Source organism: Ictidomys tridecemlineatus, chromosome 2, assembly GCF_052094955.1.
Source record: "Ictidomys tridecemlineatus isolate mIctTri1 chromosome 2, mIctTri1.hap1, whole genome shotgun sequence".
Taxonomy (NCBI): Eukaryota; Metazoa; Chordata; class Mammalia; order Rodentia; family Sciuridae; genus Ictidomys; species Ictidomys tridecemlineatus.
In genome coordinates this window covers 103,507,632-103,795,989 of record NC_135478.1, presented here as the reverse complement: position 1 = coordinate 103,795,989, position 288,358 = coordinate 103,507,632, and the positions used below count along the sequence as shown (strand labels likewise).

Below are 288,358 nucleotides of genomic sequence, written 5' to 3'. Positions count from 1 at the left end.
GCTTCAGGAGACAGAAACGAGATCCCAGTGAAAGGTCCCCATGTGTTCCTGTGGGAGGTGAGTGTCGGGGTGAAGGGGAGGGGATATGCCATCAGCAAACAGAGGGGGATGGCAGGAAAATTCCACAGAAGAAGAGGCTCAGCTGAGTCTTCTGTAGAAAATAACAACAACAAAAAGTGTGTGTGTGTGTGGGGTTGCTTTATGAAGCACATGACATTTGTCATTGCATCAGAATTAAATAGACAAAGTGGGTCTTGGAAAGACTAGAAACCAAAATATCAGCCCTGGGGATATAGAACAGGTGGACTTGGTCAAAGAGCCCCATGTGTGTGTCAGTCTGTCCAACTCAAGATTCACATGCCTGAGTGACCCAGGTTAGTTCAGACGCCAGCCCCATTCCCCGGCCCTCTCCATAGGAAGGGTGAGGATCAGGACAGACACCCGTGTATCCCACAGAGCTAGGGAGGACCCTTAGGCACAGTCAAGATGCCCACACTAGAAGAAGGGGGCGGGCCAGACACTAGGCTGTCAATCACAGGCAAATAAAGACAGCTCCTCACTCAGAGGGAAGGAACCTAGACAGACAGTGCAGGGCACTCAGAGGCACAGGTGCAGCTAACTAGCAGGTGAGCTGCAAGATGGAACTGGGCCAGGATGAACAGACTCTGAGGAGAGTGGATCCTCACTGTCTGCAGTGGTTACACTCTAAGAAGTCTCAGAGAACACTGAATTAGCAAGTGCCCCCAGGGGAAATAGAGGACCAGGTTCCTGGGGACCTTGGTTTACATTGCTTCAAAATTCCAATGTACATCCCGGTTTTATGCGGGTTTCTGTTAAAAGCCATCTTGCTGAAGGAACGCTGCTTTACGAGCACAGAGCTCCAGCCAGTCTGCATGACTGAGCAGCGTCAGCAGCCTCATTGAGCTCCTGCCTTTGCTCAATAAGGCCTATCACAGTCTCCCATGTGTAGAGACTCTAGACAGCACTTCATCCCTCTTCCTGGGGGCTCCTGAACAGCAAAATCAACCACCAAAGCTCAAAGCCTTGACCTGCATGCCACTGGGTGGATTGTGGGGTGGTGATCTGCTTATAGTCTGAATCCACAGAAGGGCTGAGCGCCACCTTCCTTGACCTGAGCTGGAATATGTTCACAGGCAACTCCAATTTTTTGCCATTCTGCACTTCTTTGAATGGTTCTCAAAGTGTATTGAATATGGATTTTGTAGCTACAGATACATTTTAGTGAGCAGGTGAATCCGTAATCTGGGAATCCACCTGTAGCAGTGATTGACTGCACATGATGCTGATGAAGGCCTGGGGTCGGGGAAGTGGAGGTGTCGGGAGGCAGGGGCTGGAGAGAGGCCAGAGGTAAACAGACTCCCCGTGGTAGGTGCAGCCTGTGTGCTCCCTCAGATAGTGCCGCTTCACAGAGCCACCCAGCTACCTTCAAACGGTCTTGGGAAGAAGAAGGACAAGATCCAATTTGTGCGCCTGTGTGAGAACTGGGGATGGGAGAGGTATCATCCATGCCACAGCATTTATTTCCTTTGATTTATGTTTTACATTTGAATGATCTTTCTCTTTATTACTCTCCCTCTTTCCCCCACTCTCCCTTTTAGTATCCTATCAAAGGCCATAATGATGTCATTTAGACTTCTTAAAAGAGGCTTTTACAATTTCAGCAGTGACCAATGAGTTTAGCAATTGTATGCATGACTTACATTCCATAAGCCATAACTTTATCCTGAAAATATGCAAAATTGGCACTAATAAGGGGTGAGCAATTTAATGCAATTGTGAGAGCCCTGAATCTGGTGTGAGTCTAAGCTGGGTTTGAGTGCAAACTCTGCTACTCAGGACTTGTGACTCAGGGCTTATCTCTTCCAACCCCCAACTTGAGTTTCCAGGTGGATAAGGAGAAGATTACAACCCTGAGCTGGTGAGGATTCAATAGAAGCCAGAGGGCGCGTCTTCAATGATGGCAGCCACAAAAATTACTAATTCAATAGGACCAAGAGGGGTAGGAGAGAAACCAGAGGAGGATCACTTCACAAGGACCATTGAGAATTAGATGCCTTAAAATGTTTGGCATGAAAATAAGCCACAGCAATATCAACGGGGACAACAGGACCTGGAAGCGGTGTGGGAAAGAAAGTGCCCAGGGAACTTGGGTATGAGGCAGAGCAGAAAGAATAGGGAAGAAGGGAGAGGATCAGGGAGGACAGGAAGCCCTGAGCCCCAGGACCAAGGACTGTGCCCCAGCTGGAGCCTGATCCAGACACCGTGATCCAAACACTATGATCGGGATGGCACCAACACCAGTATAAAGCGTCACATCCTCCTGCTGATATTAAGCAAAGTTAAGAAATGCTTCATGGGTGTGGTGGCACATGCCTGTAATCCCAGTGGCTAGGGAGGCCGAGACAGGAGGATGGTGAGTTCAAAGCCAGCCTCAGCAAAAAGGGAGGCCCTAACAACTCAGTGAGATCCTGTCTCTAAATAAAATACAAAATAAGGTTGAGGAAGTGGCTCAGTAGTTGAGTGCCTCTGAGTTTAATCCCCAGTACCCCTTCCCCACCAATAAAAAGAAAAAAATGCCTCGCACCCAATCAGGTATCTCCTCCTCATGCCACCACCTGGCCTTGTAGTTCCAGCTCCTTGACCTCAGAGTGCTTCAGCATCCAGGACCGGGGGCCCAGCACTGCAGAGTCAAGGGTGTCCCATCCACAGAGCTGGCTGCTGCCATGATTTCTGCTACAAATTCCACAGATGATCTATGTAAGTACCAAATATCAGAACCCCCCCAGATAAAGGGCTATGTAAACAAATTATGTCCAAAATATTTTCCTCCTATCAAATTTTCCTCATATCAAATTATACATATTAAGAATTTGAAACAAATAATAAAACCATCTATCAGTGTTGAATGTTGAATGACTGCATCACAATTTTCATAAAGTAGTAAATTTACAGAATGACATATTGCAGTCATTCTAGTTTGGTTGAATGATTTTCTTTTTTTTTTTTTTTTGCATTTGTGTAATTAAATTTTTTCTTAGATCCATATTTACACCAGCGTTTTTCAGAAACATATGTTCCCTCTGAACGGAGTATGTCGCAAAGAACAAATCTCACTCCAAGAAGGTTCATTTTTAAAATAAATGTGAACCTATCTTCCAATTATAAAATGGCATTTTGGCTGCTTTTAATTTTTTTATTTATTCGGACAAACTAAATAATCAATGCTTCTCTAATTCCCTCTGGCCCAGACTTCTCCTAGCCTGGCCAACATCTCTGCTCAGGATAATGGCCACAGAGAGGACTGATGGGGTCACAGCCCAGAGCACTCCAGCACCCAGGGAGGCCCCATGTGGCCTGTTCACCATCACAGCCGTACCCTCCTGCCATCGAAAACCACCCCCCGAAATCACTAATTTGTCCTCCATATATACAATTTTGTAACTTCTATAATGGTGTAGAAATGGATTCATATAAAATATCATTTTATTTTACCAACAACAAAATGGAGTACAGATAAATCAGTTATGAAACAGTAAGCTCCAGAAGAAGCCAGAGGATAACTGAAGCTTCTTCCCTTATCACCCCTGAAAATACACCATCTCAGACTTGTTTCCCAAATTTAGTGTTAATTATTATCAAAAATGCACTTGAACTTTTGAAAAAAACAGAATTTTCAGCTCCCCATGTTTCCCTCAATTAGAAATTTTCTGATCATATCAAAGGAAAAATCCAACACATGCAGCCCTCATTCCTTCCAACCATATGTTACCAAGTCGGACTCATCCTGCTGTGTGGGGTGCTTGGTTTGCTCTGTTAGTGCTCTCAATCATCTCCCAGCACACAGGATTCTGGACATGCAACCCGGACATGCCTCTGCCTGGATCTATTAAGACAGTGGAAGTTCTGGACACGCAGGCCCTGAGCTTGCACTTGAACACACGTGTCTCTAGTGGACAGGTGTCCCCTTGGCTGAGGGCCTCACCTGGCCTTCTTCACTCCTCTTTTCTCCTATCTGACACTGGGGACAGGTGGTCGGTTTGGGCAGCCCCTGGTTGTCCAGCAGCTTCTTCTTTGGGAGATGCTGCCTAAGACAGAAGGGCAGCCAGAGACAATTTATTAGTAGAGGTTGAGCAAGATGATTGGGATTTGTTAGAAGAGTGTGAAATCTGGTGATTCGGAATGCAATAGGGTCAAAGTGAATCCATGGATAGAGTCCTCCTTGAACCATTTCCACCAAGGATATGAGATTCGATTGCTTCTTTCTTACACTTCCACATGGCTGTCTCATTAGAGTAGGGCAATTTAAATTTATTCATTATAAGGATCTCTGTCATCCAAACAGTGAATCCACTGCAAGTATTATTCCTATGTCTTACACTTCCTGCCTTTCTTCATATGCAGTATTGTCACGACCCCCTTGCCCGCAAGGAAGACGCGACTCAGGAATCTTCTTTCAGCAGTTTATTCAGGCCCTTGACATTTTTTTTAATAATTCTTCTAATCCCCGGAATAATAATTGGATGCCCCTCCCAGCCTTAATAAAGCACCTAGAACCCCAATGCGAAGCTGCCACGTGGACCCTTCTCACAGGGTGCTAGAGAACGACACGCCAACTTTCTCTGATAAGGAGTTGACAATACGCCAACTCTCTCTGATATGGAGTTGTCCTTCACAGACCACAGCGGAGCCAGCGCCATCATGTAATGGCGACCACAGTCCGCAGGAACGGCTCACCACAGCTCCCCCTTTTTGTTTCACTAAGACAATACAGGCGAGAGTAGAGGTCCTATCCCACTGTGCAGAAGTGGCTGCATAGTATGGTCCAGCCCTAGGGGGCGCCTTCCCCAGATCTGACACCATATCAGCCGACGCCTTTTTTTGTGGGGCGGGGCGGAGACACGTCAAACCCGTATGTAATAGGACATGCTCTCCTTGAGGTCCCTCTTTTCAATGGATCACTCAAGTGTAGTGCCTTGTCTCGCATCTTGTATCGTGACGATGGTGAGTAAGAGGGAATAGCTGAGGTTGAACTGTGGCTGTCTAGAAGTACAACTACAAACAAGTTGGCAGCACCCTGAAAGAAAGGCACGGACTTTAAAGTGATAGATAAAGACCAGTGTGGAAACCCTTTTGTGTGCAATGGCAACAAGACCTGCAGAGTGCAAGGGCTTTCCAGCACTAAAAGAAAGACAAAAGAAGGACATGTCGTACCCAGTGTAATGTTATAAGAACTTGGGGTGCAACGACCATGTCAAAGGCATTAGTGTAGAAACCCGTCTGTGTGTAATGGTAGCAAGACCGGCAGAGTGCAAGGGCTTTTTGACACTAAGAGAATAACGAGGAAAGACATGTCAATCCCAGTGCAATGTTATAATAACTTGGGGTGCAATGACCATGTCAAAGATTTACTGTTTAAGATGCGCAAGCCAGACTTGAGGTGAGTTGCCAGTTTCTAAAGCAGCAAGAGCTTGTATGATCATAGCCTTATCTTGAGCATTACGAGCTTTAAGGCGACAGAGAAACCACAAACAGAGGAACATACCAAAACAACACAGTGCACCAAAAATGCCTACTCCCACCCACTCCTTGAAAAAGGAAAAAGCAGAAGATATCCAATTGGTGAATTGACCCAGAGTCACGGGATCGACACGGGTACTATTCAAGACAGCTATCTGGGTTAGTTGAGACTGGATCATGTCTTTCGCTTCCATGGACCAATTCCCGGCCAACTATCCACCAATGATGTGGGAAGTATTTTTGGAATCATTAAATCTGACAGAGGTTATACATAAATGTGCACGTTGGTCAATGCAGCCTAAAAGTACTAGGTCAGCCAATTCCTCTACCTGAGCTTGAAGAAAATCTATTTTTTGGTTGGCAGCTAAAATCCCTGACAAAATATGTTGATTAATCGCATTTTGCGATTTAAGTATAGTGGACGTTTGTTGAACAACTTGATTAATGGTGGCAGCAGTTTGTACTTGACTGGCCATGGATACTCCGGCCGTAACTGCTGCAGCAGCAGATGCCGCCACGGCTGTCACTATAGCTGCTGTGATTCCAAAATCTCTGCGGACTCTAAGTAGCTCTACAATAGGAAATTTATCTGGATCCGCAGTGACTGGGATTGGGACAAAAGTTGGAATTTTCATAATCACTGCTACAGTCCAAGAACCATTCCAACACTCAGATAAGAAACAGGTAATATTAGAACAATCCAGCATCCCCGATGAGGTGTTATTAGCTAAAAGGAACAGGAACGGGTATTGGATACAGACCATTGCAGGAGGCAATGTGGCATAATGTAACAGTTGAACGAAACAGATGTAAGCCTATTACTTCGTTCACTCTCCTTAGTAGTGCCAGAAACATTAGCCAGCCAACTTTTGGCTCCTAGTAATTGAGCCAATGTAGAAATATCAGCTGAAGCCCCCTTCTCATTGGAAATGAGCCATTGAAACCAGGACCAACTTGTTTCTGTAGAGGAGTTGGCATTGTTGTTAAAGTTGTAAACATATCTCTTAAGAGGGGGGGAAAAGGAGAAACCTTTAGCAACTTGATGTTTTTCCCAAGAATGATCCTGACAAAGCGTAAATGTTTGGGGAAAACCAAAATTAGGGGTACAGTAAGGAGAGGCCTTGAAATGAGTGGCATTGTAAGTACTATTAGAAGAAGGAGGCATTGGGATTAATACCTCGGAGATAATAGCTAAAGTAGTTATGTTTAAAACAGAGCTAGTTGCGGGGGTCCCTGAGCCTGATTGCTTCCCTGAAACTACTTGGCTCAATACAGCACTGAGAATGCTCCCTGAGACTCGACTGGACCGCAATGGGTCCTCCCAGTTAGTCAAATTTTTGGTCTTAAGGCTAATACAATTAGTGTTCCCAAGGCTGAAACAAAAAACTCCTGTGAGATTAACTTGAGACTGATTAAAAATATTTTCCATGTCCCCTCTAGGAGAGGTACAAGGAGCAGACATCTCACATGAGTTAGAAAAAAGAGTGGGGAGGACACTAGAATTATTATGAACTGGCATTGGCATTGGCCATGCCCGTGCCACTGCCCACCACTGCATTGGTGTCATCTGTACTGTTGGCACCAGCATCGGAGCCAGAGCACTCATCAGAATGAAGCTCCTCATCATGGGACTGTTGTGGCACCTCCTGCTGCTGGTTAGTAGATCTCGAGACTCTTCTTGTCAGGCGTTCAGGGATCCACAGCGGCTCCGTGCGATCCTGGGGGAAAACACATACAGATCCTCGTGCCCATGTCAGCACGGGGTCAGGGCAGTTCCATTGGCCCATAAGAACATCCTTCCACTTAACATAGCCAGTCACAGAGGGCTGAGGGGACACATGTCTATCGGCCGCAGAGCGGCCATGAATATCCAAATTCAAAAAATTAATGGTAAAAAGAGCTAAGGACAGGCGTTCTTTAGGAGTGTGGTCAACTCCTATTCCCCCTTTTTGTTTTTCTAAGGTTTTTTTTAAAGTGCGGTGGGCACGTTTAACAATGTCTTGTCCTTGAGGATTGTAAGGCAACCCATGAGCAAGGTGTACTCCCATAGTAGAACAAAAAGATGTAAACTGTCTGTCAGTATAAGCAGGTCCATTATCAGTCTTAAGGGATGTAGGTGCACCCTATGTTGTCCATGCCTCTAAGCAATGAGTAATAACATTACGTGCCTTTTCTCCCGATAAAGCAGAAGCATGAATAATTTCAGAGCATGTGTCAATAGAAACATGTACATATTTGAGGTTACCAAAGTTAGGTACGTGAGTTACGTCCATTTGCCAGACAACCAATAGCTTTAATCCTCGTGGGTTTACACCATAAGTAGGAGGATGAAGAAATGTGACACAATGGGGACATTGTAATACTATCTGACGAGCATCTGTTCTGGAGATGGAAAAACATCTGCGCAGTGTCATAGCATTGACATGAAAGTTGTGATGAAACAATTTAGTTTTTTTTAAGGAGGAGGCCAAGCATACCAACTGGCTTCTAGTTGCCGAGTCAGCACAGGCATTACCCTGTGATAACGGGCCAGGAAGAGAGGTATGAGCCCGAATGTGCATTGGATAGAAAGGGGCAGTACGGCTACGGATAAGTTGTTGAAGCTGATTAAAGTAAGTAGACACAGTATGGGTGTCACTAATAGCTCCTACAGCCTCCAGAATTTTGAGCGCCTGCACCACATAGATGGAGTCCGAAATGAGATTGAAAGGAAAAGAACACTGTTTAAAAACTTTAATGACAATTTGTAGTTCTACCCATTGTGGATTTTCAGGAGCAAATTGATGTTGGACAGGGGGAGAGTCATTAATCACATAAGCTCCCATTCCAGACTTAGAGCCATTAGTAAAAATGTTAACAGCCCCCGGAATTGGAGTGGGTGAAGTTACTCTAGGGAAAATGATAGGATGTTCTTTAACAAAATGGAGTAATGGATGAGAAGGGTAATGATTATCAATATCCCCTTGAAACGAGCAACATAGAATGGCCCAGTTGTCCAGAGTAGCACACAAAACATTAATTTGAACTTTAGAATAGGGTATGATAAGAGAAGAAGGTGCTTGTCCAAAAAATTGAATGTTTTGTTGAATCCCTCTAAGTGCTAACGCTGCAACAGCATCAGGATAGTATTTTAAAGATTTTCCTGGGGATACATGTGGGTGGATCCATAGTAAAGGCCCATCTTGTCACAGTACTCCAGTAGGCTGCCGCATAGTGGCAAGCACACATAACTGGAAAGGTTTATCACTCTGGAGCCTGTATAGAGTAGCATGTTGTATAGCTTCTTCTACTTTTATAAGGGCCGCTCTGGCCTCTTTAGTGAGGGTACGAGGGGAAGTAAGATCTGGATCACCTTTAAGAATAGCATACAAAGGCTGGAGCACGATATTAGGAATATGTAAATAACCTCTTATCCAATTAATATCTCCCAACAGTTTTTGAAAATCATTTAGAGTTTGGAGATCTTGAGTTTTTATAGTAACTTTTTGTGGTTTTAATATGTCATATCCAATCGTCGCTCCCAAATACTTAATAGAAGCCCCTGTTTGAACCTTTTCAGGTGCAATATGTAATCCATATTGAGCTAACAACTTCACCAGGTCTTTATAGGCCTCATAAACTGACTGCTCTAATTTGGCTGCCAATAATACATCATCCATATAATGAATAATCTTGATGGAAGGATATTTTTGTCTGAGAGGTGCGAGTGCCTTCCCTACATACATCTGACAAATCGTAGGACTGTTAGACATTCCCTGTGGTAAAACAACCCACTCAAACCTTTGATCTGGTTCCTCGTGATTACACGAGGGAAGGGTGAAGGCAAAACGCTGTGAGTCTTTAGGATGTAAAGGAATAGAAAAGAAACAGTCTTTAATATCAATAGTAATGATATGTCATCCCTGAGGAACAGAGGAAAGCAGCGGTAGCCCTCTTTGAATGGGCCCCATAAGTTGTATTTGAGCATTAACTGCTCGTAAATCATGCAGTAGGCGCCACTTCCCTGATTTTTTCTTAATGACAAATATGGGAGTATTTCATGGAGAAGTAGAATGTTGAATGTGGCCCAAGTCAAGTTGTTCTTTAACTAGGTCATGGGCTGCTGCCAATTTAGCCAAGGGAAGGGGCCACTGAGGCAACCAATTGTTTGATAAGGGGCATGGCTCTATCAGGATCTCCAAAAATCTTTCCAGCGGCATCCACCATCCTTGCTACAAAATCTGAAAAGGGTTCTGTAGGGCCTTGTATAATTTTAGTCAGGTTACCAGACACCTCTCCTCTATTTGGAAGTGATTTTCATGTCCGAATGTAAATATTATTAATCTGGTCATATGTTTCAAGAGGAAATCCTGTCTGTTGATTAGCAAATCTCCCTTGTCCCAAAAGCATGTTTTTGTCCCAATGGGGGTGTCCTGATGCATGATTTTGGGCGGCCTGCTCTGTTGCGCCCTCTAGCACAAATGCTCTCCAGTCCAAATATTTGCCTGGGGAGACGCAAGCCCGAACGAGGCTAGCCCAATCAGAGGGAGTCATGCAGTATCTGGACAGATTCTCTACCTGAGTTAGTGTAAAAGCGGTATCAACCCCATAAGTGCGCACAGACTCCGCCAGGGTCTTTACAATTTTGAAATCCAAAAGCTCATGAAATCTTTCCCTATTATCATCCTGAAAAACTGGATAAGCAAGACCCATCTCAGCGTTAACAGCCCTCCATGTTTGGGCGTGGAAACTTTGTTCCGAAACACCCCCGCCATACGGAGGCGGATCGGGAGGCTGTCCTTTCTTGAGCTCTTGTTTATCTCTGTTTCCTGTACCTAAACTCCCTAGTTGCCAAGACAGCGTCTCCAGCTCCTCCTCTTTATTATCTTCCACCTCTGACCCACTTTCGCATGGGGGCGTGCGCAGCACACTGAGATCTGGATACAGTCTCCTCCCGTTTTCCATGCCCCGCACACTCCCCTCTTCCTGAGACACTTCGCTCTCTGTTGTTTCTGATTTTTCCTCATGTAATTTTTCTAAAACTTCTTGCCCTTTAACAAGCGCTTCTTGGCATCTGCCATCCGTAAGGCAACTACGGATCATCTTCCAGAGGGGTATCACCCCGCCCTCTAGCATGTCTTGCTCACGAGCAAAATCAAGGTCTTTGCCTAATTTATCCCAGCTGGGTGTAGTGAGGCTGCCTGAAAATGCAAACCACGGTGCAGCTGTATCTACCCTCTGTAAAAATCTCTCTAAGGTACTGCGTTTCACCTCCAGTCCCTTGGAACGTAAAAGGTCATCTAGGGCCAGAAGAAGTGGACTTGAAGTCACGGCACCCATGACGCAACACAAGAAAACACAGAAATCAAAAGTGAAAGTACACAAAGACAAAACGAAAATACACAGAAAACAAAACGAAAATACAGAGTGCAATTGCTATGAGATGTAACGCCCTCTATTTACAGAGGAGCAGGTACCTTTTAACGCTCCCTCTTTATGTATAGAGGAGCCTCCGCTTTTTAACAGCGGGTCCCACCTTACCTGGGACTTACCGGCGCGCCTCCCTGACTGCTGAAAGTTCTGGTTCCTGGGTTTTTCTTTTTTTTTTTCTTTTTTCTCCAGGGTTTCGGCACCACTTGTCACGACCCCCTTGCCCGCAAGGAAGACGCGACTCAGGAATCTTCTTTCAGCAGTTTATTCAGGCCCTTGACATTCTTCTAATAATTCTTCTAATCCCCAGAATAATAATTGGATGCCCCTCCCAGCCTTAATAAAGCACCTCGAACCCCAATGCGAAGCTGCCACGTGGACCCTTCTCACAGGGTGCTAGAGAACGACACGCCAACTTTCTCTGATAAGGAGTTGACAATACGCCAACTCTCTCTGATATGGAGTTGTCCTTCACAGACCACAGCGGAGCCAGCGCCATCATGTAATGGCGACCACAGTCCGCAGGAACGGCTCACCACACAGTATGAAATAACCATGCAAGTATCCCGCCCTCTCGGACTGCCACACCCAGGTCTCCTCATTGGTCTACATGTCCAAGCATCTTCCTTGTAAGGAGCTGCTGCTAGCCCCGAGAATCTTCCCCCAGAGAAATAGAGGGTTTCACTATGATGGGGATGAACACAGGACAGAAGATGAGCTGCTGTCCAGCAAACACATAAAAGTGACATCGTCAGTGTTTAAGTCTGACACGACACAAGTTCTTGCTCTCTTGTGGATTCCATGGGTCCATGATTGTCTCATTGGGGCAAAAAAAAAAGTGTTTTAAACACCTCTCGTGAACATAAAATAATGAGCTGGTGGTGAAGAGTTTTTCCGTTTCACACCGAGGGGGCAGCTGGCAACCCAGGAGGGAATCCTTCCTGATGATGACCTTCAAAGGTGTGAAGATGACATGCAGGTGCTGCAGAGTGGTAGCCCTAATAGATGGAGCTCCCAATATCCTGACAGTCAACGTCCTTCTCAGAGCAAGGAGAAATAGCCTTGGGAACAAGATGGGACCAGAAGAGTCACCTTGGAACTGAAATTCCTTCCTGATTTATTTGCTTTCGTCCATACCATGTCCACACCACCCACAGTTTAGGGGTTTTATTTATTTTTATTTTTTCCTCTTGGTGCTGCCAACACTCTGCCCCTGAACTACACCTTCCACCTCATCCACAAATATTGAATATCTATAGAAGGACTATTTTTAAACAACCAGCAGTTTTACTCCTAAAATGAACAATTCTCTTCATTATCATCAACCCTCCAGCAAGCATTCAAGTTCTTCCAATTACTACAGCCTGTGCAGAACCATTAATCGATTGGGGAGAGATGTAAATTTCTTACAGATGAGCATGTCAGCCTTTCGCTCCACTTTGTGTCCACCGTGCCCAGAAAATCCCGTTACCTGGGACATTTCTGCCTGATTCTCCACAGCTGGCTCTTCTGACAGAGCTGGTTTTGTTACAGAACTCAAGCTACATAACTCAATCATCCAAGTAAAACCAGGATTAGCTTAGTTTGAAATAAGCTGATTGTGGTAGCAGCTTGGTGGAAGATGAGGCATCTGACTGGAAGAAATGAAATCTGCTTTTGATGGATTGAAAATGAGCAGGGATGGTAACGAGGCTGAAAAGCCTAGCCACTAGGAAAGAACAAGTTATTAATATCGTCCCAATTTACAGAATTACCTGGGTGATGCTGGGCTTAATTTCTTTTGATTACCCCAGATACCAATAGAAAAAAATTTGCAATTTCCTATACAATTGCAAATAGCTCACACCTGTGGTAGCACAATCCTGGCTCCATTCTGCTGTGACTATTCGGGGAGCAGGGTATGCATATGAGCAGTTCTTGGCAGGGAAAAAAAATGCTTCAATATGAGTCTTTTAGCCACTTTGCCAAAGTTCAGGAGGTGACTAGTGGCTTGGGGGAAGACCCCTGCATTCCTGAGCCCATCGGTAGATGGACTGGGGACAGGAAATAGAAGAGAACTGATCCATCTGCATTTTCTGAGCATAATCCTTGGATACCTAAATGCTGCCTTATCAATAAGCAGCTGTTTGATGCTGAAGGATGGTGGGAAGTCACTGTGTTCCAACATTGGAGCCTGTCATTCACTCTGGAACCAGTGGGTGTCAATCCTCTATGGGACCAGTGACCTTTCTGCTCCCCTGCCTGATCTTGCTGCACACAGTTGGGCTCTTTATTTATCTTTCCTCCTTAGAAGAAGAATTTGTCATTTATCACCTCCTAGACCCCATCTGCCTGCACTGTAATACCTGCACCTGTGTCCTGCCCACCCCATTCTAGGGTCTCTCCATTACAGAGGCAGGCTCTCCACCTCAGCATTTGTCACTGTATGAACTGGCCTGTCCCCTTGTTTCTTTTACAGAATGTCTGAATTACAAGTTGAGCTGCATGTCAGTAGGAGGGTCCTCAGTGGTCCCATTCACCACTGTATCTGAGGGACTGGAATGGGGCCAGCCTCCTCCTGGGAATCATGATGAATGAATGAGTGAATCTCCTGCTGTTGGGGTTCAAGGCCAATTTAGCTCATGTGAATTCCTGTCTTTGTGGGCTGGCATCACAGGGCAGTTCTGCCATAATTTTCTTAAAGGATCTAACTCTTGGGGGCTAGGGTGATAGATCAAAAATAGGGAAAATTTTACTCTTGATTTCCAAAGAAAGGCACTTAAAACACAGAAGCAGCTTGATAAATAAGACATAGGAAGTTTGAAACCTTGTTAATAGATGTCAAGGTAACTCACCAAATGAGGTCTGTGAAAATAATGTCTCCCTCTTGCCTTCAAAGTGCTGTCGGTCAAAGATGTGTATTCTGCTCTCACAGTAGGAGAGCACCATGTGCTGTTCAAGAGTACAACATTGTATTTCCATATTCATATCGGGTCTCCTAGCCTGTTCTAATTCAGTGGTCATTGCATCATAGCAGTGAACCATTTCAAATCTTGTAGCCCCCCTACACCCCGCATGCTTTTGTTTATGTATTCAAGTCTGCTGTATCACCCTCAAATGCGGTCGTCAGCCCTTGAATGCTTCCTGTCACCAAGGTTTGTTCTCACCAACCTACCTAATAATATTGAGTATTGTTTCCAACTCAGGATGTGAATAAAAAATGATAGACATCATCATCCAAAGTGCATGTATAAAGACACAAATTGGTGTCAACATACTTTATATACACCAGAGATATGAAAAATTGTGCTTTATAAGTGTAATAAGAATTGTAATGCAAATAATAATAATAATAGGTTAAGAATGAACTATAAGTGGACATGCAATCCTACCCTACACAGGTCATTTGCTTGGGAGATGGGTCTCAGTCCAGCTCCTCTTGACTATGTCCTCAATGTAACAGTCCTGGATGTGACAAGTCACCAACAAGTTCTGCTTCTTTACAGGATGCCTTAGAGATAGGCAGCAGAGGAAATATTTCTCAAATACAGCTGGATGACAGAAGCAAGGATGTTAGAAGGCCATCAGTTGCATTGCAGTGGGTCACAGGGTGCTGGGAACACCCCTCTGCTCCTGCCCTCATCCTTTTTAGTTCACAGCAGCCTGCACAAATGGAGCTCTGTGATTCATTTATTTTTTGTTGGAAGGACTTGGGTATCAGTCACTGGGGTTAGTGCTGTATGTCCTAAGAAGGCAGACCACAATTTTGAAGGACACTGGTTGTGAATCTGGATGCACCAGGAGGCCTTCCCTGTGCTCTGCACCTCCCTGTTCCTGGCTGATGTGGGTGGTGAGAAGAGATAAGTCCCTTCTCCTGTGAAACTGTGTCATTTCCCAGAATGCACTCTTGTATTCCATGGCGTGTGCACACAGTGTTCAGCTGTTGGGCTGGGAATGACCTTTGGGCCATTAAATGGAGAAACTCAAGGAAACCATGGTGGCTCCACCATTTGTGAAGCGCTGGAATCAGAACACAGTGAATTGAGTACTATATTCACATAAAATGGCGTAATGGTCCCTGTGGGCAAATGGGCTGCTGTGGACTAGATTCAACTGTGAGAAGTCTGCTCCTGAGCAGCCGCTGCCTGTCTCCAGCCAGGCTTCCAGTGCAGAGGCCTCTGCAGTAACCACAGGGGTGGTGACCACCTGCTGCAGCCAGCACAGGTGGTGCCACAGTGTACCTCAGTGTGCTGGAATCGCCTCTGATCCTCATTAGATCATCATGGTGCTGTGTTCTTATTAGCCTCCTGCCATGTGTGTGCATCTTTGGGGCAGGGTCCTGCTCTGCTCAGAGTCCATGGGCTGCAGCATCACAGTCCTGTCTAAGTTCTGCCTTAATCAGGTGCCGTTCTAGCCCTAGCAAGAGGAAGGCAAAAACTGCATCCACATAATGGGCTCCCATAACTTACATACAGGTGTGACCAAGAAAGGGTGCCATAAATGGCATGAATGGCTTATGCAGAGGTGGACGGAGCAGGGAGTGTTGGAGGGGGTGGAGAGAAGGCCATGGCTACGTGGCTACATGGTAAAGTTGTGCCGCAATTGTGTACAATGAATCAAAATGCATGCTGCTCTCATATATACTTAAATAAAATTAATTAATTAATTATTTTTTAAAAAAGAGCAGCTGATGTATCCACACAGCCTGTCTCTGGCTTGTCTTCCCAGAAAAGCCTCAAGCTCTTTAAATGGCAGCAAATGCCTTTCCCTCATTTTCTCAGAAACTCACACACTGATTTAGACTTGGGAGCACCATGGATGCCATGTGGTCTGTGCTGAGATCACCAACTGTGTCCCTGGAGGATGCCCCAGGTGCTGGGGTCGCACGTGCAGGTCACTGGACTCCAGTGCTCTATGAATACAATCTGCTGGTCCTCTGCATGCTGCCCACTTGTCCATCACCTGCTGTTCATCCTTTGGCCTCGCATCCAGGCTCAGTCAAACTTTGCTTGCTTGATTCAGGCTTTGTGGGATTCATTCATTGACAGAGGGTTAAGGGCTCTGGGAGCCAAGCAAATTCACACATATTAATAGGTACCTGATTTTAGCAATGCTTTTTGCATATTCATTTATTTATTATTTTCATTTCATTTTATTTTCTGCAGTACCATCGAGGCTGGAACTCAAGGTGCTTTAAACTGAGATACATCACCAGCTATTTTATTTCAAGACAAGTTGTTGCTGAGTTGCTGAAACTGACCTTGAACTTGTGATCCTCCTGCCTCAGCCTCCCGAGGTGCTGGGATCACAGGCATGCACCACTGCACCTGAGGTTCTTTGTGTTTTTTAAGGGGTGGCAAGGCCGCCTCAGGAAATAGTCCTTTCTCTATGTAATCCCATGCTTTCCTTCAACATCCCATCTACAAACACCTCCATGTATGAAAGATGACATACTATAACTCTAATAATTATTTTAAAGATAAGAATAAAAACCCAGGGGACGTTGGCAGCCTGTTTGGCTGTGCAGCTGCCGCCCTCCGGCCCGCCCAGCTTGGCACTGGGTCTGCTTCTCACCGCACCAGCTGTCGGTTCGTTGGGAACCGATCGCTGAGCGCTCTCCTCTCCAGGGGCAAGCTGGTACTGAAACGCCTTCTTTATTACATCTGAGAAAAGGATCCTGATTGAGTCAGTGTGTTACATTATTTCTCAATGCTTGCCATAAAGCTGAGCTATGCCCACTGTTGAGAGTGAAGCCAAAGCAAAAACCAAAATTCGCTTTGAAGAATTACTTAAGACCCACAATGATCTAATTCGTGAAAGAAAAAAACTGAAGAAAAAACTTGCCAAATCTAGAGAAAACATCCCAGGGATCCAACATGGCGGCCGGCGAGGAAGCAGCGATTCTAACGTCTCCACTTTAACCGGATAAGAAAGACCCATCGGAACAGCCGCAGCCTACCTACGGAGGAACTTCTAGCATAATTCCCTGAAGAAGAGAGCTGCCGTGAACTGGTAGGTTTATTGGAAGTGACAGTTTGTCCCAGAGAAGTGGATCTAGGACGGCCACGCGGGCACAGAAATCTAGCCCCACAGACATCAGCCACTCCAGCAAGCTGCCCCACCGGGAGGTTTAGCTCTCGCTCTGGGAGGAGCCGCATCACCCGCCTGGTTCCTAACCACGCGGACTAGACAGGTGGTCCCGCAGCGGGTGCAGAAATCATCTTCTGTAAACAGCAGCCATTTTTGCAAGCGGCGGACACCCGGAGCGGCTTGGCCCGCCCCGCCTGAACCGGAATTCGGCCTCCGCCATCCGGGCTCCCCCTGGGAGGCCTAGGGCTCGCTCTGGGAGCAGCCGCATCACGCACCCGGTCCCTAACTACGCGGCCACAGCGACCCGGTTAGACAGGTGGCCCCACGGCGGGTGCAGAAATCATCTTCTGTAAACAGCAGCCGTTTTTGCAAGCGGCGGACACCCGGAGCGGCTTGGCCCGCCCCGCCAGAACCGGAATTCGGCCTCCGCCATCCGGGCTCCCCCTGGGAGGCCTAGGGCTCGCTCTGGGAGCAGCCGCATCACCCACCCGGTCCCTACCACGCGGTCGCAGCTTCCCGGCTCTACAGGTGGCCCCTCCAGCGGGCGCAGAGGTCCAATCCCACAACCACCAGCAGCTTCTGAAAGCGGCGGCGGCCCGGAGCGGAGTGGCAGCCCAAACAGGCAGACGCCTCCGCCATATCGGCTCTCCCGGGAGGCCCTGCTCTCGCTCGGCGAACAGCCAAACCACCCGCTCGGATCTTAACCATGCAGACACAGCTACCCCGCTCTTCACGTGGCTCCCGGTGGCCCGACTCAGCTAGAAGGGTCCCCACATGGCCCCGTACATGGCCATGCCCTCCGGGCTCTGCTAATAGCCCCGCACACCTGGCGAACAACCGGGAAACTTCAAAATCTCTCTGTGGGCGTGACCGCAAGGACCAAAGGACTCTCGACACCCAACTCCCCTTACTGCCAGAATCAGGCAGACCTGAGACCCACCAACGGAACAGGCCTAGAGGCCTGCCAGCATGGTAGATACGCCACTCCATTTGGAGTAGGGGGGCAGAGCAGAGCAGCCACCCGCATACGGATCAGGCCCAACGACCCGAGGGGGTGATAGTCATATCGCCACAATTGGAGGGGGGGCAGAGCAGAGCCGCCACCCGCTCCCGCAGGGTGGGCAGACCTGCGAACAACCGGCAGAGCAGGCCTAGCGGCCTGCCAGCGCGGTACTGAGATCACCCCAACTAGAGAAGGAGCACAGCCACTACCCGCCCTGCAAGGGAGATTTTTCAACTATACAAGAGCAATATAAATAATTAGGGGGAAAAACTCATAATCACAACAGTTTCACCAAGCAGAAAGAAACGTGAGCAGCATGAAAAGACAAGGAAAGAAAGGACCACAAGCAATGCAGGTCAACTCAACTTTCGAAGAGGTAATAGCTGCAACAGATGGAATGTCAGATAAAGAGTTCAGGATATATATGCTTCAGATGATCTGGAGTCTCAAGGAAGACACGAGACAGCAAAATCAGACAATGAAAGATCACATCGACAAACAAATCCAGGAAGTAAAAGATCAATTTCACAGGGAGATAGAGGTAATAAAAAACAAACAAATAGAAATCCTAGAAATGCAGGAAACAATAAACCAACTTAAAAACTCAATTGAGAATACTACCAGCAGAGTGGATCACTTAGAAGAGAGAACATCAGACAATGAAGACAAAGTATTTCAACTGGAAAAGAACATAGACAGCTCAACAAGTCTGCTAAGAAACCATGAGCAGAACATCCAAGAATTATGGGACAATATCAAAAGACCAAATTTAAGAGTCATTGGGATACAAGAAGGCACAGAGCTCCATACCAAAGGAATAAACAGTCTATTCAGTGAAATAATACGAGAAAACTTCCCAGACTTGAAGATTGAGACAGAATCCCAAATCCTAGAAGCCTACAGGACGCTGAATGTGCAAAATCATAAGAGATCCACACCTAGACACATTATAATGAAGATGTCCAACATACAGAATAAGGAGAGAATTTTAAAAGCTGCAAGAGAAAGAAAGCAGATTACATTTAGGGGCAAACCAATCAGGATAACAGCTGATCTCTCAACACAGACTCTGAAAGCTAGAAGATCCTGGAATAACATATTTCAAACACTGAAAGAAAATGGGTTCCAACCAAGAATCGTGTATCCGGCGAAATTAAACTTCAGGATAGAAGATGAAATTAAAACCTTCCACGATAAACAAAAGTTAAAAGAATTCGCAGCTAGAAAACCATCTCTTCAAAAAATCCTTTGCAAAACATTACAGGAAGAGGAAATGGACAATAACATTGAAAACTAACAATGGGAGGTAGGACAGTAAATGGGGGGAAAGTAGTCAAAGAGAATAACAAATCAGGTTTAGTAACATCAAATAAACAAATATGGCTAGAAGAACAAACCAGATCTCAATAATAACCCTAAATGTTAATGGCTTAAACTCACCAATTAAGAGACACAGGCTGGTAGAATGGATCACAAAACAAGACCCAACACTATGCTGCCTACAGGAGACGCATCTGATAGGAAAAGATATTCATAGACTGAAGGTGAAAGGTTGGGAAAAATCATACCACTCATACGGACTGCGGAAACAAGCAGGAGTGTCCATACTCATATCTAATAAAATAGATTTCAAGCCAAAGTTAATTAAAAGGGATAAAGAAGGACACTTCATACTGCTCAAGGGAACCATACACCAACAAGACATAACAATCATAAATATATATGCCCCAAATAATGGTGCAGCTGTGTTCATCAAGCAAACTCTTCTCAAGTTCAAGAGTCTAATAGATCACCATACGATAATCACGGGAGACTTCAACACACCTCTCTCACCACTGGACAGATCTTATAAACAAAAGTTAAATAAGGAAACTATAGAACTCAATAACACAATTAACAACCTAGACTTAATTGACATATATTGACTATACCACCCAACATCAAGTAGTTATACCTTTTTCTCAGCAGCACATGGAACCTTCTCAAAAATAGACCACATATTATGTCACAGGGCAACTCTTAGACAATATAAAGGGGTAGAGATAATACCATGCATCTTATCTGATCATAATGGAATAAAACTGAAAATCAATGATAAAAGAAGGAAGGAATCATCAAGCATCACTTGGAGAATGAACAATAGGATGCTGAATGATGAATGGGTTTTAGAAGACATCAAGGAGGAAATTAAAAACTTCCTAGAGTTAAATGAAAACACAGACACAACATATCGGAATCTATGGGACACATTGAAAGCAGTTCTAAGAGGAAAATTCATCGCTTGGAATTCATTCCTCAAAAAAAGAAAAAAACAACAAATAAATGATCTCTTACTTCATCTCAAAATCCTAGAAAAAGAAGAGCAAAACAATAGCAAAAGAAGTAGAAGGCAAGAAATAATTAAAATCAGAGCTGAAATTAATGAAATTGAAACAAAAGAAACAATTGAAAAAATTGACAAAACCAAAAGTTGGTTCTTTGAAAAAATAAATAAAATCGACAGGCCCTTAGCCAGGCTAACGAAGAGAAGAAGAGAGAGAACTCAAATTACTAACATACGGGATGAAAAAGGCAATATCACAACAGACACTTCAGAAATACAGAAGATAATCAGAAATTATTTTGAATCCTTATACTCCAATAAAATAGAAGATAGTGAAGGCATAGATAAATTCCTTAAGTCTTTTGATCTGCCCAGATTGAGTCAGGAGGATATAGACAACCTAAACAGACCAATAACAATAGAGGAAATAGAAGAAACCATCAAAAGATTACCAACTAAGAAAAGCCCAGGACCGGATGGGTATACAGCAGAGTTTTACAAAACCTTTAAAGAGGAACTAACACCAATACTTTTCAAGCTATTTCAGGAAATAGAAAAAGAGGGAGAACTTCCAAATTCATTCTACGAGGCCAACATCACCCTGATTCCGAAACCAGACAAAGACACTTCAAAGAAAGAAAACTATAGACCAATATCTCTAATGAACCTTGACGCAAAAATCCTCAATAAAATTCTGGCGAATCGGATTCAAATACATATCAAAAAAATTATACACCATGATCAAGTAGGATTCATCCCTGGGATGCAAGGCTGGTTCAATATACGGAAATCAATAAATGTTATTCACCACATCAATAGACTTAAAAATAAGAACCATATGATCATCTCGATAGATGCAGAAAAAGCATTCGACAAAGTTCAGCATCCCTTTATGTTCAAAACTCTAGAAAAATTAGGGATAACCGGAACATACCTCAACATTGTAAAAGCAATCTATGATAAGCCACAGGCCAGCATCATTCTGAATGGAGAAAAATTGAAGGCATTCCCTCTAAGATCTGGTACAAGACAGGGATGCCCTCTCTCACCACTTCTGTTCAACATAGTCCTTGAAACACTGGCCAGAGCAATTAGACAGACGAAAGAAATTAAAGGCATAAAAATAGGAAAAGAAGAACTTAAATTATCACTATTTGCAGATGATATGATCCTATACCTAGCAGACCCAAAAGGGTCTACAAAGAAGCTACTAGAGCTAATAAATGAATTCAGCAAAGTGGCAGGATATAAGATCAACACGCATAAATCAAAGGCGTTCCTGTATATCAGCGACAAATCCTCTGAAACGGAAATGAGGACAACTACTCCATTCACAATATCCCCCCCAAAAATAAAATACTTGGGAATCAACCTAACAAGAGAGGTGAAAGATTTATATAATGAAAATTACAGAACCCTAAAGAAAGACATAGAAGAAGACCTTAGAAGATGGAGAAATATACCCTGCTCATGGATAGGCAGAACTAACATCATCAAAATGGCAATATTACCAAAAGTTCTCTATAAGTTCAATGCAATACCAATCAAAATCCCAATGGCATTTCTTGTAGAAATAGATAAAAGAATCATGAAATTCATATGGAATAATAAAAGACCCAGAATAGCAAAAACAATGCTAAGCAGGAAGTGTGAATCAGGTGGTATAGTGATACCAGACTTCAAACTATACTACAGAGCAATAGTAACAAAAACAGCATGGTACTGGTACCAAAACAGGCGGGTGGACCAATGGTACAGAATAGAGGACACAGTAACCAATCCACAAAACTACAACTACCTTATATTTGATAAAGGGGCTAAAAGCATGCAATGGAGGAAGGATAGCATCTTCAACAAATGGTGCTGGGAAAACTGGAAATCCATTTGCATCAAAATGAATCTGAATCCCTATCTCTCGCCATGCACAAAAGTTAACTCAAAATGGATCAAGGAGCTTGATATTAAATCAGAGACACGGCGTCTGATAGAAGAAAAAGTTGGCTATGATCTACATACTGTGGGGTCGGGCTCCAAATTCCTCAATAGGACACCCATAGCGCAAGAGTTAACAGCTAGAATCAACAAATGGGACTTACTCAAACTAAAAAGTTTTTTCTCAGCAAAAGAAACAATAAGAGAGATAAACAGGGAGCCTACATCCTGGGAACAAATCTTTACTCCACACACTTCAGATAGAGCCCTAATAACCAGAATATACAAAGAACTCAAAAAATTAGACAATAAGATAACAAATAACCCAATCAATAAATGGGCCAAGGACCTGAATAGACACTTCTCAGAGGAGGACATACAATCAATCAATAAGTACATGAAGAAATGCTCACCATCGCTAGCAGTCAGAGAAATGCAAATCAAAACTACCCTAAGATACCATCTTACTCCAGTAAGATTGGCAGCCATTAGGAAGTCAAACAACAATAAGTGCTGGAGAGGATGCGGAGAAAAGGGCACTCTTGTTCATTGCTGGTGGGAATGCAAATTGGTGCAGCCAATTTGGAAAGCAGTATGGAGATTTCTTGGAAAGCTGGGAATGGAACCACCATTTGACCCAGCTATTCCCCTTCTCGGTCTATTCCCTAAAGACTTAAAAAGAGCATGCTACAGGGACACTGCTGCATCGAAATTCATAGCAGCACAATTCACGATAGCAAGATTGTGGAACCAACCTAGATGCCCTTCAATAGATGAATGGATAAAAAAAATGTGGCATTTATACACAATGGAGTATTACTCTGCATTAAGGAATGACAAAATCATAGAATTTGGAGGGAAATGGATGGCATTAGAGCAGATTATGCTAAGTGAAGCTAGTCAATCGTTAAAAAACAAATACCAAATGACCCCTTTGATATAAGGGGAGTAAACAAGGACAGGGTAAGGACAAAGAGCTTGAGAAGAAGATTTACATTAAACAGGGATGAGAGGTGGGAGGGAAAGGGAGTGAGAATGATATATAAGAGGAAAGGAGGGGTAAGACAAGATAATACAAATGGAAGAAACGATTTACAGTAGAAGGGGTAGAGAGAGAAAAGGGGAGGGGAGGGGAGGGGGGATAGTAGAGAATAGGACTGACAGCAGAATACATCAGACACTAGAAAAGCAATATGTCAATCAATGGAAGGGTAACTGATGTGATACAGCAATTTATATACGGGGTAAAGTTGGGAGTTCATAACCCACTTGAATCAAACTGTGAAAGATGATGTATTAAGAACTGTGTAATGTTTTGAACGACCAACAATAAAAAAAAAAGAATAAAAACCCAGAAACCATGGGCCCAGGAACCTACCTTACAATCTTAAAACTGTGGTATGTGAAATTGTAACTCCTCAGCGGGACATTCAGCCATGAAGGGAAAAACATATTTTGGTTTCAAATTTGCTTTTGGCTTCTCCAACATTTATAATCCAATTTTCATCAGCAGAGATGAATCCCAACCCTCCACCTATTTGCTGGGGATGGAGAATGATGATCACACATATTGATTTTCCTTCTTTCTTGTTGCAAGAGACTCACAGAAAGATGACCTCATTTTCCTTGCATCCTGCTGCACTGGAGATGAAGTAAATAATAAGTATCTCCAAGGGAGATGGAGGGAGCCAGTCCTTCCAATATCAGCCAAGGCATCGGCCCCCAGCTACAGCTCCACAAAACAGAGATGGCTAAAAGAAACACCTTTGCCTTTGATAAAAATTGGGGAGAGTGTTAGCCTCGGAAAGAAGTTCCGAGTAACTGGGACTTGTTTCATTACTACTGGCCAAGAAAAATGTGTTCCCATGTGTTAGTCATTCTGTTAAAACAACTGAGATAACCAACTTTGTAAGGAGCAAAGATTGATTTGGACTCAGGGTTTCAGAGGTCTCCGTCCATGGTCACTTGACCTATTGTTTTGGGGTCTATGGTGACCCAGGATGTCCTGGAAGAGGAAACCTGTTCACCTCATGCTGGTCAGAAAGCAAAGAAGGTTGGAGGGAGGGGCTGGAGTCCAGATACCCCTTCAGAAGATCCAACCACTAAGGAAGCAGCAGGTTCAGGAGGAGGAGGAGCCTGTGGGGCTGGAATTGAGGATTGATCCAGGAGGCACCATACACATGGGAGCTGGGGAGAGGGTAGGAGAGACCTGGCCAGCTGGTCTCCAAAGCCACCACCCATTGCCCCCCATGCTCTCCCATACCTACTCACACCTGGGGGACCCCACCCCTGACCCAGGCTGAACAAGCACTTCCTGGCCCTCTAGTTTGGGCCATCTTGGAGGACACTGCTATGGGGCTGAGGGGCCAGAAGCCCTCCGTGGGCAGGAAAGCTGGAGAGGCCTGCAGGTCTGGGCCTGCAGAGGGACCCACCACTGCTGGTTGAAGCCCCTAAGTGGTGCCACCCACGTCCCCAAAACTTGCCCCTGTTCTAATATGCACATTTTGGGGAGGCATTTCCTTCCACAGGTGGTTTTAGCTACCTGTTCCCAGGCAATACTGTCAAATGATTAGATTCAAAGTGTTTTTGAATTTGCAGTGACATTCTTTGTCTGCGTAGATTATTTCTTTAAATGATCCATTTGGGGACTTTCGAGTTGCCACCATCCTCATCACTGTAGATTTGTTCTGCAGTGAGCAGAGAGCACTCCAGAATTCCAGCCATCTGGGGGGAGTGGGATTAGACTGATGATGTGGAAAAGGGACCGTTTGGGTAAACAGGCAACTACCCCACAGCACTTGAAGAACAGTGACCGATATTCGCCCAAGAGACTTGGGAGGGTGAACGTGACACGAGGGACTCGTGGAAGGCCCATGTGAAGCTCCCTCCAAAACTTACTTGTGCGGGACTCCCTGTGGCACGCTGGCCAAAGTCAAAGCAGGAGTCACTTTCAGGCACCAGATTTCTCTGACTCAAAATTTGGACTGAATGAATGCACAGCTGTTCTGGCTTCTTTGTGGCTTCGGCCAAACTGAGTTCTTTCCTGGAGGGGTGCACAGGAGGTAAACTCCACAAGCACTCCTGATCCAGGTACAGTCACAGCAAGGCCCACCTGCTGGCTGGATCCCTGTGTGGCCTCCTGGACAGCCTCTGTGCCTTCCTAAGTGCCAGACCATGGCAGGCACCTGTGGTAGCTTTAGAGCAGGTTTACAGTGATGGTAGGGGTCAGACCAGGAGATGCAGACTTGGAGAAAACCAACGTATCAAGTTGAATTTTCCAGTCTAATGAATGGACACTGCTTCACGAGCCCCATTTGTGCCTCCTCTGACCATCCCACACACATGTGGCCATGTCGGGAAGCAGTTTTGGTTGTCAGAACTGGGTAAGACACTACTGGAATCTGGTGGGTGCAGGACAGCCGTGCCACTATATATCACAGTGATGGCTGGGTGTAGCTTCCTATGACAAGGACTTGTGGGATGCCACATGTCAATCATGTCAGGGGAAGGAAACCTGAAGTATACGTTCAGCATTCCCTTTATGAATACTAGGCATAGAGCTGCAGTCTGGGCTGTTCTCAGCATTGAGGTCTCAGTAATGACAGGCAAAACCCCTACCCTGAGATGACATCTGATTGTGACCTCCACAAGAAACTTAAGCTCCCTAATTTCCATTCTCCTCTCTGTAAAAGGTCTAATAAGAAGTTCTTTTCCTTGTCTCGCCTCAAAACATATTCCTTTATACACATTTACAACATCTTATTTCTAATCTCATCTTAGCACATTCCTGCTCTTTGTGTGTCTGCATCTGCAAGCTGCTCATGCTAATGAAGTCACCAAGTAGAAAACTTGCAGAAGCAACACTTGACAAATAGAAGCAGCTCTACCAGCCAGTCAGCCAGTGATACTGGCAGAGTGGGTACCATGTGGCAGACACTGTACTAGGTGCCAGGCAAGGTATTGTGGGGATGGAATTCCACAGCAACTCCTAACCGTGTGCTACTTCCTACCCACACTCAGGAAAACCTTCCACCACATTTCACTTACAAAAGAAATGAAAACAGGGAAGCACTGTATTTTTATTGTTTTTATGGCAATTTTCAGATCAAACCTTGGGATTAAATCGGCTATTAAAGGGCACAATTAATCCAGTTTGCAACCTGAGTTTGATGATAGACACCAAGTTATTCTAGATCATTCTCTGGTAATCCACTGCATGATTTACTTTTCCTCTCCTGTATTGAGATGATTGTGGTTTTGGGTGCCTCTCATTGCAATGACTGAAAACCACAGTGATAAATGCATCTAATCGTACTTCATCTTCTTAGTCAAATATTGGCTAATGTGAAATTACTTTTAACCATAGCTATAATAAAATAGGAATATAATTCATACGGACAGAATTCTTGAATACTTCTCTTAACAAATTAGCATAGGAAGGAGAATTTGTTTTGAAAAAGGGAGAAACACAAACTTGCAAGTTATGGATCCCGAGGCCTCATTGAGACACTAAGACACACAGCTTAGAATTCCCAACTGCATTCTCGAGAAATGCAAAAAAAAAAAAAAAAAAAAAGCTTATGTATTTTTTCTGACTACAGACAACCTAATATTCCTCGTAGAAAACAAAACAATTAACACATAAAAATCACCTGAAACCTATCTATCACCTTCATGATTGTATTTTCACTTACTGCCCCAAGTAAGAAAAATAATGCTTTTAAATAACTGGTCTGTGTTGCCTCTCAGCCTTTTACAAATTTAACAGTGACCATAAACATATCCACATTATTAAGTGTCTTCCTACAACATCAATTTGATTTTTGTTATCCTCAGGCAGACCACATAATCCCTTAGATGAATATGCAGTGACATTTAATCTTTGAACACTTATTCAATCACTTTCCAGGATAATTATCTAGAACAGAATTGCTGGGCCAAGAGTCTGGGGAGCATTTCGAGATCTGGGACATATTGAAGTGCATTTCCGGGGAATGCATACACTTAGCCTCTGTAGCAACCATTTCTTCAAAGGTGATCAACTCTGACCTGAAGTGCCCCCTTCTCCTGTGCCTCCTTGGGTGCTCATTAGCCCTGCATGGAGATCAATGGTCTTGATTCAGATTCTGTGAGGGACACTGGTTCCCAGCAGCCCCATCTCCAACTGCAGACATGGGCCTGGGGTTCATTGTGATGGTTACCAGCAGAGCTCTGGAGCAAAGACACCTCCCTCCCTCTTTTCAAGGGCAGAGTGACTCTTCTGCTCCACCTGGGATCACCTGAGTGAAGAAGGAGACTAATTCCAAATAGACAATTGCTTTATCACCATCTCATTTTGAGACGCATCCCTTAGAATGAATAAAAGGCAAATGTAGTAGATCTGCAAAATTGCTCAGAAGGCAAAAAAAGAGAAAAGACCAAAGAGAAGACATCCAGGACTCAGCCAGAGGCCACTAAGAATGCACCTGAGGTCGCAGGTTGTTTTTATAACTGTTTGTGATGGAGACTGTGGGAGCCATGGGCATCTCAGACAGAGGGCTCTGGAAACCCTCTATCCTGAGAACCAGGCTCTGGGGTCTGCAGGTGTGACAGCTCATCTCCTGGTGACCCCAGTCCAGACGTGAGCCTCAGATCTATCCCAAAAGCAAGGTTGCTTCTGTCTTTATCTTTTCCTCAATATTACAATTTGCTTTAGTGGAGCATTGGTTTTATTTATTTATTTTTTTTTTGAGGGGTGAAGTGTCCAAGTGCAAGATGAAACTCATAGAAAGTTAAGTTTCAGAATCTTGTAATATATCTGAACGTATTAATCCAGCCCTGCCTTTCTTTCACTTTTTCTATAGAAAGAGTCATCTGAGATCTGACAGTCCATCTCAGGCAACCCAGGCAACAAGCAAGAGTATCCAGGTTCTTTATCAGTGACGGCATTGCATCCATCGACCTCCTAAAACATAGAAAGCACTAACGGCACGCTCCTGCCGATCTTCTCCACACTCACCAGCCTTCCCCAAATCAACCTGTTCTGATGTCTCCCAGCATAGGTGAGTTTGCTTCTGGAGCCTTGGAAAGTGTAGGTGTTTCTCACTCAACGTGAAGCTTTCGAGAACTATTTGCTCACTGCCTGCCTTGTGATAACCTGGGTCATATCACTGTGTTGCAGATCCCTATAGATAATCTATAATTTACCCACCTCCCTCCTGATGGGCTCTGTAGAGTCACCAGCCTCTGGCTGCTATGAGTAGTCCTGCTCTGAATGTGCTCAGGAATGTTCTAGAGGGGCAATGGCTGGGCCAGGAGTCTGCTCACTTTTGGCTTCCTTGGGCCCTGCTGCACAATTTCCCCAAGGGTGTCAGCGATTCCAATCGAGGGTTTTAGTTTTTAATTGGTTCTATGAGTTAACCTGGCAGATGTAGTTACTTCCCTTGGAAATGTGACCTTTATACATGGACACCTTTGCTTTTACCCCATTGGTCATGGAGGTCTGCTCCTCTGGGCACATCCTCTGGGCACACACACCTGCAGACAGGCCTCCCTGGGGTTATTTATTTCCTTCTCTTAGGAGCAAGTTAGTTAATACTTTCCTACCCGATGAAAGTTGTAGTATGGAATAAATGATTGATTCTAGGTGAAGCACTTAGGAAAATACTGGACACAATGTAAGTGGCTGAATGGTGGCTTGAAGGACTAATCCCTAATCTGAACTAATCAGTCAGAAGAGCACCATTCTATTTGCTATTTCCTCAGGTGGTCTGACTCTAGCCAATAAGTAACAAGGAAGATATGCTACCAACTTCTGGGAAATGTTTCCTCTCTCTAAAAAGAGAAAGCTACATAAAGAGAAGGTTAGCTTTTGCACCTCATTATTGACTGGATGTTGTCAAGTGTGAACATGATGTCTGAAATCGCAGCAGCAATTCTGTAACCATGAGGAAACAAGAGTGACCAGAAAGTCAGAATATTAAGAGATGCAGACTGGAAAGAGGAAGAGCCTGATTTCTTGACAAACCAATGATTCGTGGACAAACCTCAGTTTTTCCTACCTTTGTGTTTTCTGTTATGTATCCAACAATTGTAACTATCATACAAGTCACTAAAGGATGGGTTAGTTTGGTTTTCCGTTGTAGACAGCCATTGTAATCTAAGGAATGCAATTAAAAAGATAAAAGGGTCAAGGAGATCCCCAAATGTTCAGGAGAGATGTTTTAGGAATGTCATCAGGCTCCCTCCTTACTCTGGGAGAAGGCTTCCAGGAAGAGGGTGAGCCAACCAAATGCACAGGTTGATAATCCTTGGTCTTTCTCCACCTCCTCGCCTCACCATCATTTCTGGCCTCTGCCTCCCCTTCTCTCCCCTCTTTCTCTCCCTGACCTCCTGATTGTTCCTCAAAGGCAGTAAGCACGCTCCTAGCAGAGTTTTTAATTTCCCACTAACTCTACAGAAAAGTACTCTCCCAGATCCCACATGGGATTCTCCCTTTTGTCCTTTAGGTTGACATTCAAATGTTCCATGTGGGAGAGGCTTTCTGTGAGCTAAGCTGACTAAGTGTGAGCTCTTCCACTGTCCTCTGCCTTGTTCTGCATCCATCACAGCCTGGGAAGTGCTGCACTAACAAGCAGGGCTGTCTGTCTTCATATCCCCTCCCTGAGGCCACCAGCTCCCAGGGACACTGCAGGTGTGACTTGCTGCTGCATACCCAGCATTGGCTGAACTCTCAGCACACAGAGGACACACAGCAAGGATTCATTATGAAGCACCTACTAGATGCCAGACACACAAAATAATTTGTTAGAACTGGAAGCCTGTCAATTAATTCAGTTAAATAAATATATATATATAGACACACACACACATACACACATACACACACATTATATATATATATATATATATATATATATATATATATATATATACTATATTCCATAAATGTAATAAATTGCATTCTACTATACAGAAAGCCTTTACTATTTGAAAGGCAAACATAACAAAGAATTAGTGCTGATTAATGACAATAACATATTATCAGTCCTGTATTATTTCAAACCCAATACTTTACCACCTTCTGAGTCTTCAAGACTATGAATTAGTTTCCACTGACAGAAATAGCCAAGTCCTTGAAGTTTCCTGGATTTTCTTGGACTTTTTAAAAGACTTTATTAAAAAAAAAAAAGCTTACTTTACTTTAGACTGCACGTGGGTCACTTCCCAAAGCCCTGAGGACCAGGCACCTTTGGGTTTGCATGAAGCCCAATGTTGGAATCTCTCTATGGCCTTGTGTGATGCCTGTTTTAGGAGTCTGTTTGCTTTTGAAGGCCCAGGATCTGTTTTCAATGTGGACACACATGGAACCCTCCCATGGCGAGACCCACTGAGGGAGGAGGGCACAGCCCAGGGGAGGAGGCCCAGGACATCAAGCAGGTTGGGGTGACATTTATTCTCTGCCTCTTAGCATCTATGTCCTTTGGAACAAAACCTTTTCTTTCAAGCCTAGGTGTCCATGTAAGAAAACATGGAAATAAAAATATTAATGTTCTCCACATTTCTACCAATTCAGGAGCTGAACAGATAGCATTTTATAAATATTGTCTAAAATGAATATCAACAATTTCTCCAAGTGATTACTTCATCTTCAGCTGCACCCTCTGGCCTCCAGAGCTGGGGTTTGCCCTGGAAGAACTTTCTGGATAACTTTCTGCATTTCTGCTACTGGCACTTTCTTCTAAGGCCTCCTGTGAAACTCTCTGCCTCTAGAACCTCTGACCTCACACAGGGCCAACTTCCACAAGGTGAATTTGGAGGACTGGAGGGTTCCAACATCTTCCCAGCAAGCCACAGAGCTGAACTGAAGGAGTACAGTTGTGCATCTGGAATGTAGGATTGGGATGTAACACATTCTCCTCGAGGCTGAACATTTGGGTGCCTTTAGAGATACATATGTTTTCTCCTGGCACCTTTGAAGCAATGCAAGCAGGTACAGCCCCACCTGGGGGAACACACAGAGGAAGACCTTCAGAGGAGGGTTTGGGGTGAAATGCCAGGCACACTTATCCTCCTACCTTCGATGAGCTGTGGGCTCCTCTCTCTAGAGGACAGAGACCATGGTGCTCAGGGCCATGGAGGAGAATTCTGTACTAGTTGAGCACAATTCAGTGTGAGATGGCCCTTCTGATGGAGAAAGACCTCGACGTCTGGTCCAGGAAAATAACATGGGGCGAGGCAGTAACAGAAGATCCCAGTGGACTATTCTTCCACTGTCTGGCCCCAGGGGGTTTTGAGTCTGTTAGGATCATTGAAACAGTGATTTCATGCCAAGCACAGTCTTTTCTTTTTCTTTACCTTCTGAGAATCTTGATAATTGATCATTGTAGCTGAGAATTTCACCTTTTTCTAGTTTTATCTAGTTTATTTTCAAGACCTATGTGTGAGTCAGGCAGATTAACGGCTGAGCTAAACAGTATGAAAACCATTTAACTTTTATGTCTACATTTCTACACAATCTGCAGCACATTATCTACCTATCAATCAATCTATGGATCCATCTATGGATAGATCTATCTATCTAATCTGTCTTCTTTTTCTACATCCAAATCTGTACTGTGTATCCATATATTTTATATAGCTAAGCGTCTGTACCTGTTCTGTATCTCTTTCCCACACTCCCATTTATCTATCTTATCATCTGTCTTCTTTATCTATATTCATACATATGTATATTCCATATCCATGAATATACCTTCTCTGTGTCTGTTTCTATATCTAAATGTAAATAAATTTTCTACATTTATCTTAATACCTATGTCTACCTTAATTCTACGCTACATCTGTATCTAAATCAACATTGTTCCATCTCTTTAAATTTCCTTGGCTTTCCTGTTTATATGTCCTGTTATGGTCCCTTAATGGTGAATAGAGACAAAATACTTTTTGGAACCCAAATAAATATCTTTTCAAAGCAGTTTGGCGATGAAACTAGTAACTGTGTAGTTTCGTGACTTTAAAAATTAGCTTCTGAGCATGTCTTTCACCTCTGAGGAAGTAACCTGATTGTCAGGGAAATTGATGCTGAAGAATTAAAAATGAGTCTCAGAATTCTTCTTGCCTAGCTGGACACATATTCCCATAATCTACTCTCTACTGTGTGACAAAGAGGTTAATTTAAAGCATAAATCAAATCATATAACCCTCATGCCCCAAACTCCCTTGTAGCTTTCCATTCTGCTTAGAATGATCTGGAGAACGAATGAGCTCTGGCCATCGGCTGATTCTGTTGGTAAAAGCCAAGCCTGGGAAACACTCCGTGCCAAAAGGCAAGGATAGTATCAGCCTTGACACAGGGCTCTGACACCAACAGGTATCAGACGTTCTAGGACAATGGGCTTCTTGGGTGCAGCAGGATAGCCACAGAAATATTTCTAGCCTTGTAACGTTTTAGTGCAGGAAGAAAACTCTTCCTACCCCTCACTTTTTTTAAATTGGTGCATTACAGTCGTACATAATGATGGGGACTTATTGTCATATATTCATTCAGGCACACAATATATCAAAATAATTTGGATAATATCACTCCCTGGCACTTACCCCTTCCTGCCTGCCTCCTACCGTTTAGTCTCTTTCCTTTCCTGACCTTTTGATTTTCATGAGATTTTCTCCAAAAGCCTTGCACAATTTATAGTGCCTCTCCAGGTTAACTTCCTGATTGTGAGACCCTATATATCAAACTCACAGAGCTAGTTCTGGGTCATTGTTCCCCCCTCAGGGTGCAGAGTCCCACCTGGTCTCAGCTTTACTTGAAAATGTCTCTGTGTTGTTCTCCTTTTTCCATGGCCCACACTGGAGATCCTTTGTTGACACTGAGCAGGTTGAGGTTCCTGTGGTCAAGGTCCTGTTGTCCAGGTCCTGTGGTCGAGGCCCCGTGATCGAGGCCCCGTGGTCGAGGTCCTGCTTCTACTTCTTATTTTCTACCCTTCTCCTTCACTCGCAGGCCAGCCCCAGGCCTTCCCTCTGCCCACTCAGCAGAAGACTGGCAATGCAGGCCCTCAGACAAGACCTCCTGGGGCATTAGGGCGAAGGCCTCCCAGCTACTGGAGAGTGACAGGAAGGTCCCCAGGGGCAGGGCCTTTTGGACCTTTCTGTCATTTCCCCACCATCTGCTTCCCATTTGCGATCCTCTGGATGGTTTATCTGCCTGCAATTCACCTCACCACACAGTTCACCTCCACAAGCTACAGCACACGTTCCCAGAGGCTTGTCTTGTTGTGTTCTGCACCAGGGCCTGACTTGGAAGGCTGCCTGAGACACAACCAGTGCTCACCCCAGTGGGGAATGGTGACTGAGAGCTCAGGCTTACCAAGCTCCACCTGCTGCCCAGCTCAGCATGAGGTCCCAGTCCCAGCTTGGGTCCCAGTCCCTCCCCAGAAGAAGCCCTAATGTGTTGAGCATGTGGTAGCCACCTTGGTGACCACTCTTAGCTTGCAGATAGGACTTGACTGGATGTGACATCTAATTCTCTCACTGGCTTCACTTTAGGCAAGAGGCTCAGTTCTCTGTAGGTCTCTGCATCCACAAACAAAGAGGTCATGATAGCCCTCCCCTCCTAGTGTTGCTATGGGGGTTAAAGGCACTAATGTGGATTTAGGAAATTGTTTCATGGATCATCAGGGTTTGGTAGGCATTAGCTTTTAAAATTACAATTACATGGTCATAATGCTTTAAATCATCAGTCATTTGCAGAATTTTTTTTTCCTCATCTATCAGGGTGGAGTGCATTGGCACACAGGGATAGCATTTCATTTATTTTAGAATACTTCACATGAATCTTTTTGCATTTGGCACAATGGCAGTATATATTACATACACAATTTCATTTCTAGAGTCTACACAAAGGAGGAAAATGATTCCTGGTAAAAATTAATCTTTGAAATCTTTAAAGTCAACCTTATATTCTAAAGTTTGCATGAATTTGTGTATGGAATGCTTTAAAATCAAAGCTATGCCCCTCCAGAGTTACTGAGTTAAAACAAAGTAGGAACAAAACAGAAAGCTCTTGCCCATTGAAACCATGCTGCTATTAAGGAGCTACCCAGTCCTAGGCCTTAAGCCAGGCAAGATGGAAGTTTCTAAGTCTCCCACGGCTCACCTTAGCTCTGGTCCAAGCCAGTCTCATTGGGAGGATTAAACAGACCCTGGGGTCCAGGCCGAGAAACTGAGATTAATAGTGGGTGTTTCAATAAGCCTTTAGGGTTACACATGTGAAGCCAGATGTCAACATCAAAATCCCCAGTGTGCATGTTCCAGCTCTGAGAAAACCGATTCAGTAATGCTCAAAGCCATCGACCCTTTTGCAGAACACAAGGGGGTTGAGGGACGTGGGCAAGAAAAAGTCTTATTTGGAGAAAGCCTGGATCATGGAGCTGCAGGGCAGGGAGTCCTGTGAGGACACGGTGTCTGTGCCCACCCCATGCCTAGTGAGGAGGCGTTCTTGGCCACAAGGAAGAGATCTTGAAAGCTTTGGGCACCGTGGAGTGGGTCTGAATCATGCCAGGAGGCCTGTGAGGCTTGAAGGTGTTTCCCTGCTGGATGACAGAGCTGGGGAGGCTTCTGCGCCAGGAACGGACCCCACAAGGTGTCCTGACAAAAAAGATGCACGAAGACGTGCTGATGTGAAAAATGAATCCTCAACATAATAGAATTTTGGAATGTGTGAGCTTCCAGCTCACCCTCTGCAGGTACCCCCGCTTGTCCTCAGCTCCCCAAACTTCCATCTGAGGGATTTGAGTCCCGGTTTGTATTTATTTCTGTAAATCGGGTTTTAAGTTCAGCATTCCTTGATGTGGGAGTAGTCAACAAGGATTTGGAGGAAGGGATTTACTAGATGTGGCTGGTTTTTGTTGTTGTTGTTATTGGTTTTTTGGTACTGAGGCTTGACCCCAGGTATGCTTAACCACTGAGCCACAACCCCAGTCCTTTTTATATTTTATATAGAAACAGGGTGTCTCTGAGTTGCTTAGGGTCTCATCAAATTGCTGAGGCTGGCTTTGAACTCATCCTCCTCCTGCCTCAGCCTCCCTAGCCACTGGGATTATAGGTGTGCACCACTGCACCTGCTATGTGGCTGTTTCCCACAGTGCACTCATGATGGTAATAATAGCTGATGTTTGTGGAGCATATTTTCATACCAACAAGCCTTTGTTTAAGCAGTTTGTGGGTGTTCTGCATATAAGTTAAAAATTAACTTCCAAACATTTATGCACACATAAAGACTAAAGTGTGTGTGGGAAAAAACAAAACAAAACAAAACAACCAATTACTGATTAGAAAGAATCCTGGTACCAGCCCCTGAAGAGAACACAGAAAGAAAAAAGAAAAAAAAAGATAAAGAGAGAAAGAGAGAGAGACTAAGGTGGCTCAAAGAAGCTTCCTTAATAATCAGAAGCTAACCTCTGGAATCCATTGGTTTTAGAGTAAATTGTTTATATTTGGGATCTGTCTATTTTTTTTTTTTTTGCTAATTTAAGATGTTTAATTTCCATGTTGGTACCACAAGGGAGAAATCTCCAAGGAGCAGCAGGCAGCCCTGTGGATGTTGTGAGAGCTTTCTTTGGTGTCTGGTTTCTGAATGTTAAATATTTATGAGGACATTAATAATAGATCTCTCTTTGCTGTTGATATTAATGATAAAGTCTCATCTAAAAGTGCACAGGAGTCCCCTTGGCCTCCAGAAGCACAGAGTCCCCATTCCTGCTCAGCATGAGAAGGTGAACGGAGCAGGGGAAGCTGCCCACCTGGCTCCGGGGGTCCTGACCTGCACAGCCTCCCTGTGAGGTCTCTAAGCCAGCGCCACTGGGGACCTGCCAGCAGGGGTCTCTGAACAGGTTCCTACCTCACACTGGTCACCCACCGCACTTTTACTGTTCCATTTTGTTTTTTTTTTTTTAAATCTTCTCCCAGGTTTCTCTTCCTGATTCCTTCAGTGTCTAAAATAGATGAAAATCAAAGACAACATTTAGGGATCATCTGCTCAGCTGTGGAAAGAGAAAACAACTCAACGTCCTCCCAGAGAAGCAGCCTCGTCTGTGGGGACAGGGTCTGGGCTGTGTAAGGAATTTATTCAAAATCCCACTTGTCTCCCTCAATAAATCCTCAGAAAACGTGTCTTCTCTTGCCTCTCGAAGCTGTGTGTTCTTTCTGTTCTAATGTTACTGAAGGTTTTCCACAACCTCCAGTTCTTCCTCCCCACATGGGACTCTATCATGAACAAGGCAGGGAATTTACTTGGTCCCATTCCAACAGTGTGGGTTGGGGACCAGTCCAGGAGCCTTTCCATAGACCAAGAGCTTGGGGGAGGCAGAGGGGGTAGGCCCTCGGTGGTCTGGGGAGGAAGCTCTTGCTTTGTGTTTTGTCCTCTTGTGTTTGGAGGCCCACTGCCATGGTGGTCAGGTGTGTTGAGTCTGGATTTGGGTTCCATACTGGATGGAGGTCTGTCTGCTGCTAGTGTAGCTCAGCAGGGAGAAGACAGGCATCTTTCTGCCGATCTCAGCTTGATGTCAAGGTCCTCTGCCTGGGGACTCATCAGGACTCCTCCATGAGCTGCTCACCTTTCTGTGAAAAGACTCCCCAGTGATGGGATCCAAACTGCCCAGTGGGCAGCCTCCACCTGAGCCTCTTCTCCTCCACTGGTCAGCATAGTGGGGGCATCTGCTCGCATCCTCTTCCAATCAAAGTTCTTTGGGAACAGGTTTCTGGAAGTCCCACACAATGGTCCTCAGTGGAAAGAAGGAGTTTGTTGATGGATATGACCAGAACATCCAAGAGTGCAGTCAGCTTTGTGACTGGACTTAGGGATTCATGTGGGAAGAGCCCCTCCCTGATGCCAAAGCACCCCCAAAGCAACACAGCATGGGCACAAGGACTCATAAAACCACTTGTCAAATCGTGTCTTGCAGCATCTGCCAAAGCCATGGTCTCCATAAGTCTCAGGCAAAATCCCCACTGGAGAGCAATGAAATAACAATGTCCACATGTGTCCACCATGCTCTCTCCCACACGACCATGCCCCTCCACTCCTCCATAGGTCCCAGTCAAGGAGAGAGACTGGTTCCATTTTTCCTGATTGATTCTTCACACTTTCTTATCCATTGAGTCTCTTCTGCTCTATTTCCTAAATTCATCATGATCATGAGGCACTTGTGGAAGGAAGCTGGTGCTTGGGACAAGAATGCAAGTTGCAGTGTGGAGAAGACAGGTCTGGGTATGGAGAGTGGACATGCACGGGTATGGACACTCCTAACTAAGCAGCTCAAACTGGTTCCTGTACGTCTGTGACTAGCTCTTATTTCTGAGACTCTGCTGTGGATGGTCATAAAGGAGATGTCATCAAATGAAAGAGTCCTGCATCCCCAGCACTATTTTCCCTCCTTTCTCTTCAGACAACTTAAACAGCTTCCTGACATCTCCCCTGACAGTTGCTGTGGCACAGCTGCTCCAGCCTTGGCCTCAGTATAGCCTCCTGCTGGACTTCCAGCTCTGCAGATAGGAGACAGGTGCTGTCCTGGGCGGGGAGATGGGAACCCTAGCACTTTGCTGGAGGCTATGTAACCTGGGGCAGAGGCTATCAAAAATGGCTTAGCAGTTCCTTAGTAGATTAAGCATCGGATTGTCACATAACCCAGCAATTTTCCTAAGGAAGAGAAAGCAGGTGCCCATCAACCTTGCAGCTGACTGCCCCGGTCTGAGGGGCAGCATGCTGCTAGCCCTGTGATCTCTGCTGATGGCCGACTTCCTTCCCCTCACTCCACCCGCCTTCTCAGGGCTGGGCTTCCACCCACTGCTTGCTGCCTATTGAATGGTTTAGGGAAGACTATTCCCAGCCTTGTTCCCACCCCATTGTGGAGGGGGCTGTTCTCTGATATCTGTTCTCTGAAATCCTATCTTGGGATAGGACCAAATTCTAAACAGAAAATTGAGCTAGTCACAAACTTACAGGAACCAGTTTGAGCTGGTTCCACCAGTTTGAGTGAGTTGGTGGAGGAAACCAGCCCCCAGTACAAAGCAGGCAAGTCCAATGTCCTGCACCACCTGGGGCAGCCGGGCTCCACACCACCTTCCCCACTCACCATGCAGCATCTCCACCCGGCAGCCTCTGGGGGACGGTTTTGCTAAGCTTGTGCTTTAGAGCTGGTCTCACAAATATGATGTCTGAGTGCAGTTTTTCTCTTTCTTTCTTCCTTTCTTTCTTTCTTTCTTTCTTTCTTTCTTTCTTTCTTTCTTTCTTTCTTTCTTTCTTTCTTTCTTTTCTCTTTTTCACAACAAGATACTGGGAGCAAGGCGTAGAGATGAGTTGGATATCTGGTCAAGTTGCTATCTTATCTAAAATCCCCATATTTTACACATATCACGTGCATCATGAATGGAGCGGAGGCCCGCCATCTTGGCAGGTGTTGTTTGTTTGTTTTGAAGAGCAGGGGATGGAGCCCAGGGCCTCAGGTGTGCAGGGCAAGTGCTCCACCACTGAGCCAAAGCCCAGCTCCCTAGGCAAGGGTTTTGATTCTAACGTTAGCATGTGAGGAAATAAAACTACTGGCTATGAATTAATTCTTGAAAATCCTTTTAAGAAGGCAAAATAGACCTTTGGAGAAGACAATGCTGCCTTTTCATCCATATAGTGTTATATAAGAAACAAAGTGGTTGATTTATGTTTAGGACACAAGAAATACCTGTTATATACAAATTAGATAATTTCATAATGTAATTTTATATATATATATATATATATATATATATCTGTTGGAACCAAAATAATTTCAAATTTTAGATTTTTTAAATTTTAGAATATTTGTGTACATATAATGAGATATTTTGGGATAGAACCCAATTCTAAACAGAAAATTGATTAGTTTCACATACATCCTATATCCTACATACATCAGTCTATATAAAAATAGACTGATGGTAATTTAATAGAGTACCTTTAATAATTTTGTGCATGAGAATTCCATGGGGTGGAATTCTCTACTTGTGGCATATTGCTGGTGCACAACGTTCCAGACTTTGGAGCATTTCAGGTTGGCTTGTCTGAGGAGGGATGTTGCACCTGAAATTGCCTGTAATAATTATATGGATTTTGTAGGAGCAGATTCCCAGGCCTGCACACCATGGTCTTGAGCCCTCCAGGTGACCCATGCCCATCCATGGGCAGCAGCAGTGGGAAAGCCACACAGCTCCAGCCCAAGAACTGAGTGTGTGGCACTGTCTGGATTCAGATCAAAGGGCTTCCCTGTCCACCCCAGCCTCCTAGGGGAAGGTGACTCTGAAGAGTCCAGCTTCCTTCCTTGCTTCACATCTATTTAGTTAATGCCTGCCACGCAGGCTACCAGATTTAAAGATCACAGATGTCACCCATACACAATTCCAGGGAGGTGTTTTCCACTCCCCTCCCAGGAGAGACAGGCCTGAATCCCCTGTGTGCAGTTTGCACTATCTACTGGATTTGCTCTTGATCAGAGCTTCAGAACAAGGCTGTTCATCGGGACCCCAACACACACCCTCCCAGTGGTTGCTGGGTTCCACTCACAGCCCCAGGGCAAAGGTCTGCACAATTGGAGTGGTCACCAGTGAGGACAGGGGCAGGCTGTGATGGCACCCACATGGCTCCTGCAGGTGAGAGTCTCCATGTACTCAGGGAAGGAGGGTAAGGTGCCATGGAGCAGAGCAAGGCATCGGGGCCTGGGTGCATAGGCAAGCAGGGATGGGGCATGATGAGCTGCGTGGACCAGGCACTGCAGGGAAAAGGTGTCCCAGTCTCTTTAGAGGATGGGTAGCTGCCTTAGTGTTCCTGCTGGATGGGCAGGAAAATATGAATTCATAAACAATGGCACAAGAACAGGGCCAGGTATACTGTACTCTACTTCCTGAGTACAGAAAACCAGATTGAAGACTCAAACCAGGCCATTTGGGGACCTCAGGACTCAAGGCTTTGTTTTATGAGACTAGATATGAACATCAAAAGAGTTCCCTATAGAGGTGAGTGGATTTTATCAGCACCAAATACAGGTGAAGTTGGCCAGGAAGGTAGAGGACCCTGAAGACCAGTTCAACCAGTGACTTCATCCCTAACATCTGCAGATGCAGGAAACAGGATGAGCAGTTCTGCTGACATAAGGAGGGGCAGCAGGTGTTCTGAACCAGGAGGCCAGAGAGCAGAACTGCCAATAGCTGTATGTGTACACACGAGTAGGTGCGTCTGCCCCTCTCAGTGAGAGCCTGCTCTTTAGGTGAAGCACTCTCGTGGTGAATAACGTATTGCCAGAAATGCAAATTAACAGCATCTCAGAATGTTCAGAAAGCTTGCTTTCAGAGAAAGACACTCAAAGAAGGTTTTGTTTGTTTGTCTGTTTGTTTGTTTTTGAGATAGGGTCTGGCTATGTTGCCCAAGCTGATCTAAAACCTTGAGCTCAAGTGATCCTCCTCTTGCAGGCTCCCCAGTACAAGGTGTGTAGCACCACAGCCCACTTAAACTTCTAAAACAGTGATGCTCCAATGTTTTAGCCTTAGGGCCCTATTAGACTCTTCAACATTATTAATGAGTCCAGAGAATTTTTTATGTGGGCTCTACCTGTGGCAATTTAGCTTATATAAATCAACACAGAGATGCTTTTCTGTTGACTTTACAAATACCATACCCATGTCATGGCAATGTGGAGAATATCTTCTCATAATGTACCCATAGACTGTGAGGACCATCAGGAAGGAGAGTGCATGTTTGAAGCCCTTGCCGACCCCCTGGTTGTCCAGAAAAAAGCTGTGCAGCCTCACGGAGCCTGGAAACTCCACCACACCCTGGCTGGAGGAACAGCAGACACAGGGAGCTGCTGCCAGCCTGGTCACCCAGCACCGCCACCCATGGTCCTCAGGGAGGGAGCATGGGCTTGTTGTCTGTAGATGCAGGGCTCTTCTGCCCTCAATGATTCTTAACTTTCTTCACTTGACAGATATTTTTAAACTCATACAAAAGACCATCAGATGTCGTACATTTTGATGGTGCACCATATAAATTCAATATTCAATGCCACACATTGTGTAATGTTGTGATCAGGTCAACCATCTATCTCCTTGGGTGTTCATCCCGACTTTATGATGTAAACTTTCCAAATATTTCCTTCTAAGGTTTTGGAGATATTATGGAGAACATTACTGCTCTGTTCTGTCAGCCTGCTGGGAGTGGCTCACTGGAACTCTTTGCTCCCGCCACCCTAGAACTGAGCACCTTCAACGTCGCCTCCTGCACCTACTTTTTCTGCCCTCCATTCAACCTGGCCTTCACTCTACTTGGCCTCCACTCTATACTCACTTCATGACATGGGCTTGTTCAGGTCCCATGGGGTGACAGAATGCGGGCTTGTCATTCTGCGCCTGGCTCCTTTCACTGAATGCAGTAACCTGCGGTGCCCCTAGGCTGTTGCACACGACCTAGTTTTGTTTCTCATGGATGATTGGCGTCCCGAGGTGGGGCACACCTTCATCAGCTGGTGGGCACCTTGGTGGGTGCCAGGGCTGTGTCTTCTTCAATCCACTCACCTCAGTCAACAAAGCATGTTCAAAAGCATATACACATCCATGGCTCTGTAGACCCAGAGCAGGGAACAGAAATGAGTGGAGGTATGGGGGCAGCAGAGGGGAGACTCCCAGGCCCCTGGTGAACCTGGAGGTGACAGCTTCCAGAAGGCCTCTGCTCTTCCCCGACGTGGCTGGCACTGCCATGCATAGTGTGTGCATGTGTGTGTGGTTAGCATCTCTCACTTTAAATGAGAAACAGGGGATAAAATCATAGACCCACTATTTCGGGCCTCCTGTGTAGAGCTGGCATTTAGGAAGGTTTTCTCTCTTTTCCTTTATGTCATCCTAAAAGAAGTGTGTCTTCTTGGGCCAACGCTCACTGCCCCTGAGCCCCTCTATCTGAACAGAACACCCCCATTACTCAAGCTCCAAACGAACACCAGTATTTACCCCTTTCTTTTCTTTTTTTATTCCTGAAGTGATTTCTTAACTGTTTTTGCTGACAGCTGGTGAAGCACACTACTGACCCAAGCTACGGGAGGAACCAGTGAGCAGGCTGCTGCAGGGATCCCTCCCCATCAACACACAGCAATGTGGCTGTCTCTGTTTCCAGAGCAAGGGTGAGGAGAGAGCCTACAGAGCAATGGGTCCCTTTTAGTGTGCTGGCCAAACGAAGTCACTTGCTTTTTGCAAATGGTACTTTTGGAGAGTGGGGGATGTTGTGTCTAATTCAAAAGAGCTTTCTTCTGTGATTAAAAACTGATACTAAGGTGTCTTAAAGTGTTTTCCCTAGAGAGGAGTAAAATTTATTTATTTTGATATTTTTCTCATTCTCCTGAATGCCACAGCGTATCTTCAGGCATGCACGGGTCAGGGCAGGTAAACGTACCCTCCTCTGTTCCAGCTCATCAGCATGCAATCCCAACCAAGGAGCAACGTGCGAAGTCACTGTTCCACTTCTCTCAGGGCCCAACACTCTCTGAGGTGTGTGTTCTGAAAGCAGGGAGGTCGGATCTCAGTGCCATCTTTAGATGCAAAATACCACCCTGGGGGCTCTAGAGCCAGAGGACCCCATCATGTGCCCCTAGAAGGGCTGTGGCAAATTCCCTGCAAGACTCAGGGAGCAGAGTGTGTGACAATCCCCATACATGTCTCTTTCCTTCTTTCTCTAAGCCTCCCTCCTGCGTGCCTCTCTGTCTGCATTACAAAAATGTCTCCCAGGGGTGATCTTCACACCTGTCAGGGTTCTGTGTGGTGCAGCCTGGTGTGAAGGTGGGTCAATGATGGAGCAGCTGAGGGTTGAACTCCACAGAGGTCAGGAGTGGTCAGCAGGAGGGGCCAGCAGGAGGGGCCAGAAAGCCCTGCTCTTAGCTGTATTCACAGTGGTGGTGGGCGGTGTCCTGTGATGTCACTGCAGATGGGACCAGCCCAAGACAGGTCTGGGTACAGCCCAGGTGAGCTGAGTGCAGAGGGTGAGGGCAGAAGAAAGCACAGAGGAGCACAGAAAAGAAACTCAAAGTGGCCAGCTAGTCTAATACTCAGAGGCAACTCTGTTCAGATTTTGCTGTGAATGGTCTAGTTTTTGGTTCTGTTAATTGTGGATCAAGAAAGCAACCAGATTATAAATAATGATCGATAACACATTGGATGCTTTTTATGGGATGCCTATCTTTATTAGTAACTATTTTCAGCACTGTCATTTCTTCCTGATTGGCTGATATTATAGTATGTTTGCGACTGACTTTTATACAACCCAGAGACCATAAACTCAATTACTTACAGGCTCAGACAGATGAAGGGAACAACTGGATTCAGATGGAGGACTGCCGGATGGAGTTGGGGGGATGCCTATACAGCCCACCAGGGGCAGATGTTTCCAACTGTGGACCACCTCTGCCGACTTAGCTAGCAGTGCGGCTGGGCATGCTGGTCTTCCAAGGCAAGTCATCAACCCAGAATTGACCTTCAAAGCCCATTTCTAAATCCTGCAAGTGCCAGAACTTTTATTTAAATCACTGGTGTGGCCACAGAGGAAAAGTCCATCAGCTAGTCTGTCCTCATGATCTCTAGTTAGCAGCCTTGATACTCATGCAATTCATCCGTGAGTTTAGATGAATTTAGTTTGTCCCTGATTTTCATTATTGAAACAATCTAGCAATGAATATGTTGGAACTGAAACATATCTAATATGTGATTAAACTCTTGGAGTTAATATAAAAATAAGATGAATTAAAAGTTATACATTGTTAAGGCTCTTGAAGGTCCATATGGGGAGTTTGTCTAATGGACTATGTCTCAGCAGTTTGCACTAATATATGATCTATTTACCAAGGCGGATCATTATCCACGTGTGAAATATTGCATATAACTTAATAATCTCATCAGTTTAGAAGATCTCTTTGGTGTGTTTTGTTATTGGAACAGCTCAAGAATTATGTCCAATTTTATGTCTTCTTTAATAAGTGGTCTGCATCTATTCTTTGCTTTGCTTTTTCAGTAGTTAGAGTTCTTAATGTATTGAGGATATCAACCACCAGATGATGTTCTACACGGTATTTGGAAACACATAACATTCCATCTCAACACAGATTTAATATTTAACCAGGTGTTTACAATTAATTTCTTTTTTTTAGAGAGAGAGAGAATTTTTTTAATATTTATTTTTTAGTTATCAGTGGACACAACATCTTTGTTTGTATGTGGTGCTGAGGATCGAACCCGGGCCACACGCATGCCAGATGAGCGCACTACTGCTTGAGCCACATCCCCAGCCCTGCAATATTTCTTACAATGATTTTCTTTTTCTTATTGGAAATATTCCAATATTTGAAACCAATATTTGACATTTAATACCAAGATTCAAGCACACTATTTGAGACTCTGGCCATTGGTGGATCATCAGATGCCCCTCCACACTGTCTTGCTACTTGCCCAGGGTGACTATATTATGCCTCAGTAAGAAGAAGCATAGATGCATAAAAGCAAAGAGTAAGGAAACATGAACTCAGATTAACACTCTTCTCCCTGGGGGAACGCTTTGGTGTTTCTCATCTTGACATGTCTGAGTTCTAAGGTGGCACAACAGCTCCTGCCTGGGATACCCTCGCAGAGCAGCTGTAGCTAAGCTTTCTGAGCCCTGGGTTTCTTCTTCCATCAGGACTCTCTGCTGAAGAAGTGTGTCCACCTCCTTGCCTTCTCCACTCCTGTGCTTGGCAGAGGCCTCCCCAGGTGGTTTCAGAAGGCCAGGCCCAAATGCCCACAGTGTGCTCCTGTGCTACCCAGCAGGCCCTCCCTGCAGCAATTCACTCTTTATTTTTGGCTGGAACTCTTCCTGTGCTCCAGGCCGGTGCCTCTTTCCATGTGGAACCTGTGACTCCAGGTGTCTCAGCAGCAATCATTTCTCTCTCTCTTGTGCGTTGGTTTTCATGTATGAAGTCATTAGCCTCTTAACAGGCACAATCCAAAGAGCCTGACTGTCCTCCTGATGGGCATCTTCAGCCTCTTGGGTGCACTCCAGCTGAGCACCCGGGTCACTAAAGTCCTTAGGAGAACTTGAACCCCTCCATGTGTCTGTATTAACTTGCCTGTTTTCATACATCTCACCAAGAGTCCTTCCCCCAAACCTGCTCATTGAATGCAACCTATGATCACATGCCTTCAGAGCCCTTGAAACAATTTATCATTTTCCAGGGGCTTAGAATGCATCCCACTCTCATGGAGTTAGATTCCCCTTATGGTCGACACTACCCAGTGGCCTACACTGCCATTTCCCCAGCTTCCCTCCAGCAATATCCAACTAAGTGCCACAGAGGTCCACACAGGAAGAACCAAGACCCCTCTGCAACAGAGGGCACTGGGTCCGTGCTCCCCAGGCTCACCCTTCACAGACACTGTGCTTGGAGCATCTCCCTGTATTGGTTTTCCTGACATCCCTCATCATCCACCTGGCTTGTCATTCCTTAGGAGGTCTCCTCTGGACCCCAGGCTGAGCTGAGCACCATCTCCCAAGCCCCACACCCTTTACATGAGTCCAGCATCTGCATCTTTAAATGTCCAGCTGCTGTGTTAGTTGTACAGCAAGTAGAAGCTCCTTGAGGAAGTGCCCAGGGTCCTATTTGTCCCTTTATTCCCAGGGCCCGTCACAGTCCAAGGAACATATAATAAACGTTTGGATTACACTATAGGGATTCATCAGGATCATTTTGAAAGTCCTTTCAGCTCTGCTATTTTATCCTCCCTATTGGGTAAATGATCAAAGAAGGACCCATTATTCTTAATTTAGGATGTGTGAAATGTCAGGCTCTGGCTCAAGCCCTAGTCACAGTGGAGTCAGTAAAACTTTCTTATGATTTATGGAATCTACTTAGTCCACATGCACATCATCCATCACCATGAGCCCCGAGAGCTTCAGTCCTCCTTCTGAGCTGGGAATTGAGCCATTGTGAATGTACCGAGTCTGTTTTAGAATCTGGTGACTAACATTTCTGCCTCTTCCACAGTAGCCTCGGGCTGGAACACAGAGATTCTATTCTTAGATTGTGTGGTCTAAAAAACAGCCATTTTTATTTTTCCTGGAGCAGGCTTTGGGGAGGGCACAGAGGAGATGCATTCCAGATTCATAGGGGTGTTTGTCCACAGCTACCATGACGCAGCGAGGAATCCCAGAGCCTTAGAATTGCAGAGGCTTCCACCTGTGCACCTGGGCTCGGTCCCCACAGCCACCTTCTGCCTTGGAGAAGGGGCTCTTGGGATCCTCCCAGGGAGGGGAAAGAGAGACAGATGGGAAAGACCCACCAGCATTAAGCACTTTCTCCCAGCAGAAGTGACAGATGACACTTGTTCTCCAAAAGGAATCAAACGACTTCTGATTCAGCTGCAGGCAAGTCTGGGAAGTGGGAGAAGACGTTGACGTAGGTGGGACTCTCTGTCTCTGCCAAAGGTTCCCAGGTATCTGAGGACTCATCCAAGGCATTCCAGCACTCACTGGGGACAGATGTTCTGTCTGGCTTTATCTTCTGGGTTCTAGAATCTGGAATCTGGAACCCAAGCTTCCCCCAGCTGCACAGCAGCCCTGTGGCTTCAAGCACAGAAATCCTAGATTTCAGGCTGTTGTGTTATGGGAACCCTCTCGGGCAGAGAGAAACAGGAAGGGCGCCCTGCCAGGAAACCCACCCGCCAGAGCCTGGGCAGGCCAGTGCCACCCTCTGTATTGTTTTATTCCAGTCTGTTACTTGGATCTCTTCTCCTAATAAGCCCTCAAAGAAGGTCCCACCTGGTATCCCCTGTGTGTCACTCTGCTCAAGGCCTTAATTTCCTAGCCAATGAATCAATTAAGCTCAGGCCATCCTGAGCTTGCTTATCTGTCTCAACAACTGGTGTTTCATTAGCACATTTGGAAAGGGCACACCCCGCTTTGTTACTGCAGGTGCTCAGGTCATTCCATGGTGGAGGAAGATCAGGTCTGCCGTCAAGCAGCCCAGTGGTTTCAGGGCACATGGTGAAGCCTGGGGTGACCCCTTTCCAGGCACCATGACTGCTGGGCTTCCCAGGTCTATTCAGATTTGTCACCTTTAGCAAGTGCAGGGAGCCGACTTCTCCTGGATATCCCAGGCTCTAGGCTGAGTTCCTCTGACCTGAAGGTACAGAGAACTGTGAGCTGCAGGGGGAGAACACACACATGCACGTGTGTGTGCACACACACTCACACATGTACGTTTATATTAGCTCCCCTGCTGGGATGTTTTACATTCTCAACTTCACACTTCCACACATATTTTCTGCAGTGAGCCTATATATGTTTACAATTAAGAAGAAATCAAATCAACTCAAAGCTTGCTTCAAAGGACTGCGTGTGTTTGGGGATGCAGGATGGACAGCAGATCCTGGATACCCCACCTACGGGTGGCTCCCTCTCCAACACTCCCCAGCCACAACCCAGGCCACAGAAGCACAGGGCTGACACTGAATATTTCCCGAATACCTTAACACAGGAGCTGAATGGAGTACCATCTATAGTGTTGTCAAGGGCAAAACTGCTTTTCTTGCACTTTGTCATTTTGGAGCAGGATTTCAGGACCAATTTCTTGGCGTGGTAACCCTGCTCATCAGTGAGCTGTCTTGAGGAGACGGTTGCTTGACCGTGCACATCTCCATGGCAAGACTTTATTAGTTCCAGCAGCCTCTGCACACTTCTGCTCTTCATCAGATATAGAGAAAACTGTCTGCTAGCAGAAATCCAATCCAGGCACCATCTGGTACTATTTCCAGGATCCAGAGAGATGACTCCGGCGTCATGTGCCTAATTTGTCAGAGTGAGAACCTGCTCACATTCTGCAGTCCAGCTTGGTGGCTGCCCCTTCTTCTGGTCTGCAGGGCTGAGATCTCTGGGACCATCTGAATGGCAAGCTACTTCTGGTGCCCCTTGCTTGATACAGGAAAGAGCAGCCACATTGCAAGTTCTAGCTGCCAAGAGCAGCAGTCTATTTCCAAATTCAAATGCAGTAAGCATATCTGTTTACACAAATCCTAAAGCTTCAGGTCACCTGCATAGTAGAAAATCACCTGTACATGTTGACCTCCAGTCCTGCAGGGTTCAACAGTGTAGGGTTTTCTTTGCACCTTTGTGTGTATGTAAAATAGTTTTCTTCTATTCTCCCTCATGAGAACAATTCAAAGCTCTTTTCTGTGTCCCATCTGAGTAAGGATACGATGAAAAATCAACTCTTTGGAGTCCAATTTGAACAGGCACACTGGAAACAACCAAACACCTCTTGGACATCATTTGTCATTGCTCTGTTAAAAGACAGTCTCCTTGATGGCTTCCAGAGCACAGCACCCCTCAACGATGACATATAAATGCAAGGTATTGTAGGTGACTATCCAGAAAGGGTGAGACTTGGGTCCTGTTGTTTTTATTTACTAATACTTAGAATATACAGGCAATGGCTGGAGCCTTGATAGTACTTTTGGATCATGAAGAAAACTTAAAGGAGCCTTAGACTGATAGCACTGAGGAGAGCTTCATCAGCCCTTAACTGACAAATAAGAGCAACATATTTTATATGAAAAGAAAATAGATGTCCATCTTGAGTAACTGGATGTTTTTTTAAAAAATTTGCTTTTAAAATAATTCCTGATACTGTAGAGATTTATGGTATAAGAAGATAGTTCCTTCTAAACAGGATAGAATGTCACTTTAGGATCCAACTGTGTTCCTGGCTCTGATTTCCTGTCTACCCAATTCCTATCACTGACCAAGTTGGCCTCCTGGGTAGCCCAACTCTACCAAATAGAGGTCCTCAAGTGGGAAAGTCAACTTTTTCATGTCCAAAAATCTCTCCTAAGTTCATGACATGGGGGTTTCTAGTTAGACCCTTCTGGGAGCCTAAATCCAGCCAACCCCTATTCTGGCTCTTTGAAAGCCAGTGGAGAGCCACAGTCCCTCAACTCAAGGAGAGTTGGAATCTGAAAGGCAAGGAGACGTCTCGAACGGGGTCCTTGAAGTTGCAGCCCTGCAGAGGCCCCAGTTTTCACCAGTCACCATCAGACACAGCCATCTCCATCTTCAGGTTTGGTTTCCATTCAAGATGCTGCAGAGCAGACGGATGTCATTCTCAGGACAGCGTGAGAGGTGGACAAAGTCTTCAGGCTGGTGCTGATGATGCCCACTGCACACACAAATTGAGCATCAACTTCATGCCAAACAGAGTCTAAGGGCTCTGAGGATTTTTATATGCATCACCTCTTAAGTCTCACAACAATAATAACAAAAATAACTGTGAAAGTGACATTATGATTCCTTTTTTTTTTACTGCGAACAATAAAAATTTTAAAAAATATAAATAAAAAAAAATAGTCATGATAATTGAGAAGAGGTGATCCAACAAAATCTAACATGCAGCATGGTCCACAACAGGCAAAGGGTAAAAACCACTCAGATGCTCCAATTAGTGAGCAGGTCAATAAATTTTGATCCATGCATACAATGGACCACCACATGGTCAGGAATCTTGTCCTCCAGGACTTTGAGCACAGCAGGGAGGGACGTGCAGGCAGAAGCAGGCCTTTAGCTCTGCAGGGATTGTTTTCTGTGTATTAAGAAGAAAATCAGGATGGAGTGGTGGCACACACCTGTAATCCCAGCATCTTGGGAGGCTGAGGCATGAGGATCATAAGTTCAAGGCCTGTCTCAGCAATTTAGTAAGGCCCTAAGAAATTCAGTGAGACCTTGTCATTAAATAAAATACAGAAAAGAGCTGGCAATGTGGCTCAATCCCTGGTACTCACCTAAAAAAAAAAAAAAAAGAAAGAAAGAAAAAAAAGAAAAAGAAGGAAATCATGCCCAATGACCCCAGCCAGCCTTGCTTAGCACCTTGCTGTACATGCATGGGCCACACATGCTCGACTACTGGATAAAGGGAGCCAGGTGGTCGTGGCTGGCTTGGGTTTGGCTCATTGTCTCCTGGGGCTGGGGACAGCAGACAGCAGAAAGGGGGAAGTGATCTTTAAAGACACAAGAGGCAGCACAGCCATGGGAAGACCCTGGGCTTGAGGACTTTTAGCAACATTTCCTGTCAGTGTAGGGGAAGCTGAGGAAGAACTAGAAAAACACCTTTTATTTTAAGATTTTAAAAGAATGTTTTAAGACAGAATCTCACTTATTTGCCAAACTCAACACACTGTCCTCCTGCCTCGGCCTCCCAAGTCACTGGGCCTACAGGTGTGCACCACCATGGCTGCTTTAGAAGAGCATCTTAAAAAAATAAATTGATTTCCAAATTGACTTTGCACTCAAAGAGGAAGGGCAATGTAGATAAGAGTAATTGCTACTTAAACATTTTAAGTCTCAACCTATTTTACCCAGATTGATTTCCTTTTTTCCATCCAATCTGAAGAAGAGAGCTACTTGTCTCCGTTGGAGGGACCACCGTAAAGGCAGAGGAAAGCCCTCGGAGAAAAACATAAGGTTTGTAAGAGTTGACATAGTGGCCTCCACCCCTTATCTGAAGGGGGTGCACTCCAAAAACTCCAGTGGGTGCCTGAAAATGCAGATAGTACCTAAATACACACACACACACACACACACACACACACACACACACACATATATACATACAGACCCATATCAACACAGATACATGCTGTGTGTTTTCCTATACATAAATATCTATGATCAAGTTTAATTTGTAATTTAGAAACATTAAGAGATTAATGACAATAACATTATAAAAATAGAAAAAAAAAGTAATTTTTTTCATACTGTATTGAAAGTTATGTGAATATGTTTTCTCTCAGATTTCTTATTATACTCTACTTACTCTTTTTGGGATCATGAAGGATACTACATAAGGGAAGTACTTAAGCCTTATTTTTAGTAGATGGCAGTTGGCAGCATTACAACTCCTGTGAATTGGGACCAGTACTAAATAAAATAAGAGTTATGTGGACCTAGGAAGTACAATACTGTGACAGTTACTCTGATAACCAAGATAGCCATTGAGTGACTAATGGGTGGGTAGTGTATATAGTGTGGATACACTGGACTAAGGGATGCATCATGGAGCGGGATGGAGTTAGATGATATCAGATTACACCCCGTAATTCAGAATGACAGAATGGCGTGAAACTTAAGACTTATGAATTGTTTATTTCGGCAATTTTCCATTTAGTATTTCAGACTTTGGATGACTGCAGGTAATTGAAAGTGCAGAAAGGAAAACGGAATAAGGGGGGGACTGTTATAATAGGAATATCTTTAGCCAAGTTTGCTTCTGAAGTGTAGAGATGGAATTCTTTCAAGAAAATCTAAACTCCTCTGCCCCGTGGCTGGGGAGGAAATTGCTTTGTGTTAAAAATGGTTATTTCATGCTCAACCTCTTTCAGGTTTTTTAGGTCTTATCACATCTGTTCATTTAATGACAAGCCATATTTCACAGTCATTAAAAAAAGCTTCAGGCGTTTGTCACAGGCTAGAGAAACAACCCCAATTACAACTTTGGCAGTTTAATATTTAGACCCTGTAAATGGAACGGTGAAGCATTCCCATAGCTTGGTGGGAAACCGGTGGCTCCTTCCTTCCAGGTCAAGCCTCTGAAGTCTCCCTGGGCAGGTGGCTGGCTGGACCACTGAGGATCCTCTGCAACTTCAAGCTTCCTGCACGCACACACTCTGCACGCCGGAGTCCTGCTGCCCTTCTTCAGGAGAGTCTGTGAGTGTTTGTGACTCACGTGCCCAAGCCTGAGAGAATTTAAAGTGACATGAACTAATGACAGTGGGGAAGGGTGTCATTTCCCATCAGACTGAATCACAATGACAAGTGGGTAGCTGTGAGAACATGGTCCTGTGGGACAAGACCCCTGCTGCCTGCTTTTCCAGCTGAAGACAAGTTTTTTTCTTTTAAAAACATGGCTAAATTCTCCTTTTAAAGGCATTTAACTATATGGACTTTGGAGCAATCGGACTTTACTGACTTATTTTTTAAAAAAGAAAAATAGAATTAAAGGTACAAATTAACCCCCCTATACACACCAAGAGGCAGAAATGTTTGTATTTTGGTAACTTTTCTCAACTATAATCCTAAAAGTATAGAGTACCATAGTCCCCCGCCCCCACACACACACAACAACAGCAGTAATACCTTTGGTTTCTGAGCAAATGTATTTGCAAATAATATTTCCCAGAGGCAGAAAAAGTGAAATTTCAACTCAAATATAACATGCAAAAGCAACGAGTCAGACAAGGCTTCTCTGATTGCTAGGGGTGGAGTTTAGGGAGTCATCCATGGCAGTGCACAGACTAGCCTCTCGACCCCCTCTTGATCCCTTTTGCGCTGAGCTCAACCTGTCCCAGTGGAAGTCATTTCAACCTGAGGCTCTGTGCGCCATCTCTGCCACAGCGCCACAGTCACTTTAACACCCTCCCAGGCCAGCCTGGCCCTTCCAAATATGACTCCCGAGTTGAGATCAATAGTCTATTACCCAGGGACCTCAGTGGCCCTAAATCTAAGCATGGCACTGTCATCTATGACCAGATGGCCTCTGCCTCCTGCAGAGGTCCACTGTGAGGTGACTACAGCTGGTTACATAACTATGTGGTCCCAGAGACAGGAATGGGGCCTTCCATTAGATGTCATCAAGGAAGGACACAGAGCAGCCCCACCAGGGAAATTGCCTTTTAGAAATGTTAAGCACCTCTCCCAAGAAGCTGAAGCAGATGGCTGCAATTTATATCAATTAGGCCGTGAGCTCTCTTTGAAAAGTTTTATTGTGTTTATTTTTTAAACCACATAGCTTTTCAACAAACATGCGCTGTAGGAGTGTGCAGTTGGCATTTCTATGTCCATCTTCTCTGTTTCCTTTATTGTAAAAGGTTAAAATGAGAAATGTAAACATCTATCACAACCGTAAAAGTTGGGGATAATTGTTTTTATTAGCATAATCTTGAACTAATTCGTGCTGCAGGGTTGTATGATTTCCTTCTTCAGGGCATGAATTATCAGAAATCTTTCTCGTGATTAAAAAAAAAGAAAGTGCAGAAAGAGTGAAAAACTTCTAAAAAGGTTGAGTTGGAAACAAATGCAAGAAGTTACCAGATGTTAGAAGACTCGATGATTACTGGCGACATATTAAGAACTTATAAAAACAATAAGTAAACACTTGGGTTCCCCCCCCCCTTTTTGGTAGCTTTTTAATTCTCTCACAATGATACTGATGCACCTGCTCGTTAGCATCAGTTGGTGTTTGTGGAAGCTGCTAAGACAACAGAAGAGAGGAGGGCGCTCTGCCCACAGTCCTGTGGCAATGGGGAGGCCTGTCGCCCCTCTCCTTAGTATCACCATATTCTGCACTGGCATCTCCCATGAGCCACGGCCCCACCACGGCCCTCGCACCACCATCAGCACCACAGCCGCCCTCTTCACCTGCAAGTTTCCCCAAAATGCATTTCCCCAGGGGGCAAGGTACTACCTTCTTTTCCCAGGAAACTGGCGCAGTTGCCCTGCTCCTCAGCACATGGACTCTCCCTGACCTTGGGTCCAGGCTCTGAGATCCAAACTATGGCTGCTGCCGGCATGACCCTGACTATATCCCCAATCCTCTCTGCTAGAAGCTGGATCCTGGAGTTGATAATGACTTGGATTCCTCCCAATTGGAAATATCTATGCCAATAATTTCAGTAAGGCAATATCTATAGAATCTTACCAATGAAGTAGATGTTTTAACAGAGAGAATTCAGCTTCCTTAATTTGCACCAGCAAGGATTTCATGTGTATACTATCCACAATGCCAATGGTGGGTGAAAATAAATATATATGAGCACATGAATAGCTGGTTTTGTAAGTTTCTTTTCTCCTTTTTTTTTTTTTTTGTACCAAGGTTTTAACCCAGGGGCATTTAACCACTGAGCCACATCCCCAGCCCTTTTATACTTTTTTTTTTTTTTTGGAGGGGGGAGTACTGAGGATTGAACTTGGGGAACTTGGCCACTGAGCCACATCCCCAGCCTTTTTTTTGTAGTTTGTTTAGAGACAGGGTCTCACTGAGTTCCTTGCTGCCTCACCATTGCTGAGGCTGACTTTGAACTAGTAATCCTCCTGCCTCAGGCTCCCAAGCTGCTGGGATTACAGATGGGATTACACTGCACCTGACTCTTCCCTTATTTATTTATTTATTTATTTTAAAAGGGCTCTCACTAAGTTGCTGAGGCTGGCCTTGAACTTGTGATTTTCCTGCCTTGGCCTCCTGGGCTGTAGTTTTTGTAGGTTCTGTGAGTTTTTGTAATTACTAATTCATTTATTCCACAGATATTTATCATGCATGTCCATAATCTTTCCTGCCTAACAGATGATAGAATCTGCAAACAGAGCAGCTTTAGATAGAACTATTTACTTTTTCCAAATTCTGTGGATTGGGAATTTGGTCTGGCCTCAGCTGAGATGGGCTCATGTAGTCACCAGAGGTGGAGTGGCCTCACTAGGGGTGTGACAGTTGGTGCTGGCTCTCTGCAGAGGGAACAGGGTCCCATGGACATGGAGCTAGTCATCCTACAGGCTAGCACACTCCTGTTCAGGGTGACCATGGCAGAATTCCCAAGAGCAGCAGGAGAGGGTGAGCTCCAGGGAGCAAGCACTTCTTAAACTTCTCTTTAATGATATTTACTAATTGTCAGCAATTCCAAGTTCAAGCTCCAGAAGTGAATACGAATCTACTGATGTCCTGTTTCAGCAGGAGGAAGGAGAGGTCCCTGTCACGCAGGGTGAACAAGAGAGGGTGAGTGTGGGGTCACAACTGATGCTCACCACAGTGGCTGCCGGCTTGGGGCTCACCATAGGACAGTTTGACAGAAAATGACCCCAATGTCCTCTCGAAAATGGAAAATGTTTAACACCAGATGGGAACACTCTTTTTGTTGCTGTTTTGGTTTTTAAGTTTTTTTGTTATAAAATATTTATAGAGAAACAGAAAGAAAGACATGAGGATTTCTGTACCTCCCTTTTCCTGACTTGTGCCCAGCCTCCCACTCCCAGCAACCCCCTCCCCCCAGACTTTGTCTGCACTGACTGTCATTGTCACCTGAGACCCCCAGGCTGCGACAGGGCTCACTTCCCACTGTCCCTCACACTAAACACAAGTGTAGGGTGACTACTGTGGTGTCACACAAAGTGGCTCATTGCCCTAAAGGTCCTCCATGTTCCACCTGGTCACCTGGATAGCTTTTTGGGATAGAGACGGTTGAGGAAGCTTCGCTGTGAAAGGAACACAGAGGTTGGGAAGGCCGAGGGTGTAGCCAGAAGGTTGAGTAGGACTGGTGCTCAGGGCACAAAGCATGGTGGGAAGTGGCTCTGGACACCACTTGGCAGGTCAGTGAGCCAGGGACAGAGCAGGGAGAAAAGTCAGAGGGGTGGGCAGAGCCAGGACACAGTGGCAGGCATCACCAGGGAGCAGCAACCATCCCGGGGAATGTTTATCTGGGATCAACTGGATACCATTGGCTCTTTATGAGACCACTTCTAGGGGACAGGAGGGATACAAGTCAAAGGAGACCAGCTGGTCTCCTTTCAAGGGCTGTTCCCTGACTTTCCTTAGGTGTCACTCAGTGGTTGACTCTCCAGGAAGCCAGATCCTCGGTGGACCCACCTATAGGGTGTGTGGAAGCTGAGCCTGACCCTCAAGGAGCCTCAAGGTAAGAGAAGCTGCTGAGACAGACCTGCCCAGGGGTGGTGCCCAGGAGGGTGCCCAGGAGGTCCTCCAGACCTGGAGCCAACAAGCAAGGCCCCTATATATGCATTTTTCCTGGTGCTGAGGGGTCAGGGGTTAATGCTGGGTAACTGTTCCGAGGACTGACCGAAGTGGGGCATGGGAGCCTCAGGAGCCCCTTGAGTACCTCCAGTGGGCTCCAGCTTTCATGGCCTGGGCTCCCCCTCTCCCTGGCTCAGCAGGTGGGAGAACCTCAACACTGATCCCTCAGGGCATGAGTGACTCTACAGACAAACATGTGGCCTCCACATCCTGAGGAACAAACGCACTTCCATTGGCTGCTCATCCTGTTTGTATTCTCTTTGGAGAATGTGAGCCCTTAAATGTCCTCAGTGCACACACAAGACAAATAGGGGAGCTAGTGGCAGCCGATGAGTTCCATCTGCTCTTTCTAGGATGGATTCCTTCATTGAGATCTCACTGCGCCTCCTGCGCATGGGCGACTGCCATAGGCAATTAAAATCAAAAAGTCACTGCAATCAAACATCAAGTTTTACATTTTTTGTGTTGTTCTAGGGGAGGATCTGTTGGTCTGTGTCACCTCTTCTATATAAACATGATACACATTGCAGATCAGCCTACAGTCACCCTGCATTAACCCTAGGTGGGAACCCAGCCTTATAGGGCACTGCCCAAGCTGCCCAGGCATGCCGGCCTTCCCCTGCCCTCTGCCCTCCACAAAGCCAGGAGGCCCCACCTGCTCCTCTAGTTCTCCCAGAGCGTTTGGAAGAGTGCAAGGAGGGAGCTGTAGCTAATCAGCTGTGTGAAAGTTATAAATGGGCTGCATCTCACAGAGTTGACAGATGAACAGTTCAGTCTCCCGGTTACATACTTTTTGCAACAAGAATGACTGTGCCCATTCAAAGGACATGGCGGCACACCGCTGTGGGTGTCATCCTTATTTTTAAAATCATTTTTTCTAAATTTAGAGAAGCAATGATTATTTATGGAAAATGAAAAAGATTATGCGTTAATGACCAAGGGTGAGAATTTATGAATCACCTAGGAATCCGGACTTATTTGCAGAAATACACCCCCTGCACATAGGCACGCATGCTCACACCCACACACACTCATACGCGCACATGCGCACACATGCACACATTCATTTATTCTCACAAAAAGCACCTTTTCTGGTCACTTAAGAAAGCAGAGTTAACTTCCGAGTCTCGCAGACGCTGGGCTCAGATCACTTACCGCTGTTCCTTTCCTTCTGCGAGGCATCGACCTTCATGTTTCATTTCCTTCTCAACTGCAGTTTTATAGTTTGGAAGCTTTCTCAGTAAGGGGCTGTGTGTTGCTCATGTGGTTCCCGCAGAGCATCATGTTCTCCTGGCAGAATGTCACCTCGCGTGGTCACGTGGACAGCGGAAAGATACCTGGGTGGTGAGAGGGTTCCTGTGTAATTATTCCCTATGGACTCCCCTGGGCCATGTTAGGAAAGCCATCTCTGCCCCTGCCAATCCTGCGGCCTGCGCTGAAGGGCCAGACCTCGCAATCAGGACAACCGTGGAAGAACAGAGGGTCATGGTTCCCCATCTTTGCAAATCAAGCTTTCATGTGTGGGCAATGATTCACTGTATTCTGGGGCTGGGGATGTTGCTCAAGGGGTAGCGCACTCACCTGGCATGCGCGGGGTGCTGGGTTCGACCCCGATCCTCAACACCACATAAAAATAATAATAATAAAAAAAATAATTCACTGTACTTTAAAATCCCTTGGTTCTTATTTGCATTTCCCTAGGGACTAGATATATGGGAATCCTTTTTTTACCCCCAAATACATATTAGTCACTTGTATGTCTTCTTTGGAGAAATGTGCAGTCAGGTTCTTAGCCTATTTTTAAAAATGGGTTGGTTGTTTTTGAGTGAAAAATAATATATTCTATTGTTAAGTCAAAGAAGCCAGATACCAAGCGTCATGTATTTTGTGATTTCATTCATATGAAACATCCGGAATAGGTAACTCCAGAGACAGAGGACAGACTCCTGCTGCCAGGGGCTGAGTGAGGGAGGAATTGGGGCCACGGTGCTTATTGGGCACCATTTCTTTTTAAGAGATGAAAATAATTTGAAACTGGATGGAGGTGGTGGCTTCCCAACACCGAGAATGCACTAGGTGGCAACAGTGAACTATACAGAGCAAGATGCTGACCTCAATTCAAAGCTTCCTTGCCAGGTTGAGGAGAGCAACAAGTGGTGGGAGCTGGACTTGTATGCACACGCCCTTGCCTTCATTCTGCAGCGCCCCCCACACACGCCAAAAACCCCCAAACAAACAAACAAACAAAACAGCCACAGAATAGATATTTTCAACCAGATGACCAGAGCACAGTACTTTCCAACATCTTGCAGCTAGATACAGTTCAATGATTGGGTTCCACTTTGTGGGCATCTTCTGAATTACAGTTTTGAAAGAAAGAGCAGGTCCCCCTGCCTTGATGTCCACTCTCTGCTGCCCCCAAGGGACATGGTAGAGCACCAGTTTTACCCAGTGGCATAGCGAAGACTGCCCAGGAATGGCTGAGTCCCCCAAATGGCAAGGGTCTGGGCCCCTGAGGGCTCTCCTGACAGCCATGGCTACAACCCAGACTTCTACTTAAATGAAACTGCATTTTTATCTTGTGTAAATATGTAACCCAAATAATTATCAGTAGTGAGAGCAAATTCAGTTGTGGACCTCGTAGAGTTTCAAATGTGACCATCACAGCTGTCCCTCCTTGAGAATTTTGTGTGCCTATTTCTCTGATGAAGTTCTCCTACCATATCATCTGATTTAACCCTCACAACCACTGTGCAATGGAGGTAGTATTATTTCAATTTTGCAAAAGGGAACATTGTGGTTTGATGATGCCATTTCTTATCCCAACTAACCCCATCAATAGTGAATAGATTGAAGAAGTAAAACCCAAGTCCATCTACTCTCCCAACTCCACGTCAATTTCATTCATCCACGTAGAAGTAGTGATTCCAAGTTGGTTCCAATTGTTGCCACACAGAACTGGGCTGAGGAGGTTGTATGTGTGCAGGTAAGCTCTGGTGATCAAGGGATGAAGAAGAGACAATTCTACTTTTCCAAGGGTAATGGCAGGTGGGATGACAACATTCAGGCTGATATCTTCTCTGGGATGCCATCTCCTTTTCCTGAAATGAGCCATTATAAAAGACTTTGCCTGGGAAATATAGATTTACTGACTTTGAATGGGGTTACATCCTGAGGAGTCCATTGCAAGCTAAAATTATCCTAAATTGAAGTGCATGTAATGCATGTGATTGACCAAGTGTCATGGCTTAGCAATGCACTACACTGTAGAGAACTGGTTTCTTCCCCTGGTGACCATGGAGCTGACAAGAAGCCACCCCCATCCACCCTCCAGCATTGTGAGAGAGTGTCATACTACATATTGCTGGTTCAGGAAAAGAGCAAGATTCAAAGTAGTGTTCATACTGAATGCACATCAATTTGGCACCATGATAAAGTCAGAAAAGCCTACATCCGGGACTGTCTGGATATTACACCTTTGCATATATGGTACGTAAAATGCTTTCTGAATGGATGCCTAGTTATGTTTCCAGGGGTTCAGTCAACAAAGTGAGAATCAGTTACCTAATTCCATGTCAGGGAGGATGGATGTCAGCTCACTGCTGATAAAGGGTGGAAATCTGCAAGTCAAAAACTGAGTTGCACAGCAAGTTGGTGGTGGCATCAGAGTGGGAACACAGATTGTCTGGTGGTGGCTCTAAATAGGGTGCAGAGAGGGATGTGGTGGGGTTTTAGAAATTATAAGAAGGAAATGACCCTGAGAATAGTCTCCTGAGGGAAAGAAGGCCTCGTACCCTTGAGAATAAAAGGCCAAATGATATCCCTTGAGAGACTACCTGCTCATGTCTCTTCCTCCTCACTATGAGCACGCACAGGAGGCATGGATACTCTCTTTTTGCAATTAAAGCCCAGAGACTAGAAGCTCCTAAACCCAAAGTCCACGTGAGGGAGGATGCATAAAAATACCAGGCTCCTTGGGCTGGGGATGTGGCTCAAGCGGTAGCACGCTCGCTTGGCATGCGTGCGGCCCGGGTTGGATCCTCAGCACCACATACCAACAAAGATGTTGTGTCCACCGAGAACTAAAAAATAAATATTAAAAATTCTCTCTCTCTCTCTCTCTCTCTCTCTCTCTCTCTGTGTGTGTGTGTGTCCTCACTCTCATTAAAAAAAAAAAAAAAAAAACAGGTTCCTTATTCCTCTTTCCCCCAGATGAGGCTTCCTCTCTCCCATGTGAAGACTGGCTTAGCTCCGTTGTGGGGTCTATTCTTGGAACACACAATTTGGCACAATTCACCCTTTCTGTATGGTGACAGGAAAGGAAAGCAATTTTGTTTGAAGGGCCTTGCTGTTCTCCATTGTCTTGATAGCATGGGGCTCTTCACAAAATTTCTGTTGCCATGAATTGCTCACCTTTTTAAAAAGAGTGAGCTGAAGGGATTTATAGAATGACTTGGTTGGCAGCTTCCCAGGCTGTGAGCTCTTGAGTGTCCAGCAGGATGAACAGTGGGAGAGGCATCTGCAGATAGGCTGCAAAGCAAGCCACTGAAACTATTTCAAGAGCCATTGGCATTACTTAAAATGAGGAATTGTGGGAATTAAAAGGATAGTAGTTTAACTGGGATTTTTAATAGAATTTCTTTATTGAGAGTATATGGAGCTGCAATTAGCATCAAGGAAACACTTAAACAAGATGGCCAGAGGGGTCTTCAGGAAGGTGCCTGGTGGATGAGAATGGCATCCTTTCTGAACACAGGCCTCCACCTGTTTCCAGCCCAGTAATGAGCATCTGGCTGCAGGTCAAGGAGAGAGCACGCAGGAACAGGATCGCCCAGAGCACCATTGATTTTCAGGAAAACAGTGGGCATTGGAATATTTCAGCCTGGAGACTTAACACTTGAGAAAGTATTTTGGGCTCTGGCAACTGACTAACATATCTAATGAATTTGTCAGTGTTTACCCATGCAAAAAATACAGTTTCAGGTAACAAGAGTGCTTGTCTTAAATATATATACAATAGCTCCCCCTTATCCATTAGGATACATTGCTTGATGCTTGAAACCATGAAAAATGCTATGCTTTTTAATATATATATATATATATATATATATATACATATCATATATATATAATATATATACACACTTTATATGGCATATATGCAAACTTATTTTATATATATATATATATATATACACACACACACACACACACACACACATGCACAAACTTAAGACCTTTTCCAACTTTACTAAATGCTTATCACACATAGTAGCCATTACTTGCAGCTTGATGTGTGACAGCAAAACTAGCTTGTATTTCTTTGTTCTTCTTCACAATTTCATGGGTGAAAGATTCATTCTTACCAAAGAGCTTCAGCATGTGAATGTTTCTCCAGTCAATAATTTCACCTTTAGAAAGTGCTTTAGGGCTTTTCTTTGGCCTATCTGAATCACCAATCTTGTTGCTCTTGTACTTTGGGGCCATCATCAAATAAGATAAGGGTTACTTGAACACTTGACTGTTCTGTGATACGAGGGCAGTTGATCTGGTAATCAACATGGCCACTAAATGACTAACAGGTGGGTAGCATATACATCATTGGACAGAGCATTGATTCATGTCTGAGGAGGGACAGGGATGGATGCTGCAGATGTCATTGCTATAGATAACTAGACACACATTTAAAATTCACAAAAAGTCTATTTGACAATTGGTATGCTGAAATTGCATATTGACTGTGGATAACCAAACCCATGGAAAGTAAAACTGTAGGAAGCAAGAACTTCTATAATTACCTTCTGCTTTAATTCTAATATTTGTGTGTGTTAGAATACATACATAATACATATATCTCCTCTCAGACCTTCTGAGAAAAATATTTCTAATTAAGCCCCGTTGTTTCTGCTAAGTGGAGACTGCAAACTTGCTGGCATAGCTGAGAAAATAAGATCAACACAAGTAACATTTTCCTTGTCTTCTTTCTCCATCGGAAATCCTTACCTCTATCTAAATAAAGGTGGGTAAGGCTTTACAACCTGAGATAGGGATTGGCAAATGTCAGCTAGCCTGCACACCCAGTGTTTGAGCTCAGCCGTGTCAAACTGTGGAAGTTTCTTACTTTCTCTTCATAGAAAATGTCAATCCAAGGTGGAGAAGCTCCACAGAGATGACCCGAAGATGAGGGGAGGGTGTAGGAGGACTCAGGAATGATTTCTGAGGCTTGTTTTTAACCCAAGCCAATGTTTTTATAATAAAAACAAAAAGAATATTTCTGCTTCTGGTTCTGTGCTGGTCATTCTGCAGAGGTCAGCCTTCATTTTCGGTTTAAGTTGCCCAGACCACAGATGGCAGTGGCACGACCTCTCATACCCAGAGGTCATTGAACACAAGTCACATCAGTCATCTCATTTGCAAAAACCTTCTCTAACATGAGAATCTTAATTAGTTGTGCATTTTTTAAAACCCTTCTTTTCCTCTGGCAATAAGTTGAGTGAAACCCATGAAGGACTGACACCTCGACTTCTCCCAAACAGAAAGGGGTGTGACTGTTGGGATTCTGGTGTGCCCAAGGCTACCCAGCCTGCTGTGTGGAGGACGCTTCCCTGTGGCCCTCCCCAAACTGCAGTCAGTGACACAGCCTGCTTCTTTGCCAGGTCTCTGCTGCATGTGCTGTTCACAGGGCACATGGGATGGTGACATGCCTGCCAGCACGCAACTCTTCACCACCCGTGCCCTGCTTTACCAGGAGACAGCAGGAGGAACGGGAGATGGGAGATGGCAAGGTGGGAGAGTCCTGGGTGCTTCCACCTTTGCTCTCTCCCTCAGACCAGGTGCTCAGCCACGGCAAAGTCTTCTCCAGGGCTTGTGGGCTCAGCTCCCATTGGGTGGTCCTGGCCCCAGTAACATGACTTCCCCTCTTTGTCCTTCCAACCAGGCCATGCCCAGAAAATGGGAAGTTAATAACAGTGAGAAGTGTAGGTGCTGCCCCTCCCACGTGGCTTTGGAAGTCTAGAAGGTGCATTGTGTTAAGTACCCAGTGTTGCGGATGTACAATCCATGTGGCTCTGTGGTCATGCTGTCCTTGGCATTGAAAGGGAAACTCAAGCTCTCCCCACAGCCCCTGAGCAATCCTGTACCCTCTATGGCGGCTCCTTGTCGTGGTGAATTTGAGGCTCCCTGGCTTCTTCTGTATTCACCTTTGACAAGTCATGACCTCCCCATTGCCCAGGTCTTACCCCCTGGCTATCTGTTTCCTTTCTTCAGCCCTGAAGAAGCGCCCAGAAACTTCATTATCATTCTTTATCCCTCCCCACCCAAATGTCACCTCTGCCATTTCTATGGCCAGAAAACTTGAGGAGTGCTACAGATGGGCCATGGTGGTCCTCATAGTCTAATAGTCCCTGTGGCAGGGAGAAGCTCCAAGGGTCTCACAGGCCTTAGGTGAAGCAGCCCCTGCTTGTGGTCCAGCCTGGAGACTGCTCCATGGGGCCTGGTAGGGACCCACTCTGCTGGCAGGTGGAGGGACCAGCAGCTGTCTGCAAGGCTAGTTCACCTGTACCATAACTCAGTTCTCCTACCGCCTTACTTAGTTAGTTGTTTCACCCACTGCAGATTGGTGTGTGGAAGTCTCCAGTTCTTACTATTTCATCGTCTTGCTCCAGGCATAAAGAATCATGCCTCAAACACCCTCAGACACAGGGAAGAAGTGGCCCTGAGACATTGTGTGTGCTGTTGAGCCCCCATGCCCCTCCCCAAGTTTGTTCTCCCTTGCTTTCCTCTGGTGTATCCATTGCCTTCTGCTGTAATCATCCCCAGTAGCTCCTTTAATTATGAGCTTGCTTGCGACATTCCTTTGGCAAGAAAGTGTGAACATGTCACCCACAGTGCCCATGAGCTTATCCATAAAAAGAGATTTCACATTTAGACCTACAGTTATCCCATCTACTGGACCCTAATATTTCGTGAAAAGATGATCTATTTCATTATATGTTTCATTGCTTGGACTAATAAAACACTTGCCACCGGGGGCACCTATAAGAAACTTAAAAAATTGGTCCTCATCAACTGTCATGTATTCACTCTAGCCTCCACAGAAGTCCAGAATCTGTTTTTGTATCGCTTCCTTGCAAATAATCAGTTATTCATAATTGATGTTGACTTAGACTGTGACAGGCTGCTTGTTTCTGTCAAATCGAAAAGATTGTTTGAATACAAAGCAAACATTTCCTTCTCTAAACATTTCCTGGGTCCTGTTAATTTATGTGCATTATTTTCCAGGGGTACTTTTATGGTTGGTGGCACATTTGATGTGGGTAAATAATTAAAAATATTTTATGGGGGTGGTCAGAGTAGAGAAACAACTGAATTCCCGGTGAAGTCACACAAAACCGCTGGAACCATTCACATTATTCAACTCAGAAAAAATAGTGTATTCAATGATGTTTAGATGCATGGGGCTTACAGAAAAAGAACTCTGGGATGAAAACCATGAATTTATTTTGTAGATATGAGCAGGCAAATTGCAAGCTCTGGAAAGGACACAGGTTTTAAGTTTTCTGTGGGTGACTTGAGAATAAATGGGGCACGGAGGCTTCCATCTCATGAATGAGGCCCAGTGGTGAGCAGGTGGAGAGGGGTTTGATGCTGGCAAGGTCCCACGTGCCATCTCACCAAGGGACAGTTAACATCCTCAGGGAGATGTGAATCCCTTCAATGTATCAGGCTGACAAAAAAAAAAAAATTGCTGAGCTTCAGAGAACATAACTAACGCATCATTTAGAAAATATTTGACGCTAAGGCTAACGTCCCACTTTAGAAACCAGAATAGCGCCTTCTAATGTTTTGGTTAGAGAAAAACTGAACAGAAACTGAGATCTGTAGAGTTTTGGGAGAAAAAAGGTTGAATTATTCAGTGATTGTATCAAAGTGTGTGCTCACACTCAGAAGCAGCCATATACTCTGGCTACTTGTTCCTTCAGACCTGGGAAAAACTGTCACTTTAAAACACATTCAAGAGCCACCTGCATTCAGCAGGCAGTTTTTGAGGCACAGCTGTGGTCAAGGTTTTCTTTATTTTGAAGTAACACCCAAACAAGAGGGATGACCTTCTCTCTAGTTAAGATGGAGCTCACCAAACATATTGATGTGCAAGCAAGAGATGTCACCGGGTGGGTGGGTGGGGTACCGAGGGGTACTGTGGGGTACCGTTGGGTCCCCTCGTTTAGGCACCAACATCTCCTGCTGAGGCCAGTTGCTGCGAATCCCATTGTGCACAGGTGCAGGTGGGCATCCCTGAGCCTGGCAGCCACAGGGCTAGGCAGCTCCATCTCTGCCCCTGGAGTGTGGCATCCCCAGAGCTGGGCTGCAGGATTGGGGTGAAAGCCGTATCCACTCTGCTTGTGGATCAGCAACTCTCTCTCTCCTTCACCTGTGCAGACAGAGGCCTCCACTCCCTGCTCCTCCCCACGATGGAGAGGGAGCTTCCCCCGCACCTCAAGATGGAGAAGAAGGCTTTGCTCTGGAGAACAGGTAGCTGCTGAGGGCCCATCTTCTGAGTGGGGGTCCCCCAAGCTTGTGTGTGGTTGGACCAAAAAACACTGGCCCCAGCAGCTTCCCTGGGCTCCCTGGAACTGATGCTCCATCCTTGGCCCAAGGTCCTTGTCACAGGGTCAGCAACTTCATAGGGAATCAGTCCATCCCAGGGTGATGTGCACTGGGGAAATTCCTTTTTATGACACAAAAGTTTTTTTTTTTTTAAGGAATAATGGAACTCTTTTTTTTAAAAGTTATATTTATATACATTTTAGTTGTTGATGGACCTATTTTATTCATTTATTTACATGTGGTGCTGAGAATTGAACCCAGGGCCTCACACATCTAGGTCAGTGCTCTACCACTTGGCCCCAATCCCATGCCTGAAAGGCTTCGTTTTTAAGAAAAAAAAGATGGTGAAATCCCCGTACAGGATACAGGAACTGTTACATTTCAAATGCTTACATTTTCAAATGAACACTTGTAAACATGAACATATGTCTATGTACTTGTGCTAGCTACATATAATTATACCGCTTGACAAATGTTGATTTCCAGGTCTCTGCAGACTTTGGGACTGGGCATATGCTTCTAGGGGGCTTAAGGACCACCAGCTGCCTCTCCACATCCTTCTGGGTGGCTGCTAATGACAGCACTCTCTGTGGCAGATAATGCCTGTGTCTTCTTTAGACACTCTTCTGAGTGGCAGACCCCACCCACCTGTCCTCCTGGTCCCTGCCCCCAGCTCCTGTTGCAGAGGGATCATTTGACCATTTCTGTTTTCTCTGGCTCAGAGAAGAGCATGGCAGAGTCAGAGAGCCTGGGATCCCCTGCCCTGGCTAGTGTTAGTTCTGTGTCCTGAGACAGATCAAGTTCTCTCCACTGTAAGATGGGTATGACCATAACCTCGAGTTCAAAGGATCATTGCATAGAATTAGTGAGATAGCTCAGAAAAAGCTATAATCACAATGTCTACTAGTTCACCATCACTCAGTTATTATTGTATCATTAAAATATATACTAAATAAATATTAAAGTGTATTAATATAAATCTCACTTTTCAAAGTGAATAATATATGCATAATGTTTATATTTACCATGCATACTTGCAAAATTACATATATATTATTATTTATTTATAAATACACACACACGTCTTTCTGAAGATAACGAACTGTGAATATACCAAAGGACTTAGTGCCCTGCTATGTGTTTGTACTGGTTAACAAGAATTTTGTCACAGGGAACATTGACACCAAATTCTGTTTTAAAACATAGTTAATGGGCTCTCTACAGCAATGACCACATCTATATTTTGATTTTATCATAGTGTCACCTCAGATAAAAGGGGAAACTTCACTGTGGCCAAGAGAAGAACTGAAGGTAACAGTCATCGATTTCAACATACCATCCCAGCATGGCTTTTTTTTTTTTTTTAACTTCTTTCTTTTAAATTTTTTTGAATCTGAGACCAATGCATCAAAACACAGATTGGGTGGATTTAACATTATTCTCCATGCATTTCTCTGTTTTGATATCTCAAAAGTTCTGAAATGACCTGTCAATCGCTCCTCTGGTCAGGACCTCCCTATTGTCACATCCACAGCATGCAGATGGTCTGTAAGGATTCTGTCATCTGAACTTCAGATGTGGAGGCTGCTGTCGTCCCACATCTGAGTAGATTTCCTCCCCAAGTCCCAGGACGGTGAGAACAAGAAACATCACACACACAATGTGCATTGACCTTGGCAAAGGTGCAAGACGACGCCTGTGGGTGAGATGGGTGCTGATCTTCCCGAGTGAGTTCACTGGCCCGTGAATCAAGCTGAACACCCTGGGTTCCCTCCTTGGGGTACTCCCATGGGAAAGGCTGTTAAAATCTCACTTCGACCAGGTTCAAGGACCACAAGCAGCCCTGAGGCCTTATTGCAAGGAACCTCTGCAGCCCTGGGCCAGGAGCGGCCAGGAGGGCTGAGCGGTTCCTCGCATCACCATTACCACTGGACTTCGCAACAAGACATCAAGGGAGCATGAAAGTGCCCAGGACCACAGGCAATCTGCTGAACCCTTGGGGCAGGACACAGGAGAGGCAGAGTTCTGTATGGTCACGGTCAGGTCACCTGCATCCTGCCTGTGTGAGGAGCTGGCGTGGGAGAGGCCAGGACACAGGATCCCTGTGGGTGGCACTGACTAAGAGGGTTCTGGTTTCCTGGCCTCCTGTGGGAGTTGGGGCTGCTTACTCCAGAACTCGGCTTGCACCACCAGATGATGGTGAGGGAGGCCCACTCTGCGGAGTTCAGGGCACCTGCCTTGCTGCTACTAAACACAGGAAGAACAGGAGAAAAGTTTCTAGAGTGTCTTAAAAATCCACCTAAAAAGTAAAAAAGGGGAGACAAACATCCAGATGGCTGTTCCCAACTTACCAGCCCACACGCAGCCCCAGCTGTACAACGCCACACTCGCCACTCACCCCATTTTCTCTGCCTTCCCCACTTGCTACTCACACTGACCCTCCAGAGTGGCCGCAATTAGGCTCTTTGTGTGAGATCTCATCAGCTGAACCATCCGGTTTTTCTCTTAACTCTATTTCTCTTTTCTTAGGGAACAAGATAGCAATCACCGTAAAGTCAAAAGAAAGCATAAGTAAGAGAGAAAAAAGTATTGTCAGAGTAAAAAATGTGCAGCTTCAGAAAACACAGAGAGAGGCTATGCAATTTAAAAAACAGGCCCAGTTTAGAATTCACAGGGGTGAACGGGCAAGGCTAAGCCCATTCTCCATTCCTGCCTTGTGTTCTTTCTGTCTCTGTGCTCTCTGTGCTCTCTTTCCCTCCCTTCCTTCCTCCTTCATACCCTGATTATCCAGGAAGGAAGGAAGGGAGGGAAAGAGAAGAGAATTAGCAATTTTTCTTATAGTTTTTCTTTTAACTTTGTCCAGTAAATTGTGAATTGAGTGAGTGTAAAGCTTGTATATGTTTCAAATATCCCTATTTTTCAGTGGTACTGTTTCTATGAGGTGAGTGCAGCAAACTGTGCTTGGAAGTGCTCAAGATGAGCCTGGGGAGGGGGTGCAGGAGTCCCTTGAACGGCTGCGCTAAGAGCATCCCTTGATTCAACAGCCAAGACCCTTCCTTTGTCTGAATGGGAGGACTGGAGAGACCACAGGCACAAACCATTTTGGATTCCATCCAGAAAATGCAGATCGTACTTATTTATGTCTGCGTATTAACTATTACGTGCTGTGAGCATGTTTAGACCTATTGGTTGATCCCCATGTCTGGTGTGCAGAGTGCAGCCAATAAGCAGATCTTTGAGGTGGGAAGTGCACATTATGAGACCCCGTACCTTGGCTTCCGGAGCCTGCTGGGTGTGCTCTTTGATACAGAGGAACTTATGTATTTATCAGACTGAACAGAGATTGATATCAAGCCAGTCGAGGCGAACAGAACAAAACACTGTGCAGGTCTTTCCTTCTGTGCTTGCTCTTGATTTTTCTTTTCCCTCAGAATGCCTGGCTTTCCTTCCAACTCTGATCTACTTAGGAATAAAGAAAATGAAACAAGGAATCAGGAACTAAATATTTAAACCTTGATCATCATGATTTTCTGATTTAAGGTCATAAATGTAGAGGAAGGGTCCCTGTGGGACAGACAAGATAGACAGTTATTTTAAGGGACTGAAGATGACCTATCTAAATGATTCACTCCAAAAAATCCCTGCAAGGTGCTCCTCTGGCCCTCGACTCCAGCAGAATCCACAGCCCTGACTCCAGCTCCAGACCCAGGGCCACATGGCCAGGCATCCTGGGTCTCAGTGCTGACCACAGCAGGGGACTTCCAGCCCCCAGATCCTGGGAGTGTGCATGCGTGTGCGTGAGTAGAATTTCAAAACAGCAAAACTGATTGAGTTATTTCAATCTGCAAAATTGTAACTGCCCCTCTTTCAAATGCACCAGTTCATGCTGTTTTTATTTTTTTAATTTATTTATTTTATGAAGAGTGGATCTTCATAATGAAATGATGGAAACGTCTCAAAACATTTGGTGTTTCCTTCAAATAGGCTTCCTTCTTGTAGTTGAAATAATCCTTTATCCATGAATTTACCAGTTAACATATGTTGACAAAAACATAAATCATGCTTCTTATTCTTTACGAATTCACAGTAACTGAGGAGAGAAATTAGGCAAACGTAAAAAAAAAAAAAGTAACTGCAGATCCTATGATATAAAATAAGATGGTAACTTACAATTGATGGTGTTTCAGGCTCAAATGAAGTATAGTGATTATTAAGATTGAACAGCTGATTTTAACTCAGTAAGCCAAACGGTCTACACCTGATATTCAGGGAGTGTATGGAGAGGATGGGAGGCCCCTGGAGACTTCCTGGAGGAGGTGGATTTCAAGCTTGAATGCAGGGTGATGTTTATTCCTAACTGTCCCTCCCATGTGTCCTGGGGCGCCCAGTCCCTGCCCACAAGGCTGCCTCAGTGCAGGTCATCTCTGTACTTCCCAGGTGACCTGTCCTGGCCCTGTGCCCTCTCTGGGCCACCCACCCAGGTTCTCTTGGAACCAGAGGGGACCTGTCTCTGTGACCTGCTCCTGCCCTTTCCCCTCAGCTTCTGCCCCAGAAGGAGGTGGGGTCCTCTGATCTGCTTCTCCACTTCCTTGGGCAGGATTCCTTTTGCAACATGCCTGGGTCGGAGTTCCCCATCTCCAGGAGAGTCTCAGCGGGTTGCATGCATTGTGCCACATTAGTCCCCAGCATAGGGCCACCGTCCAGTCCTGCTCCTCAGGCTCAGCCCTCTCTCAGCCACTCGGCTGCCCTGGCTTTCCCGGTATGCAGCCGGCACCTGCTCACTAAGCCAGCTCACTGCGGGGACATGTGCCCAGGTCTGCAGGCAAAGCTACCTTTCCTGGCCTGGGCTTGGGGCTGGTCCTCTGCACACCTCCTGCTGGAGGTGGGATGGAGCCGGGCATCAGCTCTGTTCCTATGAACCCAGCACCCATTCTCTGCTGCCCCACCTGGCTCCCTCCTGGCCTCCAGCAGGGAGGGGGGTCTCATTGGTTATCAGGAATAACCTTTGAAATATCCACATGGACATCGCCGCCTGTCTCAAAGCTCACTGAGGAATCTTCCATTGATCACTTGTCGGTATCTGAACTAAGTTCGTGAAATGTGCTTGTTTGCTGCCCATTAATGCTAACATCTGACATTTAAGTCAATAGAGTGATCCTTGCTGCTCACTAGGTCCCAACATGAGGACTACCCTCAGAAGGTCAAATGAGGTAAGGCGTAGCATGGAAGCATTAGAAATTCCACCCTCCTCAGCCACACAGGTTGCGCACTGCTCAAACAACAGGCACTCTTCCCCTGCCAGTAATTTAAAAGATGCCTCCTAGTGTTGAGTAAGCAGTGACATGAACAAGTCTCTGAGGTGGTCCTAAAGGGTCATTATTGCCCTTGTTCTGTCAGTAATCCAGGTGGAATTTGGTGAATGAAAATCTAAGTTCAGCATAGCAGATTCAGCTCACAGGTAAGAAACTGAAGTTATAAAACCGCACACAGTGAGCTGGTGCAACCCTCTTCCCCAGCCTCCCCGACAGAATCCATTTCAAACCAACTTCAAGCGAGGCAACGTAAACGTTTAATATCTAGATGTCGAATTAATGATGTAAGACTGAAGTGCAAACCCATGAATATCCTGTGGTTCAGTCTGAAAGAAGGATTCATTTATAATGGAGATGGTGTATAGCACCCCAATTCACAGGAACCTTTAAAAGGGGGATTTATCGCTGAGTGTGGCAGAGCATGCCTGTAACCCCATTGACTCAGGAGGCTGAAGTAGGAGGATGGCAACTTGGAGGTCAGCCTCTGCAAGTGAGTGAGGCTGTGCCTTCAAATAAAGTAAAAAGGCCTGGGGGACGGGTGGCTCAGTGGTAGAGTTCCCCTGAAGTCAATCCCCAGGACCAAAATAAATAAATAAATAAATAAATAAATCCATAAATAATATAAGGTTGATGATTAGGAGTTCTGAAGAGTAAGGGAAGTCAAAGAGGGTGGAACTGTCCCTGGTCTCACCCCTGGGCAGCGGAGGGTTTGCTTTGATGCTTTTCACACTCGTCACAAGGGAGGCCTCTGCCAGGAGCTGGCATGGAGGTGTGTAGCCGGCGTTCCCTGGATGTGGTGCTGGACGCCATGTCTCAGTGATGAGAGTCTCACAGCAGACCTCCCGCATGAGCTGGGCGGCCCCAGGAAGGCAGGACGGATTCCTGGTCAGACAGCACAGTCCTGGGTGACCACTGGAGAGCACAAGCTGGCCACCTGGACACCACTCCACACCACGGGAGTGGAGAGATGAGAAGATATTCATCCACCCAAAGCACTGTGCCTTGGAGTGTGACTCAAAGCCCCATTCTTAAAAATGTCAGGCATCTTTAAAAGAATAATTGCCATCACATCCCAGTTATGGGCTGGAAGATTTATTAGTGTTTTGTTTTCACCCCAATACACCAAATATTTATGAAAATTCCCTGCTACGTAGAGTAACTCACCCAATAAACAGGCATCAGAACATAATAGAGTAAAACGTTGAACGCTGCACACCACCCAAAGTCCTTTTAAAACCTTGTAAAACCTCTGTCAAGAAAATGCACCAAGCTTGCTTTACGACCTTCTCTATTAGGTATCAAAATGTTTGCAAATATAAAAGCTTTCATGTAGGAAAAAAAATCATTTCTTTTTCTTTATGGGTCATTTACTTGTTGGCATGTTAATTTAACTGGGAAGGGGGTGTGGGATATTTACTCTGCTGTTTGATATAAATATGTACAAGGCAGAGATATTCTTCCCATGCATGCATGATGTTAGAATGCGGAGCTTCTGCCCTGCAGGCCCCAGCAAGGCCTGGCGTAATAGCTGCACTATTGACCCTTCTTCTGGAGGAAACTTAGGTTCTGTTGTTCTCCATGAGGTCACCCAGTGTCACAGTTTGGATCTGAGGCTTCTCCCTAAAGCTCTTGTGCAAGACAATGAAAGGCTGTTCAGAGGTGAAATGAGTACATTATAAAAGCTCCAATTAAATCCACAGATATGGATTCACTGAGTAGTACCTGTGGGCAGGTAGGGCATGGCTGGAGGAGGCGGGTCACTGGGGATGTTCCTTTGGGTTTGTGTTTTGTCTCTGGTGAGCAGAGCTTTGTATGCCTCCTAGTGGCCACATCCTGAGCTGCGTTCCCCCACCATGCCCCCCCACCCCCACACCCCCACCATGGTATCCTGCCTCACTCTGGGCCCAGAGCTATGGAGCCAGCTGACCATGGACTGAAACTCTGAAACCAAAATAAACCTTTTCTCTTTTCCATTGGTCTTCTCTGGTAACTTGGCTACAACAATGAAAACCTAACCAAACATCTAGGTACTAATCTAGATACTAATCTCTTACTGTGTTTGAAGAACCAAAAAGAACATCTTTGTAAGGTTGGAAAAATATGAAAAAAAATCATACGTGTAATAATATGAATGATGATTTTATTGCTTGGATCCTTTATACACTAGGAAAAAGCTGACTAATTGTCTTTAATCTTCTACTCTCTGATCCTCTGTGCTTGGGTGGAAAGTAAAGAGGCGACATCTTAAGTCCACATGGCAGCCAGTCATTAGATAACCCCAGATCTCCAGCCTGGATTTAGAAAGTTTGGATATAAATCCTGACCTTACCACTCACTTGTCCTCAAACCAGGGAACTTCCTTGCCCTTTCCCAGCCTCAGTGCCCTCGTCTGGAAAATGGGAAAACCAATGACCACTGAGTGGATCCCAAAGACAAGGCAGAGAGGACACTCAGGTCAATACTTTTTATTTGATTGTGTTGGCACTGGGGGTGGAACCAGGGGCTCTTAAACACTGACCTGTATCCCCAGGCCTTTGTATTTGGTAATGAGTGGAGAGAAGGCCCTGCCTCCTCCTCCCCCAGAATAACCCATGAAGTATCCGGGACTCATTTCCTAAAAGCTGAAGGTCCATACAGTTGGAGTTGGGGCTTCTCAGGTTTTATAATAACAAGACAAGTGATAAGTTGTCAACTAATTGTCAGACTCTACTGGTGACGAAACAGGCAATTGGGAATGGGCTTATGAAATTGTTCTGTTTATGTCCAAAAAGACACTTTCCAAGTCAGGGCCATTTTTTTATCATAGGCAGATGATTTAAGGCCCCCATATTTTTACAAAGAGTGCAGTTTCTCTCAATTATAAACATCAAGTACCAAGCATCCAATGTCATTCCCCCACTAGAAAATCACATATGGCTTCCAGCTCATGAACTGCATGCCTCATGATCTTAAAGACACCTAAACTGCATCCTCCAGAGAGCAGAGTTTAAAATCTGAACCCATAGAGACAAAAAAGATCATTGAAAGAGACTGAAGTTGGATTTGCAGCTCGTGTGTTAAGATGTCCATGCTGGGGACTCACAGAACCCTGGCCTCAACTCGAATTAACGCTAGACAGGTGCTTCTGAGATGCTATTGGGTAGAGCAGGCAGGAACACCATACACCACTATTGCTTTCTATTTTATGTTATGATCATTTCAATATTATTTATGTGCCAGCAAATCAAATTTTCCCAAGGGTTGATTATCTTAAATTAGTTTCATAATCTTCATTTCTTGGCTCAATCAAATCTTTTCCTCTTACACTTGGCAAAATGTGTATTGACCCCAGATCATATTAATTGACTAGGAATTGTGCATGAATAGTGGTTGGAATTACTGCTAGTTAATTGGATTTGCAACCGTTCTTAGGCCTGTGAGTGCCATGAGTGGTCGATGCTCCTACAATTTCTTACTTCTCAGCTCTGCCTAGTCCCTGATACTGAAGGGACAGGCTGTGTCCTTGGCCCTGATCCACACAGCAGGCCAAATGGGAGAGGCTGACTGTACAGAGGAGACAGGTGGAGCTGGAGGGTTGGGGGCTGGAAGAGCAGGCGCTAGTCCCACCTTCCTCACTCCTCAAGATCAAGATCATGTGATCCTCAAACCCTCTCTTGAGTGCTCCTTCCCAGTGGGCATGAGGCAAAGTTTCCATTTCACAACACTCTTCACTCCATCAAGCCCAGAAGTGCTAGGCCTCCTCCCACCTGGGAAGTCCCCTTCCTTGGCTTCAGAGTACCCAGTGTTATTTCAATAAGGTCTTACAGCCACCATCTTGCTTCCTAGAAATCAGTGTAAGGTCACCTAGACTGCAGGCTGTGAATCTGTCTCTTGAATTAACTGTGGTCCTGGAGCCCCAGGGTTGGAAATCTTGCTGCTCAAGGCATTTTCCTCTAACAGCTCTGTAAAGTGGGCAGCAAAATTAATAGCTGGTAGTAAAATGGTCATTTGTGGGTTACTAGATGTAGCCAAATGAAGGCTGATGGTACCAGGGATCTGCTGCAGGAGGAATAAAGTATTTCTCAGCAGGACCCAGTGGCTGCCCCAGAGCTCACTGCATGCAAGGAGTGACTCTTGGGCAAAGTCCAGTGAGGGGCCACATCTAAGCCTGACTGTGAGTGACATGAGTGAGCTCCCAGCATTGTGTCAAACCCACCCTCCAGAGGTTGATGGAGAACCTGCTCTGTGTGGGGCCTTGTTCCAGACATGCAGATACAGATGAAAACCCCTGTCTTCCAGAGCGTGTGCTTGACAGGAGGGACAGAGAAAATCTAACAGGAAGAAAAATGTATATAAACAAAGCAAGAAGGCCATTAGGAAGTCTGGGTGGTGATGGAAATGTTAAATAAGGGAAGTAGGAGACTCTTCTCCAGGAAGGAAGCTGCAGAGCACTGAATGCTGTGTCCCCCAGCATCTGTTGGAGTCCTGGCCCCACTGTGATTGTTTGGAGTGGGGATGTGGGAGGTGAACAGGTGGAGCCTTCCTGATAAGCACAGCATCTTCATAAGGAGAGGCAGAGAGCCAGCTCACCCTCTTTCCTCCATGGGAGGACACAGCAAGAAGAAGCTTGCCACCTAGAAAAGAGCCCTCACCACGACTGAACCATGATAGCAGCCTGGCCTCGTATTTCCAGCCTCCAGAACTGTAAGAAAAGAAGTGATTATCATTTTAGCCACCAAGTCTACAGTGATTTGTCATGGCAGCATGAATTAAGACAGTATCACTTGAACAATTTAGTGTAGTAAATCTGAGAAGGAGAAAAATAAACATGATGATGGCAATGATTGTGGTGGTAGTGATAATCATGATGGTGGTGATCATGATGGTGATGGTTATGATGGTGGTGGTGGTGATGATGATGGTGATGGTAATATTGATGATCATGATCATGGTGGTGATGCTCCTGCTGATGGTGATTATCATAATGGTGATGATGATGATGGTAATGGTGGTGGTTATGATGGTGGTGGTAGTGATGATCATGATGGTGGTGGTGAAGATGATAGTGATGGTAATATTGATGATCATGATGGTGGTGGTGATGATGGTGATGGTAATGGTTATGATGGTGGTGGTGATGATGGTGATGGTAATGGTTATGATGGTGGTGGTGATGATGATGGTGATGGTGATGACCATGATGATACTAGTGGTGGTAGTGGTGATGGTGATGGTGATAATTATGTAGTCCTTACTATGTGACAGGTATTCACAGTTGATCTCAATTATTCTTCATTTACAGGTGATAATCTAAGGGGCAAAATCGCACATTAATGAGTGATAGACAGGTATTGGCCTAGCAGTCTGCTCCAGCATCCAAGCCCAAGTACAAGGTCAGGTTTTCTTCCAAGAACAGAGAAGGGGCTATATTTTGTCTGGAAATATGTGAACAGGGCTCAGGAGTCCCTCTGTGGCCTGTTGGCCATATGGCATGAGTAGTCATGAAGATTTTCCCTGCTTCTTTGTCAGTATCTGGGGGGATACAGAATTACTGCTTTGCAGGGCTGTTTCCATGTTAAAATGAAATGTGTAAATACAAAGCTCTTAAAGGAATTACTGGCACATGGTAACTACTCAGTAAACTACTTATTATGAGCATTGCCTTTTAAATTGTTGTCAGGATATAGGGGAGAATAAGCCGAGCCGTCCTTGGAGGAGAGGGGTTAGGAACCACATACGTGTCATCTCCAAGGAAACTCTCACAAGCTCATCTATCACATTTCTCAGGTTTGCAGCCAATGAATGTGTGCAGGGAAAACAGCCCTTCTCTTGCTCCCATCAGCAGGGAGTGACGGCATGCACAGACAGGAGGCAAATGAACAATAATGGAATCTTGTGGTTGTCCCAAAACGTCCTATGGGGAGAAGCATGTGTCCCTGTGACCCACCCTGTGGGCAGGGGGAGGTAGGGGTTCAGGTGATGAATCTGTTGCTGGGTCCCAGGAAGCTGTGAATGGTCACTGTCTAGACATCTCCATGAAAGTTCTTGTCATTGTCATCATCCTTCCTGATTTAACGTTCATTTTTGTTTTTTTTGTTTTTTTTTTTTTTTTTTTTAGTTCTTAATTCACTACTAAGTTACGAGGACTCTTGTGGAAGCATGGGACATGGAATGCCTGTCTTGGAAACAGCAGAGTTAATTGCACACATCCACTGGCTAATACTTAATGTTTTAGGTAAATGCGATTTCCATACTAAAGATCATTCGTGTGAATGTATATACACATTTATGTGTAGATTCCATTTTTATTTGTAAAAGTTGTTACTTCTTCTTAACTCTGCTATGTAAGCTGAAAATTATTAAAATTCTTCATTCTATTATTGACTCTGGTTTTGTTTTTTCAATGCTAGGTATAGCTCTCAGGGCCTCATGCATGTGAGACAAGTGCTCCACTACTGAGCTTCATCTTCTGGCTCCTGCCATGACCAACTCTTTCTAGAACACATCAAAGAGTAGTCCTAAGAGAAAACTTCTGAATCCATCAACAACTAGTTAAAAGCTCTGCCATTTTATCAGGAGAAACTTAGAAAAGTGCTATTTTTAAAAATGCTTTAGAATTCAATTTCCCACAAAGTCCTGTGATTACTTTCAGGATCCAACCACAGGGAAAGATAAATAGGAAAAGAAAGAGAGAAATGGGGCAATGAGAGAAAAGGAAAGGGGTTCCGCCCAACAGTATTGACTTTGCATCTTATAAGAAATAAAAGTAATTTAAAAGCACATTATTGGGGCTGAGGATGTGGCTCAAGCGGTAGCGCACTCGCTTGGCATGCGTGCGGCCCAGGTTGGATCCTCAGCACCACATACAGACAAAGATGTTGTGTCCGCCGATAACTAAAAAATAAATATTAAAGTTTTCTCTCTCTCTCTCTCTCTCTCTCTCTCTCTCTCTCTCTCTCTCTGTCTCTCCCTCTCTAACTCCCTCTAAAAAAAAAAGCAAGCACATTATTTTCGGTGATAAATTGCCAAGTTAACGCAGTCACATAAAGAGACACAGGTATCTCTGAGGACACTGACTGCAGTCAATAAGACGGCTGTACAGACTGCAAGAGAGCTACATGCCGGAAGTCCCTGTTTTTATAGGGGCATCTGTCTTAGGGGAAAAAAAGAAGATGTAAATTAAACATAAAAAAGAAACTCTGCAGGTGAGGTCAAAGGTGAGTGTTCTGCATTGTGTGATCAGAGGCCATGTGTTCTGTGTTTGGTGACTGCCCTTCCTGTTTGCCTTAGCAACTTGACACAGCACACATTCCGTTTCTTGGGTCAGTGATCACAGACTGCTTTCTGGAGCTCTTCTGACTTCAGGGCACTGGAGGCAAAGCCATGCCACTGACCATGGGTCAAATCTCACCTGAAGGGTCAACAAAATCCCTCAGTATTACAGCGGGCTCCTTTCCCACAGGCTGTTGCCCCGAGGACCTCAGTTCCCCATTGCCTATGGCCCGGAAACCTCCTTGGGCTCAGAGACTCTTGCTCTCTCCGCAGTGCAGCTCACAACCCGGCACCTGGATTTCCTCAGGGTGAGCAACTGAAGGAATGAGCCCTCAAAACAGAAACCACAGTATTTTTATATCCATGTCAGAAGTGATGTTCTATTACTTCCACTGAATCGCATTCATTAGAAAAAGTCAGTAAGTTCAACCCACAAGACTCAATCTAACTGCTTTGAAAAGACTTTTTTTTTGCAATGAGTCTTAGAATATTTTATACAGTACAATGATCTGGAGATTGAAAGCAATTCTCCAACACTTGAAGAAGCCTGATTTGAAGTCTGACAAGGAAGGGACTTTATTAGAGAAGAATGAGTTATGAGAGAGAACCTTGTCCCAAGTCACCTTATTGCTCAGGAACTAATTACGGAGTGTCTCAACTAGCCACATCCACTCTGTTCCATAAAATGCTGGCCTCGCAGTGCTGTGGAGTGTGTGAGCAGTTCCAGTTGCTATCACAGTTCATGACTTTTTAAAAAGTGACTCATTAGGCAATTTCCCTAGCAGCTCCCTTTCAATGACTCCTGGGACTCCAAGGAGAAAGTCTTTTGATTCCAGTGCTACCTCTGTAAAGCCTCTCTTCCACTAGAAAATCTTCAATTCACAAGGGAAAGCAGGTCACAGGCTGAGGCCTTCCACAGGTAACCAGATCTGAATAGGGTTTAGTATTATCTAAGGGAGAGATTTAATCATTGTCTGGGATGAGATACTAAGTTTTCTTTTCCTGGTAGTGAAGGAAAGTTTCCTTTTAAATATATTTACTTAAGGGAAACCATGAAGCATAGGCTGAGGTTGCTTTCTTTCATTGAATACTGAATTTATAATAGACTCACATTATTAGGGTGAAATGAAGAGCTGCTTCTGGGTGCCACAGTCTACTTGTAGCAGGCTACCACCCACCTGCCCCCAGTGGGTGGCACTTCAGGATACTTCCTAAATCCTCAGCAGCAGCTCTGCATTCTCAGCCTCCCAACAACATTAGTTTCTTTCCTTAGGCTTCTGGAAGCATCTGTGTGGGCCCCATGGAGAGTCTGCCATTGTGGACCTGAGTCTTATGGACTGAGAAGATCGGGAAGCTGGATACTGAGGTAGCTGAGATCTTCCGGTTCCCTCCCTTAGGGACATGTCATAACATCTCTGGCTTGGGAGGCTAACGGGGTCTTCCACCTGAAATCCTTAGGTAATCACTTGGCAAGTGGTTGCAGAAGGAAAACACTGGTCTACAATGAAGTCAGAAATCAAAATAAAGAGCACTACAGAGTTTTGCCTTTATTTTTAGCGTTACAGAACCACGAGAAGATCTATCATATGTCCCAGAATAATGTACCTGACTTCACCTTCTGATGTTCTCAAGTTGTTCCTGGCGGGGAGGGAAATCCCTTCTAGAGAAACTCAAACTCCGTAACTCACAGGCAAATTGAGAAGTGGCTCAAGTTCTAGGGGAAGTGAAGAATCCTGGCCTTGGATGAGGGAATGGGCTCTCCAGGGGGGTGGGTGGGGTCTTTGTGAACTGAAAACCATTCTTTTTTAACTTTACATGTTCTCATTTCCATTCTGTGTGCCTTCTAAAACCAGACTATGTTATCTGAGCCATTATCTATGCAGAAATCTCTCTTGGGCAAAATTCTGACTTAATTTCCACCCGGGATGACATGTGGCCATATCCACAGGCCCATCGGGCCCATCACATCTGAATAATTGTGGTTGGACAGATGTGAGGTGGCTCGGTCCCAGATGCTCCTCTAAGTGCTATTGTGCATGTGGAAACATTATCGATTGTACTTTTAACGTTCAGCAAATTGCCTCCACATTTGCCCCAAGGCACACATATGGGTCCAGTCAGTGGCTGGTGGGCATTTCAATCTTAGCGCATAAGTGAAATTTTAGCCTCCTGTAGATTAACTGGGGGACCCTGGAAATATCTCAGAGTATCTGTCATCCATGTCAGTTCACCAACGACCACAAAGAAGTCCAGGACAGTTTCAATACACAAACCCAGGGGCCAGGGCATTGGGTCTACCAGTTGTCTGCCTCTAGCTCAGCACACCATAGGGTCCATTTGTAGTGTGGCTGTGATTCATGCAGATAAAACGTATGTCTTGCTGTTGGAGTCAGTTGCATTTGACTGGATCCATCAAGTTATTGTTCTGAGACTAAAATACCTCTGACTCATAACTTTGCTTTTGTTTCCCATGTTAAATGAGTGCAATGTTTATTTCTAGCCCTGTGCTGGTAGAATCCTCCCAGCAATATCAGAAGATGGAGGAAATGAGAGGCAGCCAGCCCAGCACTCCCCTGACATCCCTTCTCATTTCACCAGCCACGCTGCAGGAACAGAACAAACCTCGCAGCCTCCTTTCCGTCTCTAACTAACCTGATAAATGATAGGAGCCTCCCATCCCCAGCAGTTTTCATTTAGGATGGGTCTCATTTCTGATACATTTCTCCCCAAATTCTTTGTGTTGTCGATCCACCATGCAGACACCTTTACAAGTCTGAGATGTCTGTGCTGTCCTCTATTTACAGCAAAAAAATTGCTGGCTCCTGAGTGCTCTGTCCTGCCCATTCAATTTGAACATAAATACAGGTATTCGCTGCAGCAGGCAGTTATGATAAACCACAAAACTGTCAAAACAAACCAGCAGCCCTGTCTGGGAATTGTGTCTGCGTCCCTTCTTGTTCAGCCTCAATTTTCTGCGTTCACACACCCCACAGAAGTGCCCCAGCCAATAACCTCCTTTCTTCCCCAAAGGAAACACCCTCTTCCCCAGAGGAAACAAAACCTAGAGAAAAGGTTAGCCAGTCCTACAAACAATCATGAAAACACAGAGGCAGAGCTTCTTAAATGGTGTTCCTCTGGGCCACACTGTTCCTGATGGTGGAAACCGATTCTGGACACACAGAGGGAGTCCTGGGTGATCACCTGCCTGCAGGTTTGGTTGCCTCCATCCATGGGTCCTGATGGGTAGCTCACTGCCATGTCCTTTTCACCCACTGGTGGATGTTCCAGCCTGGGGAGGGACTCCTGCCTCTGAAGCCCCATCTGGAAAAGGAGCGAGGCTATAATGGAGCTGTCAGGAGATGAGGGTCACAGCTGCTGCTTCTGTCCTGCCCTGTCCTTTCCTTTTCAAACTTCTTTTATTCTGTGCCATCCTTGTCTGATCCCCCTCTTAGCTGGAGCTGTTTAAATCTAATAAGACAGCCTTTGCACAGTGAGTAGTTGTCACTTTCTTTCTTCTCCACATCAGCAGCGGGGGCAGGAAGATACAATGACAGCCTGTATAGCCTTTGCTATACAGACCATAGCAAAGATCATGTCTGACTTGTAGCTGTTGTATTCCAACAGCAGGTGGTGATTTAGGCAGAGTAGGTGATCAGTAGGTATTTTATGAATGAATGAATGAATGAATGGAATGGAACGGCAGTCATTTCCTAAGCAAGTCCTGAAGCCTTAGGAATGTTTGTTTGTTTAATAAGATGTTGGAGGTGAGTTCCATATTGGTTTAGAAAGTCAGAGGTGTCACCAAAGTCCCAGGCTGTCTCCACCCTTCCAGCCCTCTAACCTCAGCACAGTGCTTACTCAGAGTACCATGATGGCTGCCAGGACTCCAGGCATCACCTCCTTACTGTGCAGACTTAAAGAGGGTAGAAGTAAAGAAAGCACAGTCTTCCTCCCATTGCCTTTGCTTTTATTCTGGAATACAAAGCTTGCAACAACTCGAAGAGGGCCTCTCCGTGCTTCTTAGTAGCCAGAGCTGAGATCTGTGCTCCATCCCTACCCTGATCACTTACCCAGGGGGATGAGATCCTATGATCATTTTGGCCAATCATGACCGATTTCTTGGGGCTGATGCTGCTCACCCCGTGGGCATCCAGTGATGTCAGAAACAAAGCAAGGAATGCCGCTCCTGGGGCTGCTCACAGTAAGGCAAATGGTTCTCTGTGTGCTTGAACTGAAGCTGGTAACATCAGGAGAGCAACCATGAAGTGGCTATTTTCAGATACACAATGGGCAAGTCTCAGTAAGCTCCTCCCGACATTCACCTCCCTTATACTGAGAGGAAGCAGTCAGAGGTATTTTAGCCTCAGAACAAGTATTTCTGCTCTGAAACCTCAAGCAGACAGTAAAATCTATGTTCAAAAATTTTAAACATAACTATCACATGATCCAGCAATCCCACTACGAAGCATCCATACAAAGGATGCGCTGTCAGTACATCAAACAGATGTTTCTACCCCCATGTTTACTGTGACACTATTCAGGACAGCCAACAAATGGAATCCCCTAAATGTCCACTGACAGGTGAATGGAAGGGAAATGTGATAGATACACAACAGAATACTAGTCACCAATAAAGGAGAGTAGAATCCTATCATCTACAGCAATTTGGATCATAAGGCTCCACGAAATAAACCAGATGCAGAGGCAAATACTGCTTGCTTCTAATCCTACTTGGGCTCTGAGAAAGCTGAGTCATAGAAGCACAGGGCAGAACAGTGGTTACTACAGGCTGGGAAGGTTATGGGTCAGGGAAAGACAGGGAGACAGGAGTTCACAGCACAGAGACACAGCTTGCACTCGGACGCCACGTGCTTACAGTTAGCAGCACCCTACGCTACCGTCAGAGCATCGGGAGGATTTCCAAAGTCCTCATCACAAGCCCAGGATAAATTGGTGACAGATGACCTAAGGTCCTGAGTCCATTGTTGCACAGAATAGACACATGCCAAATTGTCACCCTGACCCCATGAATAGGTACCATTATTATTTGTCAAGCAGAAAATAAATGCAAAATTTAAAATAATCAAAATACAATGCTTTTATGCCAAGGCTGCTTTTATGTCATACTTGTCCTCTTAGAGAAGTGATAATGGTGGGTAATTTGCAGTGTAGATGTCATTTTCTCTTAAAATACATGCATTTAAGCAAAGTGAGTGTGTTGGGGGATAATTCGAATTAACATAAACATTCTATATTGTAATGTGGTATTATGATGGATATAGCAAAAGTCAATAGTGTTGCTTAAAATGCTAATGATTAGTAAATGCCACATGGAGGAAAGAGGGAGAGACAGTGTGGGGACGCAGGCTTCTAGAACGTTCTAGGACCTACAGGAGAGAACTGAAATTACCTCTAGGATAATCCCCAGGAAGCCACGGGAGGAAAGTCTGGGCGCTTGGTGTGGAAACTTTCCGCAAATTCTCCAAGCCAGTCTGAAGAAGACCCCAGAGTCCCCAGCGGTGGCAGGTCTTGCTCACTGGCCTTGGTTTGTCATCGTTGCTCGGTGTCACCTGGAACACCTCCTGGAGGCTCTGCTCTCTGCTGCCATACTGACTTTTGTTTAGGAGATGTTTGAGACGTTGGAGGCTGTGATTAAGGACATACAGATTTCTTGACTTAAAATTTGTTGCTAAAGGGACAGAGGACCCACAGTGTGAGACTGCGGCACAAGTTGGTGGCTACTAGACCTCCAGTTCACTATTTCAAGGGAGTTGCAGCAACAGCCAAAACTTACTGTTTTGGCCTAAAACACTCTTTCTCAGTTCTTTCTCAGTTCTTCCCACTATCCAGGAGAACAATTTCGTTTTGAGGAGAGGAAGTTTTGCAGTTCCAACATTTACTAATGTTCATTTTCAGCCCAGGGAAACTGGGTCTCCAGACCAGAATGGGGAGCAGGTATCAGACCTGATGAGAAACACAAATGTGTGCTGGCTGCATCTGTACCTTGGGCGGCAACGTTGGGAGAAGGCCACCCGAGAGCCCCAGCCACAGATGCTCAGCTGCGCCCCTGAGGAGCAACCTGCAGGGGCAGCTGGGGTTTTCCAGCCAGAGGACTATGTCACGGGGCCTCTGTGACTCTGCAGTTGTGCTGGCCTTTCCCTGGCAGCTGTGAAATGGGGATTCAAATATCAGATCCTGAGACTTCAGCCTCCCACGCAGGAAATGAGGTAGGCATGCTGTGTGGGCAGGGGTGAGCCTCAGGTGTGCATGCACACGCTTATCCCTGCCTCCACATATGCGCATTCCCTCACACAAAAAGGTGCTCACAGAGGGCACAGGATCACATAGTCCCCTTGCTGTTTTGGAAGTCGAGTCTCCAAGAAAAGAGAGCCAGTCCTTCTGGAAGGAACACCAGCTCCAAGCACCTCAGAGGACAACAAGCACCACCTGACCAAGGAGGAAGCCGAGCCCCTCTGCTTGCAGCAAGGCCCACGTCCTGGCCAAAGAAGTCCCAGGGGCTGCCCAGTCAGCCAAGTGCTTCAGGACCAAGGGACCCAGAACGAACGTGTTTATTAAAGTTTGAACTATTAAATTTTGAAAAGAAATTTGATTTTTACCGTCTTGTAGCTACAATAATTTAAATAAGATTGATGGAGGCTAGAAGCCAACTCCCTCAGGGACTTGATAGTGAAGAACCTTCATTATCCTCTGGGTGGACACAAGCGGGGACCTGGTTTTATGTTTGTCCCTGTGTTTATTTTGCTTTAAGCCATTGTAATGTTCTGGCCTTCTGCTCCTGCTCACTTGGCTCTGCTCACCACATATTTAGTCAGCAAACTTACAACATGACCCTCTTAACTGTCATGAATTGGACATCAGGACACATGAACTGCGATGGGTTCATAACCTGAAGAGAGATGCGGCCACCCCAGGCTATGTGGAGACCATGGGTCATCACAACTATGAGATGGACACTGCTCCTGCTCTCTGCACAGTGGGTGCCCTCTGGCCAGGACACCCTGCACCAGATTCTGATGCCCTTCACCCTCCAGAGCAGAACTGATGGGGACACTGGGATCCCCTACCCTTCAGGGGCCTCAGCTATGTGTCTGAGCTCAGAGTCTGAAGTCCATGTTGACTCTGTCTCTAGCACAGGTTCTGGGCAGCACCTCGGGGCCAAAGGCCACACTGTGGGGCCCTGAGTCCTCCTCAGCGAAGTGGATGTGGATCCGCCTCGTCATCTCTAAAATGGGGATCAGGAAGGCCCACCCACAGGGTCATGAGGATCAATGCTGAGGTCAAGGAATGTCACAGGGCATGGCACAAATGTCACTGATGTCGATTTTGTGAGCAGTGCCACTTTCCTCCCTGGCCCAGAGACTGGGAGCTCCCCAGCAGTGGAGAGCCAGGATCCTGGCTGGGCTCCCCGGGGCCTGCTCCAAATGCCCCTCCTGCCTCCTTTCTCCTGTTCATGGAGGGTTCATCCAGCCCAGAGCTGCACCCCACAGGGAGCCAGGCCAGCTTGAGTTTCAGGACCAGGAAACGAAGGGCTGAGGAGCAGGTGTGGGTCCCCCAGAGCCCAGGCCCCGCTGAACGTCCCCTGGTGCTACCCCAGGATGCTGCCCCCTGTTTCCTGCTGCCTCTCTTTATCAGATATCAATCTGGATTCTCTAATTGTGGGATTGCTCCTGATAAGTTCAAGTGAATGTTTTCAAGACCATTTTTGTACCTGCCGAACACAGCAGTCCTGTGTGCTGGATGGGGGACAGTCTTGGGCAGTAATTCTGAACCTCCTCATCCTCCCATCCAGCAGCTGAAGGGCCTGGGCTTGCACCCCTGACCCCTTATTGTTTTACTGCTCCCAATCCCTTCCCTCACCCCATCAGAACCTCAGATGCTTCCAGAAGTAAGTGGCTGGAGTAAATTCACAGTGAAGATGTTGACTGATACAGTTTAATTGGTGATCTCTCTCCAGAGAGACCAGGAATAAAAGGTCTTTCCCAGGGCCTGGCCTGCAACAGGCCTCTTCTCCTTGGTGACACATCCCACATCCCATAATAGTTGTTGAATATAGAAGTAAATGCCATGTGATCCAATGTGACTGAAGAAGACACTGATGGAGGATTCTATAAAGCTTTTACACACACAAAAATAAATAAATAAATAAAGGGAACAAAGTAAAATATTGTCTTCATTTTCTGCTTCAGAATATAAATAGATGAGAATGTGATGTGAGGAGCTTTGACAGCTATCTTGTGACCATGAGAAGAGAAGACAAATACACAGGATCAACCAATACACCATGGGTGTAGTAGAAGGACGAGAAGAGCTCGGGTCCTTGGGACCTGGGAGACCGATGAACCAAGTCAGAAACTGCCCAGCCTTCTTGGCATGTAAAATCATTATCTTTCTTGTTGAAAACCTTCCAGTTGAATATTCTGTTATCATCAAAAGGCAGCATCTAGGGTTTCACAAAGGAGATGAGATTTGAAGTGTGAAATTTCAAAATCTTTAACTCGAGTGGAGAAGACAGACAAGGTTTAGATAACTTCCCCAAGATCCTAAAAGTGCAAAACCCAGAGTATTGCCCGCTAGGCACACTGAGTTGTCTTTCCAGGATGGGAAAGTGGACAGTTCAAATGAAAGGCCACCAGAAGCAGACGTGACATGGTGTGCAAAAATGAATGGCTGACTTCTTCCACTTCCTGTGGCAGGAGAGGTTGCTCTAGGCCACCATGGGCTGGATGTTCATATGGAGAACATACCAGAAGTGTCAGCACCTCGTTGTCCACTTGGGAAATGGCCCTGTGAAAGCGCCAAGCTTCCTTCACTAAGTGTAAGTACAATTAACTGTTTTCCAGCCCAGAGACATCCCTCCTTCCCCGGCACCCCTGCCAACGTCAGCGCCCAGACCATTCCCGTGTTATACCCATAGCCCCGCCCAGTGGCCACTCACCCGGGAGAGCAAAGCACTGTGACGACTCCACCCCTAGTGGCTTCAATGCATGCCTAGCGCAAGGATCGCATTAAACCATCGCTCCGTGACAGATGGAGAGCACATAATTTGGACCATCAAATGGTCCAGATTTTACCCCCCTCTTGGGTTTAAAAGAGTAGATGGGAAGGACGGGCATGGCCGATCCCAGGCATTGCTCATTGGAGCAGCTGACAGCCACCCCACACTGCTTCCCATGTGAGTGACTCCCCCAGTCACAAGGAATTAAAATGGCACTCTGGTTTCCTCCCAGAGACGACCCAGGCCACTGCCACCAGGCACTCGGCAGGACGGAGCCTCGCTTGCTGGAGGCAGACTTGAGAACCAGCCACCTCATTTCTCAGATGAAGTTCTAATGAAGTCTTCACTCGCTCATGAGAGTGCGCTCCCCGGCTCCCCCTCTTCCAGCTCTTGGCCATCTGACACTTCTGCTGGGAAGAGACTCCTGAGCATGGGTGGGTTTCAGGACCTGCCTGGGCATCTCAGCTCCCTTCTCCCGCCCAGTCCCTCTTCTCCTCCCTCCTCAGTGCGGGGCAGACATGAGGATCTTCTCATCAACTTTCATACTTGCACAGAAGTGTCTCAGCATTTCAGCTTTGAGGTTTGAATCAATTTTAACATTTAAAATGGCCCCAGCCCCTCCTCCAGCCAGTGTTTTGCGGGTGACATAAAGAGATGCTGAGTCGCCTGTCTGTGAACCCCACAGCATGGCAGCCCCATCCTCCATGTCCAGGTCACAGCCAGTGGTCATCGCCTTTGGGTCAGTGGAGACAGCAACGTTGGGGGCCAGAGGGCTGGAGTGCTGGTCACGGGTCTCCACAAGCCCATGGGAGAAGTGGTCCAGGCACTCCTGCGTGACCCATGCATCATCAAGCAAGTGTCAGCTGCAGTGTAATCTTCCTTAGGGACTTCCCTAGGAACAGGCCAAGGAGATGGGGGAGGAGGGGTCTAAACATGCTAAGCAGGAGCTGGCTCCCCCCACCTCTGACCTCTAAGGGACCCTGCTCCTGTGACTGCTCGGTTGCAGGGACACATGATAAAGTGGGGGCAACCTCAGCTGGGGACAGGAGGGGCCAGAGAGGACACATGTGACAATCTCCAGAGGCCCCTTTCCAGGGAATCCTCATGGGGCTGTTTCTCCCTGACCTGCTGGCCTAGGTTAGCACAGTCCTTGGTCTGTTTCCACTCACAGGCAAGATTCCAGGAGGAGCCAGAGTCAGCCCACCACAAAACTGTAGATCACAGTTGGAAACTGGGCCACACACACATTAACCAAAGCAGAGAACTTTAGAGAAGATATCATCATATCCTTCCCCACCACCCTGTGCCTGCAGGGCTCCAACAGCGGCTTCCTGAGGAGTCCCAGCCTCCCCCTAGGTCACCTCAGGAACACCTAGACATGCCCCACCTCCTGCTCCTTCCATGCCACCCACCCCCATCCATCTGAGGTCAGCACATGGAGGCCACCCAGAGCTACACACTGGACCAGTGGCCAGGAGGGAGATTCTGACCTGGCGCAATGAGTGTGGTCAGAAGGGACCCAGGAGGGGGACCTGGGAGCCAGGCCCCTTCCTCTCAGCACAGACAGCTCAAGGTGCGCTTCCCCCTGGCAGCCTCTCCAGGAAGACATGAGGGTCCAGCTGCTGCCCACTGTGTCTCCCACACACTGCTGTGACTAATGGACACAAGACGAGGTGTGAGGGACACTCAGTGCCACACCTGGCACTCAGGCCAGGACAAGACAGCAGGGCAAGGGGCAGTGGGGATGAGCAACCAGGCCCAGGCCCCAAAGTAAAAGGCGTGTCAAAAACTCCCTCATCTAGATAAATAGTACCATTATATAGTAGGTTAAAAATCAAATTGAATGAACAATTAACTTAGAAGAACAAAACCTCAAAAATGTAGGCAAGGGCAGAATCTGACCCTGTGCTTGGCCTCACCCTAAGCCCTGCTCTGCTTGGCCTGTACACACCTAGACACACACAGATCTGGATGACCACGGCCAGCTGGGGAGGGACCTTCTCGGGCATTGCCAAGAGTAGCATTCTGCTCCTGAAGAGCAGTATGAACTTTCCATTAAAGCAAACAATGGGGTTTGCACTGCTCATCAGCCTGTGTATTATTCCATTATCAGTTCATGATTAGAACTATCTGTTGGCCTAGTTATCAGGTCTACCATCAACAAGAGCATTCCTGGAGGGGCTTTGACATCCCCCTGGTGGGAAAGAGGCAGTAGCACAGGTTGGAGAGTCTCTGAGGGGACCTAGGAGAGGTAGAACCTGGCAGCATGAAAGAGGTTGCTGATTCCTGACCGAAGACGGGAGGGTGCTTGCATTTATACAGAGGAAGTTATGCACAGTGCTACATTCGTGGTCTCTGGGTATCTTGTAGCTATGAATTTCAATATGGTTAAAAATACACTTATGGGCTGGGGATGTGGCTCAAGCGGTAGCGCGCTTGCCTGGCATGCGTGCAGCCCGGGTTCGATCCTCAGCACCACATACCAACAAAGATGTTGTGTCCGCCGAGAACTAAAAAATAAATATTAAAAATTCTCTCTCTCTCTCTCTCTCTCTCTCTCTCTCTCTCTCTCTCTCTCTCTCTCTTCTCTCTAAAAAAAATAAATAAATACACTTATGTGTGTTTGCAACTCACCAGCATTCATTGTCCCTCTGTTGCAGACGGGGTCATCCATTTGTCTTCTGATGATGAGTGTATGGGGTTTGGGTGGCTGCTGGCTAACATGAGGTGTTTTTGATCAATGCTGGAGATGAGGTTAATCCCGGGAGTTAAAAGGAAGTAGAGAAGATTGTGGCTATTAATAGCCTCAAGTGCAGTACCCTTTGTACATTTGCATTTAGTAAAATACATGTCCACACAGTAATATGGTTGGATGGCATGGTTTTGCATCATTGGAAAATGTTTTTAAAGATTTTAAGTATTTATTTGTGGGGGAGGAAAAAATAAGAAGCTGAAGAAAGCATAGCTGTGTTCATAAGCAGCATGAACCACACTTGCTGTTTAAAATCCTCATTTTCCACTCCATAGGTAAAAACACAAACTCTGAATTTTCCACCTTAAATCTAGAATTTAACATGGTGTTACTGTTTTGAACAGAGAATTTAGGATTTAAGATGTGCATGCATGGTTCACAAAGATGAGTGAGCAGTCAACTCTACCTTTAAAAGCTCACCAGTGAAAGGAGGCAAATTAAACTCAGTCACAAATCTAATATACGACAGGGACATATGATCTAAGCCACACAGAGTGCCAGAGGAAATAAGCAAGTGCCCAGGTTTTGTGAAAAATGGTGGCATTTGAGACAATGGTTAAGGAATGGAGGTGGTTATCAGAAAAGCTAATCTTGGAAATGAATGTGATTTAGAGAAAAAGAGTGGTTACTAATGTTGGGAATCGCCCCAGCTCCAAAGACTAACTTCCCCATCCCCTGAGAAGAGCCATCCAATGGTGAGTCCTGCTGGCTCCCATGATCCTTACCCACCAATCAGAAAGCACCCCATGCCAACTGTCAAACCATTAAACTGTTAAACTGTCATAACAGTCAAACCACCCCCAGCTCTATAAATAAGCAGAGCTGTTCCTCAAAAAATGGGCATTTTCTCTGATGACAAGCCTTGTTTGTTCTTTCAATTATGGTATCTTCTTCCACTGAGGAAATGGTGACAAGATGAAGATGGTGATGGTGATGGTGATAGTGTGGTGATGATGGTCATGGTTGTGATGATGATGGTGATGATGGTGGTAAGGATGATGGTGACATTGGAGATTAAGTTGGTGATGATAATGATGGTAATGGCGATGATGGTGGTGAGGATGATGGAATGGTGGTGATTATGATGATGAAGTTAATGGTGATTGATGGTGGTGATGACAGTGAAGCTAATGATTGCTAACTACCATGGGTAGTTAGATTATTTGTTCTTGGCAGCAGACAGCACATACATTTCATTCCATTGACTTTTGACTTGATGCCTTCCCTCATTGTGATTAGATGTGGCCATGGGATGCAGGTCAAGGTGTGAATGGCCACATTCCAAGCAAAACATTCAGGGTGTGTGGCTTGTTATCTTTTAGCACCTTTTTGAATGTCCTTCACTGAGCAAAAAGTAGACCTCAGACCAAGATAAAGACAAGTTGTTGCTAAGCAACCACCAAAAAGGCAAGGGAGGGTTGTCCCTACTTTTGAAATGTTAATTTTTGCCCTTTATACCCCACTTCCCACATGAAATAAAAGGAGAAAGTATTAAGTAGTATGTCTACAAAGGATTCTCATAAAAGCTGATATATTTTTTGCTAGTGAATTTGGGTATAAAGAAAGGAATCCAATCCAGATTAAATACTGAGTGATCCTACCTGCTTGACATCCTTCCTCAGTTTTGATCTTCAAGGATGCCCCAGCTCTCTGCCCAGACCCACCATGGAATGGTGGGGCAGGAAGACATCTAGCCCAAGCTTACATTGGAACTTCACTGGACTCCCTTGTTCCTGCCTGGCTTTTTGTCCCTTTAAGTCACTGAGCCTTCTCCAGGGGACAGAAGTAACAACCTATTTTCCCAATTCTTTTCCTTCTTTGTTCTTATGGGCAATGATTTGGTTTCCTTAAGGAAGACTGTTCCTAGTTTGGTTCTGCTGTCTGCTCCCCCCCCCCCCCCGCTCCTCCTCCAGCCCTTTAGCTTTTAGTCTCAGCTCAAGATCAACATGCTGAAGTTTTCAGGTACTTTGGGCAGTGTCTCCTCCATTCATCCTGGCCAGTCTTTGTATTCGGTGGATTTCCGGGGGTTTCACATATGCTGCTGGCAGAGGCTAGCATCCCCAAATTTTCTAGTAAACTTTGCGTCTCATTTTCAAAACAGAATTTTTCTGATTGTAAAATTCTATCTTGGATTAGATATTTTACTGGGAAATCTAAGTGTTTTGTTTCAAGCAAAATATAACAATATAATGTACACATAGATATATCTGATGTGCATGTACATAGATGTCTATATATTAATGTATAATAATGTATCTATTAATATATAATAATATAACATTAGGAAATGTAATACAATTTCCTATCATTCTGTTACAGAACATTGCTTTTTGTTATCAATTCTTGTGCTCTTGCATGAAAAGAAAATTTAGGCAAGACCTAAAACTTAGTAAAAGTCTAGCACAGTTTATCTCAAGGGTGAGAGTGGATCCTCTCAGAGAGGAAGGTGACCACATGGCCCTTAGTTTTCCAGTTGTATTGAGGGTCTGAGAGAAGTATCCAGAGTCCCACCCAGGTACAACCTCTTTTGGTTGACAGCAGGACTGCATCCAATTTTAGGGTCAGTGGTCTTTGCTTTTAATTATCCTGTCTTCTGAATCCTGGAGTCTTTGGCCTGTGTAAAGTCACAAAAGCCCCACTTTGGGGTAACTTGGGTTCTTCTCATGGGCATGGAGGCCCTGGGGATAGCCCTGCAGAAAACAGGGGGTTTTGGCAAGGAAGGTAGCACATCCTGTTGATGTTAGCCAGGAGAGGAACAGAGTGGCCTTAGGGAAATTGCTTGCTTTTTTTTTCAGAGAAAGCATGAAGAGGGGGCAATGCAGTTGGGCCAGGACAGCATTCTGTCCCAGTGTCCAATGGCTAGTGTCCATCTGCTACTATCCTTTCTGCTTCCACTGTTTTTAAACAAGTGTTCACCATAGCAACAGAAATTGGCTTTTCCAAAGCTGCACTTGACTGATTATCCAGCTACTGGACATTTTGTGATCCACTCTTTGTATTCAGTTCTTAGTTTCGACCCAGGCTCCGCATTGATACTGGTCTTAAAAGTGAGAATCAGGTCCTCATTTCCCTAGTGCTGTAGGTTAAATACCCAAGGCATGCCGAGGCAAGAGAAAAAGGTAAATTTTATTTAAGAAACAGAACAGGTTGGAGGCAGAGAACTCCTCCTGAGGGGAGGAAACCCACAGAGCTGGTGCTCAGGGGAGTGGGGGTGTCTTATCCATGTATACATTTTAGGTTTCCTTTCTTCTATTCCTACGTGACCAGAAGTGACCAGAAGCAGGAAGAGAGCCATGCTCGGCGTGATTGCTCGTGTTGGGTGGTGGGGAGTGTTATCTACCATTCCCTTTTCTTTGGTCATCAGCTACCTGTCTTTTGCCCTGGTCTCAGTTTTACTTGCTGAAAGATAGGGGGCAAACCTGTCACTCCAGCAGAGTTTCCAAGAGGGACGCTAACCCTTAGAGAAGCAGGGTCTTTCCTGGGAGCACGGGAGTGGTGAGGAGTCCCCATTCTGCTCATTCGGGCCCTTGGGTCTCCCCCATTCTTCAGCTCTTAGGCTTACTCTGGGCTTTCCCTAAATGAAAGCGTTCCACGCAACCCTTTCCTGGGGACCCCACCCTTGTTTTCCTTCCTGCCTCTTGCCACTTTTAATGGATTTGGGGCTCTACACACTCGGAATTAGAGAGCTCTATTTTTCTTAGTCCTCTAATGACTGGATCACACTTTGAATGTAAGACGTACGAGCACCTTGAACAGAAGTCTAACTCTCTGGAGGGACCTCGTGGAGCTTCTGACTTCTTGAGATCCAGAAGGCTCCATGCAGGCAACCCGAGGCCTCCTTGCACCTCTGTGGCCATGATAAATAAGCTGATGTAAATCTCCCAGTGTTCTCCACCCAGGCAGAAAATAGTTGGGCTGCCTCTTTTGCACATCTTAAATCATATTTACCTCTTAATATAAAAACAATCATACCATCACCTACAGCTGTCTCCCAAGGAAAGCCAGAAAGTTGGCTAAAGTCCCCACTAACCCAACCCAATTCCTGCCTGTTTCCCTGGGATGAACCAGGAGGGCAATGTTTAGACCCGAAGCCCCCCGCAGGTCCACCTCTGGGTGCCAGACCTCTGTGAGTCACAACAGACTGTGAGGATGCCAGTGGAATGTACTACTCGGAACCAGCACAGGAGCCTGGCAACCAGGGAGGAAACTCAGCAGGGCCAGGCGGGAGGAGACCAGCTTCATTAACAAAGGGTCATGCAATTTTTCTCTGTCTAGCCACATGAAAATAGTACTGCTATGGCCCATGGAAAAAGGGGCATGAAGCCCTTTGCAGCCAGATGTAGCAACCCAGGAACTGGGTCTGGCCACCCCTGCCCCAGCTGGCCCCATGTGAAACCAAGGGTACCAAAGCCACAGCTTTCCCCATGCCTGGCACATAAGCCTGCCAACACCTCAACCGTGGACACCCTGCAGTGGTAGGAACGGAATCCATGTCGGCATCTGGCTCTGCTCCTCCTGCATTAAACCCATTCTCTTAGGCTGTCACCATCCACCTTGCCTGCAGTGGTCATTGGACTCCCCTCTCCACAAAGCTGGCCTGTTTCTAGTTCATGTACAGGGAAAGATAAGTTTCTCCTGATGTTACTTTTCTATTTGAGAATTGGAGGATATAATTGTGTAGTGACAGACAGGGACCTTTTTGTAGTCAGTGAATGTTGGAAGGGTGTGTGGTCTAACGCACACCTTATCCCACCATGGCTATTGTCATGCCCAGCAAGGTGAAACTATGCCAGCGGATCCTTGCACATGATTCTCTTCCTCTAATAGCAGCTGATTCCTGTCTATCACATGGGAGTCACACTTGGCCATCTGCTGGTGCTCAACAGTAGCAACACTGCATGAGTCTTGTGAGCAGGTCTCCAAAGGCCTCCCCTTTCTACCTGGCTCTCTGGGGTTGCTCATTCTGGGGAGAGCCAACTGCTTTGGGGTGAGCATGCACCAACATCCCCCCGGGGAGGAACTGGGGCCTCCCACAACATTGCCAGTTTGGAAGTATATTCTTCAGCTCTAGATCCAACTTCAGTGATTGCAGCCTGGGTTGACAATATTCCTGCAGCCTTGTGTGTGGCAACAAGGGAGAGATGCTTCCAAATCCCTGGGCCATGAAAGCAACCATTTATTTTGTGGTTATTCTTAGAAGTCACTCGAATGTTGCAAAATATCTTGGGGTCATTTGTTATGCAGCAGGAGATAACTGATACATCTTATCAGAAGCCAGTCTGTTTCCTTAATGTTTAGCAGTATACTTCACGTCCGTTCTATGCCATGGTTGTTTATTACTTGATACTCTCATGATTCCTTGGGCTCTTCTTTCTTGGGGTGTTACAGATGTAGCTGATCTGAACATTCTTGCATAGGTCTTCCAATAAACGTGCTTTCATTTTTTGAGGGGTAAATACCTGGTAATACAATTATAGGATCAGAAACTCATTGTATATTTAATATTGTAAGAAACTGTTCATGGTTTTCTTCAAACCAGGGATGCCCTGTTACCCCTGATTTCAGGTACTATACACCTAACCAGCAATCTGATTCTATCTATCCTCACCTTATTCACCCCGGTGGGTATGCAGTGCCATTTCATATTTTCAGTACAGATTTTTTCTAGTGAATAATGTTGAAACATTTTATTCTATTTCCTACAATTTTTATATCTTTCTTTTGGGCAACATTTTTTTTCTAAACATTGGATGGTTAATATTTTGTTATTGGGTTAAAAAAGTTAATTTGTGTCTAAATAGAATCCCTTTGTTAGGTATATGCCTTGCAAATAAATTCTCCACATCAGTGCCTTGCCTACTTATTTGCATAATAATGTACTTCATGGAGCAGAATATTTAAAGATTTTTATGAAATTCGATATATTATTTTCTTTTATAGTTACTGATTTTCTGTGCTGGTAGAACCTCTTTGCTAGTCCCAGAATTTCAGAGAGAACCCCCATATTTTGCTCTAGGAATTTTATTCTAGTTTCATATTTTACCTTTATCTCTTGCATCATCTCAAATTAATATTTTGGTAAATGAGACATGCAGTATGGTTGCCGTTCAGTCCTATGGATACTGTGATCCTAGTACCATTTTGTGATAATATGCCCCCTTTCTGCACCAAATGGCTTCCATGCCAATTTTCTTTTAAATCGACCATATTGTTGTGGGTCTATTGCAAGATGCTCAATCCAGTGTCATTTTTCCATTTGATTTTTACCATACACCACAGGTTGGATTGTTACCCTGTTTATCTCAACATCAGCTCATTTCCAATTTTTTCTTCCTTGATATTGTTTAGGTTACTCTAGTTCTACTACATTTTGCTGTTGGGGCTGAATGTAGCTCAGTGGCAGAGTATTTGGTGAGTGTGTACAAGGCACTGGGATTGGTGCCCAATACATGTGTGTGTGTGCACGCGTGCACACACACACGTACACACACAAAGTGTATATTTCTATTTAAGCTTCTTAATCAGTTTGTTTATCACTGTGAAATAAAAGTACCCTAGAATATTTATTGTGAGTACAGAGATAAATTTCAGAATAATTCATTTCTTAATAGGTTGGGACTCCCTATCCATGAATATGGTTTCATATCTTTTCATTTCTTAATATATCTAAAAAGAATTTGCAGGTTTCCACGTAATGTTCTATGGTTTTATCTTTGACAACTTGTAATTGTTTTATTTTTTAACAAAAACAGATATGGAAGCAAACACAAATCCCATTTGGGGTTCAACAAGTTATTATAAAATGAGCCCCAGCAAGATGAAGCTAGTAGAATTTTTTTCAGTCATCCTATAAGCCCCATTCATTTGCACAATTTCCACAAAAATAAATCCATTATTATCTTGAGATTTATGAACCACTTCCTTGAATCTTTTTTTTTTTGCAACTATAGCACCAACTATACATAATCTATTCAAAATAGTGACATCCTGCCTACTTTTCATGAAACACAGAAGGACAAAAAATACCTTTACTTCACTTTTAATCAAGAAAATCTCCTTAATCGCTTTAATTTCCTTAAATCTATCTGTCAAAAAACCCTGAGCCCCTTGACTTGTAGGATACTCCTCAGCTGGAACTTGCCATTTCTCTGACTTTGGTATTTTTCACAATCGGGCAGGTGATTCTGGAAATTAGATGTGACTCAGGTTCAATCCCTCTGGTATGATAGTTACTGTTTGGCAAGAATGAAAGTTCAGCTCTATCTGCTTTTTTTTTTTTTTTTAACAACCAGTGATGCTTAATGTGAAGATTTATTCATCCATCAAATGTATACAAACAATATATACATGTATACACACATACAATAATGAGTATAGCACAAAATATGTTTATATTCATATATATCATAGAGTATACATTAATACAGAATCTATAGTATAGCATGTAAATATATATATAATATGTAGAAATATACCACTTTTTTGTAAAATTAAACATCACAAGGTTATTTCAGAAAGTGTTACATAATGAGAAGCTGGGAACAGAGTAGTGGGAGAATGGGGGTTGGGGATACTCCTGGGGAGGCCTCAGGACACTGAGCACCTGAGCTGAACAGAAGTGACAGCCAGGAATCAGTTACACAAAGACCAGAAAGAGTGTGCCCAAAGCAAATAAGGAATCAAATGACAAGATCCTCCATGAGAGTGAATCTTTTAAGATCCCAGCTAAGACACAGACACAGGACTAGGTAAGGTCAGGGTGGCTTTCACATGACAAGAGGGCAGAAATAGTAGACCGGAGGTTTGCCTGCTCCAGGTGACTCCTGGTGGGTCACAGTGGCTGTAAACACTTCCAGTAGCAGAGTCAGCCTGGAGCCACCCCCAGCTCCTGCCACCCACATGCTTTAATTTAAAGATGCTTCGACCCCAGGCCTCATCCAGTGAATCCATGGATTCCCTATTATGTACAGGAAAACCTCTAATTTAAGAGCCATTTATGGTGTGTCTATGAGGAGGATGAAGAATGGAAGTATTACTGGGATGGAGAAAAAAACCCCATGTCCTTCCTATCAAGTCCAGATGAAAGGAGCCCACATGTTGGATGACCTTGAAGTAAGTCGTCTTCTCTTACCTTCCAGCCCTTAACACCCTTCTGAGTTTTATTGTACTAAAAAGACAAGAAGTTCTTCCTCTTTCTAAGGTTTGTGGAATTACTGTATGGGAGCTGGTGAACACAGCTGTGGTCCTAGCGAGCCATGTAGAAAGTGGAAAGAAGCCTTTTACATCTCTGTGGTTTGCCAAACATGCTGTTCACCTCAGAAAAGAAGACTTCCAGAGTTTTCTTCTCAAGTTTCACGTAGATGTGAGTTTAAATTCTGGCTCTCATCTAGGACTGGTGCCACCCCATGCATACACCTGGACTCTCAAGCCACACCCTGGGCCATGAAAACTGCCCACCTCGTGCCACAGTTGTGGTCCTGTGTCTGTATAATGTCACTGCCCACCCTGTGAGATAAGGAGCCATAGACTTGGTGTCTTCTGGAGGGAGGGAGTCTAGAACCTACTTCAGGATTAGCCCAAGAGTGTGGTGAAGAAAGGGATTTCATCTACCTGTTGTAGGGAAGCAAATTGTTTTTTCCAATCAATAATTGGTCAACTCAGCCACTAAAATTCTGAACACATTTAAGAGGATAAAGATCCCTGACTTCCAGAGAAGGGAGCTCAAGAAGTCTAGACTAGGGTTTCTCAGGACATCTGGGGCCAGTAACTCCTCCTTTTGGGGATGGGGGTCCATGGGGAAGCAGTTGGTGTACTGTAAGATGTATAGCAGCCTCCTCACCCTCACCCCATCAAAGGTACTTCTAGGTATTGCCAAGGTCCCCTGGGAGGCGAAACATTTGAAGTCAGACTGCTGCTCTGGGCCAACTGAAAATGCGTTAGTTTTCTCCACCCCAGTTTCTATCCCAGTGGTGATACTGCAGGGCCACCAGAACACAAGCCCACACCTGATGATTTTTACCCAGCTCCCACATGGTAATTCCACAAGCCTTAGAAAGAGGAAGAACTTCTTGTCTTTTTAGTTCAATAAAACTCAGGAGGGTGCTAAGGGCTGGAAGGTAAGAGGGTGGCTGAGCTGCTCTGAATGGCCCTTGGCCATGTGGAGTCACAGGACACTGACACCACCCCATCTGCTTGCTTGGCACTGACACCTCCCCTTGCTTGCTCATACTCTGCTTCTCTGAGCTGCCAGAGCCCCTGATGAGCTGCTCTCAGTCAGAACTGGTTTGAGAGACTCCCTGATTGTAAGTCATGGGTGCATTTTACCACTTCCTTAATCTGGAATCCCTCACTGTGTTTCAGACCACCTAGGCTATTCTTGCATAAATAATTTTACTTTGTTACAGGCACCCTGAGTTTTCTCTTCCTCTTGCACTCTGACTTTTTATTCTTTGAATTTTCCACAACAGCTACACCTTGCCTTTCTGTTTTGTGACTTTCCAAAATACCCATCGGTTTTATCCCTAGGTGTGCACCTGACCAGGTTTTGTCTTTTCTGGAAACATCATGGTGATCATTTGACAGATGGATTACTACATGCAGGGAAATGGAAAACATCATTCTTTGTTTCTGGGATGTTGACAATGTTGACATGAAGTTTTTCCGAGGCAATTTCTCTTTCATGCCCATCAGTGGTAATTTCCAGGTTTGGTTTGGTTAATAAGATACGTTGACTATAAAGCCATTGCATAAATTCTGCTGTTTCAGCAGAAGATGTTTACTCCTCTCAGGAAAAGGCTCTACTATTTCCTTAAGCTCCCAATTCTCAGAGGACAAAAATAAGCCAACAGGTGGTCCACAGCCATTCTCCAGACAGACCAAAAGGATTTGCAAAAAGAGTGTCCTAATTAAAAATTAATGGTTAGACTAATTACTTGTTTAAAAAAAATCCCCCCAGAGATGTAAGAAGCACAGACTCTAGCAAATAATCTTCTATTTTTATAAGCCACTGATACATGTTTACTGGGAATTCTTTGCACATGGTTATCTTGTGACTACGCTCCAAGCATCCCATGCTGGCTAGTCACACGTGCCCGTGTGAGAGGTAGAATGAGCAGAGGCTTCTGCTAAGATTTTGCACAAGCTTTGGACTCATTAAATCTCTAGGATGTTAATTTTACAATTTCTACAAGTGATGTTTAAAATTATACCTCTTTTGTACTTAACAGTGGCTGAAAAGTGCTTAAAGAATTCTAGGTGCTTCCTAGTTTGACCCATGGATAATTGTTTGACAGAATCTGCTCCCACGCTCTGCCATCTGTGTCCTCAGCCACGGGCAGCTAGGCGAGGCTTCCCAAGACTGTTAATTACTGCAGCGAAGCTGTCTTGAGAATATGTTGCATTTTTGTTTATGATTAAATATGAAGACATTTTTTTTAATGCCATAGTTCAGTGACTCAAGAGACTCTCCAGGGGAAAAGAAGACAAGTTCCTCTTGAAGACAAGCTTTCTGGATCTAGTCCCTAAACATTGAAGTGTTAAAAAGAGGGGCATCTTACATGGTAAATTCCATAGGACAAGCTGCATAAATTAATTAAAGCAACATCTGAGAAAAAGCTTGTTATTTTCCCCCTTTGTATTTAAAAAGGGATGCCAGAGGCCCAAAGAGCCAGGGTTTGCCACCAGATAAGACAATAGAGAGCTGCTTGGCACTCAAGTCATTCCAAGAGGTGCATAATGACAGACAGTTATGCTCCAAGACACAGGGACCAGCAGGTTTTCTATAAATGTTTGTCGCATTTTTATAGATAGTGAAAATTTGGGTGTTAACAATTATGACACTAAACCTATAGCCATTTGGAGCCTATTAGTTATGCTTGTTCAAGTAGATGAAATTGAATTTTCCCAGTATCAAAAATACTTGCTTTGACAAAAGTGGAAAACTGTAATCCTTTGGTCACAGCCCAGAAGCAGATGGAGCCTAGCTTAGAAAGTCCTGCTAGAAAGCCAATGACATGGTGGCCCATGGTTGGTGGATGAGAGCAAAGGAAAGGGGAGCTGCCCACACCACTGTGCCACCTCTTTCATCAGCATGGGCTGGGAAGAAGCAAGAAGGTTCTGGAATCACCAGACCCACGCATAAGAGCTCAGTTCCTCCCGTATTAAGCTGCTATAACCAAGGGAGAGAAAGTGGTGTTTTCTCAATTATTCAGAGACAAAGAGCTTTGGAGAGGGGCTAGAGGTGACCCCAGGGAGCCTCTTGAGTAATGGACAACTTCAGAAAATTTGAACAAATAAGTAAATAACATTTTCTCTATTGCTTTGGAGAGTCCAGTCCAGAGGCAAAGCTCCACCAGGAGAAATGGTGTCCGAACTGGGAAGGCAAATAAAAATCTCTGCAAGACCAGGAGCAAGGAATAGCACCTGCCCTCCCTGGGAATTGCCATCACCAAGAGATGCAGCAATCTCCCGCCAAGCCGCTTGTGTTCACATCCAGCTCCACACTTTGCAACCGAGGAACTGGGCCAAATATTTGAGAGGTTATGCCCCAGAGACTCATCTGGAAAATGAGGCTAATGTAATAGTTACTGCCTACATTTGCCAGCTGTGTTTATAATTATATACAAGGACATGATTTTTTTTAATGGCACTGTCCAGTGATTCAAAAGACTAGGTGATCAATAAGTTAAGACAAATAGAATCCTAGAAAGAGGCACATGGTCAGTCTTGGGAAAGTCCCAGATTTCTCACTCCTGTTCCCATGGCACTCCCAAAGGTGACAGAATCACCCAGAAAGAGCCAGGAGGCCCATTGCAGACAACTTGGGGAGGCATGATAGGTAAGTCCATCTCTTCTGTTTTTTGTAATCTGAGCAGCTGCTGAGCTGGGAGATGAACAGAGAGCCATTAGCAGCAAACTCCATCTTTTCAGATAATGCCAACCCAATGTGGAGTCAAAGACATTATTCAACATAAACGCTTCCCATCTAATCTGCTGAGCAGCTGCACCTTGGGAGAAGGGATTCTGCCCTGGTCCCCACTTGTGTCTGCCTTGAAATTCACCCCCAAGGCAGCCAGCCATCCTCCCTCATGGTGCCCCCCGTGCTGGGGATTCATCTTCTCAAGACACTTGATTTCTTGAGCAAATAATGGTTCCCAAAACTCAGGAGAGAAAACACTTCACTTCTGCCGTGTTTGCGGACTTCTCCCTTTTACTCCTGAAGTGTTTACAAGCACCTCTCTTTTATAGACCCTCTGATAGCACTAGTTGTGGAAATGGTGTCATCAAAGTGAATTGCAGTTCTGCACATGGCTTTGTGGCAAGTCTGGAAACCACAAATCTCGAGTCCTGCTTCTTGATGGGAGCAATGCTCCTGGCTGAGTGTTCCCAGCAGGTGGGCTGCATCTTTTCTTGTGTCTGGCTCCTTTGGTTTCAGGCACAGTCATCATAAGCCCTTCCACTGGCAGGAAACACAACAACTGCACGGGTCTCCTCTCTGAGGCTCTGTCTACCTCCCTCTGCATCGGCATCCATCCTGACCCACTTCCTTCCAGGCCCGGAATCGGAACCCTTTGCATAAACTCTTGGGATGAGTGCAGACCAGCAACTCTATGCCTAGGGTTGAAGGTGTTTTGGAAAAGAACATTTCTGACACTGGTGAGGGCATTATTAGTGACACATTTCCCTTGTAGAAGTCACAGACAGGCCCTCGTGCCTGGAGCAGAGGAGGAGGCCGTAGTTATTCACTGGTTATTCCTAGGGACATAGGTTTGCTCTTATAAATAGAGGACTATATTTATTGCTGGATGGATGAGAGAAAGGATGCAGTAAGAGAAAAAGGAAAATAAAAATAAAGACGGCGTGAGATAGAGCACAGGAATGGCAGCCACAGGGAAATAGGACTGTAACACATCAAAAAAAAAAAAAAAAAAAAAAAAAGGGGAGGCATTCATTTCTAAAAGCTGTGAAAGAGGCTGTTGGCCCTGGAGACAGCATTCTGTGGTGGAGCATGGAGACAGTTCCTCCATTCAAAATGCAGCTGCAGACAGATTATGGATAATTCCATATGGATAATATTATGGATGATTTTCAAGCTTATCATCACCAGGGGATATTCCAAAAAACGATTCATGTCCAGGGTTCCACCTCTAATTAATTCACACTCACTAGGGATGCATCTAATTTAATTATAATAAAATTTCTCAAACAAATAGTGCTTCCTGGTGGTTGCAATTTAGAAGGCTGGTCTAGTTGGTACAACCTAAGATTCAGAAATGAAGGACATGTTTGGGTTTGTGTGTCCATCACTGAGTCCTGGAAGGCCTGGCTGAGGGGGGCCAGAGAGTGCACCCCCTGAAACTGCAATTTCTATGTCTTCTTGAAGAAGAGATCACGAGGTCTGCCCCTTGCCCACTTCACACCTGTCACCTGGAGGGAATAAGTCACAGTGTGTGAAGTCTCTTGGTGAATTGCAAATGGTTATGGAAGGAGAGCACTGCAGTCATTGGCATGGGGGGTGGGGACAAGCCTTAGTCACACAGAAGTCAGCCCCATCATCCTCTAGTGGCTGGTGGACGGAGGAGAGGGAAGAGAAGGTCCATAGGGAGGGCCGTTCCCCTCAGGGAAGCTCCAGTTTGATTGCGCAGTTGCTCTTGGCTCCTGGATCGCGGGCTCTAGTGAGCAGCAGTCACCTCCCTTGAAGCCAGGCACGTGCTCAGCAGGCCGCTCTGTGTCCTGCCTGGAGGCCCTCTGCATGTCTTCCTTCAAACTCCATCACTTTCCACCATCTCTTTCTGTTTGTGGTCTTCTGAGTCGGCCTAAACACCCCTGGAGCATTCCCTCTTTCTAGGGGACAAGTTTTCCTTAAGGCAGGACTGGCCAGGGCCTCTGTCCAGTATTACAGAACCCCTGGACTCGTGAATCTTCTCAGGGTTGTTCCTTCCTTCTGTTCCACATAGTCGTGTTTTAGCTCTAGAGAAATAGCCACCTCTGACCTGACCTTTCAGTTCTTAAACTTCATAAATCACATCACATTCCATCTTAAAATTCTCCACTGGAAACGACCAAGGAAGCTGTGCCCCAGACACACCTCCCGGGGTCCGGCCTCCTCCTTCAGCCTGGAGAGGCGGCCTCCTCCCACCCCAGGAGGAATGCCCCCATCCCCCTCAGCCCACAGGAGGCTCTGTCCTCCTCTTCTGGACACTAACTGAACAGGTGTCCCCTGCACATGTGCCTGACCAGCATGCCCCCCACAGGCCCTTGTCTGCTGACTGGCTGATCTGATAATGGCAGTGGCTCCCCATTCACACCTGAGATAAAAAGGCCACGGCCACTTGGTGTCTTACAAGCTAGATCCCATCTATGCTACGTGTCACACTGAGAACATTGATTGACCACAGACTGTGAGCCAGCTAAAGTGCTCAGCTCATCTGACATTTACCCAGGGTGTAATTAAGTAGGTACCATCAATATCCTGCCTGTATAGAAGAGGAATCCAAGGCACAGAGAGGTGGGGTGGCTCCCCAAAGGCCACACAGTGCTCTGCAGAGGAGGGATCCAAGTCCAGGCTGTCTTTCCCACTTTTTCACCTCCCTTTCCATGGATTTGCTGTCTTGATCCCCTCGATGTCCCTGAAGTGCATATCATCCTCTCACCGCATGAGAAACAGACTCAAGTGGTAAATGGGGTGAACCATCTGGTATGTGGGACTTTAAAACCACCTGCTTTATGTCACAAGACTCTGAAAGGACTCACAGCCACTCACACCTTCACATGGCACCTGGTCAAGCACAGGAATGGCATCCAGGGTTCCCTAGTTGGGGGACAATAAGTGCTGACATGAGGACCCAGGATTAAATAGCACCCACAGTGTTGGTCACTCCTGTTTTCTATTTTCCTTCCATCCACCTGGTTTTCAGGACCACTCTTGGGTTCCAGGATCCTTGGGTGCCTCCCCGGCCTTTGGTCTTTAGGGGGACCTGTAGCCATAGGGGCTATAATATATAGAGGGAGTCTAATCAGGGATGGGCTTCTTTGTTTCAGCTTTGTGTTAGCTTCTTGCTCATTCATGAAAAAAATCAGACTGGTGTCAATTGATGGTTATCAGAATATTTTCTTTGAATATATTTATTAAAATTAGAGAAGTCACAAATATTTCAGAACACAGGTGAATCTGTGTATGACAACATCCCACCAGTGAGTTCAAGAACATTTGGAGATGCGGTGTGCATGGGTGTATGACAGGGTGAGTGTCACTGATCTTTGAATCTTTGGTGTGGCCACAAATGATGGCAAGTGTCAGTCCTTTAACATGCCACCAAGTCCAGGACAAACACTGCCTGTTGTCTGAGAGATGCTCAAAACTGAGTCCAATTTATTAATTAACTAACTTGCATTGTTTGTGTATTGTGAACTCAAAGGCAAGTAGCAGGTCCCACCAGCACTTGAAGCAGGCTAAGAAGCTGCCACCACGCAGGAGCTGAGGTGTCTGGAAGCCCAACCCCCATGTCCCCAAGAACAGGGCACAGCACAGCTCCACAGGAGTTTCCATCATGTCGGTGCCACATGGTGGAGTGAACATGGCCATTGGAGCTTATCTTTACAGAGCTGCTGCAAGCTGCCAAGCAGGGGACCTTGGAAAGTGTGAATTTTTGAACACATATCCAGCACATTCTGCTTGGAGCATGGAAATCAGGATCAGGTTGTGTTGACATAAGAGTATCAACACTCTAGGAGCAAGCCCTGCCACACCCGACCCCTAGACACTGTGGCCTTGGTGAGAACAAAGACCTTCCTGGGTACACTGGGAATGAAACCAGAAAAGTGGAGAAGAGGGCACAGGCTGACACATCTTATATAATAGCTAAGGTTGGAATATAAGATCATATATACTCCTGTTTATTTATTTTATTACTTTTGGGTGCTGGGATTAAACCCTGGGTACTTAATCACTGAGCCACATCGCCATTTTTTTTTTTTATATTTTTTATTTTGAGACAGGGTTTCACTATGTTGCTTAGGGCCTTGCTAAGTTACGGAGCCTGGCTTGGAAGTTGTAATCCTCCTGCCTCTACCTCCCAAGCTGCAGGCATTACAGGTCTGCTCCACTGGGTCTAGCTCTCCCATTTATTTTTATTTGCAAAAGGACCGTTTGAAAATGGATGCATTTATTTTATTTTGAATGATAATTTAAGTCCAGCCTTAAAATCTTTGAGAATTTTTCTAATCCCTTCCTTTCCTCCTCCAGGCCACAGATCGTGTTCTTAAACATTGCAGTGTCAGGACACACTGCAGAGAATTACTGCAGAGAGAATTTACTCTCCTGGCCTCCTTAGGATCAAAGGAAATGAAGATGACTCTTTTCTAGTGCGTTGGAGCCTGTTTACCTAAGCGCTCTGCTGAAAGTTACTCTTCAAGGAGAAAATGCGTCTCTGGTTCAAGTAACAGGCATTTTTTCTTGAGGCTGCCTGAAGCATTTTGCCTGAGGCGAAGCTGCTGGGCAATACCGAGTGCTCTGGAGACTCTGTCTACTCTATCTAACTTCCTATCCTTCCTCTCCTCCCGGCCCTGCAGTTTGTAGGTGATTCTCACACCTGGCCACCAGGAGCATGCTTACTTTCTTTGGTTTTTGTTTTCCTATCCCTCTAGGAAAAAGTACAGCTAAAAACATTCCAGTGGTCTCTGCACACATGGAAGGGCTTTGCAACCACTCGCTCCAGGGGGTTTGTGGCCCTTCGAACACCTAAGTCATAGCTTGGAGGTTGGCTCAGCTTATCTGTCCCAGAAGCTCACTGGACCAGAAGAGGTCCTGGAGCACTGGTGGCATCTCCATAGCCCAACACAGCAGCACAGTTTTCCAATAATGACCATCTCGTCTTAGAATCATGGATAAGGAAGGAAATGGTGGAAGAGACCAGTTCTCTATCAGATTCACGTCCCGTTCTGCAGAATGGCCAGCAGGGGCTGAGCTCTAAGTGGCAATAGGAATGCAAAGGTCTTCAGAGGCCCAATCCATACCCAAGATCTCTGTCCGCAGGGGAGTCTGGGCAGCCAACAGTGACCCCCACCTTGGAGGAGAAATGCTGATGGGTGAAGTTCACTGTCATGCCCACTTTGCTCATCAAAAAGGTGGATTCCCAAACCTCTGGGGAGAGGCAGAACCTTGAGATATATCCAAGAAAATCCACAAGTGCACATAGATAAACTTCAGCCTATTTCTTGTCTTTTCCTTAACATACCTGCCCAGATAGCCATGATCAGAAACCTATGTGCATCACATCTTATTCATATCATATTTAAAGTTGCATAAACATTGACCTTATAATTCTAAAATCTTGCTTTATTCCAAACAAAAGACAAATCTTAAAAATAAGCAGAATTCTCAGGCTTTAGGAGGGATTCACATCCTGATAGGCAAAGTGCTAAGAGATGCACAAAAACATGGGTGTAACTGTAGCTATCGCCTCGAATTGTGATTTTGCAAAGCAGAAGGGAGACTATGTTGCTCTCATTGTGATCTGCTTCTTATCAGGGAAGGGCTAAGAGGCAAAGTTGAATAGGTTCAGACTGGACTACAGAAACCCTCTTTCTGAAGTCATATCACTTCATGTGCAGGAGACACAAGACCAATATCAGCTAGGTGTACAGTCCCCAGACTGCAGGTGCCTACATCCTCATGCACAGAGAAGAAACCAGGACCAGATCAGCTGGGGCTGAACTAAGGACACACAACACCTTCAGTGGCCTGGGCTGCCAGTGAGTATCCCCACCTTAGGGAACACACCACACAGCTCATTTTGCAAGCACAAACCCTTGGACACACGCTCTCACTCACCACGATTCATACGTAAACAACAGTCTTCCCTGTCACCTGATGGGAAAGGCCAACACTCACGACCTCGCACCATCTCCAATCTAGCTGGTGACTTACACGCCAGACACCAGTGATGCATACCCAGTCCCTCCCTGTCACTGGTCCCCCACATCCAGTCCCCTCCAGTCCTCTTGATTTTACTCTAGGTTCCTCTTTGTATCTTCAGTCATACCAGGCACAGCTCCAGCCACTGCACCAGATCCCACTAAATTGATCAGAAAATTTATGTAGGATATTGACATTGACAGCTAACTCCTCACAGAAATGATGTTCAAGTCACAAAGATGTGCTCCCTAGGGGAACACACATGCACATTTGGTGGGCATTGAGACATCCACTTTTTGTCAAAAATGCTTAATCTCTTGATAACCAAAAGGATGCACTTTGGATGCTACTGACAAGCTATTTATCAAATTGATGATAAAATTATTTTTTAATAAAAGAGAGATTAGGGACAGTGGGAAAAAACTGGATGAACAGGCAAAAAATAATCTGGAGGAAAATTTAGCAGCTTATTTCAAAAGCCTGATAGACAAACTTATCCTTTTAGCCTAATTCCACACATAAAAATCAATTCTAAAATTTCCTTTGGAAATGAAGAATATCTATGTACAATAAACAGGGGTCACAGGGCAACTTCCACAGTGCCAATAGTGTACTCAGTCAAGCCAAGGGGTGTGCCCACAAGCATATCCAAATTGTGATAATTTATCAAGTTATGTCCTTAAAACTCTAGCAGTTTCAAAAAGAATGTAATAAAAACACATTGACAGAGACGCAAAGAGTGCCGCCTAAGGAAACAGAAATGGATTTGTGCAAAATGGAGTGACAGGGATATTCATCAACGCATTGTTTTCAGTGAGAAAAAATAAACTGGAAACAATCTAAATGTGGAGCATATTAAGAGCTGATGAAAGCACCTGAATAAAATTTTAAAATAGGCTCACCATAAATAATCTAAGTCGCAGAAATATATTTTTATTAAAATATATTTTAATTGTTGATGGACATTTATTTTATTTGTATGTGGTGCTGAGAATTGAACCCAGTGCCTCACACATGCTAGGCAAGTGCTTTTACACTGAGCTACAACCCCAGCCCCAGAAATATATTCTTGATGTTTCTCTTGAGGTAGGGTCCCAGGTAAGGTTTATTATAAATGCAGGATGCTTTATTTATTATCATCTTAATGATAATAAATAATCAGAGTTTTCCCCTCTGGAACTCTGCATGACCCTCCAGGTAGCCAAGCACTCTGTGATCCCAGAGGTATTCTGCAGGGTAACCCTTTCCCACTTTGACGCTTCTCTGGTTTACTGTTCTACTTCCCTAAGAGAGTAGAACAAATAGAGCTTTATCTACAACATACTCCAGCAGACCCTGGAAGAAGGCAGGTGCTCGGTACGGTGTTGAATGCAAAGCTAAATGGAGAACCCGAGTCATTGGGTCCACTCTGTTCACAACCACCCCCAACTCCGAAGACTTCTCTGACCTTACCTGGGGAACCTCACCTTGAGGCTGGGGGATCCCAAAAGCAAGTCCACTGTGTCCTGAGCCCAGTGCAGACTCCAGGTCCAGCCCACTCCAGTCAGGTGTTGGGAAGGCCACACGAGAGTGGTCCAATGTGACAGAGGTGATTATCCTGCCCTGGCTTCCTAGTCCAGGCTCTCCAAAAATGCAGAGCATCTTATCACTCAGTAATAATAAGGAGGGCAGAAGGAAACTTAGGGAGCCTGGGACGATTCATGGCACAGACTGCAATGATGGTCTCATGACCGCCATGCTCACCAGGTGGAACGCATTACACAGGTGCGGCTCTTTATATGTTAATGGTACCTCAATAAAATGGTTTTTAATGAATGGAAGCAATTCCTTGGTGATTCAGTGTCTCTGAATATTACCAGAGGTTGCTGTTAAGGTTTGGATCCAGAATGTCCCCCCAAATCCTCATGTGATGGAAGTATGACCCTTGCAACACAGCAAGGTTCCAAGGCGGGGCTTTTAGGCAATGAGTGCCTCCTAAGTGCTCTGACCTCATTTGTGGATAATCCAGAATGGATTGATCCCTTGATAGCTGAGTGGACTCCTGGAGGTGGGACCTAGTTAGAGGAGGTAGGTCACTAAGCTGTTCTGGAGGCTCAGTGTCTCTCTCATTCTCTGCTTCCCAGCTGCATTGAGATGACAGCCTTCCTCTGCCAAGTCCCACTGCCAAGTCCCTCTGCCATGCCCCGGCCACACCTATCTGCCACGCCCACCCGCCAGGCCCTTTGGCCACACCCCTGTCGCTCTGCCAGGCCCCTGGCACACCCATCTGCCACGCCCCTGCCTCCATGTTCTGCCTCACCCAGTCCCAGAGCAGAGGAGCCGGCTGGCCACGGTCTGAGACCTCTGAAACCATGAGCCAAAATAAGTCTGCGCCCCTCCAAGCTGTCCTTGACGGTGACATAAAGCCGGCTACCACAGCCACCCAAAGGAGAACTCAATCCCCTCCCGAGGAAGAAGAGCTCCAAGGTAGAGGATGGGATCCAGCCCTGCAGCCCCGCAGCGACCACATAGAGCCTCGTCTGGTCATTTAACAGCTGTCCAGTGGGCGCCGAGGGCCACCAGGGCTCCCCATCCCTCTCTTTGACGGCTGTTATTTACAAAGGGAGAAGACAAAGGACCGAGCCCCTAAATCACAGGGAACTGAAAAGGTCACACTAACAGCCACAGGGCCCCTGGCTGCCTTTCGCGGCACTGGTGAAGGATTTAAAACCTCATTACTGTGCCCAGGATCCTAAAGGGGGAAACGGAAGCAGGAATCACGGTAAGATCCGAAAAGAGAAGCGTCCTCGCCACCTCTTTACATGAAAAGTCTGTTTGAGGCAGCCCGGGTCCTCTGTAGAGGGACAGCGGACACCGCGCCCCAGAGCCCTCTCCAAAGCCCTGACCCAAGGGAGCACTGGAAACAAGAGCCCACTGGAGGCCAGGGCTGGACGAGAACCAGTGCTCACCTTCAGGTGGAAAAGGTAGGTGGGTGCTCATGCAAACGCTGAAATACAATGTGCCTCTCAGGTTCTGCACCATTACCCCTCGATTTCTGCTGGTTTTCCCTTCTACAGCCCCAAGTGACACTCTCAGCTTGCTCTGTTCCAAGAGGGCTATGATTCTTATTCTCTACTATGTGTCCCTGTCTGCTTGAGCTCCCTGAATTCCCAGTTCAAGACACTTGAGTCTCAGCTCACTACGAGGATTGGAACTAGCGTCGGAACTCTTCCCACTCCATGTATAAGGACATGGAAAACCTTGTTGTAAGATGTCCTGTTGAACATCTTTGGCCTTGAGAAAGACTGGAGTAGAATCCAGACTCAAAATTCTTGTTCTGTGCGGCCCAAGGAGTCACCCTCCCAGGAGGAAACTTAAGCATCCCTTAATTCAAAATGTTCCCATATGGAAAAACCTAGATTTTCATAAGAAAAAAAATATCATAAATTTATCCAATATTCCATAACACAATCTAGTCTACATGATGCCATTTTTATGTGATTTTTTTCATAACGACTTTCTAGGAATATTTCATAAACTATTATCAGGATCAAGGAATAGGAGCTAAAGTTTTAAAATTAAATGTATGAAATTCTGCAGGTGGAGGCGTGAATGACTGAAGTAGCTATGGCATATACATGATCATCTCTCCATGTCCACAGGCCACCCAGCCCCCAACCTCACCCAACAATATTTGGAGAAAATACCAAGAGTGTCCGGAACATGTTGGAGCCCCTTTCCCTGCTGTGACTCCCTGGCCTGTGCACTCTAACTTCATCCACATAGCCCGGACACTGTGCTTGGTGGCATGGGTCCTGTAGAGAGCATCTCAAGCTTCAGAGGAAGTGCTGAGGGTCTATGCAAATGTTGCATGTTTTGCATTCAGGGCTTGATCAATGAGAGCTTTGGTTCCAGGTGGGTTCCCAGGACCCATCCCCAGGGACACCAAGGAGGGACTGTGACAGGAATACCATCACTATGGCCAACCCCAGCAAATGTTGCCCAGCCAGATGAGCAGCCACTGGTCAGGTGGGCTTGACTGTTGCCAGTGGGAATGTCGACACAGTGTTTAGGAGTTTCCAGATTTGCCAAGAAGCATACGTAGAGTCTCTTAGGTTTTTTTTTTTCAATGTGGGTAAATAATTAAGCATTTTAAAGGCAAACAGCACATCTGAGGCTTTATTAGGCCCCAAGAGCCAATGCTTTTTAACTGCCAGCCTGAGGCACCCTGATCACATGATTCTGGTCTCTCTGGAAAGACAAAAGTGGCTGTATTTTGTTTAAATGTAAAGAGCATTGCGAAACAGATCTTGGCCTCATTAGCATCATGTTCTGATCCTCACTAAAACCTCTTCCAGTTCTCCTGACTCTGCTAGAAGTAGGAAATGTCGCCTCAATGACTATTTCTAAGCAGTCCAAGCAAGAGAGAGCCGAGAAGAAAGAGGCTTGAGCAGGAAGAAGTGCTGGGATTGGCTAGTGATGTCTGCCATGGGCACATGCAGCTGGGTAGTAACACACATTTCTCATCTCTGCCATCTGGAGTCCATATTCCAGTCTATATGTCAAAGTTTCTGCAGACCCTGCTCATACTTACAGCCTCATTCACGGCCCCCTCCTTTTCCCCAGTAGGCCCTTTACACAAGACCCCCTTCCCTGAGTAAATCTGCAAGGAGGCACCTCTTGCACATCATGTTCTTGCATCTCCAATCTCTCCATGAGTCCCACTGCCTGACCTGCCATCCTTGCTCTCATCTGGCTAGTGAACTCTCACTAAATCCAACATCCATCTCCAACATCACCTCCTCTGTTTTTTTTCCTGAATCTCAGGCCTCAAATCTTTTATGTTCCTTTAGACTTTGTACCCACATTTATGGGAAATATTTTCAAACTGTGTTGACTCCCCTGACACCATAGGAGCCATTCCAGGTCACAGATTATGCCTTACCCATCAGTGCCTCCCTCAGAATGTGGCCAGGAGCAGATCTTGTGTTGGATGAATGAAAGTTGGGTGAACAGAGCCCTTGCCTTCCACTACACAGAAAATCACCAGCATCTCTTGGGTCACATTTCCCCAAGCATCAGTCACTCCTGTGAAACTTTCACTGTTTCTGTCATGTCCATGTTTCAAAAATGACTTAAGATTTTTCTAGGAGTCACTAGAAAGAACACAGCCTAGCAAGACACTTTAAAATCAGAAACTCAGAAACCATCTTGGTGATTTGTCTGATCTGACCTCTCCATCCTTCTAGCCACCAGGCAGTGTTCCCTTGGTAAATCTTTCTATTCCCAGGTATGGCTGACCATGCAGCTAACACTTAAACAACAACCCCTGCTCTCACTGGCTTCTTGCCATTCTTACATTATTTTACAATGCACCTTCAACTATATTTATAAGTGTTCATTCAATTTTTAAAAATTTGTTCTCTACAACCAGAAACTGGTCTACAAATCTTGAGGCACCGGGGTACCCTTGAGGAACTGTAATTGAAGAGATGTTCTTCCTGAAAACTCACAATGTGTTCATTTGCAAAGCATTGTGGCACATCCCCTGAGAGGAGGCTGTTGACTTGAGGATTTCTGTCTTCCAGATGATCAAACAGAGCCCCAGAAACACAGCAGTGCATCATGAAGGCTCTCAGATGGATGTCCTGGCACACATTTTTGTGTCCTAAATCTTTGTCACCAATACTCCACCCCTGCAGGTCTACTTTAACCAGTCCACAGCCTGTAGAAGGTTCCCTGTGTTCTTTACAACAGAAGTAGATATTGATTCCCCTCTTTCTGACAGAGAAGTATAAGAGAAAATCAGAACAATCATTTTCAATGCACACACGGACGCTATACCTAGTGCTCCCTGACACTAACATTGCTGCCATAGAGGAACCAGTTGCCCAACTAAATGCCAGGCCAGCAGGTGGGCTGGACACTTGAAGATCAGATGAGGCCTAACAGCACACAGGGCAGTGTGTGTCTCGGAAGCCAGGGGCTGGTCCTCAGCCTGGACTTCACACACACAGATTCCAAGGGTCACCATGGACCACTTACTTTACCAAGCAGAATACATGTCACAGTTCCAAAAGGCCCCCAAGGAAACACAGCCAGGAAGGGCAGACATTCTGCAACTTCATGGATTTCCTCAGTCCCAACCCTGAGTTCACCTCTTAATTCCCAGACTGCTGCCAGGCGCTGAGACCTCAGTGGCCTTGCTCATTTATTTTTCCTTATCTCTATATAAGGAATATAATTAAGATAATATGGACATGCCATCCTCCACACAAGTTGTCACATTTTCTCCCATATAATTATGTTGGAGATTCCCAGTCCTTAGCCACTTGGGCACTATATCCAAGATGGTGGCCAAATCCACATACCAGGGCTAATCTTAGTAATGCTTTTAAGAAGCTATTTTAAATCAGCTTGACTCTTTTCTATTTGACAAAATGTTAATGCAGTCTATGAATGTGCATATTTTATATGATTGCTTCATAGTTTCCACATATGGATATATACATAATAGTTGATATATAGACTACATATTATATAGATATATAGATATATATACACAGACATATCTGAATATATAAACTATAGAGCAATTATAAAATATGTGAGTGTATATAAAATATATGAAATATATTAATATAAGATATATGAATATATATGTAAATAATACCCAAGGTTTACAATTAAGAAAACCTATCTTGGAGCCTTCTAAATTAAATCTCACCTCACTTGAGAGAACATTGAATTATCTAATTTAACCATGAGAGAGATGTTTGAAAAACTTATGTAATTCATTTCCTCTCATCTTCAGATTCACCCTTTATCACCTGCATTGAATAAATGGATATGGGCTCCTTTCAATAATTTTCCAATACTGAACTTTGTCAGTAGAGGGCACTAGAGAGCCAGGCATTCCACTCCCTGGTTCAGTTTCCTACCTGCAGACTCCAGGCCTCAGAGCTCAGCTCCTGAGCAGTCCACAGCTTCTCCAGCACCCAACCCCCTCAGGGTAGACAACTTCTGTAGCCCCAGTCTTACAGGGCACAAGGTGGCCAGTGACATCTGGCAGCTGCAGTTCCTCCCACCAAACTCTACGGGGTCATTTGCAGTAGACTGCCCCTGATGGGACCTTCCCCAAGAGCAGGTTTCTGTGGCCCTAGAGAGGGTAGATGATTTCCAGCAATCTTCCCATGGTGGGTGCTGGGTCACAGTACTACGGTGACTTCTCTGTTATCTACTGAGTTACAGCCACTTTCTCTCAAGCAAGGACACAGGGTCCAAGCTTAGGGCAATCTATCTTCACCCTGGAGACACTGGCTGCTCCTTGTATCTGCTGATCTGATATTCTGTGGTGCTCTCCTTAGTAAACCCTCATTACTCCAATCCCCTGTTGCAGCTAATAATCTTGCTGAACCTTCTCTGTTTAAATTACTTTTCATGATTGTGCTCTTCTGATGGGACCCTGGCTCACCAAGGAGAAACAATTAACTGTAAGCCTGGCTGTGGAGGATGCATAGGTGGGGCTAGGTGCCTTCAGCCAGAGATGCCCAGTGTCCATCCAAGGGCTCAGAAGGTTCCCTGATGTTCCCACAGGAGTCTTCCCCTCTCGTGCACCCTCTGGGTGTCTGCAAGCCAACTCCAGATTCAGGGTAGTAATCAAGTGGCTCCAATCAGTCAGCACATCCCTCCTCCTGACCACGTGGTCAGTCCAGAGACAGTCAGGAGGTGAGACATACGAAGCTGAGACTCGCGAGGACTGAGCTAATCTGAGCCTCTGGGTGTTGGAGGAGCCGTTTAGGACAAGGCCGAAGGCGAGGAGCAGCAGACCTTTCTCTGCAAGGAAACAAGCAAGAGGCTAATCCCCAGAGTGCTCCTGCACACCACTCTCTGTGACTATGTGGAAAGGTGATCAGCACAGGTCGGTAGTCACCTTGCTGCCTGGAGGCCCTGGGCAAAAAGCTTCTGAGTCTTGTGGAGCAGGGGTGGGGGTGAGTGGAGCTCTGAGCACTGAAGGAAAAAGAGTGTCTCCTGCACCCCCCACCCCCAGGAGGCCATGGGAGAGCTGCCTGATGAGGAGGCTTCTGCCTGGGAGGAGGGTGGATGTGCTCAGTCACAACAGAAGTACCAAGTCAAGAGGGAAGCCCTGTACACAGCCTGCAGTGCCCTGGCTGTGACCACAGCTACCAGGGGCAGGCAGCTGTTCCCCGTGGGTCCAGCAGAGAGAGCTCTGAAGTTGCCTGTGGTCAGGCCAGAAAGCAAGCATGTGAGCTCTTGTCCAGGAGCCAGACTCCAGAGATGTCTCCGAGGGCATCAGGAAAGGGAGCTCCCTCTGCATCCTTCTATGGAGGAGGACTATGAGATGTCCCTGTTGACCTGTCCTGAGGCCTGCAGAAAACTGAATAAGTCCAAGGGCAGAAAAGAGCCACTTCTGCAGGGAAAGTGCCTAATACGAAGATTTAGTCCTGATGGAACCCACCTCATTGCACTAGTTGGAGAATCTTCAGTTAACTCATTTAATAATTTCATTTATTGTTTAAGCCATTTGACTGAAGTATTTTAATAACTTTCATCTGAAATTCATGTGTGCAATACCAACTCATTCTCTTGTAAAATAAACATGGAGCCAAAATAAAATAAAGACTAAAACACACATAGAAGCACATCTGTCTTAATCGATGCAGGTGCTGTAATAAAATGCTGTTCAATGAGTGGCTTATAAACAACAAAAATCCCTCACTCTCCTAGAAGCTGGGAAGTTGGAGATGAAGGTGCAGACAGATGGAACATCTGGTGAGGCTGCTTCCTGCGTCCTACATGAAGTGGTCATGCTGGTCACATGGTAAAAGGAAGTTCTCCGGGGCCTTTTTGTAAGGGCACTAAGGCATTTATGAGGGTTTCACCCTCATGAGCTAAGTCACCTCTGAAAGTCCCCACCTCTAAGACCATGGCCTTGATGGTTAGGTTTCAATATAAGGATACTGGAGAAGAAAACATTAAGACCACAACATGTGTGCACACACAGACACACACCAATTAAGAAGAAAAAACACACCTTGCCAATAACAACAAAGTCTACAAAATAACCCATGGAACTGGTCAGCATCTTTTATCTTCAAAGACACGAGGTTGTCCTCTATTTGGTAAAAAGGTCCACAACAACTTTACAAGACTACAAGGACTTCTCTGCAAACCTATTGATCATGAAGCTGTTTATAAATACTCAATCTATATGTCACAGGAAAGAGCAGAAGGCACCAGATTGGATTGTTTCTGGTCATGAGCAACTTCCCCCCAAGTCCAGCATTAGCACTATCATTAGAGATTCTAGAACATTCCTCCCAAAGTTCTAACATTAAACTTCTCCTGACCTCTAACATGGACCTTCAATTGGTCTTTAATGCCCTGGATTCCTGACTCTTCTCTAGGGAAAATTCTTCTCCCTGCTCCAATCATGTGGCTTTTTTGGGGGGCTGCCACAAAAAGTTCTAGCAACAGGTAAAAGGCACCTGGGCAGGTTTTCAACTCAAGAGCAGAATTGTCAGTGGAATTAATCCATTTGATGGGTTAATACTTTGAACGGATTAGAGGGTGGTAACTGAGGCAAATGGGGGCTGGCAGAGGAAGAGTGTCACTCAGACATGGGGCATGGCCTCAGGGGCTACATCTCTCCCTGTTCCTCTCCCGTCTGTCTCTGCTTCCTGGCTGGTGTGATCTTAGCAGCCTCCTCTACCATGTGCTTCCACCACGGTGACCTGCCTTACCTCAGGCCCAGAGCAATGGAGCTGGCTGAATGTGGACTGAAACCTCTAAAACCATGAGCCAAAATATGCTTTTTCTCCTTTAAGTTGTCACTGTCTGGTCTTTTGGTCACAGCAGTGCAAAACTGACTAACCTACCAAGCCTTTATGTGCACACAGCTCCAGGTACACACAGGTACCCACACCCACCCTCTTTCTGGATATAAAGGGCAAAATATAATTCTTCTTTGCTGATGCTAGTTGAATTTCTAATCTGTACAACAAAAAAATCTTATCACCCCCTTCTTTAATTTTATTCAGAAATCAGCTACTTGCATACTTTCTTTTCTGATAGACAAATTCTTGTAGTAACGACTTCTCTAGAATTGGTTCAGAATCTGCACATTCCCCATTGCACACAGGGCAATGGCCCTTGGTCACTCTATCTTCCTCGGCCGCCCACTTTCTTCCCTCCCAGTTCAGGTCAGAATCTATGACATATGAGAGGTACCGTCCTCCCTGACTTACCTGTGTCCCCTGTCTTAACTCTCAAGGAAGGTCCAGGGATCTCAGAACACAGAGCCATCTATGCATGCACAGTCCCCTTCTGTGAGCCCACGTGTGTCTGGCTGCATCCTGCCTAGTGGAGAATTGCCCTGGGGAATGGAAACACTCAAAACATAAAACCAGCGGCTTGTCTCCTGGCTTAGTCTGGTAATCCTGAACCCCACCTTTTGGAATTTGCTTTGGCATGGATGGATTCCCCCATGCCTGCTTATTTGGGAGGAATGTGGGTTAGGGCAAACTTGCCACTTAGTGCCTGGAAACAACACTTGTCCCTTTGCCTCTAGGTCATACCCTGAGGCCACACACCTGACTGAGCTCTCTGCTCTCCCTGCTGAGAGAAATAAACATTGAACAGAAAATGTTGACACCAAAGGAGTCCATGCTTCCTGGGGGAGGTGCTGCAGGTGTCCTGACTTTGGCCCCGCCCACCCTGGAGTAGATGTCAAATGCACTCCCTGCAGCCTTCCACTGGTCCACTGGGCTCTCCTACTTACAGCCCTTGCAGACCCGTCTTTATAACTCAATCTTAGTGCCACAGGGCCCATTAGACCTAACTGGAAGACATAACTCTATTAAGGATCCATGTTTTATTCAGGCTAGAAATGTGGGCCTATTGATTTAACTTAAGTAGCACATCATTCGATTAGAGACAATGTTTACTTTTCTCTAATTTGCAGAGGTGTGGGTCTAACAGGCCTTGTGCACCAGAGTGCTATAGATTGGTGCAAATCACTGTTATTTCAGTGAACTGGTGAACAGGGCAGAACAGACTTGGCCTGGTGGGTTATCTTCTTCAGCAAGGAAAAAAACTCAAGGGTTTTGTTGTTGGGTTTGTTTTGCTGTATGCAACTTCAACTTCAGTAAAATATGGGGAAAGGCAGAGGATTAGAAACATGTAAGCAAATCAGCCTTAATAAGAAAACAGGTTGCCACGGGAATTATGTGTTTCCAAATGTACCACAGGGCCCTTGCTCTTTGCTACAGGGGGTGAGAGAGTTGGTGAGATCTTCCTCTGGTCAGAGAATCCTGCCCCAGGGATGTGCCAATGTAATGGCTTCTGTGCAATCTCACAAAGCCATCTATGCATAATGGTGACATGAGTCCTCCTGGGAGTTCTGAATGTGATTCCAGGTCACAGAATCCATGGAAGTTGCACCACAAGCTGCGACAGCTCATGACAGCAAACTGAAGGCAGAGATGCTAAGTGGTTTGCTAATCACATGTAGCACCAAAGGGGCAAAGCTCCTGATACCCTGTTGTCCTTTCCTCCATCTCTTTAGGAAGAAAAGCCATATTTAACTACAATTATGATGATCAACACTTACTAATGGCTGGCCACCATCTAGACCCTGTCATAGGGTTTATATAGGCTGCTTTCTTTTCACTACCCCATTATATAGTCAGAAACCTCCTGTACAGACCCCCATTCTTGACCAATGAGCCATCTGACCCAGCTGGGAGATGGTAAAAGCACAGAGGAACCAGGGCTTGCAGACCTGTAGGTTTTCTAAACATTGTTATCACCAACCCTCAGGCTGTCAATAAACAGTTCAGGGAAATACACAAACCCCACAAGTGAATTTTAAGAAAGCTCAGCCAATGGACATCTAATAAATGTTTACATATATGGACCCCAAAGAAATGAGATCAAGTCTGTGGCTACATATTCATTGAATGATTCATTTCAAAGGAGGTTGGGTATCTTTTGATTGATAGAGGTCTCTCCTTCTCTGTGGTTTCACTTTTTGCAGTACCAGTTACCCTTGATCAATTTCTGAAAATTCTAAATGAAAAATTTCAGAAATAATAATTCTTAAATCTTCAATTGTGCTATATTTTGAACAGAGTGATTTGTTATGTGAGTCCCATTAAGTCTTGCTGAGATGTAAATCATTCCTTTGTTCACTGTATCCACGCTGTATAAGTTACCTGCTCATGAATCCAGGGTATTAGAGCTACTGCTGCAGGGTAATGGTGCTTCTGTTCAAGTTACCTTATTTTACTTAATAGTGACCCCAAAATGCAAGAATTGTGATGTCAGTAGTTGAGATAATCCAAAGGAAAGCCACAAAGTCCTTCCTTTAAGTAAAAAATACATTAGTTAAGGTAATAGGAGGAAAATCAGTAGACAAGTGCAAGCAGATGGGAGAGAGGGAGGAGGGAAGAGAAAGGGAGACCCTGAGGAATTAGGTGGATCAGTGAGGCCCTGGGGAACTAGATGGATAGTTAAGTTCTGTGAATGTGCAAATATGGATAATGAGCCCACTATCATGTAAAATGCACCCACAAAAGCACAAAGAAAAGAAGAGAAATTTTATCACAGATACACATATGTAGGAAAGAACTTAATATATACACCCATTCTGTACTGCCCTAAGTTCCAAGTACCCAGGAGGGGTTCGGGAACACAGCCTCATGGATGTGGGAGGATGTGTGTTTGTCCTTCTGAGTTTGGTAACGTCTTCACCAGGAAATTAGGAGGTTGAAGCCCTTGGTTTAATAAGAAGGGCAGCTGGCAGACTGAAGCCTCCCCAGTTGATTTTTATTAGCCTGTGCTTGGGCTCTGCTGCTTTCATTTGAAAAGTAAAATCTCATGGGACTTGGAACACTTGCCTTTAAAAGTAGTCAATAACATAAAGACACTTTACTAGTTAACTTATTTATCTGAGATGTGCTCTTTAAGGAGGTTAACACAATACTTCAAAGAGGCAGAGAACCAAAGTCGCTCCCTGGAATCTGTGTTATTTTCTTATCACCGTAGCTTTGTCCATAAGTGGTGGTGCTTTTTCAGTAGCAAATTAAATCCAAACAGCAGTTTAGAAGATGTAATTAGGAAAGAAAAAAAGAAAGGGTGGGAAGAGAATAGAGCAATCATTTTCTGCTGGTGGCCTGCTCACTTGACAATAGAACTGACAGAATTTCCTCCCTGTTTGATGAGCGTGCTTTATGATCCAATCATATCTCCCTCAGCTCTGATTTAATTTCCTCCAGCTTCCAAAGCCAGAAAAACCTTCTGAGTGCCCACATTACCTAAGGGACAGGCATTATTTAAAAGCCAGGAAATCACTAAATTCCCTGGGTATTTTTCCAAATAGCAAGACTTACTCAGAAGAGTTCTCCCTCATCTCAGCCTCTATTGATGCAAATGTATTTGGGCCAAAAAAAAAAAAAATAAAAAAGATTTTAGGTTCTTCTTTTTCAGCGTTTCTTAGTAGAATCCTTAATTCTTAATATAAGCAGATTTATAGTCAGCCATTTGCAATGTGATAGCAAAAATAAAAAAAATAAAAAGGACACATCTTCACCTCTGAGAGGCAATAACTGTAAACTCTTGGGTCTTAAAACAAGTCGCAACCAATGGATGATCAAGAGCAGAAGGATTAAAAAATAAATAAATAAAAGTGTCCCTGAAATAGCCAACCTCACTATTCACATGGTATGTGCTCATGGGAAACTGGAGTACTCTATTCATTTGGCAGGGAGAGCACAGTTTCTGGGGTTCAAACCCAAGCCCTGCCCTCCACCCTCCTAATTCCCAGGGACAAAGCACTTCCCTGGACTTTCCATTTCCCCACATGTAAAATGAGATCACAACAGGATTCACTTCCAGGTATTGTCATGAGGATGAACTACCACAGGGAGGGCCTGGCACATTGGCCCCCGAGTGCCCAATCCATGCAAGCCAGCAGGGGCACATCAAGCACAAAGACCGACCTGCAGCTCACCAGGCTCAGAACATCACCCAAGGTCCCTCAGAGAGTGGTCACATGCCGCAGTCCAGCTGCAGCAAAATAACCAGGGGGTGATGAGCAACTTGTGTAGATTGATACAGCAGGAGTGGGAGCCGTTTATTGTAGGACAGGAGGGGTATATATACATTCCACACAGCTTATCTTAATTAACATAAACTAGATACAGCAGTCAACCAATAAGGAATCTCCACACTTAATGGCTCGCTGGTGTTACTTCACAAACCACTCCCTCTGGCAAAATGCCAGGCACCATCTTGACTTGTTTACAGACCCTAACAGTCACAGAGCCAGCTCCAGAGCTGAAGTCAACCTAACTCAAAACCTCACTCTATTCTGGCACCTAAGGGGTCACGTCCGGGGATAAACATTCTTCCCCAGAGTATAACATTGAACTCTTGAGGGCAGGGACCTGATCTGCACCTGGACCTGATTTAGACCCCAACATTCTGATGCTATAATAGGAGGAGGTCTTCAGGAGATGTGGGAACAGTATGTTTAATATGGGTAGAACAGGCACACTCTGTGACCCTCAGGAGGGCGGGTGGAGTTACAACCAGCTGACCAGAAGTAGAATATGTCAGAAATTGTAGCACCCTTGAAATAGGATATAAAGTCATTGCATCTCTTTCCCTCTCTCTCTCTCCCCACTCTTTCTCTTTCCACTTCTTTAGGGAACACAAGCTCTCATGTCATGCACACTTCCAAGTGGCCCTGTGGAGGCCCATTGATGAGGAGCTGTGTGCAGATGGCATGAACTTACCTCTGGGACTGAGCTACATGGAAAGTGGATTTTTCCAGCCGAAGACAAGTTGTGACAGTGGCAGCCTCCAGAGCATCTTAACTGCGGCGCCCTCATGAGCTATCCAAGCCAGAGCCTGTGGCCGAACCTTCCTTCAATTCCTGACTCAGGGAAACTCTCTTTTCATAAATGCTTACTTTTCACAGTTGCTACAATGTTGGTAACTAAGACATTTAGATCCTCAGTAGATACTTGGTGTCATATGAGCTCCTTGAAATTTGCAGTGGTGGCCCCATGTGGTAGGTTTTCTATGAATACTCAGGGACTGATCATGCTCTTCCTAAAAGAATGTGGGGGCCTTGTTTTCTCAGTTCTCCTGAGAATGAGGAGCACTGGCCACTGGCCTGTTCCCCTTTATGTTCTGAGAAATGGGCACTTGACCCAGGTCTGTTTTCTCAAGGGTCCCTGGGGAAGGGAGGAAAGCAAACATCAGCTTCCCACTGGCCTGTGATCTCTGAGCCTGCTGGACACCACTGACAGAGGCTGCCTGGGAGTGCAGGTGACACCAAGGGCTCGGATCTGAGAAATGCCAAGGTCTCGGAGTCCCAGAGAAGTCCTCAATCCAACCTGGAAACAAACTTTAAATGCCCTTCTCAAGTACATGCCCCCTTTGCTGCTCTATTTGGCCTTTGAGTTTTTATCACTTGTAAACAGGGAAGTCCACTTGCAGCAGAGAGGCTTGTTAGACCAGCCTGAGCTTGCTTCCTACCCGACCCATCCACATCGTCTCTGCCTGGATCTTCCCAGCTGAATTTGGCTTGGCTGGTGTAACTCAGTGTCCTCTCCAGAGGACCCCCCCTTAAGGAAACACACCAACTTCCGTCTCTCGCTCTCTTCCAGGGTGACCCTTTAGGAGATCTTGGTCAGATGGGGGGCCTGCAGATGCTGTTTCAAAGCCAGTGTTTTTCTCTTCTAAGCAAGCAGCAAGGCAGCTTTAAAATGTCACATGACAGCTTATCCATCAGAAGACACAGGGCCCTGAACACTCCTAGTCAGGTTTCAAAACAAAGTGCTTCCCTGGGGCAGGACAAACTTAAGCATACTAGCATCTTTTTATTAGCTTTTTAGCATCTCATTATTGCCCACTCCAGCTTCCACCAGAAGTCTGGACATTTAATTACTGCCGAGAGAAGTCAGTGGGCACTCCTCCAGGCCAGCATAAATTTATTTATATTTCTTTTTCAAAGAAAAATAAATACCAGCTCATGATGTGTAACAGGCTTCTGGGCCCTGGAGGCGACAATTCATCGACAAACAATAGAATTACCCACCCATAAAACCATCAATCCATCCCTCCATCCCAAAGAGAGTCGTGAAAAGATCACCCATCCGGAAATTGGCTCTGTCATATCTCCTATGAAAGAAGACCCTCAAAGAAACTCAGCAGAGAAGACACCTGCCTTCAGGGGATGTGGAGGAAAACAGTAGTGTGCTATATGGACTTTGAAAGGACTTCTTTTCAACCAGCTGCTCACCCCCATATGAGTCGGTAGCATGGCCACTTGTGGCTGCTCATGAGACCCACCACCCCCTTCTGTACAGCCTCCAAAGACAGCTGAGAAGTTGGGCTCAGGGTGGAGAGTGGGGCTCAGAGCCACCTTCTGGGTAGGCACCCTCCTCCTATGCCCACCAACTGGTTGAGTTTGCAGGTCCTTACCCTCTTTACATCTCTAATTCCTCTCCTATAAAAATGAGGTAATGACATTGCATCTAAGGTTTGTACAGGCATAAACCAGTCCATCCTGCTAATATACCAAAACATTAACTATTGCATTCATTATCTCTATCATAAAACCACGAAGGGCAGAAGCCACAGACATTCCATTTTTGTATACCCCTCTGTAACTTTATCAGCATTACCCTGGACAAAAGTCAATGTTCAGCAAATATGTGTGTAAAAAAAATACATTTGAGAACAGAAAGGAACTTAGATAATAGCATCTGAGTACTCAAGTCAAAGTCTCCACCTAATAAAACCCCTTTAACTGTAGAGGGTCCCACTGCTTTTGATTACCTCCAGTGTAAGGGAGTCTACAGGAGAGTTTCCAGAAGACATCAAGCAGAGACCCACTCTGAAGCCACATATTCCACTGTGTTCACTGCACCCCTACAGCATTCCAGCTGCTCCCCAAGGCAATGGGAAACCCATTGTCTACTGAGGCAGTCCTAGGACCCACGAAGTTGTCAATCATATGTGCACAGAGAGGTACATACAAATGCTAACTTAGGTATACTAAAAGAGTGAGAAAAAGACAAAACCACTCTGTATTGGCTTTGATATCTCTTTCAAACTAGACTCTGACCTATAAGGACCCAGAGAATTTAGCAAATTCCAGGAGAAAAAAAAGAAAACTAATTAATTCTTGAATTTTGAGATTAAGAACTCACATTCTTAGGATTTAAGATTAAGCGAAAGAATTTCAAAGGGTCATTTGTATCATGGACAATTTTTGCCTGATTTAGAAATAGCCTTTGCATAAGGTAAATCCCCCAGAGCCTTACCATCTCCATATTCCACATGGGAGAAACAGAGACAGGAAGGTGACTCAGTCATCTTTTCAGTCCCTGTGACCAAAGGACCTGACAAGAAAAACGTAGAAAAGGAGACTTGTGTCTTGAAGAGGAGACATGTGTCTTGACTCATGGTTTCAGAAGTTCAGTCGGCCGACTTCATTGCTCTGGGCCCAAGTTGAGGCAGGACATCCTGCTGCAAGAGTGCATCACAACCAGGAAGAAGAGAGAGCGCTGCTCAGCAGGTGCAGAATCTAAGCATTAGAGGCATGTTTCCAGTGACCCATCTCCTCCGGCCACACCCTACCTGCCCACACTAACCACCCACTGAATCCACGCCTCTGGGTGAATCTGCCAATTAGGTTGAGGCTCTTAAAACCTAGGTTGCCATAACTCGCCCAAGCTCAAAGAGTTATAGTTTAAATATATAAATATAGTTTATATATTATGTTATATGTTATAGTTTAAATAATCTAAATACAGCCACATTTGGATTAAAGTCTGAAAAACTTGGCACTGACTCTGAAATCTTGTTCTCTTCACATGAGCTGTGATTTCCACTTTGAGGTTGAGATATAAGAAACAAATCCATTCATGGATCCTCGCAGTGGCCCTTTTGGTACTTTAAGAAAAGCCGCCATCCCTGCCCCCAGCCCTCACATCAAGCCTGGGCCCTCTTTCTGTCTCATCCTGTGGCTGAGCCCTCACATTTTCTTCAATTGTCCCTTCTGTAATGTGATTTCAAGGGCCCTCCACACCCTGAACACTCATTCTCAGGCAGAATATGTGCCAGTTCCCAGCATTACCCCTTGGCCTTGAGTGCAAAAGAATTTGGGGACACGATGACAGGGTCAGGTCCATCATTTGTTGTCTGATTTTCATAGAGACCACAGCAGACACTAATCTTCCACTTCTTAAGTGAACACTAGTAGAAAGCAGTGGCATAATGGGGTGATAACCAGCCCATGCCCCACACTCGGGAGAGGATGGACCCAGGCTGATTGGAGATCCTAGATGCATCCAGGTTTCCGACAATCAGCAGCTGCTCGGGCCCAGGTGATATTCCCATGAATGAGCCTGGCTCTCTCTTCAAGAGAAAGAGAAACCCAATTTCCTACTTGAAATGATGCATTTAAAAATACTTTATGCCAGCCTCTCTTTTAATTTTGATATTCAGTTCCCAACATCAAATTAAAGCAAACAAAGTATCGGCCAACATTACCGTCAATCAAACTGCCTGCTGTATTTTGACATCTTTCTGGAAAACATGCCCCACTGATGCAGTTGAGCGTACTATGAGCCCCGCGGAGGCCTCCTTGAACAGTGGACATAGGCTGTTATGGGTTAGATCTGGAACGTACCCCGAAGACCTGGGTGCTGAAGGCTTGGTCCATGAAGTAGCTGTGTCCAGACGTTGGAGAAGCAAGGGGACCATGAGGGCTCTTACCTCATCGGTGCATTGGAGATTCGATGGCAGTATTTGGAGGTGGGATCTAGTTGAAGGAGTAGGTCCTTAGGGGTGTGCTTGGGGACTCTATCCTGCCCCTGGCAAGCTCCTCCCTCTGTGCTTCCTGATCCTATGACATCAGCAGCTTCCCTCTCCACACACTTCCACTTGGAATCAGCTGACCCTGGACTGAAACTTCTAGAAGCCTAAACCAAAATCAATCTTTCTTCCTAAGTCTTTTTTTCTCAGATATTTTGTCCCAGGGACTAAAAAGTGACTAAGGCACAGGTGGAGTGGCTCTTGGTGAAGATGGCCAGGGCCCTTCACCTAGACACACTGTCCACTTGTGTTTCCCAGGCCTTGCCTTTGTAAAGGGGATTTGTCTTTTTACTTGTTTATTCCTGTGTGTGACTGCATTTTGATTTTTGTTGGGAATGAAATATAGAACTTTGCACTTATTTCTTCTACTTATATTGGATGAGTTCCAAAGTTCCAGCCCACTAATTCACTTTCCCCCTCCAGATGCCACGTCCGTCCCCCACAGCGCTCACAAACCTGGGACACAAAGAAGGGAGCCCGTGTTATGGTGGGATTGTCATAGCTCACAGTTTCCTCCAGTTCACACCTTCCTAGGTAAGTGAGGGTCCCTGAAACACAGGTATCCTCATGGGATACACACTTTTAAGAGGCCCCATGAGAGTCTTGACTGCCCCCTGCATGTCCCTCTCTGTGGATCACATGGCTTTCTGCATCCCCATGGGAGCAGGGTCTTCACAGGCTGTGGTCTGTCTGCTGGGCACTCATGAGAGTTTTGCACCTTTGGAGAACCAAGGTGACACTCCTTGTGGCAGGGGTTGAGAACAGTCATGCTGAGAACCACTCATCTCAGGCTGTCAGGATGTGTGACACTAATGTGGAAATTGAACTGTGACCTTGGTGATGGCCCTCACTTGACACAGGTTCCTGGGCTGGCTGTGGAGTCTGGCTCTCCCTAGAAAAGGGTTAGAACTGCTGTAAGCTTGGTGAGCTGGGTCTGCCTGTACCTGACCGTGGCTTTCCTAGAGGAAAGGCTCTACCTTCACTCACAAGAGTAACCAGGGCATGTCTAAGTGTCACCTCGCAGAGTGATCTAGCTCTGGAGCTGGGCCCAGGAGAGCTTCAGGACCTTTCTGTCATGGATTGTGTCCCTCCGTGGGTATGCACCTGCCTCGGTGGGGTGGCTTCTCCAGGGCAGGTGGTGGGTGGTTCCGGTTGGCTGGGCTCCACTCCAGGTGTGTGGAAGGGAAACAGAGGCCCCAGGGCACCACAGAGGTGAGTGTTCCTTTGGGCACTGCGGCTCCAGCACACACATGCTGGCTCTCTGGAAACCATGGGCAGTTGCCCATCGGTACCCATGACATGGGAATGACAAGTGACATCAATTGCCAGACAGCCAGCCCCTACAAGATATTGTCACTGGTTCTGGTTTCTTTGCAAATGAGCTTCCACATTTGGGTTCAGATGTTTCTGAAGAGTGAATACTTAAGAAATTTTGATTTATTTAAAGAATTTGATTTATTTAAATTTTGATTTATTTAAAATTTGATTTATTTATTTAAAGATATATGAATTTCAAGTAGGTTGGCCTGAGTTAGGAAAGAAAACACAGAAGGTCCCAGTTAAATGTAACTTGCATAAAAAACAACTTTTTTTTTTTTTTTTAGTGTAAGTACATCTCATGTAGTATTGGTATTGAAAAGGAAAAAAAAAAAAACAAGAAATAAACACCACCACCAACAACAACAACATCGTTTCTTGAAATTCAAACTTAACCTGGCCCCGGGTACCCTTGCTTTTCCTGGAGATCCTAGTTGGTAGGAAGCTGCCTCTACACCGTGATGCCATGCAGGTTATATAGTAACTCTCCTTCGGTCTTCAGCAAAATTTAATTCCCAAAGCCCAGATCCTATCAAATTGGATTTTCTCTAGAACTTATCTATTTTAAAGTGAGGCTTCACAAAACTGTAATTTCTTTTTTATGAAAGCCATCTCAGGATTATGTCTGTAGTCAAAAATCTCCATCCTGAACAGTAGGCTGAAACAAGAAGGGAGGTACTCCACCCAGCCTCAGATGCCACCCAAGGAAATGGGAACTTCAGCTTCCACCTTAAAGACCCTGTGACTGACACAGACCTCAGCTTGGCCTCGGGGCTGGGGAAACAGCTGTGGTAACAGAACACAGCCTCATCACTTCTTTCCCTAAAATGAATTGATAATTGCACTTCTGAGATTCTCTGAGTGACTTAGAGGAGGACAGAGGATGCTCGAGATTGAGCGCTGTCTCCCACATCTCTCAAGAGTTCTGCAACAAAGCACAGCTTGAATTAGTACCTTAAACATGCAGAACTAGAGGACTTGGAGCCCCACAGAGAGGGCATCAGAGGGGACGGGTCCTGCTGAGCTTACAGACTCGAATAGAATTAGAGGAAAAAACAAAAATCAAAACAAAGAACAGGAAAGATGCCATTTAGAAGGTTTTCCCAACTGTGCAATATGTAGCACCAGCAATAGGTGATTGCAGTTGGTATACAGATGGGTTTTATCTTTAAAAATGAAAATGTTTTGATGCATATTAAGAAATATAATACACATGAAACTCTTAATTTCCTGTATTGTAGACTTTGAGTGTAAAGTCTATAACAGAACAGAGTGAAATGTTTATTTTTTTAAGTCTGAGAGATGAATTAATTTAAAGAAAAATAAAAAAATATATATATATAAAAGCACAATTTTTATGTTCCTTTTGCAAAAAAATGCCAAAGGGGTGTGAGTGTGTACATGTTAGAAAATTTCCCATGAGCAGGTTATTTTTGCTGAAGATCAGCAGCAAGATGCCTCCTCTAAGGAGAGGGAATTGGCATCACCTGCTCAGACACTGGCTGCTCCAGGTGACCCTGCACTGTAGTGGCCTCCCTAGTGTGGTGCCACCTGTTTGCATTGTCAGATGCTCAGACAGGACATGGTCTGCTTTAACTATAAAAGCAACAATGGCAAAGTCTCTTAATGATCAGACCACTGGTTCCAGACAGCTTTCAGACTGAAATTCTGTATATCTACAGGGGCACTATGCCTACTCGGTCCTGTGTTGTACAGTTTTAAGGTTTTACACACAACCAAGAGAATCCCAGAGTAATCTAATGAAAGTTTAAACATGATGGCTCTCACCTGCCTAGGATAGACTAACATCAAAATGTTAACTGAGGCCAGAATTTGTCCCCAAACAGTGACAGGTCTCTCTAGCACCCAGTTTCCCACCAGCTTGCCCCTCTGTACAGTATGTAGCATTGTTCTTGACATCATCGGTGGGTGGGCTGTTCTGCTCAGGTGTGACTCACCTCTGCAACAGTGGTCCTTGGTCCTCACTCATCCCAGTGACCCCCAGGCTCCTTGCTTTGTATTTCAGCAGAAGGTTATTGACCTAGGAAGTGTTCTTTTTAACATTTTGCCTTCCAGCTAAATATCCCTAACTCTCTCTCCCTATCCATCTATATTGCAAGAACGATTCACTGGGTTTTAATGAACTTTGGGAGTGCTTTTTTTTTTCATGGTTAAAAATATTTCTAAATTTAATCTCCTCGATTAAATTGGGAAAAGCAAGATTGAATGGAAAACGCAAGAGTCAATTTACCAAAGTTTTAGCTCTGGCAACTTCCAGCAATAGATTTAAAATAGCACTAAGGATACCTTATTATGGCTGGTGCTGGGCTCATTAGTATTTGCTGGGGAAAAGAACACATGGACATCATTACTTAAGTAAGAATGAGGCCGTGTCCACATGGTCAACCTCATTAAAATGGGTCAATTTCAAAATGTTGAATAGATTCCTATTTTATGGGGGAAAGGCCCTGGGAAATGACAAAGGTGTAGAAAAGTCCCAAATAAGATTTCTAGACCCTGCGCCAGCATAGTCCAGGAATGAGGTCACCCAGAGAACAGGCCACAGACAGCCACACACTGAAGACCCTCAACTGCCGTGATGGAGACCCTGTGTTGATTTCCCCAAAGGGATCCTTTTCCTCCTGTGCTGGTGTTGAACCCAGGGCCTCTGGCATGCAGGCAATCACCCTGCCACTAAGGTTCACCCTAGTCTCAAAAGTAGTCTAGAAGGAGGGCGACTTTATGCTGTGAATATTAAAAAAGTCTGGTCCAAGTTGTACTTTCCTGATGTTTTTCTTTCCCACCGAGACCGTGATCTTGAGCTTCTGCACTCTATGTCCAACTGCCTTTATGCATCTTTCACCCAAACCTCCCCCAGATCCCAAGGACAGCTCATGTGTACCTTGGGCACCAACAGAGTCATTTCTCCAAATTGGTTTCCATCTACATCGGCTGTTGTGCCTGAGACCTGTCCTGCATCCACGGATGTTGTTCATGCAGGTCTTTATTTGCACCAGTCTGAGTCTGATGCTCTCAAACACGTTTATGTTCATTTATGGAGACCAGTTGCCACCAAGCTTTCTTGTCAAAGTGGCACCAGATGCACCTTTGGTTCTCCATGGCCTGTGCAGCCCCAGGCAGAGGGTAGCAGGAAAGCAACTCCTTGGTTTAAACCATGAGTTAAGGTCCCTACAGAGCAGACAGGGAGCAAGCATCATGACAATGAAATAAAATAGAGGGATTTTTTTAGAATTAAAATGATCAGAGCTATCTGGCAGAATGAATTGAGAGACATCTATGACCCACTCAAACTTTACCAAGGAAGCAATGGATGTCTTCCTTTATGAACACCAGGGTCCTGAGATGTGACCTTCAGCAACACTGAGGGTGAAGGTAATGAAGTGGCTGTAGTGAAGAATTCAGTGTTGCCCAGGAGAGATCTGGTCAGCCTTGGCCCTGGGAGGTAACCCACTTGCTCTCATGGAAACGCCCACTGGTTGCCTGGCAGCCATAGTGAGCTGAGGACCCTGCCCACCTCGATGCTAGTGACCTGCTCGTAGCTGAGCCCTGACAGGAGGCAGACCTGTGAGCTCTTTCCTTGGAGAGTTTGGAAGGAAAGCAATGGATTCTAGCTGTGGCTCTGCTCTTGACAGAAAGAGAAGTCACTCAGGAATGGTGGATGGTTTTTATCTCCCACATGGGCAGGGAAGTCAGGAAGGCAGGGAAAGAGATGCAGGTGGGCAGGCAGAAACAGGACAAGAGGTGGACACAACGCCTGGGGACCTACAGCAGCTGCTTCTCTGTCCTCATTTCCATGAGGCCTTGGGGTCATCATACCAACCTCCTGTGCTCCAGCTGGTCAGTCAGTTTCTCTTATTTGTAGCCAGTAAAAGTCCCAACCAAAGAACTTAAAAAAAAAAGTCCTTTGCAATCTGAGCTGAGAGATGTACTGGCCCAAGGGTAGTATGTTCTTCACAGTCACCCCAAACGCCAGCGGGGTCCTCACCTGAACACAGGCTTCATGTTTTTAGTGACAGACAGCTGTTGGCCCTTATCCCACCACCTGCAGGATGCAAGGACTGGCTGTGAAGGTGATCGGGAGGCTCAAGACCTAGTTATGCCATCAACTTTCTGGTGACAAGGGACCAACAACCCATTAGTTCTGTTTCTCATCAATAAAGGTAGAAATAGTAACAAAAAGTCCACCAGCTCCTCAAAATGATATCATGGAAATACCATGATTAATAGAAAAAACATGGCGTCCATGGTGTGCTCAAGGGAGGGGAAGGCCAGTTTGAATGTCCGAGGAAGGAGGGCCACCAGTATAGTTTTCCCATGAGCCAAGCAGGTGGAGAAGAGGATGAGACAGGTGGAAGAAGCCAAAGCAGAGATCTTGAGGTAGAACTGCCATTGGGAAACCCATATTTTCAGAGGAGGGCACCAAGGCACAGTCATGTGTGCAGCAGTCTGGCTGGGCACAATTCAGGAGCCACTTGTCAAAAGAAACAAACTTTATTTTTAGAACCACACAGGCCAAACAAAACAGCTCCTCAGGAAAAACCTTCAGAGCCCAATTGCCACCACTGGCTTTCCACAAGCCTCTCACACCAACACACAAGCCTCTCCCACTCCCACAATCCTCCTGCTCTTAAGGCCGATTGGCTGGGTCGCATGGGTGGAGCCAAAGAAGTCCCCCAATGAGCAGTTCCGTGGTCTGAAAGGGCAGGAAAACAGCCCAATGAGCATCACCGCAGAGGAGCCAATCAGTTAGATGTTGCTGGGGCCGCTGTGAGCCAATCATCAGCCAACAGCTGGAAGTTTGCTGGCAGCTGGAATTTTGCTGGGGCCCCTTCGGCTGTGGCTCTCAACACATGTGCCCAAGATCACTCCCTGAGCAAGACAACGTGCAGTCACAGATGCCAGATCTGAAGAAAACTTTCCCAGGGGATGTCCAGAAAGCCTGGGGGGATGTGTTCAGAGAGGGCGTGAGCTATAGCCATGAGCTCAGGTGTGAACTGAGAGCTCTTGGTTTGTGGCCTCTGAACAGAACCTTCTTTTTGCAGGTGGAGAGAGAAGCCAAGGAAACACACAAACCATATTCATGGCCCCATCTCAGTCTTTGATAAAGTCGAGGACCAGTGGAAGGACCAGCAATGGTCTCAGCACTCTGGTCTCCATCTTTTGAGACAGAGTCGAGGATCTTGAGTAGAGGTTGTTTAGGTGTGAGGTGTCTCCCAAAGCTCATGTGTGTGATGATGCAAGAAATATCAGAGGTGAAAGGATTAGATGATGAGAGCTGAGGTCTGGTGCTGCTATAAACATTGATGTGGTTATGTCACTGTAGCATGCTGTTTTAAATCCTTTGAGTATATGCTGAGGAGTAGGATAACCAAGTCTAATGGTGGTTCCATTAGGAATTTTCCCTAGTGAGCAGAGCTCTCTCTCTGCTATCTGATAATTCTATTCTGAGCTACTTTTCTCTGCCACATCCTTCCACCATGATGTTCCGCCTCATGTTGGGGCCTGGCTAGGAGTTTGCCATCTATGAAACCATGAGTTAAAATAAACTTTTCCTTCTCTAAGTTGTTCTTGTCAGATATTTTGGTCATGGTGATAAAAAAAAAAATCTGCGTGAAACAGACGCTATCTGAAGTTCCTGTCCACCTGTTTGAGATAGAAATGGCAGCTTTGTTTAAGATTAAGAGGGATAGATAAGGGTCCCTTGGCTGAGTTAGAAAGAGAGAAAAAAGGGAGAGGGAAAGACTGAGGTAAGTCAGAAAGACCCACGAGCACAGGAGAGGACACACAGACCTCATGACATAGAGCCAGCGGGCGGAGAGAGGCAGCAGAGTGGGAAAGAGAGGAAAGAAGATCATCTTCCCCAGAGACGCCCAGGGAGCTGGAGGTCGAGGAAGCACGGCTCAGGACAGAGACGGGAGCAGAGACAGGAATGGGAAGGAGAGACAGAGGCACCAAGCAAGGCAAGGAACATGTAGGATTCAATAAAAACAGGCAGAAAAAGACGAGATCCTCACACAGACAGGCAGACAGCTCCCGGGGAGCAGGAGGGAGGAGATGGAGGGATGGAGAGAAGGAAACAGGAGCGAGGGGCCAGAGGGCTCAAGGCAGAGGCCCAGTGTGGGGCTGGAGGCAGAGGTGAGTGCTGCAGGCTCAGACCTGGCCGGGACCCTGTGATGGTCTGTCTGTGCTCCTCGCAGCTCCTTGCTTGATGACCATGACAGGGTGCTCTCAGCTCCCACTCAGTGCTGCACCTGTCTCCCTGGAACCTCATCAACAGCTCCCCTTTGGTGTCTGGAGAAACCTCCTGCAGCTTGGACCAGATGAAGGTCTAATAAACCTCAGGTTTCCACCAGACCAACAAGCAAGTGGCAGCTGTTCCACTAAGACTCAGACTTGGCCCGACGGCGCTCCAGAGAGAGCCACTTCAGAGGAGGACATGGAGCTGTTAACCATCCAGCCTGTGAGAAAGGCTTCAAGTGAAGAGGAGCAAACTCTCCTGCACGTGGAAATGCTGCCCAAAGCTCAGTCCTTGTACCTGATGCCAGTCCAATAACGAGGATGGAGTTTTCAGAGGAAGGAAAAAGAGGGTTCATTGCTTTGCTATCAAAGGAGAGACACTGAGACTCCTGTCCCAGAGGCTGGGATTGTGCCCATCAGCAGGAACAGGGGGCTTTTATCAAGGTGATTCAGAGAAGATGAGATTGGGCAGGAGAGAGCTGGAAGGAGAGGAGAAGAGAGGAGAAGAAGGTCGGGAAAAAAAAAAAAAAACATGCAAGTTTCAAAGCCGCAAGGGACATAGTCAAAGCATCAAGTGAACCCAGTTATAGAAACTGCAGTCCCAGCCATTCTAGCCACACAGAATCCAAGAGCTGAAGTCTTGGGTTAAATCTTCTGTCCCTCACACAGGTCTTGACTCTGCCTGCCTCTTGGCTGGCCTGGGAGTTCCTTCGAGGCACAGAGCTGGTCTAGAACAATTCCCTAGATCCAAATTTCAACAGACCATGAGACAGAGTGTTTGTCAAAACCAAACCTGAAATAACACAGTGAGCTCTCGCCTCTCACAGAATCAGCCCTTGTGGTGCGAGGAGAAGATGACCTGGGGAAGGATGGTGCAGGCTGGACCCCCTTCTTTAACCCTGTGGTCTGAGATGTATCTTACGGAGCACATCTAGTTAAGACATATTGAAGAAATTTCCTACAGTTAAGGAAGGAAAAAAAAATGTCCAGGCAAAATTCCCAGAGACCTATGACCCCCCTTCCAACCTCCCAAATCAATTTTAATTTATTTTGAATGAGAAAATAATAAGCATCAGAATTTTATAAAAGTGTATTTGCATATATAATTACATATATTTCTATATTATAGATTTTATGTTTATTTATTCCACATTAGATTCATCAAAAGGAAGCATGATATCCACAGAAATCTGGGAGAGTCTACATCAGAAGGAGCTGGCTGAATTCTTCCAAGGTCTCACTTACAGAATAAAAATTATGAGGCCCATTAGGACAAAATTATTTTTTCATTTGACAAATTATTCACTATAAAAATATAAATTATAAAGCAATATTAATTTATTGGTCTAGTAAAATGTATAAATCTGATGCTTTGCTAAATTATTGTAAACCAAAGTAGTCTTGATGGGCCTTTCTAGCATTTATGTATAATATTTCAGACTGTGAATATGTATTAATGGAACCGCTTGCTGCAAAACTCTTCTTGTTTTCCTGCATTATATCAAGCCCAGCTCCATTATTTATCCACTTGGGTGTTAGAGCAGCACTATGCACTGGAACTTTCTGCAATGATAACATTCTGGAATCATGCTGGTCCACACAGCCCACCTGGGCTGGTGAGCACTTGACACTTTGCCAGTACAAGTGAGGGGAAGAGATTTAAATTGTGCACATCTGAAGTCCCACTTGTGGCCAGTGATGGGTGCCCCTGCATCATCCAGTTTCACCCAAGAAGTTCATCCCCTAGGCTACGCGGAACAACACTGGACTTGATGTCCTTAGGAAGGCACACAAAGATGTCACATCACTCTTAAGCTTGCAGATAGTTGAGCTCTCATTCCATTTGCAAAAGCAAAAGGAGTCACCCACATTGGATGACCCACTCGACCCTCAGATTCCTCGCACAGGTTCTTTCTAGCTACCGGGTCTCTGACTCAGACTTCTCTCGGCCTCTTTCTCTCTTTCCTTTTTACCATTAAGGATGTAAATGTCAAGGAAGTAAACTGTCCTTTACAAGGTCATAAATAAAGAAACCACAATAGGATTAGAATCTGGATATCTGGAGGCTCAAGTGACTCTCAAGAGCTCCTCCAGTCACTAACATAGGAGCATCTGACTGTCAGGACAGCTCCTCACCAATGCAGTAATAAAGAACTTTGCATGTTATTATTTTACAGATTGCAGTAATTACATCTCAGCACACCGTGTCTCCTTTGTAATGCTATGAATCTCACATTGCACATTTTAAACTAATGAGGTGAGCCAGGTGTGGTGGTGCAGGCTTCTAATCCCAGCTTCTCAGGAGGTTGAGGCAGAAGGATCACAAGTTTGTGACCAGCCTCAGCAACTTACAAGACTCTGTCTCAAAAAAAAAAAAAAAATACAAAGGGCTCAGTAGCTCAGTGGTTAAGCACCTCTGGGTTCAATCTCTGGTTCCAAAAAAAAAAAAAAAAAGAGTGACAAGGTGAAGTTAAATAACTTCCTAAACAATCAGGCAGATGAATCTAAAGTGGAAGACAAAGACGTTGGTCAGAACCTCAGGAGCCAGCTACGTTGGACAAACTAAAAAGGGCACAAGGATTGCCACCTACCACAGTAATGGATGGGCTGCTGGTTCACAGGAAGCAATATCAGGGGACCTTCAGCATGTACCATTATCACAGGCTGGAAAAAAGAACTGAGCAGCTGACCTTCAAAGGAATCATTGGGAAAAGTCCATGAGAGTCCCATCACCACCATCATCAGCAACAACCCCATCATCACCAATGCTGTGGTCATCACCACCGAAACACCCTCACCATCATCACCTTGTGACCATCATCACCATCCTCACATCACCAACATTGTCTTTGTCAGAGTCGTTATCATCACTCCCTTCATCACATAAATCTAACCTCTGTCCATGGTTCTGTTTGAAGATCACCATGTCCATGATCCACTGAGTCCTCACCATTGCCGTGAGTAGGACTGCAGTTTGCTGAAATTTTCAGAAGAGAAAACCAGTGCACAGATAGTGAGCTGTCCAGGTCACACAGGGAAGCCAGAATTTGAACCCAATCCTGTTCCGCTTAACCTTCTGTGGTCTCTAATATACTGCTTGAAGGACTCTCACAGAGCTGATCTCCATTCCCTGCCCCTAAGCCAGCAACCCGCAATGTGCATGCCATAGTTAGGGGAAGAGGAGATGGGCAATAAAGCAACCACAAAATGCAAAAATGTGTGTGTGTGTGTGCGTGTGTGTGTGTGTAACAGGGAAGAAGAAATAGGGAAAGAAAGATCACCCTTATTTAGCAAGCCATGAATTGAAACTAAATCTGTAACAGAATCTGAGATACAATTCCTCCCCTTCTTCCTGATACATCATATCTCCAAATACTTGCCCCCACCTGCACCTGCAAATTAAACAGGGAGTAGAGCAGCATTGCATGGGTGTACACACACACACTCACACACACACACACACACACACACACACACACACTTGCACACACTTCATTGCCTGGATGCTCAGGTGGGTCCTGAGCACCACACCCCGACTTCTCCGTGTGCTCATCTTCTCCATGTTCTTCCACATGCCACCCCCCTGCTCCTCTCCTAGGACCCCATCAGGACTCCTCCCTGCAGAGTCACCAAGACTCCTCTGTGCTCTTCCCACGGAGCTTGGCTCCTCCTTCGTGCCAGCGTTTCTAATCCTGGATTGAAACCGTCACTTTTTAAGCTGCTGCCTGAACTGCCCTGGAGACTCCAGCCAGGAACAACCTGTCCAGCTTGCTTTCCCGAATGGCTCCGCCTCAGGGGAGGCACCCTGCACCGGGTCACCATGGCCACCTGCCCCCAGGGGATTACAGCCTTCTCCAGGAGACACAAGGGCCTGGAGTGCTGGTCCCCTCAGAGAAGCAGGATGTCCCAAGACCAAGGCCACTTCCCCTCCCCTAGAACCCAGCAAGCCAAAGACTTGCCAAAGCTGAGAGTTTCAAGAGTCAAGGGAGACCCAAGATGCTCTAAGGTGGCCCGAAGGGTCTTCCTCCTTCTGTGCACAGATGCTTCCCCAAAAACACAGAATGTCCACCATTGGCTAAGTTTGCACCCAGAGTCTCTGAAGAGAGAGTGTTAAATTCATGCAAGATCCACAATTTCATGGAGGACACAGCTGGAGAAAGACAGATGTACGTAAGCAAATAAACAGGTAATAGAATTATTTTTAAACTGCTGAGTAAAGGACAGAATGGAGTTTTGAGGTACAGAGAATAACTAAAAGACAGAATAGCTAACAGGATACGGGTGAGGAATTAATGATGTTTATTGACTCCAGGATGACTGCAAGCCGAAGCCAGGCCTGGGGAGAAGGGCTTTGCTGGCAAGTGCAAAGGCCCTGAGGTGGGAGCAAAACTGGGCTATTCCTGGAAAAACAAAAAGGAGGCTGGAACACCTCGAGGTAGAGAGAGAGCAGCGAGAAATGAGGGCAGCACGTGGCAGCGGCACATCAGTAGAGATCTAGAGGAACGGACGACAGATGCTGGTTTACTTCCAATTGCTGGAAGTCAAAGGAGAATCTTCAGCAGGAGACGCAAAACATCTGATGTCTGGCCTGAAAGAGTGACCGTGGCCACCTCTGGGGACCAGATCATCAGGAAGCTGGAAGGTGGCAGGAGTTGAAAGGTCCTGGAGTTGAGATGGGCCACCTGGGGAGGTGAGGCGGCTGGGGAAGGCAAGGGAGGTGAGTCCTGCCCATACTACATGCACTGGAGACTCCAGGACCTGTGGGCGGGCCGGACGTGGTGGGAGGTGGGAGGAGAGCCTGAGAGAAGCCCTGGTCTGTGTGTCCAGGGCATTTGCATGGATGGTGGTGCCATTTGCAATCAGGGGGGAGATGAAGGAGGAGCACTGTCCACCTAGGGAGGGGTCCTCCTGGACGTCCCCTGGAGGCCACAAAGCAGACCCGTTAAGGTGAAGCATGGACCCCACTCCAAGATGAACTCCACCCTGCACTTCCCCGGGGTCAGGTGGCTGGAGTATCATTGTGCAGAGGTTCATTGACACAGTAACAGACCCCTTGGAACTGCAGCGCCTACAGGAATCACAGGGTCATCAGCCGCCTTTGGGGGCAGAAGGGCTGAATCAATTGGCAGTGAAATGAGAATGAGCCCTGGTGGGGACAGACTTCCACGGCACTCATGCTCAGAGATGCTGGTCAGGCTGAGGGAACTGATGTTGACTCTGGCCCGGACTTAGGCTCCCACGTGGAATTTCAGGCATAACTTTGGGCACGCTGCCCATCCTGTCTGTGCCTCAGTTTCCCAAACTATAACATCAGGGTACAAACAGCACCTAGGTTTAGGTTGATTGGCAGATTTTCCTGGAGCCTACATAAACGGGCTTGGCTACTTGGAAGGTCCCATGGATATAGCTATTATTCTGTGTCCTGGGCGGACTCGTGTAATTGAAGAAAAGCAAGTAGAGAGGGAAGGAGGAAGAGGAGGAGTTCAATACGAGAACAGCTTCAGATAACTTACCAACAGTGGGCAGAGTCACAGAAAGACGCCTGCAGGGGTTTTATAGGCTCCAGAGGAAAACAAGCTTTTACCCTGGATTAGCTACACAGGATTTGGGGGCTCACAGCTAGTTATAGTGATCCTCAGAAACAGAAATACCAGGCCCCTGGGTTACAGAAGTGCTGGTGATTTCACCCCTCCTGTTGCCATTAAATCAATTTATCACTCTCCATTTACCTCAGAGCAGGGGCTGGTACCCATGGACACTAAATAGATGCCACAGCTGGACATGAAGGAAAGACGACTCAAGGACTGACTGGTGAGTACTTGAGGGCTTTCTCTTTTGTCTTATTTATTTCTCTAATTGCACTAAAATACCCATAACACGAAATTTACCCTCTTAACCGATTACAGGGGTAACGTGGTATCACGGAGGACACCCAACCATCTAGTTCCAGAAGAGTTTCATCACCACAAAGGAAATCCCTTACCTGGGGTCCTCACTCCCCGCTGCCCTGCTCCCTGGCAGGGTCCCAGCCACTCTCCCTCTGTGGACTGACTGTCCTGCTGCTTCGGCTCAGCGAGCCCAGTGCCGTGTGGACAGCTGGGGCTGGCCCCGTCCCACGGCCACCCCTGGCTGCTGGCTGTGGATCTCTTCATGCCTACCCTTCAGCTCCAGGATGGTGCACGTGTTCCCAGGACGGGAATTGCCACCTTCCCCCAGTGCTGTGGGATGGCGACCAGCAAGGCCGGAGGTCCCCCACTCTGGCAGCAGAGTGGAGCGCCTGGGCTCCTGAGGTCATCAAGGCCATGTTTCCAGTCAGCTTGACCACATCCCTGTTGAGAGCCACAGTTTAGTCAGAATGATGCCTGGCATTTTGCTAGAGGGAATGGTTGAAAGGTGACCCTGCTCCGGTATTAGGGCAGCTCTGGGATTAGGATGGATCTTGCTGCCTTGGGCGCCTGCTACTTTGGAGTTCCTGTTGAGTTCTTGCGGGGGTTCCAGGAGAATTGGCACCACGGTGCCTGGTGGAGGGAGGTGTTCCCGGGAAGTGTGTGTAGAGTGCCGGAGAGAGTTCGGGAATAAACTTGAATCTAATGTATGAAATATGATATGTCAAGAGCTTTGTAATGTTTTGAACAACCAATTAAAAAAAAAAAGAGTTGCTGTTTAAACCTACAAGGCTTTGTGGCAGCTCGGTTATTTGTGCCCAGCCAGACTGTAGCACATCCCGGCTGCATGGACCTGGCCATGCTCAGCAGTTTCCTGTGCCCAGTGTCCCCGTGGGAAGCCCTAGTGCGCGAATTCAAGAGTTGCTGTCAGCGTTGAAAGAGGAGAGTAAACAATTTTAGGCAGAGCTTGCTGACTCCCTGCTGCCATTCTCTTCCTCTCTTTCTTCTCCAAGAGCTCACCTCGCAGCCTCCTGGGAGCAGGGACACCAGATGAGAGCAAAGAGCCTGGCAGATTACCATGGTGTCACCCAGTGCTGGCCAATGAGATGCCAGGGCCATTCCCTGGCAGCCCTCAGGATGTCCGCTGTCACCTGAGTGAGGGACACCACCTCTTCCCTTCCAGTTGCTGGCCACACCTGAGCGCAGACACGGTACCTGGACTGCTGACCTCCATCTTGCAGCATGAGGTGTTAAGTGTGAAGTCAAGAGAAAAAGCCCTGAGGATGGTGGGTGCCAGGAGAGGGCGCCAGCTTCTCCCTTGCTTCTGTCTTGGGGGTTGGGGGACAGCAGTTTCCTCCTGGCTCCTATTCCCAGCATTCCCTTCTCAATTCTGCTCCACACAGTGCTGGCAGGGAATCTGGGGACACAGGGACTAGCCCAATCCCCTGTGTTCTCTTCGCTGTGCTTTTAATTCAGGACGTGAGTAAATCTGCAAATATTTTTAAAAGATATCTCAGCACAATTCACAATTTCCCAGTTATGGAGCCAGTCCAGGTAGGTGCCCATCAGCAGACGAAGGGATAAAGAAATCATGGGCCACGTCCCTGATGGAGTTGGCTCTCGAGAGCAGTGGAGTCCCACCATTTGTGGCTAAATGGATGGGATAGAAGAACAACCTGGTGAGTGAAATAAGCCAGACTCAGAAAGTCAAAGGTCGAGTGTTTTCTCTCATCTGTGAAAGTTTGAGGGAGAGAACAGAACATTAAAGGAAGAGCTCATGACAAATAGGAGGGAAATGGAGTAGAGCAGGGGACTGAGAGGGAGAAAGGGAGGAGGGCCATGGGGAAGCAGCAGGGAATGGAATCTGCCAAATTAGGCCATGTCCACCCACAAGTCAGCCACAATGAGCACACCTGCGTGTTTATTTATTATAATGCAATAATAATAATAATAATAATAATAATAATAATAATAATAATAATAGGAAATCAACAGAGTAGAGCAAGCAGATCAGGTAGAGGCAAGAGCAGGGTGGGAGAAGAGAAGGTGTGGGGGAATGAGATTGGAAAACTATGTTCTGTGCATGTGCAGATGTGGCAGAGTGGTCCAACCCACTGTGTGTGTGATCACAATCCACTAATTTTAAGATTTGAAAATAGAGATATTCCAAAGGATGCCACTAGTGCTTTGATGGAGAACTGGGATATTCCAGAGGATGACGTGTGCTGTCCTGTTCTGAATAAGCAACACGGTTTAAAGACCAATATATATATATATATATATATATGTATATTGGTCAGTAGTTATATATATATATATATATATATTGGTCAGTAGTTACATATATATATATATATATATTAACTACTGATCTCCTGGTTCTTGATTTATAAGAAAGAGGTGCCTTGGAAGCCCTATGTGAGCGTGGGACATGTGACATCTTCCTTTGAGAATAGACTTTTTTTTTTCCTTCAGAAAGAAAGAAGGCAGTGTGTGGAGTTTAGAGGAAGATGAAAAAGTTGATTAAAAAAAAAACTCACAAAACAACATTGTCATCTGTCAACCTTCATCTCCCATAATTAGTGCCTGAAAATCGCTTCAGAGCCAGTTAGTTTCCAAGGTAAACCAAGAAGCACATTAGAGCAAACAAGCACCCGGCCTGGCCTGCTTCCTGGATGGCAATCAAGTCAGCAGTGGTGTTCTAGAATGTTCCTAGCCTTAGGTAGACTGGGGTGGCATGGGTTCTAATGGCCACAGGGATCTGAGAAGACCCGGGTGTGACTCTTACAGGATGTGACCCAGACATCAACTGTCTGCTTCTAAGAAGAGCCTGGGGACACTCATCTGTCCACCTTCTTCTCTGGCCCAAGCACTGTCACTGTCCACCTGGGTTATTGCCACATCTTTCCAAATGGTCTCCTGTTTCTGCCTTTGCCTCCACCACCACCTTCTCTCCGGGCAGAGCCTAGTGACCCTGTTACCATCTGAGTGCTGCTCCTCCACCCAGAACCTTCGACCCACTCACACCTGGCCCAGCTGAGTCGAGGCCCCTCCTGCCTGTCCAGTCTTGACACCCCAAGCCCCTTGCCTGCACTGCCCAGGCCCCTCTGCAGTCCGCTGCGGGCCTTCCTCTGTTCACACTGCCCCGGCCACTCTGGCCTCCTTACTGTGTCCCCCGCTACCAGCACCCACTGGTTTCTGAGCCAGGCCTTGGCCCAAGCTCACTTGTGCCCATGGGCCACCTTCCCTTCTCCAGGTCTCCTGGCCAACCCCCCTTCCTGGGTCAGGCCTTGCTGATGACTCTACCATGACCCCTCCACCCAGCCTGGTCTCGCTATCCTCCGCCGTGCCTTGTTTTTCACCAGAGAACCGAGCACCTAACACACTAGGTATTCTACCCATTTTACTGTGTGCCTTCCCGCTGGGGGGACAGTTTCACGAGGGCGGGGACATTGTCCGTGTTCAGAGCTGCTGTTCTAGTAGTGATTGGCACGTGGTAGGCATTCTGCAAATAAGCCATGGAAGGACGGGCCGATGGGTGGACGGATAGATGGACACATGGAGGGAGAGACTGATGGATGGATGAATAGACAGGTGGACACATGGATGGATAGAGGATGGACAGATAATACCACTGTGAGTCTGCAGCAGACTAAAATCACTTAGGTACTTTCGTCTTCCAGGAGACATATTTTGGGTCCTATCCTATGAACCCCAACTTCACACTCATCTTTCTTGCTCTCATTGCCCATCAACTGCCTTCTAATATTTTGCTGTTTGAATTTTAGGATTTTGGCAGCCAAGTACATCCCTGTCAAATCCCACTTCCTCCATAACAGAGGCAGACCTTCCTTTGCCTCAGAGGAAATTAGCAAATCCAGGCCACCCTGGACCCTTGAGTGTGGGTGGGGCTCTGCACGTGGGCAGTCCCCATGTGTCTTCTGGGGCACTGCGTGAGCACCTCAGGGTGCGCAGCTCTCGTCCCTGCCCTTGCATCAGCTTCCCCCGTCCTGAGGTCTGAACTGTGGTGAGACCCAAGTCTACGGAGACTGTGTGTTCCACTTCTTGGAGACGAAAACCACATCTAGTTTACTGCTGAATCCCCCAGCGCTTTGTGAGGGAGCCAGAGCTTAATAAATATTTGTTAATTTCAAAATTGGAGCAATCCATTCAGATAACAAGGGAAAGACCATCACGGCTGAGGGAAAATGGCTCAGGGTAATGTCCCTCGGCAAGGCAGGCAGAGAAATGCTGAGATTTTGAAAGGAGCTTTTGTCACAACTGACTCAGTACTGACAGGGACAGTCAAGGTGAATTTCCCCACGGAGTGTGGATAGTGACAGGGATTACCATCTCTCTCCAAGAAAAATCACAGTGACCTGGGGACTCTCGTAATCACCAGTGATTATTTAAATGCCAACACAACAAAGAAGTTAAAGCTAGTCCAAAATTACACACCACACACACATACACACACACACACACACACACACACACACACACTTACACATGTGCCTGCATGTGTCTGAGAGGATACAAGGAAGGCAACAGAAACTGAGGTTAATGGTATATATTCCCAGCATCCTCCAAATGCAAGGGCACTGGGTTGCATAGACACACAGACATACCTCCAGCCCCAGAAGCTGGAGAATCCAGTGAGGGAGCAACAATTAGCTCCCGAGTAGAAGGGTACGCTGTATGCCATTTGGGTCAAAAACCAAATCAGAGTTCTTATAATGTTCAATTAACCCGAGGTCTCTCCAACACTTCTCATCTGGGCAGGAGTTCAATGGAGGGGATTTTCGGACTCTCATAAACCTGAAGTGTGTCAATATCTTGGAGTGAAGCACTCTTCTGCCGCAGAAATTAAATCCTCCGTCTCCCACTAATGGGACTCCAATAATTTGGTCCTATCGCCTGGTTGGTTCATCATGTTAATTACAAAAGCCTCCAACTCCTTCTTATAGGACCAGGGCTGTCAGTCTGGGCACTGACATTTTAGATCAGATCATTCTTCTTTTTGTCAAGGGCTGATAGATGCATGTCTGATGTTGAAGCACCTTTTCTGGCTTCCCTGCTAGATACTGGTAACATCTCAGGGTGACACTGCTCCATGTCCCCTTGGAGACAGGACGCTCCCAGTTGAAACCATCATTGCAGGATAATTAGTCTAAGGTAACTTGCTCTTGCTGCAAGTATATTTGTGTGGATGTAGTTTCTAACTTCCCCACGGCTGGCTGATGCTGCCCACTCGGGAAGTCCTGAATCACAGGGTGAGGCTCTGCCCATGCCCTCACCTGCAGGGGTTTGGTTAGGAAATGTTAATTTCTTCTGAGCAATTACAAGCTGAGATACTTATATGACATGATAGCAAATAATAAGAAAGTTGCTTCCCATCATTCCTAAGACTTGCTCGGTTTGGAGAGTTGGGAAAGGCTGCTCAGGATAGGGAAGGGAAGCTACTCAATGCCTGAATAGCTGTTTTTCTGGAGGGGAAGTGAGTTTACCATGTTCAGGACACAGCAGTGCAGGATGCATCACAGTGCAGTTTTCGGCACGATGAGGTTCCCAATAATGTTGAGGTTTGCGTGGGAGTTGGTGCCTAAAGGATGGAGACAACAGATGGGTTCAGAATGGAAGTTGATGTTCCTTCCGATGGCTGAGCTGGTGTGACTGCATCCATGATATGTTCAGGAGGCACTTCAGGGCTTCTGAGGTCCACTGGGGAGCATTTTCCAGAGGGAAGTCTGCAGAGGCTTAACCCCATCTGACTCACTATTAGCCTGTATAAAATCAAAATGCACTTCACGGCTTAACTTGTTAGGAAGCAGGAGTTGGGAGAGAGTGATGTGCAGACTTCCCCATCGGGTTTGCTTTATGATTCTGCCATGGTCCTGAAACAGAGTGTTTTAGATTGAGTGAAACACAATCTGAGTCTCTGTGACCAGTGGTCTGGGTGGCAGCCCATATTCTCACAATTGACCGTTGATCCTCATGTGGGTGGATGGACACAGACAGATGGGGGGGCTCAGTGACCTAACTCCAGGCTTAATGTGTTTATTTGCCTTCGCTCATGCAACCACAAGGAATCACAACCCCAAATAGCCAGTGGGTGGAGAGGTACGTGTTCTTGTCTCTAGGAGTTAACAACACATTTTGCAGAGCTCCAAGCCAGGGACAATTCACCTTCCCAGGACTTAGCCAGCAGGCCTATGTTGCTGAAATGTCTTCACAGCACCAGAACTGGACCTCAGAGTCAAGTGGCCCCTGCAGGCCCTGGACAGCAGCAGTGGCAATGGACTGCCTGGGACTTCTCTCCTGAGGAAATCACCCCAGAGACACTGCATCCATCTGAACTCAGCTGAACCCTGAGCAGTAGTCACAGCCCTCCTTCACCTGGGAACAGACAGGCTGCCTTCTAAATCACGAGGTAAGAAGGCATCACATACAGATGGCCTAACCTCATGCGTCTCTCTGTTAGAAAGTCACACCACTTATTCCTAATACACGCTGAGAATCACATTCAAAATGTGATTAAACACCCCAGCCAAGGACAGCTATTAGGCTTAGCAACTGATTAGCAAGGGAGGGTGGCACACATGGTGCACAGGGTAAGTGGATCTTCTAAATGACACTGTTGGTCTGTCTGCATTTTGTTGTTAGTGAAATGGTTGGGAACACACATAACTACTAATAATGCTAAAGAGCAGAATGTCGAGATTCAAATCTTAATAGCCTCATTTAAATTAAATTTGTATTGATTGTCCTTCTATTTATTTTTTCCCAGCCTCTGACCAGGGCCCTTCCGTGGTGGAAGGCCTTCTCCCTGCCCCAGGGCTCCGTGAGATGCACCAATTCTGAGAAGTCAAAGGCCTGCTAAAGCAAACCTGCAAAGACTTGTAGCTGAAGCCTTTGGTCTTTCTTTCTAAGATCTCATTTGAAAAATATTGTAGAAACTTCAAGCCAGACCCTCAGACTACATTTGCTATCATAAGAACAGTCTCCAATGGGCAGCATCGCGATGGTCTCCCGCCACATGTCGGTCCTGACTCATGTAAGCGCTCCCATCTGTGAGGTATGCAGAGAGCTTGAAGACACTCTGATTAGCTCATTCACATTCACAAGCCGCCCCTGGGCATCTGGAGGCAGATTTCCCATTTCCCCTGGGTACCTGGAGTCAGGTACTTTGAACAAATCTGCCCTAGAAGCATGTCCATTTATAAACTGGTCAGGCACGGCAGTTAGGAGGCCACATGAGCTGCTTCCCAACTCCTAAGCCAACGCAGCCCTCTGTGCACACGCAGGGAGAGCAGGGGCCCAGGGCCTCTTTGGAGCATTACACCCACCTGGACAGACATGCCCAGGAGACCCTCAGGGGCAGAACATCTCCTTTAGGAACCACAGGTTACAAGTACAACTCTCAGCTAGGCTCAGTGGCCCATGCCTATAATCCCAGTGGCTCAGGAGGCTTGTGTAGGAAGATCTCAAGTTCAAAGCCAGCCTCAGCCACTTAGCCAGGCATTAAGCAACTTAGCAAGACCCTGTCTCAAAGTAAAAAAAATTAAATAAAAAGGGCTGGGGATGGGGCTCAATGAGTAAGCACCCCTGGGTTCAACTCCTGATACAAAAACCAAACAAAAACAAAAACAAAAACAGTACCTCTCTCTTCTGGGATTTAGAGCTTTAGGGGTGGGGCCCTGGAAGGGCCAGAGTTTACACAAGAGGAGAGTCTGCCTGGGAGGAAAGCCCAGCCAGGGGCAGGCAGAGTGGAGAGTGAGAGGCTGGCCCGGACACAGACACCACACCCCTGGGTTCCGTCACACTAGCTGTTTGTTCATTTTAATACAGTCTTTATTTTGTAGAGTATGTTTTAGTCAGATTTTTGTCACTGCTGTGACCAAAAGACCTGATGAGAACAATTACAGGAGGAACAGTCTATCTGGGGCTCATGGTTTCAGAGGTCTCAGTCCATAGAAGGTCAGTTCTATTGCTCTGGGCCTTGATGAGGCAGAACATCATGGCGGAAGGGTGTGGAGGAGGAGAGCAGCTCAGGACATGGCACCAGGTAAGAGAGAGAGAGAGAAGGAGCACTTGACCTCCCCTCACCATGGACAAATATAAACCCCAAAGCCACGTCCCCAATGACCACTCCTCCAGCCACACCCCACCTGCCTACAGTGATGCCCAGCTAATCCCTGCAGGGACTAAGGCACTGATTGGTTTAAGCCTCTCTAACCCATTCCTCCACCTCTGAACCCTCTCACATCTTCTCGCACAGGACCTCTCGGGACACCTTGTGGCTCACAGAAGAGCTGCGTGGAAGGAGCCACGTTTCCACTGTGCCCTGCTCACCCACCTCCAGGTGCAGTGTGACCCCACAGCAGTGACAGCACCTGTGGCATGTGGGTACCCAGGGAGCCTGCTCAGACGCAGCCCTCACAGGCTCCAGGGTTTACAGGGGGCTTCTCAGCACTGAGTGCTCTGTGGGTCTTGCCAAATGCATGAGGACAGGTGGCATCACTCACAGGGTCCCACCACCCTGCATCTCCTTACTCCTCCCTGAGCCCCCATCAATCCCACAGGTCTTTTCGATGTCCCTGTAAATCTGGCTTCTTCAGAACATCACAGACTTGGGGTCATGGAGTTTGTCATTATTTTAAAGTGGTTTCTTATAGAAGATGCAAAGTTGTTAATCCATCCTGTGAGCTCTGTGTTCTGTCAGGTGAGTGAGACTATTATATCCCACATATTGACGAGTCGCATTTAGGATTACTATTTTGTTATTTGTTTGGGTGTTGCCTAATTTGGACTGCTTAAGACCATCAGTGACAAAATCCATTGTGGTCATGTGTCTAGGGGACAGATGCTGACGAAACTGAGCTGCCTTGGGCTAGGCAGACCCCGTGGCCATTATGCTCAGCGCAGTCTCCTGGGCTCCTAATGGGCCATCACAGGAACCCTCTGTTATGCCTCTCAGAGAGTGGATGGCAGTTCAGAACACGCAGGGCTTCCCAACCTGGGCTCCACACAGGCAAAATAACACCCATGTATGTTCTTTTGGCAAAGCAAGAAGCAGAGGTGTCCCTGGAGTTGAGGGGCCTGGATGTACCCCTGGCTTTTCACAGAGGAGTGGATGAGTCAGAGGACAAGGGAATCAACACCTCCCTCTACCAAGACCACCAGACGTAGATAGGTGGACAGATGCTGGGTGGACACCTATAGTATATGCACATAGGAAAGTCTGATTTAGAAAGGAAGGTCAGCAAGGTGCAGTGGCACATGCCTGTAATCCCAGTGGCTGGGGAGGCTGAGGTAGGAGAATCTCAAGGCCAAGTTCAAGGCCAGCCTCAGCAAAAGCGATACACTAGGCAACTTAGTGAGGCTCTGTCTCTAAATAAAATACAAAATAGGGATGGGGGTGTGGCTCAGTGATAGAGTGCCCCTGAGTTTAACCCCTGGTAGCTCCCCAAAAAAGAGAAAAAATAGGTTTCCATTAGAAAGAAAGGGCATATTGAGGACTGAGGACTGGCTATTGTCATTTGTACCATTACAGAGAGTAACTAGTTAATGTCACCCAGGGTAACATGTTCCCACCCCACAGTGGTCATTCCCAGAAGAGACATGGAGGACAAGGGAATCAACACCTCCCTCTACCAAGACCAAGAAAGTCTACCTCTACCCTCTACCAAGAAAGGCTGTGTACGCCTTTCTTGGGATAGTAAGAATTTTTCATTTTTTTTCCTTCAGCACCAGGCGAGTGGGTAGATGTAAATGTCTCCAGAGCCCTGCTGTCCAACTGGCACCCACAAGTGACATGTAGATGCTCAAACTGAAATTATGAAATAAAGTAAAATAAAAATCCAGCTCCCTGGCGGCTCCAGCCACACTTCTCTTGCCAGACAGTCCCACGTGGCTACTGAGGGTCACAGCACAGAGGAAGTCTGGCCAGCCAGAGGCTCTTTGTTGGACAGCTCCGCTCCACAGCAGGGTTCTTTCTTATGTTACCTCTGTGCCCTGCGGGGACACTGGTTGTCATAACACGCAAGGCTGGTTTTCAGGTTGGTATGGTGGCGTCAGATGCTGACGTAACCTGGTTGTCTGCAGGCTGAGTTTCCCTGCACTGTGTGTTTTAGTCAATATGTGGGGAGAGATAATGAAAGCCAGAGGTGTCCAAAAATGAGAAAAAACACAATGTGTCATATGAAATAAAGTGAGGAAAAGGCTTCATACAGAAGGCTGAGAGCAGGCTGGGACGTCTCCCTCCAGGACTCTGTGCAGCGTGGTTTTCTCAGGCAGGTGACTCCATAGAACTAAGTCTGCAAACTTACTCTGATTTTAAATGTCGTGTTGAGACTTGGTCAAAATAGCGAGAAAGAATTTCTGAGGAACCTCATAAAACCCGTCTCCCTCGCCACGCGCATTTTTATTTGTGGGTTGATGGGAACATGCCGTATATGGAGGGTGGAGGGAGCGAGAGGAGAGGACGCCTGGGTACTTAAATCCAGACTCGGGGAACATTGCTGTAATTCTGATTTAATGTCAGCTCTGCCAGAACCAAGCTCTCATCTTCTCCATGCAAATGATAATTTATATCTTAATAGCGTGAACACTTTACCTCCCACTGTTTTTTAAATCAAATTCAAGCCCATATCCCTCTTTTTAGAATACTATATGTTTCACTGTCACTTAGAGGTGGCTGTGTGAATTATAAAGTGTCTCAAGCTCAAAAGCAATCATACCTTAATTTCTAAAGTTTATCAGACAAAAAAGCAGAGCCTTCCAGCTGCAGAGTGGTGAAATTATCCTGACTTATGGGATGGATGTCTGTCTTCTTTAACCCTCCCCCGCCTCAGGAGAGAGACAAGGATCTGGTCCTCAGCTGGGGGAGATCACCTCTCATTCCCCCTTTTCTTTCTGAAACATTTCATTTTGGTGGGGGCTAATTATAGTTCTTTCTAAATTTGATTTTTACTTGACTTTGGAAAAACGTAAATTGTTTTTGTTAAGATAGAACAGCTCTGGAGGTGTTTGGTAAAATTTAAGCACAACCCACTGATATTTAGGGTTTTAATTTGCTTTGTGTGGGATGCAGACTGTGGGTCTGAGTGTGGTTTCCTCTCTGACCTAGGTGGGAGCTGGTATCTTGAGGAGGAGAGCACCCATTCCCAACCACAGGGGCTACTGTAACACTCAGATCCATGGGTGAAGCCCCAGTGGTAGAAATGGGGCCCCACGTCTGTCCCCAGAGCCCAAGGGGGAGGAATTGCTGGGGCCAAACTGCTCTTTCTGTCCCAGGGCCTGGTTCTCACTACAGCCTGAACGCCCCTCATCAAAGTCTGGAAAGAGACTTCCCCCCACAAGGCCATTTCAGATAAAGCAAGTATCTGAAGCAGAGCGCTTTTGGGCTCCTAGACAGCAAGATTCTTTCCCAGTGAAACCATTGAACTAAAGGAAAAGTTTAAAAGCAGACCTTGGAGGGACAGTAAGCCAGGCCAACTCTTCCCAGTATAGGGAGGTTGCAGGAGGGTGACCATGCCTCTCGGAGGAGGGATGGTGCTTTAAAGGAAAGCAGCCTCCTGGGTCTCTCGTCTCTGCACCTCCTCCTCCTTCCACCAGAGAACAGGGAACAGGGTGGTTTTCTATGACATGCTTACTGGACTGTTAAAATGAATGACAGCTGCATTGTCTTGCTCTCTGGTTGCTTCTTAAACCTCCGTGAGCATCTTTTGGTGCCCTCTGAATATCATTCCACGCCTTGCAGACAGGGAACCTCATGCATCTGCAGTCTGGTGCAATGAGTGACTTTTCCCCTGTCTCCTACATTTTGATGGAAGTATGGCCTTCTGAGGACCCTGGAGGGGCTGGAAGGGTGGCTCAAGGTGCTTGAAACTCTGATGCTAGACCCGGGTCTCAGGCTGTGTCTGGATGAATTGCAATATTAACACCAGGGCTTTATGATAGATTCTCCCACAAGAGTCACACACAGAGGTGGGACCTGTGGGCCAGAGACTCCCTCAAGTGAGGTTAGCAGGCAGGTTGGCTCTCAGGGCCCCTCGGTTCTCTGAGCTGCTGAACAAGCCCTGGAGACAGTAACCCCCTCTTGGTGCATTCAGATTCCTCCTCACACCTGCTGTGTTCCCTCAAACACTCCTCCCTCTGTGCCTGTTTCTCTTCTGTGGGCTTTGGTTCCTTTGGTCTTTCCATGGAAGTATGATAAAATAGTTACTTGGCTTTAAATTTTGTCCCACAGATCTTTGTAAGAAGAAGCATGTCCTCAATGCTATGGGGTGCCATTATGTTTGGCTCTAACAAACTGCTCGTTATGGTTTAGCGATTAGGTGTCCCCAAAAGCTCACATGTGAGACAATGCAAGAATGTTCAAGGTGCAATGACTGGATTGTGAGCGCTGTAGCCTAGTGGGTGGATCACCCCCTGAGTCGTATTGTTAGGGTGATGAATGTGGGCAGATAGGGTGGGACTGGAGGAGGTGGCTGATGGAGTGTCCCTGATGAGTGGAGCTCTATCTCCTGGTGTCGTGCCTGAGCATCCTTCCTCTGGGGTCCTCTGGGCAATGGAGTTGGCCAACCATGGACTGACCCCTCTGAAACAATGAGCCAAAGTGAACTTTTCCTCCCGTATGTTGTTCTTGTCAGGCGCCTGCACCGTGGCCAGTGCTGGGGAGGCCCGATCCATGCACCAGGCCTTCTGAGAATGTGCGTGCGGAGCCTCACACTCGGCTCTGACCCACGTTTCCTAGAACTCGCGGTGCTGAGCGTCTTGGCTCTGTGCTTGTTTGCCATCTGTTTATCTCCTTCAGTGAAGTGTCTGTTCACATAATTTCCCCATGTTTACTTGAAGTTGGAGGGTTTTCACGCACTCTAGACATGGTTCACTTATGTTATTTTTAGATCTTTTCCAGACTTGGACTTTCCCCTTTGCCTCTGTTTTAGGAGCGTTGCTGCCAAGACCTCCCTAATGGATGGCTGGTGGAGAGAAGGGAGCGGGTGAAACCACATCAAGGCCTTTGGTTGGTGGTGGGCTCTGGGGGGGGGGGTACAAACCCATCATGCCTGTGTTTTCTTCAAGTCATTAGTGGCTATTTTCTGCAATATTTGACTTAGACTATAATTTAAAACCATCGGCCCTTCACAGCTGGCCTGTGAACAGCTGCAATGGCAGGTCAGTGGACGATATCCCTTCCCACAAATAGGCACAGGGTGACTTAATAGTCACATCCAGAAAAATGAGCTTTGTTCATATTCTGTGCCGCAGACAAACCAATGAATCTGAAATGCAAGTGTGAAAACTCAATAACACTTCATGAAAAAAAATGTATGAGAATCTTCGTAATCCTGAATTAGAAACAGTCTAGATACAGTTTAGATCCTGTTTTAGATAAAGTATAAAAGATACTTAACAAAATCTGGGTAACATTGATTTTTTTTAAATTAAAAATTGTTGCTCTTTAAATGGCAGTTCTCATGGAAGGATAAGTTGTACTCCAAGAAAGTAGTCTATGCTTTTTGATTTATTTCTTGACATAAAATTCTATAAAGTGAAAACTTATCTATAGACAGGAAGCAGATTTGAGGCTTTCTGGGATAGTGAGAAATGGGCAGATGGGTGAAGGTCAGATTTACAAAGGAATGTGGGGAATTTGGAGGTGTGAAGAATATGTTCACTAAATTGATTATGACATGGTTTCACAGATACAAATATATACATATGTATATATACATGTATATACATATATATGTATACATGTATAGGTATATACACCTACTTACATATATAAGTATATATACATACACATACATATATACCTATCTACATGTATACATGTGTATGTAGGTATATATGTGTATGTATGCATATATATTACCAAATTGTACTTTTAAAAGTTTGCTCTAGTTAATTATACCTTAATAAAAATGTTGGGGAAAAGGCATCCTGCCAAGTGGAAAAGCCAGCAATGAAAGGCTTCAAGCTTAGTGACTTCACCTGTGTCTCTCTCGGGTCAAATGCATGCTACTGGGAAGGAAAGAAGGGGGGTGCTTGTCCGAGGCCACAGGTTGGGGGAGACTGCCTGGTGAAGGGACAAGGGGATATTTTAAAACATGGGAAACCTTCATTACTTTGATTTTGGTGTTACTTGTGTTACTATATCCATTTGTCAAAATTAATCAGATGCCAAATTGTTCCGTGTGTCATTTGTAAATCAACAAACTTTGTTAAACACAGACTGAAAACATCCACAGCTGCTCCAATGATTGAGATGCGTGAGAAGAATTTAGGCTGCTTGGGGACAGGTTCAGGGGGATACCACATGACCTGGGCTGTGGTTCACAGTTCCCAGGGTGAGGACGACACAGCTCTGCAGGTCCCAGGGGTGGGGTGGGGGGTGCTCACCTGGACCATGCAAACCTGCCTTCCTCAGGTGCTCAGCCTGCACAAGTGTGTTTGGCATCCTGCACGGGAGCCTTTGTTGGGATGAATAAGGAAAGAAACAGGTATCTTAAATCCCTGGTGCTGGGCTGCAGGTGGGGTTCAACTTTGGGTCTTCCTGCCATGAAGAGTCTGGGAATATTGAACAACCCACTTCCTCCTTTGGATCTCAGTTTTACCATCTATCAATATGAAGAGGATGGGTGAGGTAGACTCCAAGGACCCCTGAAACCAGCTGGTCGTTCGAGGCAGTAGAAATCTGGGGGCTCAGAATTGTGAGACTCACAAGCAGCATCACCACCTGCTGTGGGCACTGTGGCTGCCATAGCCAGTGCTCACCAGCAGAGCAAGCGGAAGGTGGAGAACTGACCCTTGCCTAGATATGCAACCTGAGAGTGGGAGGGCCTCTCCAAGAGTCCCCCGAGCGAGCTTCCCACGATACAGAATGGCCAGAGGTGTCAGCAACATGCTGAGCAGAGCAGGAGGACCCAGAGCTGACCAGCCCAGGAGTCTAGGGGGTGGCTCCCCTGGTACACTCCTGGAAGCAGGTGTTTAGTTGCCCAGCAGAAGACGAGGGGGCCCACAGGGTCACCCTCCACTCAAGGGAAGAGCTGTGGATGCAGCCACTCAGCTGCCTTCCCCAGAAGACCATGTTGGACCTCGGAGATGCTGCTCACTTGATGTCCACTGCCTACAGAACTCCCCGTGGCTCAGGCTAAGCAACAGCAGATGCAGAGACCATTGCAACTCTAACATCATCTCTGTTGCCCAGAGAGGGCATGGGAGTGCTTCAAGTCAAAATATACACAAACTGGTGGACATAGGCACCATTTGTCTGGGGGAAAGATTTCACAACAGTTATACATGTGAATGACTCAAATCCAGCCCTAGATGTCACATTCAGTCCTGTATAGAGAGGGCTTCACACTCAGTTCCTTCTCTAGGAGCGACAACAGCCATGTCCACTCCATATGGAAAGAAGACATCCATCTGCCTCAGAGAGAGGCTCCATTGAAAAGAGTTTCCCAGTTTCAAAAGAACCAAGGAAGGGGAGGGAAGAAGTGACAATGAATGTCACCCTCAGACATTTCCATGTCAATCAAACCTCACTTCTATGTACAAACAGAATCAAAGTCTTCAACATGGCTCAGCCAACCAAGGCTCACAGCTGTGCTTTCTCCTTCCAACCAGACCTGTGAGAAAATAGTAAGGGAGACAGCGAGCGGGGTGGACGGAGGGGGGACTTGCCCTGCATTCACACCCAAGCTGGGTGTGTCACCAAGGGACGTGTCTTCCTCCTTCCTATTCGCCATGAGGACCAGCAGTTACAGACACGGCCACAAACAAGGGGGAGATGGACCTACAAAACAAAAAGGGAAAGCAAGCCTCAGAGGAAAACGTATACTTGACAGTTGTCACAGGAGGCAAACCATTTTATTTCTCCATCTTATGAACAATCAGTTCATCTAGAGATGGAACTAAACCGCCAATAACACCCACCCTCCTAGCACATTTTTGAAAGGATGTTAGTCTTCCTTGTTTACAACTTCTCTCTGCTCTCTCTTGTTCCCCTAATGTTAGTAACAATTCAAGATGCTCTGAAGATACAGCTCATGAAGAACCCTGGTGTCCAGAAAAGAGAGAAAAAAGCAAAGAAATTTGCACTTGGGACCCATTTATACAATGCATTCCATAGGAGCCTCACTCCACCATGGGACCTCCTCAGCTCCAACCCACAAATTGGGATGTTTACGAATGTGCAGCTTCCAGAAATGGTGAGTGAAAGATGAAGTAAATTGTACTTAATGCTGGGGACTTATAGATCCATCCCCACCTCTGCTAGGAATTACTGTTGGAAAATGTTTCTCAGAGCAGCAACGACCACCAAATCCTATGGGAAGTAGGGATGGATGCTGCCAGCTGCAGGGATGCTGAATGACGCTCAGCCATCGACACCAGCACTGGAGCGCACCATTCCCAAGGGCCAACAAAAGAAAGAATGATGCACCTTCAACTTCCACACACACTCCTCGACTTTGAAACAGCTGTTTCATTCATCAGGAACAGTTAGAGGGCTTCTAAAAAGTAGCCTGAACTGAGACCCAGGGAGTTCATTATTTTGGAGGGAAAGTATAGAGGAGAGAAAAGATAGGGATTGCAGTACCCATCAGGCTCTGTCCTCGACCTGTGTGACCTTGTACAAGTCACTCTGATCCTCTGTGGCCTCATATCTAAAGTTCCTGCTGTGCTCTGGCAACAAAACCAAAGGGCCCAAGATTTGCCCCGGCTGGACCAGCTTAGCACAGGAGACGCTCCTTGAGCACGGTCTTCCTCCACACCCTTCATGCTTTGTGTCCTAGGGGGAACTAGAAGCACATCCTGCCCCACCCAGCAAGGGCTGTAGGTGCAACTTAGCCTTAGCATTTCTGCATCAACCTTTTGATCAAGCTTCACCCTCCTTCCTGTCTGCTGGTCACATAAATCCCTTCCTCCATCACCTAGCAACAGCAGACTATTTCCATGTGAGGCACTGGTCCTCTCCCACTCAACCCAAGAGTCCATCTGAGGAGACACCAGCTCCTGACTCCAAAGAGCGGAGACACAGGATGGTCAGCAACTGTCCTGCAGGCCCTGTTGCAGGCCAGCTCAGGAGGAGGCAGACCACCCCCACACCATCTGTCAAAATCAAGGACATCCACTGGATATTCACTAGTCTGCTATGTCTCTGACCTAGACTGCTGGGCAGGTGGACGATAACCCCCAGATGTCCCGATGGTGGAGGTCGCGTCTTCCAACACATGAGGAGACTCAGTTGAAGTCAACACAAAAGGCAGTGGGTGAAAAGATGGAGATAGAGTCCTACAAACATTTCCCACCCACCTGAGTCACCTAGTCCCCAACCAGGGTAATTGTTGTCCTTCCTTCCTTCTTTCCTTCCTTCTTTCCTTCCTTCCTTCCTTTCTTCCTTCCTTCCTTCCTTCCTTCCTTCCTTCTTTCCTTCCTTCCTCCCTTCCTCCTTCCCTACTTCCCTCCCTCCCTCCCTCCCTTCCTCTCTCCCTCCCTCCCTATCTTTCATCTTTCTTTTTGTATTTTTTTTGTTAAAACCTCATCATTGGCTTCCTGTCACCATCACCTGAGACATATGCCATCACAATAAGACAGCATCACCTGGCAGGGTTGGGGACATATTTGGATTGCTGTTCTGGCCGTGATGGAGTCAGTGGGTTCAGTCTCACTGCTCTCCTGCTGTAGACAATAAAAATATAAACAGAACCTCATAGCAATAACATAATGGATTTATACATTTACATAGACATAAGCCTTCTGCTTGGAGCACATACCTGGCCTCCTCTGCCAGGGCCTCCAGTCCTCTCGCAGATCTTTTCTTTGAGCTGAGCAAGGTAAGGCACACAGGAAGCTTTCCCAGAAATGAGCTTTGAGAAGAAGCCGCCCAGATCCCGGTTGGTGCTCAAGGCAGCTTTCTCAGTGGGTGACCTGAGATTCAATCCAGGATGCCACAGGCCACTCCCTTCCACTTCCCTCAATAGGCCTGGCTTGTGCTGCCAGAGATTTAACCCAATTCCCCCTTTCTGTGTGCTCACCATTTATTAGGTCTTTATCCATCAGAGCAGAAGACCAAAGAACCTAAGAGCATGGGTTCTTGCCCGGAGCCAATAGTCAGCCTCAACTCTGAGTGCCTCAGTTTCCCCACTGTTGAAGGTGGTGGCCACTGGCTACCCCACTGCAGTTGTGCAGACCAGATACTCCATGCAGCAGTAGCACCAGGCTCAGCATGTAACAGGACCTGGCTGCACAACGCTGGAGCTCCCCAAACACAGAGGGGAAAGAGCGTGCGCACACACACACACACACACACACACACACACAGAGACACACACACACACACACACATCTCCAAATACGCACAGTTCGATATTGCAACTTAGAAAAATCAGATAGTTCTTAAACCAAAAAACTTCTTTGGAATTTAATTATTTTGAAGTTTAGGATCCCTGTGGTTCACTTATTCCATGATCCTGGAGTAGAGGAAAAAGTTAATAGCTTTCTAATTATATTAATTTCCCATTTAAAAAGTCTGTTTCTCATTTATTAGTCTGCCAAGGGATTATCAGGCTAGTTGCTTTTTGCTCTTAATTCATAGAGCAGAAATAAATTAGTGCAGATGTGTGAGATCTTACTCCCTCAAATTACCACTTCCTAAGTTGAAGTGATTAAACTCATTTGTTTTTATGGAAGTTATTAATAAACCCATTTATCAGAAATTTGACTCTCTTAAGGTACTATGGTCAGTCCTCCTCATGAAACAATCTACGGAGTCCCTACCCCACATCTCACATCTGACCGACTTTGTCAGCCAAGCTCACGATAAGAGACAGTGGCCACAGAGAGCTCCAAGCTGAAGTTCTTGGCCAGCTTGTCTTTGAATTTAGCAAATCCATGTTTTCAAACAACGAGAGTGTTGACCAACTCCTCTCCACAAGCACATCCCTAACACACCCTTAATTCTTGCTAAATAAATGGCCACCTGCTCCTTCCTTTGCCCCCCAGTCCTATTCATTGGATGTCCAATGGATCTGGATACAAACATCTTGACTGGTCCACGTGACACAGAAGAGGGTCACCATGAGCCCACACACCCACTGCACTGTGAGTTTGTAGGTGACAGTCAACCCCAGCTGGAACGGGCAAAGGGATGGCTCTGGATGTGGACACAGACATGGACACGTGTGTTAGCTCTCTGTTACTGTGGCCCAAACACCAGACAGAAGCAACTTAAAAGGAAGAAAGATTTATTTGGGCCACAGCTTCAGAGGATTCAGTTCAAGGCTGGCAGCTCCATGACTCTGTCTGAGCTGACCATCATGGCAGAAGCTCCCCATCCATGGCAGCCAGGAACAGAGAAGGCGAAGGGACCAGGAACAAGACACTGTCCCCAAGGGCATGCTGCCAAGGACCTGCTACTTCAGCTAGGTCCCACCTCCAACAGTTTACAACGTTATCCTCTCAATAATGCCATCAGATCGTTAACCCACTGGGTGAGGTCAGAGCCCTCAGGAGCCAATCACTACCCAGAAGCCCCACCTCAGAATGTGGATGCATTGGGGACCACACCTTCAACACATGAGCCTCTGGGGGACATTCCAGATCCCAACCAAGGCAGTATGTACGTGTGTGTGTGTGTGTGTGTGTGTGTGCATGGACACTTCAGTGTGTGGATCTGTGTGTGCACATGTGTGTGTGTTGTGTGTACTTGCACATGTCAGTGTGGTGGGCTAGATTAGACAGAGATGGCAGATAAACATGAAGGACAGAATGGACAGGACTTTGTATGTAGGCAGTCTCTTATTTTTTTAAAGCTGAATGTAAGCATTATCTGTGAGATGTCACTCTAAATTATGGCTTTGAATGACTTTTCCTGTGTAGGCTGGCCACGTAGCCTACCCCAGCAATGTCACGGTGAAGTAACAGGGTTTGACCACATGACTCCCACATTCTCCACTCCGTCCACGCATGGCTCCAGGGAATAAACTTTCCCTGCCGTCAGGGACGGAGCAGAGACCTAAACAAGAGGTGGATCATGATCAGGCTCCTCCCTGGAAGCTGTCCCTGTTGGAGGTGACCCGAGGCCCTTGGGCAGGTGGTTGCTGCTTCTCTCACGTGGCCACACCAGCCTCTGGAGACAGCTGAAGCAGAGGTGGTTCTTCCTTCTGGACAGCGAGGGAACATGAATGCCCCCCTGAGACCCGAGGAAGGGGGAGCCCCCACTGGGCTTCACAGACCCTGCCAACCACGTGGCCCAGGTGACCACCACCAGCCTCCTCTGGCGCTCCCTGCCCACCAATCGGTTCTCTGATGAGCACGGCCAACCCAGAGAGCTATCAGTCACAGGCACGGCAAACCCAGGTCTTACTGGGATAGAAACTCATGTAATTACTTTTGGAAAGCGATGTTCTCTATGAAAAATGTGATAACATGAGAAATATAATATTAGGCATGGAAACAACATTCATATTTAGAAAAAAATCACAACAAAGTATAAAAATTTAAAAGCTCAATAAACATTGCAAGTGCCTCAAAATTATAAAATAGCACAAATACACTTATTAACTGATTACCTGATACACCCCCATAAAATTCCTGCTTCCCCAAATCCTCTGCCTTCTTCAGTGCTCACTCTGATGGTCTCTTCCACACAAGCCAGTTTATAATGCAATTTCCTATAAAGAGTAAAGAAAGAATATTTGTTTAACTCTCTGGTGTGGCTCATGGAAACGTATGTTTTTATTTGTTTTGGAAATGTTTTAGTTTAGATAGTCTGGTCTTAAAACCTATTATTTTCCCAATCATGCAAATTCTAGGATTATTCAATGTTCTCTTGAGTCTCTTCAAGACTTGGAAGATCTGTAGATTTGGAAGATATTCAAGAATTTTCCATGGATGAGCTTCTGCTCCACTCATTTCCAATCTTACAATATTGTCCTCCCTGCCCTGCTCCAGAGCAGGGTAACATGAACAACAGTAATGTTTTGACATGTCCCCTGCCCCACATATTCATGTCCCAACACTGGACAAACCTGCAGAGTCAGCAACATGTGTACCTGGGAAGCCACATCCTCAGGGCCACCTGTAACTCTACAGCCTCTGTAGCTGCCTCCTGACAAATCAGAGTTAAATGGATCTCTCAATTAACCACCCTGGATCAGTGTCACCCCACAGGAAAGCAGATGTGACCAGGGGAAAGTGAGAAGAGATGGAGAGCTCAAGTAGCTGAAGGTGAAACATTTTACTTTTGCTAATTGTGCAAAAACACATATCCTGTGCATTTCTGCATGAAGAAGTCCCAGACCAGTCATGAGTGCAAACTTCTGTGCATAGTGTGGGTGTAATTATGTGATGATAGCATTGTGCATTTCTGAGATTGACCTTGCACCCGCTTTCCCTCATGGACAAGGTGCTTAGAATGAAGATATGAAAGTATACATGCAGAAATGAGTGATGGGACCCACCAGTCAACCCAAAGCTGCCTGCCATGAGTGGGCAAGTGGGCACACAGCTAGGATGAGCCTCCTTCCTGATGCTCTTTCCAGTTTTCCTCAGACCAGGCCAGCATGTTCCAGGATGAACCAATGGAATGAGCCACCATGGTTGTCCCAGTGGGTCCACCACCACTTCATGGAACAGTGATGGACAAGTAGAAAGGACTCCTCAGTCAGCAGCAGAGTCTGACATGATGGACACCACCGTCCAAATTCAGGCACCTTTCCTACTCAGGCCTGAGTATATTAACAGGGCAATATACTTCCTAAATCTCACCCACTTCTTGGTGAGCTTTAGTTATTAAGAGGAAAAATCCAAGGATCTGGAAGTTCTGATTGGGAGGGTTTTTGTTTTGTCCTATGCACTGAATGAGGGAAAAGGGTGGGGAAATTCCAGATAAGGAATATTGGAAATGGAGACCAAGACACTGGCATTAAAAATACATGCACCCTTAGTTAAAGACAAAGCATTTAGGAGCAAAGCTCCTAATAAAACCCCTGAGAGTGGATTTCCCGGGACATCTGGGAGATGTCCTATCTGGCTATCCTGGGAGAAACGTGGACACTCTGTTGAGATGCCACATATGGAAGTTATGGAGTTTCAATGCTGGGGGGGGCACTTCAAGAGGTAAATGAGATTCTACCCAGGCATGGTGGTGCATGCCTGTAATCCCAGTGGCTCAGGAGGCTGAGGCAGGAGACCTGCAAGTTCAAGGACAGCCTCAGCAATTTAGCAAGGTCTTAAGCAACTTAGAGAGACTCTTTCTAAAAATAAAAATTCAAAAGATCTGGGGATGTAGCTCCTGGATTTAATCCCTAGTACAGGGGTGGGGTGGGAGAGAAGAGATCAGTGATCTCCAGGGTTCTTAGTTATTCCCTCCTCCTGGTGTGTTCTCCTTCCAAATTTCTTAAACTGGCTTCTGATTATTATTCCAATTTCTGCTAATATGTCTGTGGCCTGGAGGAGCTTTCCTGCCAATCTCCTTAGAGCAGCCACTCCCAAGCATTTCTGTACTCAATTGCCCATGTTCTTTAGCCTAAAGCAATCACACCTAGCCTGAAAGATGTCAGGTAAAGCTCAGTACAAGCATTTTTTGTCTTTTTCTGGAATGCAATGACCCTGCCTGCTCCTGTATTCCTGCTGCCTGGGAAAGAGCCCAGAACACTCTGGGTCCTTGGTTGAAGGTTACACTTGAGGGCTGGAGCCCAGAAATGTCAATTGTCTCAACCTGGTCACAGAGACAGCTGGGGGCAGAACCAGAAGGCAAAGGTGTGACCCTTGATGGTTTGGGTCACCTGAGGATTCTCGCTGCTTGGTAATCACTTGAATGTCAATGATGTGAAGACAGAGAAATACCAAAATATGCAAACCGTTTTCCTAGTGTTGCATCTTGCCACCTAGGAAGAAATGAACATGGAATATTTTCTGAAGCACACGCATTTTATCTCCACAGAGAGTGTGTGGGAAATTTCCTCTCCCACAAATGACATTAGCAATTTAGAAAATGATTTAAAAGAAGAAGGCATTTCACAATATTGCCAATTACAGTTAGCAAATCTCATTAATGAGATACTCTGATGTGGAAATCACTGCAATCCTATTTCACAGCAAAACACTGTAATTAAGCCATTGTGTGTCTGTGTTATTTAGCAAATGAATAATTACACTATGCCCTTGAGACTTTGTGCTACTTTGGAGCATTGGGGCTAATCTCTGTGGCATCTTGTCTGGAACTCGCTTTAATGAGCAATATATTCTGAACCATGTTCAAAGCCAATCGACTACTTTATACAAAGAGATATTACAGCAACAGAAAAAAGATTGAGTGTGCCGCAGGCCATAAAACACTGAAACACACTCAAACTACACTTAACTCTGAAAAACAGCTTTTAATTCAGCAGTGGCTGCTGAACATCTTGTACATGCCAGGTTTTATACTACACACCAGAAAGAGAAGGATGACAGGGTCTCTAGTGCTGATGGGTCTTTTTTTTTCTGGCTAAAAGCAATTACAGAGAAGTCACAAAATCAACCTTAATGACAATGTCCCCTTCTATACCAAGTCTTACTCTCTCTTGCCCAACTCTGAATGGCTTTGCCAAGGAGACACTTGACATTCTAGACTCAGTAAAAAAAAATAAAATAAAATGAAGCAAACTCCCCAATATTCCTGCAGCTACCCCAGCCCTCTCCGCATTCTCTAAGCCAGCCTCAAAGACTGGAGGTCAGCAGCCAGCCTTCACTGTGCAAAGGGGATTCACTGCTAGCAGCAGGCAGAGGTAACACCGATCTTCTGAAAAACATGGAGAGTGGATTGTATTTAAATACTCTTCACACTCTTCACTGACTTGAGGGTTTCCATGAACCCCTGTACATGACAATGCTGGCTCCCAAATTCAAAACCACCTTGCGCTTGCCCCCTCCCCAGCCCCGACTCACCACTACAAGTAGAGACAAATGGAAGACAGGATGGGGCAGCACTGTCCAGGAAGGAGGTGGATTGGCCCAGAGGAGGAGGATGTATGTCATTTAATGAGAAAATAACACGCTTTCACCTAATTTTTAGGCCATATCTTGTTGGCAAGACACTTGAGGAAGGGACATGGCAAGGGCACACTGTGGCATGTGAGCTGCCCTACAGGAGAACCCCAGTGGTCTCAGCTGAAGCAGATTTGACGCTTTTCCAACATAGAGGAAGGTCCAACTCTCTGGGCCACAGAACCACCCAAGCTTGAAGCAGCCCCCTCCAACCCAGGCTGCTTCACCCCATGGTCATGTTTAAACAAGAAGTTAAGCATGAAGCTGCATGAGGTCCAGGTAGGCACAAGATGGACAGAAAGAGGGTGGCAAGGGGCAGAGGGTGAGTGCCCTGAAAGATGGACAATAAAGGGACCCTAACAAGACCTGCGCTCTCTGACTCCATCTCTCCTCCCCCTCTGCAGGGAGTTCAGGGATCGGGGGTAATCAGGTGAAATGGGTAACCAAGAGAGGACAGTAGCTCACTCAAGCTTCATTTGTGAAATGTTTACCCAGGTTTCCAGCACGGATCCTTCCCTGTGTGAGAAACTTCAGAGGTTCTGGCCCAGGGTCCTCCACCCAGAAACAGGGGAGGTCCAGACAACTCCTGGAGCAGGTGGATTCACCTGCCCAGGTGACATCCCAGCAGCAAGGGGGAATGTCTGAGTCAGAGAGGACTGAAGTCACTGTGGTCTTTGAGGGCTAGAGATGGTGCATCTGTGATGAGCTAAGCTGGGCACAGTTTTCAGTATACACAAAGCAAGAAGGCCCTACATGATGAAAAATGTGCTGTTGAAGTTTTATTGAAAATGATATAGAAGTTTTGAAATTTGAGTTTGGCGCCAGCAAGGTTTTATGCTGGTCTCAGCCAGCTGTGCAGTAAACAGAGGCTGGTACCAGGGTGGGGGCACTCTTTGGCTCATTGATGCTACAATATCCTAAACCAAATGTTTGTGGATTTTCATAATCTCATGTATTTTTCCTTGTGTATAAATAGTCTGGAAAAAATGAAATTAAATCCACCAGATAAAAGAGACGGTCATGGTAGCTCTTGTGAATTGCCTCTGATAACCTACCAGGGTGGGAGGGCCTCACTCTCTTGAGCCCTCTCTGCCAGGAGAAGAGGGGGAAGCAAAACCAAATGCATGCAAACCTCGGTGGTCTGCAAGCATGTGTCCCCATGGCCCTGTGCATGCCAAGCCGGGCTGGGCTCCCAGCATGGAGGACTCCAGCTGCCATAGGGTGGGGAGTCTCTCTCCCTCTCTAGAACCTTTCCTGAGGCAGGACAGCAAAGGCCAACCTAGGACACTGCTGGACAGTGGACCAGTGAGTCTGGCCATAGCCACTGCTCATTTCCACAAACTTGAAGCAGTTTGTCATTTTTTTTCCCCAAAAACTTTCCCCTTAGCGGAAGCATCATGTTTCTAAGATGGAGCAAGGCAGGGAACACAGCCACAGCCTGCGAGAGAGCTGCTTCTGGTTCTGAGCATTGCTCCCTGTTTGGCTTAGTCTCCCAGCACAGGTGGGTTTGCATTCCTTCTTGAGTGTCCCAGAGTATCACCTCTCTGAGACATGACCCACACCTTGTCTTCTATCTTCTCAAAAACTCGTAATTACCCCTGTTAGATTGACTGTGCATGCACTATGTAAAAACTACGGCTCTCCCCAGTAGCTTCTCTCCAACGACATCACCTTGCAAACATCAGAAAATATGCTAAGTTCATAGAAGCTCTCTCTGCAGCTCATAGAATGGAGCTAGCTCTGACACACAGCTCAAGCCTCCAGAGTGCACAGGGGGGAAAGCATCTGCTGTCAGGATTCCCTGGAAACATGATTTAAACCAGGTGTGGTCAAGGCGTGGTCCTTGAGTTGAGGACTATTGCAAGTAGCAGGCTGGTTTATAGAACTAGCCCCAGGTTATGGAAACCCCAGCTGCACTCAAGCCATGATCCTCACCTACCTCCAATCCAGAGACAGAGTCCACAAAATAGGTTAGTTAAAAAAAGAAAAGATGACAGAGGAGGAAGAGGAGGGTAGGAGGAAGCTTTGGTTGAAAGTGAGAATCTGGGCGTCGGTGGTGACACTCCTCAGTCTAGGGCTTCCATCTTAAGTGACACAGACAATCTTATAGCCTCAGACTCTTATACCCCAACCACAGGATAAAAGTCTGCATGTCCCCTTTCCTCCAAGGACCAAAAAGCTACCTTTAGACAGGGTGACCCCAGACACGTGGGCACCTGGGCAGAGGGACACTGCCACCTCATGTCATAGGCTCAGAATCTCTGTGTTAACACAGACCATTCTTCTGCTCCCCAGGACCTTGTGTGGTCTTGGTCTGCAGTTCTACTTCTCCTCAGGTCCCACAGCAAGGCGGAGTCTTGCTGTCTTCCTCCTGAGTGGCAGCCGGGTCCTGCAGGTGGTGGATGCTACAGCAGGACGGTGCTTGTCTGCTGTGGATTCCCGGAACCAGGGTCTTGAGTTGCACTTCCTGCACAGCTGGAGGTGAACAGAAAGTGATCTACACAGAAATGAACACCACATGAGGGGGGTTCGAGGGGGGGGGGCGACGACATCTATCCAGATGCAACAGACCCAGGGGGCTAAGTTCCATCTCTGCACTGTTGACCTCTGTATTCTATCTGCAGTCCTGACTGCCACCTTGAACCTGGAGATCTGTGTCTAGCTGCCTAACATTTCCGACTGGATGGATGCCTCTTCTGCCCCTCAAACTATAATCACCCCAAATTGAACTCTTGGTGTTCTCCCCTATACTGGCTGCTGTGCACTCTCTTCCTTGTAAATGTGCCTCCTTCCTTGGGCCACTCTGGTAGAGCCCAAGGAGACCTTGCTGAAGCTCTCTCCCTCCCACCCACCTGGGCTGTCAGCAGTCCTCTGTGCTCAGCTGCGTTCTGACCTCTCCTCTCACCCAAGCTGCCAGCACTGTGTCTAGGCAGCTTGACTAAACCAATCTGGTATAAAGAGGAGTCTAATGATCACCAGGTTGACAGACCCTTGGACAGAGGGTCCAACTTCTTCTGGTTCCAGTTCTAGCTGCTCACAGGGGCTAACGGAGCTTGATCCTGTGTCAGAAATGAAATCTGTACCCTACAGGAAAGGGCTCGTTTCTACTGAAATCAGACCTGGATGGGGAAAGAAAATGAGCCATCAATGCTCTTGTTTAAGTGAGGACTGGTGGCAGGATGTGAAGTTGGAAGGAGCATTTGTGCCAGAGATGGGCTTCACCCTATGGCATTTAACCAAGAGGTCTGGGGGGCTGGCGGAAACCCACCCCCAGCTGGACTTGGGGCTGGTTTCTGCTTGACGCTATCAGCTTCTCTTTCTGCAGAAACAAAGATGCTGTGGGAACAGTCCCTGGTCCATTCATGCCGAGCGCTTGGGTTTACCTGGGCCAGCTGTGCGGCTGTGCTGCTCAGGAAACCTCAAGTCAGGTTCAAAGCCCTGCTGAGCCATTCAGCTTCCCAGAGCCTCAGCCTCCCCATCTCTAGGCAGAGCTGGTACTGCTGCCACTTCACTTGGGTTTTGTGTTTTTCATGATTTTGTTTTGTTTTGGAGAATAAAAAAGATCACATAGTGCAGCAGTCAGCAGGCAGGCACTGTCAGGCTCAAGCCAGCCTGCGGCCTGGTGGGGGGGTGCGATTTTGCTAGAGCCACTGGACCTGGGGGTTACCTCTTGTCTCAATCTGCTCTCACCCTGCAGCACCAGGGTTGGTAGTTACAGCAGATGGTGTCTGGCCAGCAGAGCTTCAAAGATTCCCTTTCTGGCCTTTTATGGAGAACCCCTGCCAACCCCTGATGTGTGTCCTAGGGCACACCCTACACAGTGCTCAGCAAGCGTGAAGGTGAGTACTATCTGCGCCAGATTTCATCCGGAAGTCTGCACCCACCCTGGTGAGCAACTGAATGGGCTCCTGAGCAGCCCCCTCTCCAGGGCCACCCTCCGCATAAGCATTAAACTCAGAAAGATATCCCCACGTCAACCACTGCCAACCTTACCTCCCCTGTGTCAAATTTTGGGGTAAAATGGCTTCTAAAAGGCTAGTCCCTATTACAGCATTGGTGTTTCAATAAGAACAACTTGTGATATCACCCTTCTCAGAGAAACAAAATAAAAACAGGGCAATCGTGGGGAAATACTATCTAAACCCAAAGAGGAACTCCTGCTTTTCTTCAAAACCAGCTCAGATGCCACCTCCTCTGAGAAGCCTTCCCTGCTCCCACCAGGCAGAACCAGCTACTCCAGCTCCTTCCTTTCCTGACACTTGGCCCTTCAGCCTCAGCAGTTCAAGCGACCTCTAATTTGTGCTTCGGCCATTGTCTAAGCATCTGCCTCCTTCACAAGAGTTTTGAGCTTGTAGAAAGAAAATCCTGATTCTGAATAGGACCTAGGGATGAAGCTGACCCTTTGAATTTGCTCACATGTTAAACAGGGAGCCACTGGGATGTGGGGGAAGAGGAATCTTAAGATTCATCTGGAACCAGCAGCAAAAAAAGGGGTAGTGTCCAGGCAACACTGTGTCCAGAAACTGCCCACAGGGACTGGGAGGGCATCGGGCTGCCTGGTGCCAGCTGTGGGGTCCTGAGACAGCAATCGCAGGACTGCAACAGGCTTGAGAGTGTGATATAAGACTAATTCTTAACAACCACACAAGAACTTGCAATGAGAAGGCTTTGCCAGTGTTAAATAAAACAACTTAAGTACAAATAAAGCATCCTGTGGATCTAAGGATCCATGACTATATCCTTCAGAATAGTCTTTTGAGACCTGTACTCTTCTTCCACTGAGTCAACCCTACTCATTCAAGCATTTCTACACACCTTGTATCAGTCAGGATGGGCACTATTACACAGTAGTAACAAACATCCCCCAAAATCTTGTGACTTACAATAGAAGTTTATTTTCCTTGATATTAAATATCTTCTTTTGATTCTGAGTCATGCAGGATCCCAGGATAATAAAATACTGAGACATGGTGCTGCTCAGAAAGTTCAAGCCCAGGAAGGGTTTGCCATTAGCAGCTGATGGAAGTGGTATGAACTGCTCTGCTGTTAAGATGCCAAGCAGGGTGATCAGTTCATGATATAAGGTGATGGAGAATAGGAAGTGTCTAGCCACTGCACCCATGCCCCCCACAGTTCTCCCCAAAACTCATTCAAATACAGCTCATGGGCTGCACAAGAGAGCAAGCCCAAAATGTAGCCTGCAGTCCCTCATCCAGTCTCCTCAGACCTGCCTTTGAGACCTTTCTCCTGACCCCAGGGCTGTGGTCTGGACGTTTACACCCCACCCCTCATAGTGCTGGTATAACAGCACCCTGGAGAGCTCCCTGCTCCCTTCCCACAGGAGGAAATAAGCTTTCAACCCACACTGAACCTGCTGGCACCTTGACCTTGGATCTTGACCTTGACCTTGGGCTTCCAGCCCCCAGAATGATGAGGAATAAATCCCTGTTGCTCTTGGGCCACTCAGTCTGTGGTGTGCTGGTACAGCAGCCAGAACGCACTAAGACACTCCCCACCACTAAAAATCAAAAAAAGAGAAGCAAAACCTTGCTTAGCATCAAGGATGGTCACGCCAGTCCAGAGCTGGCACCCAGGGACAGTGCTCATTGGGAGACCTAAAAGTCAGTCTCTAAAAGGTCAGCATTGATAGAACTGTTCTGCAGGATAAGTCAGAGAAGGAAGGGAAATGTCACCATTCAGTGGTCTGCTGCACTGTTCCTGCTCAGAGCTCTTCAAGGTTTTCCATAACAGTGGAGCAGACCAGAGCTGTTCAAGGGAACTGGGGCCTGAGCAGGGGTGAGCAGTAGCTGCAGGTCAGGTGGTCAGACGTGTTCCGGGAAACAGGAGCAGGCCGATATGGAAAAAACAGGAAGAGGGTTGCCATCCCTCCTTCCAATGTCTCCAGTCACGAGGGTTCCAACTGAACCCTGACAAGGCTTTGATTACACAAAAATCAAAAAGTTCTTCTAAAGCAATTGTGATAATAACAAAACCAAAGACAGCCAAGTGTGAGGATGCTAGCAATCTTAATAAAGCAGAACAAAAGAGGCCAAAATCCAAGGACGTTGAATCTCATCAGAAATTAAATAAATATAAATAATGAAAGATTTGCTCTGCTTAGATTTCATCTGGGTAATTACGCCTGTCCCAATATCTTAATTTTACTAACTCTTTTTTTTGTCATATATTTTAAATCTTATCAGAAATTAAATGAAAGCAAATAATGAAAGATTCTCTCTGCTTAGATTTCACCTAGGTAATTATGCCTGCCTCTTATTTTTACTACCAATGTTGTTGTTTTTCGGTTTTTTTTTTTTTTGCATTGTTTAAATATTTAATTGCATGGTATCTCACATCAGTCAATAATGCAATCCTATTCCATGCTCAGTTGCATTGATTATTTTCTGGAATAATGAATGTATACAAATAGAAATTGTCAAAGGAGTGGTCTCAGATTTCCAAACACAACAGCACCCCAAGGGAGATCTGTTGTTACTTCTTTTAATTTTTCTTTTTTTATTAGAGCATTGAAGTTATACATAGCACTTGGGTTCATTTTGACAAAGACATAGATACATGGAATTTGATTTACTCCATTCCAGTCCCTCCAAGAAAATCTGGTTTTGATCTTAATTATATCTGGCATTGGGGTTAGGACAGGGAAGTGTGTGGTCTCTTTAAGAAATCTACAGAGGGGTTTTACTTTCTTCTCCACCATAAAACAAGTCCCTCTTTCTGTGGAGGACTACTGAGCTTTTCATTCCGTTTCTATTCCAGTTTCTAGGTCAAGGCAGGCTGTGGTTTCTGCCAGGAGAAGATGCAGTTCATTTTCTCAAGGCACCAGTTCCCAGGGACACCAGTGTGAATCAGGCCAGAGCAGCCCCCCATCACCCTGTCTGACAGCACAGGATCCCAGGACAGATCCAGGAGGTGGCTGCAGTGCCAGGTTGCGGGTCAGAACCTGTCACAGTCAGTCAATCCCAGCCTTGGTGTCTGCAGGTCTGCTGTCTGCGGCAGGACATTCCTGCACTGTGTCCATTTCTGCACACTGAGAGTTCACCGGGATATTTAAATCAAGAGGGTATTTTTTTTTTTCTGTCTTTAACAGAACTCTGGTCTTTCCTTACAGAACTCTCTTTATTTTTATAAGCAGGAAGCTACTTTGAGAGCAGTCTTAGTTTTGCATTAAGAGATGAGCAGGAAGCGCAGAGTTCCCTCCCACACACAGAACAGGAGCAGCACTTCCACAGCACACACTGGCACTGTTCTGTGCTAGAACTCGATTCCAGCTGAGGCTGGCAGAGGGCAGAGACGTGGACTTCTGTGAGTGCTGGGCTGGGCCAGACCCGCTGTGGGTTTGCGGGGAACACCCTCATCCCGTCAGCCTGCACACGGCTCACACCGAGGGGAGCTGAATGCACCCAGGACAAGCAGGGAATGACTTCCTCACACTATGGAGTGCGTGTCTCCGGAACAGTGACCAGGCATTCAACATGACCCAAAAGGAAACAGAACGTGCATCCTACAGTCACGTGAGTCCTGTAAGAGAGACCGAGCAGGAGAAGAAAGGAGGACACCAGGATCTGCATTTACGTAACTTGAGTTATGTAATTTCCCCCTCCTGAGCTTTTTATCCCTTCCAAAGAGAATGGAGACTCCTTTCATTTTAAAGTCATTGCAATTGGATCAGTCACATATTTCAGCAAAACGTACTTCTTGTACCAAGACCAGAAATATCACCACTTGCATCAGCCGGTATCTGGGGACTAGAGGCAGGAATCTCCCCCAAGCTCCTTTCTCTGCCACACTGCCATCTAACTCACATCCCCCTGGTGTCCACGACCCCCAGAGCCCCTCCCCACCCTTCATCCCAGTCCCTCATCAGGGGCCCACGGCTGGCTCCAGTGGGTGGTGATGGAGGCCCGTGATCCAAGTCACTCCATACAGACAGTGACAACCAGGACTCATGCTGGGCCTGTCTGGGGAGAACAGCTTCTCCACATCAGCAGATGGACGCTGGGAGCTGCTGGCCACCGTATTCCTCCAGGATGGAAGAGCAACTGGGAGGAATCCAAGCATGGACAATGGGGACAGGCAATGAGGGATCGCTGGAGCCCACACCCCACACCCCTGGTGCCCGTCCACCTGTGTGAGGACCGCAGCTCCTTCTCTGCTTGGGCTTCGTTAGTATAATGCCCCACACCATAGATGGACAATGTCCACTGAGAGGAGCCCAGCCCCCAAGGGACATCTCCTATGTGACATAGCTCCCCATTACAGAGCCAGCAGAGAACCAACCAAACTCCAATCTCTGCCAGAGGCCAGGTTTGAAGAGTGTGGTGGATATTGTTGGCTGCCCACCAAGGGCCACTCACCAGCCTCCTGTGGTAGAAGCAGAACTGGCTTCTAACACAGCCGCCAATCATGCCAGACACCTGCCTCCCAGAGATGTCAGTCCATTGCTCTCCTCCAGGATCTGAGCAAAAGACTACCAGAGAATTGTGTGAGAGAATCTTGTCCCTGGTTAAAATGGGAGACCTGAGGACAATGTTCCCTCTTGTTGATGAAGCTGGGTGAATTTGTGATGTCTGGAGGCCTGCAGCCATGTAGAGTTCATGAGGCAGCCAGCCTAAGGAATGCAGGTGACTAGAAAGACAAAGAGCCTGCGTGATGGTTTGAATGTATGCCCTCCAAAATCAGGAGTTGCCAACGTGACAATATCAAGAGATGAAGCCTTCGAGAGGTGATAGGCCACCAGGGCACCTCCCTTGTGCGTGAGATCAAGGATCCTCAGTGTACAACAAGCTTGCCACTCTGTCTTTGCCACAGAGGGACCCATCGTCCCTCCCCTCCAGGGGATACAGCAGAGAGCAGAGCCTGTGTGAGCCTTGATCTCTCTCAGACGTCCCCTCCTCCAGAGCTGCGAGAAAAGAACCCTCTCCTTTTTGAAACTATCTCATCCTGGGAGCATTGATTGTGTAGCAGGAAAGGTTTCCAGAGGTGGGGCGGGGAGACCAGGCTGCAGGCTCACAGCCTCGACTGCAGCGCATGCTGACCAGACAGGAACCCGCACAGAGCCACCAGGCCCCTGGCCACTTCTGCCATCTGAAACCAAACTTCAAAGGAGGCAGCAGATGCCCTGGCCGCAGCCTGCTGTGGTCTCGAGGGTCCACGTCTCCCCCCGTCCTGCCTTCATTCATTCACAGCAGATGTCCGTGGGCATCTACTGGGCATCCCCACTGTGAACTGAAAAGGTCGCACTGTCCAGAGAAGAAGGCGGAATGTATAAATGCACAGCGGCCAGGATCAGGCCCCAAGTATGGGCACTGTCCAAGTACGGGCACTGTGTGGCAAAGGTGTTTTTTCCGCGAGGGCCATAGCTTGGCCCAAAGGCTGAGCGGTACCAGACAGGTGCTTGGCCCAAGGTGAGGCAGGTATGCTGTGGACAGCTTTGGCACCCATGGCAATGACCTGCTGGGTGCTTTGATGCCAGGCTGCTGTCCTTGAAGGGTTTTGAGCTTGAGAATGAGTTCAACCCCAAACCCCGAGAATGACCTTCCAGGCAGAAAGGAGAGGATGGGGCCCTGGAATTCAAGCTCCCCTGGCTTCCAAGTCCTAAGACAGTTTCTGACTTAGTGGGCATCAGGTACCCAGGTGTCACACCTGCAGAGTGACCACATCTAAGCACAAAGTACCAACACCCCACAGCAGCCCTACCTAGCTTCGCACACCAAAAATCCCACACTTGCATCTTTAATCACTTCGATTTTTCCCATTTCAAGGCTGAACTCTGTGCTGCAAAACAAAATAATAGCAACAATATTTTTTAGGTAATTTAATCCAAACTTTCTCTACAGCAAATGTGAACTGGGGTGACTTTGGCCACCTTGAATGAAACTAGGTCACCAGTGCATGAGGCCCTGGGGAGCGACACCCCTGTAATGGAGCCACTCAGAGGCTGTTTGGTGGCCTATGCTGATGAGTCCAAGGAGAAGACGTCACCAAGAACACTGAGAAGCGTCATTTCACGGAATCTCCAGAAATCACTGTCCTGCTTTCAGGTCTTGTGGGTGTCCCTGTGGCCTCCAGGGTTGAGGCCCAGGGAGGTGAGGGAGGCAGGGTCTGAACACCGCGGCTCAGTCGGTCTGCTGTATTGACTGCTGTCATGGGGCACCTGTGACTGTATTCTCCACGAAATCCTAGCTCTGCTCCTGAGCTCACAGGTCAGGGCCTGCTCTTCTGGGGCCCAGAGGAAGCCTGGTCCATGCTCACCTCCACTCGTGGCTAAGGCCCCTTGCCCTTCGCTGCAAGGTCCCCTGTTTCTGCCTCCATCACACTGTCACCTCTGAGGCCCTGTGCCTGTGACTCAGCTTCCACCGTCGATCCTCATGCTCCTCCTGCCCCTGAGTCACCTGGGAACACGGGGCTCTCAGTGATGTGTCTGCCCTGACGCTTTCCCTGTCTTGGATCGAGGATATTCTTGAGCTGCCATAAAGGCAGAACCAAAAAGATCCCCTTGCTGCCTTGGCAGCTTCAAGTTTCCAGAAACATCTATCTGAAAGTCTGGGGGGACAACAAGTGAGGAAAATGGCAGCCACCAGTCACCAGCCCCAGACCCTCCCCCTGAGGCTCAGCTCCCTTCCCCGAGGAGGACAGGTTGCAAACTGAGCCAGCCCTCGGGGAAAATGCGAGGCCGGCAGGAAGACCTTGCCCAAGCCCAGGAGGTGCCCTCTCACCCTCGCCTTGTGGACTGAGCATCGCGAATCTATCCACTCTGCAGGGGCTGGTTTTGATCAGCTGCTCTTTCCATTTTGTGGTGATGAGCTATTGACCACAGAATCTCTCTCTGTGATCAGTGGCAAATCTCAGCTTGGCTGCGTCACCCACATCTCAAGCCGTCTGACAAGTGCTGGGGTGTAGCTCGGGGATAGGGAGCCCTCGGGCTCAATGCCCAGGACCTCCACGGGGAAAAACCTGCAGCTCCATGGAAAACAGCCCATGTCCCTTCCCTCGGCAAGCACATTACCCATCTTACATTTTATGAAGTCTCCGATGGATGTCCGTCATCCATGGATTTGTTGCCTGATCTCGTCAAGTTATCAGGTTCCATAAAGATGAAGAGTCAGCATCCGGTCCATCCAAGCTCCACCAAAGTCTAATAAATGAGCCCCCGGGAAAGGGCAGCATGTACTTTCCCAGGGGTCTCAACACCTCTGATGTCTTCCTTGGCAGGCTCCATCCGGTTGTCAGATCCCACAGGGGCCAGTTGATTGCTTGTGGCTGAATGTCTTGTAGGATATTGTAAGGTCAGCCCAGGCAATACTGGAGAGCCCCTGGGGTCCAGGCAAGGGGGGATGGGGTCCATGGCATACCCACAAACACAGACAGTTATCAACCAGAGAAGGGAGAGGTTGTCGCAGGCGAAGGGTGTGCGCAGGCTTTAATCTGTGAATCCTAATGAGCCGTCCCTATGGAGCCCTGCAACTTCCCACGGCAAAGCTGACACTCGGGGTGCCCGAGGCTGGCCAACATCTGCCTGTGGCCTCCCTGCTCCTTGACAGTGTCATTCTTTCTGCCTCGTTCTTTCTCTTGAGAAGGATCGCTCACTCTTGCCTCTCCATTTCCTTTTGCTCCCCCTTAACCACTCGGGCCAGCTGGACTCCCAGAGGGGAGACTCTGCCTCCATATAGCTCTGCCCTACCCCCTTCATAAGCTGTAATTAGATACTTAACCATTTAATTATCTAGTAATATTTGCTGTCCTCAAAAGCCACGATTATTATAGCACCCAGAGGCACCTGTGCAAGGCTCACTACTGTGTCCCTGGCACTTAGCATTGGGTTTAGCAGGTACCATGTTCCCAGAGTAGGTTGGATGATCCAGCATATGAGCCTCTGAGGCAGCCCAAGGAGGTCAGCCTGACACACTTTGGAGCAAGGATTAAAAGCTGGCCATGCAGAAGCCAATGAAGCTCATAACATCTCACCTGAATTATTGTGCTGTATCTGCTGCCACTACAGAGGTTCCCAAGTAAATGCTTATTTTCCCAGTTCTTGGCTGGGCTCCCTGAGATGGCTTTGCTTTCCTGGTGAAGGAGACATATATCACAAGAATTCCCCCTTGTCCCTCAATTCCCTGATGGAATAAGGTTGTAAAGGTTGGAATGACAACAGCCATTCTGTGACCCTGAACCAAAACCATACCTCCTGCTTTAAAAAATAATAATTAAAAATCAGGAACAGGGGCCTGCAGCTGCTTACCTCCAGATCTTGCTAAGTGTGAAGAAGCAGCCCCGTCTGGGTGGGCTCCTGGGGTTTCTGTCATATGTAGTCATAGCCTACTATCGAGTGAGCAGCATGTGTTGGGTTAAGATATCACAGTGCTCTGGGCCTCGTCTCTCCAGCCATGAAATTAAAAATAGGATCCGGGATCTGTCACGTCCCACAGCACTAAGATGGATTCTAAGGCAATTCAGTCTCAAATCTGGCACCTCGAGGAGGGAGGAGGGAGAGCCGGCGAGAACACAGAGCCACCGTTGCTTTAGTTTGTGAGCTGGTCTCACAAGAAGTGAGTCTGTCGTTTCCTCTCACCTACCCGTGTCTTATGAATAGCTCAGCTGCTGCGAGGAGGCCCTCGAAAAGATGTGACATGTGCGTGATGCCGCGTTCTTACAAGCCCAGGCAGCCAGCTGCTCCTTCAAGCCTGACATTAATTATGTCACTCACTGATGTCTACATCTGATCTGCTGATTCCCTCATATCAATTCAATTTCTTTAGAATAAAAATAAATGAGCAAAGAACAATGTTTCTCTATTCTATGAGAATATATAATTAACTCCCAAAATAGCTGTCCTTTATCCCTTGACAGAACTTTTTTAAAGTCTCCGTTGAAATCAGTGGTACCCCACCTCCGCTCAGCCTTCCCAGTGTGGCTAATGAGCACAGCCTGAGAGTGACGGCTGTATTTTCACCGACCTCCACCACTGTGATCGCCCAGCAGACTCGGTTCTGAGACTTAGTTGCTTGCAGAAGTAAAAACCGAGCTGGATTCACCCTATGCAGGTACCCACTGGAGCTGCTGGGCTTTACAGCTCTGTCAGATACAGCAGTGCATTCTGGGCTGATATAACAAACCCCCTGACACGTAGCCATCGCCTGTGAAATTGACACACAGATGGCACATGAGCACAACTTTGCCTCTGCCCCATGGTCTGCAGTTCTTACAGTCAGAAAATCCTATTAGGGGCTTTATTAAGCTGCCCAGTGATGGAGACGGGGAGAGTGGATCTTATGGACTGAGCTGTGCAAGCCGCCCCCCAGGAACAGGACCGTCCAGTTCCACCTGGCTTCTTACTCTGCATTATGAAGCACCAAAATTGAGTTATTGAATTTCTGCTTAAAAAAAAAAAAAGGAGATGTCTGCCCGACTTATTATCTATCAAGCCACAAATTATCTCCTTTTCCTTCATCCCAACATGTAATTATAACCAGCTAGTGAGCACCAAGAGACGGACCCAAGCCAACCAAATAAAACTCAGGGGTGAGGCGAGACCAGGAGGAAGGGGAGGGGGCTTTGCAGGAAGAGTTGCCCTGGAAGCCTTGGAAGGAGACCCCAGAAAAAGTGGTAGTCAAGTAATTGCGCTCTCTCTCTCTCTCTCTCTCTCACGCACACACACACACACACACACACACAGAGTTTTAAGTTGAACCATAGCAAAAAAGTTAAAAATTAAGAACTAGCAAATTGCAGGGAGAAGGCCTGGCAAGGGCCTATGCCTGCAGGACCCACTGTCTCACGCTTCTGCAGGGAGCAGAACCTTCTTGCAGGTGGGCTGTGCACTGGACAAATCCTCAAGGGGATGGAAATAAGGGAGAATTTCCTGGTGCCTTAGTAATTTCTGATTTTAAAGAGAAAGACATTCAGGAGGGATGGATACCAGGAAGTTGAAGGCTATTGCTGATTCCTTTCCTGTTCACTAACAACTCCACCTCTTTCCTAAAAGAAAACCCCCCAAGGAGCCCCAAAGCCGGAGCAGGTCCTCCTGGGTCAGGCTTCCACCAAGCAGAGGCACCAACAGGTCAAAGTGCTCCACAACCGAAAGCCAGCTCCTGAGGTCTCCAGCCAGTGAAGAACCACATGACAACCTGAGCCACGCAGGCAGCACAGACATGGGACTTCTGGCCTGGAGAACCTTAGAGTGGATGGGGCTCATCAACCCTATTTTATCCATCTTTAGCACAGGTGGTCTCAGCATGGGGGTTAATGGAAGCTGAGGAACGTCCATTCTGCCAACATTTACCATGTGCCTACCCAGGCCACACACCGTTCCCAGCCAGGGTGACACAGGCACAGCTCCTGCCTACTCGAAGCTGGCATTCTAGAGAGGGCCCCAGGTGTTAAACAGATAAGAAAACAGGATTATTTCAGAGGGTCATGGTTGGTGGTCCCAGGAGCCTGCAGAAGGTCCACATGGCTGGAAGGCAGGAGTGAGGGGCAGACACGGGGCTTGGCGGTGTCCTAGAAAGGGCATGGGCTGGCCCGGGAGGGGTTTGGATTTCCTTCACCTTCTGCCATGACTCATTCAAAACCCAGTCTTTCTCAAAATTGCCAAAAAGAAAAAAATACCTTTCATCTTTGCTCCCAACCCAAATTTCCAGTTTAATACCATCATTGAATCAGGTCCTCCACCTGGGTCTCAGTAGGGGTTCTGCTGGGTCATGTTGGAGTTCTGCTCTCCTCCTATTTTCTTGAGGAAACTGTTTTCCAAAAAGGCTGCAGTAACTCACCTCCTTCCCACCGGTGTCCAATTCCCTTTTCTCCACATCCTCACCAACTCTCCTCATCCTTCATGTTTTGTTAATAGAAAAAACAGGTGTGGTAGGTGGACATGCTAATTAGCCTGATTGGGTCCTTGTACAACCTCCCCATGTCTATAATGTTACACTGTATACCATGAACACAGCACAGCTATTATTGGTGAACCAGCACTAAGCAATTCAAAATGGCTCTGCAAAGTCTCTTTTTCTTCCAAAGAAGTGGATCCTGACATTGACCTGACATCCCACCCCCAAAGGCAGGCGGAATCGCCTTCAGGCTAAACCCAGAGGAGCACAAGTACTAGATAAAAGTTTTGATTTTCATGTAAAGGGAGAGTTGCAATATAGTTAATAAAAATGGAACGCAAGTATATTCCCACAGTGGCAACAAAAATCATTGCTAAGGACCCTGGAGGTTGGCATATTTTTAATACAGTATTTCAAATTTAATTCAATTCAACAAATATTTAATGAGCTCTAACAAGCTGCCAGTCCTGTGCTGAGACGCAGGCACAGCCAGTCAGCCACTGTCTACAACAGGCTCATTATCAAAGTGACAGGCCCCCATTCAGATAAGGCTCTGAATAAAATGCACAGAGGACAGAGAAGGTGCAGATAATTATCTGAAGGAGTTTTGCAGATTTACGCTCGGAAAATATGCAGTCTCACCTAATTAAAATACCTAATTTCACAATTACGGGTTATAAATTTTAATGGGAAGTAGTACATTTCTTTCTCTCATTAAGTAATCCACCTAAAACATGACAGAACTCTATTTTTAGTAGAATTAATCAGACTAAAGGATATACACCAATTACAGAAGAAATCCAGGGAAACTGTCACCAAATGATAGCTGTCCAGTTAGGACAAGAAGATCACAAAACGCACTTCAAAGGTTTTCTCAGCACAGTGCTCTTGGATGTCAGGAAGGTGGCAACCCAAAGATAAGCAACCTTAAGCCTTTCATGTAGAAGAGGCAAATTAAACCAAATATCTATCAAGGAGTTGACCACAAAATTGCACATAAATGAAACAGATCCACTGGGCAGACAAGCACTTTAAAAAAATAAAGTAAAATTCTCTAAAGCAATGGGAAAAGGAGGGTAGACACGGGGTGGGTCCTTGGAAAGCCATGTGGGCAACACAGATTCTAACTGGCTGCAGGAAGTAGCCCTGTCCACCTCCAGGACTCTGGAACTCAGAGCCTCGCCTCTGCCTTTCCATGGTCAGCTCCCCTTCAGCCTCTCTAAAAACCAGAAAAACTCTGAGCTAGACACAAGTCTCAGGTGGGGGTTGCCTGTTCCCACACACTTCCCGGCCAGACTGCCTGAAAGAACTGGATTTTGTCTTGACCTTTTCCAGAACATCTGTGCGCCAGGAGCTGCTAGGTTTCTGTCCAAAACGCTTCCATGACTCCTTCTAACAGAATCCTGATTTTTCTGGGTCTGGAAACATAGCCATCTTTTTTAAAAAGTCCTTGCCCTTGGGATAGATCAGCCAAATGCCGCAGCTCAGGCCACGGGGACAGGGCAACAGATGCCTGGTGAGGCTGTAAGAAAGCACCTTGGAAAGCTGTGTACAGCGGGTGGGGCTGGATGATGAGGGGACCCAGACTTCTCCTAACTTTTCCCAGAACTTTTAGATGTCACCTCCTGCACCAGCTCCCCAGGCAGCTCTCCCATGCCCCCCTGAAGCTGCAGGACATGTTGGGGCTGGAGGTCACCCTGGTGGAAGTATTTACACCATGGACACTGGCAAATGCTACAGAGGGCCAGCTGCCAATCATTTGACAGTATTACCCTGTTTCTCACCCAAGACCAGGTGACCCGCTCCACCGTCCTACAGAAAATTATAAGAACTGTGCTCAGCTTAGATCCCCACCTCCTCCCTAGCCAGAAGTGCCTATTCCTTTCCCTGCTCCCATCCCTTCTCACACAGAGCGCTTGTTTAAATCCTCCTGCCACAGGCTGCAACCTGACAGGGTTCTCTGCTGGGGTATCCTCCAGCCCTGTGCAGCCTGGCTCCTTCTCCGCACAGAGATTCTCCTGCCTGATTGCTTTTTCTGATCAGCTCCCTCCCCACCCTGCTGATAACCATCATCATCATGTTGCTCACTGCCTTTTTAGATTAGCTTCTTGGTTTACTGACATCTGTGCCTATGTCTCACCATGGTGTGAACACCCTGAGAGCAGGACTTGGTCAGCTGGGGGTCATTGGTAAATCCTCATGAGCTGTAACTGAATCTTACACAGAGTAAGTTCTAGAACCTCCCCCATGCTGTAGATGAAGAAACCAAGGCTGAGAGAAGATAGATGACCCATCCCAAGTAACTGCTGGTGCTGGGATTCCAACCAGACAGTTCCAACAAGGGTTAACCAACCTCCTCACTCACACCCAGGTGGGAGGAGCTTTGCTGATGGCCTTGCCAGCCCAGGGTGCCTGTGGGGACCTGGAGCTCTTTCTATCTTCTATGGGGGAAGTAGAAATATGTCTGCTCCCAGTGCAAGTGAGAGACCAGGAGGTCAAGTGAGAGACCAGGAGGGCAAGTGAGACGGTGGCTCGGTGACCTCAGACTCCCACCCCAGCCCTAGCCATCCACAGGACCTCGACATCTTGGTTAGCTTTTGTGGTGGGTTCGTCTGTCATGAGTGAACTCTGCCATTAACATAGACCAAACACATTTGTGACTTTCCACAATGTCAAAACTTATCAAATGACAATAGATTCATAGGCCACACCAGTTTTATCTGTGGCAGTTTACTGAGTACGTGTGGGTCACCGGGTAGTTATATGAAGGGCAATCACAAGTTCTTTCATTCCAACCTTAATCTCTAATGTCTATCACACTCAAGTCACACATCACACATTATGTATGTTACACAGAAAGGTCAAGAAAGGATTAAGGCAGCCACAGGGGTTCAAAGGCTGAACCGAGAGCAAAGGCAGAGAGAGATATGAAAGCAGAGTCTCTGAGGGTGGTCAGAGAAGATTAGGGACCAGCCTGAAAACTTGTTCAGGGTGCAGAGCTGCCCAAGTGCAGGAACTTATGCTAGGCGAGGTTCCTGACAGACAGCCTTTTGACAGTGTCACCTTGGAGTGTCAGCTTCAGATGTCATCTTGGAGTGGGGCTGCATAGTCATCATGGGCAGAAGAAGCTGCTCTGCTTAAGTCACGGGAGGGAGATTCAGAGGTTTGCCACTGTGGTGATTTCCTGGGCAAGGCTCATGATGAGCCACCAGGTGACAGGGTCAAGGTGCTGACCTGTCCAGTCTCCGGAGATTCCTCCTTTGGTGAGTCTGAGGTGAGCGTGTTGAGTCTGGTGAGGTTGATAAGCTCCCATGCCTGGCATTCCTGGTAGGGTTTGGGATGACCACACAAGCAGGTGCTCCTTGATTCAGTTTGGTAAGTTGGCACATGAGTTATTTACCAGTCTGTGCCTTAGGGTGGTGCCGGTCAGATGGAGCTTGTTTACTTGTACAAACAAGGACTGGAAACATTCCATCTCAGCCCTTAAACCCTAAAGGGAGTGGCGCAGAGCAAACTACTGCTTTATACAATGGCACAGCAAAGGATTAGGCACAGTCTGAAAGCTGCTGCTCCACACGTCATGGAATAACTCAGAGCAGGGCACTGTCTGCTCTCCATTTTGCCCCCAAAATGCCTATGACTGAATCCTTGGAACCTGTCACTATGTTGCACTATATGTTATGTTGTACTATAAAAGGAATTTTGCAAATGAGATTAAACATGAGAGATTACCCAGCATTCTAGTGGAGGACAAATATAACTGCAGAAGCCTTAAAGGAAGAGGAAGACTAGAGTGAGACAGGGAGATGGAGGAGATGACTCGGGAGAGCTGTGGGGTATGAGCAGGACTCTGCTACCATGGCTGCCTTTCAAGAAGCCGGAAGGAGACCATGAGGCAGGGGCTGAGGGTGTCTTCCAGAGGCCAACAAGGAAACACATACTCAGCCCAGAGCACAAGGCAGGGCCTGAATGGACACAGAAACTGCTTCTCCCCAAATTTCCTCCAGGAAGGCCTGCAACCCTCTGACCCCTTGGTTTCAGCCTGGTGAAACTCACCTCAGATAAACTGTAAGATCATAAATCTGTGTTGTTTCAAGGCACCGTTTGTGGTAATTTGTTATGGCAGGAGTAGAAAGGTAATGAAATAATAGGCAGAAAATAATGTTTTGCCCAAATAACAGAGCTTGTCAATCTTTGGGGATTCTCAGGAATTGATAAGCTCAGATCCATAAAGAGGCACGCAGGAGAAGCGGCAGATGTCCTCATCAATTAGGTGCAACTTGATTGGCAGGCCAGGAATATTAAAACACAGACAGTGCGCCGGCTCCCGTCTTGTCTCAGTGCCCTGCAGCAGAGCTGCGGCAGACGACTCCATCTGCTTGGAGATGTACCCAGGCATAGCAGAGTGTGGGAGAGACCCACTACATTAAAGAAAACCTCTACATACAATCTAATGAAGGGAGCCTTTCATTTCTCCTGAGAGCAATGGGCTGGCAAGGCCATCAGCAAAGCTCCTCCCACCTGGGTGTGAGTGAGGAGGTTGGTTAACCCTTGTTGGAACTGTCTGGTTGGAATCCCAGCACCAGCAGTTACTTGGGATGGGTCATCTATCTTCTCTCAGCCTTGGTTTCTTCATCCCAGCTGCATGCCTTAATGTCCCCAGAAACTATCCATCCATGATCAAACATGGCAGACCCAAGTCAAGTGATGAGTCCTGGTCCAGAATGTGTTTCCAGAATCTGGAAAGGCTGTGAAGACCCAAGGCGTCTCAGGACCTAACACCTGGATCCCTCCCCTGCTTGTGGTAATGCTCTGGGCAACCTCCCTGAGTTCAGTCAGCAAACATGGTGTGGGAAGAGCCTAGGTGCTCTGCAGGTGGACAGGCTTATCCTATCAGAATTGCTGGCTTATCCAATCAGAATAGTCCTTCCTCTGTGCTATAGTAATTGGTGCAGGGATGAGCTTCTGGCTCCATCAAGCCAAGGACAGGCAGCCCTGGGGTCTTTGCTGAACATCAGTGCTCAGGAGAGCAGCTAGCACAAATGAATATTTAATAAGTGAATACATAATGATGAATAAATGAAATGTTTAATAAATGATGCATGCTGTTACTTAATTGCACACAAATCAGACTTTGACAATATATGCATTTATTTTGGCGACGGTTTAATTAACGTTCTCAGTTGCTAATTGTGGATAAGTTAGAGCGACTCACTTGTCTTTTGAGGGGAGGGAATGTTTCCTTGATAGAATGTGTGTGCCATCGGAGCAGGAAACACATATTTATTGGTTCCCACTGTATCTCCAGGGTCGTGTAGAATTCTTGGCACACCGTAGGCACTTAGGAACTATTTGTGGAAAGAATGACTGGCACTCTCTTATTCCCAGCCTCAATACTATTACTTTTCCTGGATTTTATGGCTAGTCTCCCTGGGTGTGTAGTTTGAATTCTGGGTCACTGTCTTGGGAATCCTGAGCACAGCTATAAAAAAAAAAAAATTCTCCATGTGACTGAATAAGAAAGCAGCTTTTTCAAGTCTCTCTCTGCCAGGGAAGCCCTGGCAAGGTGGGGGCAGGATTCAACCCCACGGACTAAATATATATGTGCACTCTCAGCTTAGCTGAGGCATGGTCTCTGTTCATTCACCAGTCACCAACCACTCCAAGAGAAGCCTCTTGACTCAGAGTTCACAGAAAACATGCCGAAGTGACCACGGTACCATGAGGAATTGAAATCCGTAATTATGACAAGTATGTGCCAGTAAGTACCTAGCACAGAAAATAGGGTAACATCCAAGTCCCTACCACCATGCTTAGGAAGATTAACTGTGCAAATTAGTGATCCTTGCTCAATCACGTGTGTGTGTGTGTGTGTGTGTGTGTGTGTGTGTGTGTGTCCAGGCTCCCGAGCACTTGAGCTTAACTGTCTTGTGATGCCACCTCTGAGCCCAGCACAGTAGCAAGCTTCCCCACAGACCCTGGGTTGCAAAGACCTGGGTCAGATCTGGCCCCCTTGGCTCTGTCCCCATGGGAAAGCCACACACCTTCCTGAGACGTAGTTTCCTCACCTGGAAGGTGGAGGCGATGACTATGAGAACTTCTGAAACCCATGAGAGGAATTAAAGATGAAGCAGGAGTGAATAGCCCTCAGGAGCTCTCAAAACTCCAAAATGTGTCCAGTGTTGAAAATTCCAGGGCGTGGAGCTTCCATTTGGCTACTGTCCCAAGAGCAGGTTAGACCCACACCAGGTTCAGGTAAATCCCTGCTCACCTTCCTTTCAAATCACCTCCTCCAGGAAGGCTCCTCTGGTCATCCACCTGGGAAGCACTGACCCTTGCCTTCCTGATGTCACATCCTGCCCACGTCACTTCCTGAAGCCCTCAGGAAGCTTTTGTGTGGTGAGAGACCATCCAGCTCAGTGGTGCCATCTCCCATTGCCCTTTGTGACCTCTCAGGTCCTCAGCGCCCCTTGGAGACTGAGTAAGGACTATTGTTAAGAAACCAGGGGTGACATCTCCAGGTTGCAAGTCAACCCAATCGCAACCCAACATTACCCTGCCCCCTGCCTACACCCCTCCCAAACACTGACGGAGGTTCTCAGGGCATTGCCAAGCACAGATCCCCACGTGAAACCTGAACTGAATTATACGTGGCTGAAAAAGAAATTCAAGTTTCGCTGCAACTTTCACTTCTCAAGTTCGGACTGAACTCTGTAATGTAACACCTGAGCAGAAAACTCACAGGAAAAGATACAGAAATGTCCCTCAGACACAGAAAAAGTGGTCAAGCTCACTGCCACTTCTGGGAATATTAACACAACACTGAGGTCATATCTCTCTCCTAACTAGCTGGCAAAATTGAGAACTATCCTAGTGCATCCCACAGGATAGGCTGTCAGGACCCATACCTGCACAGGTGGATGGCAAGGACGTGGCCGGACCCACCCCTGCTGGGGGAGAAGTGCACTATGCTTAGCTGTCCTCCATGCATTTAACTTTTGACTCAATGACCCCACTCCTCGAAATCCACCCTTAAGATACATCTCAAAAATGTATGTGTATGTGTTTACTCCTCTTAGAATTGCTTACACTTGTAAAACACCAGAAACAATAAAGATGTCTATACAGGGCACAGTGGTTGAATGATGGCACATCTGCAAATCAAGGGCCCTGCAACTGCTAAAAAATACAGAATGCTGTGAACTAAATTGGAGTAATTTCCAGGATATACTGAGAAGTACCCAAATAACAGAATACCATACTATCCTCCACATGATAAAGAAATGGGTCTGAGAAAAGGCACAGGCATCAGCATTTGGTGAAAATAATTATAGGAAGGATAAACCAGAAAGCAAGAGACATAAGGGCTGCAGGAGACTTGGAAGAAGCTCACTCCACCTCTTCCGCATGGTAGGCAAGAGGGGCCACATCCCCCAGGCAGAGCTCGCTCATGGAACCGCAGCAACATTTCATACACTTAAAATAAATGCATGAGTTTTAGAAACCAGAATGTGGGGATTTTAAAATGGCATGTGAAGTGATCATCCAGCCCGTATCACAGATGAAATCCAGCCACACAAAGGACAGGAGAAAGAAAGGCACTGGGCTGAGTAGCTTATCAACTGTGTGTTGACTAGATCTAGGAAGCCCTGTACAGCAATGCTGAAATAACTGACAGTAGGATGGGACAAATAAGTGAGTCTACAGGACAGCATGATAGCCAGATTCCTCGTTTTCAGAAAAAGAAGTTACAAATAAGGGAGGCTAGAACAGATCTGGGACAGAAACAGAGGCATCAATTCAAATCATGTTTGTAAAGGTATACACACACGGAGAGACTAGACAGATTAGATAGGTGGATGAAAGATAGATAGATAGATAGATAGATAGATAGATAGATAGATAGATAGATAGATAGATAGATAGATAGACGCTGGATAGAGAGATGATAGATAAAAAGTGAATGAGTGGATAGGTGGATGGGTAGATGGATGGATGGATGGATGGATGGATGGATGGATGAATGGATGGATGGATGGATAGATGGATGGATGGATGGACAGTTGAATGGGTGTTTGGATAAATGGGTAGATGGATGGAAAGTTTAGCTAGATGATAGGTAGATAGATAGATAGATAGATAGATAGATAGATAGATAGATAGATAGATAGATAGATTTGTACATGTTGGCATGGGTTAGTAGGATAGATCCATTTCCAGCCCTCTGTACTGAGGGGCTCAGGAGCAATCATCCCCAGTAGCTATAAGCAGGCCACATGCTGAGACCTGGGAGGCAGGAGTGTCATTCCCTGCAGTCCCTGCTACTGCATCAGAATGCTCTCTACTTGAAGTAGGCTCACTGACAACCAAATTGGAGGGTAAAATGTCAAAATTTTGTCCTTCAAGGAGACATTGGAGTCCTGTAAACTTCACCAGCAGAGGAGGAAAGGAAGGGAAGTGCAGATCATCAACTGCTTTTTCTCTCGTGTGGCTCCTTGTCCAGAAATACACGCCTCACGGACATTGACTTCACAGAAATTGAAGGCAGTGTCCCCTGTCTTTGTGGCTGTGATGAATCCCTCTGGGAATTCTGGGAAGTTCGCACACCTGTAGTACCATACCACTAGTAAAAAGTAAGACACTTTGTCTGAAAGCTTATGTGGAAGGTCACAAATGTCAGATGATGGGCCTCGTCTTGTCCTAGCACCAGCTTCCTGCAAACTGCCATATAGAATTTAGGAAGGTTTCATGAAGCCCCAGGGATATGTGGAGAAGGTCCTCGTGCCTGGACAAACCCTCACTCCAAATCCAATCTGCCCCGTGGGCAGCTGACACAACTGCTGTCCGGGCCCTGAAAGAGACATACAGCGGAATGTGCCCTGCTAGTTCTGACATTGCCTTTGCCACCCCATTGCATGAGCCATGTCCCTAGAGAGGAGCAGGGGAAAGGCTCAGAGAGGACCAGCTGCAAAGGGCCTCTGGTCACTGCCTTCATCATGTGTCATAGAAAGAACTAAGTTCAGAGCTTCCAAGGGAAAGCAAGAGCCCATACGTGCACCAAGAGGAGCTCAAGGAGATCTCCTGAATGGGGAGTGCCAGGGGACCCTGCTCTGGGACACCCCAGGGAGCTTCTCAGGGAAGGCTCACAGCCTACAGAGTCCAGAATTTACCAGGACACCGGGAATCCTGGCAGGGACTATGACCCAAGGGCTTGGGTTGACGAAACTGCCACATGTGGATCTTGGCTTGGAGCATGCACACGTGTCTGCGGAAAATGTCCAAACTACAGGCATGACCTCCCCCTCCAGGAACACAGACAACAAATCCTGAGCCATCACAGCCTCCAGCCTGGACCCCCACCCCCGTCACTAACCCCTCAGCTATCCACCCATGCAGCACAAGAGACCCGGCTTCTCCACATTGTCACCTGCACTTGGAATTGTCTCCATTTCTTGTCTTTGTCTACCTATTTCAACAGGTGTGTCGTCTTTTCATTTCCTGTTGGACTCACTGAATCCCCTCAAGGCCCCTCAAGGGGTCTCCTCATACACTTGTTCACCCTCTACATTCTTCAGTGAGGTTTTCTCTTTGTCCAAGTTCTCACTGGATGGCTTTCCCACCATCAGTGTGGGCCAGGTGTGTGACCTGCCAATACTTTATTCCCATGTCTCATCTGCTTACACAGAGCAAGCACTTCTGACTGTGGTCAGAGCCCAGTGCATCTTTGTTTTCTATTCTTTTATGGATACTGCTTTCAGCCTCATAGTTGAGAATTATTCACCAAGAACTGAATAATTTTGTTTCCTTTTAAAAGTTACATGGTTTTGGCATTTTACATTTAGGTCTAGGATCCCGAAGCAGGAGGGTAGCCCAGTGGTTCGGTGCTTGCTCCCTCGTGCCAGGCCCTTGTTCAACTCCCACCACTGTAAAAAAAAAAAAGTAAATAAATGAAATAAAACCTGTGATCCATTCTGAGTTGAGTTTTGTTTATGGTGTGATGTTGTTAGCACCATAAGTTGGCAAACACTGCATTTCTGAAAATCGAGACGTGCTCAACTCTGCTGAGGAATCTTCTTATGAACAGTTTTCTGAAGGCAACCGCTGTTCTCCTGCTAAGTCTTCACTTGCCAACCCTCTGTCTGAACAAGTAGGTACAAAGGATGTGATTCTCAGCTTTGCTGGAGCATTTGGGAGAAAAACTCTCTGCTAAAACTGTAAAGAGCAACATTTGTAAAGGACCCAGTTTCTGGAGCTGTCTGAAAACTTTGTCTCATGGGAGTGGTGTCCCTGGATCCTCAGCCTGTTCTAGTGACTCCTGAACACCAAATCTACCTTTTAAGGTCATTGGGCCCCACATCTCTGCCAGTGTGTTTCCAGGAGCTTGGTGCTTGAGAAGGAGAGCAGAGGAAGGGAAGAGAGATGCCCACTGCCAGGTGAATTTGGCCTGGCACCATCTACAGGCCCAGGAGCTGGGTTCTAACCCACAGTCCCTTGGGAGATTCCTGACTGGCAGTAAGTGTGACACTCCTGGCCCTGCAGACCCTCACCCCAAGGCCATGAGGCAGTAAGAAATGGATAGTCCCACCTCTGTTCCCCCAGGATCCCCATCCCAGGACCTCAGCAGACACTGTGATTCACAGCCACCCATGGTCCGGTTAGGCACGAGACTTGCTCCTGGTTTTTCCTGGAGGTGCTGATCCCACATGGGTGGGAAAGGACCCAGATACCCGCTGTCTAGGATTCAGGGTTCACCTTTCTGCTCCCTTCCCACCTAAGGTGCTCACTGTCCTCCTCGGCCTGTTTCTCTCCTGCTCACTGCCAGAAGCAGCATCTCAGCAGACAGCCCACAGCCTCGGCTGAGAGCCCACTCTTATGTATTTGTAGATAATGAGCCGAGGAATGCATGGGAGTCGCAGGTTGACTTTAAGTCACTGGTAAAGTTTCCTTTAAGTTACTGCTGTGAGATACAGAAAGTCTGGTGGTGCATTCAGAATACAGCATTAAGCCTTAAATGTAAAATTGCCTGGGAGGTAAGAAAAGCAGCAGGAGGAAGGCAACAGAACACAACAGACACTAGTATGGCAATATGTAAAAAAGTGGATGTGTAACCAATGTGATTCTGCAATCTGTATACGGGGTAAAAATGGGAGTTCATAACCCACTTGAATCAAATGTATGAAATATGATATGTCAAGAACTATGTAATGTTTTGAACAACTAATAATAAAAAGAAAAAAAAAGAAAAGCAGCAAGAGGGAGCAGAGTGGAGAGTGGAAAGCAGTTAACACCGAGTGTGCCAGATCCACAGCCCCTTGACAAGCAGGAGGTGGGGGAAGGGCCAGCCTGACCCCAGAGCAAACCTAAGATGCGCTCAGTCCAAGAAGGCCTTCCTGCTACAAAAAGCACAGCGAGGTGGGGACAAACAAAGGTACACTTATTTAATAACCCTATGGGAGACAGGTGACCTAGGTGACACTAGACTGTACACCCACCATATTCAGCCAATGAGGCACCAGGGGAGGGACCCCTGCACACCATGGGATAGAGGCTGACGGTGGCTGCTCTGAGGGCACCTGCTCACCCAGACACCCTGTGTTGTGAGACTGTCAGTCAAAAGCCTTCCTCTCGCTCTACCTCGTGTCTCTTAGTGGATTCTCAGGTTTGGAGAGACGAGCTTGATTTTTAGGACTTGGGGGCTCCTCCTGGATCTCTGGCTGTGTGCAGCTTGAACCTGGTGGAGAGTAGAGATACGCCCCACCTCACTTTGGGGGATCTGCTCTGCCTGGATGTCCTATCCCCGACAAAGTCCATACAAACACCTGGACCATTGTCTCAGGGAGCACAGCAGAAGCAAAAACTGACCAGCAACCAGGTGAACTCATTCATGAGCCAAGGTAGAAAACGGGCCTAGGCTGTCAGGAATTGGGAGGGTGAGTGTGTGGGAAGGAAGTGTGTCCTGGGCAGAAACTGAGTGCAGAGTCCTGGTGGGCAGTTTCTTCTCCCCCAAAAGAAATGACCAGAGACAGATGGAGCAAGAACTCAGGGTGTCCAAGAAGTCCCCAGGTATGGGGACTGAGCACACAGTGAGCTCAGAGTGTAAGAAATCTCCAGTAAGGGAAGCTCAGTTACAGGAACCTACCAATGACGGTGTGTGAGAACTCGAGTCCTAGGACAGGGAAGGAAAATAGAAGGATCCCACAGGCGCAAGTCTTTTCTGTAAGAACTTCTTCCTGAGGAACTCCTGGCCTCTCCCATTCTTTAAATATCTGCGCTGACTCATCTGATCCAAAAGGGCACTTGGGTCTGATGTGGACGGCCTCCTTTATCACAGTAAATATGGCTACCTTTTTTTTTTTTTAAACTTTGATTTTTTTTTTTTTTCCTGAGCTCATAGTTTTCCTGGTGTATTCACCTTGGGTCCTGAGAACCTAAAGTTATATATTTTACTCTCGTTAGTTGTGTTTTTACTAACTGGAGTTTATTTATTTATTTTTAGCTGTACACAGTTTTTTCATGCTCTCTTTATTCAGAGACCAACTATTCAAGGCTCAGCTCTCAAAAGCATTGAAAAAGGAAGAGTGCCGGGGTCCTGCTCCAGCGGGGTCCAGGGAGTCCTGAAGGATGAGTGGCGTCGGCGAAAAGATGAGAGAGGAGTCGTTCTGTTTGAGTAATCTTCAGAGAGAGCTAAAGCTGCTTTCTCTGGGTCCTCTTTTTATTACAATTTTTCTCATCATTATAGATTCCAATACGTCATTGATTATATAATTTAAAACTTTGCCAAGACATGACATTTCCTTAACCAAGATTGAGAGCACACCAATCTACATCCTTCCAAGATATGACCCCCAGCCATACAATCATCAAAGTACAGAATCATCAATAAAACATGTCACCAATTTACACCCTTCAGATTTTCCCAAGATTAACTATTTTTCCCAAGATATGTTATTTTCTTATTAACTAATGCCAAACTACGTAACCAGACTCTAAGTCTCCTAACTAATCATTAACTTAAAGTACACTTGTACTTTATTTTTAATCTAAAATTCCCATCTAAAAAAGTTCCTTTAAATCTTATATTTAAAATGTCCTAAAGATTATGAATCATCCTTAAAGCATATCAGAAACCTATACAACTAAAGACTTAAGAATTTCTAAACTTAAGAATCTAAATAAAATAATATTTCTAACATTATTTTAAAACTGTGTCTTATAAAGCTATTTTAATTAATTCTGAAATTTATTCTCATAAAACTGGTTGAGCTACTTTCTCAGAGTTTCTTTGTTTCTCAGTCAAGGTGCTCTAGTTCTCAAAGAGTTTGTTTTTCAGTCAAGGTGCACTAGTTCTCATGTCCTTTCAGAGGATGATTGTTGTCCGTTATTAGGTTTGTCCACAATGTACTAAGATAGAAGAATAGCCTTTTACTTTGTCCTTGATATGCTGAGGGATGGTAGAACAGCCTCCAAGGCATGAACTACCTGTTCTGTTCTAGCCATCTGAAATTTAATTTGTTTGGCATTTAACATACTCATGCCTCCTGTGAGAAACATAAGCATGAAAATTCAAAGTCCCAATTACATAAAAAAGGGTCTCATGGTTTCGGTTACCCACCAACAAGCGTGGCTTTGCCAGCATTCATCCTCACTGTGACCCTGTCAAGACAGTGGGAGAGTGGCTTTGCCAACACTTTTTCTCACTGTGACCCTGTCAAGACAGTGAGTGGGGGATCGCCTTCACCAGAAGAGCTCTTCTTCTTTGTCGAGTTCTGAGGAGGAAAACACTGGGTTAGTGGAAGTAGATCTGCCCCCATGGAGGCCCAGTGGCTGCTGGAACCTTTGATTTCAGCCTCCTCAGAGCTGACAGGCTGTCCCGAATGTTCCCAATCCTACAGCCCTTCTCATATCTGACTCACACTGTAAAAACCTATGACAGGCTCTATTTTAATTTCTAAAGGGTCAATTTACATTGGTAGGTGTGACAATGTCTTTGAAATTACTAACATACATATTTTCTAGGTGTCCAGCCAATCGAGAAAACATCCATTTCTATAAAATGTTTAAAGTGTAATATCCATTGCTTTTTAAATTTTTAATTTGTTTTAATTAGTTATACATGACAGTTGAATGCATTTATGCACTTGGATATATCATACATAGATGGGGTATAATTTATCATTTTTCTGATGGTGTATGCTGTAGAATCACATTGGTACATAAGGTAATAATGTCTGTCTCATTCTGCTCTCCTTCCTAACCCCATATCCCCTCCCCTCCCCTCCCTTCACTCTCCTCTACCTAATCTAAGGTAACTCTATTCTTCCTTAGTGCCCCCTCACCTACCCCATTATAAATTGGCATCTGCATACCAGAGAAAACATTTGGCCTTTAGTTTTTATGAAATTGGTTAATTTAGCTTAACATGACATTTTTGAACTCCATCCATTTACTGGCAAATGCCATGATTTCATTTTTCTTTAAAGCTAATATTCCATTGAATATATATATATATATATATATATATATATATATATATATATACCTCATTTTCTTTATCCATTCATCTACTGAAGGGCACCTAGGTTGGTTCCATAGTTTAGCTATTGTGAATTCAGCTGCTTTAAATACTGACGTTCCTGGTGGGACTGCAAATTGATGCAACCACTCTGGAAAGCAGTACAGAGGTTCCTCAGAAAACTGGGAATGGAACCACTATTTGACCCAGCTATCCTCCTCCTTGGTTTATATCAAAATGACAAAAAAATCAGCATATCCATTGCTTTTAAGAATTTGTCTTTGGCAGAAACAACAGACTTAGAGTGTTAATTAAACTTGTATGATACCTTGGTTTTCATGGGTAACCTAAATTAAAAATGAATAAATTAGATTTTAACATAAGTGGAATAAACATTTATAAATGTGTTTATTAGAGGAGAAATCTAATCAATTTGCAAAGTTAAAATACTAAAACATCAACTACTAAATTTAAATTTAGATATTATTGTCTTCTTAAATTCCATAAGGAATGTTTTAGTAGATCTATTAAGTTGGTAAATGGAAAAGTTGGTAAATCTATTAAGTGTACTTTTGTAAGTTGGTAAATATGCTTTCATAAGTTTGCTTTGCTTCTGGATCTAAACTAAAACAAAGTTACTAAGAATTAAAATTCTAACAAACATAATTCTATATGCAAAGAGTATAAAACATTTCTGCTCAGTTTTGATTAAAGTGTTGTACAAAGCACAAAGTATTTCCTCTTATTAAAAAAGGAATAGTTTTATTAAGTTCAGAAATTTCATGAGGATTTTTTCAGAATATGAATTTAAGAAAGGATTTGAAACTAAAAAAAGAGAGATAAGGATGTTATCTGTATAGAAATATATTTTATTATGAAAAAATTGGAAAGAAAAAGAAATCTTGTTTGGTTGAAAATAATTTTATATGATAAAGTATATATTTGCATGTGTTAAAGTCAAATATTAAAAAAGGGCAAAACTAAGGACATAAACAAGTTGTAGAATGTCTAGGTAAGGTTGCAGAAGACTTGTGAAAGGTAAAGCTAAAAGTTTGAGCATATGATTAAGTTGGCTATAATTAGCACAGTCAGCCAAAATTATTTAAGGGATTTTCTAAGGTTGAATTTTAATGTACTGATATGAAACAAATATCAAAAACATTGATCTATTATTTTTAATTAAGATAATTTCGTGTGTCTGTTGGGTGTTATTTACTAGGGAAATGAAATCTCAAAGGAATTATGGTTTGTGCTCATTTTAAAGTCTTTTAAATGAATACTCCACAACTAATTAAATAAATAATGGTTATTTTCACTTATTACAATATAGTTGATACCATAAATCTGTGGAGCTAGAGATAGGTATACATCTGAAATTAAATATGCCTGTCTGAGGCTTGTGTAAATGTTCTGTAAAATTTGTAAAATGAAAGCATATATAGGTTTACAGGCAAGGTGGCCAGTAAAAGCTATTTTTTTTTCTATTTATGATCCTTAACACTGTTTCCTAAGTGTGTGAGATTTAAGACTGTCCTTTGCTTTTTGCTAGTGCCGCTAACCTATGCAGACCTGTGATATACTATGGATTCTAAACCTTATTTTAAAGGTTAAACTTAGTTACTATAAGGACCTCTGTGTAATTGTGACACTGTTACTGGCTTCTTTGTGTACTCCATGTATAAATATCCTCTATGTACACAAGTCTTTTACAATGTAAAGCTGAGAAGAGCAATTTACCAAGTTGGTATTCTCCAGACTAAAATTATCAGTAGCAAAAGTCTTCTTCAGATTTATATAAAAGTAACAGATTTGTTTGGTGTTTATTTACATCATTTAAGGTTCTGTTACTGGATAAAGGTAACCTGTTATCATTAAACTATATGTAATATTTTGTATTGTTTTTACCCTGGAATGGAAATTTACATGCATTTTTTAAAGATAATGAGGAGAAGCCTGAGTGTTTAAAGGTTGACAATGTGGAACTTGGAAATGTTTTTACAATTTTTTTCACAAAAATGAGTTAGGAGCTCTTGCAGCTTTGTTCGATTTGTGATGCAGATGCAGTGTTGAACTGTGCTGTTTGTCAAGAGCGCAGGACCTGAGATAAGGCTCTGCCCCTCACCCTACTCCGTGTCAGCATGGCTCCAAGGAAGGCTGGACTTATGCTCACTTAAAGTTATGTTCAAAAGATAGACTTATTATAAGGATTACTGTGACCTCGAAAGAAACAAGGGATATGATACAAAACTAAGTAAAGAAAGCTTGGGTAAATTATAAAAAGTATTTAAGGTTGCAAACAAATTTTAAAAGAAAGTAAAATTTATAAAGAATCTATATGTGATAGAGTTGATAAATTTATGGATCTTTGTGGAGGCAAAATAGATATAAAAAATACATTAATCCATATGTATATATGGGTTTGTTTCAGGTAATATGCCATCAGCTATAGGACAGACAGAACATTAGGGTGACTTCGAGTACTAATGCTGACCCTAATTAAATGGAGGGTGAATTCTAAGATCATAGACACAGAGTTAAAGCTCAGTACTCCTACTTCAGGACTGTGAAACCAGTCTTCTGGATGTTTAAATCCAAAAACTTAGAGACAGATGTCAAGGAAGGAAAATGGCCAAGTAAAACTCAGACAGTATTTTGACCCTTGCCATCGAGGCTCAGCCAGGATTCAGGGGCCCCTCGAAGGGTCCTGAATCTCCAGTGGGTCACCCAACCTCCCATCAGGGGGATTGAGAGGACCTAGAGAATCAGCGTACCTTCTGCCCAGAGAAGGATCAGGGCTGGAGGAAATGTCCCTGATGCTTCCAAGGGGAGCCACACATGGTCAGCCAGACCCTGACCCGTCCTGGCAGATGGCACAATGGTAGGAACAAGCCAAAGGAGCCAAGAGTCTTCTCATGAGTTCCCAAGAGCCATTCCTGGCCAGTCTCAGCTGACTCTTAATAACAGACCAATTTGGCCTTAAAAACCTGGCAGGAGAATGTAACAGAAACAGCCACCGTGGACATTCAAAAGTTCACACAATGGTCCTCATGTTGTTAATTGAGATGTATATTTATGTCAGTCCTTCCAAAAGTAAGTAAAACTGGGAGTTTAGAAAGAAAGGATTTGTATGCAGGAGTGTCTGATAAATCTCACACAAAGATCTGTCAGAGTCACAAGTTTGTTTTGTTTTGAGACCTACAAATCTTCCTACCCTCCTCCGTGGGCAGATTGATCTGTTTATGGTTTTTTGTTTCATTTATTTGTTTTTGCTGCTGTGATTATCCAGCTCTGGTATTTATTATGAGCCACTATATGGGCTCCTTTATTTGAGAAAAACTACAGAATTCCCTACCATGGAAACTAAAGACCAATTTCTGAAAGAATATTTGCCCGGGCTATGTTCCACTTTACCACCCATCAAGGGCTCCTTGCTCAGGCTCCTCCTCTGGGGTTTGTAGTCACCACCTCCAGCTCGCTTACTTGGTTTTAATCAAGACCTAGAAAGAAGGCAAACATCAACCAAGTTGGGAAGGGTCTTACCAAGGGCTCCTGACTTAGGCAGCTCTACAAACTGCTCAAAACAGGTGAGCTCATGACCCTGGGCAGTTTCCTCCTTGAAAAGTTAATATGGCAAGGATGGGTGGCCATACCAAAGGGTCCAGGAGCAAAAATGCAAAGGAGACCCCAGGTTATCCAAAGAAAAAGAGGGGACTTGTGTGAGAGAGAGAGTCTGGTGGTTCATTTTCTGGATACAGCACTTAGCCTTGAATGTCAAATTGGGATGTAAGGAAAGCAGCAGGAGAGGGCAGAGTGGAAAGCTAAAAGCAGGTAGCACTGGAGTGTGACAGGTCAAGGGCCCTCAACAAGCAGGGGGTGGGGGAAGGGCCAGCCCGACTGGCAGAGACAAACCTAAGATGCTCTCAGCCAGGAGAACAAAGGCAGGTGAGGACAGCTAAAGGCTAACTTCTTCAAAGAACCCAGTCGGACACAGTAAGACCTAGGTGACATTTGGGGAGACTGTACACCCCAAGGAGGAACCAGGTAGGGACCCTGGGACTCTGGGGAGTAAAACACTGACTGTGACTGCCCTGGGCCTGCCTGCCACCCAGACCCCCGTCATGCAGGACCCTCAGTATAAAGCCTGGCTTTTGTCTCCTAGTTCATTGTTTGGGTTTGGGTAGGTGAGCGAGTTCTCACACTCCCAGAGCAGATGAGTAAATACCTTGCAGTAGATGATAACCCGTAGGAAAGCCCTGGGTTCACAGACCTCGAGAGTAAGCAAACAGGAGGATGATTTAATTTGAAAAATTCTTCAAGAAAAGGGATTTATGGGACCAACTCTTGACAGGACCATAAAGGTCAAGATAGAACTAGAAGCCATGACCCCACATGCCTCTTTCTATCTCAGAAAGGGGGATCCTTTAGTGGGACAGGCACACTAGGAAAACTCCTGACCAGTACTGACCCCAGGACGGATTGACCTGTAGATGAGGCCCCCTGGAGAGGAGGACCACCATGACAGTTCTGGAGAGGACCAGCTAAGGTCACCAACCTGACAACCTGAAGGAGAACCTGGTCACCTGATCGGCAGAGTGCAGAAGGTGGTCCCTGCCCCTCTAGCGCATCCCTGACACACGTTTGGGAACAGCACTGGGTCCTTGGGGGTTCTCTGCTTGGTGACCACCCGCTCTCTCTCTCCAGAGTGCTTTCTGCTTGAGCCTCACTTTACCTTCACCTTCATTTCACTTTACTTTCTCCCATAATGAAGTTATCTCAGTGGCTTTTGGTGTCTGACTTTAAATGTGAATTTCTTTGGTGGGAACATAAGGAACCAGGATTGAGCTTTAGCCTCCCACACCCCGAGACCCTCACCAGCTTCCGCTATGGGTTCAAGACCATAAAACCATCCAATTAATGTCAAGATTGCCTAAGAAGGCTCAGATTTTGTTGGAAGTGGTAATTAACTAATCACATGGAGTCCCTATTATTTAATTTTTTCACAGAGCAGTAAGAGCTAACACTCAGGCGTCTGCTTGTGAGCTTGTTTTACATGTATTAATTAACCTAATCCTTCCCAATTGTGACTCTATGGGGTTACAATTTTAGTACGTTTTTAAGGCAATGTCATTTAACCATCAAAATGTTACATGTATGTTAAGTCTCCAAAGCATAGAGCTGGACCTCAGGAGAACTGGGGTGTGGGGTTCACATTTCAAACCACAGCACTAACCTGCCTTCCCTGTACCTCCTCAAAGACATGGCATCCAGTCCTAAGGTAGCCAGAAATGCCACTTCCTGCTAAGCCTCCACTCTCTGGACACCACAGGTGAAGCCCATGAGCCAGAGGACAGCACTGCTTCACTGAGACCCGCTCCTGTGCCTTGTAGCTATTTACTTAGTATATATCATACAGAGAAAGCCCAAAACTGGGGAAGGGAACACAAAAAGGATTCTCTCATGAGGAACTAATTAACCCCAAGTGTGGTAGCCAGAATCAAGTCCCCCAAGATGCTCACATGTCATCCCAGAAATAGTGGCGAGGGCACTGTCCAGACCCAGGGGAAGGGAGGGAGCACCTGGTGTATGCTGGGTCTTTCCAACAAAGCATCTCACCTAATCCAGCATGGTAGCCCCTGGGACGCCATTGTTACTCCCATGAGGAGGCCCAGAAAGGCCTAGTTACCTGCCCAATATCACACAGCTAAGGGTGATGGAGCAGGACTGGAAGCAAAATCTGTTTGATCTTCTCCAGGGGAGAAGGGGAGGGCCTGCGGCTCCCTCAGACCTTGGTGAGGGACAGTCTCACCCACCACAGTTATTTTCAGAGTCCACTGTCTAGATACCACCACAAAACCAAGGCTTTGGAGTGAACAGAGAATGAAAGCAGCAGAGTCGGGGCATCTGGCAGGACTCCTGGCCCCACACCACTTCCTGCTCTTGCAGGAAGCAGACCCAGTCATTAGGAGAAACACCGACATCAGCCGTCTGTGGGCATCCACATCCACCTCAGAGACTGGGCTCAATAGCGTAATTTCCCTTCAGCCTAACATCAACCAGGTCCATGAGCTGTTGGATCAATATTGCAGATGATGCCATTCATACGTCACAGAGATGTGATATGAGACCTGATTGATTAATCATGTGAATAGGTTATACTTGATTAGTGCCTCTGTGTGTGGAATCCTGTGGGATCTGTTGTTTGGTTTTTCTACAATAAAAAGAGGTACAATGCTCCCATATAGTGTCCAAGTAATTTCAAATGTGCATTCAAACACCAAAACTTTAAATTCAATCATGTCAACTTTCCTCAATTCACATTCACATTTACTGTAAACCACAGTGTGACCTGGAAGTCAAGCATCTGGAGAGACAAGGGAATGGCCTACAGTCACTGTGGGCCTTGCTCTCGGATCCCATCCTCCCCAGTTTGGGTTCTGGGTTTGGTTTCAGGGAATTTAGTGCACCTGACAGCTTCTCCTCTCACACACGTTGCTATCATCTGAATGCTTGTGTACCCCTAACAGCAGTCAGAATCCACTGATCCAAGCCTCCCAAATGGGTGCCCAGTGGCAGGAAGTTTCTAGAAGGTTCTTAGTGAGCTTTGAAGATTCCCTCCTAACTAGAAGCAACAATTACTTGAGCTTCAATTGTTCACACACTAGGTCAAACAGCTTTCATAAATTCCTGCTCCTTTTTTGGCAAACCCTCCAATTATACAGTAAATACAGATTTCTGTCTGTAATTACTGCAGCTTGGGATAAGGAATTATTCCTGGACCAGAATTTAATTCATGAAAACAAGTTCAGTATCTGAGGAGAGTGGCATCCAGGGTTACCTCCCGCAGGGCTCCAGGGTGGTCCAGATGTGCAACAGGGAGGCCTGGAAGTCGATTGGGTGAATTAACACCTGTGAAGCTGGTGATGATGCATAGCCAAAACTGGTGGAGAAAATTTCTAGCCTGTAACTTCACTCCTCATGACCCAAAAGGAAAATACAAGACACAAAAACTATGTTGGACAATTCTCAAGACTGTCAACTGATGTGACGTGGTCACTGGAGCCTGGCTACTCCATAGCCTATTAAAGTTTCACCTCACTATGGCATGACAGCATCCACTCAAAGGGTCTCCTGATCCAAGCCAGGTGAGGTGACTGTCAGGGCTGCTGGGATGAGACATCTTAAACAGAGCTCTATGCGCCCAGGTCTTCTCAACTGTGAGACTTTTGAGATGAGGTGAATCACCTGCTCCCCAGGCCACACATCCAACCACAAAGTTCAAGCAGATGTAGAACAATCTTCGTAGGCATTCCTGTGCAAAAGGAAGGACATGAGAGCCCTGAAGGAGCCACCGGCCCATAGCCACTCTGGCATACAGTCAGGAACACTGTGGAAGTTCCCTGATTGAGACTTGATTGATCCTCCCCGGCCCCAGGTGCCACCTTTGATGGAGAAGATCAGAAAAAAGCGAGCATTTGTGTCTGTGTGGCTCTCTCAGCATGCCCCCTGTCAATTTGAGGGACACAACTGCTGTATTGATTGGATGCTGCCTCTATCCTTTTAAATTCAAGACGACAGTGTATCCATAGGTATAATTCCCTCTAGCTCTGGATGGACCTCCTGTGAATACCACAGAAATTCACTCCATTAAGTAAGAGCTGCGAACATGAACATCTCTTACTATAAGCCATAATCCCATAAGCTTCCTAGAAACCCTGAGATTTGATTAAGAGATGGACGCTCAATCCCTCTGATGGGCCTTTTGTGTGATGCACAGTCCTCTTCAGTACCACATTTGTGCTTTCCAAGGTCATTACCAATGTTCTTAAAGCCAGACCCTCAGGTCATCACTAAGCAGTCTTTTCCTGGTAGTGCCCTGCATTTCTCCCATGCTTGGGGACCATTTTAATACTTCCATTCTTTGTCAGCAGGAGGCTGAGAATTTTACAAACCATCAGGTCCTGGCTTCTTTTTTAACAGTCTTTCCCGATTTGTCTCTTGTCCTGTATGTTTTCCAATCCGAAGAACCTCCAGCACGATGCTCAGGATCGGCCAAGCACAGTAGTCACATCGCTACTCTCCGCATTCCCACAGGTGAGGGCAATACTGAATTCCTGCAGAGATGCAACAGGACACCCTCTGCCAGCTTCCCAAGACATGTTTCCCACTTTCTCCTGAACTCTCAGTACCCAGAAGCAGATGCCTCCACCAAGACCACCACTATCCACCAAGGCCACCTTGGCTTTCTCTAATATGCTACTCAGAATGCCCCTGCCTCTGACCCCTGCTCACTTCTTAAGCTACTCCCAAATCCCTATGCTTCTACTATGGCAGCTCCCAACTTTCAAGTACTAAGATATTTATTTTTTATTGTTTCAAAAAATTATCTCAAATTACAATGACTTAGAACAGCAGTCATGCCTCAAACCCTCATTGATGGGACACCTTCACCAGTTGTCTATGGCCCAAGATCTTATACATGGCTGCTGTCATCTGTCATCCAGAGCTGCAGTCACCCAAGACTTGGCTGCAGAAGATAATCAGCTCTTGAAGAAGTTCATGCTGGAGGGAAACGGGGTCTCTAGGGAAAGGGCAGTGAGGCCGGCCAGCAGCCATGCACAGTTCAAACCAGCCTGGAAATAGAGCTGGAAGTCACTCTTGGAGGAGGATGTGTTGGTTTGGGCACTGGGAGGAATTTGGGCTGCCTCAGATGTTGTGACAAATAAAAATCAAATAAAAGGACACTTTAGAATGAGAGAAAAATATTAAGGGGAGTAAAGGGAGCTTCCACCCCATGTACCAGAGCCCCTGTCAGCAGATCTCTTCTTTCCTCCCTCCAGGGCTGAGGCTGTGCTGGCCTGAGACTTGGGCTGTTCCCACAGCACAAGAGACACAGAGTATAAAATAAGTTTTCCTGAAGGTAGTGCCAGGTGGGGGCCAGGAGGAAAGGGATGCACACTCTGACTGGGTAACTTGAAGACAGATAAAGGGAAGCTTTAAAAGGCAAGAAGAATATTTAGTATGACCACAATGGGTAGCATATCAGGGGCAGTGTGAGCAGAGAGGTTAGCTGTCTCCTGTGCCACAAGATGGAAGGGCAGGAGAGGTTTCTGGATCCAGAGAAGGCTGGCCACATGCACAGGACATTAGACGAAAGCTGTTGCCTTTGGTGGGGGGGGGAGGTCTGGAATATCTCATGTGGGCAGTGCACTGAGTAAATGCCCAACCTCTGTTCTCCTGGACTTGTCTCCAGGACACACCAAATAGGGAGCCAGAGGACAGAGATGCTCATGGTGCAATCCACACATTGGCATCTCTGGGCACAGAGAGGACAGGAGGGTACAGAACAAGTCTTGATGGAGTTAGAGGATGCCCAGTACTCCCTGTGAGTGGGAGACACAGGAGCCCCATGGGGAGGCCCAGAGGTCATTTCCTGCCCTTCTAGTGGCAGGACTATCATAGGCTGAGCCTGAGCTTAGCACAGGACAAGGTCCTCCAAGCAGTCCTTCTACCCAGGACTAGGGCCCCTCCTGACAGGACCACACCCTGCCAGATGGGAGTGGTAGAGATGAGCAGGATTCATCACTCCACCCAGGCTTTCCTGTCAGATAAATTACACTCTCCCAGGGCAGGAGGGAGGGTCAGGAGAAGATGCCACAGGACATGACTGTTCTCAGGACAGACGGGAAGATGCTCGTCCTGGCACAGAGGCACATTCTGGGTCCACCATTCTCCACCAAAGGTGTGCAAGGTAAGGTGCTGAGGATGCATAGGTACAGTCACGGTTCACTTTGAGAACATCTTACTTCCCATCAGCAGAGGGGTAAAGTGCCTAGAGCAGTCAGCCACACAGGCTGCCAGAGACCATCAGGAATTCAGACCAAGAAGGGGCAGGAGATCCATTCTCCCGACACATCTCACTCCAGGACAGGTCAGCAGGGTCACCTGCTCGTGAGCTGCATCTCTCTCATTTTCCCAACAGAGACTATGAGGGAAATCTGAATAAGCCTAATTGTGCATCATGTTATCCACCATAGAGGGGAAATCTATTTTTTAAAAATAGACATCCAGAGAAAAAGTCACAAAAAATTATAATGAAGTGTTAACAGTGCCAGAATCAGAGCATAGGGGAGGGGGATAGTTTCTTTCTTTTTTGACATGACAATAAACAATTTTGCCAATGAGCTTATCTTGCTTTTTCAACCTAAAATAAATAAATAAACAATTAAATAAATAGGTCTCACATCCTTAAATTTTGCCATCTGGGAAGCTTAATGAAGCATCCAGCAACAGCAACTTTGCTGAGATTCGGGTCTTGTGGGAGCTGCTTAAATCCCCCCTGAATATACATAATAAGATGTGCGTGGTCACCTCAAGCAATAGAGAGCACTCAAGTTCAAACCCCTGAATTCCAGGGAGGATTTTGAATAGGCTGCTGTTCTTGATCATCCATGTAAGTTGTGTAGTGATTTCCTGAATTCTCTTTCCTTTATGAGCTGTGACCTCAAACTTGACCATTTTGACAAAATCCCCATGAATTTAAAAGATACTGAGGAATCCAGCCCACACAACAGCTCTTGAGCAATTAAATTTGTAACCACAAGATAACAACTCCAGCCAGGTGTGACCTTAACTGAGAAGCATTTCATTACCCCAACCGTGATAATTATTCTCTCAATAATGGGCTCAATTTATGCAAACAGACTAACATAAAGTGTAAGAAGTGAAAATGAAAAAACAGCCATCTTTATTTCCTTCCTAATGAGTTCTAGAGACGTCTGTGCCAGAGCCAAAGGCAGGGAGGTTTCTTGAGACAGTCGAGCTCTGTGCTCTCCAAGTTGTGGATCAAGACCTAGCAGCAGGCTAGGAGACAGTCTGGTATGTTGCCACCAGCCTTTACAAAAACATGAAATAGATTTCCAGTGTCAGCTCTGACATCACTATAACTTGGGAGTCTTCACCTCCATCCTTACAAAAGTAAAAGGTGAACAAAGGGAACAGCAATAACTTTTCCTCAGTCTATCAGAGAACTGAGGTTTCAGGGAACTCGACCCTGAGGCCAGTGCAGACAGGTGCATCAGAAGCTACAGCTGAGAACTGTTTGCCTTGAGCAGAAGACCTTGGTGCATGGGCTTGGAGAAAGACTTCAGTGGTCATCATGGTGGCTGCTGTGGACTAATGTGAGAGTCAGAACCCCTGGGAATATAGGAGGAGGGAAGACATCTTTCCATGGCTTTCACTGTCAACAGTCCCTCCAGAATCAGATGGTAAAAGTCAGAGGAAAGCCCCCTGGTGGTTTGGAAATCAGAAAGAAGGAATTATCATTGTGGAATATTCCCAAAATGTTCTCCATAACAAACTGCTCTTCAGGAAAAAAATTTTTTTTCCAAAGTCTATTCCTAGTGGAAAAGGATATGTCTCCCATGCGAGCCCCCAAAGATCTGGAAGGAGACAAAAATTACTGTTAAGAGCCACAGCCGAAGGGGCCCCAGCAAACTTCCAGATGGCAGCAAACTTCCAGCTGCCAGCTGATGATTGGCTCACAGCAGCCCCAGCAACTTCTAGCTGCCAACTGATTGGCTCCTCTGCGTTGATGCTCATTGGGCTGTTTCCCCGCCCTCTCAGACCATGGAGCTGCTCATTGGGGGACTTTTTTTGCCTCCGCCCATGCGACCCAGCCAATCAACCTCAAGAGCAGGAGGAGTGGGGGAGGTTGAGAGGCTTGTGGGAAGCTGGTGGTGGCAGTTGGGCTCTGAAGGTTTTTCCTGAGGAGCTGTTTTGTTTGGCGTGTGTGGTTCTAAAAATAAAGTTCGTTTCTTTGACAAGTGGCTCCTGAATTGTGCCCAGCCAGACTGTGGCAGATTACCCTTCTTTTCATGTTTACTCAACATTCTACTTGAAGTCCTTGGTAAGGCAATATGACAAGAAAAGAAAAAAAAATGTCTTTTTATTCCTAAAGAAAATATGGTTGTATATGCAAACAAACAAACAAACAATGAGAATCAACAATGATTTAGTGATTATAATAAAGCTGCAGGAGATAATGTTTACACAAAAGCAAATTGCTTTTGCATATTCCAGCATTGAAAAATCAGATTTTGAAATTTAAAATACATTATTTACATTAGCACCTCAAAATGAAACACTTAGGAATAAATCTAAATAAATATATGAGATATGTATGAGGAAAACTATAAAATTGTGATAAAAGAAATGAAAGAAAAACTAAATGAATAAAACTAGAGTCCATGCTCATGGATAGGAAAATAATGTTATTGAGATATAAATTCTTCTCAATTTGATTTGTAGATTCAAGGCAATTCCAAACAAAATCCTATAAAATTGTTTGTGGATATTGACAAACTGGTTCTAAAATTTATGCCTGACACAATACTGAGAATAATAGAGGACTGAACCTTCTCCACTTCAAGACTTACCATATGACTAGTAATCAAGCAGTATGGCAAAAGAATAAACAAATGTCAATGGAACAGAGTTACAACCAAGCAATAGATCCATTTAATGTAATCAGCTGATTTTTTATAAAGGAGAAGAAATGGAGAGAGTCTTTTCAACACATGGTGCTGGATCATCTGGACATACACCTTCAAGGAATGAATGTGGACACTGACCTAAGACCTTGCACAAAACTCAACTTGAAATGATTCCCAACATAAATTTAAAACACAAAACCATAAAAAATACTTTCAGTAAAAGAAGATAACAGAGAAGATTATCTAAGTAGCCTTGGGCCTGATGAATTTTCAGATATAAAACCAAAAACACAATCCTTGAAAGAAATGTTAAGTTGAAATTAACTAAAATCCACATGACAGAGTTCAAATAATGAAAAGAAAATCAGAGACTTAGAGAAAATATTTTGAAATCCACATTTTGAAACCCATATCTAATTAAACAGTTTCTTCCAAAATATTCAAAGAACACTTGACATTCATCAAAAAGATCAAAGAGTACAATTAAAATATGGTCAAAGGACCTGAGTAGGAACCTCAGTAAAAAGGGTACGCAGGTGGGCAGTAAGCTTATGAAAAGAAGTTCAACACACTGAGGTGGGATAAAGTCCTAAAAGCTATGGACTCTCATGAGTTGTGTCCTCCAAAAATTATATGTTGAAGTCATGCCCCTCAGCAGCCCACAGTGTGACCTTATCTGGAGACGTGGTCTTTGTACCAGTAATCAAGTCATTTCAATGAGATCATTAGGGTAGATCATGATCTCATACAACACAGAGACGGGCACACAGAAGGGAGATGATGTGAAGACAGCCCATGATGGTGACCTCAGGGTGATCACCTTCAAGCTAAGGACCACGTGAGGCTACTAGCAGCTAGGAGATGCAGGGAAGAGAACCTCCCTGGGGCCACCAGAGGGAGCATGGTCCTGCTGACACCTTGGTTTCAAATTTCTGACCTCCAGAACTGTGAGACAACAAATTCCTGGTGTCCTAAGCCTGTGGAGTGTCATTAGAGAAGTTCTGGACAACTCACACAAACACCTGTGGCTGCTCAGAATGCAGAGTGACAGCCACTCTGACTCAGCACTGACAGAAATACAGAAGGCTCTCTCCATTGTGGAAGACATATCGGCAGGTTCTCACAATATATTATTAATAGGCAAACATCAATCACGCTCCAAGGTGGTCACCCAACTGATTTGAAGTACTATATTCACGAATTCATCACCTGTGAATTCTTGTAGAAGCTTCCTTCATAATTGTCCAAAATCAGGAGAAAGTACAATAAGTTACTTTAATTCATACAACAGAATAGTATTCATGGACAGAAGAAAGCGAGATCTCAAACACATAGGTACATCTCAAAACACACAGGCAAATAACTTGGTTGTAATTTTATTGCTATTCAAGTAAGAATTGAAGAATTAAGCAGATGGACAATTCCACCACAGGAGCCAAGTGTCTCACAGTTGGGATGGAAAGTTGCAGATAATGGAGGGGAAAAGGGGAGAATGGTTGATGTAGCAATGGGTTAGAGCTGGGCCCAAGAGTATGGGCTCAGGCTTACTTTAATAAGAACACTAATAGCTGCTTCTAGAAATGTCTGTAGGTATGTATACATGCAGGATTAATATGCACATGTGTATTTCCTTCCCTTGCCAGTTAAGAGGCTGAGAAGCAATGACTTCCAGCAACAGTGAGCAAACCTAATGCTCCGAGAGTGTTGTTTCTAATACCATTCTCCAGGAGAGCAAACCAAGTTTCCCTGGAGAAGGCCCGATCCTAGGACTTGGGCAGGATAGATGTAAAATGAACCTGGACGCTCTTGCATTACATGAAGGAAGTGTTTTGAGTAAATAAAAGAAAAATTACACTATGAGGTTATGTTAAAGCAATATTCGAGAAACATGAAAAGTGTTCTCAGTGGTCACTGATAACAATTTAAGCAACAAAATATTATCCAAAATATAAAATAAATATCCATTTACCCCCAAATATACATTTACTTATACCAGCATAATTAGAAATTGAATAGTTAAATAAATGGAGGAGAAAATGTATCATTTAGAAGAATTCTTAATAGTTTAAGTACGTACTTCACCCTCAAAAATAGGAAGTGAGCTGTGGATGAGAACCTCATTCCAAAGAGTAAAGCATAGAAAGGGAAAAGAAAAGTCACTTTATACTAGAGAAAGTTTTAAAATGCTATCGTAGATGATTGAGGATGGCATCCATAGTGATAAGACATGACTATATTTTGGGCTCTGAGTTCAATGGAATGGGAGGGGCACTTTACCCCTTTGGTCTTCCACAGGTAACCTCGTCTAACCAAGAAAAAGCAATCATATGAAACCTACTAGAGGTGAGACTGGACCCAACCAGTCTTGGTCAGTCTACCAAGCACATAACCAGTGCTCCTAAGCTTTAGATGCCGTCAAGAACAGAGAAGATCTGAGATACTGTCACAGCCAAGAGAAGGGGTGTGTGGGATCTGCCGATACCAGTTTGAAATTGTTTTGTAAATGTAAACTACTTCTAAAATAAAATAATACTTCTAAAGTACACACACTTGAATGATTTTCTGGAAAACTGTTGCCCCCATGGTCATTCCTGATGATGGTGCTAAATATAGATTCAGATGATTCTCATCTATCATTCCAGATCCCAGCCATGTCCCTGGCTCAGCTGTGATATGGAATTCATTTTCAGAGCTTCTCAGAATCTCAGCATCATTCTCTTCTCTTCCTGGAGAAAGATCAACATGCTGTCTTCACTACTGATTGAAGCTTGATCTCCAACTTCAGCACGACCAAGGTTTCCAGTAGTTGGTGCATAACTAATGGAGTCATCCCTCCAAGGGCAGGAAATGTGGCAGGAGGAATATGAGATGACATCTGAGGACAGAGGGAAAAGTCAATTGGTAGAACCAGAAAGCCACGTGCTTTGTGATGTGCTGTCACGATGAGTCCATTCTTTGCTTTCTGTACTTGGCCATTCAGGTAAGATGGTTGCTTTCGTGTGTGTGTGCAAGGGCTGAATTCCTGACTCTGATCCTTGAACCAAGCATCTGACAGAGGTAAAGAGAAAGCCTCACTTTCTTTCTCCACACACCTTGCTCCAAGAGTGAGCGACCTCCTGAGGAAGAGACTATGTTATGGCTTGGATATGAAGTGTCCCCCAAAAGCTCACGTGTGAGACAACACAAGAAGGTTCAGAGGAGAACTGATTGGGCTGTAAGACTCTTAACCCAATCAGCGATTTAATCTCCTGATAGGGATTCACTGAGTGGTAACTGAAGTGGTGGGGTGTGGCTGGAGGAAGAGGGAATCCAGGCACGGCTTTGAGTACATATTTGTATCTGGAGAATGGAGTTTCTCTTTCTGCCTCCTGGTCACCATGATGGGAGCTGCTTTCCTCCACCCCCTCTCCCACCATGATGTTCAGCCTCACCTCAAGCCTGAGGAATCCAGTCAGCCATCTATGAACTGAGACCTCTGAAACCATGAGCCCTCAAATAAACTTTTCCTCCTCTACAATTGTCCTGGTCAGATCTTAGAGTCATGGCAACAAAATAGCTGACTAAAACAGACTACATCCTGACCCCAGTCACTGAGGCCGGGATTACTCCAGGTGGCCTGATCACCGCCCTGTGCCTTGGATTCTGAAGGTGCATCTCCCAGTCCTGGGGCAGAGACGAGGCCCCCATGGAGACCAGCTCCAGGGCCCCTGAGATCCCTCACCCAGGTTTGTCCTCACTTTCCTACCCCCAAACTCACAAAGGGAAAGTCAAATGACCTTCAAAAGGTTTGTCTTTGATTTCCTTCCAAATTCCTTTAGGTTATTTGGCATAATTTGGCTTTATTTGTAAAAAGATATTTTTGAAACATCCAGTGTCTGCCTTTAAACATGCACACGTCTCTCCCTGGCTGCTGTATGTATAGCACATCTTAAGTGGAAATTCAGGTACACTGACAAACATGAGGAATTTTCATTGACTTTGAATGCAGAATGTGGAGAACATTTGAGAAAAACTTCCAAAAGTCGTTCTCTTTGGAAGCTGCTGTCTGCTCCTGAAACCAGGGAGAAGTGACAGGAATATTTTTAATTGAAATTCCTGCGCCAGTCTCCTCTGGAAAGACAGACCAGTGGCTCCTCTGCTTCTCAGTGGTGCAGACTGCTTCTCCACAGAGTATCCCAGGCCTTTTGCTCAGCAGAGTGAAGCAAATGCCGAGGCAGAATGCACAGCTCTGTCTCCAGCTTTCAAAACAGAAAGGAGTCGGTGTTTGTAACAAATCCACTGATGATGGGATCCCGTGTCCCTGAAGACTGCAGCCCTCTATCAAGATCAGTGAGAAGAGATACTCCTAATAATCACAGCGGCAGGGGATGCGCTGGGGAAATAGTTCCAAATCTCAAGTGTTTTCAAAAATGCATGGATCAGACTCTAGGTCGCCAACACCCTCCCTGGTTTTCATCTATTTAAAAAAAAAATTTCATCAGCTCAGAAAGCTCTCAAGACCCTGAATGTGCCTTTCCTCCATCCCTTTCTGCACTCCCAGAGAGCTACTCGGTGCCCAGGGTTCAACAGCAACATGGTCTCACGGTAGCCTGGGGTGAGCTCATGGGTGTTGGGATGATTCACTCTCCAGCTAGGCCTATCTTTAGGAAAACATGCAAAAGCTGGCATTCAGAGAATTAATAAATGTGGAGATAGTTACAGTCCACACAGATTCTCCTCTTGCTTTAAACATTAGCTCTCCTGGTTCACAACATCCTTATTTGCTTACGGATCATGGGCTATAAGAGTTTAGCTCAAAGGACATTCTTAACGTGGGGTGGTGTGGAATTAGAAAGCCATGTTGCGTAGGCATGAGAAATGTGAAGCCAAAATGTTAGGTTTGCATTGGAGATTAGCAAGAGAAGAGTGACATTTTCTGTTCATGTTAAAAAGAAGATTTATCAAAACGATGTCCCAGTGGCTGATGGATGTGTCTGTGGCAGAAATTGGCCTTTGGTTTCCCTTTGCAGAGAAGGCAGGTGTTCAAGAGAAACCTGTTCCCAGAGTCTCCTCTTAGTTGATGTCAGGAAAAATGGTAACATGAGTGGAGAGCTTGAGAAGGCTTCCACCAGCATCTAGGAGCCAGAGAAAATGCTTAGGCTTCTCCAAAAGGAGCCTCCCTGAATCCCCACTCCCTCCTTCCCTCCCACCCCTGGCTCTGCAGAGCCTCAGCCCATATGGCTCTTTCCAGTCTGCCTGTCACCCAAATGCCATCTTGCACATCTTACATGAGTCATAATTGGAAAACACCCACCAGTTATATGAAGTAACCCCCTAGGGTGGCCCTAGAAGTCTAGGCCCTGCTGATAACAGGGCTGAGATCTGTTCTCTCCACCCGGGAAACCACGCTGGAGTAAATGATGACCTGGATTCCTTCCAGTCTGACTCTAACCCCGACACTAAGAATCTGATGTGGAATAAACTGAAAACAGCCTTCATTCTGCTCTGTTCTCAGATACCCAGGAGAGATCATCAACAACAGGACTTTAAGGGCTAAGCCTTCCCATCTCTGTGTTGGAGGGTATTTCAAGATTTTCACAGTCCAGAATCATCCTTTTCTTTAGCTACAGGGAAACAGATTTAGAGGGGTTGGGCAAGAGAAAGCCACCCAGGTTGGAGTCAACGCACAGTCATTGAAGGATACGGGGCTACACTGAGCAAATAAAAACAAGACGCCCAGTTCATCCTGAATTTCAGATCAACATGTAATTTTAGTGTATGTGCTGATCTGAAATTTAAATTTAACTAGATGTTTTACATATTATCTGTCAACCTTATTTGAAGTTGAGCTGAGATATTTTACAAAAGTCCAGAGCTTGCTAAACACTAGTTTCCTTTTACACATTCGGTATCCCTTTCAGATAAATCCGAGAGGAGTTTATTTCCGACTCTATAAGACATAACAGAGCATAAAACACGCTTCTATTTCCTTAAGAAAATATTTATGGGAGAAAACAACTATTTTTACATCATGTATGCATGGGAAATGATTCTTAAAATTGTTTTGTAAGAAAAATACATAACGGTGCGGATCCAACTACAACGTGCTGTATATCATATATAAGAAAACAGAGTCAGATTTGAAATAGTGGCCAACTAATGCTGTGAAATTATGGAATCACATAGCTAACAGAAATACATCAGCATCAGTGAGTGCTGTAACTCAGAGAGAAATACCCCAAATGTGCTTGGAGATGGAGTCTGTCCTCTGTAGGAGTCATTATGAGAACAAATGCCAGTACAGTGGCTCATAGCCTACCGGTGACTAAAATGCAAGGTGCACTCTGAAATAATTGGCACCCACATCAATTCCCATCCTCTACTCGGAGGCAGAGTGAAGCAGGCAGCAATAACAACAAAAAACATAAATTTTGAAGGAATTCTCACCCAGGGAATGTAGGCAACTTAGATGTGGATTATATGTAGACAAAACAATATTTCAGTAAATATCACTAGAAAACACTGAAGGGAAAAAAATGGATTCAAATATCATGAGCACATGTGCAGAAGAAATTAAAACTTCACTCACCATAGAGAACAGCTGAGGGAGAAAGTGGGTGAAATCTTGAAGAACTGAGCTTACTCAAGAACTCACCAGGACTTCCATCAGCATTCAGAACAATCCAACATTGCAGCAGCAATAAATAAGAATAAAATACACATACAGGAAATAATACTGAACATTTTCTGGGGTTTCTGGGGTCTTGTTACTTATGCAGAGCAAACCACCCTCAGATAGGTGATTTCTAACTGTGATGCTATTAGCTCCCACCTGAGAGTAGCAACATAGTTAGTGCTCTGAGACCCACTCCCTGTAGCTCTACCAAAACTCCCAAGCAGCTATTGGCTTTTGGCTTGGCATGTAGGTTTCATAGCCCTAAATAATTTTAAAATAAGTTGCTTTTGGAAAAAGCCATCAGACAGTGTTCCAGTTTGAAAAGTAGATGGCACCCTTATTTGATCAGAGAGGTTGAGGGAAAATATACTGTTACAACAGCACCCAGGGTACATTGTCTGTGTGCTGCTTTCCTGACCGTATCTGTTTTCACATATCTAATAAAACTTGTCCCTGGGTCTGTAGGAAGTCCTAAATGTCACATACCTCCTTGTTCCAATAACGCTCTCCAAATTAAAGTTCATAAGAGGCCTCCCAACCTGCTGCTCTCCAATTCCACTCAGGAAGGCCGTGTTTTCTGGTGTCCAAGGTGAACATTTGCAACAAAACCTGTCAAGCTATTGGCTGCCCAGGGGCCAATCAGATGCTCTTGATGGCATTAAGCTTGAGTGGGGGTGGGCACGTGTATTGTGATGTCACAGGTTCCAGACCTACAGCCCCTTGAGCCAGGACCAGAGGAGGCACAAGTGGGAGCACAGAGGAGGGAGCCACCATGAGATGACAAGAGACCCAGGGCAGCCGGAAGATGGCAGAGTAGGTACAGGAAGCCACCCTGGACTCTTCCACAGCCCAGAAGCAAAGCAGCAAAAGGGCCCAGAGGGGACTCAGTATTGGGCAGGTCAGAAGTTAGAAGGATTTGAAATTAGACTACAGGAGTAGAAAATAAGGACAGAATTCCTTGACCCCAAACCCTGACCAGGGTGGAGTAGGGAGATGGGGAGGGGGGGAAGAGAGAGAGAAAGAGGAAGAGAAAAAGCCCTTAGCTCACTTGCTCAACAACAGCTAGAAAGAGAAGGAAGAGTAAGTTAAAGTGGGAGGAGCAGCAAAGACTGTGAAGGAGGTCAAGCAGCTGAACCCAAGGTGCAGGCAGAGAGCCCAGCTGAGCAGGGCAGCCACTTAGTACAGTCCATAGCCAGTCCACCTAGAAGAAATTAAATGAACACAGCTTCTCTCCGTCTACTGATAGCAGCAAATAAAACCAAAGGGAACATTTCTGGAGTGGGTTGTCTCAGGTTTCCATCTAGAAGGAATGTGTACAGGGATTTTTGCTAGATGCAGGTTACAGAAACCCCCTCCCCATCACCTCAGGCAAGGGGAGTGGGGTGGAGCAGAGCTGAGCTAATCACTCTCAAAGGGTGCTAACCCCCATCTAGTGCTCAGATACCACCCCTGTCAGTGATGGGCCAACCCTGGTGGTCTGCGGGAGCCAGGGTGAGGCTTCTGGGTCAGAGACCACCCGCACAGAGCCTGCATTCACAGGACCCCCAGTTACAGACAACCATAAACACTTAGCACCACAACCAAGAAGCCCCAGCAGAGGGGTGTGGGAGCTCAGGGATGTATGGCTGCCAGCTGTGGGAGCTCAGAAGAAGGTGGGCCGACTGCAACCCTGCCATGGGGATGGTACCCCATGATGGACATCAGCCAGGGTGGAGGCTTCTGCACCACAGCCTGCCCACAGAAGGCCTGCATTCACAGCCCAACAGTCAAAGAAAATACGAAGAAGCTCCTTAGGAGGGATTTTAAAAGCCACAGAGAAAAACTGTGTATCATATTTAGAGGTAAGCTAACCAGGCTTTCTTCAGATCTCTCAGCCTGACATTAGAAACAAGGAAGACTTGGAATGATACATACTGAGCCCTAAAAGATAAGGGGTGCCACTCAAGATTACTGTATCCTGCAAAAAAACTAGATTTCATAACTGAAAGTGAAATACATCCTTCCATGATAAGCAGAAATAAAAAGAATTCATAACCATTAATCCTGTGCTACAAAGCCCACTCATTAAAGAACTACATGCAGAAGACATTAAAAATAAATGCCAGATTCAGCATATGGATGAATGTTGCTAGAAAAATAGTCAAGGGACAGTCACTCTCAATCATAGGAATAAAACATAATAGCAGAAAATAAAAAATGATCTCTCTATAGTAACACTGAATATGGATGGTTGAAACTCTCCCGTCACAAGACTGACTTATAGACTTACATAGTGGATTACAAAAGAAGACCCAATGATATATTGTTGATAAGACACTCTATAGGCAAATGGAGGCCAACAGTGAGCAGGAGTAGCTACTCTCTCGTGTCAGACAAAGTAGAAGTCAAGCTAAAATTATCCAGAAGACATCAAGAAGGTCAACTCATAATGGTTGAAGGAGTTATCGAACAAGAAGTACTGAGAGTGAGTGTTCATGCCTCAAACATTGGTGCACCTCAGCCATAAAACAAATCCTACAAAATATAAAGACTCAAATAGGCCCGAGGACAATAATACTGGATAATTTTTAACACATCTCTCTCACTATTGGATAGGTCATTCAGAGAAAACCTAAGATTCTCCAGAACAATTAAAAATAATTTTAAAATAGTATCTTTTTAAAAACCATTAATCAAAAGAACTGAACAGACATCTTTTGAATACTTCATCAACAACTGAATTCATTTTCTTCTCAGTTGCTTGTGGAGCTTTCTCTTAAACAGAGCATACTTTAGGACAAAAAGCAAGTCTTAGCTAATACAACAACAACAAAAAAACCAGATAATTCATTGCATCCTATAAGGTCATAGTGGGATTGGATTAGAAATCAATAACAAGTTAAAAAAATAGAAAACATTGTAATAACTGATGGTTAAATAAGACACTTCTGGATAATGAATGGATCATAGAAGAAATCAGAAGGAAAATTTTAAAAATTCTGAGAAACAAATGAGAACAGAGATATGACATTAAAATCTATGGGATAGCCTGAAGGCAGTTCTAAGAATAAAGTTTATATCATTCTGTGCCTTCATTCAAAAAATAAAGATATTAAATAAGCCATCTGACAGTACCCTTCAAGGTGTTAGGAAAGGAATAACAAGTTAGTGTCCAAATCAGTAGAATACAAAAAAATATTTTAGAGCCAAAATTAGTGAAATTGAGAATAAAAATAAGATTCATAAAACAAAGAGTTGGCTCTTTAAAGAGATAAACAGGATTTATAAGCCCTTATCAAAACTAACCAAAAGAGAGAGAAGACTTAAATTATTAAAAAGAAATGAGAAAGGAAATATCACCAATGATTCTTCTGATATCCGGGAGATCTTTAGGAATGTTTTGAATATTTACACTCCAATAAACTGGAAAACCTAGAAAATACTTTTAAATTCTTAGATAAATGTGACCTACCCAAAACAAACCAAGAAAACGAAGAAAATCTAAACAATATCAAGCAATTAGATTGAAATAAAATCTGACCAAAAAGATTTTTTTTCAGGACCAGATGGAATCTCAGCCAACTTTACCAGATTTAAAAAAAAAAGAAGTATGTTAATCTCCTTAAATTAGTCCATGAAATAAAAAACAGGATTTAACACTCTTGCATTCATGCTATGAAGCCCGCCCTTGTCACCTGATGCCTAAACCAAACAAAGACAGCAAGGAGAGAAAATTTCAGAACAATATCGCTTATTAACACAATAACCTTAATAAAATATAACCCTGATGCAAAAATCCTAAATACAACATTAGCAACCTGTATTCAAAAGCATATTAAGAGGACCTGGGGTTGTGGCTCAGTGGCAGAGCATTTGCCTTGCATGTATGAGGCACTGGGTTCAATCCTCAGCACCACATAAAATAAATAAAGGTATTAAAAAACTAAAATAAAAAAAAACACATTAGTAGGATCATACCACATAGTCAAGGGGATTGTATCCCAGGGATGCAAGATGGTTCAATATATACAAATCAGCAAATGTAATTCAGCACATAAAAAGAATTAAAAAAAGGAAGGGAATGAACATCTCAATATGGGCAGAAAAAAGCCTTGAACAAAATCCAGCACCTGTTCATATTAAAAACACTGAGAAACTAGTTTTAGAAGGAACTCACCTCAACAGCATGAAGGCTATTGTGACAAATCCAAGATCAACATCATACAAAAATGAAGAAAAACTGAAACATTTTCTCTAAAATCACAAATAAGACAAGATGTCCACTTTTCATCACTCCTGTTCCATATAATTCTTGAAGTTCTATGCAGAGCAAATATCAAGAGAAGGAAATTAAAAAGAGACAAACAGGAAAAGAAGAAGTCAAATGATCTGTTGGCTGATGACATGATCCTATAGGCAGAGGATCCCAAAATTTCACAAGAAGATTTTTAAGGCTGATAAACAATTGCATCAAAGAAGCAGGATTAAAGACCAACGTAAAACGACCTTAAGAAAACAAAAATCGATACCCTTTTTATACTCTAATAATGATTGTGCCAATAAATAAATAAGGAAAATTATTTTGCTCACAGTAACCTCAAAAAAGTTTTTTTTTTAAATACTTGGAAGTAAATCTAAGGAGATGAGCAATCTCTACAATGAAAACTACAGAACACTGAATGGAATTGAAGACATTAGAAGGTGAAAAACCTTACTTGTTCATGGACAAGCAGACTTAACACTGTTAAAATGGCCATATCATCAAAAGTGATACACAGGTTCAATACCATCCCACTAAAATACAATGACATTCTTCACAGAACGAGAAAAGTCCTAAAATTCATATGAAAGAGTAAGAGACCTGGAATAGCCAACACAATCCTGACCCAGAAGAGTGACACTGGCAGCATCACAATTCCTGACTTCATGTTGTACTGCAGACCTACAGTAACCAAAACTGCACAGTGTTGGCATCAAAACATACTCGAAGACCAATGGAATAGACAGAGGCACAGAGAAAAACCCACATAGTTCCTGCCATCAGATACTTGACAAAGATGCCAAGTACATATGCCAGAAAAAAGATTGTTTTTTAAGCAATAGGGCTGGAAAAACTAGATATCCACATGTAGAAGAATAAAACTCGGTCCCTGTCACTCACCCTGCACAAAAGTCAAATCTAAATGAATCAAAGACTTAGGAATTAGAAACCTGTGAGTACTAGGAGGAAACAGGGTCAATGCATTACTCCAACATATTGGCACAGACGCCAGCTTCCTCAGCAAGACCCTCAGACTCCAGAAAGAAAACCAAGAATCAGTCAATTGGATGACATTCATTAAAAAGTGTCTGTAAAGGAAACGAGAGTGTGAAGAGAGAACCTACAGAATGTTTCCCAGCCACTTCTCAGATAAGGAACTAACATCCAGAATATATGAAGAACTCAAGAGCTTAACACCAGATAAAACAAATAACCAAATCTTTCAATGGGCAAAAGAACTGAACATGTTTATCCAAAGAAGAAGAACAATGGCCAAGAAATATATAAAGAAATTTTCAAATATGTAAAAAGAAAATGTTGACCATCCCTAACAATGAGGGAAATGCAGACCATAGCTATATGGAGATTTCATCTCACTCCAGTTAGAATGGCAATCATGAAGAATACAAAAACAAGAAAATGCTCATCAGCATGGGGTGGGGAAAGGTGCACTCATGTTGTTCGTAGAACTTCAAATTAGTTCAGCCACTGTGGAAAGCAGTAGAGAGAATCCTAAAAAAAACTAGGAATGAAACCACTATAGGACCCAGCTACCCCTCTCCTTGGTATTTATCCAAAAGAACTAAAGTCAGATACGATTGTGAAACAAGCATGTCAATTTTTATAGCAGCATAATTCACAATAGCCAACTCTGGACCAAACCAGGTCCCATCAACAGATGAGTGGGTAAAGAAAATGTGGTGGATGTGCACAATGGAGTGCTACTCGGCCACAAAGAGGGGTGACACCATGTCATTCGCTAGTAAAAGGTGAGAACTGGAGAAGATCCTGCTACGTGAAATCTGCCAGACTCGAAAGTCAAATGTTTTCTCTCCTGAATTAGAGTAAAATTTTTAAAAAGGGAGGGGGAGGATTCCATGAAAATAGAAGAGAGATTTGTGGAGCAGAGGGAGGAGAGGGAGGAGGGAGAGCAACAGAGACAAAAAGTGAAGAGAAATTGACCAAATTACACTGTGTACCTATATGAATACACCACAGAGAGTTTCAACTTTACATATATATAAAATGCACCAGTTGAAAAACCAAGAAATAAATAAAAGACCAATAGAGGAAAAGGAACAGGAGAGGGAGGAGGGGAGGGATAGGGGAAGGTATCTGAAATGAAGTAAATGATACCCCATGCTTGTATAATGATGTCAAAATGAACCCACCGCTGTGCCCTACTCTACTGCACAACAAAAACATTTTTTGGTATGGCAATATGTAAATCAATGGAAGTGTAATTGATGTGATTCTGCAATCTGTATACGGGGTAAAAATGGGAGTTCATAACCCACTTGAATCAAAGTGTGAAATATGATATATCAAGAACTATGTAATGTTTTGAACAACCAACAATAAAAAAAATTTTAAAAAATATTTTAAAAAAAGATAATGGAGACTAGTGGCCTCCAAGTTAGAGAGATGGTGTCCAGTGGGTTCCTTTTAAGTTCACCTATTTTGTCATTCTCTGCTTCTGGATGGATCCCAGGTGAACTGTGAACAGCTTAGTCTCACCTCTCCTTTTCTTAGACTTTCCTTCTTACCTAACCCTGCATCCTTCCTGACATAAGGGAAAATTTCAGGGAAGACCACTCAGTGGTCTGAGCATGTTGTGACCTTGGGCAAGTTACTTAACTTCTCTGGGCTTTAGATTCGTCTTCTGTAAAATGGCAACAATCAGCTCTGTAACACCAGAGTTGTTCTGTGGATCAGAGCAGTACACTGATGTTCAAGAGCTGCATGTGTCACCTGACACACCAGCCATGCCCAGCAGAACCATTGCTTCCACTCTTAATTAGGAACTTAATTTTTCTGAACTTTCCCTGTGTGTGGGTCTGAATTCAAATGGCTTCTGCAGGAGTCTGTGTTCCTTCAGGGGACTCTCTGCCCAAGACAAGTAGATTCCTAGTGCAAACAGTTTCCTAAAGTTGATCATTGCAGTTAACAGCAAAGACCCTGGGGCCACTCCAGGGTGGTCCTGGCTCCACCCCTTAGTGGTTGTTTGAGGCTGGGCAAGTTAACTCACTTCTTTGCTCCCCATTTTCCTAACTTGTGAAATGGGAGTGAGTCTCTAAAAGGATACATTGAAATAAGTCAATGTAACTCAGCAAAGCACTTGGGGTGTTCTGTGGGGGTCAGCTGGAGTCACACTAATATCCAATTTCCCGCCAGCAGCAAGAGTGGCAGCCCTAGAGCACAGATCTGCCCTTGTGATACTTCTGCTCAACATCCCTCTGTAGCTCCCATCTCCCTTGAAGTTTCTGCTTCTTGGCGCAGACCATGCACTCGTTACCTTGTGCCCAACATCTCTAGGCTTGTCACCAAGTCACAACACGGATGAACCTAGAGCTAAGCCAAATGACCAGACATGGAAGGACTTCTGCACAGTGTCACTTACTGGCTGCATATAAAATAAACCCACAGAAGCAGAGAGTAATGTTGGTTTTTAGGGGCTGGGTTAGGAACTGGAGGAAATGCCATTAGTAGGTATAAGGTGTCAGTTATGCAAGACAAGTAGCACCGGAGGTCCACTTTGCAATGGAGCGCTTTATTGTGGCGCACTTGGAAACCTATTGAGGAAAGGGAAAGAAGCCCTTGCTAGGTGGCCCTGGCTGAAGGAAGGTCTTTGTGGGGCCAAGCAGGGGGCCAGGGCCTCCAGCTCTGCCTTGATGCCAGAGAGGCCCCTTCAGAGTCAGCCAGAGGGGCGGCAGCCCCCCTAGGCCATGACACCAGTCCCTACATTAACAGAGACCACAACAAAATTCTCTACAAGAGAGACTGCACTCCCTCCACTCCTGGACTTGGAGAATGTGCACCCAACAGGTACCCTGTAGAGCCACCTCCAGACAGAAAAGATGGGGGCCCTTGACCTCTGAAGTCCCCAGACCCTGTTTGCCATGTGGAACTTGGCACCCAGTTTCTTTGGGAAGGCACTGCTAATTCATATGCTGAACCTCAGCAGGGAAAATCGGTACCTGACAGGGTGTATGTAATTAAGCCATCATCAGAAAACACCTGTCCATCATGGGTGTTGGAGTAGTGGTGCACATTTCATCAGGACTGGCTTCTGTGAGGAACCTGATGAGTCAGAGAGAGGCTCGGCTCTACAGCCAGGGCTGCAAAGGGCAGGCTGGCATCTCCAGGTGGCAGCAAGGAGATGCTGTGCTGCTCACGGGGCTCAGTACCTGGGCAGGACAGAGCTAGCACCCTGGTCCAGGCGGGTCACAAGACCACACCTGCAGGATCTCAGCTGCCAACTGGATGCTGCACACTGATTGGCCAGCCCCACCATGTGCCCACCAAGGCACATTCAGATTCCCTGTCCTGGGAGCAGTCTGGTGATGGAGCAGTTCTGAAATCAGGATGAGATCTTGGGAAGAATAAAACCAGTTACTTCCATCAGGGTGTTGGGTACCTGCACATGTTGCTGAGATCTCAGGAGCACTTCCCTACCTTTAGAACCTGCATTTCTTAGTACACCTTGGACTACAGCTTGGTGTCCATCATCCAAGTCAGCCTTGCTTTTGGGGGAAGGGGCACATGCCAGGAATGTCAGATGTTCACATAAGTACTGGTTCTTACACACACACACACACACACACACACACACACACACACACACACATACACACAGTGCTAGCTTGAGGAAGGCCCTTATTTCACCAAACCAGACCCTCCTGAGTTCTGATCTCAATCGCTCAGAACTCGGGCCATTCAGGAAGTGCTGTTTAAGCATCAATCTGCCTGCGAGTCCTTCCAGCTCTGCTTCTGAATCACTGAACGTGATGTCGAGTTTTTAAGATTCTCCTGAGCCTCCTACACTAGTGGACCCTTGAGGATGTTCACTGCCTCACTTCTGTTCTGTGCCCTTGAACTGTGGGTGTTTTTTTTTTTTTTTGAATACCTGTCATTTATTGGCAGACAGTAATTAGCTCAAAGAGGCAGGCTCTAGAAAGCATGCAGAACACAACCGGATCCTCCCAGAACACCCTCTCCATCCAGATTGTGCCCTTTGTGCCCCACTATTATCACCAAGGCAGGTTTCCTCCCACTCTTTCCACAATGAGCTAATTCCTGGCTCACTCTGAGATGTGGCTGACAATTGCCCCCCACCCCATCCTTCTTTTTTCCTTTATAGAACTGAGGTTCTCAGCACTGGTGATCCCATGAAGAAAGCTGAACACTAATTATGCAATGGCTGGAAATGAAGGTACCAGAAACTTGGGTTCTCTTAGGTTTGGATCCCTAAGCCAGGTGTGAACATATCAATCATCAACCAAACCAGCACATATGTGAAGGGGGCTCGTCAATAGCATGTCAGGACCGACGGCGGACATCCCAGTTCTACTGGTTGGATCAGGAGGCACAACCAGCTCCTGGCCTTTCCAGCTCCTCTGACTCACCCTCCTTGGCGATCTCTCCTGGTTTTACTATCATGGTCCTGGGCACTTCTGGGCACTGTGCCCTTCTGCTGAAATTATAGCCCCCAGGGACAGAGGGTGAAGAGTTCGTCCCCGGGAGCCAGACAGCATGAGTTCACCTGGCCTGCACCTAGGTCCTCCCATGACCAGTTGTGTGCCTCCTTCATTGACATCTCTCTACCTGGCCTAAGGGAAGGAACTTACCACCATTTCTCATTAGAGGGCTCCTTTGTTTTTGAAAGCAGCAGGTGGCCATGGAATGAACCTTTCCTATTCCAGTAATATTCTCCTCCTGCTCTTTCCCTAGTAATTTTCTTTGCTAGGAAAGAAGAAAAGCAGGAGGCCCCTCCAAATTAAGCATGCTGTGCCTAATGAGGTTGAGCTCCCTGGATGACAGTCACTTGGGCAGAGATGCATGTCGGGTGGTCGATAAGGCCACAGCACACTGCCGGGACTTCCCTTGCAAACCCCATGAGTGTGTTTCTTTGTCTCTTTCCTCTGTCTTCATCTCAAAGTCCTTCACATAAAACAGCAGAGAAAGTCAAAAGTGCTGTCTGGGTCATTTATGAAACATTAGCAAAAGGTCATGGTCCCTCTCACACATTTTCATGTTATGAAGTCTCCATAGCAGTCAGTGCTTAGGACTCAAATGTCACTCTCAGGCCATTGTCATGCAATGTCCAGCAACTGGGCCAGGGTGGAAGTGCCTTTCTCTGAGTGGCCCTCCCTGCTGCTATTTTACCTTCCTCCTGGGGAGCCAGCTGTGTGCCCCAAACCCAGGTATCTATTTCTAGACATTGTCATCTCTCATTTGTCCCCATGGACTGGGAGATGAAGGGACCCAGGGCTCTGCATCCAGAATCCATGAGGAAGCCTGAGCCCCTGATCGTGCCCTCTTGGCCCCTGGCTGCCTGGGCTCTGCATGCTGGCCATCCAACAGACACACTCTTGCTCCTCAGGTCCTTGCCACTACTGGTCTCTTCACAATGTCCCTCTCCCTGCTGGAATGGGATTGACCCTCTTTTCACTGCAAACACTTTTCATTCTGATTACAAGGAATAGAAACCCAAGCATAATGGGCTCAGACTGAGAGAGCTGCAGGCTCCTGAAACCGTCGGGTAGAGAGAACCATCGGGTAGAGAGAACCAGCAGAGCCAGGGCTGGGCTGCACCTGCTTATTGGAACCTCCCCCAGGCCCTTGTTCATCCTGTAGCCTCCTGTGGTGAGCCGTTCCTGCGGACTGTGGTCGCCATTACATGATGGCGCTGGCTCCGCTGTGGTCTGTGAAGGACAACTCCGTATCAGAAGAGAGTTGGCGTGTTGTTTTCTAGCACCCTGTGAGAAGGGTCCACGTGGCAGCTTCGCATTGGGGTTCGCGGTGCTTTATTAAGGCTGGGAGGGGCATCCGAGGATTAGAAGAATTATTAGAAGAATATCAAGGGCCTGAATAAACTGCTGAAAGAAGATTCCTGAGTCGCGTCTTCCTTGCGGGCAAGGGGGTCGCGACAGCCTCCTTCTCAGACAGGGCTCCTCTAGCCTCTGCAGGCATGTCCAGCCTCCAGGGACAGGATGGGGTGATAGCCCTGTGTCTCTGACTGGCACGTGGGAGTCATGGACTCCTTCAGGTAAAGAGCATTTTCAGATCCAATTTAGAGACATTCGTGTCAGGGAGTCAGGCAGTTGTAATTACCAAAACCCTGCAGGCTGGGGGAATGAACGATGTCAAAATCATGGCTTCATCAGGTGAAATTAGCCCAAAGTGGAGAAATAAATAAAAATGAAGTGTGTGTTTGGTTACTGCTAGACAGAGACTGGCGGGTTAAGAACTCGTTTGCCATTCTTCCACTGGTTTATTATTAATCACAGACTCCCTTGTTTGTGCAATGTTTTGTCATTCATGAAGAGCTTTCTCACAAACCATGAAATTGTCACACAGCCACATGAGCAGGTGAATTGTCCCCATGTGGTTCTGGATCTGGTGGCGGGACTCAGTGAGGCTGGTACAGACAGACCTGTGTGGAGATCTTGGGCCAGACACATTATTTGGAACATAACCTCAGGTCTATAAGCCCAGGAGTCCTCTGTCTCCTCTGCTGTGACATGTGGAGGGCACCAGCAACGGTTTCCACCCTGGGTCTGTCACAGGACGTGATGATGCAGGTAGATCTTTCTGCATGGAGCTGGGCACAGGGTCCTGGCGCTGTGCAGAACAGCAAGGGGAGAAGCCCACAGGGCAGAAGCTTTGGACAGCACCAAGGCACCACCTCACAGTTCGTAGGTCAGAAGTCTGAGCTGCATCTCACCAAGCTAGGAGCAAGGCACTGCAGGACCGTGTCCTGGCTGCAGGCTCCAGAGGCTGCTTCCTTGATATCTGGGTGGTTAATTTCTGTTCCTTCCAAGGTAGAACCCAGGTTCTGCTTCCTCACATCAGCTGAGGGTTGTGGTCAGCTGCTGGAGGCGGCAGCACTCCTGGGCCCCTGGTTCCCTTTCTCTATCTTCAAACTCAGCCACGGCAATTCCAACCTTTCTGCTTCAAATCACTCCTGCCCTCCTGAGGGTCATTTGACTCCTCTGCATCCCTCTCCATTGGTAGAGCCCACCTCAATGACCACTTTCAGGTTCATTGATCAGGGACTTTAACTCCCTTTGCCATGTAATGTCACCTATTCCCAGGGATAATGCCAGGAAGGAAAACTGTGGTTCCAAACTCCCACCTGCCACAGATGGTGTTTCCCATCAGCAAATCTGAGCCTCTGGAGTCTGCTTCCTAGAGACATGATTTGTCAGGGTTTGAGTGGCTTAAGGGCAACAAGAGTAGACCCTGAAGCCAGGCTTGTACATCATGAGTCCTTCCTCAGGGCTTCCAGCTGTGATCTGGTGGAGTGGCTTGCTCTGCATGCCTCTCTCTCCAACTGAGAAATGGACATAATTGTCGCCCCCATAAGCCTCTTGTGAGGATGCACAATAAATGTCACCTGAAATTATCATTACATCTATTTGCACTGCCTTCTCTACCTGTTATGGAGAACCCGTCTCTAGAACAGTTTGCAATCATTCCACATACAAGCGAGGGATAATGTCCTCTTATTGTGGACAGAGAGCATTTTATCTACATCACTAGGAAGCATTACCACAGTGGACATTTCTGTGGAGTTGATATTCCTGCTGTACAGATGAGGAAAGAAAGTGAGGAGGGGAGAGAGCTTGCTGCACCTCCCCAGAGGTCTAACCAGTGGAGGAGGGGAAGCCTCATCAGGATGGGGGACACTGGAAACCCAGGGCTCACACAGCCGCCAGGGCTGCAGCTGCAAGTGGAGATGGGCTTGACAGCTCCAGTGTCGGTGGTGGGGTGGGAGGACTAAGAAACATTGGAGTGGACCACTGAGAACCACCTCTGGGCCCTGGAATGAGGCAGGTTAATAACAGACCAAGGACAGGCCCCTACTCCAGCCTAACAATCTGTCTTGGGGTTGCAGAAATGTTTTTGTAAAGTTCTCCAGTGAGATTCTAATGCACTATGAGCATTGAGGACCACTGGACTAAACTAGGAATTCCATGAAGAACCAAAGAGTGTACCCCATACAGTATCCCATTGCATGCAGCTGGTATTTGATCTAATAGAGCTGTGACTATTCCTGCTCCAGGCACCTGAATTCTGCTCTATACACCACATGAGGTCTGCAGTCTCATTCCCAGTGTCTGATCCCACTGTGTTTCCTGTGCTTTATGCTATTATGAAGTTCCACTATCACGAAGGACTAAATCAAACATCTGTGCATCCATGAGGGCAGCCCTGAGCTCCCCAGGAGGAAGGCGCTTCTTTCTCCAGCATGTTTCCCAAAACCCACCCACACTCCATTTGCAACCGAGCTCATTGGAGAGCATGACCTCACCTACCTGCCTGGATCTCCTAGAAGGCAAGTCCCAGCCAAGGTGACATCAGCCCCCCAGAACCTAGAGGGCCTCCAAGAACACCACAGGTGCTCAATAAATGTACTAAGTATCATGGGGAAAAGACTGGATCCAGTGTGGCGGGTGCCCCCATGTCCTCAGAGAGCAAATGCCCAGGACACTGGCCCTGCTGTGACCTTGTCCTGCTGACCAGCTACCCGATCACCATGGAGCGAGAGCATCTGACTAGCAGGATGCCATCCGTTCCCTGGGTCACAGGTCCACAGGTCCCTTGTCACCTGTGTGTGGGTGCCCAGGGGGGCAGGTGCAATCATCAGACCCAGCAATGGATCATTTGACTTTCCTTTCCCAGACGAGAATCCAAGATATCACTAAGAGAGAAGGCAAGGGAAGGACAGTAGACACCACGTACCCAACACACAGCTTGCCACGCCGTGCTGGCTCTACTACGTGCTCTCCCATGTGAACTTCGTGTCCCTGTCTTCACATGGGGGCTGAGTCACACTGCTTGCTGGAGTGCCCTGGGCAGTGAGAGATGACCAGAGTTGCAGGTGGACCCAGGAAGGCACAACTTAGACCCCAAACGGCCACACTCTTCAACTTGTGATCCAAACTCACATCAAGGCCCTCATTCTGAGTATCTGTGGATAACAGTGGATTTCTATGTCATTGACACCCAACATCCACTCACCTTGTCCCTGGAAACAATGCCTTGCATGTCCTCCAGAGACAGGCAAGTGACCCAGGCCAAGAGAATCAAAGCTCCTTATTCCATCACCATGGTGCCCACTCCAGGGAGGGGCATGGCACCACAGAGTCAGGGAGGCCCTGACTCTGTGGTCTTTTGTGGGAGAAAAGCACCCTGCCAAACCACAGGAGCTATGCTCACACTCTGACTCACACTCCGTGCTCACACACTTGGACCTCTGCTCACTTCTGGTTTCAGTTCCCACTGCAGGGGCAGGTTGGGTGCCATGAGACTCACATGGTCCTCATCTCATGTCTGGTGGCTGCTACGACCCTTCCTTCTTGACCTCAGGGCTTTCCCACAGGTGGGGGAACACCCTCAGCTCCTGCTTAGTGTAGAGCTCAGGTGTGTGAGTGAGAACGCTCAGTGTAGAGCTTAGTGTAGAGCTTAGTGTAGAGCTTAGTGTAGAATGCTTAGTGTAGAGCTCAGGTGTGTGAGTGACCCTTCCCCATGTAGGAGGGTGGAGCAGTTTCACAAGGATCCGGTCTCTTGTCCTGCCTCCTGGGATACCCGGAGGCCCTGCGGGCAGCAAGCCCCCACTGCCCACAGCAGAGACCTTCCCTCTGGCCTGGACCACCTCCCAAGCTAAATTACCTCTGCCTAAGTCTTTATCCCAGGCCCAAGTTTCCCTTCACCAAGACAGATGCTGTCTTTAGAATGCTGGGAAACTGGATAGATGGGACAGATGCAGAAACGTTATTTATACAAGACAGGATGGTCAGTGTTCCAGGAAGGGTCTGGGAACTGAGAGGACCCACCCTGCATGGCAGTGTTTGAGCTAGGCGGCATCACCGCCTCCATCTGCACAAGAGGAGGCTGGAGCATGGGCGGGGGTGGCCTGGCTGCACCTGTGTTTTATGTTGGGCTCCACATAAGCAGAGGCCCTCCTCAGACTGGACAGAGCCCCTACCTGAAACCATCGAAAGTCCCATTCGGGTTTAGTTGTGAGGCATACCCCTAAAGCTCACAGGTGAGGCAATGCAAGAAAGTTTACAGTGAGATGATTGGGTTAAGAGAGTCTGAACCTAATCAGTGCACTAATCTGCATATGGGGATTAACTAGGTGGTGACTGTAGACATGGAGGATGTGGCTGGAGGAGGTGGGTTATTGGGGGCAGGCCTTTCACTTAAGTTCCTACGGTCTGGAGAGTTTAAATTTATTGAGGATCATAATGTCATTTCTTTGGTCTTACCTTTACTGTATCTCAAACAGAAGTCTCTACTGGAAATTAAATTTGACCTCAAGTTATTTACTTGCCAATTAAGAGATTTAAAAATACATGACTCCCAATTTAGCCACAAGCCCACCTTCTTACCACTTTCAAACTCTATCATGGTGATGCTCCTCTCTGGCCCCTGGCTTGAGGACCTCTCTGGCCTTTTTCGCTCTTGACTGCCACCCTTACTGGCCTGAGAGTTTACCTGCAAGTCACAGTCTTGGTCTGGGGTTCCTGAAACCAGCTGGGCTTATTTTCACAAGTGGTTAAAATTCCTTCTTTGTTCTCTGCGTTTTTACTGGAAGCAGCCAGGCTCTGTAATGTCACCAAAGCTCCCAGACTGGGGTCTCATTCCCCTACTGATAACAAATTGACCATGAAACACTCACTAAAGGAAAAGAGTATAATCTCAGCTCTGAATTACGGGGCTCAGAGAGTCACTAAGCCTGTGGGGTATTGCGCTTTGATTTTTCGGTAGTGAACCTCCCTGAGTCTGCGATGTAACTGCATCATGCCGCCTGGTAGCATTTACTTAGTGATTTCTCTTTAGCTCATCTGACTCAACCTTGTTTTTTCTGTCTCACTCTCCCTCCCATGTTCTCAAGAATTATCTTTCTTTTTCCTTTTGTTGCCGTGCTGGGGATTGAACCCAGGGCCTCTCGAATGCTAGACAAGCACTCTACCGTGGAGCCACATCCCCACCCCTCCCTGCCTCCTTCTCTAGCTTCAGGTGCAGCCTGGGTAGAAGACTTGGGAATCTCCCATGAGACTAAATTAACAATTGGTTGGGGGCGTTTGGCTCTTTGTAACAGCATCGCTCCTAGGAGTCAAAGAGCAGGAACAGCCCAAACGCCCTTCAAGTGGTAAAGACTCTATAAATGTGGTATATCCCCAAACTGGAATATTCTATGACAACATATTCTATGGAGTTCTGACACGTGGTACATTGCAGATGAACTTTGAGAAAATCACACCTAGTGAAAGAAGCTGGGGACAAAACACCACATGGCATATAATTCCAATTACATTAAATGTCCAAAGTTGGAGAATTTACACAGAGAGAAAAGATACTATTGGTTCTTTGGGTGTTGAATGCAAGTTCGATGTGTGGTACTTTTTATTTATGAGGGTTATCAGGACATGACCCCCTTGTAAGCTGAGGAGCCCCCCGTGGGTCTTTTCGATCATCCTCAAAATCCTTCAATATTCCTTGTGCTTCCTTCCACTCTGCCTGTGCCAGGGGGCTGCGTCTGGGGAGTTCTGCAGCCTATTCACTGGCACCGTTTCCACTGATGTCTTGGCCCACAGGAAGAGAGCCCACAGATGTGTGTGACAAGCACGGTGTCCTCTGACCTATGTGCAGCTGACCATGTTGCCTATCTACGTAAGGGAAGAGTTCAGGGGGACGAATTCCAGCATCACCCGTAGACATAGGTGTGTGTGGCTCCAGTCTACCCTGGGAAAGGTCCCTTCCAGACCTGCTGAGTGGGCTTCCTAACCTGCTGATACCAGCAACGCCTGTGGGAAGCCAGGGCCAGTGCAGGCACCTGTGGAGGCCGGTGGGTGGGCAGGGGACAGTGCAGCATCCTGTCCCCCAGGAGGACACTTCTACTGCTTAATGAAAGAAGCAGGCACCTCAAGGAGCAAAGCCAGTCCCCATGGAGAAGCAGGAGTCCCCAGGTGCCAGCAGCCTGTGTGTCCAAACCAGCCAGTAGGATGCATTAAACTACTTTTTTCAATATTCACAAAATAAAATTTGCACTCATGATTTTAGTGAACTTTCTTGGGCAGATTTTCTTGAGAATACTCTAGATCACCGAGCAAGCTCGTGTCACAGGGTATTGCTGGGACACAAAATGCCTGTGGCCCACACTCTCCCTCACTCCTCTTCTTACTCTCTTTTCACCATTATCTAGTGGCAGCTCCACAGACACAGGAGTGGGTCACCAAAAGATCCCTGTGTCTATCTTCCAGGCTCATGGGACGATGGCACATTCTGTACCCTTGAGGTTGTGTGCGCCATATGACCATCTGTCCAGGTGAAAGTGATGTCCATTATCTCTGAGCAAAGCTCTAGCTGCCAACTAAAGATCCTTCTTAGAACTTGGACTCCCATGTGAGGAGCAATTTTCAGGACAGTGGCTGATCCTGCAAAAGGTATGGGGCATGATAAGATGTAACAAATTTTTGAGATCAGGATGGAGATATTTGTTATTGCACTGTAAACTAGCTTAACCTGACTTCTACAATTAAACAAGGATGTAATCATCATAAAATTACTGTAAATTCTGAATTCGTGGGGCACACAGGAAGCATGGTACAACTATGGTAAGAAATTTCTTCCCCTCAGGAATTGATATCAGACAATTTCTAGGCCAGATGGCTCAGTCTTCACTTGTACCTAGTTGGTCAAAATATTCTCCGAATATACACTGGCCTCTCTCTCCCTAAGAGGAGTGGAGAAAGAAAAGTGGAGATTCGGAAAGGGGAGTGTCAGAGCTAGAGGACAAGTGTAAGTAACAACCACCACACTAATTGGAGAAGGTAACGAGTTTCTCCAAGAACTATACCATGATGGTGATGGCCCCCACACCCTCATTCCTGCATCCGAGACACGATCCATTTGAAAATTGATGTGAAGTTCATGGAGATTTCCTCAAACATTCTGAACAATAAAAACTGAAAGAAAACTTAAGCTACAGAGTCTGATATAAATAAGGAAGTTTCCATTTCTTCCACATCTGAGCTCATTGTCTAGGATCCATACCTACAACAGAACATCTAGGAGCAGCTGTTAAAAATACAACATTTCCTCCAAATTCAATGCCAAATTAACACGTGGCCTAAGGACCAAAGGAAGAGATAGCAGATGAAAATAACCTTTCACATGGAAGCATAGTGAAGCACTGGTTGCAGCTAGTGATGTAGACCTTCCTAAATTATAGCTTTGAGTCCAGTCAACATGTCCAGGAATAGTTCAGAGCTTGAAATGAATATGGAATAAGTGCCATTGGTGGAGGTGTCATGCCCTTGGTTTCGCTTCAACCTTACTCATCCACAGACAGCAGCTTCTTGCAGGTGAATGTTCACTGGGTTTCTGATCAAGAAAGTCAACCCAGGAGAAAAACACTGAAATCTAGGGTAGATTTGCAAAATCATGTGCAAACTATAATAACCTTACCACTGTGTTGTAGGTAAAGAGGCGACTGAGAGAGGTTTGAGAGGGATAAGAAGGGGAAGAACAGGAGGAGAGATGAGATTTTCATAGCTCCGGTGTGTCTGCTTTCTAGAGCGGGGCACCAGTGTGATGATCAGAAGTGACGCTGGCATCTTATGGGAAGGAGTCAAGGAAGGGGTGGGGACCTGAAAGCAACCTTCTCACTCACTGGGGGAGCAGGACAGGTGAATAAAGACACCTCAGCTGTAAGGATCTGCAGAAGGTGCAGTAATGGCTTAAAGGTGACAGAGAAACACATGGGTAAACTCATTATGATGTTTGGGGAGACAGAGGATGCTTGTTTATTAACAAGGAACTAAAAGTAAGGAAGGGTAAGAAGAAGACAGATTTTCAACATTCATTTGTCTGTAAGGTCTGATTCATGTTATATATGGGTTGCAACAAAATAAATACATATTTTATATAAACATAAAGACATTACTTTGTAAAGATCTTACCCCAGATTGAATTATATTGTGTGCATGTAAAAATAGGAAAGAAATCCCATCAATATGTACAACTATAATGCACCAATAAAAATTTGAAGTAACAAGTATTACTGAAAAGTCCAAATTTGCCTTATTCAAAAATACAAATCATTCAAATGTTACAAGTTAATCTTCCAGAACATGCCAAGCCTCTCCTCACCTCCTATTTCTTTTTCTTGTAAATTGAGTTTTTTCCTTGGCCCATATTGATTGGTAGCCAAGTGCCCAAAGACTTTGACCTGGGAGACAACCTTCCTGTAGTTTCTTTTTTCCTCCTGATTCTGTAATCTGAAGTTCGGCATTTGAGAGGATGACCGCTGCCCACACTGGACAGACTGGGCCAAGCTCTCAGAGCCCCAGAGAGATGGCCTGCCCTCGAGGAGCAAGGAGACTGGCAGGTGGACAACTGTTTGTCCTGAAGCTGTTCAGGCCCCACTGGCCTCCGGCTCAGTCGCATGATGGGGAGGATGAGGCTGGCTCTCCTGGTGGACTCCACAGAGGCAGGGGCGTGGTGTGGTGAGGGTGCCTGTGGGGGCACCTTCAGGAGGCTCTGAGCCATACCTTGGCAGGCTCAGCTCTCAGTGCCTATGAAACCAGTGAGCAGAGCTGACCCCTGTCTTGGCTCATTTTCTGCTCCTATCACTGAATGCCTGAGACATCACCATTTGTCAAGAACAGATTGATTCCTTGTAGTATGGAGGCTGGGGAGTCTGCGAGGATGGTGCTCACATCTGGCAGAGTCACATGGTGAAGATGGGTCCAGCTCCTCCTTTCATCAGGGGTCCACCCTGACCGTGTCCCTTAGGAGTTGTAAGGCTGTTTGGGGTGGTGGCCTTGATGGTTCACCCTCGTTCTTTAAGTCTAGATGACTCTGACTGGTTTAACTGCCCTTCACTCTGTCTCACTCTAATGGGGGAAAGTGTTTTGCAGACAAAAAGCTTTATCTATTTATTTTTTTCTGATCTCCTTGAACTTTGCTGTAGCCCTGAGTGGGTAATAAACCAAAAACAGTTTTATCAGCAAGTTAAACTTTTTTTTTTCTTTTTTTCCTGTTTTGAAGGGGTCAAAGTGTGCAGAATGGGTGAGGACAGCAGGATTATCTTTTGTTCTTTGGAAGAATTTCCTGAGGCTGTGGCTGGTGAGTTTTGCCTTGAGAAGAACCTGGGAGAAATTGCTAAGTAGGTATTCTGCCTCTGGACTCTTTGGGGTTTGATGAGTTAAACTTCACAGGTTTTCCTGACCACGCAAATAGACACACAAAATGATCTGAGGATGTTGAGTGAGCATGCAGATGACAGGATCCAATGGGGAAGATGGGTCCCTAAGGCTGGAGGTGGGCTCTGGAGGGTCAGGACTTTAACAAGTGCCCGGTGAGGTTCACAGAGTCTCACAGGTTTTGGACTCCTCTGACCTAAAGCAGAATATCAGGGTGGGGCGTGGACTCCATCCCACACTTTGCAGGTGTGGAAACATGGCCAGATTGAACCAAATTTGCACCACAGAGAATCAAACCATTCCAGACTATTCCAATGAGGAGAGAGACCAGAACTCAGCCTGAGCTCAATTTCACTGGAAGAAAGAGTAGCATGTGACTGAGTCCTACACCATGGCTTCCTCCGATGGTGAATATTCTCCGGTCCTCATGGGAGGGGCAGTTTTACAGCCTGAGGCTCTTTCCTTCCTGTTGAGGCCAGTTTTCCTTGAGGGTCCCATCTCAGGGGGGACAACTCTCAGGTCCCCAGCAAGATACTCCTAGGCTGTAAAGCTGAAAGTGTCTTCTACAATGTTCCCCCCTCAAAGGAGCAGAGGAAGAGCGGACTCTGGTGAGTTTTCAAACTCAAAAGTTTGGAGACCAGGGTGGAGAGGAATCTCAGGGCTTGGTCACCTGTGTTCTGCGAGATCCAAAGAGGGCAGTGGGGCCTGTAGGCAGGGGAGGTGACCGCTTTACCACCCAGAGCCAGTTGCCCTGGCAGCAGGCCTCTCCCTATGCTTATGGTTAAGATGTGACAAGGAGAGAGAGTAATTTTCAGAGGTGACCAGATTCAGGGGCCGCAGCAGCTCTAGGTCCATGAGCGCCTCTCCGGTGACGCTTTGGGAGGGAGTTTCAAATTTGAGGGTCTCACTGGCTTCCTGGGACTGCCATGGGATCACCAGTGAGGGCAAGAAGGTGTTTTGACCCCACAAACCTTTCCTCAATCTGCCAGTGTGACCCGAGAGCAGAAGCTTGGTCTCCCCACCATGACATCTGAGGGGGATGATTGAATATAGAGTCTGGTCACTCCTGATGGCACTGCATAGATCCAGGTAGAGATCTGCTCTCTCCACCCGGGAAACCACGCTGGAGTAAATGATGACCCGGATTCCTTCAGGCTGACTCCAATCCCGACACTAATAATCTGATGCAGAATAAACTGAAAACAGCCTTCATTCTGCTCTGTTTTCAGATACCCAGGAGAGATCATCAACAACAGGACTTTAAATGCTAAGCCTTCCCATCTCCCATCTCTGTGTTGGAGGGTATTTCAAGATTTTCACTGTCCAGAGTCATCCTTTTCTTTGGCTACAGATTGGGGGGAGGGACAAAAGAAAACCACCCAGGTTGAAGTCAACGCAGGGTCATTGATGGATAGGGGGCTACACTGAGCAAACAAAACACAAGATGCCCAGTTCATCCTGAATTTCAGATCAACACGTAATTTTAGTGTACGTGCTGATCTGAAATTTAAATTTTACTAGGTATTTTACATCTTATCTAGCAACCTTATTGGAAGTTGAGCTGAGATAGTTTACAAAAGTGCAGAGCTTACTAAACACGAGTTTCCTTTTACACATTCAGTATCCCTTTCAGATAAATCCAAGAGGAGTTTATTTCCGACTCTATAAGACATAACAGAGCATAAAACACGCTTCTATTTCCTTAAGAAAATATTTATGAAAGAAAACAACTATTTTTACATCATGTATGCATGGGAAATAATTTTTAAAATAGTTTTGTAGGAAAAATGCATAACGGTGCAGATCCAACTACAATGTGCTGTATATCATATATAAGAAAACAGAGCCGGATTTGAAATAGTGGCTAACTAGTGCTGAGAAATGATGGAATCACATAGCTAATAGAAATACATCAGCAGCAGTGAGTGCTGTAACTCAGAGAGAAATACCCCAAATGTGCTTGGAGATGGAGTCTGTCCTCTGTAGGAGTCATTATGAGAACAAATGCCAGTATAGTGGCTCATAGCCTTCCGGTGACTAAAAAGCAAGGTGTAGTGTGAAATAATTGTCACCCACATCAATTCCCATCCTCTACTCGGAGGCAGAGTGAAGTGGGCAGCAATAACAACAAAAAAACATAAATTTTGGAGGAATTCCCACCCAGGGAATGTAGGCAACTTAGATGTGGATTATATGTAGACAAAACAATATTTCAGTAAATATCACTAGAAAACACTGAAGGGGAAAAAATGGATTCCAATATCATGAGCAAACATGCAGAAGAAATTAAAACTTCACTCACTGTAGAGAACAGCTGAGGGAGAAAGTGGGTGAAATCTTGGAAAACTGAGCTTACTCAAGAACTCACCAGGACTTCCATCAGCATTCAGAACAATCCAACATTATAGCAGCAATAAATAAGAATAAAATACACATACAGGAAATAACACTGAATATTTTCTGGGGTTTCTGGGGTCTTGTTATTTATGCAGAGCAAACCACCCTCAGATAGGTGATTTCTAGCTGTGATGCTATTAGCTCCCATCCTAGAGTAGTAGCATAGTTACTGTCCTGATATCCACTCCCTGTAGCTCTACCAAAACTCCCAAGCAGCTAATGGCTTTTGGCTTGTCGTGTAGGTTTCATGGTCCTAAATAATTTTAAAATAAGTTGCTTTTGGAAAAAGCCATCAGACAGTGCTCCAGTTTGAAAAGTAGATGGCACCCTTATTTGCTCAGAGAGGTTGAGGGAAAAAATAGTTACAACAGCGCCCAGGGTACATTGTCTGTGTGCTGCTTGATTCAGCTTTCCTAACTCGATCTGTTTTTACATATCTAATAAAACTTGTCCCTGGGTCTGTAGGAAGTCCTAATTGTCACATACCTCCTTGTTCCAATGGCTCTCCCCAAATTAAAGTTCATAAGAGGCCTCCCAACCTGCTGCTTTCCAATTACACTCAGGAAGGCCAGGTTCTCTGGTGTCCAAGGTGAACATTTGCAGCAAAACCTGTCAAGCTATTGACTGCCCAGGGGCCAATCAGATGCTCTCAATGGCATTAAGCTTGAGTGGGGGTGGGCACGTGTATTGTGATGTCACAGGTTCCAGACCTACAGCCCCTTGAGCCAGGACCAGAGGAGGCACAAGTGGAAGCACAGAGGAGGGAGCCACCATGAGATGACAAGAGACCCAGGGCAGCCGGAAGATGGCAGAGCAGGTACAGGAAGCCACCCTGGACTCTTCACAGCCCAGAAGCAAAGCAGCAAAAGGCCCAGAGGGGACTCCTAGAACTCAGTGATGGGCAGGTCAGAACTTAGAGGGATTTGAAATTAGACTATAGGAGTAGAAAATAAGGACAGAATTCCTTGACCCCAAACCCTGACCAGGGTGGAGTAGGGAGATGGGGGGTTGGGGGGAGGTGAGAAGAGAGAGAGAAAGAGGAAGAGATAAAGCCCTTAGCTCACTTTCTCAACAACAGCTAGAAAGAGAAGGAAGAGTAAGTTAAAGTGGGAGGAGCAGCAAAGACTGTGAAGGAGGTCAAGCAGCTGAACCCAAGGTGCAGGCAGAGAGCCCAGCTGAGCAGGGCAGCCACTTAGTACAGTCCATAGCCAGTCCACCTAGAAGAAATTAAATGAACACAGCTTCTCTCTCTCTTCTGATAGCAGCAAATAAAATCAAAGGGAACATTTCTGGAGTGGGTTGTCTCAGGAATCCATCTAGAAGGAACGTGTACAGGGATTTTTGCTAGATGCAGGTTACAGAAACCCCCTCCCCATCACCTCAGGCAAGGGGAGTGGGGTGGGAGCAGAGCTGAGCTAATCACTCTCAAAGGGTGCTAGCCCCCATCTAGTGCTCAGATACCACTTCTGTCAGTGATGGGCCAACCCTGGTGGTCTGCGAGAGCCAGGGTGAGGCTTCTGGGTCAGAGACCACCCCCACAGAGCCTGCATTCACAGGACCCCCAGTTACAGACAACCAACAAACACTTAGCACCACAACCAAGAAGCCCCAGCAGAGGGGTGTGGGAGCTCAGGGATGTATGGCTGCCAGCTGTGGGAGCTCAGAAGAAGGGGAGCCGACTGCAACCCTGCCATAGGGATGGTACCCCAGGATGGACATCAGCCAGGGTGGAGGCTTCTGCACCACAGCCTGCCCACAGAGGGCCTGCATTCATAGCCCAAGAGTCAAAGACAATATGAAGAAGCCCCTGAGGAGGGATTTTAAAAGCCACAAGAGAAAAATTGCATGTCACATTTAGAGGTAAGCTAACAAGGCTTTCTTCAGATCTCTGAGCCTGACATTAAAAGCCAGGAGGACTTGGAATAATACATACTGACCACTAAAGATAATGGGTGCCAATCAAGATTACTATATCCTGCAAAAAACTAGACTTCATAATTGAAGGTGAAATACATCCTTCCATGATAAGCAGGAATAAAAAGAATTCATAACCATTAATCCCATACTACAAAGCCCACTCAGTAAAATGCAGAAGACATTAAAAATAAATGCCAGAGTCAGCATATGGATGAATGTTGCTAGAAGAATAGTCAAGGGACAGTCACTCTCAAACATAGAAATAAAACAGAATAGAATTTTTTAATTTAAAAATGATCTCTCTATAGTAATACTGAATATTAATGGTTTAAACTCTCCTGTCACAAGATATAGATTTACATAGTGGATTAAAAAAGAAGACCCAATGATGTTGTTGATAAGACTCTATAGGCAAAGACATCCAATGCAAATGGAGTCCAACAGTGAGCAAGAGTAGCTACTCTCTCAAAGTAGTCAGTCTAAAATTGTTCAGAAGACATCAAGCAGGTCAATTCATAATGGTTGAAGGAATCATCGAACAAGAAAGAATGGGAGTGATATGTTCATGTCTCAAACATTGGTGCACCTACAGCCATAAAACCATTCTGTGTTTATATCATTATGTGCCTACATTAAAAAAAAAAGATCTCAAATAAGTCATCTAACACTACCTTTCAAATCTTACAAAATATAAAGACTCAAATAGGCCCGAGGACAATAATACTGGATAATTTTAACACACCCCTTTCACTAGTGGTCAGGTCATTCAGAGGAAAACTAAGAGTCTCTAGAACAATTAAAAATAATTTTAAAATAGTAGCTTTTTAAAACCATTAATCAAAAGAACTGAACAGACATCTTTTGAATACTTCATCAACAACTGAATTCATTTTCTTCTCAGTTGCTTGTGGAGCTTTCTCTTAAACAGAGCATACTTTAGGTCACAAAGCAAGTCTTAGCTAATAAAAAAAGAGATAATGCCTTGCATCCTATAAGGTCATAGTGGGATTGGATTAGAAATCAATAACCAGTTAAAAAAATAGAAAACATCATAACAACTGAAGATTAAATAAGACACTTCTGGATAATGAATGGATCATAGAAGAAATCAGAGGGAAAATTTAAAAAATTCTAATAAACAAATGAGAACTGAGATATGACATTAAAATCTATGGGATAGCATGAAGGCAGTTCTAAGAGTAAAGTTTATATCATTCTGTGCCTACATTCAAAAAATAAAGATATCAAATAAGCCATCTGACACTACCCTTCAAGGTGTTAGAAAAGGAAGAACAAATTAGTGCCCAAATCAGTAGAATACAGAAAATATTTTAGAGCCAAAATTAGTGAAATTGAGAATAAAAATATGGAGATTCATGAAACAAAGAGTTGGCTCTTTAAAAAGATAAACAGGATTTATAAGCCCTTACCAATACTAACCAAAAGACAGAGAAGATTTAAATTATTAAAAGAAGAGATGAGAAAGGAAATATCACCAATGATTCTTCTGATATCCGGGAGATCTTTAGGAATGGTTATGAAAATTTACACTCCAATAAACTGGAAAACCTAGAAAATACTTTTAAATTCCTAGGCAAATGTGTCCTACCCAAAACAAACCAAGAAAATGAAGAAAATCTAAACAGAACAATATCAAGCAATTAGACTGAAATAAAATCTGACCAAAAAAAACCATTTTTTTAGGACCAGATGGATTATCAGCCAACTTTACCAGATTTAAAAAGAAGAAATTATGTTAATCTCCCATAAATTAGTCCATGAAATAGAGAGGATTTAACACTCTCAAATTCATGCTATGAAGCCCTGTCACCTGATGCCTAAACCAAAAAAAAAAGACAGCAAGGAGAGAAAACCTCAGAACAATATCCCTTATTAACACAATGTCCTTAATAAAATATATCCCTGATGCAAAAATCCTAAACACAACATTAGCAACCTGTGTTCAAAAACACATTAAGAGGGGCTGAGATTGTGGCTCAGTGACAGAGCATTTGCCTCGCATTTATGAGGCACTGGGTTCGATCCTCAGCACCACAAAAAAATAAAGGTATTAAAAAATTTAAAAATCACATTAGGAGGACCATACCACATAGACAAGATGATTGTATCTCAGGGATGCAAGTTGGTTCAATATACACAAATCAGTAAATGTAATTAAGCACATAAATAGAATTAAAAACAGGAAGGGAATGAAAATCTCAATATAGGCAGAAAAAAGCCTTGAACAAAATCCAGCAACTGTTCATACTAAAAATACTGAGAAACTAGTTTTAGAAGGAACTCACTTCAACTGCATGAAGGCTATTGTGACAAATCCAAGATCAACATCATACAAAAATGAAGAAAAACTGAAACATTTTCTCTAAAATCACAAATAAGACAAAGATGTCCACTTTTCACCAGTCCTATTCCATATAATTCTTGAAGTTCTATGCAGAGAGAATATCAAGAGAAGGAAATTAAAAAGAGACAAACAGGAAAAAAAGAAGTCAAATGATCTGTCGACTGATTACATGATCCTATATGCAGAGGATCCCAAAATTTCACAAGAAGATTTCTAAAGCTCATAAACAATTACAGCAAAGTAGCAGGGTCAAGATCAATGTAAAACAATGTTAAGAAATCAATACCTTTCTTATAGTCTGATAATGATTGTGCCAATAAAGAAATAAAGAAAATTATTTTGCTCACAATAACCTCAAAAAAATAAAAAAAAAATACTTGGAAGTAAATCTAAGGAGGTGAGCAATCTCTTCAATGAAAACTACAAAACACTGAAATAAAGACATTAGAAGGTTAAAAACCTCACCTGTTCATGGACAGGCAGACTTAACACTGTTAAAATGGCCATATCATCAAAAGGGATACACAGGTTCAATACCATCCCACTAAAATACAATGACATTCTTCACAGAACGAGAAAAGTCCTAAAATTCATATGAAAGAGTAAGAGACCCGGAACAGCCAACACTATCCTGACCCAGAAGAGTGACACTGGCAGCATCACAATTCCTGACTTCACGTTGTACTACAGACCTACAGTAACCAAAACTGCACATCAAAAGATACTCGAAGACCAATGGAATAGAGGCACAGAGACAAACCAACATAGTTTCTGACATCTGATACTTGACAAAGATGCCAAGTACATATGCCAGAGAAAAGATTTTTTTTAAGCAATAGGGCTGGAAAAACTAGATATCCACATGTAGAAGAATAAAACTCGGTCCCTGTCACTCACCCTGCACAAAAGTCAAATCTAAATGGATCAAAGACTTAGGAATTAGAAACCTGTGAGTTCTAGGAGAAAACAGGGTCAATGCATTACTCCAACATATTGGCACAGACGCCAGCTTCCTCAGCAAGACCCTCAGACTCCAGAAAGAAACCAAGAATCAGTCAATGGGAAGACATTCCTTAAAAAGTGTCTGCAAAGTAAAGTAAATGAGAGTGTGAAGAGAGAACCTACAGAATGTTTCCCAGCCACTCCTCGGATAAGGAACTAACATCCAGAATATATGAAGAACTCAAGAGCTTAACACCAGATAAAACAAATAACCAAATCTTTCAATAGGCAAAAGAACTAAACATGTTTATCCAAAGAAGAAGAACAAATGGCCAAGAAATATATAAAGAAATGTTTAAATATGTAAAAAGAAAATGTTGACCATCCTTAACAATGAGGAAAATGCAGACCATAGCTATATGAAAATTTCATCTCACTCCAGTTAGAATGGCAATCATGAACACAAAAACAAGAAAATGCCCATCAGCATGGGGTGGGGAAAGGTGCACTCATGTTGTTGGTAGGACTTCAAATTAGTTCAGCCACTGTGGAAAGCAGTAGAGAGAATCCTCAAAAAAACTAGGAATGAAACCACCATAGGACCCAGCTATCCCACTCTTTGGTATTTATCCAAAAGAACTAAAGTCAGATACGATTGTGAAACAAGCATGTCAACTTTTACAGCAGTGCAATTCACAATAGCCAACTCGTGGACCCAACCAGGTCCCGTCAACAGATGAGTGGGTAAGAAAATGTGGTGGATGTTCACAATGGAGTTCAACTTGGCCACAAAGAGGGGTGACACCATGTCATTCGCTAGTAGAAGGTGAGAACTGAAAAAGATCCTGCTTCATGAAATCTGCCAGACTCAGAAAGTCAAATGTTTTCTCTCCTGAATTAGAGTGAAATTTTTAAAAAGGGATAGGGGAAGGATTCCATGAAAATAGAAGAGAGATTTGTGGAGCAGAGGAAGGAGAGGGAGGAGGGAGAGCAACAGAGACAAACAGTGCAGAGAAATTGACCAAATTACACTATGTACCTATATGAATACACCACAGAGAGTTTCAATTTACATATATCTAAAATGCACCAGTTGGAAAACCAAGAAATAAACAGAAGAAAGACCAATAGAGGAAAAGGAACAGGAGAGGGAGGAGGGGAGAGACGGGGAAGGTATTTGAAATGAAGCAAATGATACTCCATGCTTGTATATTGATGTCAAAATGAACCCACCGCTGTGCCCAACTCTACTGCACAACAAAAACATATTTTGAAAAAGGAGACCAATGGCCTCCAATTTACAGAGATGGTGTCCGGTGGGTTCCTTTTAAGCTCACCTATTTTGTCATTTCTGTTTCTGGATGGACTGTGAACAGCTTAGTCTCACCTCTCCTTTTCTTAGATCTTCCTTCTTACCTGACCCTGGATCCTTCCTGACATAAGGGAAAATTTCAGGGAAGACCACTCTGTGATCTAAGTCGTTGTGACCTTGGGCAGGTTACTTAACTTCTCTGGGCTTCAGATTCCTCATCTATAAAATGGCAACAATCAGCTCTGTAACACCAGAGTTGTTCTGCCGATCACAGCAGCACACTGATGTTCAAGAGCTGCGCATGTCATCTGACACACCAGCCATGCCCAGCAGAACCATTGCTTCCACTCTTAATTAGGGACTTATTTTTTCTGAACTTTCCCTGTGTACGGGTCTGAATTCGAATGGCTTCTGCAGGAATCTGTGTTCCTTCAGGGGACTCTCTGCCCAGGATAAGCAGATTCCTAGTGCAAACAGTTTCCTAAAGTTGATCATTGCAGTTAACAGCAAAGACACTGGGGCCACTCTAGGGTGGTTCTGGCTCTACCCCTAGTGGTTGTTTGAGGCTGGGCAAGTTAACTCACTTCTCTGCTCCCCATTTTCCTAACTTGTGAAATGGGAGTGACTCTCTAAAAGGATATATTGAAATAAGTCAATATAACTCAGCAATTTAAAGCACTTGGGGTGCTCTTCGGGGGTCAGCTGGAGTCACACTAATATCCAATTTCCAGCCAGCAGCCAGAGTGGCAGCCCTAGAGCACAGACATTCCCTTGTGATACTTCTGTTCAACATCCCTCTGTAGCTCCCATCTCCCTTGAAGTTTCTGCTTCTTGGTGCAGACCTTGCACTGGTTACCTGGCACCCTCCATTTCTAGGCTTGTCACCAAATCACAACACGTATGAACCTAGAGCTAAGCCAAATGACCAGACATGGAAGGACAAATGCTGCAGGTGTCACTGGAGGCATCTAAAATAAACCCATGGAAGCAGAGAGTAAATGTTGGTTTTTAGGGGCTGGGTTAGGAACTGGAGGAACTGCTGTTTGTAGGTATAAGGTGTCAGTTATGCAAGATAAGTAGCTCCCAGGTCTGCTTTGCAGTGCATTGCTTTATCATGGTGTACTTGGAAACCTGTTGAGGCAAGGGAAAGAAGCACTCCCTAGGTGGTCTTGGCTGAAGGAAGGTCTTTGTGGGGTCAGCAGGGGGCAAGGGTCTTGGGCTCTGCCTTGATGCCAGAGAGGATTCTTCAGAGTCAGCCAGAGGGGCAGCAGCCCCCCTGGGCCATGACACCAGCCCCTACTTTCATAAAGACCCCAACAGGACTGCACTCCCTCCACTCCTGGACTTGGGAAATGTGCACCCAACAGGAACCCCACAGGGCCACCTCCAGACAGAAGAGATTGGGGGACCTTCACCACTGAAGACCCAGGACCCTGTTTGCCAGGCTGAACTTGAGTTTCCTTGGGAAGGCACTGCTAATTCATGTGCTGAAACTCAGCAGGGAAAATCAGTACCTAACAGGGTTTATGTAATTAAGCCATCATCAGAAAACAGCTGTCCATCATCGATGTTGGAGCCCTGGCTCCTATTTCATCAGGAACCTGATGATTCAGAGAGTGGCTCAGCTCTACAGCCAGGGCTGCGAAGGGCAGGCTGGCATCTCCAGGTGGCAGCAATGAACTACTGCACTGCCCACAGGGCTCAGTGCCTGGGCAGGATGGAGCAAGCGCCCTGGGCCGGGTCACAGGACCACACCTGCAGGATCTCAGCTGCCAACTGGATGGTGCACACTAATTGGCCAGCCCCGGTCACATGCCCACTGAGGCGAGTTCAGATTCCATGCCCCAGAGCAGTCTGGTGATGGAGCAGTTCCAGAATCAGGATGAAATCCAGGGAAGAATAAAACCAGTTACTTCCGTCAGGGTTTTGGGTACATGCACATGTTGCTGAGATCTCAGGAGCACTTTCCAACCTTTAGAACCTGCATTTCTTAGGACACCTTGGACTACAGCTTGGTGTCTATCATCAGATGAAAAACGCTGCTCAAGGTAGCATTGCTTTAGGGGGTGAGGGACACATGCCCGGAATTTCAGATGTTCACATAAGTACTGGTTCTTACACACACACACACACACACACACACACACACACACACACACACACACACACACAGAGTGCTAGCTTGAGAAAGGCCCTCATTTCACCAAACCAGACCCTCCTGAGTTCTGATCTCAATCGCTCAGAACTCGGGCCATTCAGAAAGTGCTGTTTAAGCATCAGTCTGCCTCAAGTCCTTCCAGCTCTGCTTCTGAATCACCAAACCTGATGTCGGGTTTGTAAGATTCTCCTGAGCCTCCTATGCTAGTGGACCCTTGAGATGTTCACTGCCTCATTTCTGTTCTGTGCCCTTGAACTGGGGGTGTTTTTTTTTTTTCTGAATATCTGTCATTTATTGGCAGACAGTAATTAGCTCAAAGAGGCAGGCTCTGGAAAGCACACAGAGCACAACCGGATCCTCCCGGAACACCCTCTCCATCCAGAGTGTGCCCTTCGTGCCCCACTATTATCACCAAGGCAGGTTCCTACCCACTGTTTCCACAAAGAGTTAATTCCTGGATCACTTTCAGGTGTGGTTGACAACTGCTTCCCCAATCCTTCTCTTTTCCTTTATAGAACTGAGGTTCTCAGCACTGGTGACCCCACGAAGAAAGCTAAACACTAATTATGCAATGGCTGGAAATGAAGGCACCAGAAATTTGGGTTCTCTTAGGTCTGGATCCCTAAGCCAAGTGTGATCATATCAGTCATCAACCAAACCAGCACATACGTGAAGGGGGCTCATCAATAGCATGTCAGGACCGACGGCGGACATCCCAGTTCTACTGGTTGGATCAGGAGGCACAACCAGCTCCTGACCTTTCCAGCTTCTCTGACTCACCCTCCTTGGCAGTCTCTCCTGGTTTTACTATCATGGTCCTGGGCACTTCTGGGCACTTCTGGGCACTGTGTCCTTCTGCTGAAATTATAGCCCCCAGGGACACAGAGTGAAGAGTCTGGCCCCGGGAGCCAGACAGCATGAGTTCACCTGGCCTGCACCCAGGTCCTCCCATGACCAGTTGTGTGCCTCCTTCAGTGACATCTCTCCACTTGGCCCAAGGGAAGGAACTCGCCACCATTTCTCATTAGAGGGTTCCTTTGTTTTTTCTTGTTTTTTTGAAAGCATCAGGTGGCCATGGAATGAACCGTTCCTATTCCAGTAATATTCTCCTGCTCCTTGCCTAGTAATTTTCTTTACTAGGAAAGAAGAAAAGCAGGAGGCCCCTCCAAATCAAGCACGCTCTGCCTAATGAGGTTGAGCCCCCTGGATCATGTCACTTGGGGCAGAGATGCAGGTCGGGTGGTCCATAAGGCCACAGAACAATGCTGGGACTTCCCTTGCAAACCTCATGAGTGTGTCTTTGTCTCTTTCTTAGTGACTTCATCCTCTGTCTCCATCTCAAAGTCCTTTGCATAAAACAGCAGAGAAAGTCAAAGGTGCTGTCTGGGTTTTTTATGAATCATGAGTGAAAGGTCATGGTCCCTCTCACACATTTTCATGTTCTGAAGTCTCCATAGCAGTCAGTGCTTAGGACTCAATTGTCATGCTCAGGTCATTGTCATACAATGTCCAGCTACTGGGCCAGGGTGGAAGTGCCTTTCTCTGAGTGGCCCTCCCTGCTGCTATTTTACCTTCCTCCTGGGGAGCCAGCTGTGAGCCCCAAACCCAGGTATCCATTTCTAGACATTGTCCTGTCTCTTTTGTCCTCATGGACTTGGAGATGAAGGGACCGCGGCTCTGTATCCAGAATCCATGAAGAAGCCTGAGCCCCTGCTCATGCCGTCTTGGCCACTGGATGCCTGGACTCTGCATGCTCAGATACACTCTTGCTCAAGTCCTTGCCACCACTCGTCTCTTCACAATGTTTCTCCCCACGCTGCTGCTCAATGCCTGGCTTGCTGCTGGAATAGGTAAATCAGATCGATCGCTCCTCTGTGTATTTCTTCCTTTCAAGCTATTTGTACTTTTTCACCTTCAAAGACACACAATCAATCAAACATGAGTGATTGCTGCAGCAGGTATCGACCATTTTTTTTTAAACATTGAAGGTTTGGAGGAATCTGCACAGGGCTCTGTAGTAATGGGTTGGGAAGGACTACCACTCCCAGAGTCGTTTCCTATGGGCCTCTGAAAATCTCTGTGCCTGTGTTGAGGATTCAGCCTGCATTTGTACTTGCTAACAATTTTCTTTAATGTTCTTAGAAGAATGAAACCGCAGTTTAGATCATTTTTAAAACGCATGTTTGGGGGCAGGCCCTGTGTGTCAGAAACTGGGAAGGGGAGGAGTTCTAGGCTGTTTCTTCCCCATAATGGAACTCACTGGAGAGCTAAGGATAGGGATCTGAAAGTGCTTATTTGAAAGTAAGTTTCTTAAGGGAAATTGTGATGCAACCTGTCACCTGTGCTGCTTTGAGGATGTGTCCCTGGGAAACCTAGTCTGTGGAAACTGTATGCCTCTGTATTATAGTAAGAAAACTAAAGTGTGCCCATGGGTGAAGACACATAATCACCCCAAAGCAAAATGGGAAGCCCCAGCAGTCCTGGGCTGCCCGCGGCTCCACACTGCAGCGGGAGACCTCCATCACATATTCCTGATTTCCTTGGCTGGTTTCCTACTGACTAAAAATGGCTCAATGGCTTCAAGCCTCACATCCTTCCAGGAGAGCAGGAAGAGGAGGGAAAACAGAGGGATTTCCACCCACCTCTGGCCTCTCTCCCTTCTCATGGAACTCCCCTGAAGCTGCCCAAAATTTTTTCATGGATCATTGACAGAATCAGGTGCATAGACTCCCCTAGACCAAGCACAGGCAGACGCCATTGCAATTAGCCCAAAGGGAGAGACCAAATGCGATTCATATTTGCAGCTTCTTTGGACACCTGAATAATGTTAGGGTGCTGTTTGTGTGGGAAAATGAAATAAGTGCTACATAAGTGATCCTTGTTATTTCATTACAGTGTTGCCATATGGCCCCAACCTCATTAGGGGGAGTTCCAGAGCCTTCCTCTTGCCTCTTCCTCCTACATCAAATTTCTCAACAACTTGGTTTAATAGAGTCCAACAGAAATCCGTTTGCCTTTCAATGCTAAGAAGGAAAGAAATGGCCTCCCATCAGTCTCCTGCTGCCACTGCTCCATGCTGACCCCAGTGTCACTGTCCAACTGTGGCCAATGACAATCTGCAGCTGCAATGCTCTGTGGCTGCAGGACCCTTGCTGGGCATGAGGTTAGACTGCTTTGTGGTTCATGTCTAGATATTGCTTGAGTGAGGCACCACCTGGTACCCTGCACCAGCCATGGGAAAGCAACCTCGCTGTGGCCTGGGGTTGAGCTCATTTGTCATCCTCGGCCTACTCTGTTCACAGGTTCCTTTATTTTATGAAATTAATTGTCCTTGCCTCTTCCTTGATCTTGACCTTCTGGTCCTTCTTTATCTGTCTGTTTTGAACTCCAAATCTGAGAGGTCAGGACCCAGGGGATCCACTTTCACTTCCAGGGGGCATTAGATCCATTTTGCAAAATAATGCCCTCTTTCCAGCAGCCATCTTGTGCATGGTGGAGGAATAGGTAAGACCTCTTGCTAATCCAGTGGAATACAAGCACTGTCATCAAAGGATCCTTCTATTTTTTTTGTAGCCTTCTCCATGGCAACTGGATGATAGCAGGAGCCCAGAGTTTTAAATGATGGTGATGGTTATCACCATCAGAACTTGCTGTTTGAGGCAATGAACATTTATATAATTAAAAGTGAAAATCTAAAAGAAGTTTTCCTTGGACAAGAAGATGCCAGCAGATTGGTTATCTCCCTGCATGACCAAAATGTATCAGACAGCTTTCTGTTACTGCAACAACTACCTGAGATAACCAACTTGTGAAGAAAAAAGGTTTATTTTGGCTCACAGTTTTGGAGGCTTCAGCTCATAATCAACAGACCCCACTGTCTTTGAAAATGTGGTGAGGAGGGACACCATGAAGGCAGTAAAACCACTCCCCTCATGGCCACAGAGCAAGAGAGGAAGGAAAGCAAGCAAAGTCTAACTACCCACTTCTGGTGCATGTCCCTAACAACCTAGAACCTCCCGCTAGACCCCACATCCCAAAGTTTCTACCATCTCCCAATAGCACCAAGATGGGGACTATGGCTGTGACACAGGGGCCTCTGTGGGACATTTAAGATCCAAATGATGGCAAAGAATGAGCCTGGAGCTGTTGTAAAAGTGCCCCTCGTGGGCGTCACCTCTTACCTTAGTCTTAACCACCCCATTACACACCGAGGGGCCTCTGAACAGAGGGGCTCTGCTCCCTCAAGTCAGCCCTCCAGGGTCTCCCTGGCCGAGCCATCTCCTCTTGGAAGCTCAGGAGTCCTGGCCATTCTGGGGGATGCAGTACCTGAGTCCGGCTGCTCTTAGGGACTGTCACTGTAGGGATCAGGTCTTTTCTTCTTCAGAAAGTGGGGACCCCCCTGCACCCTGCAAGCTGCTGTTGCCTCTATCGGACCCCATTCCCACCATTCCTGCATGGCCTGTTCTGCCAATGTTAGAGCGGGGGTCTCCTTTGGAGGTCTCCCTCCTCCCCATCAGTGGTTGTGACCATGTGTGCAGTGCAGTGTCAGGGTCCAGAGAGTGCCTTCAGCAACACCTAACTCCACATCGCTCCATCGCTTCTGAAAACTCAGCTGTTTTGGTGGCTCCTGTTCAGATGAAAATACGTTGGTCCCTCTGATCCAGGGCTCCACACTCATGGAGTCTACCAACCAGGAAGTGAAAATGTTTGGGGAAAAGAATCCATTCTAAATACTCCAGACTTTATTTTTCTTGTCATTTTTCCTCAGAATCCAGCGACCACTGACAGGGCATTTACATTGAATTAGGTGTATGTGTGAGTGTGTGTGTGTGTGTGTGTGTGTGTGTGTGTGTGGTTTGTGTGTGTGCATGCATACATGTTATATGCACACAAACATTATTTGTATACACACACACACACACACACATATGTATGCCATTTAGAGATGACTTGAGGTTTACGGGAGGGTCTGCTTGGGTTTTGTGCAGATGCTATGTTTTAATGAGGGAATCGAGCATCCTGGGTGGTTGGTGACCTCTGGGTCTCCTGAACAGATCCCGTGACCATTCACAGGAACCACTATGTTATTGTGCCTGAAATTACACCATGAACATGTTTCCCTCAAGGGTGCTTTAAAAGAGCGTGTGCTGCCGGAGAGAAACTGTGAACTCATTGACACTGAGGTGTAATTGACTTGCTGACTTAAACTTCTTGTAAATCTCTGGATTCATTTAAGATGTCAAAGGGTTACTTCAAATGCACTTGAATTTTTCCTAAATGGGGTAAAAATAAGCTCTGCCACCCACCAAATTATACATCAAGGAACCAATTTTTGCCCTCTTTCAGGTTTAGAGATGAACACTTTTCCTTGTTTTCAGAATAATTTTATTTTTGCTGTTGACATTTGCTTTTTTCACATTCCTCATACAGAAAAAGTTTTAGACCAACACTTGGCTACTTAAATTTTAATTAATTGAAATTAAACACAATTAAAAATTTAATTCCTTCTTCGAGCAAGCCTTATTTCAATTTCTGAATAGCCGTTATGTGCCCAGCAGTTACACACTAGAGAGGATAGGTAATAGAAGAATTCCTCATTCTGGAATATTCTACTAGGCAACTGTGAAGCAAACCTCAAACCCTAAGTTACTGTCCACATCAAAGCATTGGTGTTGGGTTGAAATGGCCACCAGAACATATTCTATGTGAGATGTCCCCAAGAGCACAAAGCCTCTGCCCAGGGGGACTGTATAGGCCCAGATATAAGAATGTCCATTGAGGCATTATTTGTCAATGACCAACAAACGTGTCCACCCACAGGAAACTGGAAAATAAAATGTGAGATTCAGGTCCATAATCTCTTCCTATTTCCCTGAAATTAAAAAATCTCTGATGACCAAAGGGCTGTACTTGGGGACAGGGGTGTTTGTGTTTTTATCCCAAAGCTCATTAGGCAGCAAAACCTGAGCTGCACTGGCACGAGGCTCTTGTTTTATTTGTGCCACTGAGTGTAAATTCCCGAATGACTTGCTGACCCCTCATTATGGCTCTTGATTATTCAGTGCTGCCCCAGACCTCCCTGGGCGCCTGACGGCGTGGTTGATAAATGTGTTACTTGTAAACTCCGAGCAACTTTTAAATCCTGAACTTTAGCTGGACCCACAGGGTTTGGAAAACGGATGGTGGGTCTATATTCATCAACAGCCACCCAGGAATAAACCAGATGTGCACATGTAAACATGGTACATAAAGCAGATGAGAGAAGGAAAAATGCAGAATAAAATAGCATTCTGTGGCCAAAGCACTGTCTCCCTGCAGCATCCCTACAAGATAAACCCTCCTGGTGCCTTCTCCCCACCACCTGGCCCCACTGTGTCTCCTGCTGATGGATTGTGCTTATCAGGGCTGCAAAGAACCTGTGCAGATCAGTGCAGCCCGGATAAATGGGTTGTGTGTGGGGTGACAACTTGAGCTCCCTGCATCTGCCAGAAGGATTTCTTCATGACGGACAGGAGCATTCCTCATAGCACACAGCTGTGGTTTCCTGTAGCCTCTGGACCCACAGTCTTCGTGGGGACCTGTCCAGTGCATCATCTCAGGTCCCAGTCTCAACACATTGGAAACCTGGCGACTCCAGCAGTTTTTGTTCCTCAAGGTTTCCAGGTGATTCTGATGTTAAAAACCACTGACTATGATGTCAACAATCAAAAAGCTTAAACATCAACAGCAGGGAATATCACCTGTGGGTTGTTCTTTACACCAGCGGCTGTAGGTAAGCCCAGAGAAGGTGTCCACTGCCAGAAGGTGTCCACTGCCTGGGGGTTGGAGCAGGCCATCAGATGATCTCTGCAATCCCAGGGTCTCTGTCACTCCCAGCAGGGCTCTCCTCCTGCCTCAGTGTGTGAGAGGTGAGTTCAGGTATCGATTAAATTAAAACGGGCAGCGCACCAGCCACAGCATTTGCAGGCAAGTCACTGAGCTGGTGTCTGGCTAATGTTCATCCATTCCAAATGGATTCGCCCCTCACTTATCACCTGGAGGGAAGGAGCCTAGCTAATGAGCAATGGCCCAGGAAAAAAACGAAGGAGAACAAAGCAAATTTTGTGCAGTGTTAATAACAGTCCTGAAAAACAGAGGGTCAAGCAATTGCCTTCTTAGGCCACCTCTCCTCTGAGGCATGGCATGTTAGCACAGCTGCCAGGAGCTCTGAACGAGGCCCAGATGCAGTCGACTGACCAGGGTGAACTGAGATCCAGAGCTGAAGCCTCAGCACCTGCTCAGATTTTCCTGGCCTTTCTAAATTTGAAAGCAGAATTGAACCAGCAGTCAAAAGCTCAGGGCCTCATCGCTCCCCTGCAGTTACCTACTTCCTTCTGAATAGCTCTCTTCGCAGAAGCTCTTCTGTGCAGCAAGGAAGTTAGAAGTTAAGAACGCTGTCCCCAAATGGCAATTATCCTCTGGTCACTCCTCTCGCTGAGGGGACCAAATTGTTTTGTAATATCTCATTAGGCAGCCGATAATTAAGAATACAATTAGCAATCCTTGAAATGGCAAGCTGCTCTCCCAGAAAGGATTAAAAATATAGTAAGAATGGAGGCGATCAGATAAAGGGGCTGTCAAGGAAGAGACCAGCTAGGGGAAGCCAGTGGGAGGGGAGGAGGCCGAGGGGGGCCGGGCTGCATAGCCAGAGGGCCAGCTGGTGCTTCTTTGAAAATTCAACTCTGATTTTAAAAAATCAATAAATCATCATATCCTCGTGGGAAAAAAAGAGAGTAATTTATATATACATAGGAAAATTAAGATGAGTAATGTGGGCTCTGTGCAGACTGAAAGAGCACATTTGGATGCAGAAATGGATTTTCTAAACCAGATCTCGGAACAGCAGCCTTGTTCTCAAATCGGGATTCCGCTCATCTGAACTTTGTGAAGTAAATATGATTTCAGTATTGTAAAAATAAATAAATAAATAAAAGCAATCTCCTCTGGAATCTGACATTTGCATATAAATAGAAAAGAATTCAAAGCCTCTGGTCTCCCCAGAGAAAAATGACTTCCACGTTCTTATGTAATTCCTAGTAAATTCGCCTTTATAAATGTCCTTGTCCTGTTATTCTAAAAACAGGGGTTATTTTTTGTAGCTTCAAAATAAAAATAAAGCCAGTTATTCACGAGAAATATCTCTATGAAACAGCTGAACCCAGTGAGATTCTTTCTGCCCCCAAGTTCCACCAAATGAAAAGAAAATACCTGATGCCAATTTCCCACTGCGTGGCTTTACTGATTTCAAGATGTCCACGCTCACAGCTGCTGGTGTCCAGGTATCAGAGAAGCCAGGAGACACCTGCTCCTCCTCCTTCCGTAACACTGCTGTCTGAGAGCATGTGAGTGACTGTGAACCCCAGGAATACGCCTCCCTGCTGTCCGATCACCGGAAGGACTGGCAGAAAGATGAACTGACCAAGCAGAGCTGAGCACCCTGGACTTCCGCAGTGAGGAAGGACATCTCTACAAGGAGCTTCAGGAAGGGCCATCAGGCCAGTGCTTACAGGATTTGCACCTGGGCTGCCTGAGAGGTGGGCCTTGCAGGGCAGGGTGCTCCTGGGGATTGGGCCCAAGGCAGGCTCTTGGGCTGTCCACACACCTGCTGTGCAGGCCGGGAACTTGGGAAGCCCAGCGGGACCTGACCCTGGTCCACAGAAGCAAGATCTATGCAGATCCTTATTGCATGGCCTTGCCTCCAGGTTTCCACTGGCCTTTCCTGGGCCTTTTGAGGAAAGATGTCTCACTTATGAGGCTCAGGGACTCTCTGAGACTCTCAGAGCCCCTGAGGCCTCTCTGGGGCTGCTAAAGGAAGAGTCCTTCAGGTTGAATGTGCATGTCTACATCACAGCACGTCACCAAGGGACTGCAGTTCTCTGTGTGTCTCCAAGGAGCTTAGGTCTGATACCGGGGCTGGATGGATGAGAATTTAGGCTTCAGAATGCGGGAATCCTTTCTGCTGGGGCCTGGCCCTGCTGAGGCATGAGAAAGGTCATCAGAGGACAGCTCCTTGCTGTTCCAGCCCCGGTCTCACTGAGAACCAAGGGTGTGCAGATCGGCGATCCTGGGGTCCAGAGAGAAGCCTGTTCCTCCCCTCAGGCTTTAGATGGGAGGCACAGTGATGGGAGATCTTATAGCAAGTCCCACTGAGCAAGCTGTAGGTCCTGATAAGAAAGCCGTTTGGCTGGTTCGCAGTTTAATCTTTCAGGAGTGGGCATTTTCTGGAACAAGCTTCTAAATTACTTGTGTTGGTCCCAGGGCCATTTGACACAGGGAGGAGGAACTGGGAAGGACCAGGCACATGCCCTCCATTTCATCCTCTAAGTAGTCTTTGCAGAGATGTGTATTTCTCCTCTCCCTATTTAAACTAATTCAGCACTTATTTTAACAATAAGTGTACCGTGTGCTAAAGGGCAGTTCATGTCACATTTCTTTTTTTATCTTAATGTCATCTGATATAACTTTGCTCCATCCATCTGGTTTGGCAGTAAATCAAATCTGGCTCTGTTTAGGGTTCTCTTCCTCCCAGGGCCATGAACTCTCCAGATCCCTAGAGCTCGGGTCAGTCCAGAGTGAGGATATCCCCTGGCCCCCAGTCGATCCTGGCAGCTCCTCCCAGGTGCTCCTAGGTGGGGAGGCCTGAGGGTCACCTGCCTGTGCTTGGTGCTCTGGCCCGAGGAATCTGCCCAAGGGTTGAGACAGGCTGCCCGACCACCCCAGCAGGTCCAGAACTTTCTTGACTTTGTCATAGGATCCTCAGTTCTGGTTAGCTGCAGAGAGGTGGTCACCCTAACCACAACATGTTTATCTTCCTCCAGAGTGGTCCAGTTCCCTTGAAACCCCATGGACAGGCCACTTCCCACAGGGCACACCAAGAACTCACCCTTGCTAGGAAAATCCAGCACCAGCCACTAGGAATGCAGACCTTTGAAAGTCGAGCCTCTTTTATATGGAGGCTCCTCTCTATTCTCTGTATAGTAAATTTACTACATTGATAATTTTCTTATTAATGCCAGTTTAAATTTTCCCAGTTCTTCTGACCTCCATAAATCTTCCACCTAAAACCCCAGCATTCCACAGACTGGACTTGCACATCCTGAGGCTAGGGGGGATTTCCCTCTCTCATATTTCCCTGGAAGCCAAACTTATATTATAAAAACATTACTGCTATTTTTCATTTCCGATCTCCTTGAAAACTTTGCTTAGGAAAAAAAAAATGCCTTTCTTCATAATGAGTTTCTCAAAATGGGACCAGGGCCAGGTCAGCTTCAGCTCATCCGTGGGAGTGTCCGTGGGGAAGGGGTGTTTAATCACAGGTACAGGACACTTACGGCTGCTTTCCAATGACTACCATGGGCACAGTCTCCAACGCCACTCTTTTACTTTATTTTGACATATTTATAATTGCCTGGAAGGATTTCTTAGACAACTATCACTTTTATTGAGACAGAAAATCTCAATGTGACCTAAATGCTAGATGCAACCTTTTATTTATTTCTGTGGTAGATGAAAAATATTGGAGTAATTTAAGGTACGGCTGAGTGGGAAAATCAGAAGAGGTAAACGGCCTGATTGCTGTCTTTTTCATTCTAACTAAATCATTTAAAGAAGTTTGGTTAAAATGTGTGATACAAAATAAAACTACCTGGGTAGTGTTCAAGGCCATGTATTTATTAAAACCAAAGCGTGTGATGAGGCTGTGTCCACCTCATCTGCTCCAGTGCCACGGTGGCCAGGCTTCAAAGGCTGTGAGTCAAGTGTTCGTAACTCCTCGGCCAGAGACACTTGAGATGAGAAAGTCGGGTCTGTGCCAGGGAAGTGGCCTCAGGTCAGGTGGCCTTCCAAGGACTCATCACTAGTAAGTGGAGGTCCACCCGGGTGGTGTCTGACTAGCTCTCACCCACCTGCCATGTGTCCTTCCACCAGGGAAAGTTGGAAGGTATTTTTAAGGCAGACCAAGCTTCCTTCCAGCCTGTGCCTGGCCATTCTCAGCCCATTTCCCAGGAGCACCTCAATGCCATCTGATCACCTCCTTGTGGGGTTGGTTTGGCTCCACACCATGGCTCTGCTGCCACGTCTCCGTCTAGCCTGGGAGAACCTTCCTCCCACAGGACCCTCAGGAAAGCCGTGTCTGTGCTGCAGAAGCACCCCGGCCTGGGCAGACCATGGCACGCCTGCATGGCATGCTGTGTGGGAAGGGCGTGGTGGACGCTGATTAACACCAGAACGGCCAAGGCCCCAAAGCTGCCCGTTGCTGGGGAGGATGCGGGCTGTGCAGGGTAGGCCTGCTGCGTGGGCAGCGGTTGTCAGCACCTCTGCCCTGTTTCAGTCATCCGTTATGAAACACAAAGCTACACACCACACAAGTGTTGGCTGGAGTATAGGAGGCAGGACAAATGTGGTGGCAGCTTCTTTTGGTGATAAAAGTCCAGCACAAGCTTCCCTAAGCAAGCAGCTTGCTCCCTGAAGGCCACTGGAAGAGTCAATGGCAGTTCGTGGTACAGAGGTACGTGCCTGCCCTGTACACATGTTGCCTGCAGGGCCCTGAGCCTGATGCTTCCTAAAAAGTCAGTCAAAGAGGATCTGCTGCAGAGATGGGCGCATGCCCGGGGACAAGGATCACTTTGAGAGATGAAGAAGATGAGCAGGAGGTGAGGGCTACATGGGCAGGTGGACAGAGACAGGGAAATGCACAGGGGCCCATCACACAGGGAGGGGAGGGCACCCTTGGACAGAGGTATGAGAAGGTGCCAGGCACTGCAGATGACAGGGGCGGGGGACACATGAACCTCACAGAGACCAAGGGCATTGGTCACCATGCAGTCAAAACAGCTTCAAGGACCTGAACTAGTGATTTCTGACCAAAGTGTGCAGGAAGGTACTGGTGATGGGACTAGGAATATGCTAATTACCTGGAGGTAAGAATGGCAGTGGTCATCTCACACACACACAAACACACACACACACACACGTTGGATTATTTAAGAACCCATTCTTCTGGTAGGTATGTATATGTATCATGCAGTTACATTTACACAGCTATATGAACATATTTCAAAATATATGCACATATTCTAAACTGTCATATTCTCTGACCTCACAATTAGACTTCTAGATAATCCCACAAAAAAACATCTGTGCAAACAATAAAAAGGACAAATGTTGAAGTGTGCCTACTGGGGCACTGTGGAGAGAAGGGGAGACTGCCACACCACAGATGCTGGTGGCCAGGGGTGTGCTCAGCCTCTGGAACAACCACACGAGGGGAGCGCAGCATCTCTGGGGTAAATGCAGCAGGTCTGGTTCAGCAGCTCGGGAAGCTGAGGACACACCCACGTGAAGGAGCATGCAGAGAGAGACATGCCTGCTCAGCATGCACATATGTGCACACACACACATATACCTGCATTCACACACACCTGCACACACATACAGACATACATGCATGCATACACAACTGCACACTCACTGATACACCTGCATGCACACACACACCTACACACCTGCATGCACATATATGCACACACCTGTGTGCACACACACATATACACATACATGCACACACACACACACCTACACACATGCACACATGAACATCTGCACTCCCACAGACACACTCACTACTAAAACCATGTGCACCGACAATAAGCACATTGGGATGGATGGCTGGGCAATGAGATCATTCTCTTTCTGACTTACAGTTGTTTATCACGATGCTATTTTAATGGGCAAACAGCAGAAAGTGTAACCACTTTTAAATTTATTTATTTTTTTTTTAATTTTTTATTTTTTTATTGGTTGTTCACAACATTACAAAGCTCTTGACATATCATATTTCATACATTAGATTGAAGTGGGTTATGAACTCCCAATTTTACCCCAAATGCAGATTGCAGAATCATGTTGGTTACACATCCACAATTTTACATAATGCCCCATTAGTAATTGTTGTATTCTGCTACCTTTCCTATCCCCTATTATCCCCCCTCCCCTCCCCTCCCATCTTCTCTCTCTACCCCATCTACTGTAATTCATTACTCTCCTTGTTTATTTTCCCATTCCCCTCACAACCTCTTATATGTAATTTTGTATAGCAATGAGGGTCTCCCTTCATTTCCATGCAATTTCCCTTTACTCTTCCTTTCCCTCTCATCTCATGACTCTGTTTAATGTTAGTCTTTTCTTCCTGCTCTTCCTCCTTGCTCTGTTCATAGTTGCTCTCATTATATCAAAGAAGACATTTGGTATTTGTTTTTTAGGGATTGACTAGCTTCACTAAGCATAATCTGCTCTAGTGCCATCCATTTCCCTGCAAATTCTATGATTTTGTCATTTTTATTGCTGCATAGTACTCCATTGTGTATAGATGCCACATTTTTTTTATCCATTCATCTATTGAAGGGCATCTGGGTTGGTTCCACAGTCTAGCTATTGTGAATTGTGCTGCTATGAACATCGATGTGGCAGCATCCCTGTAGCATGCTCTTTTAAGGTCTTCAGGGAATAGCCCGAGAAGGGCAATAGCAGGGTCAAATGGTGGTTCCACTCCCAGCTTTCCCAGGAATCTCCAAACTGCTTTCCAAATTGGCCGCACCAATTTGCAGTCCCACCAGCAATGTACAAGAGTACCCTTTTCTCCACATCCTCGCCAGCACTTCATAGTGGCTGCCAATCTTACTGGAGTGAGATGGTATCTTAGGGTGGTTTTGATTTGCATTTCTCTGACTGCTAGAGATGTTGAGCATTTTTTCATGTACTTGTTGATTGATTGTATGTCCTCCTCTGAGAAGTGTCTGTTCAGATCCTTGGCCCACTTGTTGATTGGGTTATTTGTTATCTTATTGTCTAATTTTTTGAGTTCTTTGTATACTCTGGATATTAGGGCTCTATCTGAAGTGTGAGGAGTAAAAATTTGTTCCCAGGATGTAGGCTCCCTATTTACCTCTCTTATTGTTTCTCTTGCTGAGAAAAAACTTTTTAGTTTAAGTAAGTCCCATTTGTTGATTCTTGTTATTAACTCTTGTGCTATGGGTGTCCTATTAAGGAATCAACCTAACAAAAGAGGTGAAAGATTTATACAATGAAAACTACAGAACCCTAAAAAGAGAAGTAGAAGAAGATCTTAGAAGATGGAAAAATATACCCTGTTCATGGATAGGCAGAACTAACATTATCAAAATGGCGATATTACCAAAAGTTCTCTATAGGTTTAATGCAATGCCAATCAAAATCCCAATGGCATTTCTTGTAGAAATAGATAAAGCAATCATGAAATTCATATGGAAAAATAAAAGACCCAGAATAGCAAAAGCAATTTTAAGCAGGAAGTGTGAATCAGGCGGTATAGCGATACCAGATTTCAAACTATATTACAGAGCAATAGTGACAAAAACAGCATGGTACTGGTACCAAAACAGGCAAGTGGACCAATGGTATAGAATAGAGGACACAGAGACTAATCCACAAAGTTACAACTATCTTATATTTGATAAAAAAAAAAGCATGCAATGGAGGAAGGATAGCATCTTCAACAAATGGTGTTGGGAAAACTGGAAATCCATATGCAAAAAAATGAAACTGAATCCCTTCCTCTCGCCATGCACAAAAGTTAACTCTAAATGGACCAAGGAGCTTGATATCAAATCAGAGACTCTGCGTCTGATAGAAGAAAAAGTTGGCTCCGATCTACATATTGTGGGATCGGGCTCCAAATTCCACTTTTAAATTTAAATTTTAAAAGAAATACTTGAATCTGGAAAGGACACGGTGGACTCCTCCAGCTATGGATCAGAAACAGTGCAGCATGAGATCAGATCTTGCTCCCCGGGGAGACCAAGGCCAGTGTCCACACCACAGGGCACGAGGGAAGGACTGTGTCCCTGCAGAGCCCAGCCCATGGGCACCAGGGGACACTCGTGCAGGGGTCACAGCCTGGTCCTGCCCTACCCCACCCTGCTACAAAGCTGAGCAGAGGGCTGCTGTGCTGACTCCCGCCTCTCAGCTGCCAAAGGACTCCCTGAGGAATCTTCTGGAAACAGAGGCTTCCTCCAGCGGTCCCCAGGGCATTCTGATCACTTGGCCTTGAGGCTGAGCACATAGGTGTAGATTTCATCTGTCCCTGCACCCCCAAAGCCTTGGGGATCATTCCCACTTTGCTCTCCAAAGGGGCTGCCTCGGGATTGTCTGAGTCAACTTATGTGAAAAGGCTTAGCCCACCAGAGTGAAGGGGTCCCTGTCCCAGGGGCCATCTCCCCCTGACTTTAAGGGCAGGGGATTAGCAAGACTATGGCACAGGACTCCAAGGACGTCTCTGGGACAGCACGAGACCCAGTGAATGAAAGACGTGTGGACGGTACAAGACAAGGTCACAGCCTCCCTCCTGGGGCCCTGTCTGCTGGGCTCCAGGATTTGCACCAGAGCCTCTCACATGACAGACACACAGGAGATAGTCCCGGTGGGCTGGGCTTCAGGTACCACCACAGACGTGGCCCCTGAGTGCGGCCCACTCGTCTCCTAAGGAGATGGGGGGAATTCTGGTCCTTCTTCCTCCCACTGAGTGAGCTGTACCCCCCTTTCACGTCCACACCTTGCGCTGGCTCACTGGCGTGTCTGCACACTGTCCCATTAGGGTGCAGAGGCGCCTCTGGTGTGCAGGAGGCACAGATTTTGCACTGCTAGTTTCTTAAGTAAGTTTTAATGAATTGATTTAACTTTAGCAGAAAATGCTAAAGTATTTCCTCCAAGTAAACATTTTAAGATTACATTTGTTAAGTGAAAAGGGGGCTTATTTAATTACGCCCAATTGATTTCCTGGGAATGGCTTGGGGTTCCTCCCTTGGGGTTGATGGATCATTTTCTACATCCCTCCTGCTCTGGTGGGGACCACAGGAAGTCAGTGGAGCCAAACAACTGGGTGCTTGGACCGAGAAGAAGGTCGGGGAAGGTCTCTAAAAGCCACATTTCACCACCCACAAACTTGCAGTCTCTAGAGGCACTGCACACTGGGATGGGGGTGGGCAGTCACACTAGTTCTGTGTTTTCCCACTGGTCCTCATTCCTGAACTCTCCTGCAACCCTAGAAGCTTGGGCATTTCAGTCTTCAAATCCCCAGGTGGGTCCAGACCATTATCAGTCCACTATGGAAGCTACGGCTCTTAAAGGTTTGTAATCACAAGATCCTGGGCTCTTTAAATCTCAGGATTTTCGTTCTGACCTGAATAATAAGCAAACAAAGTAGTTGTCCTAACAGAAGGAGCCCTTCCAACTCCTCTGGGTTAACGAGCCATGGTCTGGATGGTGCAGGGTGCCCTGGGGGGCGTGCAGGTGCCGGTCAGTCTGCCCGTCCTGCCCTCCCTTGGTCTTGAGTGGTGTCAGTGAGGTGGTGCGGCTCCTGGTGTTTGAAAAGAGACCTGGGTCCCTTTCCCTTTCTGGCTGCCATGAGCTCCTCAGGCCACCTGGCTCTAGAGGGCAGAGAAAAGATGGCCCCGTGAGAATTCCAGGCAGGGCGCTAGCTTCCCAGGATCGGCTGGAAAAGTCAGCTTGAGGGAAGACCAAGGAGGTGAGATGTAAAGGAGACCTCAGTGCACACAGCACCCAGCAAAGGAGAGCTGAGGACTGCTTCTGCCCAAGACACTGTCCTGCATGGTCCCATGGACCCAGAGTCACCTCCAACAGAAAGGCACAGACAGAATGACATATAGAGAGAGTGCCCGTGGGTGCCTAGAGGTTAGTCAGAATCAGAAAGGCTCCTCTCGTGACATCAGGCTGAACATGCCTAGAAATAAGCCCAGGTGGCATCGACCGGATGAGTGTTCAACTTATGACCGTGGGAGAGCAACTGGCGTTGGGGGGGAAAATGTGCTTTGAATTTTGAATTTTGATCTCTTCCTGGGCTAGTGCTTTTGCTCTGCCGGGCCGTGGTGTAAGCCACCACTTCCAGCTGGCCACCCACCCCAGATGTAAAACGGTAGTAATATTCTGGAGTAGAATGAGAAAGTATTTATCAAAGATATAAAATTACTATTACATTATATAAAAGGGAAGAGGAAAAAATAATTGGGCAAAGGAAAACAAGAAAGAGAAAATAAAAGATAAAGACAAATAATGTGAACAAAGTTGAAAAGAGGAAATAGATGGGTGGGGGGATTTGAGGCACAAGAAGGTAATGCAAGAGGGAAGAGCAGGACTCGTAGGAGCAGTGAGAGACTTTGAAAGGGGAAATGAAGTCAGAAGAATTTTAGTTGACACTTCAAAGCATGAGAAGACATACAGTCAAACAGGCTGAGGGCCCAGGATAGAGGAATAGGAGACATCAGTTGATCCCAAATGAAAAGTAACATGTGGAAGATGAAAGTGGACATTGCAGCTATCTACAGAGGTCCCTGTGAGGAGAGGGGCTTTCTTACTGAAGCTTCCTTTCAACTAGCACTGCTTCCTCTCTGAGTTCCTTCTTTGTGGAAACCGAGACCCCCCCTCATTTCCGGGGCGTTTTCTCTGCCTCCTCTTGTTGCTCTCTGAAGGGGGAGAAGCTGTGTTGATTCCATTTCTTCTGGGGAGGCAGGGCATGAACTGCACAAAGTGGCCACCCTGTCCAGCACAGCCTCTGCCCACAGTTTGGCTGAAGCTGCTTAACCCCCTTCACTGTCTTAACTGTCCAGTTTTCTCTTGCTTTGCTTTTACTGTAATTGAGGAAGAGCTTACGGTATTTTCCGCTCCCTTTCTCTCTCTGCTGCCCCTCCCACTGACTTTACCCTGGCTAGGGTTTGAGGTCAGGGAAGTTTGTCATCATTTTCTGCCCTGGTCAGCACACTCCAAGTCCCCCCTATGTCTCAAGCTGTCCAGTATTTAGATATAGACACTGCCCCTGTTTTAGTCAGCTGTTTTTTTGTTGTTGTTATTGAGACCGAAAGACCTGACAAGAACAATTAGAGGAGGAAATGTTTATTTGGGATTCAGAGGTCTCCATCTATAGATGGCCCATGGTTGCCCAGCTTCATTCCTTGGGGCCTGAGATGAGGCAGAACATCATGGAGGAAGAGAGTGACAGAGGGAAGCATGTGGGGGCAGGGCACCAGGGAGCAGAGGACTCCCCTTACCATAGACAAAATGTGAACCCTAAAGATATAGGGACCCAGGGACCCCCTCCTCCAGCCACACCCCACCTGCCTTCCACTACCCCCCAGTTAATCCCTACGAGGGGATTATTGCACCGTTAGGTTAAGGCTCTCAAGGCCACTTGTTCACCACTGACCTTGCACTGTCTCACACATGAGCTTCCAGGGGACACCTCAGATCTAACCCATAACAGCCACATTTCCCCAGGAGCTGTCCTCTCACTGCTTCCTCTGTGGGCTTTGGAGGGGTCCAGATGTGCTACCCAAATTCCCTCCACTATCTTCACTCCCACGTCATTAAGATTTTTAAATTTCTCTTTTAAAATGAATGTTAAAATGTGTTAGATTTGAAAATAGATTACAAAGATTTATGAGTCAAAGTTGATGGTTTATGGAAAATTCTTGGACCTTGGAATCTTTAATATTTCGATTACAAAGGTGAAGAGCCACCGTCTATGGTCTGCATGGAAGCCCACCTTCAGGCAATGGCTCACACTAACAGAGCAGACCGAGAAATGACTGGGGAAGTGGACGGTGGCCACCTGGGAGGTGTGGACAGGATGTGCAGGAAGGACCAGGGCCCATTCCTGGGAACCAGCAGAGGCAATAGACTAGGGCTAGCATGACAGAGTGGAGCTTTCCCCAAATGCTTGTGGGAAAAGACAAGGAGAGCAAGATCCAGACGCAACATGGCACCTCTATATTTAAAGCACACACATGTATGAACCTTAACTACATCCCATTTGAAGGTGTCCCCCAAGGCCCCACATCACACACAGGGCAGCTCTGCAGTAGGGGATGGTGGGGAGAAAACACAAGAGGAGCCACCAAGAGACACTGTGCTGGGGCCAAAGAGGATGGAGTAGGGTGAACTGAACCTGTGGACACCTGGGTTTGAAATTGCTTTAGATGGGAAAAGGAAAGAAGAGGAGAGGGAGAGAGATGGGAGACAGGGAGCGAGGGAGAAAGTCTGACAGCCCTCGGGGTGAGGTCCTATCTGATGCCGCTGCAGAGCTCCTTGGACTCAGCTCTCCTGATGAGGATGGACGACGTGGAGCTTCAGTCAAACACCAAGCTTCGTGGAAGCCAAAGCTGAGTTGTTCCTTATGCCCATGCCATTGTCAGGACCTGATCGAGGTGAAGCAACTGTAGTCATTATGAGAATGGTAACTGGAGTCTGTGCTACCAAATGTGTGGGTGAAAATAAACTTCTGCTTTCATTTTGTAAAGATCACTGCCTCTCTGTCCCACCCCAACTTGAACAAATCATCCTGGAATAAAATCACCAACTTCTCCCACATCAACTGAAGCCCCTGATGTTTTTGCCCCTTTTAGTTCAAAGCATTAGGGAGGGTGACAACCTGAGGCTGCGGCCTGCAGGAGTCACTTTGATTTCCAGGTCCTGATAGTCCCCATTTCCTCCAGCACAAGCTGCAAGGTGGCAAATCATTCAGCAAAGGTCAGACTCTCCAGTTTCCAAAGGCGAGGCTCTTCCCTCCAGGGTGGAGGTCCCCAGACATTTTTCTGTGAAGAGCCAGAGACCAAATATCTCAGGCTGTGCAGGGTCCCCTGGAGGTAAAGAGGACAAAGAGCAGAGGCCTGCTGCCCCCTCCTCGGGCTATTTCTGCACCACCTAATTGTAGGCCCTGGCAACAGTGAGGGAAGCCTGTCACCTGGGAAGCAAGACCTGGGGGTGGAGGGAACCCTGGAACCTGGTGTCTGTGGTGCACCTTGCTTGCCTGCTCTGGCTGTGACAGTGGCCACAGGGAAACAAGAGCTGGCCCTCAGCATTTGCTAATCTTTGCTCTAAGGAGTCATCGTTACACATAACATGAACCAGCCCTGGAAGAAGATGCTTGAGACCAGGGGACCCTAGAGACTGCAAGGAGTGAGAGCGGGTCTCTGGTGTGGGAGACAGCAGGAAAACGCATTCAGCAAGGGCCTTTCATTCTCCCGCAGGCCACAGGGCAGGACTACATTTCCCAGCATCCCTTGTGGTTAGGGAGGGACCATGGGGCTGGGTTCTAGCCAGTGAAAATGATGGGAGCCCCCAGTAGATCCTGCAGGACTCCAGAGTGACCTCAGGCTTGTCTGCGGAGGGCCACAATAGAGACCTGGGTGGGATATGACTGCATGGAGCACAACCTCCACCCCACCCCTCCCCACTTTGGGCTGTAATATCAAGAAGAAATAAATCTAAAGCCACTGTGATTCAGGTTTGTTTGTTCAAGTGGCCAGCAGACCCTGACTAATAAAGAGGCAAGAAATACCAGGGAGAGAACTATGTCCCTGAGTGTCCCCTCCACTATCCTAGCAATTCCATGCAGAGGGACCCTCAGCTCAGAGAGAGGGGAGGTTTCTGAGAGGGTCCCCAGTGGGGCTCAGAGGTGAGCTGACAAGACAGAGCTCGTGAGAGGTGCTCCTTGTCAGAGGGAAATGGACTGGTGCCTCCATCCTGTCTCCCACAAATGACCGCCACCTGGCGTCTTTGAGACAAGGAATCCAAACCGTAGCCTGAAGGGAACACTGAAGTCCTCTGGGAGCCTTCAAGTTCAGTGAGAGAAAGGGCAACCTGGGCTTGGGGGACTCACCATGGACATCAGGACAAGAAGAAGATGTAAACAGAGGGTCGAGGGAGTGGGCAGAGGTGGGAGATGCAGGGTCGGTCAGTGTGCCCTGTACAGCACAGCCGTGGCCAGCACCCGGGTGCACCCTCCTAAGGCTCACGGTTGTGCCACCCGAGCAAGATCCCAACCTTGTCATGTGGTGTCCTTATCCAATGAGGCAGAATGGGAAAGGTTTTAACTCCTGTGAGAACTAACTTGAGATGAGTTAAATATGTAAAGTGGCACCTGGGGTTTACCAGGCATTGACAAAGGGTAGCTTCTACCTGAAAGGTCTAGAAGTTGACATGGTGGGCCAGCTGCCCCTTTTGTCCCTCACACACAGTACCAGGTTACTTTGAGGATACTGGGGTCGTGGGGACAGGAGGAATAGGAGTCTCTGTCCTGCTTTTGGTCCCCAGGTTCTCTTGGAGGCTCTCCAAGTGACCAGTGATCTCCTGGTTGGCAGGACAGTCCTCTGCACATAGGCTGTAGGCCCTGGATCCTATGCCCTGTCTCATGGTGATTATCTGAGTTGAAGGTTGCTCTGCTGTCCCCCGAAGGGTCTCAAGAGGAGCCCATTGCAGGATAAACTCTGGAAGCCCTGGTACTGCTGGCTTCCGTGAGCTCCAGCCATACCACGGCTGGCCCACTCTGTCCTGCTCTGCATGGGAGGCTGGCCAGAGGCTGTAGCCACTGCATCTTGACCTTGGGACCTGGTTCACTCTGGTCTTCCTTCCCAAGTCTGTCTCCCTAGTCTCCAAGTCTACTTGGTGGCTGCCCCATCATTGTAATAAGGTCTTTGTCTTTGAAGTATCCGGGGGCAGGTGTCGTATCAGGATGTGGACATGACCTTGCAGCAGGCAGCACTGGATGTGGATGGAGGACTCAGTCTCCAAGCAGGACTAACACTCGGGTGCAGGTGTGTCACCAGTGATGGCCCACAGGGGCAGGAAGAGGGTCAGAGAGCTCTTTGGGACATGGAAGGAGAGCAGGGCAGAGGGGGGCAGAGGGAGGGGCACCAGTAGCCCTCCGAGGGCAACGTGTGTGGGCACGAGAAGCCAGGCTGCGGCTGAACCGGAGCCCCCAGTTGACCTGTGGGTGGAAGGCAGACAGGGTCAGGGCTGCTACCACCTCTGGGATTTGTTTTCCCCAGACTAAGCAGGTGAGCACCCAGGGCCAGCGCTCCTGCCCAGCCACAGCATAGCTACTCCATCCTGGCTCAGAGGAGGGCACTGTGGCCATCACCCCCGGTCCATCGCAGGGACCAGGAGTTCTCCAACCCCACTGGGGAGGGGGGAGGGGAAAGGGGCACACCCTTGTAGGAACCCGAGTGTTAGTCCTCAGAGGAGCCCCCACAAGGCCCCAGGGCTCCTTCAGGGAGGAAGCAGCCCCCACCCCACCCAGCCCTCCGTCCCTTCATAGGCTCCGGCCACCCAGAGACAAAAGTGAGGCTTGGGACTGCAGAGGGGGTGGGTGGGTTGTGGGATTGAGACCCGGGGCTGGTGACAGGCCCGGAGAAGGTTTGCTGGCACAGTGCCCACCTGGCACGTCCCACTGGTATGCTCACAATGTCCTACAAATTTACAACTGAGATGTTGGGGTTCGTCCCATCATTGAAGTAAACCCACTGACCAGGAAGGGGTCCCACAGGGGAGCTGGGATGGGAAGAGGTGCTTTGGAACACCTTGGCCAGAAGGAAAACACAGGGCTTTGCCCTTCATTCGGGCAGCCTCCTCCCTCCAGCTTTGGCAGGGGCTCTCAGGGGAACAGGGGACAGGAAGACAGGACAGACATCCGGAGACAGACACCACCTAACTGCAGTCCCCACCTGCCCTCTTCCCTCCTGCTCTGGGCCAAAACACTGAAACCTGGTGGGACTCCTGGAGCCAGCACCCTACCCCAGTGGCTGGAGGGAACAAGAGCCTGTGATCCTGGTGGACCACAGGAAGTCCCATCAGGCTGCCTCCCCAGCAAAGGCAGCCCTAGGGCAAGAGGCTTCCTGTCAGTTCTGCATCTGAAAAACGCAGCTAGAAAGAAAACCAAGCTCATAGGTAAAAAACGTAGCTGTAAAGCACTGGTCATCTCAGTGCCTGGCCCAGGGTAAGGGCTCTAAGCAGGCCAGAGAGGAAGGGGAGGAGCAATTTCCAAGGAACCAGGTGCAGGTGGAGCTGAGGAGCCCCCCGGCGTTGGTGCTCCAGGTGTGGTTCTCACCAACGTCTCCTGCACAGCCTGGCAGAGGCCCCAATCCCAGGTTCTGCTCCCAGCAGTTTCCAGGGACAGGAGGGCGCGTTGCAAGGAGACCAGGTGAGAAGGGCGCAGGGGAGATCCAGGCCTCTCAGCGCCCTGGCCAAGGCCTTTCCTTTAAAAGCATCGTCCTGCCCCCTCTTCCTCCCTCCAAGAAGTTCTCCTGCAGCTCAGAGAGGCTCTGGTTTTCTTTTTAAAGTTCTTTCTTCCATTTTTTTTTAAATTTGGATAGATTCAACTGCTGTTTCTTTAAGTTTATGATTTTCCCCCTCCGATGTCTAATAGGCCATTATTCCTATCCAGGGTAGTTTTCATCTCACACATTGTAGTATTTAGTTCTAGAATTTGGATGTGGGAATTGGGGTCTTTTTATGATTTCTATGTCTCCGCTTTGTTTTATTGAACATTGAAATACAATTATTTTGAGGATACCAATATATTCTAATATTTGTAACTATTCTTAGTGGATCTCAGTTGGTTAATTTTTTTTCTTCTCACTACGGGTTGCATTTTTCTGCTTCTTTCTACATCCGGTAATTTATGATTGGATGATAGACCCCCCAAATTGTGTGCTCTTGGTTGGTTATTTCTGTACTCCTACAAGTCTTCCAGAGTTCTGTTCTGAGATGCACTTGAGTTACTCAGACACATTTTGATCCTCTTGGGTCTTGCTCTTAAGATTTGCAAAGCAGGACCAAAGCTTCACTCAGTCTATGACAAATTAATTTCTACTGATGGGATTACATCTTCCAAGAACCCTACCCAATACCCCAGTGCTGACGCGGTTTCCAGTGTTGGGAGCGATGACTGTGTCAGTCAACTTTTCATCACTATGACAGAATCCCTGCCATAAACCTGCTTAAAGGAAAAAAGGTCATTTTGATTATGGCTTCCAAGTTTTCACTCCATGGTCACTGGGCTCTGTTGTTTCTGGGCCTGAGGTGAGGCAGACCCTCAGGACAGGGAGCCTGCGGGGGAGCAGAGCAGCTCACCTCAAGGCAACCAGGAGCCAGAGAGAGAGAACAGGAGCCAGGACAAAATGTAGCCAGTGTCCACCAAAAAATCTCCTTCACCTCCCAGTGTCCCCGAGCTATGGATCCCCCAGTGGCCATGGCGAGGCCAGAGCCCTCATGATCCAATTCCTCCAAAGCCCCACCCTGACCACTGGTGCACTGGAGACCAGGCTCCAACACGGGAGCTCTGGGGGACATTGCAGGGACAGACCCTAACATGCCCATCGAGTGCTGGCACTAGGTGCTTCTGTCTCCACCCTTAAGTGGGCCCCTCCCCACATGCACTGATGTCTTCAGAGTCCCCTGTGAGCTGCTGTGTCTCTCATCCTCTGCCTGACAAACTCCAGCACCTTGGCCTGCACAGACCCCCAGTTCGGTCTCCTCAGCTCGGGGAGTCTGGGTCCCCTCCCTGAGCAATGTCCCAGACACTCTCTGGCCTGGTCAGTGGGGCACCTGCAAGGCTCACCTTGCTCTCATCTGTCAGGTCCCATGTCCTTCCCTGCCTGTGACCCAGGTCTTACAAACTGCCTTTTCAGATAGTTTGCCTGCCTCGGGTTATTTCTGGGGAGGGGTGAGCGAACTCTTTCCCTGTTGCTGTATCTCGGCTGAAACAGAACCTCCTCTGTGTGATTTAGTTCTACCTCAGTCCAATTGTGGCCACTTGTTACACCCAGCAGCCTGTGCCCAGCATGCCCACTGAATGCTCAGCCTCTCTGTCACCATTGCTTTGTTTCCGTGAGCTCTTACCAGACCAGGCTCTGAGCTTGGTGCTTAATTTTTATTAGTGCTCTGAGTCTCAGTGATTGTGTGAGGTGTATGTAATTTCTCCCACATGTGCGTTCCCTGTGCCGGGGAACAGGGGATTATGAGGTACCCATGCAGAGGGGCCCAGCTGGTAAGCAGTGGCACAGGGCAGGGTTGGCGCTGAATCTGTCTCGGGAGCTCACACTTCATTGCAGAAGGCTCTGGGCTGCCTGACCCAGGGTGCAGGGTGCCCACTGTCATGGAAACTCATTTTCTAGGCAACACCCAACTGTGATCTTTCACAAACAATAAACCTCTTACTTGAATGTCCTACATCCACCATGTCACAGGTAGGAGCTGAATGGACCGAGCTACTTATACAAACCAAAGCAGCTCCCATCCTCCCTGGCTGCTGATGAGCTGGCTAACGCTCACCTAAGGCCCCGCAACAGGGACAGTCTAGGAGAAGGAGACCTTGGGTAAGAACTTGCACAGTTGGCAGAAGACACAGGAGGGCCAAGACCCCAGGGAAGGGAGAGGAGGAAAGAGTGAAATCGATCCCTGTCAGCAGCAGCCCAGAGCGTCCTAGAACCTAGAATCACACACTTCAGTGACACTCTGTGTGGTCCTTAGCACACCCTGTGCCTTGCCTCCACCTCATTGTAACTCCTTGAAATGGGTGCTCCTTCTACCCACAGAAAGATGAGGAGTCCAAGGGTCAGAGGGGTGCAGAGTTGCCCATGCTAAGAGTGCTAAGGGGATAAAGTGGAAGTCACCTGGGCCTCGGGCTCCAGCTCCCCCCATTCTAAACTGTCTGTCTTCCACCGTCTCCCCGGCACTTTGCAGGAATTAATTCACTGATGTTCCAGAGCCACTCTTAAAGCAAGCACTGTCTCATCACCTGTGTGCAGATGAAGAAGCTGATTTTCAGGAGGACTTGGAGTACACTATGGGGACCACAGCAGCATAGGGACACCCAGATTTACCGAGGGTTCATCCTGCACCAGATGCTGTGCTAAGCGTTTTATATAAATCAGCTCCATTCACTCAGTAGATGTTTCAGTGTCCCCATGAAATGATTCAGTTATGACCTCCCATCTGCACATTGAGTGAACCAAGCATGGACATTCGAAATGGCTGCCATCGGTCCTACAGTTAAGGGGCAGAGCTGGGATTGTACACAAGTCAGGTTGGTAGATCGTCATCCATAACCACTGGGCCACGTGCATGTATGCACACACACTCACAGAAGAAACATACCACACTAGTACACTCACTGTTCAAAGTCAAACGCACATGAACCATGCACCTCCGCACACCCAAGTGTCCATGGGTACACATGGGCACACACATACGTCACATTTACATGTGTACACATGTTCACAAGCACGCACAGAGATCCACATGTGTACACATGTTCACAAGCATGCACAGAGGTCCACATGTTCAGTGCACACACAGGAACACGTGCTTGTGCATATTGAACACATATACAGACACATACACCCCAGCACTCACTCAGAATGTAATCTCTAGCTGAATATTAACTAAGTCGTTACAAAAATTCCATGTTATAAAAATCAGGCCATAAATTTCTTCAAACAGAAAAGCTGGGCTTGCTCTCCTCTGCTCACACCTGCAGATCCAGGGCTCACGAATGCTCTGGAAGCACCTTCATGATACCCACACAAAGAGAAGCCTGACAGGTCCTTCCTGAATGCCATGCAGCCAGGAGGTGGGGCTGCCAACTCTGTCAGTGTGCCCAGGTGCACTGCATGTCCCCTAAGCAGCAGGTGATTCCCTCTGTGTGATTTTGCCCCCAATTCAGCCGACCTTGCTTCTTATCCAGAGACTTGGCATAATCTTGGCATAATTATGTCCCACATTGCACCTGCCATTTGTCCCCTGTTTCATCCTGCAAGCCTGGACGTGGGAACCTGGGGACAGAAATCTTGCCGCAGGCTGGTCAAGCCGCCGCCGCTGACTTCCTACAGTTTGGGTCAGAAACGGTGCTTATCAGCCATGGGATCTCCCGAGAGTGCTTCCCACCCTCCAGCAACGCAGGGCACCCTGGGCTCCTGGACTTCATGTCACATTCCCATCCAGCAAGTTTCAGAGGACAACTACAGATGCTTATGTCCCAGGGATAGTGGACACAGGTGAGGAAAGATGGCTGGCTAGAAATCCACCGTCCTGAGTGACAATGTGTAATTTATCTGTTCAAATACCTGGGCCTCGCCTGCTGCTGTTCCCCGTTCAAAATGACTTCTTCGCACACATGGTGACTCGTTCACAAGCAATCAGCTGAGAGGGTGAATTTCTCTTAATAAGATACCTAACGTTTCATAGTAATAATTACAATTCCCATTACTCTGCCTTCACTCAGGTGTGTGGACAGGACTATTATGGTATGTAAATTGCAGACAATTGCTCAGTAAAATAAAAGAAAGTTTAATCCATCTGTTCTTCGGGGTAGGAACTACCTGAACTAAGTATTTCTTTTTGACACAGGATTTTTCTCAGTAAGGATCAGGAAAATGTAGCAGGTTGAGAAAGCTGAGCCCGTATTCAATACCCCCAGCAGCGAGCAGAGCAGCTAGTTTAATTCAACTCACTGAGCAAATGTGATAGTAAATGAGTTTTGCCAAATACATCTTGGGATAAAAACAAAGTCTTTCTTTTAGTCCCATTTGATTTAATGAAATTCATGCCCCACTGCTTTGTTATAAATTAAAGATTAGTATAGGTTTTTTCATTTCTTTTTTTTTCTTTTTTTGGTTTGGTTAAAAATATAGGATGACAGGACTGAATTAACGTTACAGATGTTTTGGGAAATTGTATTAGGTTCACCCAAGCAGAGCAACAGGGAGGCAGTTACCAAGGAAAGGGACAAATTTAAGGCACAAGTTTTCCAAGAGAAGCAACCAGCTGCTAGGGGGCAGCTGACACAGAGGGGCATGGAGCAGGGTTTTGATTGGCACCTGGGAGGGAAGTGGCCTCACTGTCCCATGACAGCCCCGCGGGCTCTGGCTTTGAGCACGCCAGGGATCATTAGCCAGGTCTGAGCATCCCAAGAGCTTCATGAATCAGAGGGATCAAAAGATGAGTAATGAAGCATCTTGTAGATTCATCTTTTACTCAAGCCTCAAATTCACCCACAAGAGACTAAACTAAAACATAAATAAGAGTTTCTGCAAAGACTTTCCAACATCTAAAGGCACCTGGCCACTTAGCCCTGCAGGTTGCTGTCACGTAGGACTTCCAATTACAAGAGCTTCTAAAAATCTAGACTTCTATGTGAAAATCTGCAGTGTTTCCATCTTAGCTCTGGAGGCCACTGTGACTTTAAAACACAGGGTGAACCAACAGGATGCGGCTGCAAGTTGGTTTCCACTTGGACCCTGGAATGGTCGCTCTGCACCCTTCAAGGTAGAAGATAATTGTTATGTAAGACTTGGGAAAAGCTGTGTTTATGATGTCAGTGGGAGATGGAGATATCATGATTTCCTTATTCTAGAACATTCTGCAGCTTGGCACAACCTGTTGCTCTCAGGAGCTGTAAAAGTCTTCCCTGTGGATTCTTTTCCACAGGCAGATGAAGGCCCTGGGCTGCCTTTCTTCTAGAAGCTGCTTGAGTTCCAATGCCTGCTCTGTTTTCCAGGAAATGTTACTTTAAACTGGCCCCCTGGCATCTCTGGGTGTCTTTAGGGACCCTGGGAATCAAGACAAGTGTTTGTCCTCGGCAGGTATTTTTAAGCAACTCAATTCACTGAGATGCCTTTTGGTTTGGAAAGGCTCTTTTAGGCCAATGTTGCCAACAACTCCGATGACAGATTGGAAAGGTTTGCTCCTCCTGCTTGGTGACATCGACCTTTTGTCCAACCCATCTCTCCCATGTCAGAATTAATAAGCCACAGAACTGGCCAGGGATCATGAAGATGTTTTGTAGTTCTAATGTCAAATGCACTAAATTTCTGGGTGACCTTGGATAAATCTTCTCTCTGCACTTAAATCCTCGGGCTGAATCACCGTTTGCAAATCTGCCCTCACAAACACTGATGAGGAAGCTGGTGTATTTCTCCTCACATGGTGCAGTGGTCTCTTGGATACTTGCAAGTGGTTAGGCTACTGTCCCAGTAATCCTATCAGACACTAATCTAGGAATTGCTGTGAAGGAGAGCTCCTGTAGAGGCCATTCCAATCCAAAGGAGCTCTAAACAAAGGAGATTACTGTAGACACCCTAAATGGGACTAAGCCAGTCAGTCAAAAGACCTTAAAATCCCCGTAGAAGCTTCCAGAAGAAAGAACTGCCAATGTGCAGCAGGTTCTCCCCAGCTCAGAGTCCCAGCTGCCCCTTCCTGAGGCCCTTCCCCACAGTGCATGATGCCCCACAACAAATGTCTTCCTATAGATCCTCCTGGTTTGGAGCTGGGGTTGGTGCCTGATCTGCATTGTTGTACAGAAGGCTACGTGGCCTTCGCATTTTCATACAGTCACAGACAGAAATGGTACCTTTACCAAGTACCACTGATAGCTCTATGGCGAAGACGCAGGTGGCATCCCATGATATAAATAGAAAGTACCAGTGGAGGTTTCCTCAAGGAACAGATGAGATATTCAGATGTGGATCCATCGGAGGACTCGGATTTACAAACCTCTGCTCCCGTCTCTGGGATGCAAGGTGTTCCAGGGCATGTTTAGCCCCGGCTTGCTCATGTCTCCCAACATTCACTGGGTAAACACTCTTCAGCTCTTCAGGGGCTTCTCATTTGCATACCATCTCCTGACTGTCACCAGGGCATCCATCCAATGTGGCGGGGCTGCAAATGCCTTTTGTGACAACACTTTGTGTCTTGAATTCTCTGTCAACTTTACAAATTTTAATGCTTCAGTGAGGAAGCATATTGGCGAAGAGTTCTAAAAGAGCCCCAATATTACACATTAATGTATTTTCGGGAAATTAAAGCACATGAGAACATACTCAAAATGCACCTCTGCCCCAGCTGTGTAGGCAGTATTTTGTTGGGTGGAGCAGGTTGCGGGTAGGGGGTTGCTGTTCAGGGGCAGCAATTCATTCAGCTGCCAACTCAGCAGGAAGCCAGGAGTATAACCAGGTTTGCAATTCCAAGAGCCAGCCCACCTGGGAACTCTGGGTGAAGCAGGGAGCTTGGAGACAGGCACAGATTTTCCAATAAAACTTAAGATGAAACATATGTGGAAAGCACTTCTACGCATTTTTACAGAAAAAAAAAACACTGCTTTATTAGGCTTCTAAAGGGGCCTCTTCTCCTCTCTACCCTCGTACTTTCATTAGATCTCTTTGGGATTTACATCATGGGAAATCTTCCAGGAAAAAGAAAATCAAGACGCTACAGTGACTCCTTGTACAAATGGCTACTTCAGGTATGGCCTGATCCAGGGGTTCACATGAGGGTTCTAGAACTTCAGCCCCTTGTTTCTCTCTTGGTTCCATTTTATCTGCACAAGGTTCATATTCAGATCAGTTTCCTCTTCTAGCAACCTCAAGTTCCAGATCTTATACCTGTCAGACTGTTCGAACCCAACAGGATTGAGCACCTGCCTTTGCACAGGGATTCCTAGCTGAAGTTTCTGGTTTGGCTGGCCCTCCAGATCTGTGCCATCTCTGACCTGAGCCCTTCCCCTTCCCTGGGGTTGGGGGGCAGGGGAATGATGTGTTCTGATTTGTTCAGTCCAGGCCACTTGATTGAATCCAGAGCTTGCACAGACTCTTCTATCTCTCTGTGCCTGAGAATGAGGAGGGGACAGTCCTCTATCTCAGGGAACCATCCATCGGGGTCCCCAGGGGTTTGGAGGCTACTGCAAGATGCTGCAGGATCAGGCTCTGAAGAAATCTGGTGTATCTCATGCCTGACAAGCCCGGCCAATTCCAAGTAGCTAGCAAATAACCATGGTGACCTGTTAATAGTGCTGGCAAGGGTGATCAATGACCGAAACAGTGGCAAAGATGCCTCTTTGCATGCCAGGATGGTGATGTCCTTTGTGTGTTGAAGCCACGTCGCCTTGGCCTCACGTGCATGTTTCCCTGTGCTCCCTGTGTCTGGGGACTCTGCACTGACTTGTTTTAGGACGTTTTCCACTGAGCTCTGGTCAGGCCAACAGAGAGGCTGTCCAGAGACCATCTGAGCATCGGCGCCCACATCTGGGCCCTGGCAGCCCCGGCCACCTCGGCAACTCACTTTCCATTTGAAGTCCATGGAAGAGCTCCCCACCAGCCCAGTAGAGAATGACTGCTGGCTGGTTTTTGTCCCCACCACCATCATAGGCAAGAGGGTCCTCTTAATTACAAGGGAAGCGGATCAGGTGTGTAGAAATATTGCTGTCCTTCCCTGGGAACTGGCAGAGTCCCAAGCTCATACCTGGATATGGGCTCTTCCAGACCTAAGGCTCTTCCTACATAGAAGCAAAGGAAAAAAAAAAAAATCCATTAAAAACTCTTAGTCAGCTTCAGACACTGGATGACTCACTGGGTCCCGCTGCCACCTTGTGGTCATCTGCTTTTCTTTGTTCAACCCTGGTGTCCAGAACAGACACATCTCACCAGAACATCCTCTCCTGGAACTCTACCCCCATTGCCCAGGAGCCAAGGGACAGGTCCTCTTTGCCAGGTTGTCCCATCAGGGACAGATGCATGGGTGTGTCTCACTTTACCAACTTTGTCTCCAAATCTGCTGTCATCACCCTGAAACCCTGGGCCAACTTCCCATGGGCAGATTGTAAAGAACTGGACCTTAATTGATGCTTTGTAAATCAATCAATAATAAGAAGAAAGCATTTCCATGCAGTGACTTCTGATTTTTGGCCCTCACACCAAAAAACTGGTGGGGGGTGGTGACTAGAATAAGATGTTCTGAATGAGACCAGCTCCAAGTCTCTGACATGCTTCTCTGCCCTGGAACTCCATGACAGTGACAGGCCACAGAGAGAAGCCCCTGCTTGAAACCTCCAGTGGTCCTGGTTGCTGAGATAGGTGTGGGTTATTCTGGAAGCTGGGGTTAGAACCCGGAGCCAGGTCCCCACCCTGGGCTGCTCTCCCTGGGCCCAGCTGCTGTCCTGTCTGCTGATCCTATTAGACTTGCTGATGCTTGTGTGTCCTTTATCCCCCCAACACTGTGGAATCTGAGGCCTACACTGGGCTTGGGGAACACAGGTAAATAGGGCCCGGTTCCCCGTCTGCAAGCACCCAGCTGTCACTCTGGTCGCCTCAAGCATTTATTTACTTCAACTGCTCCCTTATTTTCAGATTTGATACATACAAAACAGCACACCAGATGCCATAAGAAAGCTTTCTTGAAACCCATGTGAAGTTTATTTAGAATTCTTGTCTTGCCTGCTTCCTCTGTGAGCCAAATGACTCTCAATCATGCCCAAACTTTCATTATCAGAAACGCATGCTTGCTTTCTAGCATTTAGAAAAATAAAATGACACCCCCTTCCTGACTTGGCAGATGACAGGATTTGTTTAAAGGCGAGTTTCGCTGTGGCACGAGGTGGTATCCCCAGCAACGTGGCTCATGAAGCCTGTGAGACAATGTTCCTAGCTGGGCGCTTTCCCACTGCGTGGGGAGGTAGTTAACTTTGCACTTGAACTTGAGTTAGCGGTGATCTGAGACCACAAACTAACATGAGGTAGGTGCCCATGTCAGGAGGCCCTGGATGAGGGGTGCCGACGAAGCAGCTCTGTTTTAGGGCCTGCTGGTGTGAACGGCCTCTGGGGTCAACACAAGAAGACAGGCCAATCCCCGCCAGGCTAGGCGCGTGGAGCCAGGAGAGCTGAGGGAACCACTGTGGAATCCACATCCCCGCTCTGCCCTGCTCCCAGCTACTGACCTGCTTATGCCACAGTGCAAGAGAGATCTGTTAAAAATGGAAAAGTCACGATCTGATGCTGACAGAGCCCCCCCGGAGCTCCCACCTGGCTCCCTCCAGCGCAGGCTTTGATCTGGGGAGCTGTGCCCTTGAAGAGGCCTTTTTGGCTAATGCAGCTTTTGGCTCTGACCCATGGAGTTAATGAGGGTGAAGTCCATTTTCCTCTCTATGGACATTTCGACATGATGGCCAGAGGAGGTAATTATTTCTCCCTTCAAATTGAATTACGCATTTTAAGAAGATGGCACTTTTGTCTTTGCATGAGGAAAATCTGCTTCCTCTTTATCCCTCAACCCTGAGACCCTCTCCTGCTGTGTCTGGGTTGGATTTCTTTATTTAAAGCTCTGCCACTGCACAGACATGGGAGAACCATCTGGCTGGAGAGATTCCGAGAGGGGCTTTGGCAGAGCGAGGGCTTCAGCTGCCTTCTCATGCGGGATTGTACTTAGGAGTAGGCCCAGTGGCGCGACAGTCGTGCCGTGGCCAGGACTCTAGTTTTGCAACCTTCAGAATTCAATTTAATGGGATAGGTGATTTAGGACGCGGGAGAGCATAAGTACACCTAATAATTCCACTTAAGAATTTAAGCCTAAACTTTACATCAACGTCTGTCAAAGGAATTTCTGTTGCTGCTATGTTATGCCCTCACCTACACACAAAATAGCACTCAGGCGCTTAATATCGTAAGTCTGACAAGCTCCTCGTCACGGTGGGGAGAGGGAGAAAGGAAGAACACAGCAGTCGGCAGTCTGATGAGACGTGGGCACCACGGAGCTAGGCAGATGCTTCGAGCAACCACGTGCTGCAGGGGAAAATTAAATGGGCAGATGAGCTTCGGAGGACCTCAGGAAATCCAGATCCCCCAGAACTTGCACTCGCTGGAAGCCTCGGAGTACCTTCTGGTGACACGGAGCTTGTCGGAGCACATCAGGCACATGCCTGTGAAAACCCACTGAAGGCCATATGGCACCCGCCAGCAAGGGGCGGTCCCCTGACACTGGAGACAAATCTTGCAACAGTCTGAATTCTCCACGCTTCACTTTCAAGCCCCAAGAGCTGTTTGATTGACATGCAAAGAAGCAGGGGATGGTGCGGCCACTTCCAGCATCCTCAGACCAAAGGGAAAAGGCAGCCCGGGTTGGGCCAGCAGATCACTCGCGCTGTAGGGCCGCACACGTAGGCATCGGTGTCAGCGTGTGTGCTTCCACCAACCATCGCTGGGGATAGCCCTCACGTGTGGGTACCGTCACGATGGCATTGTCTTCAGCACAACAGGGTCAGAGGACACAGCCTCACCACGCTCTGCTGGAGCTAGGTTTGCAGAAGCATGAGGTCATCCCCACAGGAAGACGGGGACAAAGCCAGTGCAGCACCTCTGTGTCACCCCTAGAGGTCTGACCCATCAGGACGAGCCTGGGGTGTGTGCTGTGACCCTGCAGATTTCAGGATGGTGAAATCCCTTGGGCATGCTGTGCAGTGACCGCTTGCACTATGAGCAGACGCCTCAGGCACAGAGGACACAGACAGTTGCCCCAAGGGGCATCAGTGGACCGAGGCTGTGAGCGCGTACTCAGCCACAGGGTGTTACGGGAGGCTGTTTCTCAACTAGCTTAAATGGTCTTAGGAAAACTCACTGGGCCCCGTCCGAGAATAAGACTGAGATGTTGGTGCCAAAGCTGCTTATGAAGAATGTCACTGATTTTCACAGTTGATGGTTAAAATATAAATGAATATATTACTTTACATATGTGGCTTTAAATTTACCCAAAGACCTAAATAAGTCTTAAAAAATATATTTGCATATTGTATCTATCTGTCAAAAAGTTTAAATTACAATTGGCAATAAAACCTTTAAAAACCATTTCATTGTAAAATCATGGCTGGTCACACTGGTTTTGAGGTGGCCTTGTTGGGGTTCTGTTCTCATGTAGGTGAGCCCCCCTGGAGGGGGTCAAAGGCGCTCATGGTCTGGGGGTGTCAGATGAGGGCCACAGGGGAAGCTGTGAGGCCTGGTCCATGCCAAAGCTTACAGGTGTGACCGGGGCTTGGATGTCACTCTTGGAAATGGTCGCTTTGTTCTGCCTACTGTTTACAGGTGTTTGAAGACTTTACACTAAGTGCAGGGTGACTTAGCGCCACCCTTGGTTAAAGTAAGCTGTCCCCAGGCCCACGCAGCCACACAGGCCCACACTGCCACCGTGAGGTAAGACAGCAGCAGTCCCGGATGTACTAGAATGGCCTGTGCTCTGTGGTCCCCAGGCCCCACCACTCCCTATTGCCTTTGGGGGGTCAGCTTCACTTCTGTGGCTGGGCTGGGCCTCGCTCCTGTGTACATCGGTATCTAGGACTCCAGCCCCTGTCATACTCTCTTCTATATGGAAGGGACTGAGTTCTACAGGACACAGACTCTGCAGGGCTGCTAAAGAAATGAGCTATCAAGGCATGAAAAGATGTGGCGGAGCCCAGATACACATTGTTTAAGTGACAGATGCCAATAGTACTAATCTGAAAGACCCCGTTCTGTACGATCCCAGCTCTAGGGCATTCTGGAAAAGGCAAAAGTAAAGACAGGGGAAGATCAGTGGTTGCCAGGGGTTACGGGGAAGGGAGGGCTGCACAGGGAGGACAGGGGTTTTTAGGGCACTGGAACCACTCTGCAGGATGCAGTAATGATGGATGCCTGTCGTTACACGTTTGTCCAAGCCGCCGAATAGAAGATGAACCCTGAACTAGTCTGTGGACCCCGGGTGATAATGATGAGCCAGCGTGGGCTCAGGAGTCCAACAAACGTGCCCTGTGGTGGGAGAGGCTGGTAGCAGGGGAGGACGCGCATGTGCGGGGACAGGGCACATGGGGACGCTTTGTACCTTCCTCTCAAGGTTGCTGTGAACCTCACACTGCCCTAAAAATAAAGTCTTTAAAAATCTCGGCACCTTCTGTGTGTCATCAATAAACGCACTGGAAGAGACACATGCGCATCTGTGGGGGCGAGCACCTCAGCTTTCAGAAGTTTGTTTGATGGTGGGGGCGGGGACGCCTGTCGCCTGGAACGGGAGCCTGAATGACAATGGCTGGCCTTGCTCTTCTCTGTGATGGGATTTCAAAGGCAAGATAAGATGACACCGGCAGCGAGAATAGCAAGGCACCATCCCAAGCGCTCAGCACCGTTTGCATCCATCCACGGCTACTGTTTTATCTGTAGCGAAGAATACAAAAGTGGAACAAGCTATAGGAGATCAATTCTAAATCATCCGAAGCTACAGGGAAGACACTCTCCTAGTTTCTTTTGAAATGGGATAAGCTATGTTGCTGTCATGGCTTTTAATAACAAGAGGCAGAGGGAGGGCCACCGGCTGTCCACACTCCTCCCTGACACCGCGCTTTACAGAGGTCACACTTGGGCCGGTTGCCGCAATGGAAATCATTTATTTAAGACTATGAATGTGAGTTCTGGGTGTCCCTTAGGAATATTGTCTCTACTGCAAGAAAACAATTGAAAAGGCACATCATTGATGAGCTTGCCCCACATGCATCTGGACAAGAGCCTGTTATTGGAAACTTTGTGTGTGGAATGCAATTCTTCCTTTAGGAAAGGGGACAGAGGGACAAAATCAACAACTACACACAAGAGTCACTCCCCACAGTGCCCCTGTGAGATGATGAAGTTGTACCCACTTTCCATAGGAGGCAACTGACCGTATCAGGTCTAACTTTCATTGACCTGGAAGTCCCCTGACTCTGCTGACAGCTCCACCTGGCCTGGATGTCCTCTGTGCCTGGACATAGCTGTCCCTGGGTACCCCTCCACCACCACCCAGGGACCCCTGCACCCCTCCTCTGCTGGACCCCTGCATTCTCTGCACCTATGCCTTGCTTTTCTCTTTTCTCCCTCATGTTGGTAGACAACCTTGACCAGGATATTCCTGAAAAAGGTGCAAGATATTTTGAAGACATCATTTGGACCCCATCTATGTGAAACCCCCATCTCAGTGCTCATGTTGGCAGTGCCCATGGCTATACTGGCACAGTGTGATACGTAAGGGACACCACCTTTATTCCATGCAGCTTTGTTTCAACAGGAGACTTTGAGCATGTGGAGCTGGAGCTACAGTGACACTGAATTAGAGTGGCCCCAAAGGCAGGACGGAACGTGAGGGTGCAGGTCGGCAGTGTCAGGCTGGGCAGGATTCTCATTATTTCATGCCAATAAACCCATCTGTGCTAACACAGTTGAGGATAAAACAGAGGAGCAGGATTATCGTGCTAGGTCTTAGAAAGCTGGGTTGGCACAAGAAGAACTGTTTTCAATCTGGGGAAATAAATTAGAATATGCAAAGCGTATAAGTACAATACCATTAACTTAGAAGATAAAAAGGTGCATAATTAAGTGAAGCCAAACATAAATGCCCTCCCTCAGCTCCCCAAACGCCACCTCTTTCTTCCCACCTCAGTTTATCATTTTTATTGTGATTGCCACAGTTTATGGAAAGAGAAAATAATCTATATTTATAATGGGGCATTATTTGCATGTATTCCGTTTGCAATTTACTGTGCTGTGCACCCTTAGCAGAAGTTGATTCCAGCAGCTGTGCCTGAATGTCTTTAAGATCTCTGATACTTATGCACTTCCTTTGCTAATGGAGAATTTCTTATCCCGAAGAGAAGTCTTGGGCAATTAGATAAATATTTTATTCTAATGCTGATCAATCTTCTCCATAATAGTTATCCCTCTGATAAGAAGAGCAAGCAAATATTTTCCTATGAAGGAATTAAAAAGTGTCTATTTTTGCTTCCAGATAACAGAATATGTTTATCGATGTAGAATAAATGATATGAGACAGTGGATCAGCTTGGGAGGCTCCGTCTCTCTTACAATTTCATAAAGATGAAGTGCACTGGAACCCTAAATCAAAGAGATACGTTTAGTCTTTAAAAGCACATTCAATTCACGATTTCAATTCAGCACTTCTACATTTTTTTCAGGGTCAACAGCAAAGCGTGGTAGTCCCCAATCTGTTTCATTTTTAGCAGACTCATCTTTGAGCATCTGAATTTCCCCATGGGAAATGAACCAAAGGATAAATCAGCATAATTACAAATACTCTCTGCTTGCAGCAAAACAGCCACAGTGTTTCATTTTCTCCCCCACCATTGTTAGGGGACCTGGAACAGCACCATGCAAATTTCATAGACAAGAGAGAGTTTGCCCCAGGGCTCTGGAAAGAACACAGCTCGAGACAGTCAAGATTTGATTTGAGACTCCTCTCCCCTTGTGTACCTTCTGAGCAAGACTGTCCTCATAGTAATGACACTCCAGTAACTAATGGAAATTTGTCAGTATTTATGGAATGATCACAAGATTCAGAGCACTGAATGAAATAGCACAGAGTTTTCTTCTTTAAAAATATGAGGTTGACCCCTGCGTACAATTTTTGAAGGGGTCTCTAAAACCTAAACCCTCATAGCCATGCACCGGGAAAGGCACACATCAAAAACGGAGAGCCTGATGAATACTTGCAAAGTAAATACAAACACGACCTTGACCTCAACACGGGTCAAGGAGTAAACACCAGACTGGCCGAGTCCTCTGCTACACCTGCTGATGAGCCCCACACGCCCTTCCCCCCAGGCCTTCAGTCAGCCGGGTCTATTCTGAATCACATCCAGGGAACCAGCGCAGGGCCATAGTCCTTTGTTGCTCACCTTCACCTGCCTGTGTCCCACAGTGCATCCATTTCCACCTTGCCCGGGGTGTCCCGTGTGACTATGCCAACAGGTACTTACCCGGCCGCCCATGAGGAGCATTTTAATAAAAGTTAAAGCTATTTTAATAAAAGTCATCAGTAACTTTCATTTCTTTTTCTCTTTCTTCTTTTCTTCCTTCCTTCTTTTCTTTTTGATGCTGGGAAACGACCCAGGGCCTTGTGCCTGCTAAGCACATGCTCTGTCTCTGGCCACACCTCCAGTCCCCAGGAACCTCCCTGTGGAGGTGACTCTGCTCATGTAAAACTTGTGGTCAGTCCAAGAGTTTCAACGAATTTCATTTTAGAAGATAATGCCGAGTAATTTCCACAGTTGCTGGGCTGGTTTCCATTCCCACAGGCTGCGTAGAGAATTTAATTTACTACATTTCCCCACCAACATGAGGAACCTGTTCGGACATTTGGGTGGGACAATGAGTAATCTCCTCATGATGTTCATTGGTACTTCAGTGACTCAGGAGGCCGAAATCATTTTGATGGATTTATTGATTCTTTGGGCTTTAACCACCCACCCACTCCCCAATTTTTTTGAAGTGCCTTTTCAAGAATTTTGCCATTTTTTTCTAACAGGTTTGAATGTCCTTTGCATATGATTTTGTCGTTTTTTTGTTTGTTTGTTTGTTTGCTTTTTCTTTCCCCATTTGTATGGGTGCATGATGATGGGATTGGCTGTTACATGTTAGCACATGCACATAGTACAATGATATAATTTGACCAGTATCAATCCCCAGCCCTCCCCCTTCACACCCCTCATCCCGGTTCCTTCGCTCTGCTGATCCCCCTTTAGTTATCACTACATTCCTGCACCACCTAGATTTCCCTTTTTCCTCTCTAGCTTCCACAAAGAAAACATATGACCTCTGACCTTCTGTTTTTAGCTAATTTCACTTCATCTAATGGACTCAAGTTTCATCCATTTTCCTGCAAGTGACATTTCATTTTTTACAGTTGAATAAAACTCCGTTGTGTATATTTACCACATTTTCTTGATCTATTCATCCACTGATGGACGCCTAGCCTGGTTCCATAGTTTGGCTATTGTGAATTGTGCTGTTACAAAAATGGATGTGCATGTATCGATATAGTCCACTGACTTTAAATCTTCAGGATAAGGACCAAGGAGTGGCAGAGCTGGATCAGGAGGTTGTTCTGTGCCTAGTCTTTTGAGGAACCTCCCTACTGGTTGCCACAGTGGCTATACTGTTTATAATCCTACCAACAGTGGACAAGGGTTCCTTTTCTCTCTGTCTAGCCAGCATTTATCATTTGTTTATTCTTGATGGCTGCCACTCTGACTGGAATGAGATGAAATCTCAGTGTAGTTTTGATTGGCGTTTCCCTAATTGCTAAGGGTGTTGCACATTTTTTTCACCGATTTCTTGGCCCATCTTTTCTCCATTCTGAGATTTCCTTTCCATGTTCTCAAGATGGTATTTGGATGAAGAGAAGTTCCAAGTTTTAACAAAGTCTAACTTATCCATGTTTGACTCTGGATCTGTTGTGTTTGTGTCTTGCATAAGAAATCTTGGCTTATTCCATTGTTCCCCCCTAGAAGTCCTACATCTTATCTTCTGCACATGAATTTTGTGGGGCGTTGGCTTATGCATGATGTGAAGTGACAGTTCATTCCCTGTGTGGTGTCTGATGTGGCCAGCACTACTCCCTCACTGCAGGACCATCTGAGCTACAGGGTCTGTGAGGGCAGCCTGTTTCTAAGTGTGCCACCCACACTGTTCCATTAGCCATGTGACGGTCCTGCCCCCTTACTGTCTGGATGCAATCTCCGCATTGCTTCATGAGACCTGAGGGGCCAACTCCTCCAAATTCACTCTTCTTACCTGTCCTTAACCCTTTACATCTTTGTATAAACTTTACAAGCAATTTAAATATCTCCTGAGGTTTCCGTTGGCGTCACGGTGAAACTTCATGAACACATTTGCTCCTGGAGTTTTAGATGCATGAGCAGGGGTGTATCTAGCTAGACACGTCTTCCCTCATTTATCTCAATGATGCTTTGTCTTGCAGGAGTCACAAATATCTTTCATTCAATTTAGAATTCAGCATTTTATCTTTCTATTCTCTTGTAAGTGGCAACATTATTTAATTTGATTTTCTCAGCGTCTGTTGCTTGGATATAAAAATGCTATTAATTTTTATATTGATTTTGTATCCAAGTTTCTTTACGAAATTTGTTTATTGATCAAAAAAAGTTGTTTTTTAAAAATTATTGATTCAAAGTTCTCTAGTTTTACGTTCTTTGCATAGGTAATCACGCCACCTGCAAGAGAGTTTCGTTTCTTCCCTTTCAGTCTCTAAATATATGGTTTCTTCTGTTCCTTTATTAGCAAGGCTGAGGCTTCAGTTCAACTCGCAACAGAAGTATTGATAACTGGACATCAGTGTCTCATTTCCAAACTGTACTTCCTCTGCTTTCCCCTTAGGTGTGATATTTGCTGTAGATTATTTTTGTAGATATTCTACAACAAACGAATTGGCTTCTCCTCTAGTCTTACATGATCATTTTATTATTTTGGGGGGACTTCTGGGGAAGGAACTCAGGGTCTCACACCTGCTGAGCACGAGTGGGCTTAACCACTGAGCCACACACCCAGCCCTTATGCTGCCCTCTTAGGTGAGCCCAGAGGAGGGAGAGGGTTTGCTCAAAAGGAAGGTGTGGCCAAGGCTCAGAGGCCAGGTGAGGCAGGAAGTGGGCTTTGGGATTCAGGATAGCAAAGGGCTTTAGACACGTGTGCTCTGGAGACGAGTGGGGAGACACCATGGAGAGTCACATCAGAAGCCTGGGTTATATGTCACCTGAGAAAAGGTGACTCTGAAGATCTTGGGTTGAGCAGGGCTGTGGACAGACCATGGGAAGTAGCTCCTGCTGGCTGTGGCCTGGAGGCCCCCTGGAGGGGACCTGCCATGTGGCTATGGGCACACACACAGCAGGCCTAGGTAGGAAGGCTCCATCCAGCCTGGATGGATGAATCCAGGTACAGAGAATCAAGACACCACCACGAGACGTGATTCAACAGAATTTGTGATCAGACACAGAAGACAGGAGGGAGAAGGAAAATCATAGACAAATACACATGGTTCCCACGGAGAGCTGGGGGTGGGGGACCCAGGCCTGGCTGAGTCAGGAAACCCTCTCAGACACACCTTTGATGGGGGGAGGAGGGGAGGCCTGGGGCTGAGCAACAAGTATGGATCCCGCACTGTGTCCAGGGCCAGGCTCATGGTCCTGGCTGGAACTCAGGAAGCATTACCCCCAAAGGCTCGACCCCCAAGGTGAACTCAGATTCTTTTTACCACAATCCAACGAGATAAGGACAGTTTTTTTCCCCATTTTGTAGATAAAACAACTGAAGCACAGAGTGGTTAGGAGAGGACTCAGGGTACCCAATAAGAAAAGGCTCTTGCAAATAAGGGGTCCCCACTCCTGGGGATGGGAGGGTCCCCACTCCCCATGCTTGCCTGAGCTCCAGGCTGGCTCTGTGCTTGCCTGGCCTTGGGGACACAGCGGGTTCCCTCTGGGCCTCAGCTTTCCACCTGTGCCCTGGAGTAATGCCCAACGCTGTTTACGGGGTTCATGGCCTAATGCACCAGCCTGGAGGGGCTCAGCTTAAGGAGGAGCCAAGCTGTTTCCCTAAGGATCACCCCATTTTTACCTTCCAGCAGCAGCCCACAAGGGCTCCACCTCCTTTCCAGCCCCCGAAAGGCCAGTTTCTAATACCAGACATTCTAGTGGGTTCTGTAGAGTTTTCTCCCTGGGATTTATCTTAGGTTTCTTTGGGGACTCGTGATCAGGAATTTATTAACTCTTCATCCATTTTTGACAAATGTCTGCTCCAATTTCACCCATTTTTTCTGGACTGTTTTCCAGCACTTAGGGCTTCTGGGTTACAGAAGAGATCCCTGGTGACAGTTACCAGGCCCTGTGATGAGAAAAACTGTGCTACGCAGCCTCAGTGTCCCAGGGAAAACAGAGCCCAGACCTTGATGAAGAGAGAGAGGGATGGGATCACGGGGTGAGTGTGCAGGACACACCCCAGGCACTCTCCTGGGGCCCACCTCCTCCCTGTCCTCTAGCTCTCTCCCTGGCGGGGGCTTCCACTGACTTCCAGGAGTGGCTTCTCTTCCTGTCAATCATCCTTGGCAGCTGTGGCCAGCCTCCCAGGGAAGCTGGCTTGGTCTCCTGGGCCTCAGGAGCTGAGGGTGGTCACTCCGACCTCTTCACTCACACCAGGCTCGAGGTGGCCTTTGCTAATCTCTAAACGACCATTTGGAACGTCACTTCCTTCAAGTGTGGCATCCTCTAGAAGCCTTTGCCAGCTCTGAGCTGGCATCTGGAGCAGCCCAATTATAGGAGGGCTCCCTGCCCCACGCCGGGTCACCATCACCCCAAAAGAGATTATTTCGGGCTTTGAGCATGTGTCTTCATTGCAGAGGGGCAAAGGGGCCGCTCCTCTAGCTCTGTTCAGAGCCTCCAGGGACTCACGTAGGAACCAGGAGGAAATCTCAGCCTCTTACGGCCAATTCTAAGTCTCCTTCCAATGTGCCACAGAAGCTCAACAATTGCACTACACAGAAAAAATAAATAAACCTCTGTGATGGACGCCCACGCCGAATCTCTTGCTTACTCCTGAATCCTAATGTGGAGGCTGGGAGCTGCAAAAATTAAATAGCTCATTCCCAGATCCACGTGCCTCTGGGGATGCTCCACAACACATCATCCAAAAATGCCAAGGAAAAATACAGTGCATAGCTTTTGTAAAAACTTATGAATTTTATATAAGTCAGAGGAGTTGCGGCTCTTGCTTCATCTTTTTCTTGGACATTCTTCCTGTCTGGAATGTGGGTGTGACTGCTGGAGCTGCAGCCAGCATTTTAAGACCAACAGGAAAAGGCCAATAGTTATAGATATTGAGGCCCTGACATTGTGCACTTCCAATTTATATATTGTGTGATAGACACAGACCCAATTGGTCTGGGCTACCGTTACTTCAATGTATTTTTACTTGCAGTTGAAAGCATTCCTAACTAGTGCTAAGTATCTCCTGGGGGAAGCAGTGGTTGCAAGTTACAAAGGAATGGCAACATCAATGGTAACATTCATACAATGAATGCTCTTCTTTGTTCATTGAATAATCCAACTGATGTTTACTGAGCACCTACTAGGTGGCATTCCTGTTCCAGGTGAAGAGGGGACCTCAGTGGATACATCAATGGAGCACCCACAGTAAAGTGGAGACCAAGATCAGGCAGACAAGCAGGATCGCTTCCGTGACAGAGGAGCATGCTGGGAAACAGGGCACAGCTAGGGTTGAGTGAGGGGCATGCAAAATCCCAGGGTCCCTTCGAGGAGGTCACAAGAGCAACTTTGGATGATGTTCAGAGAAAACATTTTCCTTGAGAAGTAGCATTCTACGTGGGACCTGAATGACAAGGAGGAATCAACCACATGGAGACCCTGAGGGACCATGAGAGTGGAGTGACCATTACAAACA

At 46.1% G+C, this 288,358-nt stretch overlaps 4 long non-coding RNA genes across 10 annotated transcripts; 1 reads left to right on the top strand and 3 right to left on the bottom strand.

The window, feature by feature from the left end:
* Positions 1 to 51,451: 51,451 nt before the first annotated feature.
* Positions 51,452 to 118,390, bottom strand: LOC144375284 (uncharacterized). 4 transcript variants are annotated; one of them, XR_013434912.1, is made up of 4 exons: positions 118,218 to 118,390; positions 83,699 to 86,749; positions 57,275 to 57,456; positions 51,452 to 52,061 (listed from the first exon to the last, which is right to left on the bottom strand). It is a non-coding gene; the product is annotated as an uncharacterized LOC144375284 (long non-coding RNA). The 4 variants fall into 4 exon arrangements; XR_013434910.1 differs by lacking the exon at positions 118,218 to 118,390 and adding an exon at positions 89,939 to 91,941; XR_013434913.1 differs by lacking the exon at positions 118,218 to 118,390 and adding an exon at positions 89,939 to 91,941 and having other exon boundaries at positions 83,699 to 83,934.
* A 10,066-nt stretch (positions 118,391 to 128,456) lies between these two features.
* On the bottom strand, positions 128,457 to 132,429 carry LOC144375283 (uncharacterized). The gene is made up of 3 exons (XR_013434908.1): positions 131,084 to 132,429; positions 130,140 to 130,222; positions 128,457 to 129,106 (listed from the first exon to the last, which is right to left on the bottom strand). It is a non-coding gene; the product is annotated as an uncharacterized LOC144375283 (long non-coding RNA).
* A 6,073-nt stretch (positions 132,430 to 138,502) lies between these two features.
* Positions 138,503 to 158,042, top strand: LOC144375282 (uncharacterized). 4 transcript variants are annotated; one of them, XR_013434907.1, is made up of 6 exons: positions 138,503 to 138,625; positions 138,752 to 139,129; positions 140,174 to 140,250; positions 141,338 to 141,610; positions 146,560 to 146,754; positions 147,112 to 158,042. It is a non-coding gene; the product is annotated as an uncharacterized LOC144375282 (long non-coding RNA). The 4 variants fall into 4 exon arrangements; XR_013434906.1 differs by lacking the exons at positions 138,503 to 138,625; positions 138,752 to 139,129 and having other exon boundaries at positions 139,158 to 140,250; positions 147,112 to 149,046; positions 149,926 to 158,042; XR_013434905.1 differs by lacking the exons at positions 138,503 to 138,625; positions 138,752 to 139,129 and having other exon boundaries at positions 139,167 to 140,250; positions 147,112 to 147,378; positions 148,603 to 158,042.
* LOC120887597 (uncharacterized) lies at positions 155,511 to 182,685 on the bottom strand. Its single transcript, XR_013434909.1, has 3 exons — positions 182,444 to 182,685; positions 160,907 to 161,008; positions 155,511 to 156,129 (listed from the first exon to the last, which is right to left on the bottom strand). It is a non-coding gene; the product is annotated as an uncharacterized LOC120887597 (long non-coding RNA).
* Between the last annotated feature and the right edge of the window lie 105,673 nt (positions 182,686 to 288,358).